General features: G+C 45.7%; 8 protein-coding genes across 14 annotated transcripts in view; 4 read left to right on the forward strand and 4 right to left on the reverse strand.

Moving 5' to 3' along the window:
- The window catches only part of P2RX4 (purinergic receptor P2X 4), a gene marked incomplete at both ends in the record, with an annotated part of 7106 nt that extends 1021 nt beyond the window's left edge, over positions 1 to 6085 (forward strand). Inside the window, 10 exons of one of the 2 annotated variants that reach the window (XM_082293535.1) lie at positions 1299 to 1370; positions 1464 to 1536; positions 2016 to 2112; positions 2294 to 2374; positions 2461 to 2602; positions 2918 to 3054; positions 4420 to 4513; positions 4598 to 4663; positions 4754 to 4849; positions 5552 to 6085. In XM_082293535.1, the coding sequence (XP_082149661.1) occupies positions 1299 to 1370; positions 1464 to 1536; positions 2016 to 2112; positions 2294 to 2374; positions 2461 to 2602; positions 2918 to 3054; positions 4420 to 4513; positions 4598 to 4663; positions 4754 to 4849; positions 5552 to 5584 (891 nt within the window). Of the gene's footprint in view, positions 1 to 1298; positions 1371 to 1463; positions 1537 to 2015; positions 2113 to 2293; positions 2375 to 2460; positions 2603 to 2917; positions 3055 to 4419; positions 4514 to 4597; positions 4664 to 4753; positions 4916 to 5551 lie in introns of those variants that run through there. The other variant, XM_082293534.1, reaches the window with a different exon arrangement.
- Positions 6086 to 9087: 3002 nt separating this feature from the next.
- Positions 9088 to 24135, reverse strand: CAMKK2 (calcium/calmodulin dependent protein kinase kinase 2). 3 transcript variants are annotated; one of them, XM_082293275.1, is made up of 18 exons: positions 24014 to 24135; positions 19662 to 19778; positions 18767 to 19238; positions 17991 to 18038; positions 17525 to 17578; positions 17331 to 17382; positions 17108 to 17241; positions 16448 to 16484; positions 15660 to 15681; positions 15282 to 15370; positions 14837 to 15036; positions 14697 to 14750; positions 14167 to 14240; positions 13715 to 13802; positions 13373 to 13468; positions 12693 to 12821; positions 10721 to 10821; positions 9088 to 10359 (listed from the first exon to the last, which is right to left on the reverse strand). In XM_082293275.1, exons 3-18 carry the CDS (start codon positions 19064 to 19066, stop codon positions 10287 to 10289), a joined length of 1551 nt encoding a protein of 516 aa, XP_082149401.1. In that variant the 5' UTR covers positions 19067 to 19238; positions 19662 to 19778; positions 24014 to 24135; the 3' UTR covers positions 9088 to 10286. The 3 variants fall into 3 exon arrangements, with proteins under 3 accessions (XP_082149401.1, XP_082149399.1, XP_082149400.1); XM_082293273.1 differs by lacking the exons at positions 17525 to 17578; positions 19662 to 19778; positions 24014 to 24135 and having other exon boundaries at positions 18767 to 19190; XM_082293274.1 differs by lacking the exons at positions 13373 to 13468; positions 19662 to 19778; positions 24014 to 24135 and having other exon boundaries at positions 18767 to 19190.
- Positions 24136 to 26441: 2306 nt separating this feature from the next.
- Positions 26442 to 39031, reverse strand: ANAPC5 (anaphase promoting complex subunit 5; the record flags this gene model as incomplete). Its single annotated transcript, XM_082293305.1, has 17 exons — positions 26442 to 26755; positions 27107 to 27269; positions 27860 to 28007; positions 28525 to 28632; positions 29755 to 29876; positions 30627 to 30701; positions 30933 to 31068; positions 31538 to 31719; positions 32618 to 32707; positions 33385 to 33466; positions 34304 to 34494; positions 35588 to 35689; positions 36339 to 36405; positions 37410 to 37605; positions 38016 to 38125; positions 38668 to 38747; positions 38828 to 39031. 17 exons carry the CDS (start codon positions 39029 to 39031, stop codon positions 26541 to 26543), a joined length of 2271 nt encoding a protein of 756 aa, XP_082149431.1. The 3' UTR covers positions 26442 to 26540.
- Positions 39032 to 44051: 5020 nt separating this feature from the next.
- RNF34 (ring finger protein 34) lies at positions 44052 to 52763 on the forward strand. Of its 2 annotated transcripts, XM_082293702.1 has the most exons (7): positions 44052 to 44121; positions 47107 to 47325; positions 48644 to 49033; positions 49359 to 49412; positions 49640 to 49841; positions 50920 to 51070; positions 52055 to 52763. In XM_082293702.1, exons 1-7 carry the CDS (start codon positions 44116 to 44118, stop codon positions 52314 to 52316), a joined length of 1284 nt encoding a protein of 427 aa, XP_082149828.1. In that variant the 5' UTR covers positions 44052 to 44115; the 3' UTR covers positions 52317 to 52763. The 2 variants fall into 2 exon arrangements, with proteins under 2 accessions (XP_082149828.1, XP_082149829.1); XM_082293703.1 differs by having other exon boundaries at positions 50920 to 52196.
- Positions 52764 to 53032: 269 nt separating this feature from the next.
- Positions 53033 to 159687, reverse strand: KDM2B (lysine demethylase 2B). Its single transcript, XM_082293766.1, has 20 exons — positions 159553 to 159687; positions 156303 to 156381; positions 152154 to 152200; positions 136200 to 136378; positions 134299 to 134405; positions 125387 to 125480; positions 124355 to 124508; positions 113399 to 113514; positions 107012 to 107138; positions 99049 to 99503; positions 92184 to 92270; positions 69749 to 69973; positions 66337 to 66480; positions 61662 to 61748; positions 60764 to 61024; positions 57742 to 58418; positions 56164 to 56327; positions 55537 to 55698; positions 54641 to 54859; positions 53033 to 54262 (listed from the first exon to the last, which is right to left on the reverse strand). The coding sequence occupies exons 1-20, from the start codon at positions 159590 to 159592 to the stop codon at positions 54081 to 54083; spliced, it is 3606 nt and encodes a 1201-aa protein (XP_082149892.1). The 5' UTR covers positions 159593 to 159687; the 3' UTR covers positions 53033 to 54080.
- Positions 159688 to 167664: 7977 nt separating this feature from the next.
- LOC309580010 (calcium release-activated calcium channel protein 1) lies at positions 167665 to 178975 on the forward strand. Its single transcript, XM_082293676.1, has 2 exons — positions 167665 to 167922; positions 175721 to 178975. The coding sequence occupies exons 1-2, from the start codon at positions 167809 to 167811 to the stop codon at positions 176285 to 176287; spliced, it is 681 nt and encodes a 226-aa protein (XP_082149802.1). The 5' UTR covers positions 167665 to 167808; the 3' UTR covers positions 176288 to 178975.
- Positions 178976 to 179505: 530 nt separating this feature from the next.
- MORN3 (MORN repeat containing 3) lies at positions 179506 to 186734 on the reverse strand (the record flags this gene model as incomplete). Its single annotated transcript, XM_082293545.1, has 5 exons — positions 179506 to 179574; positions 181388 to 181572; positions 184152 to 184311; positions 185734 to 185891; positions 186590 to 186734. The coding sequence occupies 5 exons, from the start codon at positions 186732 to 186734 to the stop codon at positions 179506 to 179508; spliced, it is 717 nt and encodes a 238-aa protein (XP_082149671.1).
- Positions 186735 to 196276: 9542 nt separating this feature from the next.
- On the forward strand, positions 196277 to 205282 carry TMEM120B (transmembrane protein 120B; the record flags this gene model as incomplete). Of its 3 annotated transcripts, none has more annotated exons than XM_082293673.1 (12): positions 196277 to 196345; positions 198679 to 198797; positions 199704 to 199820; positions 200572 to 200631; positions 201183 to 201278; positions 202324 to 202413; positions 202886 to 202951; positions 203887 to 203948; positions 204194 to 204286; positions 204667 to 204731; positions 204886 to 204954; positions 205169 to 205282. In XM_082293673.1, 12 exons carry the CDS (start codon positions 196277 to 196279, stop codon positions 205280 to 205282), a joined length of 1020 nt encoding a protein of 339 aa, XP_082149799.1. The 3 variants fall into 3 exon arrangements, with proteins under 3 accessions (XP_082149799.1, XP_082149800.1, XP_082149801.1); XM_082293674.1 differs by having other exon boundaries at positions 204670 to 204731; XM_082293675.1 differs by having other exon boundaries at positions 204886 to 204958; positions 205169 to 205245.
- Positions 205283 to 207517: the final 2235 nt, after the last annotated feature.

A 207517-nucleotide genomic window follows, 5' to 3' on the forward strand; every position in this document is an offset into this window, starting at 1 on the left:
TGCTGAGCACCTGTTCTGGGGAAGCTTGTTTCAAGAAAAGTGTGTCTGTGTGTGTGCTTGTGTAGAATCATAGAATGGTTTGGGTTTGGAAGCAACCAAGATAATCTTGTTCCACCCTCCTGCTGTGGGCAGGGACACCTTCCATTATCCCAGGTTACTCCAAGGCCTGTCCAACCTGGACTTGAACCCTTCCAGGGATGAGACAGCCACAGCTTGTCTGGGTAACCTGTGCCAGGGCCTCTCCACACTCAAAGTGAAGAATTCCTAATACCTAATTGTAAATCTCTCCTCTTTTAGTTTAAAACTGGTCCCTCTTATCCTATCACTATCTGCCTGTGTAAAAACTCCCCCTCCCTCCTTTTTATAACCCCCCTTTGGGTACTCGAATGGGCTCTAAGGTCTCCTTGGAGCCTTTGCTTCTCTGAGGGTGCACTGATCCCACTGTCCATGGTGCCCACAAAGACTTGCAACAGCCCCAGCCAGTCCTGGCAGAGGAGGAAGAACTTTGCAGGCATCAGGAAGAAGCTGCAACAATAACCACATGTCATCTTATTGCTTTCTAAAGAAAACAACTCCAAGTTAAATTGTTGGCAGAAGCCACAGGAATAGCCTGCAAGTCACCTGATCCAGAACTGAACAGGAAGGATTGCTGTAGTTACTGATTGACTGTATCTGTGGGAATCTGTGCTGTGTGGTGGCCTTCAGGCTGGGCAGGCACAGCCAAGCTGCTGGTCATGGGTCCCTCTGTCTGCATGACATGCAGTGCAGAAAAAAAGACAGATTTAGCCAGGTTTTGGCTGAGTGGTCACATTTGCTTATCAGTGGAGCAGAAGCAAATGACAGATCTGGAATCATACAGATCTGAAAGTGGTGAAAGTAAAGTAATGAAAATAGTGCTCCCTGAAGAAACAGGACCAGGCAAATTCCTAACTGATATATTGCAAAAAGAAGGAGTGGGAGTTGTGCTCGGACTTGCAGCTGGAGCTCTATTGCTACGCCTGCCTTACGACTCCCCTGAGGAGCTGTGTGATCTGTTTTCATAATGTGAATGAGGAACTTTGGGCTGAGTGGGAGGACAGAAAGAGTTGCCAGTCCCACAGTCCTTCCTCTGGCTAAACACAGCAGCACCAGGCGATACACATAGGAATCTGCTCCTTTATTGCTGCACCAGCACTGTCCAGAGCAAGTCCCCTCTGCTGGGCCACCTGGGCTCTGTCAACAAAGATGTTTGGTGCAGTGCCTTGGATGCTTTTTGCAGACTGTCACTCTTAAGTTTCTTTCTTGTTTTGCATGCTCAGGGTGAGAACACCGTGTTTGTCATGACCAATGTGATACTCACACTGAACCAGAGCCAAGGCCACTGCCCAGAGGTAGGTGCAGGATCTGCTTTAATCCTGCCTTGTGTGGGTGGGAGTGCAGGGGAGATGGCTTGCAGAGTTTTATGTAATATTGTTCCTCTCCAGCTCCCAGATGATCAAACAGAGTGCACGGTGAACAACAACTGTGTTCCAGGATACGTCAGCACCCACAGCAGTGGTAAGAACCTGCTGCAAAGACTCCTTTCAGTCTGGGTTCTGGTACCTCTGTGCTGTGCCTTCCCTGTTGTGAAGGAAGCAACATTTCACTTCAGTCTCCTTGTTCTCATTCTCTCACATGTAAGAGAACTGAAAGGGAAGCTCAGATTTTTCTTCTGGTGGACTTAGACCAGATGGACTTATTCTGTTTTGGGTGGATGCTGGGTAGATGTGGACTTTGGTGAGTTAGAAAACAGCGTGAGGCTTTTTCATGGCCTTTAGTCCCTGAAGCAGTATTTCACATGGATGAGAATTTGACTCAGGAAAAGCACCTGATTCTTCTTTCTCTGAAATTAAACTTGCAATAGAAGATAATGTGGGTTTTGGTAGTGGCACTTCACCTCTGGGAAAATTACTTTCACCATATGGAATGAGGGGATGTCACAGGTCAAATATTGCCTGGTTTTGCTCAGTAGTACCTCCATGCACATGTCTTTCCAGGCATCCAGACTGGGAAGTGTATTCCATACAATGGCAGCATTAACACCTGTGAAGTCTTTGCATGGTGCCCTTTGGAGGATGACAGTCACATACCCAAGTGAGTGCTCTCTCTTCCTACTCTACGGTGCCCCTCTTGAGAGCGGGCTGGTGGTACACAGCTGATGCTTCTCCCAGTGAGATGCTGTTGGGAAGAGCTGAAGAGGTGAGCACCAAGGACTCTGCAGAGTCCTGTTTGTGAAAACATGTTGTATTTACTTACTTTCCCTATTGTTTTATAGGCCAGCGTTCCTGCGAGAAGCTGAGAACTTCACCCTTCTGGTGAAGAACAACATTTGGTACCGCAAGTTCAACTTCAGCAAGTAAATAGTGAGAGGGTTATCGCACTGTCTGGTCTCGTGGGCAGCAAAGGGGATGCAACAACTCTTCTCTTTCTGTTCTCCTGTAGGCGAAACATCCTTCCCACTATCAACTCCACCTACCTCAAGAACTGCATCTACGATGCCCAGACAGATCCCTTCTGCCCTATCTTCCGTTTAGGGAAAATAGTTGAAGCTGCAGGGCAGGACTTCCAGGAAATGGCTGTGGAGGTATTTAGCAGACCCTTCTCTTGGGTTTCAGCTGTTTTTAGAGGAGGAGTGGTAGGTGTTTGCCCCCTCTGCTTCGTGGCATAAGCCACAGAACACAGATCAGCTGCAGGATGGAGAGTGCTCTGGCCAGAGGGACTGGAGTCAATGCTACATAAATCATTGGCCTTGCTTTGTTTGGGTGGGGTTATGTGCAAGGTTCTGTAGCAGCAGAAAAGAGTGTTGGACTGAGCCTGGGATTAGAGCCAGTAAATCAGGGTCCTAGTCAGCAGAGAGCCTAGTGCTGGGCTGGCCCATCACCTCTCCTCCACTTGGCAGGGTGGAGTCATGGCACTGCAGATCAACTGGGACTGCAACCTGGACAGAGCCGCTTCCCACTGTGTGCCAAAATATTCCTTCCGGCGCCTCGACAACAAGGATTCTGCCCACACCGTCTCACCTGGCTACAACTTCAGGTAATGTGGCTGTGGAGGGCACTTGATGTCCCTGCAGCTCCATCTGCCACTGGCAGTTGTGGTAGTTTTGGGCTTTCGATGGTGCTTGGAGAGCACCAAAAGAAAACCTGGAGAGCTTTTCTGATGCTGTAAGACAGAGCAGGTGGGATCCTCACTGTGCGCAAACCACAGCAGGGTGGGGAGGTCAGTGAAGCTCCACTGATTGCATCAGAGTGCCTGAGTCATGTTTCCATCAGCTTTTGGGTGGCTGTTTGGGCAATGGGGTGGCAATGGGACAACTGATTGTTTCAATGGGACAATTGACTGTTTCAAGGTGTGCTGATAGGGCAGAATTTGAGGGGACTGAGGTGGGGTTGGGAGACCAAAGCATCTCCTGCACTCTGCTTGGGGGAAAAACTAACCTGTAAAAGTGGTTCTGTCAGTTTAAGACCATATCTGCACAGGAGTGTCCTGGCATACACCACCACATACACATTCTGGCCAGTATAGCTAAGTCCAGCACTTCCAGTAAAACACCAGCACAGAGCCAGCAGATGGTTGCATCCAGACTCAGACTGTAATAATATGGATTTGCCACCTTGCCAAGGATTCCTGCTCGCGAGGAAACACGGCTCAGGGCTGTTTTGTTTTTAGAATCACAAAATCTTGCTTAGCACAGAGGATCTTTTGGTGGAACTTGGATGAATTTGCTGTGGAGCTGTGCAGAGCACTAATGTGTGTTTGGGAGGTGCCAGGCTTGCAGGTATTGGGGTGTCAGGGTCATCTGGAAGATATCACAGCTGGATCTGAAGTGCTCTTGCTTATTCCAGACCATGGTACAGCCCCTTACCAATCCTTCCTCTTCTCTTCCACCCTCTTCTCTGCTTCCTCCTGGCTTAGTCAGCCACGTGGTGGAGTAAGTCTGATCTCACTTATTTGTTCTTATTCCTTTTCCCTGTTGATTGCCTGCGGGTGACCCAGTGCGGGACACGGAGCAGCCTTTGTGTGCCCGGCCGAGCCGCGCGGGTGCTCACGGCCCTGCCCTCTCGCGGCTGCCTGGTCCCCTGCAGCCGCCTGCCCACCTCTCTCACGTAGCTGAATTTCTTCCTCTTTGTCCTTCTGCTCCCCTGCTAAAGCCGTTTTCTCTCCTTCCTATGCTTTGCAAGTTTCCTGATTTTATGGTGCTCACTGTTGTCTTGAATTCACCTGGTTTGGGCTTTTTTCCTATATGAGCTTGCCTGCATGAAATCTCCATCACCTGGGGCTTGTGTCTGAAGTACCAATGTTCAGCCCATCCTCTTGGGATGGGGAACACACCTGGATGTTGCATGATCACATAAGCAACCTCAGAATTTCCAGCTAAGCTCTGACCTATCTTTTCTGCAGGTTTGCAAAATACTACAAGAATAGTGATGGCACTGAATCACGGACACTTGTCAAAGCTTATGGCATCCGCTTTGATATCATAGTGTTTGGAAAGGTAGGGTGACAGCTGCTGGAGGTCTTGTAGTGAGGGCTTTCAGAGATGCTGAAAAGCATACTCAGCCTTGTAACTGTCTTCTAGGCAGGAAAATTTGATGTAATTCCTACCATGATTAACATCGGCTCTGGCTTAGCACTGTTTGGTGTGGTAAGTGACACTGTCTGCACTTGGACTCGACTCTGGATTAGTGCCTCAGTTCTGAGGATCACTGTCTTAAACTCTTTCAATCTCCACTAGGCAACAGTGCTGTGTGACATTGTTGTTCTGTATTGCATGAAGAAGAGATACTACTATCGGGAGAAGAAATACAAATATGTGGAGGATCATGAACTGGTAAGCATCAACAAAGGCAGGGTAAAGGCAAAATTGCTTCCTCCTCTGACTCCACAGCGATTCTGAAACAGGATGTAGAAAGTCCATATCAAATGGGGATTTTGAACCACAGTTCTAAGGAAACTTTGTCTTCGTCAGAGAAGCTAATTTTTACCTCAAAGCTGTTGCAGGGAAGAGCACTAGAAACAAATATTGTCATGTTTCCTGGGCAACCACTCTTGGAGAGGAAAATATATGTTCAAGAACTTGTTGTGCACCTACTGCACCTCCTTTTTGGGTTGCAGTCGTTGGCATTTGCCTTCTAAGAGCTGTAGGGAACAGCTGTTCCCATCAAATCCTTCCTTCTTGGCTTTTGGGGTTCCTGCAGCTGTGAAAAAACCCATTCAATGGGTTGGTATTTTCTGAGACCAATGTGCTGACAGCCACAGTTACAGCTCCCTCCAGGGTCCAAATGATCTGTTTGGTCAGTAGGATTCAAAATTGGTTGCTTGACTAGTGCTGAGGGCAGAGCTCAGCCCTACAGCCCTGTGCTTGGTGGGAAGTGTGGCTGCAGAGGGCAGATTTCTCAATCAAAACACCTTGTGCCACTGGAAAAGTAAAGTCTGAGTAAGAGGAAGTAGCTTGCCTGTGCAAAGGATTTTATGTGATTGGAAGCGGGAGTAAGAGTTTCTGGCAGAGAACTGTGAGCTCTGATCCTTGCAGGGAGTTGGTGAGACATACGGAACAAACTCCTGAGCTCCTGATGCTGCAGGACCAACTGCTGCTCTAAACCGCTGCTGGGAACTTTTCTTGACCATGCCATGAGACCACCCCCCTCTTTGCTGGAAGGAAGGGGGGAACGAAACTGAGAAAAGGACCATCTTCACTACTCTTTACTACTTGGGGGCCAGCCCCAGGGAGAGGAACTGGGTCTGCTCCTTGTCTGCTGTCTTTCCAGGTTAATTGCACTAAGCACAGAGGGAAAATTGTGCTTTATGCCAGACCTCTGCACTGGCCAAGCCTGGGACAGGGACAGCTCTGGCATCATCATTTTTCCAGTCCTCTATCCCTGAGCTCACTGGTAACAGAGGGCACAGGACAACAGGCACAGATTCTTCCTTAGGGTGAACATGGCCACTGCCAGGAGGTGCCTAACCTTGGGACAGCAGCTCCTTGCTGTTGTCATTTTTCTTTCCCTGAAGGATTGTGAAGCTTAGCTAAGCCTGTACCTACTATTTAATTGGGTCTCCAAATTCCAGTGGCCACAGACCAAGATAAAGCAGTGTCTGGCTCCATTGTGCTGTGATAAATGGCTTACTGGTTACAGAACTTTTTTTCTGTTTTGTCTAGTTTTTATGCTATTACTTTAAAATTTACTTGAATAAAATACAGCCTTCCTTCTTGAAGTTCTGCAACCTGGGTTTTGATTGTTTGTTTCTCCCCACACACCAAGTGTTAGTGGTGGGCTATCAAAGCCAGGGCTCTGTGGGCTTTGCCTCTTGATTCTTTCTGGAGAAGTGCTGCTGCAACTACAGCTGCTCTGCCTTGGTTCTCCTGACACCTTGTCCATGTCTGTTGCCTTAAACCCTCTCCAAGGGAGAAGACTTGTAAGTCAGAGGCCAAGGTCTTACGGTCTTTATCTGAATGCTGGTACCATCTGCTTGGAAGAACAGATCTGTTACTCCCTGGCACACCTCTCGTGCTTTTCACCATCACACCAACCCTGTGTCTGGGCTGCTGCATTTAATGGGTTTACACAATTTGATTGAAGTGGATTTGTTGGCTTTTATATTCACATGGCCTCGAGCACCTCTAGTGATCACAGTGACTCACAAAGTCCAGGTCTTCCCTTTCTCTGAATCTTTTCTGGTGTTACAGAGCCCTGGGATCTATTCCATACCTCCAGCATCCTAGCTGCCTTTCTCCAGCAGCACAGTGGATAAACCACAGCATTATCAATTTGTTTTATTCTCTATGTGCCTGCTGCTGCTGAGCACTAAGTTATGTCCCAACTCAAAGAGTGCCCTTCCAAGAGTAGTGCTCCAGTCTATGCATGTGATTGCTCAGTTTGGATTATACAGTGGCCTGAGCTGCTGTGGTCTCAGCCTAGCCCAAGATCCCCATTAATGGTAGAGCACCAGACTTCACTAACACAGGAGAGTGCTTTCAGATTCCTCTTCCAACAACCAAACTCTTACAACTTGAAAAAGACCACTCAAACAGAATAATGGTTCCACTTGATCAGCTAACTCTGGGTTTGGTTGCATGTCATTTATTTCAACTTGTACAGTGAAGCTTGAATAGCTGTGTGGAAAAACACTTAGTTGTTGCTTTATTCTTTCTTCTTAGGTAATATAATTTAAAAGTGGTAAATACACAGTATTTAAACTTGATACACCTGATAAAGTTAAATGCATAATAAAGGGGTAGGAATGAAACACAAGCCTTGTCATTAAACAAACAGTATAAAAATCAGGAATAGTTCAGGACCTTAGAAAAGAAACAGATCGATTGCCTGATAGGTAAAAGGGAACCACCATGGAAAACTACTCAGACAAGAGGCCTGGTTTCCCCTTAGCACTTTCCTGTGTGCTTTCGGAGCCAAAAAGGCTTAGTACCCAGCAATAAGCCCACAGTCAGCACCGGGCTTGCTTGGAAGGAAGGGAGTTGGGGAAATCAAGCTATTGCCCAGTTCCAAGGCACAAGCAAAATGTTCACTTCACTATAAGGAGAAAGCCAGCGTTACTACTAAGGAACAGCAGCTGGGGAACTGAGCAGGTTTATATACACAGTACAGCTTCTCTAACAGGTCATGCATTTAGAGAGATCTCCCTCACATGGCCACGCTTTATGCTTTCAACAGAGCTGACCAACCAGGAAAATCCACATCGCGTTTCTTTCCGAAATGTGCATTTGGCTGCAGCCCCACCAGAGCCTGCACTGAGGGGTACTCAGTTTGGAGAGCACCTTGGGGAAGTGCTGAGCTTTAGCATCCGTCAGAACCAAGCCCGTGCAGGCAATCAGACACTGATCTGTGGGAGTATCTGAGGCCCAGAGACTGACTGGGCAGCAGGGAGCTGGTACAGCTGTTGAGAAGCTGCGTTACACCTGGCAGACCTGTTTGGTCAATGTAAATTGTCTCACCTGACAATCACAACCAGGGATGGGCAGCACAGAGATCTCTACAACACACCTCTAGCAAACACACCACACACATTACTATGCACTAGCTACAAAGAATCAGATCCCCTAGCTTTTTACTTTTTTTTTTGGCAGATCAAGTCCATTTGCAGGGTTAGAGAACCAGGCTGCCCACTCACACACATTTCCACAATGAAAAGTCCTTTGTAGGAAAGAGGGAGCAGGCAGCTGTAGTAGTGCTGGCCCCCAAGTTACCTGTTTGGTTTTCCCATAGCTGAAGCTGCAGGGCTTTGGCATAGCCTCGGACTAAAATGGGAGGAAAACAGTGCGTGTCTTATGGCTCCAGACTCCATAGTATTGCTCCTAAACCACCAACTGTCCTGTCCTCACTGGCTTTGGAGAGGCCAGCAGCACAATGCTTCCATAATAAATTGCAATTCAGGGGGAACATCATTTCAAGTGATCAAAAGGCGTAAGGGACAGTTTGGGTAGGCATCTGCACCCTTGCTAATGCTGTCCTGGCTTCAACAAAAACCAGTCCTAACCAGGAATTACCAGGCCAGGTCTGACTGCAGCGGGGCCCAAGGACCTCGGCACACTGCTGCTTGTGCTGTCCAGGATAAAGGAAGACAAGGGAACGGTCACTTTCTAAAGGCAGGGCATCCATGGCCAGGGTTAATAGGCAGAGATCTTACCATTAATCCAGATACTTGGCAGTCTCCTAGTGCCTTCTTCCTGAGGGCAAAGAACTACACCTTATCAGTCCCTCACAAGCTTGGGAGACTCAAATCCTCCTTCTCTGTCAGGTACATCAAATGCCTCGTTCAAGGTCACACAACCACATCAGACTGAGAAGGGAAAACAACCAGACCTTTTCCCCCTAGTCCCACACTCCATCCACAAAACAACTGTACTTACCGTGACCCCTTTCCTTAGGCAAACCCTGGCTCCTCATTCTCCAGCTTTGTTCAAGCACAGAGAACTTGGGAAAGTGAGTCTGGACACCAGAGTCTCTCCCACCACATGACAGATTATTATTATTTTGTACAAGCACCACAAATAATCAGAGTAATCTGACTGAAGGTGAAAGAGCTCTTCGTAAGAAACAATCCATGAACTAGATATACACTTAATTTACTAACAAGCCTCTGACCCACAGGCATTCACAAATTACTGGTAACAAACTTGCAAAAAATACATAGCATTGGCCCCAGAATCCAGATTAAGAGTTTGGAAAACAAACATTTCTTTGAAAATTACTAGCTAATCATTAAGATCTTAAATTCTAAGCAAGCCCTAAGTCTATACTTAAAAAACAGCATAAGTTGTATTATTTTTAATTGTAGTAAACCATGTAATGTACATGGAAGTGAAGGATTTTACCCTGAATTTTATATTTTATAATATATCTACCTAGATCAAGTAAAAGATTTAGAAACAAACTGTTAGTGCTTCTTCTGTTGTTTAAAACATTCAGCTAAACACCACCTTTCACTCGTAAGTCTGCAGCAAAAATAGTTCAAGCTGAACTTAAGCCCTTAAATACCTTCTCCTTTCATACACTGAATACCTAACTTACCAAGTCCTGGTCACACCAAGGCCTCTGGAAAGGTATTAATTACCTGAGGAGGTAATTAACCTCACTTTCTGAATGTCCTGAAGATGCCATTTCATACAACTTGGCTCACAAAGATAGGCATTCTTTAAAAAGCTGAAAAGGTGGGTTTTTGCTTTGTTCCCATGCAGTTAAAAAGGTGTCAATTAAAAACAAACCAGAACGACAAGAAATAGATGCAACAACATTCCTGGTAGGTCGTGAACTCTCAAAGTGCACACGTGTGGTTGGTTTTACTGCTGTGTATCCCACTTGGCAAAAGCTTCACCCTTCTGCGCGTGCCCACGGCTACGCGATGGGCATCGCACCCCTGGGACGCCGGCGTCAGTCCCTGCAAATTATTTGGCATTAAAACCAGCTAAAAGCAGTTCCAAACACATTTTCCTTTGGCTGCTGTGGGTTTTGTTCTGCAAAGCCCTGTTGCTGCTCACCACGACCGCTCACCTCTTCGCTGTCCACCAGCGCCTCTCCCACCAGAAGTCAGCAGTCCAAGTGATCAGAGATGTTCCATGTTTATGGCAGATAGTCGGATGTCTGATAACATGTGATAACATGCTGCTATGTGAGCTCTACATCCAGCATTGTACTGAGATAGCGCCATGTCATGCTGTGTTTGCTGTGGGCTCTGGTCACCTCGTCCCCAGCGCACACTTTGTGACGTGCCCTGGATTGAGTTGCTCAACAGAACCATAAAGTCTATGTTCACGAAAGAAGTTCCTCCTCTCCCACGTTGGGCAAGTCGTTGCATTTCAGGTTATCTTCACTGCCTCGTTTCCTGTTTTCAAAGGAAATAAACCAGCTGCTGAGTGACTCAGAAAAAGGCAAAGCAGGCCACAAGACACCAGTTTCTGCCCCTTCCCTGCCATGGGATCTTTGGGACACTGAGCATGTGTCACTTCTCCCCACATAACAGGCTGGAAGTGCCATAAAAAGATGTTTTTCATCCCATCAGAATAGCAGGCTATTCCATGTCACAAAAATCCCATAAAGCAGTTACAGATCAGACAGAGGGTGTGTGAATGTCGCAGTCATGGCCCCCATGAAAGTTTCAAAGCCCAGCTATTTAATTTCTCCTCCAGAACATTGGAAAAAGCTGCAAATGTCTTTTGGGGCTGAGGTGAGGTGATGACACTTACGGCAGCAGGTTCCCAGAGGAAGACAATGACCGCTCCTCCCTCTTGCTCCCCTCGAACGGGTTCCCAAAGGATCGCTTCCGGATCATCGTTTTAACCAAGATCTGCAAAACCAGAATGTAGTTCATCAGAGTTGCTTTTCCTCCGTTCAAGAGCAACAGGAACATCCAACTTTCATGCCCAAGTAATTAAAAAAACTAGTGAAAGTAAGTCAAAGTTCTCTATTAAAAGAACAGAAATCAGAAGGAAGCATCTTTGCAAGTCTCCAGCTGCTTAATACAGGGGCTGTATCCTCATCTGAAACTCTTGCAGGTGAGAGCCACACTAGGTGTAAGAGGCTGGAAAGGAGAGCAAAGCCAAGTCTGGGAGGTTTATTTCCTCCCCAGAATTAGGTTTTACTGATTACTGCATTCAGTATCTGCAAATTCCCAGTTCTCAATGATTACCTGGCAGAATAATTCACTGCAAAGGGAGAGGGTTAAGAACTGGCATGATTTTACCTTAATGTTCATCTGAAACCAAACTGAAAAGCTGGCCATTTGTCCAGCTTTGGCTGCAAAACACAAAGTTACCAATCAGAGACTGGTGGGAACAGAGATGTGCCAGGGTTCTTCCCTGGCATCCCCCAGCTTGTTTTGCTGGTGGGAGCAGACGACAAGGTGAGCAGCACTGGACTCTGTCTCGGCAGGTGCATCCCTGAGAGCCCTTAGCTTCATTTGATGTTGTTCTCATTCCTCTGTGCCTCATGCATCTGCTCACCAGGGCGCACAGAGAACCCTTCCATGTCCAAAGGGGAGGGTGTTTTATGCAAGAGTCAAAGCCACATGAGTGAATTTCATACTGGAGTGTCAACGCCTGCACTTGGCTGCACAACGATCAGGCACCAGAGGGTAATTCTGAAGATCAAATGCGAATGTGAAAATACCACATCTGCCTGGAGGCAGTGTGTTATTTAAGAGTCAAAGAGGTGCAGTAAAATCTCATTTGCCTTGAGCTGTGCTGAACACACCTGGATTTCAACAGGGCTGGGAGCACTGAGCCCACTGATCAAGTCCCCTCCGAACAGGAAAAAGGGGGTAAACCCCTCATCAATGGTGATCTCTTTAGAGCAACATCTGCTTTTTCAGCCTGAGCAGCACAAGGTACATTTGCATATTCAAATGTCTGTGGTCAGTGAGATTTCTGCAGCGCACCCCAAAGGGAGAGAGCTCCAGAAACAAGGCCAGATGTGGACACAGCTATGAGATGGAAAAGGGGCTTCAAAGGGAAACCTGTTCTTCAAAAACATCACAGCCTGGGTGCCTACAGGCAGATAACACCATGCCAGGGAACTGTGAATGGCAAGTGCTGGCGGCACCCAAAGAAATCATTAGGTTCAAAACCACAAAGGATTTTTCACCTTCCACACAGAACAGAGTTACAATGTGGTTCTCACCACCACAGTGGGTTGCAGAGAGTAAAAATATGAGCTTGAAAAGAGATGAGATGAAGTCACCAAGAATAGCTCCAGGCGGGGGCTGATGCATGTCGTGGCCCAGATAAAATCTCCATCCTGAGAAGCTCCCACATGGGTTGGACAGGCAGAACAGGGCAGGAGCTCCTTGTGCCTGGCCAAAACACCTGCTCCCAGCCATGGGCAGGTTCTGGACCAGATGCTCTTTTGCCCTGAGTAAATACAGTGATATTTGGGCAGCCAGCTCAAGTGTGAAGACCAGCAACCCACTGACAGTTACCTTTGAAACTGCTCTAAAATATTCCCTTGCACTGTGGGATACAGCCACACCCAGTGAGCTGCTGAGACCCTGAGACACTGAAGTGTCTTACAGCACTTGTTTCCAAGAGAGGGAAGGTCTTTGCTCTAATCCTGTCCAATGCTTCTGTCCTTCAGCAGCAAACTCCAGCTGCTCAGGGCCACCCCAGCAGGCAGCGTGGACCCTGCTGTACATCCACAGACCATCAACTCCTTTGTACTCACCACGGTGGCCAGGCTGGGAATGTGCTTCACTGAATTCTCCACCTCCTCCTCCGTCACCTCGACGAGGGTGCAGTTCTCATCCTCCGTGGGCAGCAGCTCCGCTCCGTTCTTGGTGACCCAAGGGTGCAACTTCAATTAATAATACAGCCTGTCAGGAACGATTTCCTCTTTTTCATAACTCAAACAACACAAGCCTGGCAAACGCATCTCCTTGTCCAAGCTATGGCCCCTACATGCTCCTTGAAACGCCAGGGAGCAGGGCAGGGATGTGCCATCTCACTGGTGAGCCAGCTCAGCCCGGTGCTGCCAGGAACTGCACAGTCCAGAGCAGAAAATGCCGTGGTGTGGCTCATTCAGAGCCAGCACTAGCCCCACCTACACAACCAAGCCATAACCTTGGTGACCTACAGCACTGGGATCTCTGGGCTTTAGGGAAGGAGACCTATCTTCACTCTCATCTTATGGATGAGGCAGCATCAAGAGGCAGGAGAGATTTATTCCAGTCCATACGTATGAGCAGCAGTAATGGGGAGACCCACCGAGCCCTCATCCTGAACCTGGTTTAATCCATGACTGAAGGCAGAACCCCTGTTTCTCCTTGCCCACACACTGGTAACTTGGTCAGCTGCAGGAGGAGCACAAAATGGTTCCGCAATTCCCCCGCAATCCTTTCCCCCTACCTTGGTCTCCATTCTCTCAGCTTCTCGCCCCTTCCAGGCTCCCGCAGGGGCGAAGGACCAGAAATCTCCTGCGAAATGCTGTTGCACAGTACTTTCCTGGTAGCAGAGGAAATACTGTACTCAGGGGATTTCCTTTTGCCTGTGACTTCTATAGGCACCAAAGGTCCCAAAGCTGAGCAGGTCCCAGAGCAGGGGAAGGAGCTGGGACTTACCTGCCCAGGGGCCCTGGGCACAGGGGGAGGACCTAGCCTGGCGCGATCAAACTGACTCCCAAAAAAAGCCAAGCAAGGAGAACCCAACAGAAGTGAAGCCACAGCCAGCACCAGGAAGCTGGGTCAGTACCTTGATTTCTGGGACCGAAATCCTAGATTCAGGATTTTTATCCAACATCCGTGTGATCAAATCCTTCAAGAAGTCTGTAACTTCTGGCCTGTGGAAGGAAGGGAGAGGTGAGATGGGGAAAGGGATGAATGCTGTCTCTGTTGGTCACCTCAGTGCCAGCCACTGTGAGCCTTCCCAGGCAGAGGGGCTGGACCCCAGCCCCAGCAAGGATGCAACTTCGGGTCCTCATACACACCCTCCTCTCCAAACCCCCCGAAAAAGCAAAATAACCCCTTATGAGGCAATGTGAAGTGTAATCCCACAGGGCAGAGCAGGGAGAGGCCAACTCGAAGCCTGGGTTTTGCAAAACCACAGAAGAGCAGGGCCAGACCTACCCAGGGAGTGCTTGAGAAGCAACTGCAATGAGCTGTAAAATAAGGATTGATGGGTTGTTTTTGTTTTTGAGTACTTACTGGTCTGGGAACTCCAACGTTTGGGTCTTGATTTTATTGTGTAAACTCAAGATCCTTTCATCCATAAAAGGGCACTACCATGAAGAAAAAAAGCAATGAAGAAAGCAACAATCTCCATTAAGAGGCAGCAGTGGGGCAGCCAGATGAACATCAGGATCTCATAGGGTATGAACGAGAGCAAAGATCCAGTTACAGGGAAATTCCAGAAGATTTCCTATTACACCAATGTCTACTTATAGACACAATGAAAAAAACATTTAACCAAAAATTACCAATTACTATAAGAGCTCCCTTCCTAAAAAATCTGCCGAGGCACAGAATTTTTTCCACTGGGGAAGAAGAAAAACACAACCCTTTTGGCTGCACCCATTCAAGGGACAGGCAAAGGTTTCCCATTTCCATCCACACATCCTCATCTCCACTCAGCTCGAACAGGGACACAAGGTGCCAATCCCACTGCTTACCTGTAACATGGGAGGCACAAACCAACCCCCCCAAACACCAACAGCACTGAAAAACCATTTCATTACCTGCCCAAACACGAAGCAGTACAGGGTGATCCCCATGGCCCAGACATCCAAAGCCTGCAGAATGAAGAAAGCACAGTTAAATCTACAACAGACAATGTGTGGAAGGTTAGTCCAAGACCCTTCAAATTGCTATTAAATACCTTTCCAGAGAAGATTTTCCTGGTTTCTGAGAGCGTCTCTGGGGCCATGAAGGCAGGAGTGCCCACTGTGTTGGTTAAGAGGGCATCAGCTCCCTTGAACTCGTTGCTCACTCCGAAGTCGGCGATCTTGATGTGCCCGTCTTCCCCCACGAGGAGGTTGGAAGGTTTAATATCCCGATGGATTATCTTCTGATAGTGCACTGCAGCCAGAGGGACAACGAGTGGTGCAGCAGCACTGGTCTGCTGCTCTGCAGCAAAGGAGCCACAAGGGCTCCATGTGGCCTAAGCCCTTCTGCTAATGCCACAACCAGCCCCAGCTTTAAAAACCCCTGTGCAGCATAAGCCACCAGAAACAGCACTGCACATCAGCAGAAAGGCCAGCTCCAGGTGTTTAGAAAAAATCCCCAAAAATAAGAAATCCCATCATTTTTGCAGAGACACTCACAGTATTCAATGCCCTTGATCAGATCCTGGAAATAGAACCGAGCCTGGTCCTCGCTGAGAGGTTTCAAGGTTGGGATTTCCATCACAGGGCTGCAAAGGCAACAGAGAACAGAGTTCATTCCCTACCTGGATGTGCTGAAACAGGGCCCGAAGGCTTTGTCACTGGCTGGTGACAGCACACAACCCCAAACACAGGCACCTGCAGGGTGTACTCAGCTGTAACCAGGCTGGAGAGATGCTACTCAGACCTCAAGCCCCACCATGAAGCTCCCCATCACCTCTGTACCCCATTCCCACCTTGGGTGGCCAAGCTCTGCCACCCACAAATGCATCTCATGTTCAAGTGTTAGTAGGATTTAATCTGGAATTCAGTACTCACCCCTGCTTCACCAGTTCAAACACTGCAACACAAAAGAGAAGGTGATTACGGATCGCTTACAGGGTATGGCTCCTGCAAGCAGTCTCAGCACAAAAGCAATTATTTTAATGACAAAAATTCTAAAAATAATATGTTATTTTTAAAAAGGAGATGCCGTTTTATGCAAGGCACGTGGCATTTGGGTTGATCCCATTTTCACTTAAGGGGATGCTGCCAACTATCTTCTCAGTGCTGCAGCTTCAGCATCATGAAGTGCCCTCCACGGCACATTAAAACCCTCAGTTTGCCACCAAAAAAGCAGAGCCCACACCCCGAGCAAACCTCCGCACTTGGCCTCACACACTCCTCCACTAGTACAGGCTGAACATAAATGACGGAAAAGAAATGCCTTCTCCAAGAGTTTTGTATTTACATCAAGCAAACAACTGCAGTCTGCCAGGCAGGTTGGAATGTGGCTCATTTGTACCTTGGATCATTAACTCGTGCCTTTTTCCCTGAAGTCAAAGAAATAAAAACTACTTTCTATCAGCCTGGCTTCAAAGCTGAGAACATCAGTGCTGGTGCTCTCATGGCAAAACATGCCCTGGCACCGAATTAATGCCAATAAAGTGCTATAAAGCACTCTTGTCTCTGTTCCCTACCCAAACCTCATCCTATTTGCTACTCCAGCACATCCAGGCTATACCCAAAGTGAAGAAGAGACCCAGCCCCGCACACAGAACTGCTCTAAAACACAGTGGGAACCTTTTGCCCCATCCCTCTGATACCCCAGGGCAGTGGGCAGTTACCCATGTAGAGGTGATCCTCACTGGGGTCATCCAGGACCTGCCAAAGGAAGCAAAAAGGCAATTAAACAGTGCCAAGAAAGCCTTGCAAATTAAAAATTGTGATATTTTATTTAGCAGCCATCTCAGTTCTGCACCATCTGCACCATCAGCACGGTCTGCTCATCTCTGAGCTTCTACCCACAAGAGTAGGGAAAAAAAGAGGACAGAGATGTAGCTGTACTTCAAGGAAGCAAATATTTAAAACACACAGGAAGCATCATCTGACTCATGAGCCAAATAAACTCCAGCCTGCTCATCCTTAATTCTTGATTTTTGGACTGTTTCATACAGGCAGTGGGTGGAGGGCAATGCAGCTGCACAGCTGAACCTGCACAGAAACACCAGTTCATCCCCAAAACCTGTCTCAGCACTTGCTTCCTCCACAGAAGCAATATTTTTCTGCATTTCCACTTCTGGGCAGGAAAGAAAAAATCTTTTGGGAGGTGAGGAGGTGTTTCCTTCTAAACCAAGGAAAACACAATTCTCCCTAAGGCAGGACCTTAGGCCCTTGCTCCCTTCTGGGGTCACTCCCCTTCACCCAAGACAAGGTGTAGCCCATCCCTGCAGTATCCAGGCTCCATCACGCTCAAGGATGAGTTTTGGAAGGAAGCCAGCGCTTACCTCCACCAGCTTCACCACGTTGGGGTGGTCCAGCTTCTTCAGGATGGCAATCTCCTGGTAGACCTGTTCGATGGGCCCTCTGGGCTGCAGGCAGCCCTCAGAAGCAGCTTTGGCCCCGCGGGGTGGCGGGCGGCCTGTGGGAAAGGCAAAGATGTGTCCAGTCAGGAACAATCCCCCAGGATCCCCAAAACATCCCCCAACCAAAAGGTTTTGTGCCACTTACGGGGGAAGCCTGCCTGTCTCATCAGCTTCTTTTTTGAGAGAACCTTCATTGCCTGCAAGAGGGGAACAAATGTGGAATTTGGGGCTAGTCAAGGATAAAATGTGGCTGGTGGGATGGGGCAGGGAGTCAGCAGAGGGGATCCATCCCCCTCCCACCTTGCCCCGCTGCGGGCTCTAGGGCCTTGTGCTACTCACATAGTAGGTGTTATCGTCCTCGTTGTAGGCCAGCTTTACCACCCCATAGGAGCCCTGGAGAGGGGGCACAGCCATGGGGCAGCAGTTAGGGACAATCCAAAAAACCCACATCACCAAACCTGGCTCTGGGCTCCTCCGCAAACCCACCCCACAGGGATCACAGAGCTGGTGGGTGATGCTGGGAGGAACAGGGGGGTGTACAGTCTGACATCACACTGACAGCAAAGAAAAGCTTCAAATGCCCCATTGCGTGGGAGGGAGAGTGAAGGGGGAAAATTAATAATAATCTTTAAAATATACAATTCAGTTGGCACCACTCAGAACCGAACAGGAAGCAACAAAGAACTGCCATGGCAAGTGGATGGACTGCTCCCATTCTGAAGCATTCCCATGACTGGAAAGTGAAAGCGAGCCCGACACTCTCCCACCCCAAAACCCCTCATCCCACCCCAAACCCAATATTCACCTTCCCGATCTCATCTTTCAGCTTGTACTGGTTGAGCTGCACACAGTCCTGTGGGGAGAGAGCGGGGAAGTTTGGCATGAGCCACAAAACCGCTCGCGTTCGCTCTTCTTTTAAATCTCCAGCAAAACTTTCTCTGCAAACTCACGCCCCGTCCTGCTCTACCCAAGCACCCGTGTGGAGCTGGGCAGCTTTGATTCATGAGCCACAAAAGCCACCCACTAAGCCACACGTTGGTGTGTTTATAGATGGCTAATTGCAAACGTTAACGGCCGGGCAGGCGATCCTGTCCTGCCCACTCATGTGGAACAAGAGCAATGGACTGGGAGAGCCCTGAGGGGTTTAATGCTGGCAACCTGGTGCCAAGTAATTTTATTTCTTCTGGGCAAAGCAGCCTCTTGCTGCCTGTTTTCTGTCAGGCTCGGGGCAGGCAGGGCTGTTTTCTCTTTAGGTCTCAGTGAACTTCTCTGTTTCTTATTTTTAAGGAATAAAGAAACTTGTGGTACACTCCTGGTTTCCACCAAACAGCTGTGAGAGTTGGTGGCATCAGCAAAAGGCACAAAAACTGGTGAGTTGGGATCTCGCCTCCCGGAGGGCTGTCCCATGGCCCAGCATGTCCCACTGCCCTCTGCCACACACATGCAAACATGCCGTAGGGGTTTATCTCAAAAAAAACAAGTGAGAAGAAATGCCATGGTGGGGAAATCCAGGCAGATGGGAGCAGGAGAACTGTGGGAGCAGCATTCACCCTTCTCACCTGTAATGTTCATCCCCCTCACCTGCAATCCCGTGATGGACACGCGGTTGGACTCCACCGTCGGGCGCCGTGGCAGCCGTGGGGAGGAGTGTGGGGACGTCACCGGGGAGTAAGGGAGGGAGGGGTAGATGAAGCGTTCGCCGGCGCCGTTGCCATTCCCAGGTGAGCGGGCAGGCTGCGGCCGCTCCTGCAGGGACAGCTTGCGGCCGGAGAGGTGCAGCTTCCGGCCATCCCCAAAGCCCTCACTGCTGGGCACGTCCATCTCCTCCTCGCTTGCGCTCCCCGTGGCGTCGTGCTCGGTCACCACGATGAGCGAGGCCATGCTGGTGTGGCCGGGGCTCAGCGCCGGGGGGTCCCGCAGCGCCGCGGGAGCTTGGCGGCCGCAGCCTCCAGTGCAGCAGAGGGGCCGTGGGGCAGGCAAGCTGCCGGGGACACGTGGCAGTGTGGAGAGACTGATGGCCTCATCCTGGCCATGCTGTGGCGGGGAGATGTGCCTGCAAACACAGGGTGGGTCAGCCAGGCTCTCCGGAAAGCAGGATTTCCTGCTCGTCATTGTGCTACAGATTGATTTATTCATTCCATAGGGAATGGCAAAGCCAAGGGCAGTGGTGCAGGATGGCACCAGGATGCACAATCACCCTGCCATGGGACAGACCCCAGGCCGGAGCCAGCCATAACCCCAGGGCTGTCACTACTGTTCCTCCCATGCTCTTTATCTAAACACCTCCAGGGAATAACAACTCCATCATCTCCACTATGGAAATACTCCAAAGGGGTTAAAGGGCAGGATCCAGAATTGCACTATACCAGCATAAATACCACTGAGTTCCCTACTTTACTGCTCAAAGTGAGCACATCTTTGCCAGCCCCCCCCCCCCCCCAGACAAAGCAGTTCAGGGGCACAGGGACTCACTTACCAAGCGTGGGGTGCAGGACCAGCCCCCTGGCTCACTGCTTCCTCCCACAGCCTATCATTGCCGGCGATTTCTCTTCCTTGCCCTGTGGCCTTCTGTGCAAAACTCAGGTCCCCAAACCTTGAGGTAGAGAAAACTGTTAGCAACAAAGAATTTAAAAAAAAAAATCAAATAATTAAGTGATAATTTAAAAAGAGGAGAAAATTATGTTGATTCACACGTGCCAGGCACCCCACAGCACCTGGGGCTGTTCAGCGGTTGGTTGGCTCTAAACCATCCCTCTTCCCTGCCCCAACACTGGTGCTGTTTTTAATTTCTAGGTTAACAAGTTGCCACAGAAGGAAGCGAAAAAAATATCCTGAAACAACCAGCCCAGAAGCAGGAACAGGGTTTGAGGCGTTTTTCTGCCTGGTTCCCACACCTCGACGAGGCGGCCAGTTAAAATTAGCTCCACTCATCTCCATTGAAGTTTCCGTGCTGCACCCGCAGCACAACCACTCTGAATCAGCCCAGCAGAAATTATGGGTCAAGTACAGAAATCAAATCATCTCCCCCTCCTCGAGGCTTCACAATGGCCTAATTGCTGTTTTCAACACTGATCTATAAACCGGAGCTTTTGTGCCCAAGTGGGACTGGCCTGGAGCTGAAGCCAACGCGGCACCGCTCGCTGCTCTGAGGCACGGAGAAGCGCAGGGATGGGGAGGCTATAAATAAGCCAACGAACAGCAACAAGGACAAACTATTCCAGAAACGCCAGGTTTCGTGGGGCTGAATCCGCTCCTGGAAGGGGCTTTGCTGGATGAGAGAGCTGGGAGCCACCAGCCAAGCCAAATTCTTCCCGCAGTGCTGCTGGCAGCCCACGGCAGCGTGTTTTAATGCACTCCCAAATGGATTAAAACAAACAGGCAGCCCCCCCCATTCATCCTGAATTCACAGGGATGCATCTCAAGGCCATTTGCCTGGCTTGCTTTGGGCACCCCTCCAGTGGGCACATATAAATAGCTGCCCTGAAGCCGGAGCTGATCCAGAATGCTGTGCCCTCTACCCTCACCGTGCTCTGTGGCCGCACCAAAAAAGGCAGCTCATCAGGGCAGCCTTGGGATGAAACCACCCCAGGAACATCACTGGTAGCAACATCGGTCCCCAGCGGTGCCACAGCACGGCTGGGCATCCCATCCTGCCCCCAGAGAATTGCCTGCATCCTGATTTCCAAGCGTTCCTGATAAACTTTGCCAGGCTTGAGCAAAATAGAGTTACGAAGTCTCAGTCACACTTGAGAGCTGAGCGTGTCCTGGCCGGCGGGAGTTAATTGGCTTGACCAGGATAAACATATCAAGTCTGATTAATTCAAGCAGGCTTCCCCAGGCTCTGTGAACTAAAAGTCATCCAAGCCCCATCCTAACATCGGCTGGAGTGGGAAATCAGACAGGTTTTCCCTCTGAGTGTGTGCAAAGGGTTGGAGGATGGGGGTTTTCAGAAATTGCCCTCTGAGATGACACCTCCCCTGAGAGAAACCCAAAAGTGGGGTCACACTGTTGAACACAGCCCTGTTATCCTTAATAAGCACATGAGGAGGCTGAGGAGGAGGAGGTGGAGAACAGCTGTATTCCCATCCAGAGAGAAAAGTAAATAGCTGAAATGAGGGCAATAATCCCAAAGAGAGAAAATACAGCCTGGGGGCTTTGGCTTCACCAACCCATCCAGGCCCTTGCCTGGGGAAAAGCAGCACATTCTGGTATGAACTCCAGCAGATCCTTATGTAAAAGAGAGCAGCACATGCCCACAAAATCCTCAGGAAATATAACAGCCTGGTGTATAGGAATGATTTATCGGCACAGCTTTTGGCTGCAATCCATATATAACCCATAGCGGCTGCAGCAGGATTATCGAAGCAATCAGTCTCGCATCTAATTCAGCAAGGAGAGGGATATTAAAATGAAAAGAGGTCTGCGAAACCCTGGCAGCAGCTCTCCCTCTCGCTCAGAGTCCACGTGGCTCGAGCGGAAGCGAATGGGAGTGAAATCAGCCCCCGCGAGGGTGAGGGATTTTCACAGCCCCCTCGGGCCGCCCCAGCTCTGCGTGCGGGCGTGTGGGCCCTGCCTGGGCCCTGCTGGATGTGGCCACCTCCAGAGGGGAACGTGCCAACTGATTCTGGGCGAGTGCAGAGGGTGACACCTCGCAGGCAGCACTGACTGCTCGGATTTAAATCAGAGCCTATGGATGCCTCAGCCTGCCCTTCCCTCCCCAGAGCTGTTTCTCTCCCCACATGCGGGGGCCGCACACTCTCCTTCCCCACGCGTGCTTCCCTGTGGCAAGGCAGCCACAGTGTCAGGATCAGACCTTCCTAAGGGGGTAAGACGTGGTGGCAGCTCGGCATTGACCCCTGCATCCATCCTTCCGTGGGGGTCAGCTCACAAACGCCAACTTAAGCTGTTTATTGAACTCAAAACACCAAAACCAGGGCTGATTTTACTCGCAGAGATTCTCCCCTGCTATTGCTGAAGGTTGGTTAAAAGCCAAGCAGGGCCAGCCTGGGGCAGTTATTGGTCTCCCTGGGCAGAGTCCAGTGGCTATTTTGCTTTCCCCGGTCAGGGTCAGCGGTGGAAGTGCCCGTGCCAAGAGTGGTGTCATCTGCAGCAACGGGGGCATCGATCACAGTTTCCCTTCCTACGGGTGAGCACAGACCTTGCCAGAAATATATTAGTCACTGTAGTATACAAAGACCATATGCATCCCCCACCTGACTTTAATGGGAAAAAATCTCTCGGCAGTTTCTCTAGAAGTCAAGAGGACACCCAAATTTATGAGATACTGGAAACAGGCACCCATGCCCCATCTAGGACAGGTCGCTGTGCCCAAGCAGCAAAGCTTGTCATAGCCCCAGGGTGAATGGAAGAGCCTCCTGCACTGCCTGGCCCAGCCAGCACAGGGTAAAAAGAACTGGGAAAAAATGCAAAGCCAGGCTGGTAGCATTGTAGTGTCACAACACCCAGCAGCAGGTTTCAACAGGAGTCACAAAAACGTCTTTACCGAGGTTTTTTTATAATTTTGAGGATACTCCCTAATACTGCTGAAGCAATATATAATGAGCATCCCAAAAGAGCATAAGCTCCAGAGATGGTGCTGAGCACGGGCCAGGATGAGCTCAGGGCATCCCCATCACCTTGCTCAGCACTGCCAAGCGACTCCCAGTTTTCCTGGAAACATCAGCTCCAGCCCATGATGCCCACAAGAGAGGAAATGAGAGCACTTCTGCACTTTAAAAGACATTAGGGCTGAGTTGAAAGCAAAGGCTCCTCCAAATTACCTCCCCAAAGTGGTAACAGCCTTCCCCAGAACAGCACTGGTCCATCAGACACCCCTCACAGCACACTCAGGTATGGGCTTTTGGGGTCTGTTGGCTGTTTTTCCCAAGAGAAAGTGCTCATGGAGAGGGGCCAGGAGACGGACGGGGCTCGTTCTCCCAGGAGAGGGGCTGTCTCTCTGGTTGCGGGCCATGAAGGCAACTCCGGTGCCCACAGCCACCACACATCCTCTCCCCAGTGTGGTCCCCCTGGCCCTGAGGACAACAAGGTCCTGTTCCCAGGGGTGGTTTCTGCCCCTGCAGCATTGCAGTCAGCCCACAGCTCCATCACACTAGCTTCCCGTGGTCATCTCACTTCTGCTCTTGGTCTTGAATGTTACCTTCATGCTCCTGATGCTCTGTGCCGTGCACGTGGCTGCAGGGCTGCATCCCACTTCCTAACCACGCTCCGTCACTCGCAGCAACCCAACCTGTGGCTTCTAATGAGACCTGTCCCCTGTACACAGTCGCTCCATCAGCTCCATCCCCTTCACCTTTTCCTGGACTCTCACTTGCCTGTTGACCTTAAAAATCCCCTCTTTTCCCAACCCCATGGCCTATCTTTCCCTGGCACCCCTGATCTCGCCCCTCCATCCCCGGGCAGGAGCCCCGTGGGGTCTGTGGGGCACGCGGTGTGGCCACCCGGTCCCATGGCGCGCCCGGGATGCCGGCACCCGCCGGGTCCCGCAGCACGTGTCGGGGCCGGCGGCAGCGGGATGTCCGCGGGGCCCCGGCGGCCACGGCGCAGCTCCCCGGAGCGGGATGGGGAAATGACAGCACCGAGCCCGCACCGCGGGAGTGTCCGCACAGGCCGGCCACGAGAGCCCCGTCCGGAGGCGATGCCGTTCGCCGTCCGGAGAGCAGCCCCAGCCCCGGCTCCATCCCCGCTCCATCCCTGGCCCGGCCGCCCCCGCCCGCCCGGTCCCTCCGGGCGCGGCTTTGTCTCCGCCACCGCGGGCGCATCCCCCGCCCGGGCCCGTCCGGCCTCCCCGCCAGCTCCCGCAGCACCGACCTGGCGGGGAGCGACCCCGGGACCCCGCAGCGCCCGCAGCCTCCGCCGCGCTGGGCCGGAGCGCGGCTGCCCGGCGCCGCCTTCGCTTTCGGTTCCGCTCCGGCGGCGGCAGCGAGGGAAGGAGGGAGGGAAGGAGGGAGGGAGCGATGGAAGGAGAGAGGGAGGGAGAGAGGGAGGCCCCGCTCCGCCCCGGGGAGGGGCAGGTTTCCCCCCCAAGCAGCCGCATCCTGCCCGCCCGGCCCTTGTAAGCCGCTCTTGGGGTGTGTTTTGTTCATCTGTTTATTTATAAATTTTTTCCCCCAGTGTTTTATTCCCCCCCGGGCCGCGCGGCCCCGCCTCACCTCCCCGCGGGACGCAGCGCGGAGCCCCGGCCGGTCCCGCTGCCGCCGAGCCCCGCTGCGGGCTCCCCGCGTCCGCCTCGGGGGGACACGAGCCCCCGCGTCCCCCGCCTCATCCCCCTGCCCCTGTGCAAACACTGGGCTTCCAGCGTCAGGTCGGCTGGGGGCAAACCAGGTTACCTGCGCCAGTTCCTCCGGACTGAGCGATTGCCCAAATCACCACCTAAAGGGCAGGTTTGGAAACCAGTTGTTTGGAAATGTCAGATTGTTTGCCACCACCAAACAGTTCCCACACAAGTTGCAGCTCTGTAGCGCTGAGACAGAGCTCACGGGCACGGCCTTTAACACCGCGGCTGGCACCAGCCCTCGGTCCATTTTTTGGGGTTTGTTATTTCTATCCAGCACCATTTCTGCACCAAGCTCACCCGCGGTTTTCTTTTCGTGAAGCAACAGCTTCAGCCTTGAGCAGATGCAAATGCCACAGCCGGCCAAACCCTCTTCCTCAATTTGCTTTAAGACTCGTTTGTAGGCACCACTCTGACACTGTAGAGCTCCCCAGAGCAGAGCCAGGCCTCCATACCAGCTCTGTAGATAAATACTATAATTCTGACCAGAATCGTGAAAGCCACTCTAAAAATCAGGTTTATGCACTTACCGTAACGGGGTGGGTGCTCCAAACATTTTAAGGGTTGAACTCCTTAATGTCGGTTAATACACAGCTGAGAGGGAATGAGCCACCACCAGCGTTCCACAAAGCTGGGTTCCCCTTTGCTGTTGGGAACATCGTTTTAAAATCAAGTCTCTGATGATCTGCCAACAGCCCCTATGCAGCACTAATTAATGGAATGTGTAAACTAACACCGGACTATCCTTGTCTCAACCACACCTTCATGCTTCTCTCTTCCTCCTTACCTGGCCAGGCTCCAGCAGAACCAGGTTTAGGTCTGGTCTGGCTTTCTCGTTGCTGACAATGCCACAGTTAAATCTACTGCTTCCAGGCAGGGTAGCTGCCGGTGTTTAATGATGTTCAGCTTTTATGTAGTCACCAGGTGACTGGCACCCACAAAAGGTTTACATTCACAGAAGTGCAATCCTGCCTGCCCTCAAATCCCACACTACAGCCAAAATGAAATTTTCTTCCAAAATGAGGATCTCATTGTTAGCAGCCAGTGCCAGCACATCAGATACTCAGTTAAATAATGGTTTAGGTTAGAAAGGACCTCAAAGACCATCTCATGGGCAGGGACACCTTCCACTATCCCAGGTTGCTCCAAGCGCTGTCCAGCTTGGCCTTGGACACTTCCAGGGATGGGGTAGCCGCAGCTTCTCTGGGGAACCTGTGCCAGGGCCTCACCACCCTCACAGGGCAGAATTTCCCCACAGTATCCCATCTAACCCTGCCCTCTGCCAGTGGGAAGCCATTCCCCCTTGTCCTTGCACTCCAGGCCCTTGTTCAAAGTCCCTCTCCAGATTCCTTGAAGGCCCCTCCAGGTACTTCAGTCAGTTGTGATCTCCATCGATTCACCCATAAAAGCAGAGCAGGTGAGTGACACAGTGTTGAGGGGAGAATACACACAATATAAACATTTCAGCTGAGCTGGGGCTATTGTTTCCCACTTTTGACTCTCCTCATCCCCTCTCTGCACAAGGACACATGAAACAACAGTGCCAGGACTTTGCACAGTTACACCTCTCTGACTGAACCTTGTCTTTTTTCCTTCTGCCAGCACCATCTGTTTCTACAGCATAAACAGCAACTGCAGACAGGTTAAAAGCAAGGACACATTTTAAATGAGACTCCCCCTTCCATACCACTTATAAAGAGCACAAACATTTTCCACTATTTTTTGTACCCGTGTTCATAAAGCCTGCATTGATTCAGGAAATGTCACTACTAAGAACAGAACACTTCTTCGCGACTGCACTACTCCCCTCAGTGTGTTTATAACATGGTCAAGAGGGTCTTTTCTCTTTTTTCCCCACTAATTTCTTAATTTCAAGTACAGAATAGAAGTGAAATGGGTGAAAAACTACATTTGTGTTACAAAACACAAGTTTGTTCAAGAGCAGACCATGATTTATTGGCAGTTATTTTGAAACAACGGGTGACTGGATACAATAAAAAGACGTTCATAAAAAACAAAACAAAACCAAACCAGGAAAACAAACAAATCTCATCTTTAAATGCATCACTTGAAGGCATTGATTAAGGGGACACCGTGTGCTGGCAGCTCCTGGTGCAACTGACGGAACAACATGGCACATTTGTTCCTTTCCTGGGTCTTGCCGAGGGTGTGGAACAGCCGGGCTTGGAAGTAGAGAACGTCTCTGAGCTGCTCTTTGCAGTCCACTTTAGCAAAGTAAGTCTTGGCTTCATTTAGATTCAAGATAGCAGATTCCAAAGCTGTGGGAAAAAGGGGGACAGTAATATTTACAAAAATACCACAGTGACAACTCCAAGCAAGGCAGCTCAAGTCTAAGGAGAGCAATTATAAATTCCTCAGCTTTTCAAAACCATTTGTGTCTTAGCAACATGGTCTCTCAGCTAGTTTCTATTATTCAGCCTTTGCTGCAAAATGTGTATGTGAAAGTATGCAGATAAACAATGTTCCATTATAAACAGCTGTTGAACAACTAATTCCAAACTAATTATAAATAAGAACCAGGTAACACACTCTGGTGTAGCAGGATTTCAGTACAGACTCTGGTTTGCACTTCTGAGCACAGTTTCAGAGAGAATTACCCTTCACACTACCTTCAATCTTCTTTTGTGGAGTGTAGGAAGCTGCAGAAGCCACCTGACATTTGGCCACCAAGAACATGGCACAGCCTTTGTCCAGGACGGCTCCGTGGGCCAAGACAGGTTCTATTGCCATGTGCAGGATATTCAGGGCTTGTTCAGGAATGCCAAGGATCAGCTGAAAAAGAAATACTGGCTGGTCTCACACTGGAATCCACTGGTATGAGCAGCATCTTCAGGGAACATCAACACAAGCCATGTCTGTTTCTAATAACATGATGTAATGCACACAATTTTTTTTTCAACTTTTTCCCCACAATCTTCTTTTAAATCAAAACTTGTCAGTAGAAATGAGCTGCTCTCTGAAATGATTGGGAATGGCTTCTCCAGTCAGTCAGTGCTGACAGCCATGTCTCTCAGAATAAACAATATAACTGAACTCATTAGCAGCATTATTTTTAACACAAAAGCCAACCTGTGCTACTAGGAAGCCAAAACACCAGCATAAAAAAATAACTGAAGACATTAAGAGAGGGGAAATTTATGCTGCTTGATTATATGCAATAATGATACATTTTAGTAATACACATGAAACTCAACTTTTATTAACTTCCTCGAAGGTTTTTACATTCAGAGAATGCTTCTTCAGAATCAACAATTTAATTCCAGCAAGGTTGTATTCTTAAATCTCACAGGAGTAAAAACAGCATCCAGACCCCCAGAATAAATGTTGCCCTGCAGCCCTGTGAAAACACAAATCAGACCTACCTGGGAGAAAGCCAAGTTCAGCACAGTTTCAGAAGCCAAGTACTGCAGGCTGTATTCCCGAGCGAGGGCCAGAGCCTGGAGCAGCACCGGCAGCGCGATGGTGTGACACGAGGATCTCCAGTAGAGCTCTGCTATGGACAGCAGCACGCTAACCAAACAGGGGCAAACAGTTACAAACCTTTACTCTGGATGAAAAATGTCCACTTGTTTCCCAAGGAATTATTCCATCCATGATGGTATTGGTTTTATTATGAATTATGCTGCTGCATATACAATAAATTTAAATTACACCCTTAAGAGGAGATGCCACAGACATATAAAAGATTAAATAACATTGTAGCTCTCTCAAGATTTACACCAAGGTAGAACTACACACACACACATTTCCATTCCCTATTTATTTTAGATGCAGTGTTTCCTTCTTCCACGAACCTTCCTGGAACTTTATCACCTTTCAGTTTATGTACTGAAAATAACTTAAGTTTCAATGCCACAATATTTTGAGGATTCCTCCATACTGTGATTAATAATTGAAATGACTCTGTAATCTCTGAATCACAGCAGGTAATCTGAAGACTAGTGAAGTCTGAACACAGACAAATTGAAATGGCTGATGCTAATCACTGAAAAGTGGCTTTAATACTCTGAAAATGAAACATTCTTACCTAATCACCATCTCAGTGTTCTTGATTTTCTGGCAGTGGATCAACAATTTCTGCAGAAGTTTATGTGCCTCTGACATTTGATTTTGGGCTTTCAGTACAATGGCTTTTCTGTCGCGGTAGAAAGAAAACATCACTGTATTTTTGTATTTTAGATAGAATTCTGCTCTTCAGAACACAGTAAAACAGGTCTCTATTTTGTGACCTGTGTTTCTTTTAGCTGCAGACTGGCACCCGGACAAAGTGTACACATGCTGCACACACAGGAGGAAAAACAGATCTCACTGATGCCAACTGGACAACTCCCAGGCAGAAAGGATCAAACTCATAAAACAGCTTTAGATAGAAACCAGGGATTGCCAAAACCAAAGGCCAAACAGGCAGCAGAAGTGGGAGGCCATGCAAGCTAGAAAGCACAAGTAATTATCTGTGAGAAAAACAGGTATGAGGTAAAGCAGCTAAAATTGGCCTGTGCTAACAAGGATACAGAGCAACAGGAAAATGGAGAATAGGGAAGTCAGGACCAAATGCACAGCAACAGGGATTGGGTACAAACACCCTGAACCAGACACTGAGCAGAATATTTAAAGATCAGGAAATTCATGATCAGTCCAATTCCAGAAGGACAAGCATCAGGTCCCACAGCTTGAATACTGATCTTCCAGCTGACTGGCACTGGCTGCTTTTAGGTGTTTTGCATCATTGAAAATCAACATGAAATTCTTTTAACACTAAGCTGGTTTTCATACTCATCAAATAACAAGTTTTAACTGTAACTATTTTTAATACGTCATTCTCATTTAGAAACAAGAGCCCATTAAGGTGAGTGAAAAAAAATCACATTGTTCCATTTTGGAGATGTAGAAAGCAGGCCACAGAGGAATTCGCTCAAGACCTGAGCTCCCTCCCCAGCTATTTGACATAAAAATCTGCTTTGTGCTCAGATTTGAGTACAGCAGATTTTGAAGAAGTTACCACAATGGATTCACAGCTCTAGAATAACACCAACTTCAGCTATTCCAGTTCTTAAAATACCCAGAGAAACAACTACAAATTATTATTGCAGGACATGCTCCATGGGAATAGCCCTCTAGGTTAGACAACATGACCTTAACTAGTTCTGGAAAGGGAAAAATATGTAAAGACATGTGACTGCCAGTGATCATTTTGCTAAATTTTTCATTATCTTTATGGAACACACCTGCAAGTGCACGAAGACCCATGATTTCTTACCTGTATACACCTTCAATGCTATTAAGTGCTGTAATTCCTGCTACAAGAGAATCTGCTACGTGGTATCTGCCATCGTTCATGGCTCGCTCAAACTGTATTTTCTGATCAAACAGCATCCAAAGCTAAACAAAGAACATCCAGAAACAAGTTTTAGAAATTGTGCCTGCTCATTTTCTAATCCCAAGTTAGAATTTACTTTTTATTTTCCCCTCTGGGTATTTATGTCTAGACACACTAACTCCACTGTCCAATTATTGGATTTACTGAATTACTGTCCCCAACAGAAATGCTCAGGTCAGGATTAATGTTTCAATATCGAAGCTCACCTACTTGACTGCATTTTAAATAAAAAGGCTCTTTTAAATCATTACTAATGATTTGAGACTTGTAGAGAAGTAGACTTGTTCTGTAGTGAAAAGAGGACCACACTACATTTAATGGGATCTTGAACACTTCAATGTAAATACTACCTTATAGACTCCTGTGGTAATGTTTCCCAGAGTCACACAAAAACCAGGTTATTAGCCTATTATCTCAGTTATTTCTGGATTGTAATCTATCAAAATAAGCAGCACTAATTAAACAGAACTTTGAAGCTCCAAATCAATGCAGAGCATTTAATTGCTCTATGTGCTCATGAAGCAGATGTATATTCCTCTGTTAATGAAATTTCTACTTAAACAGTTTCATCTTAGGAGGCTGTGGTGGGAGAAATGTCTCACCAGTCTGAAAATAACACAGACAGCTTTTCCATGCTTTTGTAAAAAAGCTGATGCTACACAGCTTCCCATGAGGATGAGCCAAGGGAAATGAGAAAATGTACAGCCCAAGGCACACAGAAGAAAATTCAGGCTGAATGATAAGTGTTCTACCTGTGCATGCTGACTGTTGGGAGGGAATCTCTCCTTTAGGTGTTTCAGTATTTCAGAAGCAGCTGCAAAGTACCCCTGGAACACAGAACAACACTGATTAATGCACCAGGGCAGGCCCTGCTCCCCTCCCTTTCGGCACAACCCTCAGGGAAGGGATTTGCCAAGCAAACACCGTGCATTGTCTCTGCCCCCAGAGCAGGCTTAAAAGGCAGAAGAAACCACAAGTCAAGTCTTGCACCCTCTGTCAGTAACACCCACACGTCCTCTCACCAAATGCCACTTTGTGCAAGTAGCCCTAAAGCTCACCTGCTCGGCGTGCAGCTCTGCCAGGTGACACAACACCACGGCGAAGGACTCGGTGTTGTTCTGCTGAACGCCCACGTTCACCGCCTCCAGACTGTTCATGCTCAGCAAGGTCTGGGCTTGTTGAAGTGCCATGGTGCTTGTGCAAGAGAAGTAGCTTTTAGTTTTCAAGCGGCAAACAACAACCATTTTTAATCTATGGTCTTGTTATGACAGTAGTCTACATTGCCTGGTTAAGCCAGGGGCCTGGGGAGAAGGAAAACTTGTAAAACAACTGCTATCCAAGGACTCTGGACTGTGCAGGCACAGCAAGTACTACAGACTGAAAGCTGCACACAGCCAAAGAACAGAGATGCTGAAAGTGGGGGCACAGGAACAATTTATGATCTATTTGCCACTACTGAATGGAAACTCTATCTCTTCTTCAGTATGAGTTTTAAAGAAACACAAGAGAATGGAAATAATTGCACTCAGCCTGCACTGAATCACAGTCTGATTGCTTTATTTTAGTGCACTGGAGAGACACAGTCACTTGTTACACCTATATAAATGCATTATGTGCTAACAAGTGCAGTAACTAATCCAGGAGTTCCACACAAAGCAAATACCTGCGGCCATATAATCTCCAAATGGCTGTTTTCTGTGCTATGCTGATGTCAATGAGCTCTGACAGGCTGTGCTTCCAATGCAACAGATCGGAATCTTTTAAGGCATCCATTAGTTTGTTGGCAGCCTTTCCTGCAAAAGCTCTTTGCTGAACCAAGGACTGTATTCCCAAGGAAGCAAGATACTGGGAAGAAGGAAAAAAACATACCTACAGTGTTGGAAGATAACAGAGCACCCCAAGCTTGCAAATTACACTGGAGCAGAGTTCTAAACTACTAAAAAAGAATCCCAAAAAGACAGCACAGACAAAGGAACACTGCTCCAGGCATTTCTTTAAATACTCACTTATGCACACCCACACATATGTGAATGTCATTTTGTTAGATGTGAAAGGTAATTTCCACTCCCCCACACAGAAATCTTATGGAGGAGGACAGGACCAGTACCTGGATTTCTCCAGAACTGCTGTGAAAACACAGCCTTTGCTGTCCTTCCCTTTCCCACAAAGGGGCCATGTCTGCTCCTATCTCCCAACAACAGCAGTTGAGTCCATTTTAGAACAATTCTCTTAACAAAGGAATTGCAGATTTGGGGAAGACAGAAATAAACATTAACAGACAAGAGATCCAGCGCACAAACTACCAAAGGGGAGGGCTGCCCTGCAAGATTTCACAGAGCTGTACAAGTAGATGTGTTCAAAGCCCCGCCAGAGGCATCAGCACTGAGCTTCAGGGAAGGTGGAGGCCTAAGAACGTCCCCTGAGCACCAGATTGTGCCAAAATGGTGCCTGGGCCAGTAGCCACAGAGAGCTTTTCTGCCTGAAAATCAAACAAGTTAGAAGGAAAACCATTGAACCTTGCAATAATGCTCTGGCATTAAAGCAACTGAACTCTGGCTTGTTAATATGAAGAATAAAAGTCATAGAAACAGCTGCATTTTGGAGTGTTAAAACAGGTTTGTTTAAATCCAGTCAGGTATTTTGAACAGAACAGCCACAAAACCCCAAACTCTGATCACACACACTCCCACCACCACATGGGTTTGTCCCAGAATGAAGTTAAGGATTGATGAAATGGACTCACTGGCAACCCAAAATGTAAGGATTTGTTCACAGAGTGCTCCAGCAGAACACAGCTATCAAATATCTTCTGCTCCAGGATGTACAACCAGCTCTAGCAAGGAAAAAGATCAAAATCTCATTGTAAATAACTGATGGCTGCAGCACTTTTAACTCGGCTTCCTGTTACAGAATGCACAGAAACTCACTAGAAATAAAAAACACTTGTGGATTGATTCTAATGAAACTTCTACTAAATGCTGCACAGCAAAACATATCAGAAGTGCAGCTAGGCTGGGATGCTGGTGTGGCATCAGCCAACACTGGAGGTTCAGTGATGCACAAAAACACAGGGAACTGTGGAATGCAGCACCTCAGGAGTTTGATACCATTGATGTAAATTCATTATAGTGTTAATTACAGGGAAAAAAAATAAAGAGAAATCCAAGTCTTTCCCTCCTACTTTGCTTGCTCTAAAGGTGGCTGGTTACACTTTGAGAAGTCAACAGGCAGGAAGAAGGAAGCTTATGAAATACTTCTTTTTACAACATCTAAGACTAAAGTTTGAGCTTAGTACTGAGATCTTTAGGATAACAATTCCTGCTTAGGAAATTAAACCTGAGCTGCAACAAAACATCCCATGATTCTACAGCTTGTTGTCCTGTGTGCCAGAAGCAATGTCACCCCACTGCTGGGCAGTCAAATGCCCTGGCTGAGATGCTGCTGTAAGAGAAGTTCTGCAACAGTTCACTGAGCAGAACGACTCAAGCCCCATTTGAACAGAGCTCTCACCAGGCAGTGCTGCAGGCAGACATGGTCGTTGGACTCCTGGGCAATCCTGATGGCTTCCTGAAGTGCAAGTTCAGCCTGCTGGCTATGAGCAGACAGAGGGAGAACAATTAGTATTCCCACAGTGCTTAAGATACAGCATCCTGATCCAGAGGAATATTGATCTGAATTGTGCATAATGCACTCAGATCTCTGATTTAACAGCCTGTGTTTTCCTCCCAGCACTCAGCAGTGCATTCTGGCTTTGAGGACAATAAGCCTGACAGCATCTGCAAACCAAAATGCAGCTGTAACCCCTACATGGGCTTTCAAACCCTGTATATGCCATGGTGCCAAATTATTGTTTGAACAGGGGCAGTATTTAGAATCTGCTTGTGTAGAAATTGTTGCTCTCAACTTTGCAGCATCCTTCCCCTCTCCAGTCCTTTCACATGATGCCTCCAGGCAGCAATCAATAAATGCAAACCATAAGTGAAGATGGGTAGGCCAGCTTTATCAACAAAATAAATCCCACCCATATGACATTTTAAATTCTAAAAGCTCAGATGGCTTTTTTTGTTTAATTATTCTTTTGCCAGATCATCAGTTCTACCTTGGCTTGCAGAAAACCAACCACACTTTCTTGAGAATATGGACGAAAATAGGCATTCATGCCCACTGACCCATCTGAGGTCAGGGAAATGTAATTGAACACTTAAAATACCCAGGACACAGACAAATGTCAACTCTTAGATGGCTCAGTTATTATGGAAACAAAATAAATGTCAAAACAAAAACAAACCCAAACAAATCAAGATCGAAAGACGGCTCCCAACCCAACCACACCGGCTGTCAAGTTAAAGAAAGCCCCTGAAGGGATTTTCAGCAGGAAGGGAAGGTCTCTTTGTCAGCATTTTGAGATGCCCCCGGGTGAATTCCTTACTAGTGACCGAAGCGGCAGTGCAGGGCCGCCAGGTTGAGCGCGGCGTAGCGCAGGCTCCGCCCGTATCCCTCATCCCCGTTGCTTTTGCTCTCTGCCCCCGTGAGGATCAGCCGGTCGAAGTAATGCAGGAGGCTGTGTGTGGAACTGAAGACATCTTGCACTCTCAGGCTGTTTAAGTAGCTTAAATAATGCTGAAAAGCGAAGCAAAATCAGCTTTAATTGTACAGATATTAAACCAGAGTTTTGTTTATAACGGTATGTATTTTAGCCTGGCCAGGGAAGTGCATGCTGGATCAGAAGTTGCACCAATACTGACACGACCTGTGCAGAATTTCTGGATAAAAATAGGTACTTTCTTGGACAAAATTGGTTGCCTGCCCTAACAGGATCTGCCAAATGGTGAAGATTACAAGATCTGGCTGTCAGAATGATCCCAGCCAGTCTGAGATCCCTACAGAGATGGAATCCCTGTATTTACGTGTGAAGTGAGAGTGGGAATGGAGGCAGGACTCCCACAGTGTCTGCACTCAGGAAGACACTAAGAAACATCAGGACTGCTTCCATATGCTGTGCAGATAGAAACAAGATGCTAAATCACATATTTTCTTTTTGGCATTGAGACCTGGGCAGGATAATCCTTTATGCTGTGAAGTCCAGCCAGGGACTAAGGCAGCCCTTTCAAGGATACCTTTCCAAACAGCAGCAAGGAAAATCCTGTCTACCTTGGCCCACAGCTGCTGGGAGGAACAGGTAGAAAGCAAGGCAGGAAAGAGTTGAATTTATGGAAGTTGCTCAAGAATAAGCTGTTGAGGGACAAAGCAAGAGCTCACACCACAGGTCTGGAAACTCCCCTCAGTGGGAGTTGTCTATGGCTTTCAGTATAAATTGCTATTAAGGACCAGAAGCAAAGTGAACAACAACCAGCAAAATTAACAGACATTACACTTAATACTGATTTTTAAACTACAGGAGTATGAGGCCTGAAACTCCTTAGGAAAATGTGGGTAAAATAAGTAAGTTTCAGATTTAGTTGAACAAGAATGCACTCAGTCCCACCAAAATTAAGAGGCTTATATCTGTGCATGAAGGGGAAGTACTTTGCTTAATTAAGGTTTCTGTACCTTCAGGAGATTTAGTCTGAATTACTAAACATTCACATGCAACTTGCTCACACTTTTATAGTGTACTTATATTTCAATAGAGAATAAATTACTCCCAAATAATCCTATTCTAGAGATAAGAAATCCCTTTACAACCATTCTGGATGAAGAAAAAGATACTTACTGCTTCAGCAAAGTCTGGATTAAATTTTAACAAGTTGTTCAATTCCTTTTGTAAAGATGCTGGAGCAAGAGCCTTTGTCTCATCATTCTTTAGTAAAGAAGCCTGGAAAAAAATTTGAACAGTACAAATAAGATATGTAACTCCATAAGGAGGGCTATAAAAATATATTGTGGTACAGGATTGTCATGTTGTTATCTGCTTGGAAAGGACATTAAAGAAGATTTTGTAGCAGCTCTGTCTACTATGACAGTGGCAGTTTGATTCTGTAGAACTAATGCCACACATTGCTCACTGGAATTACATGTATCTTCTCATACAAAAATAACCCCTTAGGAAAACAAATATCCTAAATCCACAGTTTGCTTTGGCAAGCTGTTCAATTAATAAAAAATTACAAAATGTAGTTACTAAAATTAGCATTACTGACTATTGAATTACTGACATTTGTGTCCATGTGTATTTCCGTTCCCTTTTTTATTTACCAGCTGGAATAACCAACAAAACTGCACATTTCACAGAAATACGAGGCAAGCAGAGCAGAAGGACCTTCTCAGAACCAAATATCAGCATATGGTGACATGTCTGGATAAAACACTCATAGCCCCAAGTGCTCATACTGAGCAACAACATGCAAGATATCAACAAGTCTCCACCACATCAGAGAAAACATCACGGCTGACACGGTGGATGAAATTCAAGGTGAAATTCATGTTATGGAACATTTTCTCCACTTTAATGAGAATTAACATACCTGCTGAGAAAGAAAATACTCTGCTTGTTTCTGGGAAAGAGGCCCACTGCAGGCTATCTCTTCTTCCCTGGTAAGAAACACTCTGGTTAGAAACAGGGGCAAGGAAAGGCAACACGGAAATGCATTTTATCAGACACCCCACACTTTTGCTTTATAAAGTTTTCTGAGACATTATAGCTCAAAGCATGAAAGAACGCTGAGAAAACTTAATAAAGAATAAAATTTACTATATCAAAGTAAGCAATCCAGATGATTTCACAGAGTTCAGCTTCAACCCTGCTCTTGTAGTCGAGAGCAATGTTACCCTAAATACATCCTAAAAAACCCTAAAGAAAAACAGCAGAGAGAACATTTGGGCTGACATATTCAAATGGGTTTGCTCTGTTCTTTCTGTCTTCTGAAGAGAGTCCCAAGGAGATGAACTGGCACTTTGGCCACATCCATCACTGCTGGAAACAGCTGGTATGCAAGACATTTATTCTGTGGAAAAACAGCAAGTCCAGCACACAGCCAGACCCCAAAATGTCTGACTCAGGCTGCAGCCAACTCCTGCAAAAGTTTATACAAATACAGTTTGCAAAGTACATTTTAAATTTATGGATATATAAAATACTTTCAGGATTCTTCTTACAGTGGAGCACCTGTTTAGCAGGTGAAAACTCTCAGTATTTGCTTCTCCTTTTTGAGGTAAATAGACACGAGTTCTTTTATTTGGAGAAGGGTGAAAAGCAAAACAAAACCATTCAACTTAACTTCTCCTTATTGAGCAATCTTTCCCTGTTGGAAGCAGAAGTGGCCTCTCCAACAGTTTTAGCACGTGACAACCAGAGAAGTCATTCAGCAGAGGGAAATTGCTGGCAGCAGCTGCCTTTTAGCCTGTGGCTCCCTAAGCAAGGATGAGGATGGGGCAGTGCCACCTTCACGAGCCACTGAGCCACTGACAAATGTTACCACACGGTGGCACCAAGGAAACGAGCGGCCACAAAGCTCAGCCCGGCTGTAGGAGACTTTAATAAAATAAAAGATTCATTTTCTTAAGGGGTGGGAAAGACTTTCACACAAATGTATCACCTTAAAGGCCCGTCAAGTTCTTCTTTCTCCATTTTCCCATCCAGCTCCTCTGGACTTGTCAGCTCCATCTCATTCTCATCGGCTCCGTTCTTTTTCTCATCCTTTTGAAAATACTGCTGGAGTGCTGTGTAAAGTTTATAGACCTGGCTAAAGGAAAGTTTGTTGTATGCCAGGATCATGTGGCGCAGGAACAGACCTGGAGAGGGAAACACCTGCTGTGAGCATGGTCTGTCAGGTGCTGCTTCAGACAGGAGACTAAAATCATGGCCAGCAGCTTAAATGTCATTTAGTTCCTCATTAAACAGAAATTAATGAGAAATAGAATAGAAATTACTGAGTCTTATCTCAGCCTACCAAATGATACAACTCAGTGTTGCAGGGTGTAAATCTGGTCATAATTTAGCAGCAAATCTCACAGATAAATTGCTAAAATCAGCACCAACCCCACAACACGCAAAACTATCGGTTAATGTGCAACATCCGAGCAAGAGAAAAATGACATTGTGCAATTTTACACCTCCCCAGAAAAACAAAGCAGTATCCTGAGGGAGTCACATCAGTGAGAGATATCACATCAAAAACAGCTTATGGATAATGATGGCTTACCTACTACACTTGTTTTATGAACTTCTGGCTCTGTCCCTGAGAATGAATCTGAAAGATCATCAAAAAATTGTTCCATATCTTTCAGTTCTCCTTCTGCCATAAGTTTTAACCTAAACAGGGGAAGAAAATTACATTTTTAGGGTATTAATATAGACATCAAACAAAATAACTCTTCTGCTTCCTGTATAAATGAGTAAACACAAACAGAACCAAGTGATAACTAATTTCTTGGGCCCAGGTGGTTTTTGTAGTGAGATAAATAAGATCGTATTAAATACTGATAATAAGCCAAATAATAATCAGGCTTGGGCTTTTTTCTTTTTAAACAGGTGTCTATTAAAAGACAATAATTAGACAAAAATGGTTATTCTTAAAACAAATAGGAACCCTTTTTTATTATTTTTAAAACATAATTTTTTTGATTGATTAGATTTTTGGAACTGTTGCTGTTCGTGCCTTTCAGAACTTAGTTATGACAAGTAAGAAATCTGTCGAAGTAGAGTTTTGGCTCAAATATATGCTTTTAAAACCTGACATTTACAAGTTTTAGACCACCTTTCAGCGCTCGAAGCGGACACAAGCAGCGCAGAGGATTCACACAGCGGCCTCGGCGGCCCTTCCCCCGCCCCGCCCGCTCGAGCGCTCCCCGCACCTGATGTGGACGGAGCCGGCCAGGTGCGGGCAGCACTCCTCGATGGCCTTGCGCAGCCGCGACAGCGCCATATCCGGACCCTGCGAAGGACATCGACATGTCGCGACAGGCCACGACACAACGGGCTCACCTTTCCCCCCGCCCCAGCCCGGCCCCCGACCTGCAGCAGAGGCAGCAGCAGCCGGTTGAGCCGCCGCCGCTCCAGCAGGCCGAGCTGAGCGCCGGCGCGGCCCAGCTCGCTGAGCAGCACGAGCAGGGCCATCTTGTGCGGGGTGACCCAGTCGCGGACGCCGAACACGTTGGCGTGCACGACGCCGTTCGTCAGCATCGGGTTGAAGTACAGGCTCTCGTGCACGCTCGCCATGGCGCCGCCGGGCCGCCCGTCACCGGGGAAACCGCGCGCGCCCGCCCCGCCGGCCAATCACCGCCCCCCGCGCCGGCGCGCGGGCGGTGCCGCAGCCAATCAGAGGAGAGACTGTGCGCCGCCACGGAGGAGCTGCCCGGCGTGCCGGGCGCGAGAGAGACGTTCCGGGGAGAGAAGGGTCCGCGCGGGGCGGGGCTGCTTCCCCCGAACCGCCCCGCCCCGCAGCCAGGCCGCGGCTGGGGACAGCGTGGGGATGGGCTGCTCTTGGGCAGCTGCATCCCTGAGGAGTTATCTGCTGGATAAGGGAAAAGACATTTTCCCAGTGTGCTAGCACTGCTGAGGCACCGCAGATCCTGGGGTCAGTTCTGGGCCCCTCAGGCCAAGAGAGACATTGAGGGGCTGGAGCGTGTCCAGGGAAGGGAACGGAGCCGGGGAAGGGTCTGGAGCCCCAGGCGCGGCTGAGGGAGCTGGGAAAGGGGCTCAGCTTGGAGAAGATGAGGCTCAGGGGGGACCTTGTGGCTCTGCACAAGTCCCTGACAGGAGGGGGCAGCCGGGGGGATCGGGCTCTGCTGCCAGGGAACAGGGACAGGAGGAGAGGGAACGGCCTCAGGCTGGGCCAGGGGAGGCTCAGGGTGGACATTTTAGGGAAAATTTCTTCACTGAAAGAGTGGTGAAGCGTTAGAAGGGGCCGCCCAGGGAAGTGGTGGAGTCAATCAGCCCTGGAAGTGTCCAAAAAACAAGTAGACATGGCAATTTGGATTAGGGATTGGTCACAGGTTGGTCTTGATGATCTTGGAAGTCTTTTCCAACTTTAATGATCCTGTGATTAATAGAGGCCAGGTGAGGTACAGATGACCCTGGGCAGTGTCTTGGTGGGGTTGCCTAGCTCTTTAAACACAGAGTCTGGTTTAAAAAGGATACATTGTTTATTCTGCACAGGCTGCAAAGTGGAGGATTCCACAAGTCAAACACCCCAAGGGGTAAAAAGTTACATCTTTTATACAGTAAAATTTAGATGAACCCACCTATCTAATACTTTACATACTCTGACGCGAGCATTTCCTTATTACAGAGAACACCACAGAGTGAATTCGCTCTTCTCTGGATTTCCTGCAAGTTAATTGTGATGCCGTAAAGATGTTTCCACATGTAAGTTTTTATTTTCTCAATAACTTGTTAAAGTACTTCATTAAGGCATCATATTCCCAAAGAAAATACTCCAATTATTATAATAGTTCTCATTTTTGTAAGTGAGAGCAAAACAAAACTCAATATTATTATACATCTGCATGTCCCCGGGGATTTCCATTGCGCTGCTCCTGATTCATGCCTGGGGGTGGTGAGAGGAGGAGGAGGAGGCAAATCAAGCGGGGAGTAATTTTCTAGGATACATTTACATTTAAGAAACTTAACATTGCAGCTTGCTGCTGCTGGCGTAATTAATGATCGTTTCCTCGCCCTCAATGAACTCATTGAGCTGTATCTGAATACAAAACGCAGGAAGTAACAGCAGCTATTATGTTATAAAGGTCAATCTGCTGACATTTCCTGAAAATAAAGCACTGTGGCCTGGGCAGAAACACGGAACTGGTGGCATGGCAGGGCAGGGAGGGGAGGGGGATGAGATAAAGGCTGGGCTGCAGCCGGCCTGTGCAGGACTGGGAGGGAAAAGGAAATGACAAACATCTGGTTCTGATGTTTCTGTGCAAGGCTCTGAAGCCAAAGTGTGAACTCTGCTGCCAATCCTTCAGTGCGTGGTGCAGAGAGAACATTTAAAATACACTTTAAAAATATATTTAAATCAGCTCTCACGCCTAAAAACCAACTCTCCAAAAAAGCAGTGAGAGATGACTTTGATTGTATTAAATTCAAGATTAGGTAACACGGTTGAAAAAGTCATCTTTTATCTTATTTAAAATAGGCTGTGCCCAGCAGGGAGGCCAGAGGGGGCACCAGGATGATCAGAGGGATGGAGGACTTCTCCTGTGAGGAAAGGCTGAGAGAACTGGGATTCTTCAGCCTGGAAAAGAGAAGTTTTGGGGTGACCTAATTGTGGCCTTCCAGTGCCTGGAGGGGCTGACAAAAATATGGAGAGAAACTATTTACAAGGGATGGAGTGACAGGACAGGGGGAATGGCTTCCCACTGGCAGAGGGCAGGGTTAGATGGGATATTGGGAAGAAATTCTGCCCTGTGAGGGTGGTGAGGCCCTGGCACAGGTTCCCCAGAGAAGCTGTGGCTGCCCCATCCTGGAAGTGTCCAAGGCCAGGCTGGACAGGGCTTGGAGCAATCTGGGATAGTGGAAGATGTCCCTGCCCATGGCAGGGGGTTGGAAATAAATGATCTTTAGGGTGCCTTCCAACCCAAACCATTCTGATTCTGTGATTCCCTGATTCTTCCTACAGGCATTAATATCCAACCTGAAATCCCCAGATAAAGCCCAGTGATGAAGTTTGTCTTTTTTAACTTTACTATTAAATTTTGCAGATTGCTAAATTAAAACCAAATTAATATTCCTGGGAAGAATCACTTCTCTACCTCTGTCTCTGGTGCTGTGTGAAACCTTGGGGGATTATGGAGCTGCAGCGAGTCGTTGTCACTTGTTATTTGGTGGCAGAAGGAAATGGGACATCTCACAGTAATAGATTTAAATCTTTTAATGCTGCTTTGGCACAGTCCAGAAGGCTCAGCGAGGGCAAGGCTTTTATTAATAGAACCTCTTGAAATGCTCCTTTTCACCCACGGAGTAGCTGGCAGAGTTAAAGATCCTCATTTAAAACCCTCGGCGTGGTTACTGTCTGGGCACACTAATGCTGTAAAAGTCATCTCAAATCACATGTTAAGGACATGATTCATCCAGATCTGCCCAAATTAAGGCAGGAGTGGCAAGTGCAGCTGCCAGCACTGTCACCAGATCTCAGCTCCGTCAGTCCCACGTTACTCCCTAAAACATCTGTGTTTGGGAGGATTTCTTGTTAGCAAATCCTTAACAGAGAAAAAGGGAAAATGTTGGGTTTTGCTTGGTTTGGGACAGCTTTTACCCCAGTACAGTGACTGCATGGGGAGTTCTCATGTTTTATTTTAATTTTATTAACAAGAATATGTGTATAACTTGGTACTTCAAGGGTGACTCTGAATTGACAGAGTTTAGACGACAGAACTTTTTAAAAACCAAACTGTACTGATATGTTTAAGGTGTCTTAAAGCAATCTCTTGCATGAGAAGCATGAGGAATGTGGCATTGCAAGCTCCAATGTTGTATTCACAAGTCTCTTCAATTTTTTCAGTTGCTTTGACTAAAATGGCAAGCTATCATTGCAAAAAAAGAGGCATTTTTTATTAAGTCGTGTGTAGAAGTTCAGAGCATATCTAAAGCTTGTCAAGGAGCATAAACATTTCTGAAAAAAAGGTGACCTGATTTTGAATTAAAATATGGTGTCAATGCAAATCCAGAAGTTGGGCTGTGTGAAGTATCTGCTCTTACTCCTGAAGCTGCCAGGACTGTGCCATTCACGTGCCAATTACACACCACTTTTTTTTTTACCCAGTTCTTGTATATTATTTGCTCCAAAAATAGATAATTCCTGCAGAAATTAGCAGATTGCATCCAACCCTTTCTAGGGGTAAATTTGATTTGTTTTCCATATTTATTTTCAGCCACTTTCGTCTGTTCCTCTTTTTGGCAAAGGCCTGCCTTATTCTTGGCCCTGTGTGCTCTTATGTAAAGCTTTCCTGAAGCCTTGGTCAGGTTTGTACTGCTGGGGTTTCTTTAATGTAATCTGGTTAAAAGCTTTCAGTTCTTGCAACCTATGATTGTTATTTTATATATATACCCCACTCAAAGCCTAGAGAAGATAATAATGGCATCTAGGAGCTTGCTGGAAGTGGATTTTTAAATAATAAATCTTTTCTCAAATGTAATGATTCTCACCAAAGGGCTTGGTAGAATAAAACTGAAAGAGGGTGGATTTGGGTTAGGGGGAAATTCTTTACTCAGAAGGTGGGGAGGCCCTGGCACAGGTTGTCCAGAGAAGCTGTGGCTGCTCTGCCCCTGGAAGTGTCCAAGGCCAGGGAGTGGGGCTGGATGGGCTCCACAGAGAGAGAATCCATCACCTCCCCGGGCAGTTCCAGTGCTCTGACACCCTTAATGGAAAGTTCTTTCTCATGTCGAGGTGAAACTTCCTGTGTTTTAGTTTATGGCCATTCCTCCTCATCCTGTCATTGGACCCCACCAAAAAGTCTGGCATCATCCTCCTGGCAGCCCTTGGAGATATTTTTATGGATTGATGAGATCCCCTCTCAGTCTTCTGTTCTGCAGACAGCTCCAGCAGTCTCTCCTCGTAAGAGAGATGCTCCAGACCCTTCATTTTCTCCTTGCCTTGTGCTGGACCCTCTCCAGGAGCTCCTTCCCTCTTGTCCTGAGGAGCCCAGGACTGCACTCAGCACTGCCGATGTCCCAGACTCGAGTGGAAGGGCAAGATCACCTCGGAGCCACCATCGGTGCCACTGCCAGTGACACCATCGGTGCCACCATCGGTGCCACTCTCAATGACCCCATCGGTGCCACTCTCAATGACCCCATCGGTGCCCCATCGGTGCCACTCTCAATGACTGCATCGGTGCCACCATCGGTGCCACTCTCAATGACCCCATCGGTGCCACTCTCAATGACTGCATCGGTGCCACCATCGGTGCCACTCTCAATGACCCCATCGGTGCCACTCTCAATGACCCCATCGGTGCGACTCTCAATGACCCCATCGGTGCCACTCTCAGTGACCCCATCGCTGCCCCATCGGTGCCACTCTCAATGACCCCATCGCTGCCCCATCGCTGCCCCCCGGTGCCCCCCGCGTGTCCCGGCCCCGCTCGGGGCATTTCCGCGCCCCCCCGGCCCCGCCGTGTCCTCTGCTCCCATTGGCCGCGCCCGCTCGCCGTCGGGGCGGAGCAGCCAATGGGCGTGCGGCGCGGCGGCGCGGCAGCCAATGGCGTGCGGCGCGGCGGCAGGGCCCGCCCTCCGAGCGGCGCCCCGGCGGGGTCGGTGCGGGGCGGGGGCGACGCGGCGGTGGAGCGGCGGGAGCGGCCATGAAGGTGAGGGGTTCATCCGGCCGGGAGAGCGCTTCTCCCTCTGCGAGGAAGGAAGGAGGGAGGAGGGGGCTAACCGGGGAGGGTGACGGGGCGAGGAACCCGGCGGGATGTCCGGGCCGGGCCGCCCCTCCCGGCTCGCCTCAGGCCGCGGCCGCCGTCCCGCCCCGCTCTGAGGGGCGCCCGGGCCGGCACCGCCGAGCCGAGGGGCCCCCGCGCTGAGTCAGGAGCCGGGCAGGGCCCGGGCCGGGCCCGTGAGGGGCACACCGGCGGCTCCCGGGGGGCCGGAGCCCGGGTCGCTCCGCTGGGGCGCCGCGTCGCGCCCGGGGCTGTTGTGCCGTCCCGGAAAAGCTCTGCTTGGTCTAAGGGTGGGTGTAAAGAGGAAGTTTCAGTTAAAATGATTAAAAGTAAATCCCTCGTGCCGCTCTCCTGTCGTTCTGCGGCTTTGGTAGCACACCCTGCTTGCACAGGCGTGGCAGGAGCAGCAGGTGAAATCCTCATCAGGTAACTAAACACCCTTAAAGCGAAAAGCAACAGCAGAGAAGTTGGAACGCAGCATTTTGCTCCTGTGAGATGCACATAAGGTATGGGGAGGGAAGATGCCGATGGCAGCTTGTCCATGGCAGTGGAGACTGATAGTTTTGGTGCAGAAATTGGAATTGTTTTGATTAACTCTCAAGAGAGGGATTTTTTTGTTTGTTTTAGCGTGTTTAATTTGCGTGTTGTGTTGGTGCTTTTCAGCACGGTGTCGTTTCTTTTGCCGAGCAATATGGAGAGCCTAGACACTGTAATTCAGTTATCAGTTCATGACCTGAGGGCATAGAAGGAATCCACAGGTGATGTAGGTTAAGGAGAAAATTAATGCCCACTTAGCCCTACCTTTCACCTTAAGTGAGTGGTTGGCAGCAAGATAAAAATATCAACAGCATTCTTGTGTCCAAAATGGGTGACAAAAAGTTCCTAAAAATACGTATGTTTGCTGTTGACAGTGATGTCTGAACAGTTGTTACAGGCTCTGGAATAAAATAAGTCTAAGAAGCAGGTGTTAAACTCTCAGGCCGGGGTTGTGGTGTCAAATGTCTTACGTCCTTTTAGTCATTGTGTGTCCTGCTGCTGCTGTGACCCCCTAAACACGCCATAGCTGTGTAATAAAGGAAGTTGAATTTTGAAAGATCCTTTTGGTTAATGATTTTATTTTTCCGTTATGCATGTGAGGCTGTTTTGAAATCTTGTACATACATAATTAGCTCCTCAGTTTTGAAGAATAGGTGATGAATGAGAGGAATGGTTGCACTACAGCTTTCCCTAAAGATGAGAGAAAGTATTTTTCAGAAGTTCTAAGTTTTAAAACTCGGAGCTCTGTTGGATTGACATTGGTTTTCAGGATGTATTTCTGGAAAGTTAATTCCTCTTGCCTAATAAACTAGGATAATTATGTTTTGTCCAGGAGAAATTAATATTGATGAGTTTCCACAGTGTTTATAATGGAGGAGTGTAAAACAAGCCTTAGTTTGAGGCTGGGATGTGAGCTGTGTGAGGGAAGGGCCGCTGGAGTTCATCCTGAGGAGGCTGAGGAAGATGTCCTGTGCGTGGGGTGCCCAGGGCACAGAGGGTTCTTGTTACACCGTGATAATTCTGCTGTTGAAATACCCATAATGACGAGTGGATTTAACAGATGAGAGGATTTAATTAGAATGTATGTTTGATGTTGTAACTAAAGCTCTTGTTCTTACCTTTTGTGCTCTGTGGTTTGAACGGAGAAGTTCTGGCCTATCCCCAGTTATTCTGGCATTAAGTTCCCAAAAATGTAAGAGGATTGTGTTCAGTTCAGGGAAAATGTGCAACTTCATCTAGAAATTAGTGTAGTTACTACAGGAATTAAAGCACCACGTTACAGAGCTGAAGTGTGTGTTCTGGTTGGTTGGGGTTTTACAGCAAGAATTACAAGTCTCAAAAGCAATTATTTTCTGTCTTGGTGCTTTGGGAAAAAAAAAAAAAAAAAGATGCTGTCCTGGAATGAAAAAGAGAACTGCTGTTAAAGAAAAAAGTAGGAAAAAATTTAAAGGAAGTTGTACCTGTCAGCTTCCTTTCAGGGAGAACCTGATGTGATTCTGTTTGCCCCTCCTGTTTTTTTTCTAGGAGGTCTCAGGGAGCCACCTGACAGTGATTAAACTTGTGACTTGCCCAACTTGGAGTCCAAATTCCACCTTCAAGTAGACTGTGCACTTTTGATAGAGAATCCAGTGCTAAGGGCTTCTGAGGATAAAAAGTAGCACTTTGTTTATGTGTTCAGAATTTTTTGCAGTGTTTTAAGACTGTGACTCAAAACTGAAATCCAATCAATAGAAAGTAAGTTCATTTAGATTTATTTTAACTTTTGTTAAACATTTTGCAAGGCAACAAAACAAGGAGGTTCAGGGAGGTCTTGAACAAACATTTCCTTCTCAGTGAAACCAGACTGTAATTATCTTCTAATGAAGATGGGTTTTCAAGTTTGAAAACCAGGAGTGTTATTTCAGAGAGAGTTTTGTTGTGACTCATACCAGAGCTGGATGAGTTCTGGAGCAGATCCTGTAGGGACAGTTCTGCATTAATCATGAGAAGTTGCCGTTTCTGCCTGTCACCATTTCGGGGTTTGCCCCTCACCTACAGTGGGCTGTCAGTCACTCCTTCCTTGCTCTGCTGTTGCATCACTCCTCAAATTCCTGACTCTTTTTTTTGGGGAATTCTCTAGAAAAGGAGTTGTGAGTGTGAGCTCCCTGTGCCCGCGTTGGCCTTTCAGAGGCAAATCTTTCCCACTTTGGATTTCAGCTGGGAGTGGAGCTGGTCTGTCACAGCCGTGAGCGTGCTGGAATCCTGGAGCTCCGGGAATTTGCACCACATGCTCCTGGGATGATGACAGATGGAGTGAAGTAGCTCCTCAGCAGCAAGGCACATCTGATGTGGGCTTTGAGATACTGATTCTCTGCGTTTGCTTTGTGATGTTTTCAGGCGGGAGCTACTTCCATGTGGGCTTCCTGCTGCGGGTTGCTGAATGAAGTCATGGGTACGGGAGCAGTCCGTGGCCAGCAGGCTGGCTTTGGGGGAGGTGCTGGCCCATTCAGGTTTACACCAAGCACAGACTTCTCAGCATATCCAGCTCCTGCTGCAGCCGGCACGAACATCGTCTGCAAAGCCTGTGGACTTTCCTTTTCAGTTTTTAGGAAAAAAGTGAGTATATTTCTTATTGCACAGTATTTTTACCCCTATGAACGCATCTGTGGCATACTGAGAGATGAGTGTGTGTTTCTCAGAAACCTGAGGCAGATACAGGCAGGGAGGGAGGAAGTGCCTTATTCTGAAGTCACAGGAAATTACTGTCAGCCAGGATTAGAAGTTAATAAGTCTGATGTTCATTAGTCAGTGACATGTTGGATCTGGGCTGGCCTGAAAATTAATGGACTCTGATTTGTAAGATACATACTAGCTTCAGAATCTTAAACAGTAAAGCATATCTGGTTTTGAAGATGGCATCAAACAGTGGTCGAGTACTGGAGTGAACAAACTGGGTGATGGAAAAGTTAAAAACTCACAAACTCCAGCTTCTTTCTGGAAGTTCTCATGCAGTTCTGGTTGTTTCCTAACCAGCTTTCGCTCGGCTCAGTGCTGTTGTGCTCCAACAGCCTCTTCCTTCCTTAGGAGGCAGGTTGGTGAGTTAATGCAGATAAAATTGAGATTGTTAATATTATATTATTTCTGTGTATCATAACTGTTCAGGATTGTTCTTTTCTCCTGCCAGTGACCTAATCCTCTGCAGCTCTTTCAGATGATCATGAAACCTCTTCCCTCAGTTTGTGTGTTGTTTTCCCCTTATGTGTCCTATTCACATGGCAAGGCTTTGTTGAATTAAGTGTTGTGTAAGGACATAGCTGAAGCCAATATTAATTTACTGTAATCCTGAAAACCTTGAGGAGTTTGGGTTTGTTCAGCAGCTGGAATGCTGACAGTCTTGTCTATTCCAGCTTTTGTGTATTGTGAGTCTTTTGAACAAAGCTTTCTTCAGAAGTGACATCTGGGCTTTTGGGAGTGTGTCCCTCCCATGTGATTCCTCACATTTGAGCCCTACTTTGAGTTCTTGGAATCAGCTGAGGAAGCAGTAGGTTCTGTAAAGTTTGGGGTTATACTGTTACACATGTGAAAGGAGCAGTGACAGTATGTTCAAAAGTATTTTAACAGACCATGACATTGGTTTTAGTTTTGTTTGTTGTCTAATCTACAACTTGAATACTTTATTCATCTGTTTATTCATAGTATTTTTTACTAAAACCACAAATCAGCTTCAGTAGTGTCAAAAGAGCGAGGGACTCTTGGGACACCTGCAAAACTGTTTGACAGGGCAGTTTGCTGGACTTAAATCTTAAAAATGATGTCTGTCACAACTGACAGTGGAAGAAGTAACAGTAAATTCTGTAGCCTGGAGAAGGAGAGAGCAGGGCCTGGATTTGTTTCCTGTGATGCACAGCTGAATGGTTCCCTCCTCTCCCCTCAGCACGTGTGTTGTGACTGCAAGAAGGATTTTTGCTCCGTTTGCTCTGTCTTACAAGAGAATCTCAGGAGATGTTCCACTTGTCACTTGCTGCAAGAAACGGCCTTCCAGCGCCCTCAGCTAATGAGATTGAAAGTGAAGGATCTGCGTCAGTATCTGATCCTCAGAAACATCCCCACGGACACCTGCAGAGAGAAGGAAGACCTGGTGGACCTGGTGCTGTGCCACCATGGGCTGGGGTCGGAGGAGGACATGGACGCTGGCAGCTTGCGTTCGTCACGGTCACAGACTTCGGGCTTTTTTACCCATCCCTTTTCCACGTCTGTATCCATGTCAAATCCAGGAGAACTTGCCAACAGAAGAGGAAGCACAGGAAGTGGGACACCTTCACAGGTACAGTGATTAACAAGTTTTATGCAATAGTATTACTTTATATCCTTTTTTTTAATAGTTCTGTCTCGATTTAAAATAAAACACCAATTGGTACAGTTTGGAGGGGCAGGAAAAATGCCTTTTGTATCCTGCACCTGAAAGCTGGAGATAATTAGCAAAGATTCCTAGTTCAGGTCAGAGGTGACTTAAACCTGGACTGATGAGTAGCAATTGGAACGTCAAAATGTCATTTCATTGTCACCTGTGATCACCTTGGTAGGAAGGAAAGTGTTTTATAAGGGAATAACATGTTTTTTTATCCTGATGAGTTTCATTTTGTACACAGGGACAAATGGAAACATCTGTAAATAATGAAGAAGAAGAAAGTGCAGAAGAGCAGGTGAGATGAACTATCCAAAGAATAGATTTTTGGCATGTGACACCATAAAGTCTTTTAGATCTCTGCCAACATTTGGCCTCATGCTCTGGGTTCTTCCAGAGTTTGCTGTGTCGAGCAATGAATGTCTGCACACACTAGCTTCAAAAAGAATTAAACTTTAGCCAAGCTGCTGCAGCTTCGTGTGCTCCAGCTCTGGTGCTCAACACCACACAACTGATGTGTTTCAGACCCTGGGGCTGTCCAGGAAGCGAGCGAGGGCATCCCTGTCCGATATTTCCAGTCTGGAAGACATCGAAGGGTTGAGTGTCCGGCAGCTGAAGGAAATACTCGCCTGTAATTTTGTCAACTACTCAGGATGCTGTGAAAAATGGGAACTTGTGGAAAAAGTGAGCAGACTATACAGAGAGAATGAGGAGAACCACAAGACACGTAGGTTTATACTTTATTTCCGCTTTCTTACAACTACTGAGTTCCTGGTTTCCAGTTTCTGGTTTGGTTCTGCCAGTGGAAGAACTCGGTATCTGAGCTTGGTCTGCTCTGCTGGAACACCTGGAAAATGGGTTTTAACAGTGCAAGGTGCCCCTAGAGTAGCTGAACAGTAGTGATTAAACAAAGCTTTCCAGGACTGTGCTGGGTTTTTGAGACTTTCTTCCAAAGCTTGGAGAGCTCAGCTTTCATGGTGAAGGTAAAATTGCACAACTGAGAACTGGTTCCTCAGAGAACTGAAACTTGGCACCTCCATGTGCTTTGCTGGGTTTCACAGGACATTAGCCACAGCTGTGCTGTAGCCATGCAGATCAGGGCACTTCAGGTCTGTTACTGCAGAACTGAAATCTACAGTGACGAAAAGTCCAAGTGTTTTGGTCTCAGTTCACATGTTCATGATAAATTTTGTGGTTCTGTGGCTACAGCTCAGTGGCTGTTGTTCTACCCTCTACTCCATGCAGCAGTTGGAATCTTTCACTTGTGTAATTTGTCCTCAGACCAATTCCTGCTCACACAAAACTTGGGAAGAAAACTTTAAACTTAATGTTTATTTTTTTCACCACGGTCTAATGGCATGTTCAGGTATTGATGGGGATGTTGACTATTTGCAATGAAAATTGACAGGTTTTATTCAGTTCTGCCACCTTTATGGCCTACTTAAGGCTTCCACTTCTTAGTCTGTTTTATTATTATTGTGTTTAATCTTCTGAGGAAAGCGTTCTGCCAAACAGTGAGCTCCAAGATGAAAAACCAACGTGCTCCAAATCTTAATCCAGCACATTATTTCACAGACATTCCATTCTGAATTGAAAATAGTTTCTGGGTTTAAAGAATGAAGCTAAATATTGGATGTTCACTTGAGAGGCTTTCTAGTTCTTATTTCTTTGCTTATTTTTGGAGGTATACCGATTAATTTGTAGCTGGGGGTTAAAAAAGCTCACATGAGGGGATGGGGCTGGGCTGGAACTGCCCTGGTTCTGCAGGCCCCAGAGCTGTGACCTCCCTCTCTGTTGGTTTCCAGAGGGGGAGAAGATGCAGCTGAACGAGGACGATGAGAACCTGTGCCGGATCTGCATGGACGCCGTGATCGACTGCGTGCTGCTGGAGTGCGGCCACATGGTCACCTGCACCAAGTGTGGCAAGAGGATGAGCGAGTGCCCCATCTGCCGCCAGTACGTCGTGCGGGCCGTGCACGTCTTCAAATCCTAACCCAGCCCTGCCCCGAGTCCCCCGGGCAGGATTCCTGTGGCCAGGAGTGCTGGGCCCTGGGGCGCACGGCAGCGTTGTAGTTCTTGGTTAAACTCGGCCTTTTTGACATCAAGATGTAGAAGTTGGTGAAAGGTTTTTCAAGCAGCTCCTGCAGTGCGGGGCTGGGCAGGTCCAGGTGCTGCCTGTGCGTGCAGCAGCAGCGCTGCCACACTGACCTTACAGCCCCACAGATTGTTGGAGTCAAACTGTTTACAGCAGTTCTTGCTCTCTTCTGAAGAATCTCACCTGTCCTTACGCATTCAGCACTCGGCAAGTGGTCAGCAAACACCTCTGCTTGAGCCTATTAGCCTGTGGTGTTCTCTAGTGCATTAGAAGCAATGAATATATCAGTTGATTATTCAGCTTTTCCCTAACGATAGAATGTATCTGTTCCGACAGCGCGGCTGCGGTGCCGGTGTCGGACACGGCTTAGGAAGCACTGCCATGAACTGTTCCCACACAGAAGCCCTTAAGCAATCTTGCTTTATGCTGATTGCTCCCTCTGAATGTCTGTCATGACACGTGTGCTGTCTTGGCTGTTCTCTGTCAGTGTATGCAACACTCCATCACTTTGCAGGGCTCAGGGGCTGCAGCGGGCTCTGCCTGGTGGGCTCCAAAAACCAGTTACTAAGTGGTTTTTAGTTTAGGAATAAACTATTTTTTTAAGAAGGGGTATTACAGTAAACCATATTAGCGTGGTCCTTAATCCACTCATGCCTGTTGTAACTATTAATCTGTGATGATTGTACTCCATGTGCCGACAGCCTGATGTTACTGTGAATCCTGATCAGGGGCACCACCTCCTTGCTGCTAACACGGAATGTATGGTGTTACTAACCTTAACTGGGGAGGGGGAGGCAGGAGCAGGGACAGCAAACAGTTTTTGTTTAAAACTTCCTTGTTCACAGACTTTCACCCACAGCCAAGTCACCCAAACCAGCTTCCCAGGGGCTGCTGAGGGCCCTGTTATTGCTGCCAGCCCTTGGCCCTGAGTCAGGCTGGGCTTTGTGCCGTGAGCTGGGCTACAAGTCCTCTTGGAGCAGGAATTGTAATGGTCCTTTGAGGACGTCTGTGAGCAACGATCTGCGGAAAGGAGCAGCAAGAGTAGCTCGTGTCGGGGGCGAAAACAGGATGCCTGGGGCCAAGCATGGCCATGACTGGGATTGGTGAAGTTCACTGTAAAAAAAAGGTGAGGAAGGACCATCTGTGTCCAGTTATTCTTTAAGCAGAGTTGATTAACAAAGTTACTGTTTCTCCTTTGATTTCCCATGTGGCAGCAAAGTTCCAGAGCCAAGGCTGTGCTTGGCTGAGGGTGCAGGACCTGAGAGCTGGCACCTGTGCTGCACTGGCACCTGCTCTTGTTCTGTGAAGGGTTGGGCTGGTGTGGAAGAGAGAAAGTAGCTCCTCCTCACACAAGACACAGCTCCTAGCTTGCCTGGGTATTTTTCAGAAGGGAGCAAACCTCTCAATGGCTTTATTTTTTAGAAGTAACTTTTTAATGGTACTTAATTCCTGGAGTCTGTCCAGAGGGGAGGCTAATGAAGACAGACATGCCCTCGCTGTTGTTTCCATGCTGCTCATTAGCCACTCAAACTTAATAAAGATGGGTGATGGGCTCTCTCAGCCTCTGTCTCTTTTCTTACCCAGCCCTGGGAGTGCTGGGGATTACTCAGCTCCAACTTTAATGTTCTCAAGCTGTCAGTGCTCCTCAAGCCTGAGCTGGGCAGATAGAGGCCTGCTGGACGAATGGAGATGTGGATGTAACAAGGCACTGGAAAATACTCAGAGCCACGGGCCAGAGCCCAAGCACTCCCTGCAGCCACTCCCCCTCAGCCCTGACAGAAACGCACAGAGGCAGCACCTGTTTTTGTACAATTGTTTATACAAATTCAACAAAGGTAAAACTGCATCAGGAAGGTCTACGAAAACAACACCGTACAACAATGGCACTTATGAATGCAGAATTTTACAATCAGGAAATAACCATGTTATAAACCTTAAATGAGAACTCAACTCACACTTCAAAGAAAGAGAGACTACGTTTGACCATTTATTCTACTGCTGGACTCACTGTATAAATTAATTTTATATTGAGTACAAGAGCTCATGCTACAGAGTGAAACCCTCCTATGTGCAAAAGCTGAAATTGGAATTCTTTTAAAATTTTGAGAAAAAGGTGATTTCTATACAGATAAAAGTGTTTTACTTCAACTATAATTTACACCTTATTTCCACAACATGCTTATGTCACTTCTGAAGTATACAAAGCAGGATATAAACTTCCATTAAAACATGCTTTAAGTTGAAAGTATGAACCTACTTTTCCTGACCTGGGCACGTTTGTAGATAGATACTGTCTACGAAGTATAGGTTAAGTTCTCGCCTACCATAAGTAAAGATAAAAATTGGCAATCAAAACCGAAACACTGGTAATGCATTCAAACATTGCATAAATAATTTTTAAACAATTTTTGTACAAAAATAGTTCTGCATAATGTAAGATGTAACAAAACAAAACGTGTTAAGAAGGCAGAAATGCAGTGCGTGGTCCACTTGAATGACACCAACTTTTTTTTTTTCTTAAGAAATGAAAAGCAGAAATCAAATTTACACTACCAAGCACATGCTGTGGTACTTTAAATAACAGTATTTCTTGGAGCTCAGTCCTCTTCCAGGGTGTGAACAATTATCATCAGTAACAGTCGCCTTATGAATTTGCATAAGAGCCAGTGCAGGACATCCCAGGTGGACTGAATTAGTGGCACAAGTTGAAATTCTTAACATGGGTAGTTTCACGTTGTTCTCTCCTCAACAAGAGTTGTAAAATCCAATCGCGGCATTTTCTGATATTCCAAGTTCCCAATTGAAAATAAAATCCCTACGTGTTCTTAGTCCCTTCCCCCCCTCGCCCCAGTATTTACACAAGTCCTTTAACTAACTCAGTTTTTGCAGAAGTTTTTCTTCCACCTGCCCGAACTGGACGCTTACGGACATCTCCGCTATGAACTGCTCGCAGCCCTCCTTCGTCACTTGCTTGCAGTACCTCAGGTCGATCTGGCAGATGTTCCCACAACGTTTGAAGTAAGACAGGCACTGATCAGTGACCTTATTGCAGTCTGGGGAGAGCAGAGGGGAGGAACTGAACATTGCTTTGTTCTCCAGCACCAGGAGGGTTTATCCCGACCTTGGCCAGTCCCTTCTGCCCCTCCTGCGGTGCCGGCAGAGGAATCCCCCGCCAGCTCCATCACCCATCCCCATTCCTGCTGCTGTTGTGTAACCCATGGGATAAAGCCAGGCAGCCCAGATGTGCAGAGCAGCAGCACTGGAAAATCCCCTGGCAGGATGAGCAGGGATACACCACCACCTCATGGCAGCTGTGGGGCCACTTCCAGCAGCAGCACGTCCAGCTGCTGCCAGGGAGTTACACCAGGAGCAGGACAAACCCCCCTGAGCAGCTCTGATGCCACGGGCAGTGCCCCTCCCCCATCCCTTACCTGATAAATTAATTTCCGTTAACGAATCCCGCGTGGTGGTTCCAACGGCGGTCAGCAGGTTAATAGACTGATCTGTCACGTGGTTACAGTAACTGAGATTGAGTTTGGAGAGCAGGGGCATGTGCCTGATGATCAGCCGCAGCGAAGCATCTGTGATATCCAGGCCGGCCAGGCGCAGCTCCACGATGTTCCGTAGCTTACTCCGGTTGTCGATCTGACCTGCAAGGCAGAGGCAGCAGGTCACTCCCAGGAGCCCCACCCCGTGCTGCCAACATCTGCAGGCCTCTATGAAATGCACCGTGACACACAACACTGCTGCCCTAGGTCAACTTCAGAGCTTTTGCCTGTCTGGAGCTTTGGAGTATCAGCAGGAACACTTGTCTATTTTTGGAACAGGCACGTGGACAAAGCCACCTCCTGATTTCAAAACAAAGGGATGAAAGTAACTGCAGGGGCCCAGCAGAATTACAAGTTGGGAATAAGCAGTAGGCTGTGCAGTGCATGCCAGAAAGCAGATCTGATTTGCTCAAAATTTCACCTGAGCCGAAATCCGGGCGAATGTGGCATGACCCACAGAACTGCTCCTTCCCTGAACTGGAAGAAAGTGTTTCCATACTCTCTAAAGTACACCCGTTGCAGCCTGAAGAGAAGAAAGTCAGACAGAAAACCAGCACAGTGGCTCAGATGACAGTTCAGCAGCCAGAGAACATCACTGTCACCCCGGGGCTCCAGCCAGGAGTGTTGCAAGTCACTGCCTCGAACTCCCCAAGGGACAGCACAGCCCCAGCCCCACCAGGTTCAGCTGTGGGGGCTCCTGCCCGTTTGCTCCGAGGGGAGCTAAGTACAAAACACACCCCGGGGGTGGGACCGGGCTCCCGGGCTCCTCCTGCTCTTACCTGGCCGGTTGTCCGTGGGCGGGGACAGGAGGTCTCTCATTTGTGCGTCTTTCAGTCCTTCTGCCCACTGCACGTCCAGAGTTCGCAGCAAGGGACAACTGGAGCTACAAAGTGCCGACACTGCTATCCATGAGCACCCTGATAACAGCAGGTCCCGCAGACCTGCGGATACAGAACAGGTTGGAGCACTGTGACCTTCCCAGAGACATCCCAGTGACCTCCACTGGCACCCCCAGGCTGCTCTGACCACGGTCCCAGCGCTCCGGAGCCAGCTGGGACCCCACGAAGCCTCCTCCTGCCCAGCTCTCCATCTCTCCCACCACCTGGAACTTCACACCACTCCCTCCCCCAGTCCCCTCAGCCCTTTCCACAGCAGCATTACCTGCTGGCCAAGACCTGCCTCAAATTATTTTAACTGAACACACCAAGTAGTCACAAAAAATAATTTGGCCCATTTTAACCCGCTGATGCTTCAGTTTTACAGATCTCCAGCCCTCCTAGGAGAGTCTATTCCTCTTCTAGGACACCCCAGTCCCTGGAGACTTTCCCCACAGGTTGCAATTTAGATACAGACTGGTTTGTTACACAAACTGGTTTGTGATTTGGTGATCAAAACACATCACTTACCTGGCAGTCTGTTGATAAGCCAACTCAGCTGCTTTTTAGATATATTTGTCCAGCTAAGATCAAGGGTTACAGGCTGTCTCCTAATAATGCCACTAAGCATAAGTGGAGTGATGGATTTACAATGGTTTAAATCTATTTTGGTCCATAATCTTTTGTCACAGCACCTACCCAAAAAGAAAAAAAGCCAACAGCACTTAATTTGGCACTTGTTTGAATTTTGGTAAGGCTTTAAAAGGTGTCATTAAACAGTAGGAAAAACGACATCATTTAACTGAAAATTGCAAAAATAAGGCCAAGTATTGCAAAGATAAACACAACCTCACATGATGTTATGTAAGTTTCTAGTTTCTCCATCAAATATATCCTGCAGTAAAGCATGGAATTATTTCCACAGAATTAGAAGCGTCAACAACTTCGGATCCCATTTTAAGTCATCCCAACACTTACTAAAATCTATTCTATAGCCTGAAGACAAGTCACCACTTCTTCCTTATATTTTGACTATGAAGTCTGATTTAAATAAATACCCCCATTTCTCCTGTGTTTTCCTTACTTAAAACCAGTGGATTTGGGAAAACAGATCCTCCCTCTCCTGTTCTGTTTTTGTTATCCCTATCCATGTGGATTATGTGTCTTTTTGCTCTTTATGGTTCTCTATAGGACACCACCACCAAGTCCTGATGAGTGTGCAGGAGTCTGCATTTTCTTGATTTTTTTTTTTTTTGTTAGCAAATACTGTATTTAAGTAAAAATGCATTTAGCAGGTTTCAGTGACACCAAGCAGCCCATGGAGGAGACACTCCACACACATCACCTCACACTGAATTATCAGCCTCTATACTTTGTGCATGCTTTGTTACCAGCCTGCTGGAAAGGAGCCTGTTCCAGTCTCTCCGTCCTTGTGCACAGCAGGAACACAGGGCAAGAGTCACCAGAGCCACAAGGCTTCACTGAGGGGTCGCTGAAACCTGTAAATCTGCACTAAAGCTTCTGCTGCTGCTGTGCAGCCACAGCTGTGTCAGGGCCACACAGTACCGAGCACAAGGGACACGCTGTGAGCAAATACCATCAACAAAGGATTCCTCTGTAACGTGCTCTGCTGGCACAGAGCACAGGCAACAGGCTGGCTCTCCGTGTACCCTCACAGGGGGACAATCAGCACAGCCCTTGTGAGGAGCACAGGGTGGGATCTCAAGATCTTGCTATCTCAAGAGATATTTAATAGCTGAACTGCACAAATTCCTGACTACCTGCTGGCAGTCAGGAAGTCTTGGGGCAGAATGACACCGAGACTGCCCCAGCCTGGCGTTCCAGCAGCAGGAACACGGCGGTGTCTGACTGCAGCACAGGCTGCTCCAGAGCCCAGCAGGCTGACGCAGAGGCTGAGACACACAGCTCCCATCAGAAATGCTGGAAACTGCTTTTTCTGAGAAAGGAATGTGAGACCTGCCACTTCTGCTGGTCACCCCTTCTGCTTGGGCTCACCAGAGCTCCAGGGACAGCCCACACCCCTCTCCCAGGAAACACCTGCTGCCCTTCCATGCCCATCCCGTATTCCTCATATCCCGCCCTCCTTACCATCTGTTCCAGGTCTTGCAAACTCTCATACAGATGCACAAGTCTCTATGACTGAGGTAGCTAAAGACAGCCATCCAGACTTCCCTCTGCATCACGTGGGCTGCCCCGTCATCCAGGGGGAGCGAGTCCGGAGGGGGGCTGATGGGAGGTGGCCGGATCACGTGCCGCTCCATCTGGATGCATTTGGGGGGCGACAGCGAGGGCGGGGGCCGGGCTATTCCCCGGGGGGTGCTGCGCAGGCTGGGCATGAGCTGGTGGTGTCTCAGCTCCCGGGGAGTCCCGTTCAACCCTTTGCTGAACCTATGGAGTCTCTCGCTGTTGTTCAACGCACGCTTGGGTTCCTCGTTCTCGCTCTCCGGTTCAGATTTGATGGGTTGATGGTTCTCATTGGCAAGGCTGTTCTCGGTTTTTTGGATCTCCTGGTTAAGCTCTTTGCTGAGCTCCTTGCTCAGTTCTTTATTGGGAAGCCGCCTTTTCCTCCTCATCTTGAACTTCTTCTTGTCCCTGGGCTCGGCACCCTCCGTGCTGGGCCCTGCTGTGGGCGAGCTTGACCGAGACTGGTCACTATCCTTGGACCTGGGGGGTGCTTCTGGCAGCTCATCCTCGGGCTCCTGCTTGAGGCGCCTCAGGGGTTTGATCATGGCAGTTCGGTCATCCGGGGCCTTCCACGATCGCCGCTGGAAGGAAGAGACAAGGGCTGACTGTGGGAGCAAGGCCATGCTCAGCAGCACTTCCCAGCAGTGCTTCCCATGTGGATGCTCCACACAGGAGCCCTGCCCTGGCCGGGCCCCCTGCCAGTGCCAGGCCCCACCCATCCCAGCACCATCCCAGCACTGGGGCACAGCCACCGGCCAAAGGTATCGAGTTCAAGTGCCAGCAGGGATGAGGAGTCCAGCTATTGGCTCACAGGACTCCAGGAGTGATAAAGGTACTGATTCACCATGCAGAATCCTACACATTCCAGGGCCTTCCCATCTCCAAGTCAATCATTTACACAGAGAAGATCAGCAGCATGCTATGGACAGCTTTGTCCCCAGCAGGCCACAGGAACCCAGGCTCGGGCCACACCCACTGGGCACCCACATCAAACACTGCCCCAGTGCCCTCACGCCATGGCCAGAAGGGCCATTCCCAAAACCTCTGGAATCGCAGCTGCCATCCCAGCTGCTGGACACCCAACAGCCCCCTTTTAGACACTTTAGATGCTCCTTTACACCCAACCAAACCCTGGCCATCCCCTCCAATGCCTGCAGAACAGGGAATGTGACACCACAGGGCTCAGCCAGCACCTTCCTCCTGCCCTGGTCCCTGCTCCCAACAAACTGCTCTGCACTTGCTCCCACTCATCCTCCGATTCCTCAGGCTGTGTGAGAGACACAAACTGAGGCCCGGGAAGGCTTCAAGCCTAATCTGATCACCACAAGCAAGAAAGAAGCCACCAGCTGTTAAAATGTAATAGCTCTAATAAGGAGATCTGGACTGGCAAGGAGAGGCAACTGCTGTGAGCACACTTGTTGTGTCAGAGGACCCGTGCTTTCTCTTCCCCAATGAACTAATTGCATCAAGGCAGTGGCTGTGTTCCCAAGTTTCAGCCCGGGGCATATGGTAGAGAAAACTGATCACCCTGCCTTAAAATTAACATACTCTAAAGAGAGAGGTCACAGTAAGTTAATGACAGGTTAGAATAAAAACATTACAACACCAGCCCAGTGCAGCTTCCAGCACCCCTCACACAGGGCACTGATGGGTGCTCTGCTTCCAGGCACTGGAATTCCGTGATCATGGCAGGCTGTGAGAGGGGAGCAGTGTGCCAGGACATCCCTGGCTCCCTGGGGGGAGCAGGGACTCCAGGATGTGCTGTGTGGCAGGGGCAATATTCAACCACACAGGAAGGGCCAAACATCAGTACTGAAACAGACTTTTATTCCCTGGGTCATCAAAACTCAACTGGTTGCTGTATTTTAATATGGGACACCCGAACAGAAAATATGAAACGAGACAGTGCAGCTAAACTATTCTGGAGTTAAAGGCTTCCATGAGAGATTCTGTAATTTCAAGATGTAAATGGGATAGCTTGTTTTCTTCTCCAAGTTTTAGCTGTTGGAAGAAAGTAAAAAACCCAAACACATTTGTTGTGTTGTGTGGTAATGTGGTGACCCACAGTGCCTTCCTCACTGGGGGGAGTCCAAAGGGATGGGGAAAGGAAAGCATGGCCAGCAGCAGGTATGCATGAACTGGTACTGTGAATTCTGCTCTCTCTCCACCAAAGCAGCCCAAAATCCTTCCATCTGCCATCCTGCAGCATTCCCACTGTCTGGCCTTGCAGGACTGACTGACTCCCACCCCTGGTGAGCTGCACATGCAACACCACTCCAGCCACAGATTCTGATTTTACAGCCATCAGCCACTTACTTGTGAGACACAGTAAATCTGAGCCCTCATTTCTGCCTCTGCAAACCAGCATTTCTGCATATCCCAAGTACCACATTTTGAAATCCACCAATTCAGAGTGTCCCTGCCTGGCCTGAGAGCCCCACCTGTCACGTTCAGGGCCAGATTACCTACACAACTGCTGGGAGCAGCTCCTGCTCTCTGCAGCCACCCCAAGGTGTCCTTTCCAAAGGCTGCCATGGATTCCCAGGCTGGCACAGCCCCAAACCAGCTGCCAGGCGCCACCACGTGGAGAGACATGAAAAGGTTTCCATGAAAAATTGATTTTCACCTTGTTCCTACTGTGAGCACCTTGTAAAGACTTTTCAGTTAAAGTGGGTATTTATTCCAGTACCTTGAATAAAACAACAGCCATAGCCCAGTGTTTCTGGCCTCTGAACATCAACTCGGGTATCACTGTTCAAGCCACTGTCCCGTCAGACCAGCAGCTTTTACCAGAAAGGTAAAACACTGCAGGTTCCTCTGGGAACAATCTGGGATTTGGGATGAGCTCTAAGCCAGGAGAGCAGAGACACCAGCCCCAGCCAGCCCAGGCTCTGCACAGACCTGTGAGAAGGGGGTTGTGCCTTACCCGCTTTCTCATCGTGGGTTCCTGGGATTTCTCGAATTTCCGTTTCCTCCACAGATGCACTTCGTCAGACTTTCTCCTCAGGATTGACTCAACTGGAGCCTTTTTGGAATGTTCCTCTGATTTCCGCCTGGGAGTCTCCTCACAGTCCCCTTTCCGTTTGGCAGCATCTGGCACTTCCTTGTTGTCTCTGTTAATTTTCTGCTCCTTCAGCAACGAGCCCGGGAGATTTGACGCGTATTTAAATCCTGGTCCGCGCTTTTGCTTGTACGCCAGAGAGACACAAAACACAAACCAACTTTATACCTTATGCATCTCCCAGCTCTTTACATTGCCACCAGCACTCCAATGCTGGTGGGTTGATCACTTTTCAACACACAAAATTATTAGTAAGGAGTTAAAAGTTTTAATTTTCCTGAATTTATTTTTCTAACTACACACTTGCAAGTGCCTGTCTCAGTCTGCAAAGACATAATGTTTCACTAATTCCAACAGACACTCCAGGTTTTGCATAATTGCTTGTGAATTTTTAATTTAAGGAATTTTCATTGTGAAAATTAACGTGCAGCAGTGCACAGAACTAACCTAAATATTCCCCAGGTGCTGGGTGAAGTGCTGGTACAGGAATACAAAAATTACTGAAGAACAGAAAGCTGTGAGTTTGTCTCCTTCAATACACAGAATCATCATGGAATGAACCATATAACCCAGGAATGGTTTGGGTTGGTAGGGACCCTGAAGATCACCTTATTCCAATCCCCCACCATGAGTAATTAAGAACAAAACCTGAATTAAGCACAAAACCAAAAGCTGGTATTGGGCTGAAGTCTATCCACAAGCCAAAGGGAATGCTTAAGATTTTGTATCTCATTCCAGCACCACTTATTCCCATTAAACTCACTTTTCCAGTTTTCCCTGCATGGTTGCACTTTGGACACTCCCAGCAGTTCGGCAGCTCATCGTTAACCACACCATCTGATTCCTTCACCTGTGGAAGAGACACAGCAATTCACAACTGTGCTGCACAAGCCTGCAGGAAGGTGATGGTCATTCCAAGGCATTCTGTACAGCTCCTTGTTTTCTGGAATGGACTGCAGCCCTCCCAGGGGAGCAGAGGCACCGTCCTGCTGGTGCTGAGCAAGCCCTGGGTGCTGCACAGCCACCCCTCAACGCTGCAGGCAGGGGGAAGGAACGGTGGCCAAACGCATCTGACAAAGGGCTCAGCTCTGGGCTTTCCATGAAGGTCAGTGACAATCCCAATTCACACTCTGCTCTTAGAACAACAACAAAAACCACCCCGTCAGCCCAAAGCAACCTCCCAAACCCAGGGCTGCGACTGCACCATCTCCAAACACCCCCCTACACCTTGGCTTTGCAAAGCCCAGTCCCGTGTCCCCCAGAGAGGCACGGCCTGATCCTTCAAGCAGGCAGGGTTCTCCCATCCATGTTCTCACATACATTAATCCCATGGGCATTTCTAGCAGCACAGCACCCTGCACTGTAATCAAGTGTTCCTTAAAATACTTTTCTTTCAGGATCAGAACTAGCAGTCCCAGCCTGCAGCCCTTCAGCCCAAGTGCCAGTGGGGATGGTGGCTGCCAAGGCAGCTCGGAACAGGCACTTTTGTTCACAGGACCGGACACACGAAGGCATTTCCAGGGTTTCTCACACCCCCAGATCCCCAGTGAGTGTAAGGGAGAGAAGGGCTGACGACTTCACTATCTCCAACACTGACATTTTGCTTTCTGAAAGAAACTCAAGCTCAGTGTTTATTACACTCCAGCAAAAGCACAATCCTGCCCTACACAGCTGGAATGCTCCTCCTTGTTTCTGGATTTGCACACAGGAGTCTGGAGTACTTTCCAAACAGGAGACAGGCATTTCAGACAAGACATTTCTGCAAATGAAAAGGAGAGCTAAGATACACCCTCCACACAAACACACACTCACTGATGGCACGCTCCCACTTAACGGTTTTGTTACATATTCAGAAAAAACAAAACTTGGGGTGGAGGGGAAAAAAAGAAAAATATTTATTTATTACTACTGCAGACAACAAAAACATGCTGCTGTCCAGACCAACAGCTGGGCACTGGCAGCAGCAGTGTGGCTGCAGGAGACAGGAACAAGCACGGGCAGGGATCTACAGATTTTTCATGTTTCTGAAAACATTTCCTCCTCTCCTCCCAGTGCAGGGAAAAGGCACTGGCTGTGCAGGAGCAAGCCCTTGGATTTAGGAACTGCTTCCTCAAGTCCCTGAGCCAGACAGCAGCCATTCTAGTTTCACCATCCAGTGAGAGTGATGACATGTCAGTCTCTCAGCAAGTCTCCTGGAGTTAATAAATGAGTAAATGAAGTGGGCAGAATTTAAATACTGGTTTTATCACAACTGTGTGCCTTTGAACCTTCTTTCCCATGGTAGGTGTAAGATACTCCAGGAGCTGTTGTATACATCTCTGCCTCAGGGGAACAATTCCTGGCCGAAGCCCAAGTTGGGAACAAGTTATTTCCCGCACTGAATATAGAACAAGTGCTGCTGAAGGGAAAGCATTGCAGCTCTGTCCCTTCTGTGAAGTTTAAGGAACTGAACAGATGTGAGGAACTGTAAGCAAACTAATTAGACACACACAAACCTGCCACTGAATCTGTCCCAAGCCTTTCAGGCTGGGTGGGAGCCAGTTCCGAGTGTTTGCTGCAAACAGCAGGTGGGTGTCTGAGGCACAGCGTGAGGCGTCACAGAAACCCTACCTGCAGCACGAGGTCAGCAATTCAGTCTGAGCACGAGACCTCGCTGCTGAGGACTCGGCTTGGTAGGGATATGGAAACCCTGGGATGCTGATCTGGCATCCCTGAGGGAGAGCCATGAATTCTGGCAGTGCCCAGACTGAAACAAGCAGTGAGACACACCTGGGCTGAAGCTGCACTGGGAAAGGCCTTTGTATCCCTGCTGCTCTGACAAGGCAGCTAAATATTCACAGCATTATCACTACATTCAGCTGAAATGGAAAAGAACAGGCTCCTAGTGGAGAAAGGAACCCCTTCTCCCAAAAGAAACAGCATCAGATGCTACACTCAGACATGCTAGCCAGCAGTACCAGCAATTTGAGATGAAGCAAGAAAAATTCACCACTCTTGGTTGAACTCAAACACTCTGTAACAATGAAAGTCAGTGTTCATCCCAAGATCTCATGAGCTCCCTCTGGAAGCAGTGCTGCGCTTGCAAAACTCTCACCAAGATCATTTTCATAAGAAACCCGTTCAGCAAAACAAGCATTTGTGTTGGTGTGGTATTTTCAAGGAAAGAAGGGTGTCAGGAAGCTCCTGTGACACTTCTGAGCACGTGGAACATCCTGGCTGTCCCCAGCACAGCTCCAACACCAGCACTGTGGGTGCTCTGGTACCCAGGGCTCCCCAGCAAGGGGCCCCCACAGAAGACCCTCAAGGCTCGGTAAGCCAGGGCACAGATACACCTGAGACACCCTTAATTTAATTCCTCAGAGAGGTCCTCTGACACTGCTGTTTCAAGGAGAAAACCCCCTAGAACATGTACAGCCTAATCAGGGAGCTGGAAGAAGATGGTGTCCAAACCACCACCAACCTCCCCTGGAGAACAAACCACCCTCTGCATGTGCCAAACTACTCCACAATCTCTGGGAGATGCATTTGGAGGGAATTCACTCCACATGGGAATAAGCCAGGAAAGGACATCTGCCCTTCACTGATCCAGTTTATTCCAGTCTCCCCCAACAGTACATTTGCCAGACATTTAGCTGGAGATGACCAGCAGTTCACATGGTGCTATTTCCCAAGTGGGACAGGAAGGGACTTTCCCTCGTGGGCAGCGGAAGCAGCTGCCCTGGGGCTGGGGCTGCATCAAAGGCTATTTATGGGCTCCATCCTCAGGGCTCAAGTGCTACAGCAACATGCAAATATGGCAAGAGATTTGTGCCTTGCAGGAAATCATGGAACCTGGGAATAAAGAGCAAGGAAGGATCCAAGGAAGAGGCTCCATTTTCCTTCTGCTGTTCCCCTGAGAAGTCTCATCTCACCTTCCAAGATGATTCTGAAATCCTACCAGTGCTTTTTTGCCTCAGGAAATAAACAGCACCAGTTACCCACCATTTCAGTTCAGCAGAAGCACGGAGAAATCAAAATACAAGGCACACAGTAAATATTCCAGTGCTTAATTGTCAGGAACACCCAAAGCAATGCTGCTCCTAGTTACCAAAAGAGCACTCAGAACACCACGCACGTGTAAGAGAGCAAACAGCACTTGCCTGACTTCACAGATCTGACCCACATCCTGTACAACTAGTCCCAAATGTAGTATGGGGAGAGGAAACCATACCTGAGCTGCCACTAGACAGTAACTGTCCTCTGAACTCAGCCCTGAGGTGCCATGGATACTGCAAAGGCAGAGATGGGGGAGAACAGGGCACTTCCAGCAAGGGTTGGAATAGCAAAGCAGCCAGAATTAAGGTACCTCTTAAAACGAGCAGCTCCTTCCTCTGCTTCATCAGCCCCCAAAGTTTTGTTTTAAGCAGAGCCAAACAAGCAAAGCTCCCTTTCAGAGCCCATCTGTGGCAGGAACTGAGCACCAGCTCCATGAATCAGGGAAAGGCACAGCTCTGGTTTGCCAGCTCCCTGCGTTCTGCTCTAATAAATGACAGCACAGAGCTTGGTGCAGCACCACGTACAGCTCAGGAGAAATGGAAGGCCAGGAGAGCTGCACCCCGGGCCTGCATTAGGAACACACATACCTCTCCTCCCAGGCATCCCAGAAGGGCCCAAATGCTGCTTTCTGGGGCATGGTGTGTCAGAATGCATTTGCTTTGGCAAATCACTTTAACCATAAACAAATCAGCAACAGGAAATGGCTGATCAGCTGAAAGAAACCAGCTCTGGAGAAAGGCAGCTTCTAAATGCTAATGTGCAAAGATATGCCCAAAATGACACTTTTGTTACCAGCAAAGAATACAGCTGCTCACAGGACTCAAGTCAGCCAAGGGTGAGCACTCCTGCAGCCTGACACTCGCTCAGGCTGTTCTCCAGAGCTGCACTCCTCCTGCTCCAGCATTTGCTCCTGACATCTTTAGAGCCAGCTGCCACCCTAAGGCACATCTGTGCCTGGACCTACATGAGCAGCCAATCGCTCACCTGTACTTCGTGGCACTCAGCAAGAAGCTGCTGACATGGATTTGGGAATATCTCATGCTGAAGTACAGGCAGATTGCTCTGTCTTCCCCATCCCAACTGAAACACCTCACTTCCTTAAACAAGGGGCAAAAAGAAAGAAACAAACCCATAAGGTCTTTGCATGCACACACACTCAGGGGATGTCCAAAGCCAGGTCTCTACTCCCAGGGAATGCTTTTTACACCAAGGACCCTGCCTGCTGGTCAGGGCTGTGCGTGCCACAGATCTCACCCTGCTCCTCACACCAGCTCTCTGCTCGCTTACTGATCTGTCCAAAAATGAAAACCTGAAAGCCTCCCAATTTCTGTGCACGACTTTTACATTAAGGTGATAACTAATTCAGCTTTTGTTTCCAACGTGTATCACATCCTTGTACTCACCTTAAGGCATCCTGGGTGTATGATTTCATTACAAATGGAGCATTCCATTAGCATGAGATTAAACTTGCTCTCCTCCTCTTCCACAGTGTCCTCTTTCCCAGCTTCTCCGCACACCAGACACACAGCAGTATGAGGCAGCACCGGCTGTTTACGCATCAGAAAGAACTGATCAAGACATGGCAGACATAGAAACACAAGAGCTCAATGTGCATTTACAGTATCCTCATTCCAAAGAGGAGATAAACAGGGATTAATTGTGCAAACTGACATGAAGGCAAAAAAAAACCTGTTAACAAATTTGGGCTGGGTACCAAACCAAGCTCCACAGGACACACTTTACCAAAGTGTCCTCCCTGTAGCAAAACAGATTCAGGGAGCATTCCTGGGATGGATGAAAATGCAATTTTGGTGGGCTCCTTGAATCTGTGAGCTGACAGAGACATTGGCATGCAAGTCACCTCACCAGTGTACAATGGGAGAGGATAGAAGCAACCTAGAACATCACTATTCACATCCATTAGGCTTCACAATCCGAGTCGCAATTTGGCAGCTCCCCTATTTTACAGGCAGGGCAGACAGATGTTATGGGACCTGATCCAGGTCTCACAGCAAGCCCACAACAGAACCAAGAACAGACCTTCTCCTGACTGGCAGTCCATTATCCAGGGCCCTGCTCCCAACCTGAGCACTGCAAAAAGCTCTGCTCACTTAGAAAGAGGATTCTCTCCTGCATGTGTCACAAGTGAGATCACACAGATTTTTTTCTGTCTTTCGCTGAGACAGAAAGGGAACTGCAGCATCTCACATACCCGTCACCCATGTCAAAGCACTGAATGCCACTCTAATTAAAAAGCCACCTTTTTGCTAATGATTAACAAAATTCCAGTTTGCAGCAGTAAGGTATAAACCTCACTGCAAAAAAGAAAAGGAAGATCCTAAGCTGGCCACAAAGGGAAGTGCAATCGATTAGGCTGCAAGCCCTTAACTATTACACAGCCAGAGGCAGAGATGTGGCTTTTCACAGCAAGGATCTCTTGAGGATGGGGTGAATAATCCCTAAGTGGATACCTGCACTGCAACCCAAACTTCAGCAGCAACGGTGCATCCTTCAGCAAGATTCAGGCAGGAGGAAGCCCAGCTGCAGTGAGCCATTAGAGCACAGAGCATTTTGCAAACAGCAGTACAATTTTTCTTGCTGGGAGCAAGGGTGCCCAGGCAACCTCCTCTGTGCCACAACTGGCTCTGTCCCACTGAGGGGCTGGAACAGCAGCTGTGCTGTCACAACGTGTCCTCCAAGCCCCACACTCCCCTCAGACCTGTTCCATGCAACAGTGTCCCAGGCACTCCTGCTTTCCTCCCTGATGGAAGTGCAGAGGAGGTTCCTGCTCTCTGAACAGCAGTACCATCGGCTCTCTGAAGGTTTCTGAGCTTAATGAAAGTCTGTGTCTAGTTAATACTGTCCATGTTATTAACCAGGGCAAGCACAATCCCAGAACTGTAGGAATCATTACTTCCAGACAGCTTCAGCATTTTGCAGGGTTTTTTTGGCTGGAAGCTGCTGGATAGGTAGCACAATATTATTACTACTGAATTGTTACAGAACAAGAGCAAAGCCAACAGGATTGCTTACAGAAATGTAAAGCACCTTGAAAGTTACAACACTTCAACTCCTTAATTTTCTGTGCCTTTGGTGCTCTAAGAGTTTGTAATAATTCTCCTGATACTTGCACCAACACAAAAAGTGCAGAAAAGTCACTGTCAGTGCATATGAAGGTGGGACAAGTAATCAGAGTCCCCTGGCTACCTCTGTCCTAACTGGAAGTAAAACTCTAGGCAACAAGAAGAAAAATAAATCTTCATTGGAAGAACGAGGATGACTACACTCAGCTAGAAGAGAATCCAGATCATCTCCAAAAGGCTCAGTCTTTTGGTAACTCGTGTTATCAAGAGTGAAACAGCTTAGTATGAAAGTTTCCTTCATCAGTAAGGATGAGAAAGCACACTGCAGCCCTAATTTAGTTCTTCCACTAAAAAGGCAGCATGATTTCACTATTTCTTGCCCCTGGAGAATAATAAATTCTTCATCCATGCTGTTCAATTCGTGCCACACTCCAGGAAATCAAGTGTTCAAAGAAAAGACACTTGAGCTGCAAAAGCACTCTGCAGAAAGGTGGATATTCCATGTACTTTACTGAAAGATCCAGCAGCGTTGAACCCAATCCTCTATGTCAGGAACAGTGCAGAGCTTGGAACAGGACATGGAGTGAGCTACCAGGAGCAACTACAGAAAATCTTAAGTGCTTATCAGTTTTTTTATCAGTGTCAGGTGAAGTCATTTAATGCCTCCACTTCAGCCATCTCCTAAGAATTAAAAGAAAACCCCCCCAAAATACTAAGTGAAGGGTACTGTAATGAGAGAAATCAGTATAGATAGGGTGATATTTCAGTTATGAATAAACAACATTCCTTTCCTTAAAAAAACAACAACAAAAGCAAACCAAACCCATAACAACAGCATAAACAAGACCTTCCAAAGAATTAAGATAAAAGCTAAAGCTGATTTTTAGCCTTGAACAGAGTCACTGCAGACACAAGACCTGGGAAGAAGCTCCACAAGTCAGCACGGCAGCAACAGATTCAAAAGCTGCTTGAACAACTTAATAGAAGATTAATCTGTCAATATTTGTTAAACAGAAAGCTATCGCTTGTGACTTGAGAAGCTCCTAAGTAATGTATCACAGGAGCCCAGGAAACCAACTGCCTGCTTGCCCTGTTCCAATGCTCTTTCCCTGACAGCCATTTCCAGTCCCTGAGGAAGACAAGACTCTGGATTGATGGCGCTCTGTCTCATTCAGATCAGACCCTCTGTTCTATGCCTAAGTAACAGCAAACAAATTGAAATTCAGATCTCAAGGAGCCTGGGGCTGGGGTCACCAACACCAAAATCTTGGAGGCTGCCAGTCAAGGACTTCGCACATCTTAATTTATGTGGGTAAGATGGCAAAGATGATTGCAGGGCAGCTTTTCTCATGAAATTCCAACATTCAAACCAAACACACCTCTTTGCCCTTTAAATCAGAGCTTCCCACTCTTTCCCCTTTTCCCCCAAATCCCAGAGTTTGAGGGTGACTTGAGTGCTGATTTTTGATGTACTGACAATCTCCACTTCCATACTGCTGAGAAGGGAAGCTGGGCTGTTAAGTTTTTAGTGGCATTCTGGTTTAAGATTTGGGGAGGATGAGAAGTACTGAGAAAGAAGGGATCTGAGCTGAGAAGGCAGAGATTACACACTTTTGTCCAATGCACTTTAGAGACTACTCAGAGCAGGGCTCCCAATCCCACACCTGCTCACCCAGGAGACACCGGAGAGGAAAGGGCTCTGCAGACGAGCTGCAGGCCCAGGCACACTTACAGCGATGCACTGCCTCATGATGCAGGACTGCTTCATCCTGCCGGGCCCCCCGAACTTCTTCATGTCCTTGCAGAAGTGGCACTCGCCGCACTCTGTCCGCAGACACGCCTCGCACTTGCGGCATCGCGTCCTCCGCCGCCGGGCGCCCGCCGTGCTCCGGTTGGCCGCGAGCTTCACCGCAGAGGCAGCACCCAGCTTCCCCTTGGGCCGCCCGACTGCCCTGTTCTGGAAGAGACACACACACACAGGGTCAGCTGCATACCCCACCTCCCTGCTGAGCTGTGTGGAAAACTGAGCGGTGTTATTGGAATTATGCACACACGAGTAACACTCAGCAGATACGTATGATCACTCGTAGACATAAAGGAGTTCCATCACCTTTCCAAGAAAGGATGTGCTGTAAAAAGGCACAGAAGCCAGGACATAAATGAGAGATCCCAAAATCAGAGAAAGCCCATTTCAACAGGAAGGCAGAGAGAAGCACAGCTCAATACAGGACCAAGTCCCAAGTGAGGCTTGGGTCAAGAGATGATCTGTGCCAGTGCTGAGCTCTGGGCTAGAGACCTCTTCGTTCTGTGCTCAGATTAAGCGAGAAGGACTTCCTCTGCTGATTCCAAGGAGCAGCAAAAGTAATTTGGTGGTTAGGTACAGCAGAGAAGCACTCAGCAACAGCTCAAGCCCCCAGTAATCTCCCTAAGAAATCAGGAGAGTATGAGCTACTGCCAAGTGGTAAAGTAGGAAATAAAACACAAATGCTATAAAACCCTTCCAATGTAGCTCCCCTTCTATCCAATACTATCAAGTGCTCAAAAATAGAACACCAACTGATGATGTGCAAAGGCTAAAAAGGGCATCCCAGGTCTAGATTTCAATGACCTTTAAGACAGAAACTAAAGGAGCATGAAAAGATTTGAAATTATTAGGTTAACTGCAACATATTCACTCTGGACATCCAAATTTCATGTTCTCATCAGAAATTCCCTGTTATACACAAGAACTTACAGCTCAAGCCAAACATCACTAAATACCATGTAATTGTATGGGGCTAATTATGCAAGAATTGCTTGGCTCATACTGACCCCTGACAGCTTTCTCCATAAAGATGATAATAACAGGACCGCAAAGCTCATCTGGTTTAGCATTTATACAACTCTTCCATTTTCTGCACATCTCAGCATATGACCAACAGACCACCCAGTTTCACTTTCTGTTCCTGTTGGATTCTGGGCAATCATCAAGACGGGGGCAGTTTGGCTGTAGGGAGCCATGCAGAAATTCCACCAGTTTTTAAAAGAAAAGATGTGGAAACATTCCACTTGGTCGTACAAAAGCTTCCCTGAGTGTCCTGCTGTACAACCCTGAAGAGAAGCCACACTGCAGTGTATTTGATCTTCCTCCCAGCTGACTTAGCAAAGCTCCAGTGACTTTCTCTAAGCTGCAGAGAAGTGCTGATATTTTAACAGCCTCCATCCCAGGAATCTCAGTGCTGGGAGAGCAAAGAAGTAAGGAGCTAGACCCCTTAAACTTTCTCTCCTGTAGACTATCATTACTAAGGTGGGAGAAAACACTACTTAGTCCATGTGGTTGTGCAGATTTCTGCTGGTCTTTAATTCCACTCCTCCAGAACAGATTTTGTTCCGTGTGCAGGTTGAATCTCACCGTGGTGCGTGAACAGGGATGAGCACAGCTTCCTTCCCATCAGCAACCGCAGCAGCCGCCTGGATTTCAGATCAATGTCAGACACTCTAAAGAATAAATATTTACCTTCTAGACCAACTTTCCAGCCTCTCAAGGATAAAGTCAGCTCTGGCAGGACTGGCTTAGAGGCAACCTAGATAAGAGATAATTTTCTTCCTCAGCATGAATCACTCCTCCATTCTATTAGAGTCTCCTTCAGCTAGGAAGGGAGGCGAGACACGAATGAAGGGCTGGATATCAGCGGGAACAAGTTAAACCAAAACATGCACAACAACCTTGGCAGCTCCCCTTGGACAACAGCACATGGAAGATTCTGTGTGAGCACCTGACTCTTTCCTACTGGGATGCAACATGATAAAGTTTGAGGCAAACAACAGCTATGACACCATCAGAATGCTGGTTTTAAATGCTTTCAAGGAAAAATCGAACTCTGTACTTTTCCAGCTGAAAGACAACTCCTGCTCCTGCCACAGTAATACGAGCCAAGTCCTAATTCTGAGGACAACAGTTTAAATGCCAGGACACTGCAAAGACACAAGTGATAAAAAGGCATCACTTGAACACAAAATTTGAGAATCCTAAAAAACCCCACAAAAGCAGGAAGGTGAAAAGTACAAGAACAAGCCTGAAGTCAGACCACACCACACAACTCAGATTTCCTTCCAGACACCACCAGCACACAGCAGAGGTGCAGACCTCCATCTCACTGTATGGAACATTTCTTGCCTACCCAAAGCTCTTCACTGCTCGTTAGCAAATTGTACGAGCTGGGTTTGTACTAATTTACCAACCAACCAATCCTCAATCCAAGCCACGTTTTCACTCCAGGATGTCGCAGCCAGCAAGGCTGGAGAGGCCTTGCAGGAATTCCCACTCGTATCTAATTTCAAGGGGCTCCAAAAGTGGTCGCTTAAAAACCTCCACAGAAGAAAATCTGGCCTATGGGTTCCTCCCAGAAAGGGGCTGGGATTCAAGGGGGTAGAAGGAGCCTCCAACATGGCTTGGGGTTTATTTAGCATGTGGCAGACAGCCAGATAAATTCCAGGTCGATGTTAGTGAGGAGATGCTGCAGGATTTCCAGCTCAAACTGCAGTTTTACAACGTACCAGCCCTGGTAATGAGACTGGGTAAAATCTCCTCCACAGCTCCTGTCCCCATCTCTGTACTGCAACTTGCCACCCTCCCAGCACAACTCCATGGATTTGTCTTGCAAATAATGAGCACATGATAGGGAATGGCAGCACTCCTTATCCTGGGCTTACCATGGTGGCCAGCAAACAGCAGCTCCACAGCCTGAGGCTCAGGGCTGGGTGTCATACCAAGCCCTACACCAGGTTCTAGGCCAACACAATCTCACTCCTGTGTAGGGGACCCCACCATCTGCTTTCCCAAGCAGATGCAACCCTCAAGCACAGTCTGGGCCTGCTGACTCTGTAGCCCCCCCCCCACATCTCTGAGAACTGCCAAGGAAACAAAGATTGTACCAAACTTGAAGACTTTTTTTTCCCCTTAAACCTTACAACAGAAGCCAGGGAGATGAGACAGATTCTGCCTGAAATACCATCACCAGCCACCCGCTACATCCTCCAACATTTCCACAAAAACTGTGCTCGTAACTTCTATGGCCACAGCAAGTCTTCAAAAGAGAGGCAGGGGGATGCTGAAGTGGCGACAGCCCCTCTGCCAAGCTCTCAACAAAGGCAGTGCAAGCAGCTGCTGAAACATATTAGGATTAATATCTTAAACCCCTGTCTCTATTACACTGAAACCTAGAAAGCTGGTGGACTTGCACTGCCTTCTAGACATGTGAATAGGACATCCTGCTGGTTTTTTTTTTTTTCTTTTGTGGGATTTTTTTTTTTTGGTGCTCTCCAAATCACTGCTATGACACACAAAGGTAACTTGCTCCTATTTCTGAAGCAGACACAGCACCTGGGCACTGGGGGTACATTTGGGCCATCACATGTAATATCCTATGCACTACAAAACCATTTACTAGTCATGAAGCTGGGCTCACCCTCCCACACCACAGTGCTTAAACATGCCCACTCCTCCAACAGGAAGGGGGACAAACTTGCAAAGTGATTTTCTGAAGTGCTGGCCTCCTACAGACCCCACCAAATTCAACATGCTCCCTTAGGACAGCAATTAGGGCACCAGGTGGGGTGGTCACCAGCAATTAAGTCTCCCAACAAGGCTGTGCCGATCTGGGAATAAGCCCAGGTACAACACTCACAATTCTAAACCAACCCTAGGAAATGAGCTACCTGGAAGCCTCTGCTCAGAACATGAGTTTATCCTGGTTATGGACAAACATTTGGCTGCTGGGAAGTTTCCACTGCCACCTTACAGGTACCTCAGCACACTTTCACACGTCCCAGCCCTGCTCAGCTGTCACTGAAAAACCACCAACCAGGGTCAGAAGGACCAGAGGCACTAAGGAAGGGCCTCTGCCCTGAGCACAATTCTTACTGCAACAGCAACAAAACCCTGATGTTTATAGCAACGAATTTCTAGCCTTTGAAATTACAAAGAATAACTCACAAGACCTCAGGCAAACAAAAAATACTATGAACATCAAGCTTTGGAGAAAACACTTCAAGAGCTATCAGCTATTGAATGCATCATTAAATAGGTGTTGATGTTCCCCAGCTGCTGTCCCAACAACAACTGGGATCTGCTGGAGATGTCACCAGGCAACTTCACAAACTCCTCCACCCTGCAGAGGAAGATCAGCTGACCCTGTGACCGAGTCCAGAAGGAAGGAGGTCCCAGTTCTCAAAGTAAGGCTGACTAAGTCTGCAGCCTAGAAACAAGCTCTTCTGCAAGTGGTCTTTTACCTGGGCATGGCTCTTATTCCACCACTCAGCTTCAGTGACCTGCTTAAATTGCTGCCAGCAGCACCAAACTATTATTTCAGACTCAACATCTCCAAAAAAAACCCGGAGACAAGTGGGGCTGTTCTGAAGGGCTTCTCAGGTGGGCAGCTCAGCGAGATCCTGAAGCACTTCACTTCAGCCACGTACAGTCTGAACAGCTCATGTAGTATCCACTGTGTAAATCTGCCCTAGACAAGATCTTTTATGTGTGGAGTGTTCATTGCTTCAAGGTGCTGTGCCAGACAAAATATCCCCTGCATTTGAAGACATGGGTGACTTCCTTCTGTAACACATGGACAAATTCTGATTATTCTCATTTACTGTAGTTTGACCAGCCGCCAAAGATGAGGACCCAGGACTTGCTGGGTGCCAGTCCTGAGCTTAGAGCTTTATGTGGCCCTGCATCCCAATGAAATTGTTTTAACAGAATTAGGATAGCCAAATCTAATTACCACGTGTTTCTTTATAAGAGCTGATAAATAAACACTAAGGGAAAATAATTTTTTACAAAAGCCACATGCATTAACCCACAACTCAACTGCTGTCACCTAAAACACCACCCTAAATGGGCTGGGTCACAGGCAACACTGGGCTCTGCAGACACCCACGGGATGGCACAGCAAAGGCTTCTGGTCGGTTGTCTTTGCCCTTTCCCATCGCATCAGAGGTGCATTTTTCCATCCAAACAGGGTCCAAGCTCTGGAGGACAAGGCTCCTACTTGTTGCCTAGGGCAATGAGCAGCACTGTCCTCTCCAGCTCCAGTGCCCCATCCCTCTCCCAGTCTCCTTAGGCAGGGAGCTCTGGCATTCCTGCTAGAAACGCAGTCAAACTGACAATTCCCAGCAGTGGTGCAAACCAAGTAACTCTACATTAACCCCAGAATACGCGGACTGGCCTTGGCTGCCTGGCAAGGTTGGCCTGTTACACTCACACTGCCAGGCACTACACAATCACAGAAATTTTAAAGTTGGAAAGACCTCAAAGATCATCGAGTCCAACCATTAACACAGCACTGCCATGTTCACCGCTAAGCCATGTCCCCAAGCACCACATCCACATGTATTTTTAACACTTCCACAGACAGTGATTCCACCACTTCCCTGAGGAGCCTGGTGTCTTGGGGTGACACCTGGGAATAATCACTACCAAGTCAACAGTTCTTCCGTATTAAACCCTTATGTCTGTTTAGCAATTAACAGAAACCCTTGTCAAAGGAAGAACTTAGAGGAAGAAGGAAGGACAGGATGATGTAACTGCAGGAATGCAGTGGGGCCAAGGAAGAAGCTAGAGTAAGAGCAAAAAAAAACACACCGATGACAATAACATCCTTAAAAGTTGTATTAACTGAAGAGCACATGCCAACACCACGGATCATGTCTGACTAAAGCATATCTGCCCAAAAATCTGCAATGTAAACTCCAGGAGGGCTGTTTTCCTCACAGTGAGTGTTTACATTTATATCACCCTCCTTCAGAATATGCTCCTGCTGGGGTGGAGGTGTCCTCCAAGTCCAAGGTCCCTCATTAAACAAGCAGCACTGGAGGGAAAGAGAAGGCACTGGAACTTTCAATCCCAGCCATCCCCAATCAGCATTAATCCTCTCCAGATGTTCACTGCCACCATCTCCTCCAGCTCATACCTACAAAATCCTCTTCTACCAAAACCAGAGTAGCTCCTAGTGACCCTTCCAGGTGACCACACAGAGCTCTGCTACTGAATCAGACTAATTTCCCACAAGAAAACAGAAAGAAAATAAAAAAGTTTATACTTGCAGGTTCATCTGGGTGTTAATGATACTCCAGCAGCTTTTCTGCCAACATAGCAATGTTGTTTAGGGTGTGATTAACTGGCCAATGCCAGTGCCCCTGTTTATTTTCCTCTGGTGGTGAGGAGGCAGAAGTTAGGCCTGGAGGATGGAATAAGATATATTGGCAAAAATATGCTTTGGGAGATAAGCTGCATTAAAAGTAGGAGCTCTTAAAGACACCAGTGAGTTACACAGACTTGGGGCACAATGCAGCTTTTTTTACTGCTGCTTCAGGACAAATCCCCCTGCCCCAGCCAGGGGCAGTTTCCTCTCTTTACACGCAGTGAAATGCCACAGTCAGAAATCAAATTTCTTCACAGCAGGAGCAACACAGCGACCTGGTGGGCTGGGGCAGGTGCTGCCCACCCCACAGCCCAGGACACAGCCCCGGCACCCGCACACTTCCAAGCCCCCAGCACTGCTGGTAACTACCACAAGTGCAGTAAATCCTGTGTGCTCTGTGCTGCAAGACCCCGCAGTCTTTTTGCCTTCTTAGTTTAGACACAGACCAGGGAAAGAGGAAAGAAAGCCAGCATAAAAAGTGACAAAATCTGCAGCTTCTACTCAAGCATTGAAATTGTGCTGTTCAACTACACCTTTAGAAGTGAAGCCTTTCACCTGTTACATACAAGGGCTGTTGCAGTAGAAAAAGCAACATAATATTGATTTGACACGTCCTGTGTAGAAAAACAGGGTAAGTAGACATTAAAGCAAGCCTGTATGAAAATACAGCTGGAGCTACATGAGGTGTTTTACCACTGGAACAGTTCTGAACAGAAAGGAAAACATTCCACAGGTCTTTGGTACATAGGTCGCTGCGTTATAGTTTAGGATCAGACCAAAACTCTTAAGAAACTCCAAAAGAAAGATTTCCCCTTGCTTGCAGTAATTTTCGTTTTAAACTTCTAAGATACAAAAATGCTATGAAAGCCTCAGGTTTTAGAAGAGTTGAAGAATCCCAGAACATAACCAACTTTCCAGATTCATCCAGCAAGAACCAGCACCTCCAAGTAGCAATTTCACAGCTGGTACAATACAGCTGAGACCAATCTGCTCTCCCAACCATTAGCTCTTTTTAAAAAGTGGGCAGTGATTGCACCAAGACACAGACACAAATGGAAAAGGCCTGGCATGAGAATAAATTTAAGAAAAGAAGAGGACTGGGACATTTTAACTACTTTGTCTGGGAGCATAGCAGTGAACTGAGCAGCAGCACAGGCCTGCACATTCACACAATCCTCAGAAGTAGGTAAAGGCTTAATAAAGTTACTCATCTAAACCTCATCTTAGGTTCTTGGACTGACACTACACCAGGCCAGTGCAGCACACTGTCTCCCCCAAGGTTTCTGCATCAGATGTGCCATCCCTGGGGAGCATCCAAGGCACACCACCACCCCCAACTCTTTTTCGGCCCTGTTTTCTATGTGCAATTCTGAAGCAAAACAAGGTAAAGTTGTTCAAAACAAGATGGGTTTTGGAGGATAGACTCAACACCTGGCCTACATAGAAACTTGTCTCTAAAAGCAAAATATTAGGCTATTTTAAAGAGTGAAACACCTCGAGTTATGAAAAAAACTATCAAGTTTATGTTTAAATTGCATACACATGTTTAATACTATTCCTGGTGCATTTTTAATTGCTTAGGCAGTTCTTAGAGAGTAAAATACGCAATCTAGAACATATGTTCTGGATTATTTTTCACAGATTACTTCATAAATTCAAAAAGTTTATTCTCCTTCCCCCACAGGGGAAAAAAAAAAAAAAAAAGCCTTCAGAGAATAAACCCTGCAAGTATTAATAAAAGTTCTCTTTTCATTTCGGCGCACATCCTTCTCTTTCTTCTACATCCCTCGTCCCTGGGAATGGAAAGGAGGCTTTAGCTATAAATCAAACCAAGACAAGGTAGCCAGGCTCAGCATCAGACTCTCCCCCAAGTCCCGCAGCCCTCTCAGCTATTTGAGGAATCTTAATAGAAAAAAAAATAACAATTCTGCCGCGGACAGGGCAGCCCCCGAGAGGCAACAACCACCCGCTCGCGGCGCGTTCGGGGCCCTGGGAGGTGCCGAACTCGCGGTGCCCGGGGCGCCCGCGGCGGGCGAGGCCGAGCGCCCCGGGCCGGCCCCGCGGAGGCTCCGCGGCCCCGCCCGGCGCGGCCCCTCGGCGGGCGGCGCTGCCCCGGGGCCGCTCCCGACCCCACATTGTTCCCGTCCCCGCGGCCGGCGCGGCGCTGCCCGGCCCGGCCTCCTCCCCTCCCTTCCCGCTGCAAACTTCGCCGCCCGCCCCGGACCTGCTCCGGCCCCAGCTCGGGCCCCGGCCCCGGCTCGGGCTCCGGCTCCGACTCGTAGTCCTCCTCGTCGGCGCTCGCAGACATGGCCATGGCTCATGGTGGGCCCAGGCGGAGCCGAGCTGACATGGCTGGAGCGGCGCTGCTGGCGGAGCCCCGCTCCCCGCACACACACACACACATGCAGGAGGAGGAGGAGGAGGAAGGGGGGCCGTGCATATTCATGCCAGGCAGCCAGGAAGGGGCTGGCCCTGCCGGCACGGCCAATCGCGGGCCGCTTCCACACCGCCGGCCTGCGGGGACAGCGGGCACCGCGCGGCCGGGGCACCGCGGCCGCCCCCCGCACACGGCGCGGCTGGGGACGGGGGACTCGGCCGCCCGGCCGGCAATTAGCCCCCCGCCGGTAATGAGCCCCGCGATGTGCCGAGGGCCGGCGGGGGCGGGCCGAGGCTCGGGTGTGCCGAGCGGCGCTGGGCGGGGAGGATGCGCGGCCGCCCGCGGGGCGCTCGGCGCTGCTCGGGCTGCTCAGACAAAGGAGACGCGCACAGACACACACACACCCTGCACCGCGCTACCTGCCCGCTCCACTCCCGCTGCGCGGGGCGGGCCGGCAGCGGGGAACCTCCATCCCTCGGGAGGAGGAAGGCACCGAGCAAACTTCGAGATTGCAAGCGGCAGAACCAGCGCTGGGCTAAGACGAGGCGACCCGGCTTGTGGAGCTGCTCGCAGCTGGTCTCACGCTGCTTGCTCCCTGTGCAGGCACCCGCTCTTTTACTTGCTCCCAAGGAACCATTTCTAGCCCTACTCTGACCATCCTGACCCGCTGCTGGGGTTTCACAATGAAATACTCTCCCCGCAGTGTGACATGTTACACACTGGTCAGCTGGGGGACCTGTTCTGGATCCAAAGGTCCCAGGGCCAGCACCTCAACACGGACATTGCCTTCGCCCTCCAGAGCCTGCAGCTGAGGGTCACAGGCCTGTATTTGAGTGCCGGAGATTTAAATTTCCCATTGGATTTATGGGCCTGCTTTCAGGGGAAATCCCGATTCCACTCAAGTTGTTAGGATTTTGCCTCCGGCTCCTACGCCTACAACACAGAATTAAACATGAGATTAAATATTTGCATGTGCTGAGCAACCAAGAAGCCATAAAGAAGCACATCTAATGGTCCTTCCATCAGGATTTTTGCCAAACTAGTTTCAGCTCAGTTCCCTGGTCTGAATTACCACATGGCACAACCACTTTGGGTAGTTCAGAAGAGGCAGCAACAGGCAGGAGCTGGCACGGGAGCAAGGAGCAACACAGCCCTTGTGACACCAGGATCCACACTTGGTCCCTCAAGTTTAAGTAACAAAACACAATCAAACTTTAAACACATATTTACAGGCAACTGCTGATAAAGCCACGTGAATTGTGTAATTATGCCCCTTCCTTATTTTCAATACATTAAATATCCATTGTTTGTTGTACTCCTGTCCTCTTGCCAACTCAAACTTAAATGATAGGTAGGTGATGGTGTTCTCCCCATCCTGCTCATCCACCATGCCTGGAGCAAAAAGCATTTACTCACAACACATGATGGGGCTCCCCAGAAGGCAATGGGATGTGTTCAGCCTGTCTCCTCAGGTTTCTCTCTTCCCCCATTGTGTTCCTACACAACCGGAGCAGGAGCAGACGAAAGCTGAGGCACGAAAGGCATGTGCCTAAGGCCTTGGCTTTCCGAATCACAAGGTAATATCAGAATCCAGTGTTTTCTGGAGGAGAGAGGAAGGGGGGGGATGCATCTCATGACAGCCCTACAGTGGAGAGTTTCAAACTACGAGCAAGAACGTGGCTACAGCCGTGTTTGTGGTGCCATAACACACTTGGCCTGCAGCAGCAGCAGCAGCAGCAGCAGGACAGGTGACATCCGGAAGGAAGAAGCCTGGTCCCACACCTGCCCACAGGCAGACCAAGTCTCCACTAGCCCAATTCCCTGCGAGGCTCCGTGTAACCTGGCTCACACTTGTTTGTCCCTCCAGCCTTTTGGCTCCGTAATCCAGACGAGAGAAAAAAATAACTTGTGACATCCCCAAGGACAATCCACCAGTCACACCACGGCAAAATGTCATTCACAGCAAATTAAATCATGATAGAGATCATCCTACTCCTCTCAATCTGCAACGCATTCCAGCACTCCTGATGTTGGCACTGGCCTCTCTGGGCTGCAGCAGGTTCCTTCCCAATGTAACCCACACCACCCTCACCCCACAGCCAGCCCTGCCACCTGAGAGTGTGGCCACGCTGCCCTTGCAACAGCACCACAAGTGACAAATGAGCTCTAATTACAGAGCCTGAGTTAGGAGGGAAATCTCACACATGCCAAGATCTTGGAATGGTTTCCCAACACTAGGTAAACTTTGCCGAGGTGGTGTTTAAAAAACCGGGATAGGGTATGATATAAAATAGCAAATTGGGAATCAGCAAGGGGGAAACAACACAATAAAATAATTTTTTGTGATTATAATTGCTCTCAAAAAACCTCATCCTGTACAAGAGCAGCTAACCATTCGAAGGAATATTTAATACACAGAAGGAACTATTAAGAGAGCATTTTCCAGCTCAATTCTTTCAGCTTGTCTACACTAGAGAACACTAAATTACAACAAATAGTGAGCAACCCTTGTGTGAACACCGTCTAGTTGCCCAGCCTGGTGGAGTTTACAACAGTTTAGAACACAAAATAAGCAGCAGTGACCCCAGTCCTGCCTGCAGTGGCAGAACTGTGTCCATACTTCAACTTAGTGTGATACAGTTCAGTAATAAATAACATCCTTAATTACGCTGCTGAATGAGCCGTAGTGAAAACTGCATGAAAACAGACAGCACCTTCTATTTTGAACTGTTGCTTTGATTGCACCTCACCTGAAGTCATATATAAGTCTCATCAATATCATAATCTTCTCCACAGAAACCAATTATGTTGTCACAAACTGAGACAATAACCTCAAGCGAAGAATAAACAGCAGGAGCAGATGAGTGCCAAAGAACCAGATTTTATTCTCATGCAAATATCCTTAAGTAGTAAAACCAAGATGGGGGAGGACGACTACAACCCCTGTGCTGTACTCACTCACTCCTGAGCATCTCCTGTACCAACAGATTGCAGCTGCTGCTGCCAGCGCTGAACAGGATCCGTGTTTTCCTATGACACACTAGAGTTTATGATGCTCAATACGAAGTGAAATAAAGTTTTTTATGTGGCACAAACACACCTTTGATTTAACCTTCCCTTGAAACTTTTTATGCACCTTTACAGAGTATTATATTTAGCTGGTATTAGGAAAAAATATTTACACAGAAACAACCGGACACACAACCTCAAGCTGGTTGATATGCAAGTCCTTGAAAAAAGATGTTGTGATGTGAGCTGCTGCTGCTTTCTGCAGGCCAGCACATATGTTTTTGAAAAGGAAACCCACTGAGATGTTTATGAATCACAATTATTGACCTGTATCAGAATAAGAGAGTTACCTAGTAGCTTTCTAAGGTTCATTGTTTTGGTGTAAGTGTCCATTCACATGAAATATGATCTTAACTGTTGGGCCTGGGCAAATTTCATGACACTTTTCTCAAGAGTTTGAGAAATATTTCAGTTGTATTCTCAGCACCAGCAGTGACAGTCTGACAGCCTAAATACCCACAATCTTACTACTTCATTTCTACTTTATCTGAACTATGACATAAGAGTTGTCATCAGATACACTGAGTATCTGTCACAATCTTTTCAATAAACAGTCTGATTGATCAACCTTAGATCAAATAAAGTAACACAAGATGAAATAATATTGACTGCTCCCTCCATGCAATGCTACTGATCATACTTCCCTAACCAGTGTCCAGCACTGTTCCAGGAGAACCAAAGGCAGCAAGGGCTGTACAAACACCTCCTGAAGGAGGACAACCTTGGGCTACTGCGGCAGAAGAGCAGCACCCAAACAAGCAAGAGCCCAGACAGAACATGCTGACAGTAACTCACTCACTCGTAAACCTTAAAATCCAAACAACCCTCCCCAAACCCCAACACCCTGTCATGTTAAAAAAGTAATAAATAAGACTGCAGAGTGGTGAAACATGGACTTCATCTATCACACAAGACAGACTCTTCTCTGCAGGAAGAGCCATGACATGACTGGGACTATGCACTGGGAAATTAGGGAAATCCTGCCATGCTTCCTTCTACCACAGAACTTATGACACAAAGTGTTTCCACAGCACAGTCTGTGTCTCCAAGAGCCATGTTCTGTCAGTAAATGCAAAAACTAGTGAAGGAGGTTCCTAAGAAGATAAGCAGTGACTGCCATGCTGTGGAGGAACATGCAAATAGATGTGGCTGATAGAGTGGATTAACCGGAATAGGAAACCTGCTTTCCTGCAAGAGGCTCAGTGTGCTCTGACACACAGCACAGAATGCTGGGAGACAGTCAGCTGTGTCCAACGTGTGGGCAGCAGCCTGAAAATCCAGAGACCAAACCCAAACACATGGTAAGCAAAGGAAATGCTGAAGTGCAGTTTGCCTATGAGGGCTCATTGCTCATTGTTGTCAACTAGAAACTTGACTTGGATTTGTGGGGAAACATCCAGGACTAACAACTAAACTACACTAGGCTAAGACTCACAGCTGCTTTGCTTTTATTGGAATTTACCCATATATTTTGTTATATTTGTTATTTTCAGAAAGGAGAGCACTGCTGTCCCTCTTCTATCTGGTCCACTAATGCCTGCAGGAAAGTCGTGAAGTTGAAACAAGCCCTCATTTATATTCTCAGCAGACTTTAATTTCAGTGTGCTGTGGAACTAAGAGGAAGCCATCTTCTTGGGGACAGAACATACAATTCAATTTTGTTCTGAAAAGTGCACGCAGGATTAATGTCCATAATTGCACGGCCTGTACTGTGGAATGACAAACGCCTTTCCCGCCGCTCTGCCAATGTGCTTCGATCCAGAAACAAAACTATTAACTTTCAGATACCTAACTCAAAGCATGGATTGTTTTGATGTCAGGGTGCTGGAGAGCACAAGGATGCTGGAATTCTTAAACCAGGTTCAAACTTAGCATTTGGTCTGGTTTTGTTGGCCAGCTCAGCAGTGAATGTAGGCCAAGCTCCTGATGATAAAATCTAAGATCTGTCAACTCATTTCACATACATTATCTAAGGAAAAGGTCTTAAGACTACAGCAGTTTTCATCAGCACTTTTACTGTTATGAAATAAAGAGAAAGCTTCTGTCTTGAAAAATGGCAGTCAAGGCGTAGTTGGGAAAAATTCGTATTACTGAATATTCGTGTCTATGGTAGAAGAATGACAATGGGGAGGAATACATAAATCTTCTCGTGTGATACCTGGACTCAACAGTTGGAAAACAGAGATGTCTCTTCATTTTTTCCCAATCCATTTAGATTTCTAGTCAGAGTCAAAATGGCTCTAATTTACCTGTTTGATGTATTAATCACATAAAGGCATTGGTCAGATTTCAAAGCAAGTGGCTGAGTGTTGATAAGAAGTAAAAATATTAAGTCAAAGATGGAAGATTAAGAAGGTGCTCATTCAAGTCCTTGCTATTTATAATTACTCCCTGAAGGGACACAATATTTCAAGTACAGCCTCTTGAGGTGAGAAATAATCTGTCAAGTCACCAGGCAAAGGTTTTAGAAAAATACTGAAGCAAAAAGCAGTGAAGCTCTTTCGTAGAGTCACAGAGTGGGTTGGGTTGGAAGGGACCTTCAAGACCATGTAGCTCCAGCCTCCCATGGCACGTTACATATGATACACGTACACCAAACCCTGGGACTCCTCGGGTCTCCACCGAGCTTCTGCACAAATGAATTTGTCTGGAGGACTAATGTGTGTAAGAGACTGAAACAGTGCTCAGAAAAATAAACAGGTCAGGCAAGGAGCTGCCTTCCTGGGCAGCACTGCCCCGGGAAAGCAGAGGCTTGACAGGAACTCCCAGTAGCTTCAACAGCTTTTACTCCTTTGCACAGTACCCCAAGAAGCCTTTGGTTCTGGTGCATCAGGTTTTTTTCCTGCCTCCAAGTGTACTTAGAAGGGGAAGGCCTTAGTTTCGTATGTGTACAGCTACTGTGGGAAGTCCCCTAAAAAACAATATCCCCCAAACCTCAACTATGTGGTTTTGTGTCTTAATAAATTTGTCAGGAGCCAGAACTGGGGTATTTTTCTTGAATACATTTCAGCTCTCTCCTACCACATGGCATCTACTATCATACAGTGTAAAAGAACACAAATTATTCAAAATTATTTAAATCACTGATTCCAATCACAATTTAAATCAGTAAAGAGAAAAACAAATTTAAATTGATTTAAATCCTCATTTTCTTTTGTACTTGTGTTATTTTCTGGGAGAAAAGTAATTATTAGCATCTGATAACTATGAAGAAATGTCTGATTTGCAGTAGATTATGAACTTTATAATCAGGACTTTTTATCAACAAAAAGGATTCACAATACACACATATTTGTATATGCAAATCTCCTTGCAGACTACTGGCATTTAAAATTGTTGTTGACACCAAACAGAGTTCAGGCTCTGCTGTGTGGGATCACTTCAAACACCTTTAAGCTGGTGCCTGGCAAGAATGAAATGTGACAGTTTAAATCTCCTTTTTGCTCCTGCGCCACTTGGAATGACTGATGGAAAACTTATTTGAATCTCAAGCAGAAAAATACACCATACAACAACTCACCCAGAATCTCAACCAGAAAATAGATCATACAACAATTTACACAGGATTATTTTGCTGTATTATCTACCTTTTTTTATCCTTCCCAGATTTTTTCTAACACTAGATAGACTCAATTTTCACTTTAATTCTTAAGTGCTTGTTTTTAATTGTCAATATGTGCTTTCTAATACATTTGTATTCCCACAGGAAGCACCCTGAGTAGATCTCCAAGGACTGGCCTGTCTTAGGGAATCTGGCAGAGTTTTCCCACTGCTGCTACATGGAATGTTGCTTTCCTGGTGGTAGCCCCCGGGCAGGCTCCTGAAGCTGATGCTGGTTTGATGTTGTGCCATTTCTACGTGCTCAGATCTGTTTCAGACACACCACTCTGGTTAAAACACTGATTGCTGTAACGAGTCCCTCACTGCTCCTGCTTCTCTGGGTGGAGCTGGCCCAGCGATAGCTATGGCAGGAATTCTTCGTAAGCAAGCAAGTAAAAACTGGAAGCACTTATTCAAAGGTTTTCAGGAATGTTCTTTGTCCACCTCACACCTCTCCCCCTGAACTGAAAAATAATCTGATGTAAAACAATGCTCAACACTTCTGAAAAATCACATTGGTTTCAAGTTAATCAAAACACTCCATTTAATGCTTTACCCCCTAATTTTTGCTTACAATTAAATTTATTGTGTCCACTGATTCTTAGTCCATTTACTTACTATTTCTTAGGTTTGATCCAATGCATAATGTCACATAAAACTGGATCCATAAATAAAGGAGCTATGTTACTAAAAACTAGTGGATTTTCTTCTCTTCCCAGCACTTTTAAGGTGAAACACCAAAAAGAGGGGAAAAGGTACTGTGCAGGAAATGGCAGCAGACACGTGAAAGTACATAGGGACATCGATAGGGTCCAGATCTGGAGATGGTGGCTAATCCCACTGCCTTTTATTATTTAAAATACAGGTTCATTCTAAAAATCTACCACCCATTTCACAACAGCTGTCTGCTGTTCTTCTTGTGTGCTCTTTGGTTCAGACTGTGAACAATGATCAGAAATCTTATTTCCAGCCTAAATCTATTTATAGTATGTTTATAGTCACTTCATCCCATGCCAACATTGTCCATTAGCTTAAATAACTCTTTTCTGCCCCGATGATTATACTCCCTGAAGTCCTTACACAACAATCATCTCCCCCTTCAACTCTGCTGGGCCATGCTGAACCATCTGTCCTGCCAGTCCCTTCTCTCAAACATCACATCTTGAATATATGTGATACATTCACCCTCACCTCAAAACTACCTATAATGAAACTAGAATTAAAAAAAAAGCTCAAATATATGTTTTTTGTACCAGAAAAGGCTGAACTGACTTGTGATTTTCAACTTCAAAATAGGGAAAAAAATACTGAAAGTAATGGGGACAGAAGAAAATCCTTGACAGCAGAGGTGAACAGAGACCTCATTCAAATTTCCCAGAATGCACCATACAGAGGGCATGAAGTGTATTTATGATATTAAAGGACAGATCTGAAACAACATAAGGAAGTACTTATCTACACAGAGCTTTATTAAACCGCAGGGGACACTGGCACAGGATGCTGAGGAGATCAAAAAGATCAACAGGTTCCACAAATTATTAGGTAAATTCACAGAGGGAAAAAACTTCTACCAGGGGACACTAAGCAGAAAAGATGAAGATACAATCTTCCATCTTAACAGGGAAGATAAGCAGAGGGAACCTCTGTATTTCTGCTTTGTTCCTATGACTCCTTTAATAGCGGTGACGGCACCACCAGGAACAGGACAGTGCTACAAGGACTGTGTGCTGGTGGAACATGACTTTCCTCAGCCACAGGAATCAGCCTTTTGCTCTGCCTCTCACAGATTAGTTCATATGAGTTAATCCTTCTTTTTCAGATCCATGGATGTATCTGTAGAATTCTGCAAAAGTAAAAATAATGGGGTACAAACTGAACTGCTGTAGGACAGAACTCACTAATGACAGAAATCAGATGCTGCCATCCCAGAAGGTTTCTTTCAATGCGATGCCCACCCATGACCATCCCAACCCAAAACAGCAACAGCAAAAAAACCAGCCTGAGGGAGGCCTTTCTTATTTTTTTTCAATGATCACTTTTTCTTCCTGGTTCTCATGCCCTGGTACAGAGCTATGAACATTATTTGCATTGCCAATTGCAGGGAAACTTGTGTTTAAAAAACCCAGTAATCCAATCAAAGTTTCAGTTTGTGGCCTTTAGTAATTAATAGTATTCCTTATTATACTTCTCAGCTATCTTCTTTTAAAATCAACAGGTAAAAATTACATGGAGAAAGAACATGAACAGGCATCAGAGAAACAGCCATGTATTGCAGCACTGTTAACCAGCTACTGAAAATTACAGCTCCATCTCCTGCTCACAGCCAGACCTAAATATATTTGGACACTCGCTCTCATTGCAAATGCAGTGGCTTTAGTTTTGTGCCAGGTAAGAGAGATGAAAATCCAGCTCCCAGTCTGCATTTCTAACTCTTCACAGAACAGGAGAGTCCAAACATATTTTAGTTCTTTATAGCTGCTCTTCATAGACAACTAAAGATCTTTATCACGATAAAAACAGAAGGCACTGCCACAGAGTGTAATTGCATGCTGCTGGAGTTGACTGTTTTCTTCCAGAAATAGGAAATGGTTCAAAAAATGTGGTTTCTGCTTGAGCCATATTCTGAGTTCCTTAAATAAAATACTATCCCTAATTCCTGTGCAGATAAATGGGAACTCTGGTACTGTAGGGGTGAGCAGCTCATGGGAATGGGTTTCAAGACTGGGCTTGGCAGTCACCAGCTTCCTGCACCAGTGACCAGCCATGAGTTGCTGCAGTGGAAAATCAGGTATAGGCCCTGCTCTCTGTTCACACCACCCAAAAGTTCATGTCCCAGGGATGGGGTAGAAGTTAGTTGGGATGATTTCTTGCTTCTCTTTAGTTGCTGAAGAACCCAGCATTTGAAGGCACGCCTATGGAGCTCTCCCCTTCGGACAGCATCGCATAGCAGGATTCAGTCAAAGGGTGCACTTGATGATCCTGGAGGCCTTTGCCAACCTTAATGATCCATGATTGCGACCCCCCAGACAACACTGAGCCCTGCACCAAGTGAGGAGAGGCCACTGCTGCACAGCCCCCGGCACAGGAAGGGGATGGGGGCTGCACATTCACAGCTGCATCCGCACCAGCAGCCAGTGGGAAACGTCCTGCCTGAAGGTACATGAACTGTCAGTCAGCCATCAGGACAAGCAGGTTTCAAATATCCACTCAGTCCCACATTCCTGATTCCTTCCACAGGCCTAAATTAGGATTGTTGTAAATATCCTAAGACCCCTGGCACTGGACTGTTTTCTCTTACTTTACAGCTAGAAGAAAAAGACAGATTCTTGCTTCTTCTGAAATAGAGTTACCAAAGGGGAAAAAATAAAAAGGTGCCTAAAGGAGAGTAATTATTGTGCTAAATAATTACCAGTAAATTATAAGAAGTACAAGCGACTCAAAATAGCTCCATAAAGATGAGTAAATATGATCTGAAGAGGTGCCTATGAATCACACTTCATCTCTCTTATTACCACAAAATAATAATGGTTCGTACATTTTACTACAAAACTTTCTGCTGAACATGCCAGATATCTTTATAAACATTAATTTCACCTCCCAGCCTCCCAGATGGGAAGCCCCATCTCCCCCCGGAAAAGCTCAGGGAGCAGGAATGTGCCATTCACCTCACACGACACAAGGTGCTGCAGCAGAGCTGGGAACAGGCACAGACCCCGGCCTCCCATTTTGTGCACTAACCACAAGATCATCAAATGTCACCCAGCTATTCCATCTCCTCACTAAACTATTGCTGATTATTACTTCTTTCTTTTCCCAGCAAGTCATTTTCTTCGTCAGGGAACTGCAGTGTGCCTGGCAGCCCCAAATGCCTTTGGAAAAGGTGGACAGAGCGATGCGGAACTGCGGGGCCACAACACAGGGACGGGTCTTCCCTGTACTTGGTTAAATGTCCTCCCCATTGCACCTCATCCTCTGTCAAGTGGGATTTGAGGTGAATGAACACATTTCTTCCCTAAACCCCAGCACAGGCTTCAAGCAGCCATTCTGCAGCTCTGTGCACACTGCTCACGTCACACTCAAAACACGTAAAAGAAACTGACTCCGTCTTAAAGGGAAATATTATTTGCTGCTTCAAAAATCATTCAGGTTATCAAAGGCATGTTCTTTCAAAGGCAAGTCAATGTAACCAAGCTCGCCCTTCCCCAGCTTGGGTTACTTACACAGACACTCCCTGTCCCTCTTCCAAGGATCTCTGACTTCAGTCAGAGTTCTCTCCCTCTGCTCTTTGCTTTTCCCACTCCATCCCTTTTCAGTACTTGCTTCTCTCCTAATCCTGCTCTCTCGCCATTTCTAGTCTCCTCCCCTCCTTTCTTTACAGTCATTTCCATTTTCTTTGAAATGTTTTGGCATTTAATGCTGGCTTTATTCTTCCTTCTCCATCTGCTGCTCTTGTCTTTCTAAATCTCTTCTGGAGCCTTCTCTTGGGAGAAAGCAAGAGATGTACTCTGTTCCATGTACTACTACTTCTTTCTGGATTTCAGTTCCCTTCTTTTCATTTATGCCTTGGAATCAGACAACCCCCCTGTCCCAGGAAGCTGATACCAGCTACAACATCTCCTTACAGCCCCACAGTAGCTAGTACTGTGCTGTACTGGATCTCCTGCTCCCTTTGAACACAAGGATCTCAGGGAAAGCACTGGGAAATATCTGCCATTACTCCTATAAATACTCAAGAGCAGGACTGCAGAAAGTAAAATTACTGGTAGATTTTACTCCTCTGCCTTGTGCTCAGCATTTGTGGAATCTTCTGGCCATGAACACTTGCTCCACCAGCTACAATCCATTTTCCAAGGGAGTTCCCCCCTCCCTAAGGGTTTTTCTTCTCTGTAAAATGTTCTATTTCATTATCAGGGCTTACAGGGAACAAAGGCGAAATAACCAAGCTTAACTGCTAAAACTGCTTTTAGACAAATCTCCCCTATATTGTCTTTCCTACAGATTTTAATTTGGGACTCAAACGGCTCAGCTCTAAGATGTCTCTTCCCAGCCTGTTCACTTGGCCTCTGTTCCCAGGAAGGGGAGTAGCTGGAACGTGGAAGATGACAAGGACATTTGCCAATTAGAAGCACAACAACAAATTCCTCTTGGGAAATGTGCAGCCCTATCTGCATGTGTACCTTCGAACTAAAACATAAGACATAACAAAAACTGATCACAGATTAAGCAAAGCAGATATGAAGAGAATGGTGAAAGGATTTTTTCTGCTATCAATTTTTATTTCCAAACTTCAACCTAAAGTCTGACTTTCTGTAAAAGTTTTCCGTATATTTGTTATTAACTGACATGTTTGTTATTGTCATGCCAGTGGGAATGATGCCTTCTAAAAGTTTTTGCTTTCAGAAGGGCTGAAGGAAAATAAACACCTGAAAAAAAACCCTGCAAGCCAGCAAGATGGATTTTGCAAAAAAGGGTAAGATTTAAGTCACAAAAATTACAAATCCTTTACAGTTGCAGTTATGTTGCCAATACACAGAAATAAAATAGAAGAAATGAAGCATTTATCAAGGTTCCAAAATAAAGTCAACAAGAACATTAACAAATGCCAAAGCTTATAAAAGCCTCAAAGCACTCAGACCCTCCCTTCTCTCACAAGCTCAAAGGAGAATCAGTTGTTCCTTAGTTTTATTTTATATGTTTCACACACCACCTTTTCTCTGGTCACAGAGATTTTGCTTTATTCAAAGCCTAGAATATACCTGACCATGGAATGAGCAGCAGCCATCGAACCAGTGGAGTGGAGAATCCCACACCTATTTCTCAAGGTTTTCCACTGTTGTTTCTAAACAAATGCTTTAAACACAGCATATTCTCATGGATTTATTACAAGCTAAAAGGAAAACGTATTTAACAAGATACAATTCCTCTGAAATGTGCTGAGCCAAAACCCAAAAAGAAGCACAAGAGGGAACGTGATGTGCTCATCCTGCCCCACTCTCCTCTGGCAGTTCCATGTCTATGGTCTCCTCCTTCCCATCTGAAAGCAGCCAATTCTCATGGCTACATGTGCCATAACAAGTTCACCAGCACAAAAAGTGAGAACTGAGTGAATTATTTTCCCTGACAATTATTTGAAAGGAATCTACAATGGTAACAACGACAGATTTTCAGATCGAAGTCTGATTTAAGCTGACCGACCCCTTCAGCGTTTCTAAAGAAATAATGGATTATAAAACTAATTCAGTGAAAAATGAAAGTAAAAATAGAAGCGATGAGACATCTTCTAAATAAGCAAAGCTGCTTTTACAGCATGCTGAATAACTGGAGTGTGGTAAACATGCCACTGTTATAAATAACAACCAGCCTTTTGACATTGTTCTTTCGTTAATTATTTCAAATTCCTTATAAGCCTTAACAAAGCAAACCTCACGGTTCTCCTGCAAAGTGAAAAGAATTACTGCCATGTACAAGAGGAAAAATTAGGATATAAGGACAGAAATCAATGCTTCAAAGTTACAGGGGCACATTGTACAGAGCATTAAGGGAGTCTCATAGTGTAAGAGAAAAACCATCATCTAGTTCAGACGAGAGTGCTCCCTAAGTGACTGATTTGTAGCATTTACACATCATTTAATTTTACACAAAAGGCATCAAAATTTTTAGATTTAACCATAATTAGTAAACGATCAAGACATACCAAAGTTTTATACTGCTAAGTAAGGCCCAAACAAATTCTTTTTAAATGGAAACTCTAATGATTTCTCCCTGGCGAGGCACTTTCTTGTTCTGCTTCAAGACTTAATCACAAAACCATTGAAAGTAACATTTTGTGTTAAAAATGCTAGCAGCTGCCAACAGATTATACACAGCACTTTGTCAGATTATAGATAAATAAACACCAGACCAGGCACAACAATGGTTAGTAAGTAAATGTGTCTCATTACCTTTGTGGTCTTCTTGGGCCAGCTGACCACAGGGACACCCGAAATGGCAAGATTTTGGTCATCATCAGCGTGTTCCTTCAGTATGTTCTGTTGCAAATGAAAAGGCCTTTATTAACCAGAGAAACGTTTCTCCAATTGAAGAGTGCAGAGACCTACAGAAGACAACACTCTGCTCTGATGACAGAGTGACAAGACCTCTGCAAGTTACTTTTGCTTCCAGTTCCCACTGAAACTCTCGCACCTGTTAACATCCAAGATGTGAAACTTCTTGCAAAACAGGCAGCAAAATCAGCCATCAATCATCTCAAATGTTACAGAATTCTTTAATATTGGTGTGTCCAAGACTGGTGTCTTACCAGTATCACCTCTCTGCCTCAAACTCCAGGTCATTAAATCCCAACTGACCCCACAAGTGACCCCTTCTCTCCTAATCAAGGCTACGGAAGACCTGAGAAGCACCGAAGCTCTGCCCCTGTTATTTCAGCCATCACAGGGCATCAGGTGTGTAGTCTGGAGCAATGCTCAGAAGTCTGGTCATTCAGGTAAGCTAAGAATAAAAATGTACTCTGGAATCTTTCATCTTTTTGCACATGGCAATCCAAGAGCACCATCATTCCCACTGCCCTTCCTTCCCCTGTAGTTGGCAGAGCTGCTGGAATCTAGTTCCCTTTATGTGACCAGCTGAAGCATTCAGGCTCCTGAGTGTTCACTAGGAAAGGATCTGACTACGGACAGCATTAAAGGAAAAAGATTGATCTCCCCTCCCTTCCACCCCCACCAAACCCTTTCCTTTGATGCACTGTTCTAGAAATTTCGTGAGTGGGTTGCACAGGCTGACACAGCTTCCACCACTGTGAATCACTCCCATGACCAGTAACTCAACACAGAGGTGGTAAAACACTCAGTGATGGAGCTGGGAATAGTCCACACTCGCCTCCCATGACTCCCTACATGCTCACTAATTTAGCTACAAAGCTCTTCATTTGGAGTTCAGGTGGCTAAAAAGGAAGAAATGAAAACAAAAAAACAAGTCAAAAGGAGGATTCTGCTGTGCTGCTGAAAACTGAAGGCCAAATCACCATTAACAGGTTAAAGACCAAAAAAAAAAAAAAAGCTCCAATAGAACAAATGAGAACTGCAGGTTGGGAATTACCTCAACAGAATAGTAGGAGATGACCCCAGACAATGAAGTTCAGTGCTGCTGCTCCAAGTATATGAAAAAAGCTTAATTAGCCAACAACAGGCAGCAGGCTCTGTCAGTCCCCAGTGCAGCACTCTAGTAATTAGTAATTTCACACACTATACAAAAAGAGCTTAAAATACAGTAATTGTTTTAATAGGGAGTGCACTTGGAATTCATCTGTAATCATCCAACTAAAGCCCGGAGTGTGATGGCATGTTCCAGTCCCCAGGAGCCCGAGTTTGGATGAGTGTCCCTGGGGCTGACTTTCTCCCTGGAGCTCAGACAACCTGTCACACTCAGCCCAATTCCCCAGCCTGCGCTTGAGTGAGAGCTGTGTTAGTAACAGACAGCACAGCCCCAGCACAGCACTGCTCCTTCAGACACCACCACACCAGCAAGGCTGGTGGTGATACTGGTTAGGCCGAAAGCAGTGCCAGTGACCAAAATGAGCGATACCAGTACAAGCCCAGTTTCATCAGCCGGGTGCTGTGGCTGCACTCAGGAGTTTGCAAAGGTGAGGAGTAAAACCCAGCTTGCCCCAACCTGGCTGTGATGCAGAGTCTATATTGTACCTGCTCGTCCAGTGCAACACCCAACAACTTTTACACAGGGACTAATCACTGGCAAATTAACTCTTGGCTGAGCTGAGGTGAAGTGAGCACCTCTTTTCTCATGTCCTTTTTATTTGGAGAGAGATCACTGCATTAACCGAGCTGTGACCACATTCTCAAAGTTCAGTCCTAAAAACTGAGAGCTCTTTTGTACTCTCATTGCAAAGCCAAAATTCTCCAGATCAAGGAGGCAGCTTGAGAGCCATAAACAAAGGACAAATTAATCCCTTTTTACTTTGCTACTCTTAGGTTTGAAAGCCTGTAAGGCAGAAAACCTTAACATTTCCACTAACGACTGTCAGAGACTCGGAGTTCAATGGAAAGCACAGTATATTCCAAGAACTTGGCAAGGTAATGAAGGTTTCTTGTTATCATATGTATCACGTGAAAATATTATCCAAGGAGAAATGTAAAACTATGGCAGCTTATCATCTGAGGCAGCTGAAAACAACGGCTGTCTGCGCAGCAGAGCCGCAGCACAGCCACAGTTGCGCTGACTGGAGCGTCAAGTGTCAGCTCACAACAGGCTGGGGGAGGCAGGGTTTTGTTCACCTGCTTAAAAACAAGAAAAATAGATAAAGAAAAGCCATGGGGCTCCAGTTAGAGGAACAACGTGATGCTCTTCCAGCACAAGGCGGCCCGATTCATTACACTTGAGGGCTGTGGTGACAACAGCAGGTATGAAGGGAAGAAGCTGATTAACTATGTAAGAATTCAGCTTAGCCATTAATTTCAAAGGCACAGCAAGGAACGACTCCCCTGAAATGCATTCAGTAGAGGGAGGTTTTTTCTGTCATCAGAATGAAAAGGGGGTAAGATTTCTTGGCAAGAAAAAGTAAGAACATATTTCAGTAGATATCATCTGTCTTGCACAAGAATCTTCTCCCGCTGCCAAGGAGTTGCAGATATTTGACAACCTCTGTTCTTCAAACCGAGTTTCTTCTGCTCTAATGGACTTCCACAGGCCCTTCTGAAGAAGGGCAGTGCTTTTGCTTTGAAGTGGGGAAGATCTGTGGCATTACTAAGAGGCAGATCTCACAATCCTGTTCCCCAACAGCAGCAGAGGAACTACCATCCTGCTGGTAACACACAGAAGTGCTATGTGCAGAAATCAGAAGCTGCACACAGGTGAGTATCCCTGGCAGTGTGTTTAAGGTGTGTGGGGCTGCACAATCAAAGGTCTGCTCAGCTTTACCTGCCCTGTGATATGGGGTGCAAACTGCACCAAGGAGTACGATGGTGACCTCTCTATTCTTTTCTTCATGCATAAACCCACCACGGCACTGCTGCAGCCAGCAGGGATTTAATTCCCTGTTTGGGCTGAGGGAAGAACTGACCTGCTCTCCAAGAAAGGCCTGTTCCACTCTGCAAATAAGCCTCCCTTGTGCTGCTGCACTCCATCGATCACAGTGATAAATGGGTGCTCAATCTGCAGAGGCAGCAGTTGGCACTTCTGGATTGCTGTGTCCCCACCAGACAGGCACAGTTAGTTTGGAGCTTAGATGATGTGTAAGGAATTTACACTGGCTTAGTTTACTTTTCAGTCTCCCTTCTCATAAGGAAAATAAATTACTTTAGTTCAGACAGTCTCACCTACTTGACATTAAATAGCTGTATATAGCTGTGGTTGTATTTACCACTAAGAGCAGTAATCCAGTCACCCATCCTATACTGTGCTCTTGCTCAGCTGGGAAAGCATGGATTCTTTGTGAGCTACCTCGATTAGTTCTGTGAAACTTCACATCACTGAATAAAATGGTTTCCTTTCTCCAGTTTAACTATCCATATCCTGTTTTCTGAAAACATTAATTATCTTCCTGAAGCACAAAGACAGACCTGAATGTCATACAAAAAAAGTTCCTGAGTGTATTTCATTAAGAAATAAAAGTGCTACAATAAATGCTGATTTATTTGCTTCAGGAAGAAACTTGTTTAAGACTTTGCAAGCAGAGCAAGAGCTTTCAGACTTTGTCAGAGCATGTTCTTGCTATGCATTTGTTAAAAATAACTCTCAAATGGGTGCACTAAAAGGATACTTCTAATAGGATGCATTATTAATAGATCACATGCCCGAAAGTTGGGTTGCCCATGAAATAAACCTTGTTAATACAGCCAAATACAGTCACAGCATGGGTCATTTGCATGGCTTGTGAAGGATTCCTGCCTCCATTCAGTCACACAGCTGACTGGTGCTCTGAGTATTCATCAGGGTGAGGTAAAGGGGCCAGGCCTCTGCTCACTCCACTGCTGATGCTATCAGCAACACCCCCACGTTATTATCTGTACAGGTTGGAAAACTAGCAGCAAAGTAAAAGGGAACATGATTCAGTGGTCAAGGAGATAAATACCATTCCGGAAAATGGACTGTATTTCTTCCTCTGCCCTTATGTCTCTATGTGGTACAGGGCAAATCTTTTAAGTGGAGTTTCCACAGGCTGTCATGAATTGTGTGCTCCTGCTCTTCCTCATGCCTGGCTTGGGATCTGGGTGCTAGAGATCAGAACTCCTGCTCTGCAGAAATGTTAAGCCACTACAGTTTCAATAGAATTAAATTCATCTTTTGCACTTATCATTGTTAAATACACTAACTGTTCTGTGGCACATAAAACCAGCATCCAAAATTACTTTTATCTTAATCTCTCTGCACCCCAGTTCCCTGTGGTAACGACAGCTCATCCATTACCATGTGTGCAGCACAGGGTGAGGATCCCTGGGAACATTCATTCACCCTGTTCAGCTGAGAGGCTGAACATCAGTACCTGATGGAATAGCAAGGATGGAACAGCTGCATCCTTACACCACAGAACACAGGGATCCTGCAAGGACCATTATGCTGGACGCATGCTCAGAGGACTAAAATCTGTCACTTGGCAACTCCTCCCTCAGCACGCTCCATCCTTTGAAGGTAAAAGCTCTAAACACACACACTTGGGTTTGATTATTTTTTTTTTTGAAGCTGAATAAACTGAATAAAACAAACCTCATGCTCTGAGGAGATCAGATGCTTTGGCTCCACTGCACTGCTCTCTACCACATCAACGAACACAGTGGCAGAAAGGAGTGATGGGCTGTTGCATCCAGGGTCCCAGAAGCAGATGGGAATGGGACACACTTTGTCAGGGGCTGCCTGTGACAATTTGCTGATGAGACAAGAAAGGGCCTGTGCTGGGAATCCTGGACTCCCCTCCTGACCTGGGAGGAAATGTACTCAACTGCCCCAAACTGCCCCCATTCCTTCAGAGCACCTGGGAAGTGGATTGTGCAACCACAGGGAGTTATGGACGAAGATGGCTGTATGGGCTTTAATTAATTTACTCTGCCATACTGACTCCCACTCTCTGGAAACTGGGGGCTGGCTTATACGTGGGCCAATATTGTAAAAAAGATGGGTGAGAAAGTTCTTTAGTAGTTCTTTAGACACTGTTCAAGAAGATGTTTGAGTTAACATGGTTTTGAAAAGGTCTCACTCTGGCTAATCAGTCACAGACTGGCCAAACATCCAGAGGTGATTCCAGAAAAGAACAATCCTGCAGCGTGTCTGATGTTTAGATGTGGTCATGGGCTCTTTAACCAGCAGGGAACCATCAGTATCCAGATGTTGGGCTACATCCTGATGGTTACAGTGTGTGCTGGCAAGGACAGAAAGTTTAGAAGCAGGCAGTTTTCAGAGGCGATGGAACATCAAGCTGCACACAATAAACTGGCAGGTGCTCACTTAATACCAGTTACAGCACAGTATCACCAAAAAGGTGCTATTGGCCTTTTTTAAAAATGTCCATTTGTAGTTCTCCATCTCTGTAGTCAATGCATCCACTGCTCTGGAGAGGAATAAGAAAACAGATACTCCCACACTGAGCTTTAAGCCAGATTCACATATGGTACCGTGTTCTGGGGAGATGTCTCACAGCACTCTGGAGTATGTCATCAAAAGAGGGAGCAGAATCCCACTCGGAACATCTGCACCAGCCATTATATGTTGCACCCCTTTCTGGATTTTTAAGTGAAAATTACTCTGTGCATCAAGCTTGGAAAAGTAACATGACCATTCTTTCTGCTTCACCACAAATTCAACTCCTGGTCTTGAGGCTTCATTTTGATTTCTGATTAGAAGATGACTGATCCCAGAGCAAGCTCGTGAATCTACATCCACAACTTTGAGCAGGTGTGTCCACTTCCATGTACAAAGTGGCTGATTTTGCAAGAAGAGGATTTTTGAGCTCTTGTGGTTTACCAGAACGAGTGCAGTGTATCACACTTCTGAGCTCCAAGATCAGGGAATATGGTTCCACTGCACATTGCACATGTTCAGCCTTCTTTAGCTGGCTTTGAAGCCTTTCTAAGCAGCTGTTGCACCACTTGCACTAAGAAAGTACAGGCTCTCTCCCCATTTACCATATAAACATGTGTTTTTCCCCTCAGATTGTGCCTTACAGAGCTCTTGTGTATAGAAAATACATAACTGAAGACCCATACTGTTCACAGACTGAAAATCCACACAGAAGTTGTGTCACTAGTGAGCACTCACTCCTCACACCATCTCCAAAACCAATATATTGTACCAGTGGAGAATAATTATCAACCTATAGAGGGCAATGGAGGAAAGGGAAATGAAAAAGGTGAAAGAAAAAAAAAGCAACTGGAAGTGTTAGACAATCTATCTTCTGAGCTGCAATCACGTATTTACATTTTGTATGTGTCAGCTAATGAGGTGTACACCAGGGAGATACGAGACCAAAAAGGGCTGATTAAGACTATAAATATAAACAGACTTTTTGAGGTACAATATTTACATGTGGAACATAGTAAGTGCTGAATTATGAGAGGATATAAACTTTTGGCCACTACTGTGACAGTCAGAAAGGACTGTGTCACTTAAATCTGGCTGCAAACAGGAACCAGAGACAGCTTTGGTTCAAGGAATCATTTCCCTGTCTGTGGCAGAGCAGCCTGACATGAGCTGGTCACCACACACAAGCTGCCACCCCTCTGCAGAACTTTGCTTTCTGCTTTCCTGCTGACTTCTGTGCCCACAGAGCAGAGTTTGTGTGGATCAGCAAGTTATCACACCCACCTTCATGTCCTCCAGGAGAGCCTGTGGGTCTTCAATGCCTTCTGGAACACACTTCTTGTTCTCTGGGAGAGATTCAAGCTTTTCCACCAGGGCTTTTAAACCTTTCAGTTCAAATTCTGTGAGGTGAGTCCATTTGGTTGAAACTTCTGTAGCTGGAGACCCCGTGGGTGTTTTGGGATAGTCCGTCGGGGTTGTTGATTTTACGCTGTCATCTGACTCATTAGACAAAGTTCTTTTTAGGTACCTCATTACTGTGGCTTTTTGTTTCCTCCCTGCAGCCTCCTTCCCTTCCGAGTGCGTGCTGTTGGGTGAGGAGGAGCCATCCACCAAGGATCTGGAGTTCTTATCTACGCTGTCATCCTTCTCCTCCTGGAGATGGGCATCACAAGATTCTTCATCCATGTCTAACCACGAATCTGATGAGTAGCTGTCTGTGCTGCGTTTTCTTTTTGCATCTGAAAGTTAGAAAAAGAATGCTGAATTTTTACCCACTGTAACCTCACAGCTGAAGCACTTCTGTACCACTGGGGCCAGGTGCTGCCTATTTCAAAGCGCACTGGAGAATGGTTTAGTGAGTATGTGACAGGAATGGGCTTTATTCAGCTGATTTTTAATTTTTTTTCTTTGAGGGGGGCGCTTGTTTGTCTGTTTTAATGCTGGTTTTCATTAACATCTACTCAGTTCAAATGACTGGGAAACATTTAGGGAAAAATTATGCTTTCTTCAAAGCTTCAGTCCTCTATGCCTTCAATTAGGAGTAGGCAGAGCTCTTAAGTCACACACAATTAATTTTCCCACAAATCCGAAAAAGACCAGATTCGGCAGCTTTACAGCTTTAAGAGGAGAGTTAGCACAGAAGGAGGAGGGGGAAATGATGAGAGAAAGCACGTTAAAATGCTGTACATCATCATTCTTCCAGGAACCCTGCACAGCACAAAATCAACTCCTCAATACTTTTCCTCTCTGCAAGCAACTAACTGTTGATAAAACAAGAATCCCCAGTTGTTAGTGCATGAATACTCATTGCTCTTCTGAGACAGAGGATTTCAATTGTGCTTATTTTACGACAACAAGACAAAACACACTGAGAAACACAGGGATAGTCACAGCTACATGCTACTGGTTTTCTTAATGCCATTCCCAATACATTCTAGGTACTTCTCAGGAAAATTTAAAGGCAAGTTTCTGAGTCTAAAGAACTATTAATCTTAGTTTCCCCCTAAGAGCCCCAGTTGTTACCCAACTCCGTGCAATCAAGCAGTGAAAGCAATGTAGGAAACCAGTGGCCATGGTTCCCTCAAGCACACATCTTTCCTTATTTATTAGACACAATTTCCCTTACTAAGTGAACAACATTGAATGCAGGCTAGCAACAGCAGGAATTTCTGTGGAAAATAAAGTTAACACTGGCAACACCCAGTTAAGTCAATGTGAATTTTATTACTGGCTGAAATGGGTATGAGATCAAGCTGCAAACAAAAACACACTGCGAAGGAAACAGAAGTCACACAGAAAAAGTGAGAGAACAATTAATGAAAAGTTCCTTTCACAGCTTCCATGCTTTGCAGTGCAGTAGATTTGGATTAGGACACTATGAACCATGCTTAAGGAAGGATTAAATGGACATTAATGAGAAAGCTCAGCATCCGGTTGTTAAACAGGGAGGTTGAAAACAAATGCTGGAGCCCAGTTCCAAGCTGTAGAATTCCTCCTGATCACAGAGAAGCTCCTTGTCTCGTGCACAGTCTGTACCATCTTGTCACAAACACACTGGTCAGCTGGGTACCAGACATGCCACAGGCAGTGGCAGTGTCTGAGGGCAAGCTTGCTCAGCCCGCCTGGCTGCTCAGCTCCGCAGTTCCCAACAAAAACCCTGCAAGGCCAGGTCTGCTCTGTGTGTTACTGCCCCAGAGATACAAGTTGGTCACCTCACACTTCTCAGGGTAAGTGTGCTGCTGCTACAGGGTCTGCAAACATCCGGCATCTCTGTCCTGTCTACTCCTTCAGACAGGCTTGCATTTTTCCTCAAAACCAAAATGGCCATAAAATGACTCCTGAAAGGCAAGTTCAAGCTGAAATGCCTGTGAAAAGATGGCAGCCACAGAAAATACCAGCTATCAGCAAGGCAGGGTGCAGCCCAATCCAGCTCCATCCACAGGGCAGGGTAACTTCCTCCCTGCAACCCTCCAAAAATGCTTCATAGATTATTTTGTGTGCTGAGGTGGTGGCATCAGCACTCCAAAGCAGCTCCTCCTCTCTGCTCTGTGCTAATACACCCCCATACTTCTCTTAGAAAAATAAACAGGATTAGAAAATATCTTAACCAGAACATTTAAAACCCACTCAGTTATCCAACTTTTATTTCACACTGTTTTTTCCTTTGTCCACAGTAGCAAGCACACGTACCCACCTCAAAGGCTACATAATCAGCTTATGTCATTCTCCCATTTTACAACTGAGGAAACAGATGCTTGGGAGAAAGCACGATTTGCTCATTGTCACACATCAAATCTAGGGAAAAACCAGGAATCAGAATCCAGGCTCTCGGATCCAGGGCTGGAGCCCCTTCTCTGAGCCACACAGCCTTGGTGAGCTGTTTTACAACTGACTGAAGCACAAAGCCCAGCCTAGATGGGAGAAAATGCCAGGGATCTGGCATCAAACAGGAGAGGGTAAAAGCAGATACACATCCCTACGCTGCCAGGACAGCGTCATTAACAGAAAGTGGTATAAATCTGCACAAAGAAAATCGTGTTTCTGTCCTCCTATGCTGCAGCTCTGCAGAACAGGAACTAATGGCTGTAACTGGGGCAAATCACAAGCGTAAATAAGGCCTAAAGAAAACTAGGGAGATCATGTTATAGAGGTGTGAATAATTTACTCCAAGTAATGCTCTGGTGCGAGGAGGAAAAGCTTCCAAGAGAGATCTCCACTTTTTGTCTCTTGCTCTAATCTATGGAAACAAAAGGCAGGAGAGGAGTGGAGCACCAGAGCATACTGGGGGCCTATTCCCACGAGAAGCCAGCACACGGAGGGGGGCCAGCGATTCCGTTCTGCCAGCTGCCACCGCGTCCCTGCCACCGGCTGTCGGCACCAGGCCGCCCTGCTGTGCCAGCCACACCTGGGTATGGACAGGCAAACACAACTCACATCTAACCCCAAACAAACCACCACCAAAGCAGTGCCCTGCTCTCTGCATGCCGGGCAGTCACCTCATGCCTTGCCTGACTTTCCCCTTGGGCACAGAGCTTGCTGCTAACCTGGAGTGTACCAGGCTATTCTGGAGCACCAGGGGATTACAGTGCTGGTGCACCACCGGATTAAGAGCAGGCTGCTCTCAAAACACAACAACTGTCTGCTACTGCTGCTAATCTGGAAAAAAAAAAAAAAAAAAAAGCAGCCAAGGGAATCAATAATGGAAGGATAACTTCAAGGTGAGGGAGATTCAATTTTGTGTTTTCAAGTGTTTTGTTGTAATGCAACATGCCATGATTTTTATTTATTCATTTCAATGAAAACACTGTCTGACAGAGTTACTGTGCTGTGAGCTGAGGCCCTACATAAGCATAATCTGCATTTACTTTGTTGAGGAGTGCATTTTAAGCACTGTACTACCAGGGCTCCGCTGACTTGGAGGTTTCTGATTTATAAAGTCTCTCTGTGGGAAGCAGCTCCTGCTCAGCTCAGCTGTGTTTCTGAGTCAATGCACCAGTGAGTCCCAGGTCTGAACCCCAGTTTCAGAGGGGTTATCCAGTCTGGGCTCCCACACAACTTAGTGCAAAAAGACCTTCGTCCCCTTCATCTCAAAGCAAATAAAACCAGCTCATACAAACCATTCTGTGATCTAGCTCAGTGAAGAGGTGGAGCAGCACAGACTTGACCACAGGACAGAGCATTAGAAGTCTTTTCTTCTATAGCAGTTCACTTCCCTCTGGTTCTGGGCAGATCACTTAACTTTCCCCACAGTTACCCACTTGTACAAGAATAATTATACACAGTTTCTTTCCTTGCTGAAAAGCAGCTTGCTGTATTACAAAACTTAAAAGAAAGGGTTGGGGGTCAGGCATAATTATGAAACCCTTCTTAACTCTTTAGAACAGTCCAGTGTGTAGTGTCTACCTTGCCAACCCCAGCTCCCAACCCTGACACTGTGACTTGGGAGCAGCAGTTGCTATCAATCTGCTAAAGACAGCAATGACATTTTCATTAGCAGAAAAACCCTGAGCATACTGGAAATGTATCACTGCATGGAGCACCCCACACAGGAACCACTCAATATACTCAGGTACCTGTCTATCATAAGCAAATCTTTTCCATCCCCTGAGAAGGGGGGAAAAAAAGACATGGTTCCTTCACTGTGCCAGAGGGCATATTTTCAATATCCATCAGGCTTAACATACAGCTAGAGCCATCCTGTTAAAATTTTAGCAATGGGAATCTTCAAAGCTGCAGGCTACAGAGAAAGCACGTCTCTGATAGCCCAGGATCTTCTCCCAATTACTCTTTGTCAGCTCACTCTCAACATCCATATCTCACTGAAGGTCAACTGTAGTTGAAGACATCCAGTACAGACTCATTCATGATAAGAGTAAAAATAATGAAGACATATCCACCCTGAAAAACGGCGCATGTTCAAATCTAGTAGGAAACCCAAACAGGCTCCCTTCTGATTTCAGCTGGCAGGACAAATGTCCCAGTTGAGAGAGACAAACAGAAGAAAAAAGAAGAAGAGATTGTGTGCTTTTACAGCAGCCTGTGACTGCTGTCATGTCATCATTCCCCTGAGTGTTTGCCCTCCTGGGAGAGATCTGAGAAAGAACAGCCTCACACACTGCCTGGGAGGACACGGCCTGGAAATTCATTCTGGGCCTGCAGCATGGGGGAGGAAGACACAGCCATCATCTTCCACCTCATTTAGAGCTGGACTCACATTTTTATTTAGGGAGTGGGAAGACTCCAGGTTTCAGCCATGCCTCCACAGAGGTGGGGTTTTTTCCTGTCTGAAGTTTTGTGAGTGGAGACATTTAGAAAACAGAAATACAAAGAACAATATAAATTGCTACACCAGCACACAAGTATTGGGACAGAGGTATCTCAACACAATCACACAAATACACTTTCATGAATAGACAGTGTCTTGAAAGTCACTCTGAATTTAACAACCTTCATGTCAAAGCAAATAAATACTATAACACAGTATGAAAAGTCGAATGACATTCTTAAAATCCATATGCTGATGAACTCAGTTTTCTGTCTTCTCCAAAGATGCTCTTTATCAACACAGTAATTTTTTTTTTTTTTTTATGCAGGAGAACAGAATCTCCACCAATTCTATGAAAACTACTCCCTTGTAGATCCCAGAGACTGTGAGCAGTGTCCTGCACTCTCTGGTTGATGTCTCCTCAAGTAATAATCACTTTCTTAACTTCAGAGATCCACTGTAACCACTGTACCAGAAGCTACATAGGGAAAGGAAGCAGCACAACTCGAGGGTGAAAAATAGCCAGTTCTAGCACCCAAAAGGAAAGGCAGAAAACAGACATTTAGAACAAAATGTGTCAAGGAAATTATTTTTTAAAAGTAGGAGAAACATTTCGCTTATTCAAGAGAAATTTCTGAAAATGAATACAAGTATGTGAAGAATGTTTTCTTAAACCAAGAAGGACAGAAGACAATTAAATCTATTGAGGGGTTTGAGGAGAAGTTAAGTACTTTGCTTCATTACTCTTTAAGCAGAATAATGGGAAATTCTTTGTCAAGGGATATTCCCTCATGGGAAATCAAGAAATTGCTTGCAGATAGAGAAGTCCCTAAAGAACAGAAAATTTAAGGACCTTTGCAGCTCTGAAGAAAAGCTTAAAAACAAAGAGGTAGGGTTTGGAACACTGGTGTCTTTAGGATATCCCATCCCTCAGCAAGTGAACAAAGTCAAGGTAGAGACTCCACAGGACAAACCAGTTTAACTCAAGGGTTACAGTTCGTAGAGATTCAAGTCAAGAGGGTGGGCACAGACCGGTTAAAAGAAAAGCAAAGGAAGCACTGGAAACAGTATTACTCACACAGAACAAAGCAATGCAGTTTTGTAAAGGTAAATAATGTACCTTTACTCCTTTGAATTTGGCAAATGCCAAAGTGAAAGATCCAGCAGTATAGCAGACCTGATCTTTTGAACTACAACCCCCACTAAGATAATTAGGTTAAGTTTAGGCCAAGAAATAAAAACAAAACCCCAAGTTTCTGACGAAACAAAAGTATGTATCTGTCTCTGCCTCCAACTGAAGCCACCGTAGGTCACAAGACCCTGACAAAGTCACCACCAAGCCCTTTTCCAACTAGCCAGGCTCCTTTCCCTGAAACCTTTGCAGCTGGCACTCTTTGGTCATGCAAAACAGTCCAGTTCCCTCTAGACAGCAGATATCTATAGTTCCCAGTGAGCTTTTATATGACTGGAATATCTCCCAGCTAACTGGACTGAGGCATATTTCGTGGGGATCACCAAACCATTATCAGTAATTATGGAACTGGGCTGGAATTCACACTGGTGATTTAGCTGGAAAAGGTCCCATCTCAATATCCTGAACCATGCACTCTCCACATCTAATTTGTTCTGAAATTACACGTCGCTGATCTGGCACCCCCGCCCTGCCTGCAGGACCAGCTTCTTTCCATGCCAGTGGTTTAGACAACAGGAGATTGTTCCTTATTTTCCAAAGAATGCAGTTATCATTTTCATCACTGCTTTCTGAAGAGCTGATCCAAAGGGCTAATTCATCCTTTCCTCCTTTAGGATGATCTTATGAGAAAAATTCCTCTGCACACAGAATTTCTGCTTAACTAGCCTTTCTGGCCAGGGTCTCAGAGCTAAAATGTGAAGCACCCAAATTCCCAGTGACCCCAGGAATTCCCCCTGGCCCATCTACACAGACTATTAGCTCCGTCAAATTATTCTTGGTCAGTAAAACTCACTGGAGAGTGACACCTGCCCATAACTTCTTCAATCCCTTCTACTAGGAATTGTGCTCTTAGGTGAGCATTTCCCTCCTCCATCCAGAGCCTGGGGCAGGGCCAGCCATGCCAGGTTCACTGCAAGTGGCACCTCAGGGAGCAGGAGGCACAGAAATACTTTAGTCCTCCTCCACACTTAACACGTATCAGTTAAGATTTAGCTGGTGCTTGTGCTATTTTCAGCTATTCTGTGCTTAAAAGCAGAGGGAACATGGCCCACCACCTTGTTCCATGAAAAGGAGGAAAAAGGGGGCAGTTCAGCACAGCAGCAACAGGATTGTCACACATTGATGCAAAGCTCACACCAGTGCCAAGGTAATGCCTCAGGCACATCCCTCTGTCCCTCCTCGGGTCCATTTTCAGCTCTTGTTGCAAAGGTTTATTTGACCTCCCTGCACCTGGGTTACAGATCATGGAGATTTGGGTAGGTGTTTTCTTGGGTTTGTTTTTCTGCAGAACTAGAACTCAGTCACCAGAGAATTACAGGAGAATTTATGGAAAAGAGAAGAGAAAGAATGAAGGTTTAGTGACCGCAACATGTTCTGTAGAGGAGCTCCTCTACAAAAGGACTAAATATCCAACCCACCAGAGCACATTTGCAATACACACATTCTGGCTACTGAGGTACTGTGCTGAACATGGCAGTAAATCCTCAACTGTTTGGCAGCTCATCCCAACACTAACATTACTGAAACCAAGGAACAAACACATCCAAAAATTATTTTTCTGGGATCCACTTGCTACGGGAATGTTCAATAAATATAATTTGAAGTAGGTTGGTACTTCATGGAAATGCTTAAGAGTCAAAAATCTTCCCCACCCCAAAATAAAGAAACAGTTCATTAGAATTTCTCCAGTTCTCCAGTTCAATTTATAATCTGCTTTGCAGAAACCAAAGCAGCAGCTAGCCTGAGGTGCCAGCATCAGTTCTGAATCTGCACTCAAAGGATTCACTCACCAATTAACATTGATTCTTTCTGGTACTCTTTGCTGAGGTGGCAGCGCTGGGTCACACAGGACACGTATCTCTCCAGAACATACCAGCACATTTCATAGTAGAAAGGATACCGGAATTTGGCATGCACCTGAAAGCAAGATCAACACTGTCAGTCCATGGGGAAGGGAGAGAAGTTTGCAGCACAAGGGCCAGTCATCATTCCCATCGTGTTATCAAGAGCACAAACAGTGTGAGGAGGGGGAGGGGAGAGGGTGGGAGCAGGGAGCTGAATGCCTCCAGCATACGGAATGAGGAGCCAGCCTGCCTGCCACGACAGCATCATTTCTTGGTTCACTAATTTGTATCCTCTCGGGGTGGTGGGAGAGGAGAGGGTTTGTGTTCTTGTGAAATCATGAAACTGATGGATGGCCCCTACGGAATTATTTACCTGCTGTATAAACATAGGGTGGTCACATACAGATGTTAGTCACTAAAACTTAAAATAAAGGTGTGGGTTTTCATCTCCTAAACACTATCACTGGATTTTTATAAAAATGGCAACATTACCTAAAATGAGTCAAGCAGGAAATTCATCTTTTTAATTTGTGGTTGTCTCAACAATTTGATTAAACAAATGAACACCCAAATTCTTGATAACTGCACATTAAAGTAGAAATCCCTTATGTGGTTTACCTTTTGGTAGCAAGTTAGCTTTTGCCACAAACAGAGTAAGAATAGAAAAGCAGGATTTTGACAAAAGATCCTGTCCAACTGTGTACCTTTTCTTACATCTTAGACCTGTTGTTCTCACACAAAAAGCTGAATTCTCCAACACTAGTTATTTGTGAAAGTATTTCAGATTCAAAAGAAAACAAAGAGGGTTTCCTTCCTTTCCAACACAGTTTTCTATCTGTAGAAGGTCACTGTACCAAAGAATTCTAAAATGCAGGAAGATATGTGTATTTGTTGTGATTTATTAAAAATGGATGCCATGCATCTTGCATGCACTTGTACTTACACTGTACACCTCTTTCTCCTGGTGGCACAGAAATCTACATTTTGCAGGCTCAGGTGCATGCAATGCACTGGGATTACAGGAGCTGCTTTAAAATATTCTCTGCATATTCACTGCTCCCTAAGCCCAGAGGTGGGCACCCACTTAGTGAAAAGCTGGACTGCACCAGAAAGGAGCATTATCTCAGAAAAAAACCAAAACACCACCCACCTCAGATCAGCCAAAAGCCCAAAGTCTAAACAGAACCACTAACCCAGCACCTGCAAAACTCTGATTCAGCTCTGCAAAGCAGGCACTGTCCAAACACCTGCATGGTGATCAAAGCATCCACTTGAGCAGATCAGTGACTTACTGGAATGCCCATATTTGAAAACTGTCCCCAAGGTGGTCAGCCAAAGAACTTGCCCTTTTTCCCAGGGCACAGGAAATGCAAACACTCTTAGCAGTAAAACAAAATGTAATGAAGGGAAAATATTCTGTATTGTCACACTAGATGTATTACACTGTAGGATTAAAATACTCCATGGCAATTCCCAGAAGTTAAAATCTCTTAAATTCAACACAAATACAGCTGGCAAATCTGAACTGCTTGTTGCTACAGGTCATGCATCCAGCACTGCTGCACCTTTCCAAATGTTTCCCTGTGTGGTTTGTTACAAAGCACACATACCAAAAAAGAAGGGGAAAAAGAAAAGGAAAAAGAAACCAGCCAAACAACCCCCTAAATGTGAGAACATTTAACCCCAGGGCCTTTTTGCATTGAAGAAAATTTTTCCTTTAGTTTAGTTATTTGTCACAGAGAAGAGATCAAGTCACTTATGACTATTAGGGAACACAGGGGAAATTATCCATGCTAAAATATATGCTAATAAAGGAACTCAAATTTTTCCAAGAGAGCACTGCAGGAAACAAAATTTGCAAAGAATTGACTTACAAACAGGAAGCCGCCTTCCACCCCTCAGCCTTCAAAAGGTTTTCAGCCACATGCCTGGGAATATTAAAGACATCATTGCTCAACATTTGTTGACAGATTCTGAGCTTCACCAAATTTAGTTGTTACCAATGTTAATTCAATGTGAAAGACAAGGCAGTAATGCATGCAGTGCTCCCATTATGTATATCAATCTTTAATATTCAATTTGAGTTCCTAATTGCCTCACTATCAATGTTCCAACCCACAGCAAATCCCTCCATGCCTCTGTAATCCACTGTTTGCCCAAGAAGGCTTTGCTTTTACAAACCTTCAGAAGGAAGAGCTCTCCCTACCATCTGTAGACAGAGATACTGTGCAGAGATCTGTAGGGCCTTCTGCCAGTAGAGAGACTCTAACAGTGCTTCAAAAACTTTCCAAGTTTGCTTTATGGAAAAGTATAGAGGAATATGCTCTTTATGATATCCCTGAACATTTATTAATGATAATGGACATGAACTGCATTATGTGCATGTCCATACTCTTTCCATTGTACACTCATAGTCAAATGAACTCTTATGGGCAGGGGGGGAGGAATAAGAGAAAGAAGGAAAAAATTAAAAATGTTCTGTGATGAGTTTGAAGTGTAATATCTGATACAGACACTGCCAGAGGACTAAATTCCCCACCAGCAGGGAAATACACTGGATCATCTAATAGGCATTTCCAGCTCTAACTTCTGTGATTAATAATTTACAATCCACTGAAATAAAATTAATTATTCCTGTACAGCAAGAAAAAAATCCTCTCTGGAATACGATCCATTTCTTCAGTTCAAAGTGAAATTATTTTAGAGATTTATATACCCCTCCAAAAATCAAACAAAACAAAACAAAACAAACCCCTAAGCAAGTAAGACACAGGTTTTCCTGAAAAAAGTATTAATCTCTTCCACAATGCCCATTAAAATCATTACAAACTCCACTTGTGTTTAATCAACCTAATCACAATATTGAAAAGCAATTTATGATTATTTACAAAATAATTAATCTAGCCACTTAAAATGTTATCTTACATTCAGAAAACCAAGTGAATAGCAAACACCATCATCTGTGAGTGACCACCTTACGTATATATTTGGAGTACCCTTGTTCCCACCACATTCCAATATTTTAAGGCAGTTAAATTTAGATGAATTGTGAGTAAGTTTGACACATTCTTCCTCTTCAGTACTACAGAGCTGTATCACCCCTATGCCAAATGATGAATCCCTGCATGGCATCCTGCTCTGCAGTTCCTCAAGCTGGGCTTGCAGAGAGCTAAACAGCTTGGCCTGTTTGACTGGCTGTTAATTGGCCTCCAGGAAAGGCAGGCTGCAAAATGAGAGCCTCTACGAACTGTAAAGCTGGAGAATATTTGTTTACCTCAATTGCACATTAGGAGCTGTTTCCAACAATAGACATGTTTTTTATTACTCCTTAAAACTATTTTTAAATGGCTACAACCCTCTTAAAAAGTCTCCCAGGGGTATGAGGAATTAAGCTAGAATAAGCATGACAAGTATATAAACTAGGCAATTTTATCAGGCTGTAAATCAGCATTACCATTTCAACCCTGTATTTATTCTTGTCTGAGCTAAGACAATAACAACTACACCTAGCATAAAAATGACTTTGAGTATCAGCAATCAAAGATGATTAAACACTACATAGCAGGTTTAAACACAGTGAAACCTCCATAAAATTGCTCTGTGCAAAATGAAGAGGGGAAGCACACCTGTATTACACTTTGATTTGAGTGTGGCAAATTACTTTGTCAATCACATCATGTAATTTACTTCTGTGCCATACACAATGGAAAGATCAATACTGATGAGAAACTCATTTGCAGTATGCTCACACTGGCAAATTTGGGTGAACTGCATTGTACTGAGTCTGCCAGACCAGCCAGTGTATGAATGGAATTATTTCAACAAAGAAATGACAAAATTTGATTGACAAAGCAAATAATGTAGTACACACCAGAATCCTGTTTTGAAACTATTTCCCCTTCAAGATTCCTGCATGATATTTTTAGTTTGGGGGGGGTTGTTATTATTTCTAAATCACGGTATTGATTTTCCTGCCTTTTATCAAACTTCTGTATGCCTCAGCTGCACGGCTTCTGTTTTGTTTCTGTCCAGAAATTCTTGCTATTCTTCAACTGTTCACAGAGTTCTGATTTTCTACATCTGCCCACGAACACAAGTTTGTGAGCACAGGTACAGATTGTGCGTAACACATTGCCAGCACACAGCAACATCCAAGCGATGAAATTGCTTCTGTGAAGTCGTGGATATTCTGGGCTGTTGGCTTTCAATGGTCTTTTTTAAAGCACTCCAGTATTTTTGAAAGGAAAATGATAAAGAACTACACAGACTTCAAAGAAAATTCAAACAAAAAATGACAAGAACAAAGGTCTGATTTGGGCTTTCCAAACGTTGCAGTGTCCCTTTCCCAATCAATGGTGACACGACATTTTTCAAGATGCAGATACCCAACTCCCAGAACCTCCTCACAGGATCAGGGTGCCAGTAAATTTGAAAAGGCATTTCAGTGTAACTGGCTGGTAAGTTCCTAGAAGTTACCAAAATATTTGACTGTTACAAGGAGTTTTGCCTGCTGGCATAAAAAGCTTAGAAAATCAAAGCTGCACCCAGCTTCTGAAGGAGAAGGGCCTGACATGAAGCACGACTGAGCAGTTACAACCAAAGGTGTGTGATCTTGGGTTGCTCAAGTCCTGTGTGAACAGAACATCAGTTTTTATTTAACTTAAGGAAAAGAGAATGTTTCCTTCCCATCCTCCCCAAAGAATTCAATGGAAATAATTCATTTCTGGCATTGATCCTCCCTTCCAGTCTCCCCTTCTCCATTCTTCATGTGAGCTGCCTGTGCAAACATCCTTCCCAGCAACAACACACCCTCCCCTGCACACCCGCAGTGTACTCCCAGCATATATTGGTGGTTCTTATTCACGGTCACTCTGGAAACCTTCCTGTGCCCAGCACCTCTGCCAGGCCACAGTGAGCCCCTTCCTGCTTCTGTCACCGTAACTTTCCTGTCCAAGTCCTCCTGCACTTTCTCAAGACACTTGACACTCTCACCTGTTCCAAGCCAGGCTGAATCCACTCTGGTCTCGACCTCTACTTCTGCTCTCTGCCACATTCCCTCTGTTCTAATTCCCCCTAAATTTCAGCTTTTGTCATCTCTCTTCCGCTAAGAATTAATTTTTCTGCTTCTCTTCATTAAAGTCACTCCAGGAAACCAACTGCTCCCACCACTGCTCTGCAATGTGAAGATTACCAGGCCTTGGACCTGCTGGGAAGCCAGGGAGGCTGGGGGCAGGACACCCTTCCTCCCACTGAGTCAGAGATGTACTTCAAAACAATTTGTATTTGCTTCAGGCCTATGCACTCCTGCTGCAAAGAAAGCAATTTGGGGTAAAATCCAACTTGGAGCAGGAACTGTGCTGCTTGTAGAGGTGAACAACAGTGAACTGCACTGATGTCCACAAGATACCATTTTAAGACTTCTTAGTGAAGAAGAATTGCAATTTCCTGCCATTTTGCCAGCCCAAATTTCCATTAACACCAGAGCTGTCACCTGTGTCAGTGGTTTGCCAGCACTGTCTCAGAGTGAGGCTTCCAAAATAGTCCCCATCTGGATTTCACATCCCTCTGGTCCATTTTTACGTCAAAATGCCACGATGGCCTTGCACAGCTTATTTAACAGCCTACTGAAACCGTGTCACTTCCTTCAGATCCTGCTGCTTTACGAAACTCAAAGGATATGGTGAGTAGGTGCCCTGTTTATTAACCAAGGATAAAACTGTCACTCCCAACAAAGAGGTGGCACAGTGACCTCCCCCAGCCTTGCCATCAGGTAGGTGCTACAGCCAGATGAACATCGCAACGTTCAGAATAATGTCCCACCCCAGACTCTCTGTTCCAAGAAATTCTTGCATGGTATCAAGTCACTGTAGTGACTGCGAATTACAGAAGAAGTCATTTCATACACAACTTCTGCACAGCTTTGTCAATTCAGCTGTGGGCAGCAGAACCAGCCCAGTGCCATCAGTTCTCCAGGCTTAGGTATCCATCCCAGGTGTGCACGGAGAGGTGATAAGCAGAGGGTTACCAGAAATACTGGTACACAGGTCTGTAAAGTGCAAAATGTTTTTGTGCAAAAGGGAAGGTGTTTTATGAAAGTTTAACAGGCAGACAAAAGACACAGAAGGGACACATCTGTGGGAAGAAGATGAGTAAATCCCACTAAAAATAACCAACATTTGAAAGTCTCATTACTTCGTGTTTACCTCGTTTCAACGACTCTGACACGGAGATCCCGTCAGTTGTTGTTTGTCAGAAGGGAATACGAGGGAGAGACTATGACAGATCGTAGTCACAAAGAACTGCTCAGTTAAAAAGAGAATCAAGTATCCTTACCCTTGTTCTGTCCTCAATTTCATAGATGCGAAGCTGCATGGGAACATTAAAGCTATGCAGGATATTTCCACCAAACACCAGAGAATCTACTGGAGTATAAACCGCATGTATCCACCCTAGAGAGGGAAAGCAGAGAACTGAGAATGGCTCGTGCTATGTAGCATTACAGAGCAATTTATAATCAAATTTTAACAACCCCCTGAATCCCACTGTGCAGGGGATGAGAAGTTAAAGCAGTGCAAGGTTAAATGGGATGCTCACAGCCACACTTCAGGACTAGTCATAGCAGAAGGGCACCTTGTGACGTGCTGTCTTGCAACCTTCTGTAAATCAGTTCTTCTATTTATTCACCGAACAGTTACAGTGTTTACTGAGCACACGCAAGTTTATGACTCAACCACGTCCATGACTAAGAAGTAAATTCAGTCTGTTCCATACACTTGGCTCTCAGACTGGCACCTCCAGCACGGCTGCAAACCATGTCAGCACTGGTGGTGGGCCAAGGGTTGTGGAACTGGACTGAGGCACACCAAACTTCCTTCACATCAGTACCAGAACACACACCTTCAGATGTAAAAGATTTCAAATTATTACCAGCCCTCCTTCAGAGGTGAAAGTTTCATCTCCTACAATCAACTTCCTGAAGTAACTGAGACATCATTTTCACTGCAAGCCTCAAGTTAAGGGATTTAACATTTCTAGTACTGGAGCTGATGAGACTGTTCTGACCCAATCCTGCAAGGGCCTGAATTCATTTCACAGGCTCCAAAGAATCTTCTATCACAACGAAAATCCAGGTACAGCGATTCAGGCAGCCACACACCACTCTTCTGCCTCTGCATTGTTTGCTTGGTCTGTCAGGAGCTGAAGCTCTGGCTATGCAAGACTGTAGCCTCTGATCTCTGCAGTGAAAAAGGAATTGATCCTGCTAATGATCTGGGACCCACAGAGACCTGACACTTTTTTCCCCCTTCTTTTTAAATGAAAAGCATTGCAATTTATAAACCAGCAGACAGCAAAGCAACATGGGGGGCAGTCAATTTTCTCCTGACTGTGCAGTACTTTCCATTAAAGCTGTGGCAGCTTTCCTTCACTTCCAGATCAGTGAGGGAGCAGGAAAATGCCATTCAGCCTAGAGGGTTTTCCAGCCAGCAGCCACAAAAGTGCTTCTCCACAACAATCTTTCAACCATAAAGGCCTGCAAAGCTCTATCTGGGAAGTCCTTGAGCCACAGCAGATGGCAGGACTGGGGCTTTCATTTAAGGGCATGTTGGTAGGAGAATGATACGAAGGAAAAGAAATCAGCACTAGATTTTTCTCCCTGGAAACACAAGCTCATCACTCTGGGTACATTTTTCTGAATTTCAGAATCACGGAATGGTAGAGGTTGGGAGGGACTTCTGGAGGTCCAAACTCCTGCTTAAGCAGGACTACCCAGAGCCAGCTGCACAGAACTGTGTCCAGATGGCTCTTCAGTATCTCCTGGGATGGAGACTCCACAGCCCCTCTGGGCAACCTGTTCCAGGTTTTAGTCAGTTTACAGGTCTGACTCCAAACACTAGATGTGATGCATATAAAACCAGTGGGTGGCTCATGGCTCTGGCAGCTCTCAAAATTACTCCCTCTTTCCTCTCTGGTCAGTATAATTTCAGTTACAGTGATCCAGCCTGTTTTATTACTTCCAAATCAAGAACAACCAACTAGAGAGGAATTTTTTTCATGTAAGGGTAGGATGGCAACTACACACATCAACACTAAAAATACTTCACAGCTGAAGTAGTTCAGCACCTCACATGAAATCCATCAGTCTGTACTAGGAGCAAACTACTAGGAAAATAAATGGTCTTCATCCTAGTCTTTGGGAAGGAAAACAGATCCAAGGTCAAGGAAGTTGGGGCCACTGCTTCCACTGGGTAAACAAAGATTTCTGTGGTTGGGGGAAAGAATGGAAACCATGTGCTGAGGCAAATCTGGGTCCCCAAAGCCAACTTAATTGGCTGGGTGCTGAAACACAGGGCTGGTTTGCGTGACAATCCACCTTAATTGTCAGGTTTAGAGATGAACAAACTGAAACTTGAAAAAGTGAAATTACTTTAATGACCCCACAACTGAGTGGTGGCAGAAGACAGCTCAGATCCAGGCAGTTACCAGCACAACACTGAGGAGTCCTCAGTACCACTTCCCACAGCAGTTCTCTGCAAAGGTGTCAATGTCCAACCTTACTGTAGCTGTTATTTTAGTGAAATGATCAACATAATTCAAAATACAATTTGTTATCAAATATTTACAACTTAATTAAAAGGAGTAACTGAGCTGATTCTTGTCCTGTTTGAAAGGTTAAAAGGAGATATCCCTTCATTTAATAATCAATAAAATTAAATCCCATCAATGCAGTTGTTCTTTGAGTGGCTGCTTCCACTGAAACCACACAGTAGCCTTCTCCTACAAATTGTATTTCCTTAGTGAACATTTCACACTGGAGTACAGCTGGTTTCATTGTTTCCTGGTCTTCGGGTCTCTCATCACACCTTCCCTGACTTCTCAACTCTGTCCCCACAAGATGCCAAGGGTCTTTGTGTTAATAACTGCTAGACCTTCTTGGTAGCAGTCCAAATATTTTGGGGAGAAATGTGGAAGGATCTATCACTGGCTTGAGCCAGTGCTCCAACAAAGGGTGTCCCAGACATGACAAACCCTCAACAGAAAGAATAATGAACACAAATATAGTTTCAAACATCTATTCTTGCAGAGCTGGTACAGTGCAAACTGAAAGTCTTCTGTAAAGTATCTGAAACAACCTCTGGTTCTGTGGAGAAGGTCTTTAATTCCCTACTTGCATTTATAATCGAGGACTAAACATCTTACAAGCACTTAGCACCTTCAGCTCCCAGCTGCTGAATTAACTGAACACTGGGTCCTTCAAGATGCAAGTATTTCTGAAAACAAGACTGAAAATACTGCTGTTAATGACACAGTTGTCAATAGCAAAGCCCTTTTATATCACAGTACTGAAATCCATTGGGGTTGGGTAAACAAAAATAAACGAGAAACCAAGCAACAAAGTCATCAACTATTAAGTCCTGGGAAGTCAAGTTCCTAGCCCTGCCAATGCAGGGATGATTGCCAGGCATAGCTCAGAGATAAGTATGGCTATGGGTACCATCCCCTCAGTGCTGAAGTGCTGAGCTGGGCACACAGCTCAGTCCTGGGGAATCCCAGATCTCCTGCAGTTCATGTGCTCCCACAGGCAGCATCCAGCTCAGCCCCTCTGCAGGACACAGCCCTGCCAGGGGAGTTACCTGTGCGTAAAATAGATTTTGGCCACTCAGCTGTGCAGCATTTCAGTCACACTGCATCCCAAAATAGCTTCCACTTGCCTGAGGAGTGTACGTGCATAATTGAAACTGCAGAGACATGAGCACCAAGAGGTGGATTCCAGGGACACAGGACAGAACGGGCAAGGTTAGACAAAAAAGATGGGAGAACTGACAAGGTACAAAATCCCAGCACAATTGGCACAGATGTGACAGAGGAAAAAAACCCAACATAAAAATCTCTTGTTCTAATATTAACCAGGCTGTGTATGGAGAAAGACTGGAGGTCAGCACCAGACAAGTAGAAGTAGGAGGAAAGAGAGATGAGCAGAAAACAGGAAACAGTTTCCATCAGGGTAATGCATTGTGGAAATGAGCTCTGAGAACAGAGAAGCTTGGATGGCACATTCAATCCATTCCCACAGCTTAGCTACAGCACGACTCAGAAATAAACTGTGGAGGATGAATGTTCATTGTGACCATTTGCAAACAAAACCACCCATCTTCTCAGCTCCCCAATTACCACAGTTTTTAAAGGGGAAGACAAGCCTCCAGAACAGGAGTTGCTGCACATAGGGTTAACACAAAAGGACAGCCAAGGGATTTTCTTTAATATCATCCACCACACCCCTGCCTCACCTTCACCTGTGACGTTACTTTTTGCTGGATGAATTGAAGGTCTGTTGACATTTTAGATCATGTCACCTGTGTTGAACAGCCTGTCATGTCTGTTCCTGTGTGCCTGACTCCCAGCTCTCACAGCACAAACTTGCCACACAGCCTCCAATACCAACACCTCTGGAGCGAGTTCATCAGTTCTCTCCTCAGTGCTGCTTACACAAACCCTGCTACTGCTGCATAACCCTGTGTGTTTCATGGCTTCGTGCAAGACAGGAGATAACAACCCACCTCTTGGTAATTGTCTCAAAAACAGAGAAAAAAGCCACAAATTTAATTTTATCCTTAATGCTAAAAAAAGCACTGGTATAATATCAGAAGAACTGGAATAAGAACTGAAAAAGTCAAAGGTCAGTGGAACAAGAAATTGCTAATTTCTGTCTGAAAGCCACAAACAAAAGCACCTGCTAAATATTACCTAAAGCTACAATCAAATCCTACGGATGAGAGGAGGACATTGACTGTGTAGCTTCGAGGACCAGTCATGAACTAGAAGATTCTTCCCCACGGGCGACCACTTCTCAACCAGTCCGTGGCAACAGCAGCGATGCCGGAGTGGAGGTGGAACCAGCCCGGCCTCCCTGGGCAGCTGGAGCAGCTCCGGCACAGCCACTGCCCCATCCTGCCCAGGACAGGCTCCACCACGTGGGATGAATGGATTTGGGAGTACAGACACTGCACAGTCACTGCTCACAGCCCTCATGTCAAGCCTCAACAAGAAGACCATCCACTTATGGTTTTTCTGAAGCTGATGGTTTTTATTTCAGTTCCTGGCCATCGATAAGTGCTTTTTCCTTCCCAAAACAATCCTAGTGTATGAAGCCAAGCCAACACTGAGCAGGAATTCTGTTCAGGAGACTCAGAAATGCTCTCAGCTGATTTACAGTTATGAATTATTCCACCACTCCTAAGATACACTTGAATATTTAGATTTTATCATCTCTAGTAAATCAAGAAGGTAAAATTAACAGTAACAAACGTTTTTCTGAACAGTTAAAAGAAAGATATGATCTCATTATCTTTTGAATTTTATAAAACAAGTATTATTAAGCATTGCAAACTTGTTAGAAGATTTCAGTGGGCTGCAAATTCCTACTCAAGGATGCAATCATCCATCTGAGAATAATGAAAAAGAATATTAACTTATAAAGCTATGGGGCAAACAGCCTACAAGCTCCAAGCCAAAACCATGGTGCATCTGTTTCCATTAGTAACTGAACTGATATTTTGCCTTGTGATATAGAAGTCGCCACACATTTTCATGCAATTCTACAGCAACTTGGGATGGAAAAGATGAAACATATATGCCTCAAAAATGAAAGTGACTAAAGAGATAACCTGAGAGTGGGCACTGCCAGCAAATCTCAAAAGAATAATGACTGCGTCATAACGGTGCCCACAACCAAATCTACCAAGGAAAGATGATGTTTACATTTTTAAAGTTTAAAGTTTATTAGTTTTGCCCCAGTAGTACAAGCAGTACAGCAACTCTCAATCTTAAATTGTTTTTAAGAATTAGGCAGAGCTCTGCATTAGGTGTAGAACCAAAAATCCAACATTATGCTGTCACCTTCGATCTGAAAGCAGACACTCAAGACAAAAAGCCTCTCTTTGATCCTCTCCACCAATCTTCTTCATGTGGTCCCTGAGGTTCCAGGCATAGAGATTCCATTAATGTCAGTGGAAGCTCACAGAATGGGAAAAAGCTAAACAGCAACCAAAAATAGCCAGGCAGCTCTGCAGCCCTAGCACAACACCCTGCAAAAAATGTACCAGCCAGATTTTAATAGCCTGTCATTCTCCCTGCTGTAAGGGCTATGTGCCACCTTCTGGCCCCATCACACAATAATCCATCAAACTCTCACTGGCACAGCAGAGGTGACCTAAGACCACACACTCCTAATAGACAAAATCCCACTGATAACCAGTGAGACAGCATTTGAAACACTTTGAATCCTTCCAAATAGCTGCCTACAGTCCACACAGAACATCTCTTTCTGTCCACTCTCCTTCCCAAAAACACTCATCTGAGAAAGGTCATTATTTCTGCATTTGACTGGAGACAAGAACTCTGGAGCTCTCTCAGGTTACCACAATAATTAAGAGAGACTCTAACAGCATGTTTCCATGCCAAAGGCCCTGAAGTGCAGTATAGAGAACATAAGAAAAATAAAGTAAAAACAAACAGCTTACTCCTCAGTGGAACACTGCCAGCTCCCAGGTGAAACACAACTGTTACAAAATTGCATGCAGCAACACGAGAAGTTTGAAGAAGCAGCAGAAAGGAACATCATCCAGTTGACAGCAGGTTACCCTGGCTGGATTTTGATCGTAGGAATGTTGAATAAATCAGCACTGCAGAAGTCTTCTGCAATATCTAATGGCAGCCCAACATCTCATCTCTTCCATGGACTCACATTAAAGCTACAGATTTGAAAAGCCTACAGTAAGACCAGAAGACCCAACCCAAGCCCACAGCTGCTCATGAGCCCACTGCCTCTGACCTGTGACAGAGGCTCAGAAAAAGGCTGTAAGAAAGAGAAGATGATAGAGCAACCCTTGGTAGCATCAGCCATCTCCTCCCAAAGGAACCCAAACCAGGACGTTTGCAAATTTTCTGAGACCAATCACACCACAAACCCCAGAATCAACCCTGTATCCACAACTTGTATCCACAACAAGTGTGGCAACTACCTTGGAGTTCAGGAAAACTGGTCTTCACAAAAAAAGAAGAAAATCCAAGTTTATCCTATTCTGGCAGACAACATCAGTGGCAATCCAGAACTGGCTCAAGTTCACCTTCTCAAGACATGCACTGATTACACTCTGACTTCACAACATTAACAGGAAAAAACATTGCAAGACAAATTTTCCATGAGATACTACAAGCTGGCTGCTTTTGTATGCACAAATTTTACATGTGCATACTCCCCTGAATTTAAAGTAAAAGTGTCTACATATATACACATGCATGAAAGAAAAGGTCATTTTTTGAAAGAGAGGCCCACCAAGAAATTGAGAGAAAAGCAAACAAATTTAATGTATTTCAAATTATGGCAAAATCTTGCTTGTAGAGGGCAACAGGGAAGAGGAGAAAGACAATATCCATGTCACAGGTCCATCACTCATAATCAAAATTACTTATTCAGCAAGACTAAGACTTAAAAGAGCAAGTGGATTGAAAAAAGGATGGATTTTTGTGTATGCTTAGTTTTGAGCTTGGATTTAGGTAACAACAGTGATGTTTAGGAGGACATGAGAGAAACTAATGTGGTGTCCAGAGACCAAGAGAGAGGGAAATCGATGCATAATGAATGTACCACTTGAGAGAACAAGTGCAAGGAGAGAAGTGAAAGACAATTTACAGAGAATAAAGACTGGAGTGGAGGGTGAAGGGCAAGAGAAGGAGAGAGAAAGGTTCCAGTGAAGTTATGCAGTGATGTAAAAGGAGAAGATACTTATAAAGGGAGAAGCACTGAAGATACGAAAAACCTGGTTAACTGGCATTAACTTAGTGAGCAGTATTTCAAAAAGGCTGTAGAGGAACAGTCAGGATGTAACAGAACAAGTGCCATGTAGCAGCCAAAACCATGTGTCTACAGAAATCGTGGCTGTAGAAATCTGAGGGATGCTGCCCAAACACTGATTCTGTGTGTCCCTGCACAGTGATGGGAGATACCTTAATTACTTCTCCATAACACCACCAAAACAGACTCCAAACACTTCACACATCCCCCCTGGAAAGTCATCACATGATGCAGAAGAGAACTACAGCAAAAACAGTACTGGACAAGCACCAGATTTGACTGTGACTGGTAAAATTTTGTTGTTTTCCTACTGAGACAATAACTGAGCACTGAAATAATGCTTTTTCTCTTCTGGATCGTCACAGTTTCCACCTGAAGAGAAGCACACTCTATAAAGAATTTCCCCCATTTGGCATGTGAGTCAGATAGGCAGCATCCCCTGTCCAATATCCCAGAGTGAGACATGTTACCTCGACCAAATTTTATCTGTGGTGAATGTTTACCATATGAAAACTTTACATATTAAACTTTGCCCATGGTAACATACAAGTGCAAACATCCTGGGACACTTTCCCTGCATAAGCACAATTTTGCTCCCATCCTGGGAAAACAACAGTTAGATTTACACAGAAAAAAAATTTTTTTAAATCATTCCCTGACACTGGTAGCAGTTATAGCTTCCTCCCCCTTGAACCTTCAGCTGGTCTAACATCTTGAATCTAATCTGGCCATAAACCTCAGAACGGCACAATGTGTGTATTTCCCAATCAACAGCTCCGCTGACACCAGTTACAAGAATGGAAAAGGCCAGGTTCCTAGCTGATTTTATCACTTTACCACAGACTTTGTAGCAGAGTTATCATCCTTGACTCACCAGTGGGAACCAGTAAAGTGGGAGATGAGAACCTGTAACGGTGCATCGTTCATGTGGAACAGCCCTGTGGGGCCACCAGGGCACAGCTGGGCTCCTACATGAGTACCCCTCAGAATCCCAGCTTACTTTCCCCCTCCCCATATTTAGGAGGAACTCCTAAATGCTGCAAAAGGCACCTTGGCCCATAACAACTCACTGTGCTGACAATATTGGGCTCACTTCCTCCTTGATACCACAGCTGGGATCGTGCTCTCAGTGCTCTGCAGAGTTACAAACACCAATAGAAATCTACTGGTTTAAACTTAATCCTGAAAGAATTATGGCAGTGATGGAGAGGAAAATACCCTGAGGCCCTGGTGAGCACTATAATGATGCCTTCCGTAAGAATGATCCCCATTCTTGTCCAAGGGGCTTGTACTTTCGGGGATTTACTGGATCTGCTGCTGATCCCAGATTCTCAGACAAACCTTCCATTTCCCAGCAGCCTGTGATTTCACTCCCTCACTTGTCTTCTTACAGTCTTCTCTACCTACTTCACCCTCACACTGCTAGGGTATAACAGCATTTCTAGGACTACTCCAAAAAATTACTTGAAAAGAGGAGCAGAGCAAGATATTTTATGGGAAAGGTCCTTTGTTGAAATGTTCCCCATTCACAGCCCAGCTGAGCACTAATTCCTTACACTTTCTGTGACCAAACCTGTAATTAGAGGTATTTCCTCATGGATGAGTTGAGACTGGTCAAGGGTTTATCAGGCTCAATTGAAAATACAGGACACGCTGGTTTTACAGACACCCATAAACAGAATCTAAACACTAAGAACACTTCTAAAGCACATAAAAACCACTTTCAAACATTACTAACATGATATGTGCACAAACCAGAGCAAAGAGGTCACAGGAATTGACCTGTTTTACACAGCTATGCTCAATTCACTGACCTGGAACAGCCTTTAATTAGGCATTTCCATACTCTTAAAACAAAGGCAGAAATAATGCCCTTTCACATAAATAAGAGATTTGCAAATAAGTTTTCCAAACAAAATACAAGAGAGCAAAACCCCTTGAATCTATGAGGTGCTTACAGAGACATTATTCATAAACGCCTTTCAAATCTGGCATGGAGCCTAAAATGTCTCAGTGTTGGCATTTCTGTACTCGGGGCTTTCCTAAGAAAACAGAAACTACAGTCAAAAACCCATTTGGAATCACTTTGTGTCAGCCACCATGTTACAGCTGTGTCCTGTCCAAGCTCCCACAACCTGCAGTGTTCCAGCTGCTGAACATGACTAAACTGACATACAGAAAGTCTTACTTGTAGGAGGCTTCTCACAGGAGGATGGAGATAAATAGAAGATGCAGTAATGGGATCTAAGCAAACAGCACAGCCACACTCAAACACCCAGTTCAAACAGTAACGGCACATTCTGACCTGTTTCAAGGGAAGATCTAATTCCTTTAACGGATTAACTCCTCCACCCTCAAAGTCATTTTCCCTGTCATCTCCCAGGCTGATTCTTACCAAATACTTACAAAGGTGCACATTTGTGGCCTTCAACTGATCCTAACAACACTCCCCAGATGAGAAGAACGTTGTCCCTGTCTCTGCATGACTTGCATTCTCTCTGTCTCTAGGGTTAAAAAATAATCATCTTATCTCCACAGACTAATTAATTCCAGAGCTGAAAAACTATCAGCCTGCCTTTCTGTCATGTAGAAAGTACGTATATTTATTTCCCTGGTAAGATCCAATAGACAGAGGCAATGTGTTAAATTAATATAAACAAACTTACAATCCCATAATAGTAATGGAAAGCAAAGTCTGATATCATCTTAAATGAGGACTGTTACACATTCCACCATCCTTAATCCAATTTAGGCAGGAGCAGAAAGAGCTGAAGCATCAGCCTTCAAAGCAGCAACTATTTGGTGTCTTTGCAAGATGAGCCTGGATCATGCAACACAGCTACTGAGGTGGGCAGCAGTGTAAAATTGAGTGTGGCCGGGCTGCTGGAAGATGTCCAGATTCAGCACCATCTCCACCAGCAGAAATTCTGAAGAGTTACAACAATGAAGCTGCTTCCCCAAGAAGCAATCCTGAGGGAGCACAGCACCTGCTCTTCCATGGACTGGAATCTCTCTTGAGTTCCACCAGGGAATCAAGACCCACCTCTGGCTACAGACAGAGGCAAAGAAGCAAGCTACTGAACTGCAGGTGAAACCTGCCAGAAGAGATCACAAAAAGAGAAAATTGTCTTTCCCAGAAAGCTCACAGCAGCAGCCAGTACAGCCCTGATGAGAAGTGGTGAACTGACAGCTCCAGAGGCCCAACTCCTCTCTCCTTTCTCCCAGTACACACAAGTGATCACTACACACACTTCCTCACAGTACATTTTGCATCAGTCTTAATTTCTGGAAAACAAAGCACATTTAGTCTCTGGCCATTCTTCTGCCACAGCAAATAAAGATGTCAGTATGGGGTTTTGGTGTGAAGAATACTTTTACAGAGAACTGTTAGTAAAACACAATCTCAGTCATTCCAAAAGGTTAGTTAACAGGGATACCTGAAGGAATGAAGAACGTGTAGCCTTGTTTCAGCTCAATTCTTTGGCACCGTTCCACCCTGTCTCCCAGAAAGATATCACTTTGCTTTCCTGAGAGAACCCATTCTTCATAAAGTTCTAGATTCTGCAGAGTAGGTGGAATCAGCCAGAAGATCTAAAAACAAAATTAAGATTTAACTATTACCAACAGTCAACAAAAAGGAACAGCTGAGAGACTCCACCAAGGCTACCGTGTGTTAGGCAAATGAGCTGCTTTCTGCATGAAACACCTGTTTTCCAGGTGTTGTACACAGAGGCATACACAGACAGCAGCAGCAATTAGCCCACGTGCTGGAAGTGGCTGGGTAACTGTCAGTTGTCATCTCTCTTCCAGAAACATCTTACTCAGAAGCTGCCTGTGGTTCACCTGCAGTTCAGAACAGTGTGTTGGTACAGTACAACTGCGCTGGGCTACAGAGAGGAACAGGATCTGCACCACTGATTGATTTCAGTTCCCACCCTACACTGTCCATACTGCAACTGGGAAAAACATCATAAACCAGAAAAGATGTGAATGTAGCCATACATACTGCGTATTTTAAGGCTTCTGTACCCTTGAATGTTTCAGTTGTGGCTTACTGTGCCTGTACACACCAAAGGAACATGGAATCTCTAAAAGGAACAGAAGCTTTAGCTACAGGAGACTTGTGAGGGCACTCTGACACAGCAAGGGTACGCACAGCCACATCTCGCTGCAAGACACTTCTGGACCACACAGCAACAGCAAGCCTAAAAGCACCACCACTAGCAAATAACACATTTGGTATTTCAAATAAATCACTTGTTTGTTTCATAATGGTGAGTGGCATCCTTCTAGTTCAGCAAACTCTCTGTATATCAACAAAGCTGCTGAAACAGTCTGATCACTGGCTGATCCCCTCAAGGAAAAAAAAAAAGAGAAAGATAGGAAAAAAAAAAAGAAAAGAAAAGAACCCCTCCCCTCTATGAGAAGCACAGAGAAATAAAACCAAATATCAAAAAAGGTTCACCTACCTTCCCCCCACGGAAAACGTGATACCACACTGAAGTGCCACCAAAATCAATATGAAAATCAGTGAAGCATCCTTTCACACTCATCAAACAGTACCTGCAAGCAGAGTGAAGGACAAAAATGAATCAGTCTGAAACAGTATTTTTCACATCTTAATTTGCAGAGGTTAACTGCCTGTGCAATGCTGCTTCCACCAATTAAGTTTCTGCATTTACAGTACAGGGATTTGTCTCATGAAGATAATGAGGTTTCTGCTGAAAAATGCGTATCTCCATGTCTGAGTTTGCTGTTCATATGAGAGGAATTAAAGCTTTCGGAGTTAGGGAATAGAAAAACATTAAAAGTTAGGCTGTTCAGAAATATTTCTTATGCCACTGCCAGTCCCTGGGGTGATCTGTTTAACGCTCTCCTTCATCGCTCCAGAGACACAACCTTCACCAAAGTTGTACACAAATTGCTTCAAAGTTTTGAAAAATCTAATTTGCTTATAAATCCTCCTGAATTTTCTTTACCTACTTGCCACTCATGCCATTTTTGCAAGGATTAGGGGACAGAAACCTCATTTGGCAAACTAACTCCTTTTTGTTCACAATTCTAGGCATTCTGCATCAAAATACATAAAGGACTCAGCTGGCAGCCACACTAAGTATCAAATCCACTATTTTTTATGCCATCTTGATACAGGTTTTGAGCAGTTTAAAGTCTGCATTGCTGGAAAAGACACAAGAGCTGTGGTCTGGCTGCAGGAATCTCCAGCCTGCAGCCACCATCTGTAACTAATGGCCGAATCACAGCCGCCCTCCTCACTGTAGGCACCTTTGCAAACGCAGGAAACACACACCACTTAACCCACTAACCTCTTTTCCTTGTTCCGGTCTCCGTTTCATGGCTTTTTTTTTTTTTTTTTTTTTTTTTTTTTTTTTTTTTGGTTTGGTTTGGTTTGGTTTTGTTTTTAAGGGGAATTATGGAAACCCTACCGGAAGGGGATTTGTTAAAAAAATAAATAAATAAATAAAAGGAAAAAAGGTTTGATTTAAGTGTGTCTTTTTCTGCTCACATTCAGGTAGGAGAAGCTCAGCAGTATGCAGCCGGCGTGCAGAAGTCCCTGTAGATGATAGGCTAGGAAGGACCTTACCATGTGTCTGCAGAAGGCTGGCAAATCAGAGCCACTCTGGGTCCATAAGAGCCGCTGCCTAGCAACCACATCCCGAGCCGGAGTTGACAGAATGATACGCAATGCTGTCATGAAGACAGTCAATTTGTGGGCTTCAAAAAAGGTCCTGCGCCTTCATCTCACAATTAAAACCTCTCCTTGTGCAATTACACGTCTCTCCTCTTGCCCACTCTGGAATTTTTTTAATTTTTTTTTTTAATCCTTCAGAAGCAGGAAGAAGCTTTTGCTGCCCCTGGGGTATTTCAGATGCTTCAAAAATCACAGCTAGCCAAGAAGCTGTCTACACTCTCAATATGCTCCATTTCAAAATATGAGTCCTTCCCTCCCAAACACTTTTTTTTAATTTCTCCTTTTATGTTTTCTCTACCAAGATGTTGTTGATTACAAGTCAGATAGAATTTAAAAACAATAAAAGAAGCCCAGAAAGGAAGTTGCCTTTCTTCCAGCCAAACTGCAAAAAGTCACAGATTGAATAATTATTGCTCATTAGGAAAAAAAAAAAAAATCAGCATGGAAATTCTCAGCTTGTAGGCAGTGCTGAGTATTAGAGGTTCATGTTGTTTTAAAGTAAAAAATTCAAATCCTTATGGAGTCAATTATTTTCAGTTTCCAAAAGGTCAGATGTAAAATACATCACACGAACAAAAATTTTCTAGACAGTGCTACCTACCAACAATCACCCATTGAATTAAGATATTCTGGAAGAGCAAACATGGCCTGGGCATTAGCTGGTTTTAGGTATTCCTCAGTAGTCAATAATCTAAACCTGAAGCAGTCAAACTGTTTATGTTCAGAGAGGAAATAACAGGATTGAATCCTGTTCTTATTGAATTTGTCAAATCAAAGCGCTTAAAATTTAGTTTGGTGAGAAAGCACTGAAGCAGGTATTACTGTGAACACGCAACTCTTTCTTTTCCTTGTTTTTCCCCATTTTCCCCTCTGTTTTCTTGAAACTCCTCTAAACACAATTTCCACTCCAATAAAGGTGGTTTTAGTGAAAGAGTCACATATGGCGATTAATAAAAACCTGCAAAGCATTTGGAAAATAAACTGTTTTTCTTTCCATCCACAAACAAGCCATGCCTTAATTTCTGCTGGTAATCTCCCAGGCCTGCTTTTGTCCAAACCCAACAGCTCCCGGCCGGCTCAGGAGCCTGCGGGAGGATCTTCCGCCATCCAGCTCTCTCCCTGGTTGCCAGAGTCTGGCACAATGCCTTTGCATTGACCTCTACAGCTTCCTCTTCCAATGTACACCGCAGTCACATGGTCCCAGCACACTCCATGCCACAGCTAATCTCAGGCACCGCTCGGCTCCAGCCTCAGCCAGCGGCTTCTCATCACCAACAGCTGCTAATTTGGGGAACCACTCAACTTTTCAGGGTTTTCCATAACAACAGTGAAAAAGAAAAAAAAAAAAAACGGAGGGAAAAAAAAAAGCCACAACACAGCATCCATGTTGAAAGAAATCGAGGAACTACATCCCACTGTGTGCTGTGGCCACCGTGCTCTGGGCCAGGGCAGGTACAGTGGTTACAGGAACACAATCCCACATCAGGCATGGGGAGACAACCTGACCAGAGTTACACCCTGAAAACACAGGCGACGCAAAAGATGCCCCAAGTTGAATATTTTCACAACTGCTACCACATCCAACCCCTGAACACTCCACTTTATCTCCCTGCACAGCCTCAGTCAGGGTTTTAAAACATGCAGCTGCTTGTAATCTGTTGTGGGGGAGCTTCCCTTCCCGATTGAAGAGTTTGGTTTGTGTTCTCCACAAGGCTGATATCTGTCGAGTTAATGTATTGTTATTTTGGAGGAAGGATTTGTGATGTGGAGAAAAGGGGAACTTCCCCCTCCCACTCCCTCCCCCCCCCCAAAAAAAAAACCCCAAACATCTGGGGAAATTTGTTAGAGAAATGATGCGAAGAAATATGGAGTAACCTGCAAACTCACGAGGAAGAACAAACACAGAGATCCAAAAAAAGAGAGGGAGATGATACAAATGAAGCTAAACCACTAAGCAAACACAGCGAGCTGGGAACACAGGAACAACACAGATACCACTCCATAAGCCAGCGCAGAGCCCACACTCCCAGGCAAACCCACAATGCACTCGCCACGCATCGCTACAAACCCGCAAGCAAACAGAGAAACAAAGACAGCGAGAGCCGCGCCGGGATGCGAAGGCAGCGCCGGGCAGGGCAGGCAGCGGCAGCGTTCATGCACATGGGCCCGGAGAGACGCGAGCGGACGCACAGGCAGCAGCATTACCCTGAGCTCAGCTCCTTCTCTCCCGCAATAGGCACCGCGCACCATACGGCTCTATTCCCTCTGGCATTGCGAGGGCTCCCCTGCCACTGAGCTCAGCCCATAAACCACTCCCAAACCCCAGCAGAGGCTTCTGTTTTTTGTTCGGGCCAATGAGAAAAGTATAGCTCACTCTTCCTTCCTCCCAGGAGCAGCGCCGGCTGGTTGAAATCCCTGAGCCTGAAACCGAATACCACAGACCCATGAGCCAACTGCAAGTGCCAGCGCGGGGAAAGGCGCGGGCCTCGCTCCCCATCCCCGGGCGGGAGCGACGCTCCCGGTGTCGGGGGAGAGCGGCCCCCGGCAGCATCCCGGCACCGCGGGGGCCCTTCTGCCGGGCCTGGGAGCGGGGCTGGCAGGAGGCAGCAGGAACAATAGCTACCTCGGGGCGCCTCGGCCCGCACCGACAGCGCTCCCACACTGGGGCCCTGCAACTGGAAGCCACGAATTGCGCCGCAAGACAAAAGAAACCATTGTCACCCGGGAGGCACCGGCCCGGCTGCCGCCCCCATCCCCGCCTCACCGGCAGCGACCGGCCCCGCCGCGGCGGGGAGGGCCCGGCTGCTCCGAGGGGATGAGCCGCAGCATCTCCTCACGGAGGGCTCCGGCTTCCCTAGGGGTGAGCCCTGGCTGCTCCTGCGGGGATGAACCCGGCTTTTCTCAAGGATGAGCCCCGGCTCCCCCGTCAGGGGTGACGAACCCCGGCTCCTCGCTCTCGCAGGGCCCCCCAGCACCCAGCCGTGGCCGCCGGGCCAGCCCTGCCCGTGGAAGGCCGCTCAGAGCCGGCCGCAGCGGGCCCTGTGCCCGTGCCCTGCCGGGACCCACCTTCGCCCCGTCCCCCTCTTGGGGAGCGGTACCGAGCGCTCCCAGCCCGAGGGAAACAAACCAAATCGTCACACACCGTGGTCACCGCACCCTGTGCGCGCACCGGGCACTTCAAACGCACATAAAAGGCCCGGCTCATGCCCCGAGGGGGTTACGGTCCGAGTCAGTCACACACAGAGACAACACCCGAGATAACAGAAGCCAATTTTCTGCCAGGCACCGGAGTGTTTGTGAAGTGCCTGCAAATGACACTCTCAGACCACACTGGGACCAAAGTAAGCGATAACACTTCCCTCGTCGCACCCTTGCCCGGTCCCAGCCCCGGTGGAACAGGAAGAGCGCGCGGGGTGGGCGCACATCCGAGTGTGCCGCTTCCACGAGTGGGGACCGCACAGGGACCCCTGGTTGACCTTCCAGATTTTGGCTTCCAACAGCGCACAAGCGCTGGAACCTCAGAACTTCAAGAATGAAGAGGTTTGTTTGTTTGGAGGTTTTTTTGTTTGTTTTTGGTTTGGTTTGGTTTTTTTTGATTGGAAGCTTAAATTTCTGAAGAGGTACCCACCACCACAATGAACTGAACCAAGCTGCCAACTCACTGCGAGCCAGGCCTGTCTGCCCCTGGAACAGCAGTTTGGTGTCTGTGAGAGCACGACTCATTTCTCCACCCTGTGACAAGGCTGTTCACTTCCAGGGTCACCACAAACTGTTGTAAACACTGGTGGTTATCTGAGTTACATGTGTGATGCTGCAAGTCCTCCAAGTTCTACCCAAAGGAGGATTTGTCACTCATGCACTGATCTGAAGACATCACATTTTATTTATTTTGCTAGCTTGGAAAGTCTTAAGGAGAACTCGCACTTATTGGTCTAATTTTTTTTACTGAATTGTACTTATAGAGGTTTTGTATCAAAAGCAATCCACAAATGGCATACAAAGTGCAGACAAGTCTCTCACATGCGTAAACCAGTGCCAGGTTGCCTTGTGGGACCTGCGAGCTCCCTCGATTCCCTGTCTCCAGAGGCACCCTGGGCGTCTAATTAGACCACAGCTCAGCAGAGCATTTTAGCATCTGTTTAAATCCATCCCTACTTAGTAAAGGAGTGAATAGAAAGGAATGGATGGCTGAACAACAGCCTGGGAGAGGAAGAATAGAGCTGAGGACATGCTAACAGAGCAGCATTATTTTGTGAACAGGTAGATGTTCCACACAAGATACCCCATCCTTAACTGAAGGACAGCAGCAATATAGAAACCTATTACAGCAGTGCTTAGGTATTTCAAGTAATAGGAAGAATTTTGAAGGTAAAAAGGATGCTGCAGCGACTAAATCTTTCATTTTCATTTGTTCCACAGCACAAACATTACCAAGTTCTTAAAAGTGCCTGTTACTGTTTCATGTCCTGAACAGTAGCTATTCACTTGCCACTGCATTGCAAATAATCTTGCAAGGCTACAAACACAAAACCTAATAAAGAGGATAATAATTTCAGCAGAGCCATCTCTTTCGATAAATGAAAAATCAAATTAGTACTTTTTTTTTTTTTTTTTTTTTTTTTTTTTTTTTTTTTTTTGTTGGCTCAGCTGTATCCAGATTGCTTCAATTCTGGATGAATTTAAACAGAAAAACAAATCTGAGCTTGTTTTGAGCGAACTGAAAACGGTTATGGTGATATAACAAGCTTCTGCCCCTAAAAGCTGATGTTACAACAGCACTGCCTTTTTCTGCTGGCTCTTGGTTACACAGTATCTTCCCACTCTGATCCAGGATCCCATGTCTGAGAGGCTTTTCTCCGGAACTTGCATCCTGGGATGTGAAAGAGGGGACATAAACTATTTCCTTGCTTAATTCAGTCCTCTAAGTGTCCTATTTGGTAAGCAGCCATTTACCTACAGACAGAAAAATAACTTCATTACCCAGAATTTTTTTAAAAAGTTAATGGTGCAAGTCCAAGTGCGAGGCAGGGTGGTCTCCAGCGCGCGCGGTGCTCCTGGTAACTGAAGCAGCAGATGGAGCGTTCTCTAACTTCACTCCCAGCACGGAACTCGACGTGCAGGAGCCAAGACAGACATTTGTGTCTGGTAATGCCATCTGTGTCTGCGAAACTGCAGCGCTCTCGCTGGAGTGCTTTTTGTTTGTAGGGAACACGTTAATGGTGGGGATGGCATACTGCAAACTCTCAGAATTATGGGAATGCTAAGAACAAGAATGGAATGAATCGATCCCATTTCTGAGCAACAACAGTCATTAATAAAGCATATGAGTATTGATGATTCACATAAAAGAATGGGCAGCGTGAAACAAGTGACAGCACTGACTTGTGGCTCCACAACTGAACATGATCTCCTTAATAAGGGCTCAAACCCTCTGGACACTCACAGCAATAGCTGGGACCAGTATCTCTACAGGAAAGTGTCAAGTTGAATTCCCAAACATGGAGAAAGCCAATCTCTTGAGGAGTTCATCTTTATACCAGACGAGTTCATGGAAGAGCAATCTCTTGAGAGTCACTGAGCACACAGCAACAACTTCTACCTCAGGACAGCCCTTGCCTGGACTGCAGTCGAAGTTCAGAAGATAATTTTTAGGAGTGGCATCATTTTACGCTCACACCGTTCTTACGCTCCTGCCAGGGCATCAATGCCAGCCAGCAGCCAACAGCAGACAGGTTACTGAGAGCCACAGATCTTTGTCCTGATCTGGTACAGCTTCTCTTGTGCTCACAGACTGTCACTGTTTGTTACTGGTTTTAGCTTTGTGGCTTCTTCAGACTGATGAGGGGTTTGTGCCAACAGTGCTGTAAATCATCCTTCTCTAGTCTTTCTGTGAGATGACACTCAGTAGCAACATCTTCATCACTCCAGCTGTATCACCCTCGCCTTTAACACTCATGCCTGGTAACTCCTTTTCCCAGCATCAAACTCTATTGTCACATTTCAAGCATTCACAATCTTTCAGTGTTTAGCTTCCCTGCACCTATCACATCTACTAGTTTATCAAGCTGTCAACCTCCACCTTCCCTTTGCCAGTGACAGCAACCTCCACAGCTCCATGTCTGCTTCTTCATCAGGCATCTCCTGCCTTTCTACCAGGCCACCCTCCACAAATGGGAAAAACTCCATGTCAAAATCTGTTGAATTGGTACGTCTCTAAAATCCCTTTGAAACCTACCATCTGGCATTTCATGATGCAAGCAGTGAACTGCAAGCATATACTCTGCTTTTTCTGCTAAATTCTGTTAGTCATGTTGCTACCTTATCCTTCAAACCATCTCTGCCTTGTTCTGTTTACTTGCTACATCTTTTTCAGCATCTGGAGTGTGCCTGCTCTAGGAAAGGAATAATTTTCTTTACTTCTTACCTTGTACCATCCATGAATCCTTAGGCCCTGAATCATGATTCAGTTTCTTAGCTCTGGCAAATTACAAAGAATGTTATTTGCTGACTAACCACTTGGGAAGCAAGTGTTGCTCTGCCACTGGTTTATTGTGTGACCTCAGGCAAGTCACTTAGGACATTTCCAAATGCATGGGGCACTCCAATCCACAGTCAGTTACCCTAATGAGCAGTTTGATCCTTTCAAAATGTAGGAGTATCTTTAGCTTCCACTGAAGTCAATGGTGCTGAGCATGTCCCCCCAATGCCTGTCACAGAATCTCTTCCTTTATGAAGACCTTTACTTTACCTTCCAAAATGTTTATTTTTACAGAACAAGAGCAAATGCTACATATTACTTCCAGACTGCACACTCCTTTGTATCTGTTAGTACCAATCTATTTTACAGTTTGGAAGGAGTTCTGAGTGATTTGCAGAACACCAGAGGTCGGTTCAAGAGCAGAGCCTGGGATGTTGCCAGCATTTGGTCTGGCCAATAAAACACAAACAGCAGTGAAGGGCTTCCAAGATTACCTGTTCATCAGCCATACAGGTCATTGCATCATTATAGGAACCCCTATCTCAGCTCTACTCATTCCCAGGAAACTTGCAGTGCACATTTTGAGGCCCCCAAATAGTTCCTTTTTCCAATCATCACATAAAAGGTTTCAAGGAAGACATTAAAGCAGAAGAAACAGTGATGTGAGCCTATGCTTACCCAAAAACTATAGCTGAAGTAGGCAGAACCAGGACAAACTGCTCTTGTGTTCAGTCTCAAACCTGCCCTGAGTGGGTCCTGAGCCTGGATAGTCAGTCCAATATTTGCCCTTGCTCTTGAAAAAGTGAATAGAAAAGTAAACTGGCAGAAAGGGCAGTGAGAGAGTTTCTGGGAAGTCACACACCTATTCAAAATGGACTTGAAGCTCATTTCACAAAACATTTCTCAGCTAATAACATCTGTCATTAGCAGTTTAGAACCTGGGAAGGATTGGAGCCCAGCCTACAGCAGGACTCCGACTACACTGTGTGACATATCTGTGTGATGTGAGGTGATTTCTTTGGGCAGCAATTTCAGAGAATTTACTACTTAAGGTCAGTCTGCCACTTTCAAAACAGAGTTGCTTAAAACTGAAAAATAAAAATGCACTTTTCAAAGAGATTTGATTAAAGACTGTATTCAGCAAAGTTAAAATGACTTAAGGCAGTCAAGAGCAGAGCTTTTTAAATACTTACTTTTTCACTTTGGGGTATTTCATCTCTGAAATAGCATTGGTAGCATCCGTCTGTCTCTCCTTCAAATGCTGTGGCCACATATTATCCACCCAGTCAACTAAATCCACCTGAAACACCACCAAAATCAACTGTTAGCTCCTGAACACATGGTAGGACATATTCTCGTTGGCTAAAACTCCTCCAGTGACAGCAGCAGATGCTCACAGACAGGGAGAGCCTTGCTGTTCAGCAAAAGTCCCGAGCACCCAACTTGTTAAGGTGCAGCATTTCATCACCACAACTCAGCCCTTTAAAACCCAGGGGAAGGAGAGTTTTACAGGCAATTTACCTGGGTGCAAATTTTGTCTCATGGGGACCTGTGAGCACCTTCTCTTGTATTCTGTCTGTGGCATTTTTGTAGCCAACAGCCTAGAAAGTGCATTTATGAACATTAAAATGCAAACATAGAAGGGATGATACTATTTTAATATCTTCCATTTCAAGGAGGAAATAGGACTGATTCCATGAATATCACAACTGTATGTGAAAACAAAACTTGGCTACTGCCCTGATTCTGAGATAATTCCCACATTCTGATATTGCAACCCAGAGTTTACACAGCAGGGAACCTAAATCAGGTATTTCAGTCTTACATGGGCTCAAAACTCTGCAGAATTCAAGGGGACATCTTATACAAAATATATGGGAGCTGACTTTAGGTACTGGACTTCCACAACACCCTCTCTTATACTCCCATGGGAATGCAAATGTCTCTTTCGGTGAAATCTAAATATTCCTGCTTTTACAAACAGCTGTGCACTCAGGCCATTTTCAACAGCTATGAAATAACCATTTACACGAGATAACAGGTACCTAACTGCATTTTTAATTTCTAAGCACCCAGGAAATTTGCACAGATGTTTTAAAAGCTCGCTGAGCACAATGTGTTTGGGCAAACCGGGATCAGTTGAACACCAGAAACTCCCCAGAGCACCTTCAAATTACCCGCTAAGTGTCTGAATGACAGCAAAAATCTGAATGAACTTCTAAATATGTGTTTAATATTCAATTTTCGATCCACGTTTAAAAGAACAAAGAAGTCTAGTAAAGAATTACTTCTACAGATCAGCAATTAGAGCTGCCATCTATTTGTGACCTGTTCAGGCAGAAGTGTGGTGTTCCTACTGTCTTCTTGGGTAAGAGATATCCCCAGCTAAAAAACTACTGTTGTAACTAGAAAAGGACTTAGAAACCAGGCAAAAAGTGTCTGAAAACAAAACATCATAGAGCTGTAGTTTCACACCCAGCTACATGCTAGCACAGCACACATAGCTACATTACAGAGATAAATGAAATCATCTTTACTAATAAGGTCACAGTTTCACGCCAGTGACTCCATTGCGAATAAAATCACAAAAGCCCTCTACCTTTAAAAAGTATGTACAAATCTACCCCGTTCCTCTACTGCCAATTCTGACAAAGCAGTGATTATGCTGATTTAATTATGTATACATTTCTACATTTAACAATTGCGTTTCCAACTTTTTTGCTTTGGAAGCCCCAGAACATGTTTTGGATAAAAGGAGGGTTCATATATAATGAATCCAAGCTTCTTGATAGTTTAAGCTTGCATAGAGGAGGAAAAATACTAGATAGGTATTTAATTTTGGATGAAGTTTCCCCTAAATACCTTGAGAGGAACTGTGTATCTGTGCAAATTGAATGATTAACAGCTCATCAGGTACCTAATTCCTGTAAATTAAATTCCACTGTCAAGCAGACCAGCTTTCTACTTGGCTAAAAATGGTATCCCAACACCAAATGAGCAGGAGTTCTGGGCACTTCCCATCACCTTGTTTAAACTCCATGGTTTATTTCTGGGAAGAAGCTGAAATAAAGCCCATCACCACGGGCTCCCTTACCACGTTGGGGCGCTTGACAATGTTCTCCAGCTTGGTGTGACTGAACTCCAGGCTGATGACGTTGTAGAGCTTCTCCCGCTGGGCCTCTGGGGTCTCGTAGTACCTCACAAACTGAGACATGCTCATCTCCACTCCTCTCTGTGTGTTCACATCCATCACATCCACGATCCGGCGGCTTCCTGCAAACACAGCAGCAGTCTCAAAACATCTGCCTTGGCTTTATTTATGTATATATACATGTATGTATGTATATTATTTTATATATCTATATCTCTATATATATCAGTTCTCAGTGACTGCAGAGAAACTGCAGGAAAAGAGGATAAGAGACCAGTACCAGCCTCTCCATGACTCCTAAATCTCAAACAGTGAGCAAGGAACTAACTTGGAGCTGGACTTTTTCCCAATATGACACTGAACAGGTCACGTGGTTCACAGAGATGGAGAGAGCAGTTTCCTCCTTTATGTGAATTGATGTGAGCAGAAGTACATTAAAAACTATGAAGAAGTGATACAATATGGTAGTAGGGGGCAGGCAAGACAAATAGCTCTCCAAATCACACTACAATTTTCTAAACATCCATATGTCTCTCAAGATGCTTTTACTCATGGACAAAAACTATCCACAAAGAGCAAAAACTGCCTTGCATCACTGGATACTGTAAACTGCTGAACATTCCCAATTCCAGTCAGCACCAGTGGGGATGAAAGCACTAAATGCCATAGAGGAGTGAGCCCCCACTTTGGATCTCTCAACAAAAACTACAGGACATACTTTCAGCTCCTCGAGTGGCAGACATACAAGTCTCATTAGCACCAGAATGTTGAGCAGCAGTTTTAGTCGAGCCTTCAGCTTTACACAGATTAATCCACAATCTTCTCTTTGGCCAACTGGAAGGTTTCACCTCTCCCAGCAATTTTATCATCCTAATTAGCAGTTCATTTGTGTGTGAGTGAACAGGAGCCCATGAGAGACATGCCTCATTTCCAGGAGAGGTTTCCAGCAAACAAACTCGCAATGCTTCCAAAAAATCTCTCCAAAACCATTTTCACCGCCGAAGAAATAACTCAAAATAAATTGCATTAAAACAAAATGTAGGGCTCATATGCACCATCAGAGGGAATTATTAATAATTACAGCACCTGGCCTATCGTGTGCTTGGGAGCAGTATTTCAGCAAGAGTGATAGCTTGGATTGCAGCTCTCCATTACAAACATCCTTAGCCCCTGATAGCAGTGACAGTGACAGATGTGATAATGATTCTGCAAAAGAACTCAAGACCATAAAGCTTTGAAATCAAGAAGAAAAATTTATATAATGTAAATCTGGAATAGTCCCACCAGCCTGTCAGTCAACCTCCTCGTTCCAAGGCCAGGGAACAGGATCCCATCCTTGGGCTGGGCTTGGGACTGTCTGGAGTGTTGCCACCTTGAGGCAGGATGAGGAGAGTTTAGTTATGTGTGGAAAAGCACAAGAGTCCTTAAATTTTGTATCTGCATGTTTGAAACAACATATATAAAATCTAGTTATGGGTTAGGAGGGGGGAGTGTTGTTGTTTTTTTAACGGTAAACTTTACTATCTAGGGGAGTGGTCTTTTTTCAATCCCACAGGTCAGCAGCTGGGGTGGAGTCCTGTTAAACAGGCCCCTAATGAAAGCCATCCTGATCTCTGCTTCCAGAGCCTGGGATCAAAGCAATGGCTACAGCCTGGAGGGGTTAAGGACACAGATACTGAAAAATTCTATTTGAAGGGCTACGTGGCTGAGCCTGGGACCTGCCATATTTTAGTCTAGGTTTGATCTCAGCTTTGCTGGAAGCAACCTTGTAGAGCCTCTCAATTATCCTTTCCAAAAGAAAAATCAGCAGTTACCTGATGAATTAAGAGTATGAGGAGCAGTTCAATAGCAGGTTTGTTAAATGAACACGATTATCAATTACAGGCAGAAGAGCTTAAGATTTGAATTGATAATCTCTTGACTTCCAAATTAAAGAGTAATTTGAGGGGATGTTTTTCTCTTAAGCCACAGTACTGTCAAACAAGCCCATACATAATGATTCTTGGAGTACTGCTCACAGAATTTGAGATGTATAATTACAGGTTCACATCCTGGTGTTCACTGCCCACTGCACAGCAGCCCTGGCTCACTGCCAGCTTTATCTCTTCTGTCCTGAAAAGATTCAGCTCTTTCTTCTATCTCCTGTTCCTAATAGAAGGTGAAAAAATATCATCTAGGAGAGTAAAGAACAAGGGAAAGAAGCACACAAAGGCTCCAAAAAGTGGTGGCAGGCTGAGAGATCTCAGGACAGGCTGGATTTTTGGGCAGTTCCACACACATTTTACCATGATCCATTTCTGTTAACCAATTCCTAGGCATCCCCTTGCCACACTCTCACCAAGTTCTCAAAGAATGGACCTCACTCAACCAAGCCTGGGGCAGCCCAGCAGGTCCCAGCAGGATCTCAGTGACCCTGGCAGCCTCTTGTCCTTGTTCCCACCTATCCCTCACTTCAGCTCATCACCCACTGGACATGGATTTACAGACACCTGGAGCCCTGGCAAAGTCTCTTCCTGCTGACATGGGAAGCTTCAGTGCGCCATGCACCACTTCACCCTTGACTTCCCTGGATGTTTTTCCAGTGGAACTCTGGACTGGGCAATGTGGGATTAAGAAGCACTGCTTCATCTCTGGCAGCAGATGTGACTCAGAGGTGGAGTGGTGATGCTGGGGGATTTTACAGCCTAAAGAAACATCTTCCTCTCCTGCTGCTTGCTCATGGAGCACAAGTGAATCCCCAAAGAATCACAAAGACAGTAACTAAGAAACAAGCTAGTGCCATCTCTGACAAGGGGAACAGACAACAGCAAGAAGGAGACAGAAGAATCAATTGCAGGGATGTAAGCTGGAAAATAAAATCCATCAGGATGAGCTACAGAAGAACTATGCTTTACTTAAAACCTTAAAAACATATCATTACTCCAGCCCATGTATTAGTAAAATCCACATTAAAATTAAGGGGACAATAGCATATGTAATATCTGTTCCAATTATTTGGATACCTAATGACCAAGACACTGTAAAGATCCTAATAGATTGAATTGTACAACTGTATGCTGTAATATCCTTATTTTTTTAATACAGAAATGAACATCTGGAGGAAAAATGACTTGTCTCCCACTGCCCACCCTGGTCAAGTTGGTTTGGTGTGGAGAGCTGGTCCTTTCTGTTCTGGGCTTCTTGGTAAAACAAGAGCAACAGGGAAGCAAACCTTGTCCACTTGTCAGAGAGAAAACTGCACTCCAGGAATGCAGGTTACACAGACACCTTCGCTGCATCAGCAAATGATTTCCCAAATCACAGCTCACCAAGCCCACCCCAGACACTTCAGGAATGATGGGCTCCAGCTCTGAAGTCATTCAGTAGAACTCCTGTTGATCTTCCCTGCAGAGTTTGCACCCATGCTTTCCTTCATGTATAGAATATTGTAATGATTTTCCAGAGAGGGAACAGGGAATGGGAAATACTGGGACTATAAAAATCTCCTCTGTGGTCCAACAGCTGCCATTTCCTATTTCTAACCAGGTGAAGCACTGCCTTCCCCTGCCCTGAGCTTCAGGTTATCCAAGCTGCCAGACTCCCATCTTCAGAATAGCCCATCATTTCCCATGACGTGGATTTAGCATGGATATTTGGAGCAGTGGAAGCAACGCAAACGTGAACCACACAGTAGAGTATGAGAAATGCACAGGAGGTGTGAATCAGAGCTGCAAACGACACCAGAGTTTTCTAGGCTGTGGTCTCTTCTCCAGCACAGCACCAGCAGGAAAAGGTGCAACTCCCCCACAGCAGAGGAAAGAGGAAATGTCCTTTCTGTAAGAATGATTACCAAGCCTGTCCATTAAGAGGATCAAGCTACCTTGGAGAATTATTTTAACCCTCTGTGTCTGAATTGAGATCTGTGCTGAAGGTACAATATAGTGTTGACAACCAGAAACCAACCTGCAATGCCGAGGGACCGGCCCGCTGGTCCTGCCTAATCTTTATGCTTCTTACGAGGAAAGAATCCTTGGTTTGTAAAGCAGGATTTTTGGCAGAGCCTCAGAAAATCTGCCAGCCTCACTAGCGGGTTAATTGTACCTAAAGACTGAGGCTTTGACTTGCATCCCAGTTAATCCCCCCGAAGCTCCCGGAGCTGGAAGCATGTATTCTTCTGCTGCCCACGGGAGACTATTATGATATCCCCTGCTAACTGGGAGGGATGTGAATCCGAGCAGAAAGTCCTTGCTCAAGTGGAGCTATTCCCGACATTCCCTGCATTTCACAGCGAGGGTACGAACAAATTAAAGAGACGCGTCCCGATCCCATCACTCCCAGTGCCACCAGAGGGCACAGAAGAACAAAGGGAAACGAGCCCGGACATCGCACACAGCTCTCCCCCACACCTCCTCACCCAGCACCTTCCCCAGCACAGCCGGGCCCCCAGGAAACGCATACGCCAAGGATCCCGCTTTGCAGAGCTCTCTGCCTTCCCTCCTCCCCCTCGGCCAGGTCTCTGTCCCCAGCGCCACTCTGGCTGTGCAGCAGGAGCCCTTTCAGTGGGGTCACAGCATCTCCTCCTTATGGAGGTGTAAAACTGCCGTGCCTGACGCGAACCTTCCCCTCCGGCCCCTCTGTAGCTTTATCACTGCATATAAAAGTGCCAAACTGCAATAACTCGCGTTAGGAGCTGTTTGCACACAACAAACGCTGTGCAGAGCGTGGCCACAGGAACTGCCTGTGGAACTGTTCAGCCTTAATGCTACAGGACTGGGCCGGAGAAAGGGGCTCAGGGCAAATCATGTGTTTTAGTGGCATTATATAGAATTAATCCGTATCCCTACACCTACCCAAGCCATCATTTCTAATGATTCTTAGAAGCTTCAGACAGTGAAAAGCACAGAGAAAAAAAATTCCTTATACAAAGAAGCATTTTACTTCCAATTTTTTGTACAGTATACCAATGCATTAACCTGTAGTCTAAGCATACTCCAGGTGGCTGAAAACACAGAGCACACAAATAACAGTTATAGAAAGAAAAATAATACAAGGTCTAAGAAAAGTGGGACAGGATATAACTTTGGTGAAAATCTTATGTTTTATTTATCTATCAAATTTATTTTAAGATCATTAATCATTTCCTAAAATGTCTCAATATAAAATACATCTAACAGTAACAATAAAGAAAAATGTTATAAAAATTATAAGCTTTCCACCCTCTGAAACCTCATCCTCAGCCCATAATGAGGAAAACTTTGGCCTTGATTTCCCTCCTACTTGGCAGTTAGGAAATGGAAGAAGACCTTCAACTACACTCACATCACCAATCAACATGTGTACTATACCTGCAGGAGCAATCCTGCAGCTCCCCTCTGGTCTAGAAGGGTATTTGAAGGTGTCAAAGGGTTGGTAGCACCCCCCCACACATCTTGTACCCACATCTGAAGAAATATACAGCTATGATTACATCAAACCTCCAAAACATGCTGGTATTAATGTATATTTTTAGGTGAAGGCAGTACACTTGAAGGTAATTTTGAACTAAGGTATATTATGACACTAAAGCATAACAACTACCATAAAATATTTAGGATTTTGGGTGGTATAATTCCAAAATAAGACAGCTCATTTCTAGTTTGGATGAATTAAAGCAGAGGATGCTTATTGCAGAAACACACTGTGGCTATGGGGAGTTTTTCTAAAATAGCTTTCTATTTTCTTTGTTCTGCTTGATTGTCCCACAAGGACAATTCAGCTTTAAATCCACCTGTAGACAGAGGCTTTGAGATGCCCGTGACCACACCAACACGTCTCTTCAATTTCACTTTCACGTCCTGACATCATGGAAATACATTCTCTTGAGAGGTTGTATTTTTGTTGTAATGTTCATTCAAAGCAGATTTATTGCTGTTTATATCTGGACATGAACATGACTGTTTTTAGCAAAACTGTCCCAGTTTAACTAAGATTTTTTTTAAGAGTTTGCCTGTGTTAGGCAAAGGACAAACTTAAAGAGAGCTCAAACAGGAAGTTCAGCTCTAAAAATAGAACTGGTTCTACTTCCAAAATGGCAAGTCAGCGGACGTGCTAAACATAGGCAAGTGAGTGTTATAATATTTCATTTTTACTTCTAGGAGAAAAAAAAAAAAGGCATAATGAGAGAGCATCAAATGCCCTATTTTTATTTATTTTATTACACAAAACCCCTAATTGTGGTTCAAAGCTCACTCACCTGACACTTCTGATGCACAGAGCCCCAGTGGAAACTTATGACAGAGGTGGAAGGCTACATCCATCACAGCTTAGCCCAGCACTGGTTAGTGCTGAGAGCTAAACAAGCACCAAAAAAATATAAAAATAATAAATGTATATATATATTCCTCCACCTTTCTGCAAGGGAGAAAGACAGCATGAGTTTTCTGCCAGTTCAACTTCCTGAAGCACCTCACTACAAGAAAGAGGAAAGCCTGTGCCAGCACACAGGAGGGGATGGGAGAGCAATGCCAGAAGTGAGGAGAGAAGGAAGAGAATGAGCAGGACATCAGTTTAAACTTGCTTAATTGGCATGGCAAAAAAAGCAAATTGTTGGATGCAATAGGGAGCACAAGGAACAGAGACGCTTCCCCTGGTCACATAACAGGCAGCAGCAGCAAAACCAGAGGCCACTTTAGATGAAAAAGAGATGGTCTGGCACCAGAGCCTGGTACTGGAATTAAGGAAGAAGTTTCTATTTCCAGTCTATCAGGAACACTGGGTAAGTTTTAACCTCTGTCTGCCCTAGGTCCTGGTTTCATGATACAAACTGTTCACCAATACTCAAGAAATTGATGAGGCTTAAATAATTTTTTTAAGCGGGGTCAGCTCCCTGCCTGTTTCCCAGCACAGTTCTACAAACATCAGGGCAAGGATGTGCAGCCAGCACCAGCACTGTGGGAAATCCCATGGTGACATCAACCACAGCCCCAGCTCCCTCCTGCTATTACAGACTGCAGCTTTTCTTCTTAAACAATAAGCTGTTTAAGAGGCACAAAACCAGTGAGTGTTATATGAAGCAACATCCTCTGAAAGTCTGCAATACAACACTTTAATAGACAGAGATTTCCACTTTATTCATGCACTGCTCCACCTTAACACTGGTGGATGCCAAAGTCCCAAAGGGTTCCTTCAGAGCTGCTACAAACCACTTCAATTTCCAACAAATTAGAGCCCTCAGACTGTAGGAAAATCACTAATGGAACCTTCACTTGGAAAAAATCCATTCAGAAACTCTGATGTCCAGTTACTAGTTTTAATTTTGCTCAGGAGAGAACACAGTGCAGCTCCACAACTTTGTAATTCTTCCTAGCACTGAGCAAACATGGAGCAGGTCAGAAATCCCATTAGGCTGTCTGGTTGACATATGGGACTGCTGATGTCCCAGAAAGAAGGGATAGATTCCATGGGAAACCAAAAAAAACCCCACCTGTCAAGTCCTACTGGTCCTGTTTACAGCAAAGTGTGTTGATCTCTTTATCACTATTGGTTCATGGTTGGCAAGAGTACGCTAAGAGCACTTGCTCAAGTCTGGAAGGATTTATTTGTACTTCCTCACAAGTTTCTCTGGAATTGGGGAGTAATACAGGTTCTGTACAGTACAGTACAGCCTCACCAAGGAAAGAGGGATACAGAGAAAACAGGAGAGGTCGCTCAAGGGAAAAGAAAGAAAAAAGTACAAAGACAAAAGGATGAGCCAATAAACCTCCGGTGCTGTACTTTGGAAAGAGAAACCTGCTAGACAGAATTGGAATCAATAATTTCAATGAAATAGCACGTTTTATTTTCTTTTATTTTTTATTGTCCAGATGTTTCCTCTTTGCAGTACTCAAATTTAAAAATAAATGCAGCAGCTAGAAGTCTGTCTAGCTCATACCAACAGCACCTATAAACCCTTTTGTTGACAGACCATTGGTTTGACTCCATCTGAGCTTACAGGCACTGGGAAATTATCATTTTCAGTGGTAATATTTATTTACTGATTTTAGGCCTGACTTAGCACGTTTTCCAATTTAGAGCATGAAGCATGTTGACAGTCCTGACAGAATGACTGTGAGGAATTTGGAACTTGACTTTAAAAACAATGCATTTTTAAAAGATAGTGTGAGTTTTTAAAACAAGCTTTGGTCACAAAACAACATGATGGAGGAAACAATTTATTTTTATGGCCTGGATCTCAAACACATGTTTCTGAATAACATCTGAGACAAATCAGTGGGACCCTGATGTAAGCTGCTTTCTGATTCTCCATTTTTCCTCTTGGAAAAGTCTGTAGGCAGGTACATTACTCAGCTCCCTGAAAACACAGGCTTTGAGTTTGTAATCTCAGATCAATGTTAATAGCACTGACTTGCAGTTATTTTACAGTCACTTGTGAGGAACATCCAAATTCAGCCTCCTCCTGCAAGGAGTCATCCTTGTCTCCTGCTTTGAGGTGCTGCTCCTCTCAGCTATCAGAGATACGTAGGTCTCTTGTGGATCTGAGTCCCTTGATGAACTCAGGGTGTGACCTGCAGGGTCCAGAGGCTGAGGTACCCTCAGTCTGAATTCTCACAGCCTGAGGAACACGTTCACAAGCTGCCATAAAACTACACAGACACTGGCCTTCCCAACTACGAGAACAAGGAGGATGTTTCATTAACTCAGTTCTCTTAATATTCCAACAGTCCCACTTACATGAAAAAAAAAAAGCAGAACCCAGAGAGCAGGCCAGGCACAGATCACACAGTGGGGCACAAAATCCCCGTGAGTAGTAAGGGGAGAAATCTTACAGTGAATGGAAATATTTCCTCCAAGTACCTCCCCTCCCATGAGATCAGTGATGACTCCTCTCCCCTAGAAGAGCCTGGTCCAATGTGTTTTGAAAAATGCATTATTTGGGCACCAGGAGCAGAGCACAGACCTTGCTGCTTTCTCCTTGTCCCTCCCCACAAGACTCCTGGAGACACAGCCATTAATGACTCCTGACTCAGCTCTTCTGCTCTTCCCAACGTGGCATTCCCATTCACAGGACAAATCCCCACACCAGGGGAGAACCATACATCTTAATCAAGACTTGGATGCAAGTCTGGGGGCAGACTTTTGCACTTCCTTTGAGCAGCCAGTTTAATTTTGGGAAGTGCTCCTTACAACAGAGCCTCTCTAATGAGCCTCCCTCCTAACTCCTCTCGGTCTCCAATTTCACAACTTCCTTGAAACAAATGGAGCGTTGCTCTATAGAAAAAGCCACACTGGGTCCCTATTCAGCAGAAATGATGGAAAGTTTTCTGAGCTGCAGTGTGTGGCTGCTTTGTCCTTCTTTTGTATCTACATGGCTAATTTTCTTTCACAGGATGGAGAACTGTACATTGATTAAGACAAAATTTCCCCTACTTGCCCGCAGACCACACTACAAGCCTCTCAACTTGCTTTGTAGTTGGATGTGAATTCAACCATGATACAATTTTCAGAACAGATCAATTTGAGAGGAGCAGCAAACACGCAGGAGGAATGAACCAAAAAAATCACTAGGAATCAGCTACTCAGGGACACTTCTCTGATTTGCTTTCAGCTTTTTTTGAGTAGCTGCTAACAAAAAGCTGAACATTTGCACAGCCAGCTCAGAGACCATTGTGCTGGCACACCACAAGAAATGTATGCTAATGTAAAAGGAGTGTTTTACATGGTCTCTGCCCTCCCTCCTGCCTTTACCCACCTGACCTGCACCACAATTTTCTCTTCCATGGAAACACCACTTATGATTCTTGATTCAGTACTGAATGAAATTTATACATGTGTATGTGAATACATCTATAAACATATGTACAGTTTTTAATAGATATATAAAACACATTTTATAAGCCAGAATAATTATTACCTACAATGTTTACATCTCTTTCTATTCCTTTTTCAATATCACCTACTTCCAGAAGCATGGATATGGGGGGTTCTTGTCTCTCTGTGGAGTACCTGGCATACATACTCTCATTTTAGCTGGAATTTGTGGGGACTACAGCAGTGTGTGTATTTAAGAGAAAAGAAATGGCTGGATGAAAGATGCAGAGCCTCACATAGCTTATGGCTGTTAGGTACATTTGATGGACAGTAATCCTTTCTGTCCCAACTGAATTTAAATTATTTACATCAGCCTGCTTACATTAACTAGTCAGGGAACTTGTTCCTCCCCACCACAGTCCCTGCACAAAGAGGCCATGGCTTGCCACATTCACTATATAATTTACAGTTCACAGGAAAACTAGAAACGGAGACTCCCCAAATTCTGATTTCAGCAGATCATTTCATCTTTCAGTCTGGTTCCCACCTGAGAAAACAAGGCCACACTTTCTGCTGTGCACCACTACACTGCAGAATTGCAGCTCCTCCTAGAATGAGGAAAACGTTGCAATACCAAACTTCACAAACCTTGCCTGGGGCTCTCCCCTGTGAAAAAAAAATCTAAACAGCCAGGGAAATACTCCTCTGCAGGTCTGATTTCATCCACTGATGTTAAAGAAAGCTCAGATCCTCACTTCAGGGCACTATGATGCACTTAGTGAATAAACCATGAGCAGATGTGTAACAGCACACAGCATCTCCTCCAGAACTTGTCAGCAGCACGAGGGAAGGCTGACCTGCACTTGCAGTGCCAACACGCCCCCCCGCCCCCCCATTAGTAGGACTCTTCCCTTGAAAACATCAGGGATTTAATGATGCAATTTATTCTATTATCTTGCTCCACTAACACCATGATTATAAACTCATATTGAGGCAGAGACCTTCACACATATTTCTTTAAACAGTCAATTTGCAACTGAAATTTTTGGCTCAGCTCCTGTTCTTTTGGTGTTTCTAATGAGAAGGCAAATCCCAGCAATAATCAAGTATTTCTTCAGTTACTCCCACCAAAGAAAGCGACAGGATATGTAGAGCCTTGGTTTTCCTTTCACCCTTTGTCTTGAGATCAAAGCCTGCTGCCAGGTCTTTAGGGATTTGACAGAATCACAGGAATCAAATATTGAAATGATCTATTAGGTCCCATCTTGTGCATCATCTCCTTGGGCCAGATAAAGATTGGTCTCTGCAACAGTTACTGGAGCTTGCTCATGTTTGCTCTTTACTGCCATACCTCAATGCACAAATTGTATCACAATTAAAAGCTTTGCTGCTTTCAACTTTACTTGGATTCTTTATACAAGATGAAAACACCAAAGCCTTTCACTGCAGTTTGTGAACACAGCAACCAAACGTTTCCTACACTTGTGAGCATCATGGCCCAGTCCAGTCTACAGCATCAGATTTTAATAGCAAATTACATGACTGATGACACATCCTTCGCTGCTCCTACACTTTTTCTTTTTGAATTCTATAAATAAACCCTTAGTGAGTTAGTTAAATAAAATCAATCAGTGAGTTGATGTCAGTTGTTAGACCACCCCATGAATAGTCTAAGTCCTGTACTTGCACTGTTCCCACTGATACAATGCCTGGCTGGGCACGGTGAATTCCATAGGACAATGCTGCTGATCCTACAGAAGTGACCGCTGTGGTCACAACTTTAACCTCTTCAGCCCAGAGACCACAATAACCCAAAGTCTCTTTTCTTTCTTACAATGTTTGAAATCTCCCCTTTTGCCACTTGCTGGGATTGCAAGCTCCACTTTAGGGGTGCACAACAAATACCTACCCTGGTGCACAAAGCTACACCAGCCCAGAGAGGGAGGAGGTGATGCACATCACAAACCCAGCACCACTTTCATTCATTTACTTTTTTATTTACTTTATTTAGGTACGAGTATAAAATCTGGGATTCAATAGCCTTAGACTGTGAGCCTGTGGCAAGCAAACTGAAAATAGGTCAGCTAAAAATTAGAAATAAAAGCAAATACATCCAGACTGGCCATTACTGTTTAGAGAGACACTGTGCCTCGTGCAGGGTCTGCACACCTACCCAGGGAGCTCCTGGGCAGACTGGGACAGCCCAGGGAAACAAAGGCAGTGCAGAGTCAGAAGGGAGGCACTGCAGATGCCACAGAAAAGCAGATACTCTTCTCAATTCAACCAGTGATGACCCAAGAAAACCACTAAAAAAAAAAACAATAAAAAGAAGTAATCAAAGGAAGAGCAAGGAGCTCAGAGTGATAGACTGAGGCACACATCCATGAGCACTTCCTCTTTCTCTCTCCCTTACATGGTTCACAGCTTCCAAAAGTATTCAGGGCTGCCAGCTTCAAATTGTGTGATGTCCATGAAGGATAATATAAAGACAAAATTCAAACAAATGACAAAATGGAATGCTTTGGTTTTCCGACATCAAAGACTAAAACAAATGACTGCATTCAGTCCTTGAATTCAGGAGTGGCAAAGGCTGGAGAGGGTCCACAGCGACCAGGGAAGCCCTGGCTTTCAGCAGCTTGCTGAGTAAGGCAGTCACCTTTCTCCCTGCTCAGCCCCAGCAAGCGATCCCCCTTGTTCTGCAAAGTGACTTGCACAGAGCATTCACACAGGTACTTATGTACAGAGAGTCAAGCTGACAGTCTGGGAGAACACACTTTTGCTTTTCTGCCCATCTATGACAGGCACCCCTGCAGAAATAACACTTACCAAAGTTTTCGTGCATATGTGGCAGATGTTTAAGGACACTCTCAGAGGGCCAATGACCCTCAATCAAATTTTAAAACAGCTTATGAAGAGATGACAGTGACATTCTGCCCTTCAGAATTAGCAATCAAATCTACTTTATGCAATGAAATTACAAAGCTTAAGAGTTATTAAATTACAACAGAGCTTTACATCTTTCAAGAGTTGTCTCAAGTTCCTATGCAGGCCAGGAATTCCTTTCCACCTCTCCATTTGTATTCTTGGCTCACAGCCATTTCAGAGATGAGACATTTCCAACTGCTGAAATTAATCCATCATCTCAGGTTTTACAGAGCATCCAGGGTATGGTTCCTATGGAGGTGGGAGTCTGGCTATAGACATGGATGGGTCTGTAAAGTAAAGCTACTGTAGGGCAGTGTTTCATGCACACCCATTACACATGGGTGCACAATCAGGCACTGGTGTCAGAAACAGGAGGTCAAGAACATCACTGAACTAAATTACAGCTGGTTGCTGCATTTTTTAAGCCAGGAAAACAGAAAAAACCATCAAGCAATGGCAATGTTTCTTTGGAAGTCTGGCAAAAGACTAAAAAATAGACACCTAAGCTCAACTAAACACAACAAGCAAAAAACCCATCCTTTTTCAATTCTCCTTATTATTGCCACAGACCAGAGTTTTCAAAGGGAGGTTTAAAAGCTTGTTGTTATTTCCCTGTGACTTTTAGGTACTCCCCTGCAAAGATGGTACAACAGTCACATTAGAAACAGAAAGTAAGATTTCAGAAGAGTTTGGGACCAAAGTCTCATTAACTTCCCATGGAATTTATGTGCTTTGGAAAAACCTAGGACCATATCCTTAAAGGGTTCTGTAGCAAATGTGCTTCCTGTGATTCAAAGAAGAAAAGAGAACAAATGAGAGGCTTAAATAGCACCAGCAAACTATAATAATGAGTACTTAAAAACCCAACAAGTTTACACAGAACACAACATTTTTCAGGCTGTGTTCTCTCTCTGTTGACTCCCACGCACAATCAGATGCACAGAGTTGTGATCATCCCATTTCACATTCACCAAACATCCTTCCCTCCCCAGGTTCAGCAAGGCATTGAATAAGTTTTGAATATACCACAGGTTGGAAATGCAAACCTGGAGGTTCAGGCAGATCTGAGGGATATGCTAAAAAATGCAGGGACAATGACATATCAACATCTCCAGTGACAGGAGAAGTTAATAAAACAAGACTTTTCATCTGCTTTATTTGAACATGAGATAGTGAGTGTAGCACACGTTCTAACCTAAAACTAGAAAAAATATCAGCAATGATATGCAATAGGAAGATGCTCACTAGTATTTCCAGAAGTAATTAATAGATAATTTCAAAATTTGGCACGGAGACAGGAATTCCCCCATGTGCTCATAGTGTCAACATGGCTGTTCCATCCAGCACAAATTCCACACCAAGAAAAAACTATTTGCCATAAGAACTGTGACTTTTTCAGGTACAACTTACAGTCCATTTCCCAAATATTTTAGATCTTTTGAATCAGAGTTTCCACCTGTGATGCCAAAAGTTATCAACTGTATTATAAAAAGGACAGGTGACAATGCTCTGGACCACTTAAGGGGTCAGCACAATGACTCCAAAGGGAGTTTGACCAAACATGATATGAAAGGACCCATGATGTGATATCTAGCCAAGGGCAGGTACAGGGATTGCTGATCCTGCTGTGATCAGGCACGCTTTTACAGTAAACTTAATCTCAAAGTTAATTGAAAATGTTATTTCTGCTCCATTGTTTCATAAATGCAATTTTATTTATAAATATCCTCCCACTTTGCTGGCCATGTACACAGGAATCTCCACCCCCTAATACTTCAAAGGACATCAGTCTTGAGGAAATGCAACTCCCACACTTTGACTGTTATACAGGAAAAACACTGTTGTTATGCAACACTACGCTGTTCCAAAACATCTCAACATCAGACCCTCAGCTCCAGCAGCCTCAGAGACAGGAATGGCAGTTTATCAGCCATGGAACAAGTTCACAAAAAACTGCAACAGGGTCCAGGTAATTACAAGGTTTATGCACGAGGCTTAGCCACAGGAAAAAGGTTTTTTTTCTGTACCTGCAAATGTGCACATGCAGGTATTTAGGAAATCCATAAAATTTAGGTCTTTATTTTCTAATTTAATGCAGATTGACCAACAAATAGCACTTCCCACACTACTTCTCAAACATTTTCTGCCAGATATCTGGGGATTTTTCCTGAGCTTATAAATGGTCATAAATTAAGCAAGATTGCTGAGTTGTTTGTGAAAGAAGGTTATCAGAGATAACCCCTCTCTCACTGATAACCCCAAGTGAGCAGAAATGAGGCACAAGTTCCTCTCCTTTGTTTTTCTTAGCTACATCTTTTCCAGACTTGATATTCCTATTGACTATAAAAGAGTAATTTTTTAAAAACTTGGTCTTTCAGAATGCAGCATTTGAGCTAATTTTAAAGATTAACTCCTGCCACAACACAGGTAAATAAACCCTGTAAATTCTAACTAGCAGGAATGCAGTTAAAAGTCTCCAAGAACGACTGCAGCCAACACATCCAACACCCAGCTTGCTCCACAGCAACGACTTCTTGGAGTGCAGGATCACTATTGAGTAACAATTTCAGATTACAATAAATAACACACCCATCTGCAATAAAAACAGATTTCAAAGGAACATACAGTATGATCTCCTACTCAAAATGTAGCTTTTCTTAGAGTTAAAAAACATTTATTTTGCAAAGATTGCTAGGAAACATTTGATGACAGTCACGAGTTCTCTGGTTTGTGTCTCATCAAAAGCCAGGCAGTTTGCAAGGCTTTGTGCTCAGCCTCTCTTCACAACCATCCCTCAAAGCACTGACCTGGCCTTACACTGATAAATACTGTGGGGAGAACGCAGGCAAAAGGTGATAGAGCTCCAGTCACACCTTTTACAAACAGATGCTCTACAACAGAATTTTAAAAAAAAATAGGAACTCAATCAAGAGAACTGCTGCTTTCCAAAAGTGTTTGTAGGACACCTGTTAAGAGCAAAAGCATTCCCTCCCTTCCAAATGGCCAATTATCCAGCATGAGATTGGAGTCTGGTCAGCACAACTACTAATTAGGGTTCTCCCAGCCTTTTTAATTTACAAATTGCTTCTCCATGCCTTCTCCCAGATTCTGAGAGTTATCACAAATGTCTACAAACACAACTGGACAAGTATTTAAAAGCAATTCTGTTCTGTATAGAGTTAATCCAGTGCATTCAAAATAACTCACCCACTAATAGCTTCACATCTCTGACGGTGAAATCCGGGTCAGGCATTCTGTAATTAGCAAAGAAAGCAATGTTAAATACTGTCAAGATAAGTATGGGTACACTCTCGTTACCATAATAAAAGAGAAATAAATGTATAGTGCTCTTTGTCCCTAGTGCAGGAGGTGGAATCAAGCAAGGCCTCTCTGAAGTGTGGACAGTGCACGTTTTAATGACACACATGACATCTTTGCATTGGCAAGTGTACAACAGTTTCTCTACTCACAATGAAAGAGAAGAGGTGTCTTTTCAAGTACTTTTTATCAGCACCAGAGTGGGGGAGAAGGGAAGGGATTGGTACTGATTTCAATAAAATCCTAAACCTTTATAGCTTGTTAAGCAACTCATGGTGATTTGCAACTCATGGTGCCTCATGTGTTTCCCAAGGTGAGCATTACCACACTTGCCAAACTGAGGCACAGAGCAGTAAAACAACCTGCTCAAAGTCACATCATCACAGGTTGAAATCATGGCTTGGAAATAAAATATATTTTAAAAAAAGAATTAAAGCCCCTTTGTTTTAATGACTGTTCCAACCTCCTCGTCTGGCAGAAGACAACCCGGCTGTATTTGGTGCGTTGGGAAATGGTTCAATTCAATTTGGGCTAATTCAGAGCTAAATTAAATGGTAGCATAATTGGTTCGGGGATGTTGATGCATTTACAGGATCACTTCTAACACAGGCAATGTTTTAGGGATTAATGTAATTAGAGAGTAGCCTGGTACATCAAGTGAGCGACTTCTACCTGTCAGGGAGAGAGTAAAATTCTGCAGCATATAAACTGGACAGAAGAAGAAAACAAAAACAGTAGTGGGGTTTTAAGGGTGATTGACTTCATTTTACTGACAATATTTCACACTTCACATTGCACAAAAGCTGACTAAGGAATTGTAATGAAAAACAGCCCAGTGGGACCTGCCAGCTCAGTGCTCTGCTCCTCTTGTACTGCCCCAGGTTGAAGATAAACAATTTTCCTCTGGACTTGTGCCATCATTTAGTTGAAAATTAGAACAATCCAGCCCATGGGAAAACATGCAGAACAATAATTTTTACTATTAGGAAAACACTAAGAGGTAAAGTTAAAAAATGCATTTACTGGCATGCACATATCTTGAGAACTATTTGCCAAATTCTGCTTGTCCACTTTCTTTTACCCTTATCACCTTCCTCTGGTGGGATGCAGAGGCTGGAAAGTATCTTTTGTTAGTTCTCTGCCAACCCTCACATCTTTGCATTTGGCTGTGAGGGCCTCACAGCTTTGGAATTCACTCCCTTGCCGGAATGAAACAGCCTGAATCTACTGACCTTCAGGGTTCATTCAGAGCTCATCTTTTCTTTCCAAGCACTAGAAAGTCAGAAGTAGGGGAAGGAAGAACTATTTGTGGGTGACAAGAACATGCAAGGCTTGTCTGCAAATGACACAGCTTGCTTGTATTTGGTGTCGGAAACGTCCAACAATTAGATGGGCAATCTATTTCATACTCGTATAAATCAAAATAAAAACCAACCACAAAGACGGAGAACAGCCTTAGCCCACATGGATATGAGCAATTCCATTCTTTCTGAGAGCTTCAGCAGCAGTCAAAAATAAACATTACTGAAACTTGAAGAATACAATCCTTGTAAACAATAAACATGTTTAGCTCTTTGGAGAGTACACCTGGCAGATTCTTGGGTTTTTTTCTCTGCAGTCTACGGATGTGTGATACATTAAAAAAAGGAGTACACTAAGTGAAAAAATTCAGGCCTGATAACAGCAAGTTTCAAAAATTCATTTTGTAGTTGGGTAGCCTTGGAAGGTCCAGCTTTAATTCCAGCCCACTCTGTTGCCACAGATGACTGGACTTCTTCAGCTCCAGCCACACCAGCATAACTGCCACACTCCCTCTTATACAATTAGGGCTGGTTTGGTACAAAACTATGATAGCAAAAAAAAAAAAAATTTCTTTAATCTCACCAGTCATTTGGTTTTTTTCTGTTTATAAATCCAGAATAGCAGCAATGAAAGAACTGCACAGAAATGTTTTTTCCTTGATGTTATGCAATTTTCAGACAAATGTATCTTGTGTAAAGCCACCATGAATGCTTCTGAAGATTTCAAACATAAAAAATAGCAAACAATAGTACAGCAGGGTGACTTAATTCCAAAATATGACTAACTACATTTGAGATTTTCAGCAGTCTGTAATACACAAATAGTGTTGCTTGTTTCCTCAGCCAGAAGAGAAATGCAAACACTTCAGTCTGGACTGGGTGCATTTTAGCAAATGTTTAAAGATTTGCTAGAGAATCTATTCAAATCCTAATGAGGATGAGCTCTGGTCAGCACAGGTATCTGATTAACCACAATACAATGCAAGATGACTGCTGTTCAAATGAGATAACATCTCTCCAAAGAGCATTCTCTCCCTGAGTTACAATCCTGGAAAAAGCCCTCCAAGAAAAACAGCATCTCTTCCGCTAAGAGATCACAGGTGGGCTTTCCTGCTTTCAGACTTACAAGTAGCAGCTCATGATGGTCAGAAGTACAGAGGAAAGCAATTTTCAGGGTTTCATTGTAAGGATTTTTCCTCATTCCTCTCATTCCTTGCCATTTCAGAGTACCTCCAAGCACAGTAACCAAACTGTTCAGCTCTGTACATCTGCCAGGCACAGACATGCAGGCTGACTGCTCAGCACAAGCAGAACTGGAAGCAGGTATCAGTAGTTATTCAAAACATCAGAAGTAACAAAATCATCTTGTATCATGTATTTTGTAGAGCACCGTATCTCAAAAGTCACTCTACATATATGTGGATCACCCAAACTACCACATTATGATGTTCACAGCCTCCTGTGATCTGAAGCCCAGGAATGTTTGTGTCTGCAGGATGAGCTCTCATTTTCACACTTCTCTGCTGCTGGAGCAGGAGCTGAACTGGTACCATTGGCACAGTGGGAGCTGAAACATCTCTCCCATTTTCTTCTTGAACTGAGGGCAATTTCATGTGAACTTCCTCAAACACAAGAGGAGGATCTGGCTGCTGGGAAGGTGCTGCAGTATCTCTCACTCCTAAACACTCCCCAGCCTCACTGAACAGCTCATGGCTTCTTCAGGAAGAAATTCTTGAAGCTTTTACCATTTGCCCCTTAGGAGCAGCAGTTTAAAATCAATGAATACAGAGAGGGTCTATTGAGCACTTCTTGTTGAGAGTTCGACATACAAAACTATTTTACTACATCACCAGAAGCATCATAGCAGCTCCTGTTTGCTGTTATAGTAAAGGGACACATGGTTGTCAAATACCCCAAACTCTGCTTCTTCTCTTTCTCTCTTTAAATTATACTGGGGTGGCTTGATTCTTTTTAATTAATAATTGGGATGCCCTGGTCACCTCAACTGTGAGGTGTTCCACAGTTGGAAACTGAGGTGAAACTGAGTAAAGTAATGATGCTTTCAAAAAATTATTTTTCTTTCTTTCAGCTGTAGTCAGTTACACAATCCTAATTTCCAAAAGTATCAAGGAACATTCATTTAAACTATGGATTATATGGTTGATAAAGTTAATGCTTTTAATACGTCTTTCTTAGATGCTGTCACTTTCACAAAGTTGCAGGATTCTCTTATTAAAATACCAAATCCACTATGACTGGATATTAACAAAATGCTACCTCAAAAAGGCTCCAGTAATCCCATATTTAAGTAGACATTATTAAATATTTACAAAGCTGTAACCTTCTGAAGAGACATAATTATAATGGAAAACAACAGGCATCATTAGAATTCCACCTGCAATGAAGGAAAGAATTGAAAACTCAAAAATTGAAGGGAGTTTGTTCTGTCATTACAGCATGGGTTGGGTTTAAAAACCTTTGGATTTCATTCCTAACTTTCACTACTGACTTATTTTTCACTGTGTAGTACCATGCTGTATGCACATAACTTTTATAGACCTCATTATCTGCTTGTTTATAAGAGGAAAATAATCATACCTCCTCTCAAGGGTGCCGACAGTCTTACTAATTGCAATCCATTTTGAGATCATCAAAAGAAATATCAGATACAAGTGGAAAGCATAATGGTTATTTTATAAAAGCATTTATTAATCACCAAAATTTGGTTGTAACTTACTTAATTCCCAGTCCATCCTTATTTCTGAAGATGAGGGGAACTCTGAGAGCTTCTCTTTGCACATACTCAAAAGTAAAATCTGTGAAAATGAATAAGAACAACATCCAAAGGCAATTACAATGGTGTTGGCACCTCACGTTACATTTTCTCAGACTCTCCCCATTTCTCTTTTCTCACCAAAGAATTCCCTATCACCTCAAGAGAAATAGAAAGAGAATGCATATTTTAGATCCAAACCGGAAACCCAATGACAGACAATGCTCTCCCAGCTGCTCCCTATTTTTCCTGTTCACTGATGCACATAAAATAGAAGCCAGTCAGTTTGTCAATTAAGGTCTGTGTTGAAACACCCAGGCTGTAATGAAATACCAAATTAACAGTTAAAAGATAATCCTGACTAAATTACTGCAAATCAGTCTGGTATTTTTTGGGCAAATGTGTAGTTTAAAGTGTATGTGTAAATTTAGATATTCTAAGTTACACATTTCTGCTTAGACAAATACATGTTTTCTTATGGAGCATTATCTGGTTCTAGCAGAAAGCCCTGATTCTGTGAACACATCATTCTTTTTATGTGGGGGTTACTGTTGATTTCAACTGAACAACTTTTAATTAATCAGAAATGTAACTTTAGGAGCTCATAGTTACATTTTATACAACTCCTGGCACTTAGGAGGTCTGTGAAAAATGAATTGTGGGGAGTCACAGTACAATACACAATCAAAGTGAAAATTAAACATAAATTTGTCATGTTAACACTGGCCAGCATTACCTTGTTGCTCCTCTCTGAGGATTACACAGGACTGGGCTTTCCTGGGGATTTCTCTATGCACTGTCTGACACAATAGCAGTGATTTGGGGATTAGAGAGGAAGTTACAAGGCAGCGATTTGGGTGAGCCATGGCTACAAAACCTCTGCTCCATTTGGAGCCTTCTGCCACAGAGAGCAGAGGAATTCCTGCAGCAGCCATGGACTGTTTCTATGGCTCTGCTATTCGCCCTTTTCTACAGGAAAAAATTACTTTTATAAAGAGTCCATACACTGCCTTAAAATGGAAAGCATTGCTTGACTGTTTAGCACTACAAAATGCCCTGCACTGCCAAACCCAGCGTACACTCCCTGCAGGATATTCAGGTACACACGAGCAGTTTAACTCCAAGATTCATCCAGCTGTCTGTGCTTCCTGGGAGAGCACAAGCATCTCAGCCTGAGCTTGTACTCCTGATGTTTCTCTGCTCTAAAACCCACACTGAAAGTAAGAGGGGGCCCAGAGGCCAAGCTCCCATGCCTGCACATGTACTTCCCTCTACTTTTACAACTTTTTCTTTGCTGTATTCAGTTAGTAATTATGACAAGTAGGGATATAATGTTCCTACTTAAGAGGTACCAAATCAGAGCACTGTAATTATCCATTTACAGAAACATTAAAACTACAGAAACTTTATTGCCAATAGTCTCAAAGTAAGTGCAGTGAATACTCCATTTAACTAAAGTTACCAAATAAATATTTCTGTGCTAGAGAAGTCGTCCTTTCCCATACGCATCCCCATTAAAGCTATTGCCTTTAGGTAAGCAAATAAATAAACCGCAGAGACTTTTTACAGACACTGATCCAAGTCAGAAAGTCAACAAACATCAGGAGTAATATTGGTGGAAGAAGCACTGGAAGCTAAATAGCCTTGCAGACTAGAGAACAAGTAGCTATGACAAACTGCATTCAAGCCAAAAATCACACCACTGCAAGTAGAGTTATCATTAAAAATAAAAACAAGGACATGGGAAAGAAAAAAAACCACTGCTCAACTAATTCCATGTGTTCATATAAACTGTTTTATTCTTACATACTACTGTCATTGTTTTGCCCAGATTCAATTCAACTCTTGGATTTATAGAGGAAAAAAAGTAAACCAATAGTAAAAATAAAACCAGAGCAAATAGCAAGGCAGATCCTTTCTTCCTAATGCCCCAACAAAGCATTTAAATCCCTTGTGGGGTTGAACAAAGCCGACACAGACCACAACAAAATAACAAAAGACACTCATTTATTTTCAAGTTCCCTAGAAAGGAGAGAGCTGCCCAAAGATTTTGGAGCTGCCAAGCCAGGGAAGATGTGGATTGTACTATCCTTAGCATGGAGCAGTGGCAGCCACTGGAGTGTTTGGAAGCTGTAGGGTAGAATGCAATCATTTTCTGGAAAATTAATTAACATTTTCCAGCTAAAAAATAGTTGCTTGTGTTTTGTTTGGAGGAAGACGGGTCAGGGTTGAGCTTATCTCCTAAACAAATACCTTCCTAAGTAAGACAGGTATTTAATTTCTCTACCATATCAGCTTTTCTAAAAGGAGCTTAAAATGCTCATGCAAAACTAAGCCTAGGGGAGAAAAGGAAATTTTCTAAACTCGATTAGTGGCTTCGCACAGTTTAGAGCAATTTCAGGAGGATTACAGCCGAAACTTCTCTTTCCTGAGAAAGCCATCCTAAACAGGCATCCTCAGTCAGGCCGAGTTTTGGTGATAGCCATCTGGGATTAGGGATCCGTGTCAACAGTACAGCGGTAAATAAAGGTGACCTGCAGCCCCCCCCGGCCCGTTTGATTCCCGGGCAAACCTCTCCCGTTTCCCTTCCTGCCCGGCAGCCGTGCGGCAGAGCTGGGCTGTCTGGCTCTGTTTACCGCTCCGGAATTCGAGTCACCTAAGCAAAGCAAGTAACTTTGGGGAGGGGAGCGCTGTAATTTAATATATGATAGACACACAAAGAAGTTATTGACTTTAAAGTCTCCGAGCCTGGCGAACAGGCTCATCAATCGCACCCTTTCGCAAAAAGGGTCCTGGATTCAAGAGGGGGCGGAGGGGGAGCAGGAATCACCTCTGGCTAAGTGGGGGCTGGGGTTTCGGCCTCTCCCGTGCCAGGACCTAATTCCTGAACAGTCCGGTGCTGCGCTGGGGTCACGGTGGCGGGGCACGGCGGGGGGAGCGCTGGGCGCTGCTGCCATGGATCACCGCGCTCATCCCAGCACCGCGGCGGGGCAAAAACCGCCCTCCGGGTGCGGGGGGGACGGGCCGGGGCAGCCCCCCCGGGGCAGGACAGGCTGCAGGACCCCATCAGCAGCCGCCCCCCGGCTCCCCTCGGGCCGGCGGCGTCACCGGATCCCCGGGCAGGGGCGCGGGCGCGAAATCCGAAGCCGGAGCGGAGCCGCACGTGGAGGCGGCGGCGAGCGCGGCCGGACAGCCCCCGGCCCGGCAGTGTTACCTTTGCCGTCCATGGCATGCACGAAATCCCCGTGGTACATTTTACTCTTTAATTTCTCTTCCAAATTGAAACTCCTGATGCTGACAATTTCCTCCACGTCCGAGAGGTCTTCGTTCTCATCGTACCGCCTTCGGCCGATGCAGCGCTAGAAAAGACACAAAAAACAAAATAAAACACATTGTCCGGAAAAGAAAAAACCGAGGAAAGCACATGAATCGTGCACAACTGTTTGATGAACACATTCTGGGGGAAATAATTAAGATGGCAAGGCACAAACTGAACAAAACCTGAACCCAAACAAGCTCCAATCCATCTGCATGCACCTTTTCCATCCCGTGACACGGAACTCAGTAGGAATAACAGGTGCTTGGCTTCAGAAAAACTCAAACTTGGGCTGCTGAGCAGGGGCTGGCGCTGGAAGGCGAGCGGGGGACACGTAACTCTCCGACAATTCACAAGCTACAGCACCGATGCGTTTTGCAATCCCATAAAAAACCATGAACGGCGGCCAACGCTCCTTAGCGACCGGATCATCATTATTATTATCATTATTATTACTATTATTATTATTACTATTATTAATATTATTACACGTGAACACGAGCTAATTCCCCGGGGAAGGGAAGGGGGGCGAATCTTCGCATCTGATGCCCAGCATCCAGGTTTCGGTATTTACATAATCCGAGTGTTTCCATAGTCACACCGGAAGCGGCGATTTAAAAAACCAGATCGCTTTATGTAACGCCGCGATGGATGCGCAGCCCCCGCGCGCTCCCCCCGCCGCCCCGCACGCTCGACAGCGCCGAAAGCGCGGGGGTCCGCGGCTGAGGGGCAGCGACGAGTTCAATGCGGGGGGATGGAGGGTAGGCCCGGCGGAGGCCAGTGCCGCTGCCCCGGGGAAGCTGCGGCGGGCGCGGAGACGGGGCTGGAGGCGGCCGGGGACCGGCACAAGGTAGGTCCCCGGAGGAGCGGGGGGAGCCCGGTGCACCGGTTGCCGCCGGCGGCTCTGCCCGTCTCCCGGTAGCTCTCGCCCTGCGAACCCGCCCCGCGGCCCCGCGGACACGCGCGGTGGATTAGCGCAAACCCGCACGCACCGGAAAAAAAATGATCCATGATCGTCCCACCCTGCCCGTCCCTCGGTTCCATTCCGCCCCTTCCCCGCTGCCTCAGCCGCGCTCTTGCAAACTAAGTCGCTCCGCTGCTTACGTCCCACATGCATTTCTCCCTTTGCAAACAATTAAGCAAAATCAATTAAAAGGCACGAATAGGAAAGAGACCGAAGCCAGCTACACACCAATCTTCTTCCAGAGTCTTTCTTTGCCTCCATTTTTTTGGAGAGTTTCATCACTTATTTGTCAACAGTTCCTGTCCTGCATATTTGGCCCAAATGGGGAGGAGGCAAAACAAAAGCCATCCAGGGCTCGCTAAAGTTTTGCAATTTTGCACCAGGACTTTTTTTTTTTTTGGGGGGGGGGGGGGAGAAAGGGGGAGGGAAGGGGAGGGGGGCGGCGGCGATGCCTTTTGCAAAGTCCTAAGGAACCATGTTCAGGCGCTGCGTGCGGAGCGGGGCGCAGGCGTCGCAGTGCCCGGAACGTAAACAGCGGCGGGGCCGGGGGGGTGGCGGGGGGGCGGACCGGGGACACGGCGCGGTACCGGCGCTGGGCTGGCCGGGGCGGGCGGGGTTGATGTCCGGGGGCACGGCACAGGACCGGCGCTGGGCTGGCCGGGATGGGGAGAATGTCCGGGGTACCGGGGCGGTACCGGCGCTGGGGTGGCCGGGATGGGGGGCTGGGTGGGATACCGGGGCGGTACCGGCGCTGTGCTGGTCGGGATGGGGGGCTCGCCGGGGTACCGGGGCGGTACCGGCGCTGGGCTGGCCGGGATGGGGGGCTGGGTGGGATACCGGAGTGGTACCGGCGCTCTGCTGGCCGGGGTACCGGGGCGGTACCGGCGCTGTGCTGGCCGCCGGCCCCGCCGTGCGGTGCTCGGTCACGAGTGCGCGGCACGCAGGCGCTGAGCGGCAGCGGGGGGACGGGGACGGGGCCCCACAAAGGCGAGGACGGTCCCTGGGTTGGTACCGCAGCCCCCGCGACGTGCTCGAAGAGTTGAGCGGTTCTGCTCAACCGGGGGGTAATTTGAGCTCCGCGAGTGTGCCCGACCCCAACGGCGTAAAGCCGGGGTAAAGAGTGGGGAATTAATGTAGCAACACTTGAAAATCATCTTATAATACACGGACTTGGGGTTAATTGTGGTGTTGGCTTCGCTCCGTGCCTCTGCCACATGTGCGGAGCAGCTCGGCGCGAAAAGCGCACCCCGGCTGGTGCCGGCACCGCTCCCGGCACTGCACCCACGTGTCTTGTGAGAACGGGTCATAAAATCTAGAATGTATGGTAAACGGTGTTAAACAGGTGTTAAATAAACCAAAATTGCCTTTGCAATATGCATGTACAACAGGCAGTTAGAAATCGCATGAAAAAGTAGGTAAAAATGCTATAAAGTAGCTGCTGATACAAAAAACCTGCAGGATGGAAATCCTGCAGTTCCTAAAACTATCGGCGGGTCTCATTTCTACAACACCCACTAACATCTACTCTGAATTGATGCTGAGCAAGTATTGGGACCATCTGATTGCAATAGCAGGGTCAGAGTGCAGGTTTTGAACAGCCCCCAGGTTCCACAGCGTGGCTCCTCTCTGAAGTGACATCCTTTACTCCCCATCCACACCCCCAGAAAGGGAACATCAAAGGGTACCCAAACCCAGGGTCGGGGCTGATGGCTTTGGCAGTGCTCCTCTGGTTTGCTTTTTGCGATCAGTTAAGCGTCCTAGGTACTATATGAAATATATTAAGTGTTAACGCAAAATTTAAAACACATTAAAATTCAACTTTGCAGGCCTTGCCGTTGATCTCTTTGGAACGATCCCTATTTTAATGATCCATGATGCATGGATAAAAGCAGGAGAGGACAGAGTTCTAACAGGATTTAAGGCAGCGAGCTTCTCCTTCTGAATCTGCCAAGAACTGTTTGCAGAATCTTGAAAAATTATGTAGTCTTTCTCTAACATCTCCCTATTTGCAGATGATTGAACTTTATTATGGTATGGAAGTGTTTTATAGCCTATATATTGAAGTGTGGATTCCAGATGTCTGTTGGAGCAAGTGCATTATTAATCCATAATCCTGAGGAGATATATACATATCTCGACCTTTCAGCCAAGATTACTCAATCTTAAAATTAAATACATGTGTACATCTGTAGGATTGAGGTCAGAATACAAGATAAATGGATGTTACTAGAGAATCATCAGACAAAAAACACATCATCCATCCATGCTGCAAAAGTCCACCAAAAGAGACAGAACAGAGACATAAAAGAAAATCAACTCATTTTTCTAAATATTTTTTTTCGGACATGGACAATCTGAGACTCTTGGTGTATCAAGCAAACCCACCAAGGACTGTATCCATCACATACACCTGGAAACACCAGAGCACATTTTGGAAGTGTGGAAGTAAATGTTTCAGAAACAACACAATATCTATCTATAGATCTCCAAAAATAGAAAACACTTTTTAAACCTTGTTTTAAGACAGAAATTATACCTATTCAACTACAGTTCATTATACCATGGAAATAATCTGTGTGTCAATAACAAAAAACCTATCCCAAACTTAAAAGAACTGGCGAAAAAAAAAAAAAAAAGGATGGGAATGGGAATGTGTAGGCTGTGGATGCTAAGAATATCCATATCCACAGCTGCATTAGACAGGATAAAAACATTTAGAAGCAATATTAAATTCCCATGCTTATTGCTGGCTGATGAGGGTTGGGGCTGATTTCCCCTCTGAGCAGATTATGGCACAGTTTTCCAACAATGCCCAGAGCTGAGCCCCATCAGGCAGTGCTTGGAACAGGACAGCCCAGGGCTGACACAAGGCTGGCCTTAATCACAGTCAAAAATATGGGAAAAACACACCAACATTGTGATGCAGTGTCAAAACCACAGCATCAACTGTGGAAAGGGAGCGGTGGTTATTGGAAAGGGGCTAAGCTGAACTCTTTGAAAAAAACTCTAAAACTTTTTTTTTGCTAGACATTAATGTAGCTTAAATTATTTAAGATCTAATCATTCCAAGGCGCTGGATCCTGACCTCGTTAGCTTGGAACTGGGAGCTGTCATTTAATTAATGTTGTGCGGCAGGGCTCATGCTGAAACCAGAGCTGAAGTGCTGTGCTTGGGAAAGCTGTATGAAGACATGGAATCGTTTCACCCCACTGAGCTTTAAAACAGTTACTTCCCATTGCATAGAATGGACCGGACTAATCTTAGAACATTTTTGAAAATACTGTTTATCCTGTACGATCTACCATTCTATACTTTACCTTGGGTCAAGATTGAAGATGAGATATTTAACTATTTCACTGTTTTATGAAGGAAGCTGAAATACCATTTTTCTAGACATGGCAGATCAAAATCTTTCCTCTGCAGAAATTCCATCAACTAAACATTAAGCTCTACTTCAGATGAGATTTGCAAAGATGTTTCCTTTAGCCTCCCTAGGACTGCTGGCAAACCTTTATTTGCCTTTTGCAAGTTCAAATGTGTTGTTTTTAATGCAGATCTACCATGACTTCCACTTTGTGGTGGCTCGATTCGGGTTGGGTGCAGTAACAGGAACAAATGGAAGTGCTGATTTGCATATGAAGCTGGAGATACGTTTTAGCAAAGCTGCTCTGCCGAGGGCAGCAGCTCGGTGTGCTCAGCACCGGATCACATTAATCACAGGGTACTCAGCGAACCTATTCAGCCTCCTACAGAAAATAGAGAAGTACATTTTTAGCAGAAAAAAAGAACTGTGAGTATCCTTGTGACAGTGTACAGATTTCTCAGGGCTTTCTGGAAAGAAACTTGGACTTCTGCCACCTGCTCCGATTGTGTTCATGCATAAATGATCCAGAGAACGGGTTGACATTACCTCTAATTAGGGGTAATAACAGCCTGCTGCTGAAAGGGCCCGTTCCCTTTCTCTTGCATCCCTCACTTTCCTGCAGCAGGTCTGATGTTGGTGCAGCCACGGGGCGAGTCAGTTCAGTGACCTGATCCGGCAGAAAACTCAGCCATTAAGAAAAAAATATGTATTTATTTCATTAGGTCAATCCACTGAAGCTCTGTAGCCATTTGATCGGTGCAATCCGCAGGCTGGAGAGGGCTGAGATGAAGGGAGAGGGCAGGATACACCCTTTTGGTGGCCTTCCGCAATTGCACGGGTCACAGGTGACAGCGAACTCCGGCTCTGAGCCCCAGCGTGACTTCAGAAGAACTCCCTGAAGCATTTCTAAGAGTTAATTAAGCATGGCTGACTCTTTTAGTTTCAGCTAACTCTAGAGTGGCAGTGTAGAGGTGTGTCATAATGAGTAATAGAGTTGGAAATAATTTATCCTGTTTAGTTTGTACCTCAGATGGAGCTGTAAAATGGAACAGAAAGGGAAAAGGGTGCATGCTGTGGTCTTCATGTTTTAGTTGCAGAAAGAAGGCTTGATTCTTAATATATGTTTTTCTGCTTAACAAACCGTTTTTTCTTTTCTTTCTTATAGGAAAGGAATGTTTATTTCATAGCTACAACGCCGAGGCTTGGAAGCTCAAAATGACACATGGGTCTGGTCTGGAAAAGGGCATGAGATGAAATGCTTCTCTGATTCTGTAGGTCCTTTTTCATACTGTTTCTCTGAATGAAATACAAACTCAGCAGTACATCAGTGTTTAACGTTGTTGTATCTTTCAAAGCCTTTTCCAATAAACAGAAGTAAGAGTGATGGACAGAAAAACAGACCAACAGTGAGTTCAAAGAGTCTATTTTAATACAATTATTTAGAAAGATACTTGAAGTCCTTGTCAGATGTATGTCTCTTGCAGGTGGTTTTTTTTAGGGAAATCTGATTTTAGGGAACAGGTCAAGACCTAGGTGTTATTAGTGCAGTAGTAATCCCTCATGATGTTACAGTTCAACCATAATTTTGCACAGAAACAAGACGAAATAGTGAACAATCAATGTTGGTTATGTACATGTACATAAACATTTGTCATGAGCAGCAATGCAAAATATTTTTAAATATATGATTCCATAGGAACTAAATGACAGAGACTTAAATGTTTGTTTGAGATATGGAGGAAGTTCTGGTTACTGTTTTTTGATGGTTGTCATATCTCCCAAGAAAAAAGTGACAAAGAAATCACAATGGGTTTGTTCCTCATTGCTTTGCAATGTGGTGCTCAGACTTAGCCTCAGGCACCAGTGGGAGACACAGAGAATGTTGATTGTGGGGTGAGGACCTCTGTTCTGTTTTTTTGGGTTTTTTAAAATAATTAAAGCACACCAAAGAAAGAGTAATGTTTTATAATCACAGAATCTTTTATGTTGGAAAAAACCTTTAAGATCATCAAGTCTAACCACAAACCTAACAGTGCCAAATCTGCCTCTAAATTTTAACTTATGCTGGACTTCCACTCAAATGGATCCTACACAGCAGTATGGTCACCCAAAAAAAGAGAAAGAAGGTGGTCAACATTTCGTGGAGTCAGTGAGAGAACAGCAAAGGCTTTTATGGAAAGACTAAGTCAAACTCTTTCTTCCACTGAGGTGTTTTAATGCCCCTGTAGATAAAAATCTCACCCGAAGTTGTTTATAACAAGAGGACTGTGTTTATTTCCTGAGAAGGGAATGAGATCAGATCTACATGGTACAGGGAATGCCTCTGAAGACTTCAAATCGTTAAGACTATTTTTCTTGGATGTTTTCACTACATCTTTTTAAAAATAATGCCTTGTACATGAAAAGCATCAAGTGACCTTGTTGGTTTAGATTGTCAGTCCCTTTGCTGCGCTTAAGTAAGCGAAGGACCTTGCAAATCAGAAAGGTGTGAAGAGAAGAAAAAAGCAAAGACAATGTGCTGTGATTTTCCCACTTGTAAGTAAGGTGGAAAATGTCAAAACAATACAAACTAGCAGTTCTTTTGATTGCTAATGGAACTAGCATGGATTCATCTCCTAGGCGACCATCCATGTTCCTGTTAATAGTAAAAGTATCCTTGTCCAGCAATATTTGTACTTTTAAAATCCTATTTTTCTTAACTACAAATTGAGAGCAACAGGTTTGTTTCTTACACATCCCTTAAGCCTCCTGATGCACAAATTTGATGTGGCACAAGCAGCATTTTGCCTCACCTTTTCAGAAATCATCTTCAGAACTGTGCCAAGTGTTCGCTAGGGAGTTCTGCTCTACGCCTCACTTTTCCCTCTGTAACACACGGAAAAAATAAATTATGGTTTAAAGGGTTTATGTGAACCTGGTAATAAAAGATGTTTCAACACTGGCATGTGTAGATGTTGAAAACTTCTGCTTAATCAACCTTATCAACTGCTTGCTAATAAAGGCAGGTTTATCAAAGAGCTCTTGGCCTACAAAATGTTGCAAAACACCTGAACTACGTGACAAAAGGTTAGGTGCATCAATTTTAACTGGAAGCAAGGGTGGATGCTTTGGCCAGTCTGGATCCACAGGACAGGTGTCGGTTAAATGTTTAAGCATTTCAGGACAGGAGGCTACATAAGGAGGATGTTGAGGCACGGCTTTGTGTTTTGTTCTGAGGGAAGTGTTGCAGGGGGACACCCCATCCTGTCCGCTGGGGAGCGCAAGGGCTCCCGCACCGGGCTGAGGGGCACAAACCCACCGGAAACGACAGATTCCCGTCAGCTGCACTCCAGCTGAGCTGCTCACCCGGGGAACGCGCGGGGGGCTCCAGCGGGGGCTCCAATCGGGGCTCGGGGAGGGGCTCCAGCAGCGGCTCGACCCCACAGCTCCGCCAGGGCCTCAACGCCCTCAGGGCCCGGGGCCGCAGCTCTCCCGCCGCGGCGCCCCCTGGTGGCGGGCGGCGCCCCGGGGCACAGCGCCCGCCTGGGCTGAGCCTCGAGGCTGCCGGGAAGCGCGGGGGCGTGGCCGGGCGGCGGGGACCAATGGGGCGCGGCGGGGCGGGGCCGGGGCGGGGCGCGCAGGCTCGCGGGGCGCGCGGCGGGCGCGGTCCCGGCCCGCCAGAGCCGCGCTGCCGCCATGGGGTGTTAGCGCGGCCGGGCCCGCTGTGCTGGAGAGAGCCGCCACCTCCCGCCGGCCCCGCTCCGCCTCGCCTCGCCTCGCCTCGCCTCGCCTCATCTCACCTCACTTCGCCTCGCCTCGCCTCGCCCCGCTCCTCCGCCCCGAGCCCATGAGCCTGAACGAGCACTCGATGCAGGCGCTGTCCTGGCGGAAGCTCTACCTGAGCCGCGCCAAGCTGAAAGCCTCCAGCCGCACCTCCGCGCTGCTCTCCGGCTTCGCCATGGTGAGCGCCCGGCCTGGCCCGGCGGGCAGGGGGGTGGCACGGGGCCGGCAGCGCTGCCGCCGCTTCTGTTTCTCCGGCCGGAGTCCACTGCGGGGAGGACGGGGGAGCCGGGCCCGGCCCGGGCGCTGCCCCCGACGCGGCGTGTGGCACCTGGGGCCCCGGGGAGCGGGGCGGGCGCTGCTGCCGCCGCCCCGGAGAGCCCGGCCGGCCCCGGGCAAAGGGAGCAGCGCTCCCGGCAGTTCGTTTCGGTAGCTCGTTTGTTTTGGAGCGCTTCATGGCACGAGTTCAGAGCTGCCTCTCGGCTTTTATCTCCGCCAGATAGTGCAAGATTTGTTTGATTGTTACATATTTCCCCCGCGGAGGATGCTCGGGACCGCAGAAGCCGCGGTGCCTGCCGCGTGTACCGTGGGCAGCTCCCCGGGGCGCTGAGTGCGGCGTCACCGTGCCGTGTGTCGGGGTGTCGGGAGCGAAGGGGCCGCGCACGGAGCCCCGCAGCGCTGCCCGGGTTGCGGGGCTTCCATGCCGCTCTTCTCCCAGACCGCGCGCCTTGCGCTGCGAGGGCAGGGGCAGCTCTTGCACTGGACCTGCTTTCAGATAACCAAGAAATACAACTGATTAAAGTTGGTGGTGCCACTCAGACTCATCCATCATCAGTCCTTTGCAGTTGAGAGGTTTCTGGTTTTTATTTAAGGAAAACTAGGGTGTTGCTTAGTTTGGAGTGTTTTGCGTGGTTTAGAAACAGTTTTTTGTTCGCGTGTGTTTTCTTTCGAGTTTGATGTGAAGCACAGTGTAGTAGCCCGAATTGTGTCATATGGAAGCTCCATTTAGTTTGAAATACAGTAACTCACAGACTTCCTCATCTGCCCAGACCTCTGACATGCAAAGCTGCAAACTCTGTCCTCAGCCCCTTTATGCAGCTGTTACGAATCCTTCACGGTTTATAAATTCGGAATTTCACTCCTCTGACTCGCTTTAGTTTGATTTTTTGCCCCGCTTGTAACAAACTGAACATTTTCAGCCGTTGAATCTACTCCTTTCCAGAGCCATTGTTCCAATGATGCTGTTGGAAAACACAGCAGCCTCCTGACGGTCAAATAAATGTCACTGTCCTCCTTCAATGGCTAAAAACAGACCACAACTCTTCGGGAGGTGGTGGAGTGCTGCTCGTTTGACTGACAGGCAGCTGTGTTCATGCGTTTGAGTCGGTTCTCCTGGGGTAACACGCATCCGGCAGGGAGCTCACAAGCCGCTTCTGGTAATGAGTTTTCCTTGTTGAACACCCGTTCTGCCGTCTCAGAGCAGTTTGAGGCTGCTTGAGTCAGGCCTCTACATAGAGAGAGAACATGGGAAAAAAGTAGTTTGTTGGGTTTTACAGATTTTCTTTTAAGGGAGGGTGCATCTCAGTTAATGTAAATCCTATTATTTTAAGGTCATACTAAATGTCTTGAATTCCTTTGGGTTTTCTCTAAATATATGGTATGTGGACTCTCAAAATCCGTGGATGCATGAGGTGAGGCTTCTGCTTGTTTCTCAATTCTTTAGAATTCTGAGGGTTCAGTCTCCTGCTGTTGAAAACTGCTGCTTTTGAATTTGTTGCTTACAGTATTTCAGGAAAAAGCCACTTTGTTTCAATTAACAAAATCTCTAATTGCCAGGAATGCTACATGTGAACATTCATATTTTAGTTTTTCCAAGCTCCCCCTCAAAAAAATCCACTTCTTTTCTTCCTTTAACGAGTTCAGTGTGGAAATCCGTGGAAGTCTCTTTGGTTTTGCACTGACAGACCTAGTCCTAGTCCTACTCCTCTAGCCAAGACTTCCTAATCGAATTTCAGAAGAGATGAGTTAAATTTCGAATATTTTTAGATTTCTTTTAAACACTTTGTTTATCTTTCAGAGTTGTCCCTCTGCCTTGAAAAGCTGAGCTGTTTTGCTGTCACGCCTGTGCATTGTTTACTGACTGCAGTTCTTTGGCACCTGATACTTGAACAAAATGCTGCTGAAGTACAATCTAGTCTTGGACCAAAGCTGACAACAGCAATGAAGGGTCATTGTTCCTCTCTTTTCCTTATCAGGCAAGGAAGAAAGAGGTTAAGTGACACATCCAGGACCACCCAGTGAATTGATGGGAATTGTCAGGAGTGGAGTGTGCTGGTTTCCATGCCAGCCCCACTGATCCTTGCTCTTTGATTAGACAGTACTTGCGTCCTCTAGTAAAAACTAAGTTTATCTCCGCCGAACTGTTCCCTTTTTTTGGACTACTTTTGTGTCAAACTGCAGCCCTGTGCAAACTGTACTTCAGATGTACAGTTTATTCCCTCAGGATTGGTGATGTATACCCTGGTGGAATGAGGCATGCCAAAGGCAAGGGATCGCTCAGACAGTGAGGTGGAGTATGAAATGCTCAGCCAGGTTTCAAAGCCTGAAGTGTATGTTTCCTCAGAAAATATTAAAAACCTGTTTTACAATTAGTTTTGTTTCAGACATCAGGATTTGCCACCGTAAGTGAGCTTCAGAAACAGTTGTAGGGGCTGGTGATGGCAACTGATGTGAGAGCTGAGCTCCCCCCAGTAAACCTGAGCATTTTTTTCACTCAGGTTTCCATGGATGCTGTCATCCAGTGCCACATGTCCAAAGGAAAAATCCATGAAGTTTATAATCTTCATTTTAGTATACTTTTCCAATTTATGGAGCCAGCAAGTAATATCACCCCCCTAAATTGTTAGAGGTAAAGAAAGAAATTGTACATTGTAGGGTGTGTGTAGTCCATGAAAGAATGGAGGATTCCTTCCATACATCACATATTTCTCTCTTCTGTATTAGAGCCCAGATATTGTTGTGTGATCTTCCCTCTCATGCCTGGCTTTATCTGTTTTTATTTCTCAATCCAGTTTATTTGAAACTGGGAAACAGTTTGCAGATTGTATCCAACACTGCAAGCACCAGCTCATCTGCACCTACAGCAGCAGAGTCAAGAGCTTCATAGTGAACAGGCTGCTGGCAGGTTATTTTTGTTTGAACAATTATTCTGACTTGGCATCATTTTGTCACCAGGGATACATCACACAGTAGCATGACAATGTCACGATATGGGAGTCAGAAATCGTAGGAAAGCTGTTAATTGCCAATAGTCATAAAACCAGAAGACTCAACATCTCCTGCCACCAGTTAAAAGCTTTGTGAAAATAACTGAGTCAGAGTTAGGGGTCTGAATTATACACTGTGATTGGCTTCCTTATATGTAGGATTCAGATGATGATATTTACTAGGCAGCAGTTTTCTTTTAAATCTCTCTAGTGGTCCAGGCTGGCTGGGCTTTGACTAGATGAGGATATATATGCTTCAGATATTGAATATCATCAAAGAATTGTCAACTCTTGCCTTTGAAATATGGCCCGTATGGTCTCCTGAAGACAGCTTCAGTTGTGTTCTGCAGAAGACTGACTGTGGTGATAAATATTTCTGAAACTGATTTCCATAACAGTTGGTGCTGAGGTAAGGTTAGGTGGGACCTGGGGCCGCTGGTGTCAGAGCTGTACAGGTGCTCAACACAGCATTGTCCTTGTCCAGTAAAGGTCACTTTGCTTTTCTAAATACTGAAACAGTCTCTGTAGAAGTTTTTTAGCGGTATGTAGCTGGGTTGCTGGTAGAATAACATGAAACAATGGCATTTTGTAACCTGCAGGAAAGAGGCCCAGTTTTGTGGTTTCTGCTTCCAGGTAGCCTTCTGTAATGCTACTGCACTTACAGGTTAGAGCTGTGCTGGAGAATCTCCCCCCACACAAGAAGTTTCTTTTATTCCAGTCACGAAAGGAAAGTTTTGTGCCTCCTTTGAACATCCCTGTCTCGAGGTTATAGACAAGCAAAGTAGGCAGTGTGGAGTATTTGGGGCTCTTGCTGTTCTGTCTTGGAGCAGCTGTAAGTGGCTGCTGTAGTTTGAAGGATGTAAAGGGGATACTGAGCCCCTGGATAACCTGAACTTGTACTTACTGAATAGATTTGCTGTAAGTTACACTGCACGGAGGGGTGCTACCTCCTCAAGATGCATTTGCTCCAATCACATGGGTATTGCCTTTTCTTGTTTGCTACCAGAATAAAATGAAATCCTATATTTGTATTCCAGTGTCAGCATTAGCAAATATTAATGTGTTTTGCCATTCTGCAGCATACAGTAATCTGCAGTCAAGATCCTGGACTAATGGATAAATGATGCTTAGTTTCCCTTCTGTATGAAACCAGTAAATAAGATCATTATTTTGACTTATCTGTTTTTAATTTCCGGTAAGTTATTCTGGCTCATACAGAGTCTCTGTATGAGTTGTTTATAACTCTTTATGAATGGTGCAGACAGTCTGTGAGAGCCTGGCTCTGCGCCTCTGCCTCTGGAGTGAATAGTACTGTCAGGAAAACAGGGAGCCAGCCAGAGGAGCTGATTCCCAGTGATGCTGTGACACTCGGCTCATTATTGAGTTTCCTCTGTGGTCCCACCCATAGACAAGCAATGATGGATGGACCCTCAAAAATGCAGTTGTGATGTTTGATCAACACAGCTTTCTTTTCAGCCATTCCAGTGCTAGACTGTATAAAATGCAGTCCCAGATCAGGGTTATGTTCCCACCAACCTGAGCTCAGAGGCATCTTTGTGGGGAAGGGGAAGAAAGGAAGTCATCTATAAATTATAGCTCATAGATAATACAGATTTACTTGAGATAAAGCTTTTATTTCCTTTTCTCTACAGCACTATCTACTGATTCTGAAAAAGATGTAAGCCTGTGATTTTAATTTAAAAGCAGGGGCTTTATTTAAGCCCCTCTGGTCGAATAAGACATGAGAGCATTATGAATAAGTAAGTGAAATGAACTTGGTCAAGGTATTGTACTTTAAAAGAAGTTGAAGTGCAGATTCTTCTAGAGGGCAAGTTGTTAAATTTTTTGCACTGAGGTGGTAATTAGGCTGCTGTGACTGAAATCCAGGACTGTTGAAGGCTTAACAAGGTTATGTGCCAGAATTCAGTTATCTTCTGAAAACATCTCTGAATACCCACTGTTTTTAGGCTTATGAGAGCTTCAGTCTTGTGTCTTGATGTCATGAGTCCTTTAGTTTTGTCAAGAAGCTGTACTTCAGATGTACAGCTTTGGCAAGAGCCATAGTAAATCTGTCAGTCATATCTGTAGGATGATCTGAAGTTAAAGTTAGCTCTTCTTTGAACCAGGGATTAGCCCAGATGACCTCCTGAGGTGTCTTCCAGCCCATGTTACACTGTGACTACACAGCAAGGCCGGGCACTTGCAGCATGGCAGCTGCACGGTCAAATCATGCAGCAAATGCTCAGAGAAGCTTTGAAAGTGGTGAAGGAGAAGGTGCTAAAAGTGTTGTATTGGAAAGTGTGCAGCCATTGACGACAGTTCCTGCCCTGAGCAGCTCTTCTGAACAAGTAGAGCAGGAACATATCCTGCCTAGAACATCAGCATGTACCTGTGAGTTGAGGCTTTATATAAATTTGGATCATATCAGATGACCTCACAAGGGCCCTGTTCTTGCAGGTATTACTTTACAAGAGCAGTTGTGATCTGTTTATTTTGAAATTGCAGCATGAGCAAAGGAGGGAAGAACTTCTGACACTGCATCATTGTTAGAAAACAGGCACAGGCCCTCATGGTGAAAAATGAAGCTTTTTGTTTTAGGTGCCTGGCTCAAGCTTGGCCCAGGAAGTAAACTCAGAGTTGAAAAGAGCTGGCAGCTTTTCTGCTAGTTTACACTGAAAGAGTTCCCAAATTAGCTTCACTGAGAATTTGAGGAGACGGAAAACATGAACTGATTTTTCACTTATGGGTCAGGCTGTCTGCCAGACATGAACACAAGGTGTTCAAAATCAGATGCTTGATATCATTAGTATGGAGGCATTGATTAATGGAAATACAAAATGTCTTCAATATTTGGTAAACTAAATACATCAGTTCTTAAAAGAAAATAAAGTCTTCCTCTCATGAAGCTCTTTAGTGCCATGTTTATGTTATCATACTAAGTACTAGGATAAAGGATTAAAGTGTCTTGCCATGCTTTGAATCTAGGAACAGCAGAAGACTTACAAGAAAAATCTTTACATACGAAAATGAATCCTCAGTGGTGAAGGATTGCAATTGTTCTGTGAAAAACACAGGAAGCCCAACATCCCACGAGTATGTTGGGACTTAACAAGCAATCTTGCAGAAGAGAGACCTGACAAGCAAATGCTTATCCTCTCAAATGTGAAGTTTCCCACAGCTGAAAAATGGTATTTTTAAATCCTTGAGCAAGGACTGTATGTGCATTAATATAACTTCTTGTTGAGTTTCTTGTAACACGTGGAAACTGCTTACTAGTTGGCTGGGTGGTTAGGCTTATGACAATAAAAGCTTTCAATAAAGGAATTAAAAAATTGGCAAATGGCCTCAAATGCCTGTTGAAACATGTCTGAGCAAAACCCCAGGTTGCCTTAATATATTGGGTGCATTAGTGATTCAGAGTTCTGGTGTCCTGGAACATACGTAAGAAGATGGGATCCAGGACTAGGTTAGCCTGGCTCAGCTCTTGCAAAATAGTGAGGTTTGAATGTTCCTGCTGCTTTTGCAGCTGTCTTTGGGCCCTAGTTTCCATGCCTCCCTGCATCCATATCACTCATGAATTTTTCTTCCTATCAGCTTGATGTGCTTATATTTCAGATTGGTGTCAGGTTTTTTCCTCTGCATTTTTTTAACCTGTATTTTGTCTGTTTAATGAGTTCCTTTGAGAAAGAGCACTAAATGTGGAGACCGTGGTGCATTATTTCCTCTTTGGAACTGTCCTTTGTCTGAAAGGCAAATTTACCAGGAAAGATCATTTCAGGAGAGCTGTTGGGATTGATGTCACTTATCAATTGCACATATGCATAAAACCACCTGGCAGTTTTTAAACCAGTTAAAAGGCATTCTAGTTCATTTGCTTTATCAGAAATATCCCAGCTGGTTTTATGAGTTTCCTAGTGCTGTTATTGAATGCTGATTTTTTTACTCCTTAGGCAAAGACATGCTTGGAGATCTAAGATTATAAAAGGGCATGGCCGCATATGGTAGTGGAAGGCTGGAGCATCTTCATGAGTAGCCTCATCTTTGGGGGAGCAATGATGCCTGGGAGCACTGTGTTATCTTTTCTGGAGACATTGTCTTTCCTCCAGCTTCTTAACAGGCTTGCTTGGCTGCCATGGGCATTTTGGAGACTTTCATGTTGTGAATCTGTGTTCCAGAGTCTGCTTAAATACTTTAGTGAAAGAATCTAGCTGAGAGCTCCATGGAAAGGTGATCTTTCTCATGAAAGGTTTCTGCACTTTAGTACTTAAACCCAAATATCCAAGGAGAAAGGACCACTGAGGCTGTTTCAGCAGTTCCCTGCCTTTGCAGCCTTTTGTGTTACACTTCAAAAGACTTTGTAAGTGAAAGATCAAAAGCTTCATCTTCAATTTAACATAAAAGAAGAAATATTTCACTTGAGTGCAAGTATGCTGTTCATAAGGGTCAGCTGTTTTGCTGGCATGAGCTGGAGGTGGCAAGGTGGTTGTGGGTTTGCTCTACAACAGAACAGTAAGTGTGAAAACAGTGGGCTTTGCTTGATAGCTCAGACCTAAACGTGGACCTCATGAAAAGGGTGCAGATTGACATGAAGAGGAATGTAAATTACTCTGTTTGGATCAGATGATCTTCCAGAAACATAGTGTAAACTTTGAATGACCTATAGTCAAATAATATATGATGTAGGTAACTGCATCTGTCTCCCTTCCTTTTCAGGTGGCTATGGTGGAAGTTCAGCTCGATGCAGAACACGACTACCCTCAGGGGCTCTTGATAGCCTTCAGTGCCTGCACGACTGTGCTTGTTGCAGTTCACCTTTTTGCACTCATGATAAGTACCTGCATTCTTCCAAACATAGAGGCTGTTAGCAATGTGCATAACCTCAACTCTGTCAAGGAATCTCCTCACGAGCGTATGCACCGGCACATTGAGCTCGCGTGGGCATTTTCCACTGTCATTGGGACTTTGCTCTTTCTTGCAGAGGTGGTGTTACTGTGCTGGGTGAAGTTCCTTCCTTTAAAGAAGAAAACTGACAGCACCCCACAGAGCAACAGTTCTACCATCACATCAGGACAGGCAGCAGCCATTGCATCGACGTCCATTATGGTGCCCTTTGGATTGATTTTCATTGTGTTTGCAGTCCACTTCTACCGGTCACTGGTGAGCCATAAAACAGACAGGCAATTTCAGGAACTCAATGAACTTGCTGAATTTGCACGGCTTCAGGATCAGCTGGATCACAGAGGTGATGCTGTCACCTCAGCCGTCACCAATTTTGCATAAACCTGCGCTTAAGAAGATAAACCCGCTATCCTGCTTCTGCCTTATGGTGACTCCCTGTGGATGAACTGGTCGAACTGCTGATTACCATTTAAAGAATAATTATAAATATTGTTCTAACCCTTTAGAGAGGGAAAAAATGTTCCTTTCATACAAGTTTTGCTATCTGAAGGAACGGAAGTTGGGGTGTGATTGCACTGTGTGTGCAGCCCTCCTCCTGTGATCACTGTCTCGCATCTTTCTCGTTAATGCTGAATGGTGGCTGTATAAATACATGGAAAATAACATTGTACATTTGGGTATTTGTTAGGAATGGATAGAGAAGTTGTGGGGTTTTTTTCTCTGTTTATCTGATATTGGCATTTACTAGAAGATACTGCTTGTCCTACCCATATTGCATGGCATGATACAAATTACTTGGGACATGCAGCAATTAGCGCTTGGTTTCAGCGCTAGCGCTGCTCTCCCTGGAAAGCTTGACAGATGGTAGGAGTGAAAGCTTTCCCACCACTTTCCCCAGTATGTTTTGCTGCCAAGTAATTATTACTTTGCTGATTTCTCCAGTGCCTTTTTCCCGTGGCACTTACACATTTTGTAACTTGCTAAACACCCAGGACTAGACTTACTGCGATGTGGTGTGGCCACATGAGTAGGAATGAGACTCAACTCTTCCATGGAAGAAAATAAAAGCAATAACTGTTTTAAAGTTCTCATGAGCTGGCACATACTATCTGGAGAGATAGATTTGCCTGTTTCTCATTTAAGAATCTTTTTTAAAAAAGAAGGAACTAGATGGAAATTATCACTGGATAATTTTTTTTTTGCTTGAAAATCAGAACCACTGCTGTTTTTTTTCCAAGCCAAAGTAGTAATTATTTTATACTTTTATATTGAAAATATATTTTTAATAAACCCTCAGAAACAAGCAGCAAAAGGTGCTTTCTCTGTGTTGGATTCCCAAGTAATTAGCTATGCCTTGGTCTTCCTTGTTTAGAAAAGTGTTCTCCTTGCTGAAGTATTTAATAACTCATTATACATTTTTTCTTTCCAAAGGATCTGGAAGACAACTTTTCTTGATGTATATTTATTTATGGAAGTAGGTTATTTGTGATTAATATTGCTGCTTGCTCTCAGACACCTCTGTGACACCAAGGCTACTGTGTTCATTTCCTCTCTAGGCAAAAACTTCCATTTGGTCTCCTAGGTAAGAGGCTTGTCCAAGAAAGATTCCAGCAGTTGTCCTGGGCTGCTTCAGTAATTGTGGCTATGTCTAGGAGTTGAATTTTTTGGAACACAGTTCTTCTATGGAGTAGCTTTGGGCTTGAATGGGTAAAAGCTGTTTTTTGAACACAAACTTGAGACAAGTTTCAAGCCAAAGGGAAGAAAACTTGACATCCCTGTCGTAGCTATCACTGTGGAATAGAAACCTGGGATTTTGCTGTGAGTCAGGAGGGACTGTGACAGTACAGTGAGCTGTGCCTAACAGCCTGGGCTGAACATGGTTTCTCACACCAACCTCCATCTCAGGTTATCCCAACGTACTTGCAAACTGTGGGAAGTGCCTGTGGAGTTCAGGTGCAGAGTGTGGTTACTACTGGAGGAGATGGGGACTGATCTCACCTGTCAGCAGCACTGCAGTGCAAAGTGCTGACAAGGTCACCTGTGGTGCCTTTGTATTCTAAAAACATAACTATAAAAAAAACACAACAAAAACCTGCTGGGTTGTTTGGTTTTTCAGCAGCAGTCATGGTTCACAAGCAGCAAACAGCTTTACACTTGGTGTTTTCACAGGTCCTGTCATACAGAGGCTAAACTGGATTTTCTCAGCTCTGCCATTGCATGCTTCAAATATACTCTATTCCTAAAGTAAATCTGATGATGAGGATTGTAACTACAGGCTCACAGGTGCTCGTTCATGGAGCCCTGGAGGCATCGCTTTAGTAAAGGCAATAAGGAAGCAGCATTCCAAACCACAAAATCTTGGTAGTAGGCACAAAATGTATTTTCCCATCCTTTACTGGAATACTAGATCTGTCTTGGGGAAACAGGCCCCTAAAAGCCCCCACTAAAGGAAGAAAACCTGACTTGGTATTCACACTAGAGCAACTGACTGAAAGGGTGTGGACAGGTGTAAAAATTTTACTTGTCTGTAAATTTTGTATTTAGAAGTTACATGGTTCTGAATGGATGTCCAGAAAATCAGTTTTCAAAGTTTATTTTGTAAAATTCCTTGCTGTCCTGGATAAGTAACTGAATTTCTCTTTGATTTGTGGATCTTTTACAACAGGACTGAGAAGTGTGGGGTTTTCTTGTTGTTTAAAAGATACAGAATTAGAAACTAGTGGGACATGGTTATTTTTCATTTTCTCAAGCTGGTAGGCTCTGAGCTAATGGCACTGTTATTACAGCTAATTTTCTGACTATTTTCTGCACTTTATGCCATGATATCAAGTATGTTTTTTCTCATTTTCCACCTGTGGAAATGGTCATGAAAGTTACACCTTGGGTACCTTCGTGACTGTGTACCCAGGCAGTAACCAGACACAAACACGTGGATCTAAACATTGAGTGCACTTAAAATTTTTTTATCCCTTATTTATACTAACGGTGTTAGACATTTACCTCAATAATTTTAAACATTGGTTATTGTATATCACTTATTTGGGTATAAAATACTTTCATGAAATAAAATATACTCAATTGTTGCGGATTATTTGGTATCTAGAGGCCTAAAATATACTTGTTAATTGAAACATGAGCTGTTGTAACTTCAAAAGACATCTTGGGTCACAGGTATGTATTGGGCTATGTTTGGGGGCAGTGGAGGACACAAATACTTGATTGTATTTTTCTGTGTGCTTTTAGAACACATACTAGAAACCCTCCTTCTCTAAAGCAAAGACCTTGAAACCAACAGGAGGGTGATTTCTTTGCAGGAGGAATAAGTCAGAGGAGCTGCGCGAAGAGTCACTCTGCCTTTCTTGCAGCGTTTTGGTGCTTGTCTTTTGGGTTTTTTTCCACTTAATTTTTTTCTTTTCCAAAATAATGGGGGTGGGAAGAGGCTACTGAGCAGAATGAAGTGTACCTGAGCAGCCTTGAGGGAAGGGTGAGGCAGACCACGACACGATAACCACGGTGTGGATTTGAAACTCGGAGGAATAAACAACCAAGGATCGTGTTCTTAATTTTTTTTTTTTTTTTTTTCCTTCAGCATCTGGTTATTAATTATGGCTGTCATCAAACATTGCCTGGGCCTCTGCTAAAACACCAGCTGGATCATGTAGTTCAATCTAAATAAAAAGAATACAAATCAGTTATGCAGTGTAATTGAAGAAGCTTAAGGTTTTATAGATCTTGATTACTTGAGCATTATTGGAGAGTCTCCCACATATCAGGACTTCAGCTCATATTGCAGCCTTTCAATTATTGTTTTAGAAACAACTGTACTTGCTTTATTTTATTAGTGTGTTGTACATCACTTCATCTCCTTGAAATAGCTCTGTGTGAGTGACTTTAACAAAACACACTCTTGGACAAAAGTGGCTTTGATTTGTAGCCTCTTGGGCCTCACCTCTAGTTTTAGTAAAGGGGGTGCTGGTGACAAAAGGCGTATGAAAACCTCAATTCAATTTTTCTCCTTTTATCTGTTACTTCATATTCTGAGATCAACACATCTCTACCCTTTGAAAGCACCGTAACAGCAGTGAAAGTTGGTGCTTTGTTTTTGCTTATAGAGCCGAAGAGAATTGGATCATCACTTGGTCTTCGGGGAGTTAAATAAACAGCCAGACTTGCACATCCTGCCTTAATGTACCAGCAGTTCATCCCAGGCTGTTGGGTTGTTGAGGCTCTTCTCAGTGACCTTTGACAAACCACATAAAGTAAATATTTTTAGCTACAGAAGTGCTGCTCCTTTCACTCTTTTTGCAAAATAGAGATTGTTTTTCCCTGGTGGGTATTTGGGGTTTATTATTCTGCACTGCTGTGGGTGTGCCTGGTTCTTACAGGATTAACCGGCTTGTCAAAACTGTGCTCAAAGGGCCCTTGGTTATTGAAACCGGATTTGTAAAAACAGGGGCAACAAAGATATAACAGCTGTGAGCCTCGGAAGTGGTGCGTGGTGTCATTTGGAACAGCCCTGTCCCTGGGCCAGAGGAAGGTGGGTGGCTTTACCTGCCCAGGGGCCGTGCTATTCCCTGTGTTACTGGAGCAGAGTAGTGTGCTGTGGTTATCCAAGGTGGCTCTGCTTGGCTCTAAGTGAAGGGGAGCTTCCCCACCCCATCGTGCACTGACCATCCCTTGGAAACTGATGCCTTCGTGTCTCACATCTGCAGTTTGCAGACCACGGAGGTTCAAGCTGAGACTCTTACAGACAGCTGTCACTTGGAGCCACAACTGTTCACTGCTGATTCCCATTTCCTGTCTTCATCCAAGGGCATGGAGTTGGGGACAGGCTCTCCTGTCCTCCAGGTCGTGCACCAAAGTGACACGCAAGGACCCAGTGGCTGCCAGGCTGGTGGCCCAGTGTGTCTTTGTCTCACCAAGTCTGTGGGATGGGGATAGGGCCTGGCTCTTCCTCTGCAGCGTGTGTCAGTCAAGGGAAAAGAGGAGCAGGGGATGTGAGCTCTAGGACACACCATCTACCCACCTTGGGCCCAAGTGGGAAGCTGCACATGCCCCTCTGCCCTCGGGGCTGCTGGACACGGTGAGCCCTGACAGGGAGGAAAGAGCTGCTGTTCACCCTGCAGCTGCTCGGGTTGCTGCAGGGTCTGCTCAGCCTCAGCACCTGGGCTTGGTGAAATCATTTGGTCTTGACGCAAATCCCACTATTGTCTCTGCCTGTATTGTCCCCGTTTCCTTTGTGCTGCATCAGGTCTCTGAGCGGTTCTGGTGCATGAGAACTGCATTTTTTCAGATGTAGGCAATTGGGAGGCTCCAGCAGAGGCTGCATGAGCTGTTAGTCCCTAGGGGCCATTTAGGACACTGCTGGCCAAAAGACTGAGCACACACCCCGTGGGGGAAATCTCTTGGGGAGTGAAATGCTACCTGGAGAGCTGACCCGAGCACTGATGAATGCAAACACCAAAATTTCCAAGCAATTACCTCTGGGAGTGGATACTGAGTAGGGGCTGGAGCGTTGTCTCTGCCAAAGTCAACCAGAACTCCACACTTCGGTATATCTGCTACCCAGATGCCTTCTAACTGCTGTCCCTTATCCAGGTAAAAGTATTTCCCTGGGCCATGCTTCTTGCCATCTTTCCAACCTCCTTCGTACCGATTTCCATTTGCTGCAATTAAATACATGAACAGACCTTGAAATTTGCACCATTTGGTTAAGGGGTTACAAATGAAATCAATCAACAGAGCAAACCAGCAGAGATCATGTGTTTGGCTCCTCTTAGTAATTTCAAGGTGGCTGTGGCACTGTGTGTCATTTTGATTTTGCAGTGCTCCATTTGCTGTGCCACAGAGGGAGAAAATGCTGTAGAAGGAGCCCACACTTGCCCACTTGGAACCAGGACAGTGCTCACCTGCTTTGTTCTTCTCACAGTGATACTCATTCTTTGCTGACACAAGGAGCAAGTGTGCTCAGGGTAAGGGACTGGTCCCTGAGTCACTCTTCACAACAAGAAAAATTACAGGACACAAGTTTCAGATTTGTTACTGCAACAAATCACACAGGATCTCTGGCTTGAAGAGATTTGCTTGTCTGGGCAAGGAACAGAGCACTGATTGCTGTCCAGTCAAAATAATCTTGATTTCAAAGAATACTTTTAGTTAAGTTTTTCCTCAATGAATTACGGGGTGAGAATTGCTGTGAGAGTCTGAACGGTTCAGGCAGTCAGTTACAGACTGTTTTTCCAGCTGTACTGCTTGTCTTGGGATTTTTCTGCAAGTTGATAGAGGCTTTTTTTGGGCTCTGTGCTGCTCTCCAGGAATCCACCCATCCATCACTAACAGGGAAAGTAGAGCTGCAAGGGGAAGAGAGCAGCCTCATCCATGGATGCTGGTTGAGAAGGGGCATCATACCCATGGTGACGCTGGAGCTGGGATACATCCAGACCACCCTGCTGTCACTAAGAGAGTCCTCTGCTCACCCCTTTTCCTACATACAGTGTTTCTAAGCCCAAACCCATGGGGATTTCTGACCATGTTAGTGGAAATACCTTTGAGTCTCAGCTGAGCACTGCCATTCTTCATCACAAGAAGTGGCTGAAATATCAGGGCACACCACATGGTGCTGCAGAGATAGCCAGGATGCTGTAAGGGAAGAGGGAAAAACCAAAAATGCTTCTGGAGAATGTAGCTACTGGGCTGCTCAGGCAGGGTCTGGTTTACAGGCTGGAGCTATGGTGATGGTTATCTGCAACTTTGATTTGGTTTTGTGCTTATCTGCAGCACCAACCTGCCCGCCCACAGGGGTGGGAGCAGCTTGGCTTTTGCACTCCAGCCACCAACAAGTGAGAAACCACCAAAATCACAGCCCTGGCTGAAAGGAGGGGGCAGCGAACGCCCTGACTGCACTGTGGTGCCCAGCTGCTCCCATCTGCTCTCCTCCCAGAGCACCCGAGGCTGTGTTGCTCACAACCATGATCCTGTGGATGCGAAGTGCTCTGGTACAAAGCTGTTGGGGAATGGATGTAGCAGAGGTGGCAGATCAGCACGGTGCTCTCAGCCAAGCTCACCCTCACCGGGCACGCTGCCACTACAAGCAATTTAATCTTGAGCTGCAGCTCATCGTGACCTCCACTGAAGAACTCCTTTTCTTTCACATGGCAAAGCTGCTGGCACGTGGGCGCACTTCCAGCAGCTGAGCTGAATGCATTACGTTCGTGGGTATGAAATAATTGCTCCGGCTAATTTTAACCAAAAGGAATCCAGCTAACAATCAGTCAGAGGCTATGCTGGAGGCAACTGGGCTCTGAAATGGTTCGTCAGCCACAGCTCAGCCTGCAGGGGCTGTTAGTTTTATAACTAACAGGGCCTTTGATGGGAGCACAGCAGATCAGTGGAAGATTCCCTCTGGAAGCAGGTGCTGATTTCATCCGGATGAGCCATTGGTCCAAAGCGACTTTACAGTCAGCAGAGAGAGCACAGTCATGCATGTGGTGTGCAGTGAAGGTCATGCTCATTCCTCCCAGCTGCTTTGCTTAGCTAATTACTCGCCTTGAGATCACTTCCAAGCAAAAAAATAGAATAGATGAATAATAATATGGAGATAATATTTCTTCAGATGTTCTTGGAATGCCGTGCCTGGTATTACAGAGATTTTTGGGATTCTTGGCTTTGGGAGAAAATGTGTTAAACTCCAAGGGGAAAAAATTTAAATTTCTGTATTTATGCTGAGATTGGCCCTAACATTTCCAATCCATGATGTGCTTGGTGTTATTTATGGAAAAGGATTGTGTACTAATGAAACCCCTGTGTTCACTCAACATGAGCCACTGTCGGAAGCAGACAGAGGGGATGGAGTGAACACAAAAAGAAAACTGTTGTTGTTTTTTTTTTTTTCCTGTGCTGGAAACTGGACTCTTCTTTGGTATGCAGAGCTAGAAAGCCTGTCTGGCAAAGTGCCTGGCTTGAAAAGAGAGATTTGCTCTTCTCTGACCCAACAGTATATTATCTCTAACCCGAACCATCCCAGTCATTTAAATGTAAATCACAGCAAAAGTAGGCTTTCGTGCGTGTGGGCTTATGGGCCCTTGCTCAGCCTGTGCTGCCTCCAGCTCCAGACCAGGAGGGGAGGGATGACACGGACCGGCTGCAGCCCTGCTGCAAGGCTGCAGTGTAGCACTCAGAAATCTGGATGGCAGAGACACCCGGAGGGCAGCTTGGAAGGGGCAGGGTGAGGATGGTCAGTACTTACGGAGCCGCAGCACGCCCTGCCCATTGGGCTGATCCACCAGCCACTGTCCCTCGTAGACGGAACCGTCCTTGTACTGCATCTTTCCCCAGCCACTCCGCAAACCGTTGCTCCACTCGCCCTCGTAGCACTCCCCGTTGGGGTAAAAGAACACCCCCCGGCCCTGGGCAGCAGCACAGAGATGGCTGGTTAGGAGCTGCTCTATTGAAAGGGGTCAGTGTTCAACTTTGGGACATCACTTTGATAGAAGACTCCTTTGTTTATTACTCTTACACATGGCTGCTGGCAGCCCAGCTCTGCGGCTGTTCTCGTGCTGAAGGAAATGAGATGTGGTAGTATAGGATTTTTTTTTTGGCAAACAGTTTTATTCCCTTGACAAAACCGTGGGTTTATATCTCAGTGTGTTATTATTGGCATGATTGCTGCTAATATTTAGCTAAAAGCGGGTTTTAGAAGTATATAAACCTGCCTGGGGATAGGCAGCATTAAACGATGTATCTCTCAACATGGGGATTTCATGTCTTTCAACCCTGATGACGTTTCCAGCTCAGTGTGTCCCAGGCTGGGCAGCTCCAGCCCTTGTTTGTCTTAGGTGTATGTTTGCCATCAGGTGAAGTCCAGAAGTACCCCCTATGCCAGAGAGTGATACCAGTAAGAAATATTTCCATATTACTAACACATTTTCCCATTGGAATAAAGTGTTCTTTTTTCTCTGAACAAATAATAAAACCAGTTCTGGAAACAACTGATTTTTCTGAGTGTTGATTTTATTAAACTGCATGGATGTAAGGGAGAAACTTTTTTAGAGGAAAACCTAACCATAGTGATATTTGGATGTCATTATACATCTTTCACCAAAGTTCAATTATCCAAAATATGACCTTAAAGAACAGGAAGGGAAGCTCCCTCCAAGAGACAGGAGCCATGGAGCCACACGCCCATTAGAAGCGTTGGTGGAGATGAGTTTAATTTAAAAGCAGACACAAAGACAAACACAAGGTTTCCACTGGCAGATCCAAAAACATTCCTACAGGGATTTTGCACATTACATTGCAGTCACTTCTACCAGATTACTTTCTCATTATGTTCCTTTTAGAAAAAAAACAGTGATTTATGTGACAGGCTTAATTTCCAAAATAACTCAAGTTAGTTGCCTATTATGCTGTAAAACTCCCAGAAGAAAGTACATTTTCTGGCAGTGCCTATAATACAGGTTCCTCTGACTTGTTCAAGGATAAGAGGAATGAAAGGGATGGGTGAGGAGGATTAAGAGATGGGATGGGAAACCTCCCATCCTGCCTAGCCAAGCTGCGAGTCTGAACAGTAACCACTGCTCTGCAGCAGCTGGTGGCGAACTTGGGGCTATAGCCTGGTAACCAGCAGATGGGTGGGGATGACTCCCTCTCCAGGAAGGAGATGGCACTCCCATAAAAATCTTGGATTTTTAGTCTTGACCATTCAATTCAGCCTCAGTACTGGGAAAATTTGTATTTTAAATAATCTTTTTGCACATGTGCACCCAGCTCTTCCCTGTGTTTTGGGTCCCGCTGCCTCACTGTTGGCACATGCAGAAAATCTCACTTACACCTCTTCGGTCATTTTCCCACCAGCCTGTGTACACCCTCTTGTATTCCTTGGTTACTGGGTCAGGAATGCTGTATGAGCCATAACCATCCCGCTTCCCAAACTTCCAGTCACCGCTGTAAATAGCTCCTGTGTTTTTCCATAGCTGGGTGCCTTTACCTGGTTAACAAACGAGAGGAGTGACAGGGAGACCATCATGGTTAGGAGAAGGGGGTTCAGGGCTGCCCTTCCTGCTTCATTGCAGGCAGGGTAGCACTCCCTGCACCAAGACAGGCTTATGTCTGGGATTCAGTTTAGCTTCCCAAGTTGGAACTATTGTTAATCTTGATCAGGGGCTTCCTGTGTGGCCTCTGCTGAATGCACTGAAATCTTTCCAAGCCTCAGTTTACTGCTTGTAAACAAGCCTGTCCTGCTCCGGCTGCTCCAGGCTTGGACAGGGTCTCCTTCCCCTGCTCTTTCTCCTGCAGCCCCTGCCACATCTTGGGAATAAATTAAGATTCCTGGAGCCAAGTCAGGAGCTGAGAGAGCTCCAGGGACTGTGCAGCCAGGGCACATCCCAGTGCATGGAGCTGACTGCAGTTTGCTGTATTTGGAAAGGATTTTTAAACATCTGTAATAGAGATACTTTGGGTAATTGCCCCTGAGTGCATGCAAAAGCTCTTCAAGTTACATATTAGAAATGTTTCTGCATTTTTGCATTACATTTATCAAATATATATAAATGTGTGTGTTTGTGTAATATAGTCATACATGAATGAATGCTCTTCCAGGAGCAAATAGAACCACTGACTGCTCCCTGCCCCTAGGAACCTTTGTAAGGACATCTAAGGTGCTACTTTTTCTCAAAATTATCTTACCATGTTTCAAGTTGTCCAACCATTCTCCAGTATACTGATCCCCATTTACAGCATAGATTGTGTGTCTTAATCCACATTTCTGGGCTTTCCTGTCCCATTCATAAAAGAGAGGGTCTCTAATCCTGGGGTACTTTATAACGGGCATATTGTTAGTATCTGGAGAAGAAAACAAATTATTATCAGCAATAAATTAGAAATTACTCAGGCAGGTACAGGCAGAACAGTATTTGTGAGCCATGCTTTAAGATGCACCCGAGTCAGTAACTGATGCCTGGCTTTGGAGGGGTGAAACAAGAGATACAACAAACAGGAGGCAACTAAAGATACTGAAGTACAAACCAGCACTATGTGAAAATGGGCTCATAGCATAGCCTGGCCTGTTAGGAAATGTTAAATAAATCTCAGCAGGTCAGGTTTGTGGTGGGCATTGATCTCTGCACCTGCTCGAGATCTTGGGGAGTGCAGGGAAAGGCATCTATTCCATACAACTGATGGAACGGGTCAGGGAGTTGTCCAGTGTCCCTGAGACCCACCCAGAGCTGGGACACTTCATACCCTCAGCAGTAATGCAGCTCAGGCTCCTTTACTGCTAAAAATATCAGTCCTCCAGGTGCCTTATTAAAAGGGGTTGAAACCACAACGTTTCCATCTCCCAGGAAGCTGTGGACTCGCCCACGGCAGGCCAAGTGCTCACCAGCCCATCAAGCTGCCAAGGAGGTGACTTCTGAGGTGACGTGGGTTTAAAGCAGGAACAGCAGGCAGGGGATGACAGGCACAGTGGGGGTGTTTCAGGTGTTGGAGGCCTGGAGGGAAAGGGTCAGTGCGGGGGAAGAGGAGGGAAAAGGAGATGTTTTGCCTCATAAATACAGAGAACAATGGTGGAGTGCAGCATGGAGGTGATTTCTGAGCACTGCCAATGGAACCACTGTTCAGCACAGTGGGAATTGGGCACAGACTCGGAGGTGAGAGCGGTCTCCTATAAACCATAAACAAAAGCCAAAAGGTGGCTGTAGAAACAAAAGCAAGTTTCTATGAATGCCGTTAACATCCAGAGCTCGGCTGGAGCCCGGCGGGGTGGGATGCTCTCCGATTTTGTCTCCTGGGCTCCCCCTTCTGTCCTGATCCGCTGGACTGAGCCGTATCGAGTGGTTTTGCTGCGTCTTTCCCTTCTCGGCAGAGCGAAGCTCTGGTTCCTGCTGTGCTGCGGGTGCCGGGAAGCCCGGCAGGGGAGAAAACATGGACCGTGGGAGGAGAGGGGAAAAGAAAGGTGCTTTAGGTCCTTTCTAGGAAATAAAAGCTAGAAATACTAACTAAGAAAATACTGTTAAGGGTTCATCCTCAGTTCTCCATTTTACAACTGTGGGCAATGGTCATTCAACAGCTATTTGGGAGGACAACATTGCTAAATAAAAGTAGTTATGTGTCCAGAATGAGTCTTGAACACCGAGGACAGGATCCATCCCTCGGTATGATGGAGTCACAGCCCATCATAGAGGATGTTTTTCCAGCAATGCAAATACAGGATACACTAAAACTGCTGAGTTCCTCCCTCACTTTTGGGTGCTGCAGCTCCTGGAGAATGGGGGGCCTTGCCAATATTTGCCAAGGGCTGGGGTTTTTCAGGACACCGTGCCACACATTGCTGGCTTGTGTCTGCCCTGCCTTTGCTGGGGAAGCTGAAGAGCCGAGCTACAGCAACCTGTACCCACCCTGACACTGGCCATGACCTCTGAGAAGCTCATGCCTGTGACAAGAAGTCTCTTCACTACCCCTGCCAGATGGGAGCATCGCTTTCCCACCATCACATCCCACCACTTCTTTAACTCAAAGCTTAGGATTTACAAACCCCAGGGAGGATTCCCAGCTGCGGGGGCAGCCCCATCTGCTCGCCGTGTCCTGCGAGGCACAGCCCGCGCAGAGTACCCGGGGTAAGGCGGGCCAGCGAGAGCCGCCTTTACTTGCTGAATTCCCTTCTAAATTTACGTCAGCGATGACAGGTTTGCGTAAGTGATAACGCAGTCGGTATTCGCCTCCCTGGATGTTTTTAGCCGCCTACTACCAGGGCGCGGGGAGGCTGGCAGCGAGAGGCAGGCGGTGCAGAGTCGCTCCGGCTGCAGCTCTCGGTGCCGAGGGCGAGAGGCTGCAGCTCCCGTGCGTCTCTGCCGCGGCGCTGGGGGATGAGGCTCGTACAGACCTCCGCGTCCTCCTCCAGACGCTGCTCTGCGACTTTTGTCAGGTCTCTGGTAAAATGCTTAGTTTGCACGGCCCTACAGGAAGCCCATTTTTTCCTCTGGCTCTTTGCGGAACTTCAGAGCAATGCAATGTAGCTACTTTTTTTCATCTTATATCTTAACTGAATGAAGAGCAAGGAGGGAAACACACCTGGGTGCAGAGAAGCGGCTGCTGATTGTCCCTGGAAGCATCGTGCCTGGCACCACACCCCTGTGCACCCTGCCTGACTGTCCCCCGGCCCCGAGGTGCCCCAGCTGAGCTCAACCCTTGCAGTGACGCAGCACCACGGCACTGCTCTGCACCGGGGTCCCTTTGCCAGCATCCACCGGCGCAGCAGAGTCACCCCCATCCCCTCCTCGCCCCCAGGGTACTGTCTGCGAGGGGAATGCTCAGGGCGCCTGTTGCTGCTCCTCCCCGGCGTGAGCCGGGAAGGAGGGCAGCGGTGCGAGCGGCCGACAGGGAAAGACCACGAGCTCGGTTTGCAAAGCACCCTGGAGTGTGGCCGCCGCTCTCCTGCCTCCCCTGATGCCGAGGATCAAACCGCGGACACCGACCTGTCATGGTGGCGGCTGGGGGCTGCCTGCGGCGGCGGCGGGGTCGCCATAGCGACGTGCCAAACTCCAGCGCTAAGGGCCACGGGAGCGGCCCAGGGCGGAGAGGGATGTGCTGGGACACGGCATCACACTCTGGTCCCCACGCTGAGCACGGGGGATGGAGCCGGAGCCACCGGGCACACACAGCGCTGTGCAGCTACGTGCCCTGAGCTCGGGATTTTCCAGCAGAATATAAAGTGCTAATAAGCAACGAGTGTTTCCCCTCTGGTTGGTTTTTCATACGCCCAGCAGCAGAACGCTGGAAATGAAAGCACTGATTACAGCACCTATGAGTAACAAATAAATCAGCCTTGCAAATGTCAGGAGAAACAGGAGAAAGCCGCTGAAAATGCACATCAGTGATCTTAAAGGAGAAATCTGAATAAACCTGACACTAATTCCCTCATCCATTACATTTCTTCCACAGCCATGGTGAGCAGGGATTGCCACTCTGGCCTTGTGGGTGTCTGTAATCATCTTCCCTAATGGGTAATTGACTGTGCACATTTCTAGTATCAAACCAAAGCTCTTGTATGACTCCCATGAGCCAAATGCATTTGATTCTAATCCTTTTACCGTAATTTTTGTGCACAGCTCTGCAAGCTGTATGGTAAAAATGCTGAGGTAGGTGGGAAATCTTGCGATGAAAACAAGCAGCTGCTTCTGTAAAGATGAGATACAGCTCAATCTTCCCTGACAGGTGCTCCTTTGCCATCTTCGATATCTGTGGCATTGAATGTGGCTTCAATGTTGTGTCCATGCTCAGATAGGACAGAGAATGGATTTATTCCAAGTGTGAGTGTGACTAAAGGCAAATATTCCATTTCCCATGACATGTGTGAGGGCCATGGAGCCAAAGGAGACAATGCCACTGCCTGAGAAATCCGGTGAAGGAAAATGAAGTGGAGGGAAGAAAGAGGTGCTCCACAGACAACATGTGAGCTGGTGTGGAAATGGTGGAGGGAAATCTGTACCAAGGGAAAATACACACAAGGAATTTCTTGTGAACTACGAAGACGGCAGCTGCTAGCAAGCATTTCCAGGGATGTAGGAGAGGTAGAACTTAAAGACTTCTTTAAGCAGGAAAAAAAACGGAGAGAAAACCTTGGAAGCTGGCCAAGTTAAGAAATACTTATACAAGAGAAAATGTCTCCTGTTATTAAAAACGAGATGAAGATATTCAGAAAGGATTTATTCACAGTCAGTCACATTAATGTGCTCTGGTTTGGGGCAGAGCCTAAGAATTACTGAAGACAATCATTCCTGTGTTTTACCATGACCAGTTGTAAGGGCTGGAGTGAGGACAGAGCTTTGGGGAAGAAATAAAGAAACCCATGAGGGAGAAGAAAAAATGCCTATTGCAGCCCAAAATCTACAGCCTGAAATTACAACCAGAAATAGCCATCTCTGGAAAAGTATTAACTATTTTTTAATTTCAGCCCCTATATTGCACTGCACTTAACTGAGAGATTGGCAATTAAAATAATTAGCTAATTCAGACCATTTCACTTGTTTATTTTTAAAGAGCACAGGCTGCCTGAAGTTTTTGAACTGCTAGTCCAAACTATGCCATACCTAACCACAGCTTCTGCTGACCAGTAGTTACAGACATATTTGAAAATCAATATACATTTGAAAACAATAAAAACTTTAAAAGACTTAAAATATTTTAGCAACAAATTAAAATTCACAAATTGAGATCAAAAACTCCCTCTGCAAAAACCTCTGTATCTGGATATGATGGAGGGTGCTGCCTCCAGTTCTGAGTCACTTATTTTAAATTCTTCTGCTCCTGGTCTCTGTGTGGTTTTTATTTTATTTACATGGTCCCAGAATGGGTTATCAGCACCCTCACAGACCCTCCTGCCCCCTCCATGGGGGCTTCACAGAGACATTTATCTAGGAAGGGGGAGTGTGTGGTTCCCATCTACAGTTTTCTTAGTCCAGGTATAAACACTTGAATCATACTTAATTATTTTGTCACTTGATAATATCATTCTGTACCTTTTTGTATTACAAGGGTTCAGAGTGGGAAAATGTAAGCATGTTCTTCTTACAAAAAAAGACAAAATTATACCAGCTTGAAGAGAAGGTGGTGATATTTGAAGTTTAATCAAAAAGTTCTTTTGACTCACTCAACTGAAATTTTACTTTGAAAATGTTACTCCATTTTGAGAGAAGGAACCCCCTTAGTAAGTAGGAAGTGGGGATAATTTTTGCAAAGGGTTTCAGATATATCTAGAATATATAATTCAGTCAAAGAGTGAGATATAAACCCAAAGTGACCCTGAAATGTCCTAACCAAACTCTCTTCCTCTCCCAAGAGCAGTTGTTTCCAGGCACAACATTGAGGCCACTATGAAAAGTAGGGTCAAAAAGTCAAGTTATGATGTGCTAGCAGGAGAATTTGGGTTTTCCTTGACACAATTCCCCTCGTTCCAGCCTTGCCAGCCAAGATTTGGCCCCAAATACCTTTCCTGGCAGTTTGGTTTCTTTTTCTTGTTTCACTGTGACAGGCATTGGCCACTGACATCAAGGAACAGCAAAGCCTCCTTCACCAGGCAGTGACAGGGCTTCAGTTCTGCTGCTGTTTGTACTGTTGCTGCTTTAGTTGTCTGGAAGTTGATTAAACCTTACATTTATTAAGACTGAAAGGAAGCTTTTAAATCTGTCCATGTAAATTATGCTGTAACTCAGCCCCTTATTCTGCCAACACAGTTCATTGAACTCCACTTACTTCCAGGCTGGACACACTGAAGAACAAATCAAGCACTGGGAGTTTGTGCATGGAAACATGCCCAGAAAAACACCTTTCTGCAGCAAGGTCCTGTGACATATGATGCACTTTCATTTTTTTCACTTTTAAGAGCAGGATTTTTTTAAAAAATTAAATATAACCCAAGGCCCTCAGTATTCTACATCTGAAACCAATCATTTTCTCACTGAAAGGAGACAGCTGCTCCAAGCTGAGTTTGCTCTCACTAAGCTTGGGGAATCACCCATGTTAAGTGTCCAAACCAACTGAAAACTGACAGAATCAATAAATTACATTTATTCTGGGAAGTTCGTAGAATAAATAGAGAAAAAGCATTTAGGGAAACATATGTTGGAATTCTTTAAAGGTGAAGAGTGTGACAACAACATACTGTGGAAGTGGGATGCTCAGACGTGTGTTTTATTGCTGCTATATTCAAAAGAAAAGCCAGGGAAGAGGTGGGAGGGTCTTGGACTCCAACCAAGCCTGTGTCAGTGAGCTGAAGGAGCTTCCCCACCACTCTGCTCCAAAGAATTGTCATCAGCAGGATTTAGGAGGGATTGAAGTGAAAGGTTTGAGGTGTAAACTTCACCTGGTTGACTCTGGCTTAAGAGGCAGCCTTGTGGGAAAGCATTTAAAATTCTTCCCTCCTTTTTGCTGGGAGCAGCTCTCTCAAGATAAAAACCATGTTTGTTTTACATCAAAACAACCTAAAGCTAAACCCCATTCGTTATCTGGAATGTTCAGGCACTTAGATAGTGATGCAAACTGAAAGGCTGAAGTCCTGGAAGCTGACACCAGATACCCTCTCCCCATGAGTTCCTGCTGCTGCAGATTTACAGCTCATGGTCTCTGCTTAACTACCTGCAACAAGGTAGAGGTTTAAAGGTAAAGTTATGAAGTTAATTACTGAAGTCACCCAAAGCTGAGAATTATTTACTGCAACCGTGGAGTGCTTTGCAAGACTCTTAATATTGTTGGAAGCAGATAAATTTGGCCATACTTGAGCTAACGGCTCACTTGAAGTCCTTAATTTATTCCTTAACTAAGGGATAAATCCAGATGAATACAAGATGAATCAGCAGCATCAATCTCCAGCTGAAACACGTGCCAAGTATTTTATTTACCACATTTTCTTGTCACCTGATGTTAGAATAGGGACTCATCTACATTTATATTTTGTCCTTTCCCGTTTGCTATGCTGGAAAGAATCTGTATTTCTAGAAAAGGGAAAAGCATCAAAGGAAACAGCCTCAATTATCTTAAGAGGAAAGAATGAATGGAATTTGCATTCAGGAATAGTCTGGAGGTTGAAGGAAAGGAGCTAACATATGCCTGTACATATATATAACTATGTGTACGCAAACAAAATCTAACATCCAGAGAACAAACAGTCACAATTTTGCTGTGATCCTTAACTTGATTTATTAACTCAATTTCTTAGATATGTTTTCTGGCAGTGAAAGGTTGGTGAATTGGGGATTAATTAAGGTAAAGACAAACCAGAGATTTCGTGTTTGTAGATTTGCTGTGCAGTGGCCTTAGATGATCTCTGGCAGCAGAAAACAGCCCTTAAAAAGCTGCAAAATACCTAGAAAAAGGATCACAAAATACTGAAATTCAGAGGAAAGGCACCATTTCTCATGTGTTGCCACAAGTGAAAGACAGGCGAGGTGTGGGAACCCCAAACATCAGCTGCACAGAGCTCTGCTCCCCACCCAGGGCTGAGGGGATCACTGTTGTCTCAGCTTGCTTTGGTTTTATTCACAAAGATGTGATTGAAATACTGAGACTATACAAACAGCTACAGCCTCCCAGGAGGTGGAGAGAGTTTACAGGTAATTCTGAAGTATTTCATAATGGTGCAATGTCAAACAATGCAGAAGCAGCTGTAAGGCCAGCAGTGCTACACTCACATTGTTTGTGCTTAATTAAATGTTTCTGTAGTTTCTGTTTGAAAGAAAATGCAGATCTCTTGGATGAATATTAATTAGCATGGCTTAGTTAAAAAGTTGAAAGAAATCTTTTGAGGTAAACATTATGCACAGCCACAACATGCATCAGAATTGTTGCCTGTCAAGAGGTGTAGGGGAGAGGTAGGAGAGTTTGGGATAAATGTCTGGTGATTCCTTGGTGTTCTGGGAGAGCTCTGGGGCCGGCGAAGCAGGGCTCTGAGTGGGAAATGCGCAATATTTCCTGCCTTTGTATGAGAAACACCAACCACGGCCCTAATGAAATGTCCTCAGCCTGCAGAATTACAGCCCAGGGCAAATATTCATGACTGATAAGAGTTTCCTTCTGCTCTTTTGAGTCTTACAGATCAGCAGGGAAAGGAATACTTTTAAGGGTTATTGACAATTTATGATGTCTTCTAGAAATACCTTTTCCTGAATGTTAGGACTGACACAAGCAACCCTACAAATACGGAAGTGTTTTTACTTTCTGGATTCTCCCAGGTCTGCAGGGTCAGCACCTCAGCCTCCCCTCAACAGCAAGGGGTAAGATGCAGCAACATCTTAGGGGTGGCTCTGTGATAAACTGATCTGACAGAGAACAGCAAAGGTGGAGGGAATGTTTTCATGTGGGAAGGAAAAATAACTTTGCTAGCAGGGAGTATTCCAACCTTGTGGAGAACTGGAAAGTTTCGGCACGTATCCAGCGCAGAATTAACGCTCCGATCTGGGATCCTTTTTCTTCCAAAGTCTGTAATCCAAAATCCAGGCCTCCTGTAACATAAAGTCCTGTTACATAGGATTGTGGACAAATGCTAGAATCCAGGAAAAATTTAATACAGACATAACAAATTCCTGTGACATTTCTATTATATTGATTAGTTTATTATTCTACTTCAGGATTATCAAGACCTGCCGTAACACATATGATCTCTGGACAATCATGGCCTCACTGGAGAAGCAGCAGGGACAATGCAACATCCCTGGGGTTGGTGATTCTTAAACCAGCAGAAATCCCAAACCACTGCAAGCTCTGAGCAGGTTTCTCTGGAAACTGAATGCAGAAGGTCATTGACTGCATTTCAGGTGTCCACCCACAAATGTAGGAAAAAAACATGCAAAAAGGGCAAACAGTGTGAATATAGACCTAGAGAAGTGACAGCAAGAACACTGAGGAGCGTCTCTACACATTTTTGGTTGTTTATATCAATTCAAGGAAATGGGATCCTACATACGCTCCTCATGAAAAGGCAGCACTGTATTTGTGGCTTCACTTTGGCTTCACTTCTTCCCTCTCCTCCCCCTTGTACCTTTTTTTTCAATTGCTTCCTTCCCCTTCCCTTTGTCTTCCTCTTTGCCTATTTCTACCCGTTCACAAGAAACCCACAGGACACGGTGCCAACATTTACAACTCTTCACACCCTGCCTGCGAACACCGGGCCCTGCTCACAACTGGCCAGTCCAGCTGCTGAGTAGGTAATTATCGTAAAAATAAAGAGATCAGGAATCCTCTTTGTCATCTTCTCTGATATTAAGGACCTGTGTTCAAGCTCCAGGCAGCTGCAGGGCTGGGCTGCCTCAGCCCAGGTGCGTGGTCATTCAGCCACCGGGTCCCTTTGCAGTGGAGGTTTTATCTCCACTCTCAGCCCCATGTGTGATGAACCACCTTTACAGGGCAGGAAGGAGCTTCCAGGTCACACCACGGAGCACTTCAGGTGCTGGCACAACACGAGGGGGCTCAGGAGAGGTGCAGGGCCTCCAGGAGGTGACCGGGGCAGGGCGCGTGACAGCAGCTGAGGGGAGCCCCCATCTGAGGGGAGCCCTGGCCTGAGGGGGACCATCACAGGAGGGCATCCCGGGCCTGAGAGGGACCCTCACTTGAGGGGAGCCCACACCTGAGGGGATCCCGCAGCTGAAGGGAGCCTTGAGCTGAGAGGAATCTCCGACCGGAGGGAATGCGTGGCCCGAGGGGAGCACAGACCCGAGCGCTCCCTCACCTGACGAGTCCCTCCCCTGAGGGGGGCGGGGCGGCGGGTGGCGGGCGCCGCCGCGGGGCCGCGCCCATGGCCGCGCGCGATGACGTCAGCGGCGCGGGGGTGCGCGCGGGCGCGGGGGCGCGCGCGGGCGGCCCGGGGAGCACGCGCCGCCGCGCGCCATGCGGGAGCAGCTGGAGCGGTGCCGCGGCGGGTGGCGGGAGCTGGAGGAGGAGTTCCAGCAGCTCCAGGTGAGCGGGGCCGGCGGGGCCCTGGGCGGCATCGCGGCGCCTCCCCCGCCTGCGCGGCCGCGGATTCCCCCGCACTGCCCCGCGTTGCCCTTGCCGGCTCCGCTTCACATCGTGACGCGGGGCCGGCCCCGGCTCGCCCAGCCTGGGAGGGGACCCGGCAGGAGCGGGACCGAGGGTCCCCACCGCCGGCTGCATCCCCGGGGCGGGTCGGCGGGAGCAGCCGGAGGTGCGGGCGGGCTCTCCCTCGCTCCGCCCGGGGCGGCCAAGCGTGCTCGGTGCCTTCGCTGCGGCCGCGGGGTGCCCGCACGGAGCGCGGCGGTGCGAGGATGGGCATCCCTGCCCGGCATCCACAAACAGCCTGCGCCCCGCTATCCCGGGCACGTGCTGCGAGCGCATGGGACAGCCCAGACCGAACCATGACCGTGCCCCAGGTCCCTCTGAGGATGCACCGAGATGTGGTGCCGCGGTTCCCACTGCTGGAACAAGGATGGAGAAAGGGGACGCGGCGTGGCTGTGCACCCATGGTGTGGTGCAAAGAGCAGTGCAGGCAGTGCCTGTCCCGCCAGCATCTCCTGGCGGAGTTTGATTTCCCGTGGTGGGATAGGAGGGGTCCAAGTGCTGTTTTTCCATCTTGCAAAAGTGCATTGAGGGACAGAAAGGCCTCGGAGAGGGGGCCAAGAGCTGTTCTACAAGATGCTTTTACCTCCAGAAACCTTCCCTCCCTGTCGTCAGTGCTGCACCTATACACGTGCTGTAAATCTTAAAGCCGGTTTTAAAGTACGACCGGCTGTTTTGACTCCGGAGGCTGTTTTAGCCTCTTTTAAGCTGTTGAACAGACCGTGCATGCAAAAAAAAAAAAAAAGTGTGACTTCTAGATGTAGCTTGTTTCTTAATTAAAGCTCAGTTCAGGTTGTACTCTTGTTAGCAGAAGCAAGAATTGGGTGCTGCGGGAGACCAGCTGGTGTGGCTTTGTTTGTCACTTGTTTGCTGTGTGCTGTGTTCTCGAGGAGCACACAGCCTGAGTCTGACCTAAACCACAGCAAATGTCAGTGACTTGTCCCTGCCTCAGTGTCCTCGAGGAAAGTAGAAACACTTTTTGGTGGGGTGGCAGCTGCTGGTGGTCGATGTGTCATTGACCAGGGGTTAGTGCTGTAGAGGTGTGCTCAGCACAACCAAAGTGATCCTGAAACGGTAGGAGCTGCAGTGCCTGTACATGGTTAGTTTGGTTATTAAGGTCTTTAAATCAGATACTGGAGCTTGTTTTGGATGGTTCCTGTAAATAAAGAACAGCTACCAGGTGGGTCCTAACAAGGAGAGCAAAGATTTGGTTTGTGTGGTTTCACCACCAAGTTTATGCTCTGGGAAAAACAGTGGGAATTTCCTGTGGTTGTTGGTGTGCTTGTGGGTGAAGCAGCCACGTAACCCACACTGTCTCTTGGCACTAACTCTGCAAACTCTGTTTTCCATCTTATAGATCTTAGAATTGACCCAGACGTCATTGCTTGGTGCTTGGGGAGCCCTTCCTGAGACCTCGCTCATGGGGAAGGGGGTGAAATCCTTGCAAAGGGTGGAAAAGCAGAGCCCAGGTATCCCTGAGTGGAGGGAGGGGTGAGAGCAGAGGCTCCTCTCGATGGGTTTGCAGTTGGTGAGCGGGTGCTTGTTATGGCTGGGCACTAACTGGGGACTTCAGGGACCCGTGAGCTGTGATAAAGCAGTTCCTCCCAAGGAGCATCTGAGGCCACAGGCGGGGACATCAGTTCAGGTCTTTAAACAGGAATATGGGGCAGTAAGTTGGTTGAATATCCATGGGGTTGGGATGGCAGTGGTGGCCAGGAGGTGCTTAAACCCCCAGCTGTGGATTTGTGTCTGGTTTTGTGTCTTTCCCCTTCCCCCCCCCCCCCACTCTGTTAGGTCCTCATCTTTTTTCTTCCAGATTTAATCTGGCTGTGAAATTGGAGTGCCTGTTCTGTGATGTAGCCACCATTTGATGGGCATGGATCAGAATCAAATGGAGGATTAGAGGATTCAAGGATTAGGGTCTTCATTGCAGGGTAGGATGGGAGTGAGGAGCTCCTGAGTGGGAAAGCTCATTAGAAAGAGGAAATTAGATGACTGTAGAGGATGCTTTTCCTCTTGCAGGAATTTCATCAGTGGCCATTTAAGCCCTGTTGTATCTGTACTGGTTTGGTATCTCCCCCTCCTTGCTTGTTAAAGGGGTGCCTATTGTATCCCAAAGAAACAGGATTTTCCTTGTTTCCCTCGGAGGTGAGGACCAAATGCCATTAATAACCTAGAAGGGCTCTTCCTACCAATTGTCTCCTCTTCTCCTGCAGGAAACACACAAAATTTACAGGCAGAAACTGGAAGAAGTCACCAGCTTGCAGACAGCCTGCAGCAGCTCCATACATCGGCAGAAGAAGACACTGAGGGATCTGAAGCACAGCCTGCAACGGTAACAGGAGACCTGGAGGGTGGAGGAGGCAGGGATGGAATATTTCTCCTTCCCAAAGGGCTGAAATGCTTGGACTTTTAGCACTTTTAATAGACAATCTGTGTTGCAGTGCTAAAGTTGTTCTATATTGTAGCCAGGTAGAATGTTCGTAACTGCGTGAGAGATGGAGTCCTGTAAATAAAGAAGTTTAAAGGAGCTGGTGTGGATTTCATCCTTGCAGTTCATGCTGTACATTGCAGGACTGTGCAGCTTTTGGCTGTGCCAGGTGAGCAATGCTTTGCTCTATAAACTGCACTGGAAGAACAACATCAGTCCTTGAACCTGAAGGTGTAACTTGCTCCTGGGTGGATTTACAGGAGGGAACTGTCTCTGGCTGCTTGGCTGATCCCCAGGAGCCACGGGCTGAGTTCCTTGTATGCAGGCCAGAGTACAGCACCTCTGACACCACGGGCTGCTGGCTTTGCTGCTCACTGCTCTCTGGTTAATGTTAATTACTAAAACCACAGTTTGTCAGTAAATCATCAGCTCTGTGTCCTGTTATGTCCTGAAATGTTTCGTACCTGACGAGCTGCAGTCTCTGCAAGGGCAGTGCCTGAAACCACGCACAAAGTTCCCAAGGTGGAAGGAGTTCCTTCAGAAAAGCACAATATTCCCACACGATCTTGTCACTGAGCTCATGAAAAGAGAAGCTGATTTATAAACCAGCTGGTTGAAGTAACCTACAGCAGCATAAACCTGGCAGCAAAATAAAGTCGTGATAAGCCAAATGGTGCTGCAGAAATACAGGAGCAAAGCACATCACCTCAGCCACTTTTTTAACAGCGTGGATTTTATGACATTATTTTCCTTCAAATGAAAAGGAGGTGAAAACATGAACAGGAATATCTTGTTTCTGTGTTCTTGCAGGTGCAAGCCCAGAGCGAGTCCTGAGGAGTTTGCTCTCATTCAGGAGATCAGCAACCAGATCAAGGAGAGGCAGAATGCCTTCTTTGACATGGAAGCCTACCTGCCCAAGAGGAATGGGTACGTGCTCTGCTGGGGAGGCTCACTCACTCCAGAAATTTTGGATTTTTAAATGGTGACAGCGCTTTGTTCCCAAAGGAAATGGTGCATGTTGAAGAAAGACCTGTAAAATTGGATTAGTCATAAATCTCTTGCTGAGCTGCTATGTCAGTTGTACACAGAATTCATTAGCTGTGAGTGGATGTAAATGTGTGTGGGCAGTGCAGGTTTTCTGTTAAAATGACAGTAACCCACACTAGCAAGGGATTGTGCAGTTCACTGTTCCACACTGATGTTTTCCTGGGCTAATTTTTTTGAGGGCTGAATCAGCAGAAGACTTTTCTCTTTTTAAAAAATGGTATTTTTAACCATCTTTAAATTTACACTTTTCTTCAAGCGGGGCTGCTAGGGCAGAATTCTGTCGGTTGCCAAGGGCTGTGTGATGCTGCAACCCCTTGGAAGTTTCTATCAGAAAGTTTACTTCCAAATCCTGCCTGTGATGTTTGGACAATGCACACTACATATATTGCCCTTAGACTGTAATGCAAAAAAGGCACCAGGAAAATAAACTTTTTCAATAACTTGAAATGCTGACCAATATTTCCATGTTTAAAGCCTCTTCTGTGGTCTTTCCCTCCAATTTGTCTTAATTAAAAACCTCCAGCGAGCATGGCTTTGGCAGAGCCACTTTCTCATCACCTCAATCTGCATCATCCTGTGGTGTTCAAATGAAACAACTTACTTGGGTCTGCTCTTGGCTTTTGTCTTCCAGCTTGTACTTAAATCTGGTGCTGGGAAACGTGAATGTCACTCTCCTGAGCAACCAAGCAAAGTGAGTGTGTGTACCCACACGTGTGAATTTGGGTTTCTCTGGGGCCAGTTGTGGGTGTGGACTGAAGCCTAGAGAGGGGAACAGGTTTCTCTTAGACCTGATAAGTGAAATGTTGAGGGGTGGAAATAGGACATGGGGATAAGCTAACATCTTATCTAGCTCCAGTTGATTCCATCCATCACTTGCTTTTAAGCCCAGCTCAGCCTGTGGCCTTAATTGTAAAAGTGTCTGGAGTTTTTTTGTGATGAAAAAGGGCACTGTGACTTCTAGGCATATGGTGCTCCAGAAAATGGAGATGTAGATATACATGTATTTTTAAAATCTTTTCATGCCAACCCAGAAACCAGCTCTGATGGACAAGCCATTGTGTTGCAGCTGAGACAGACCCTCCCTGCAGGCAGAACACTGCCTTTCACCACTGTCCACTGCTTTTCTAAGTGTTTCAGCAAGACCTCTGTCTCTGGGCTTGGCATTTGTATCTGGTTTGGAAGAGGTGAAGCCACATTCCAATCAAATATCTGTGTCCATAAACAGAACCTGTTTCCTTCCAGGTTTGCCTACAAGGACGAGTATGAGAAGTTCAAACTTTATCTGACAATAATCTTGTTACTCGGGGCTGTCGCCTGCAGGTTTTTCCTCCACTACAGGTAAGCTGCATTTTTATTTCTTATCAAGTATTTTGCATAAAATTGTGCTGGGTTTGAATTATCTTATGTCTTGTTAAGGACAGTGAGACAGCTCAGGTGCTATTTAGGCTTTGAGCAATTGGGCAGCAGGACACCTGCACCTCTTCAACTCTGGCAGGAGCTGTATTTTAGCTAATTGTTTTTCCTTTATAAAAGAGTCTTTTGTAACTGAGAAAGTCCAACATCATGTTTCCTGATGATGCTAAAAATTGATGATGTTGTTATTCTGGCATCATGCTGTCCTTGGGAATGAACAGTTGGTTTTGCTTATGGGTTGTCCCAGGCAGAGACCAACGCTGTGCTGCGGCTCTGGGGTTGCAAAAACAACAGAAGAGAATTTGCGTGAAATAATCAGACCTGAAACATTATCTCTAGGTTGTGATAAAGTGTCTGAGCACCAACAGGCTTCCACTATTCAGTTTTGCTTAAAAACCAGGAAGGTGTTGGAGCCAAGTACTTCCACTACAGTCTCTGTGTGTCTGGGTGCATGCAAGATTGTACCAGGAACAATGCTGCCCTGTACAGAGGCTGCCCCAAGTCCCCTTGGCTTCTGGAGTTTGCAAATGGCAAAATAAAGTTTTGGTGTTTTGTTTTTTTTGCCCCAGAGCATAATGCTCTTCCATTCTTCTAGTTGATAGGATTTATATAGATCTCATGGAATCTCCTCATTGAATTAGCCTGGAAAGGCCTCACTAAATTGGATCATCTGCTGCTTCCATGGTGTTTTCTCTCCTTGAGCAGCACTTAAAGCCATCCCTGCATACCTGCTTATCAGCTCAGGATCTGCAGTGTTGGGTCATGGGAAGGGGTGGGGGGGAGGAAGGGCCCTGGAGCCTGGCAGTGCTGCATGTGGGTTAGAGATGTTCAGGATGGGGCTTTGTGTCCATAGCCTCACTGGGGCAGCTTTTCATTTACCCTGGAGGAGGAAGGAAAAATAGGGATTTTAAAAATGCATGTTTATAATTAACAAGATGGTTTTTTATTCTGTGTTTTTTCTGTTTAACAGGGTGACAGATGAAGTGTTTAACTTTCTGTTGGTGTGGTATTACTGCACGCTGACAATACGGGAAAGCATTCTCATTAGCAATGGCTCAAGGTACAGTGCCACCTGCAAAAACCATGGAAAACATGAAATGTCCTTAAAAGAAAACCAGGCAACAAAAAGGGATTCAGCTTGGCACTGAAACACAGCAAATCTGAGATGCTGATGCTTCTCTGCAGAGCCTCTTGTCTCTCTCCTCCTCCCATGTCACTTCCAAAGGCAAATGTGGCCACCTGAGGTTTGGAGAGAGAGAAGCTGCAGTTCTTAGGAGGCCCTAAGGTCTTGGTCCAAGGTGTTGGCTGTTTTTGGTAGCTGTGGGTTAGTTGTAGATGTGGTCTGGGGTGTAAGCGTGCTGCCTTCTGTTAGAGGTCACACATTTTTGGTTGGAAATGCCACAGCATCCCTTGTGCTTGAGTTGGGACATCTGTTTTGTTCCCAGTTTCTGGATCATTTTTTGTCTGTGAGGCTGGACATCAATGCTGAAATCCATGTTTCTTGTCTAACTGTCATGTTTTCTTCTGCTCAGGATCAAAGGCTGGTGGGTGTCTCATCACTACGTTTCCACGTTCCTGTCTGGAGTGATGTTAACGTGGTGAGTCTGCTCTTGCCTGCTCGAGGTGCTTCAAGCCTATTTCATGGTGTTTATATCATCTGAGCATTTAAATCCAGTGTGACCACGGAGCTGTGGCCACAGGACACATGGCAGAGTGTCAGCCTTAATATTTGTTTGATGTTACAGATGTTTTCAATGATAAATACAACGCTGCAAGTTTATATTTACACTGCTGGTTTAAAATGAAAAAGAAAGAAAGAAATGCAAACCCTTTGGCTGTAGCTGGGCTGGTGATAGCAAAATCTCTGCAAGTCTCCCAGTTTCTGTCTCTGTAACTAAGGAAACAAGCAGCACTTTGCTATAGAGGAGGGACACCACAAAATGAATGTTTGGTGCCTTTATTGAGCCTTGATTACAGAATTTAAAGCAAAAAATGCAAGCTGCCCCCTTGCAGTGGGTGGTGGTGTTGGTCAGACAACCCACGATGCACCCCACGTACAGCCCCCGTGCAACGTGTCTCAACTTGGGCATGAACTGATAATTATTAAAAATTGTTTTAAAACAACAAAAGCTTCTGCTTCTGAGTCTGTAAGGGGCTGACATAGCAGCTGGGGCAGAAGGTCCTTGCCCTCCATCTATCCTGAACTGCCCTCGGGATAGGCAGCACAACCACCCCCTGCTCCAGGGCTTGGATTCTCCATGCAGGTGATGCTGCATGGCTTTGCTGCCTGGAGAAAACTGTGATAATGGAGAAGAGGGGACAGCATTCATCCATGTTAGAGAGGGGAAACCTAATCAGTGAGAGCATTTCCCGTGTGGCTGTAGCACCTTTCTGGGCTCCCAGTGGGTGGAATGGGCTGGGCACCAGCTGCTAGTTTGTTTGCTAATGGGATCAGGCCTGGTGGTGAAGGGGAAGGGCACTGCATTGGATGCTTTTAGCAAACTAATAGGCCTCCCCTGTGTTTTGCTTCCAGGCCAGATGGACTCATGTATCAGATGTTTCGCAGTCAATTTTTAGCATTTTCAATATTTCAGAGTGAGTATATCTTACTTTGCTAATTCAGGGGATAAATTCATTTTGTGTCATACATGCTTAGAAGAAAACACGTTTTGGTAAATACTGGAATATTAAACTGTAGGAATATAAAGATAGTGTACAAATATGCAACCCACAAATATAAGCAATAATTAAATGCTGTTGGATTAAACGTTATTAAAGTAGTTTGATACATACCATACTTCTGAATAACCAATGTAGTGATGTTTTCTCTCTTTCTCCAGGCTGTGTTCAGTTCTTACAGTATTATTACCAAAGGGGCTGCCTCTATAGACTCCGGGCTTTGGGGGAGAGAAACCACTTGGACCTTACAGTAGGTGAGGTTTCCTGCTATACTTTCTTTGCACTGCTTTTGTAGAGGTTTTAGATGCAGTGATAGGGAGGGAGAGGGCTGTGTGCCTCCCCATAGCAGAGCTGCCTGTGTCCCAAGGCACAAGGGGCAGTGAGGCTTTTATCCCCCTCCTCAGGTCCTGTGGGTCAGGAGCAGAGGAATCTGATCTTTGTCAGCATTTGAGGAGACTAAGATGAAGGTTTTGGTCATCCCCATCTTCATCCTACTCCAGCTACTGCAATTTCAAGTATATATTTTCACTTGACAGGAATAGCCCTAATGGGGTGGTTTGGGTGAGGAAGAGCTGCAGGTCCAGTCCTGCTCATCCATGCTCACACTCTTGTCTCTTCTGTCAACCTTTTCCAGAAGGATTTCAGTCCTGGATGTGGCGGGGGCTGACATTTCTCCTTCCCTTCTTGTTCTTTGGACATGTAAGTTGGGTGATCCCATCCTCACTCTGCAGTGCAGTGTCTGCTGCTGCACCGCACAAAGGTGCTTTGGATCACATGCACCCATGGCAAATGTTTCCAAGGTTTCATTCCTTTTGCTCATAATTAAATTGCCTTTTTCTTTTCCCCTTTGCAGTTCTGGCAGCTATATAATGCGATCACGCTTTTCAGATTGTCAAGGCACAAGGAATGCAAAGAATGGCAGGTGGGTGTTGGCTCTGCTCAGAGGAAGCACAGAGCAGGGGAGAGGGGGTGCTTGACCACATCCTGAAAGATATTTGGGCATCTAATTCCATTTAAATATCTCAGGATAATGCGGCACAGAGCCTGTTCTATGTCTGGTAGAGTCCAGCAGTGCTGAATATAATCCATGTTGCAATATTATAAGGTAATAAATGCTGCTTCCTTTCCCCTCTCAGGTTTTTGTGTTGGCTTTCACATTCCTGCTGCTCTTCCTCGGGAACTTCCTCACTACTCTCAAGGTGGTACACACTAAACTCCAGAAGAACAAAGACAAGGTGAAGAAGCTGTGACTCCCCCTGCTCCCAGTGTGCATCCATCCCTCTGCCCCCCAGCAGGGCTGGGTTTGGGACAGATCCTGCTCAAGCCCAGCCACAGGTGATGGACAGGCTCAGAAGGACTTGCCTGTCCCCGCGTTTGGTGAAGGACTCTGGCAGCACAGACTCAGTATTAATGCAAGCATGGCTCTCCAGTCACACTCCTGCTATTTATGTATATTTAATATAAAATGTATTTGCTTCTGGGGTTTTTTTTCTGTATATACAACAGCATGCACCTGCCTGGCAAAGCACCAGCGTTGGGGAAAATGTGGGATCTACTGTAATTCCAATTCTGGAATGGTACCTGACACTTTCCAGTTTTATTATTTAAATTCTGGGTATTGAATTTGCAGAGGTTTATGAACACTCTGGGTGGATCAATAATACAGAGCAAATGCTGTTTTTCAAGGCATTTGTTTAAGGCATATTTTCAGTGGCAATACTAACCTGTGTGTACTGTGAAAATGCTCATCTTTGTACCATACTGCTGCTATATACACTGCAAAAAGCTATTTAAAGAAGAGAAATTCCTCCTTTGAAAACAAAATCATGCAAGCAAAAGCAGTTTTTAAATGGCAGGGAAGTCTGCTAGCCCTTTTCCAGGGAGACCAGGTCATCTGTCCAGGCCTGAAAGGACCTAAAATAAACCATTCAATATGCAGCTGCCTCAGCCCCTTTTTAGTAATAAACACACAGCCCTTGGGTTGGTTTTTGAGGCATGGTTCTGGAAAGGGAAGGATAGGCTCAGCTCAAATATTAAATACTCGCACCACTAATGAAGAGAATGTAAACACTGGGTTGGGGGGATGGCAGGGGACAAACACTGACTGTCACCCTGCTAAAGTCCTTGTGCTGCTCGAATTTACACTTACTCATTGGAACACCCTTTTTTGAGTGCTATAACTTCTGTACCTTCTCAGGCAGCTGCAGCACTGAGCTGCCTGAGGCTGTGTCTTTCCCAACACTGAGGGCTCCCTTTGAGCCAGCACAGAGCCCAGATTGGGCACGTCCTCTGGCCGTGTGAGTTGAAAACAGTGCCCTCCTCCCCAGAGTGTGCTCATGAGGGGACAGATAGTGCACCACAGGCTTGAGATGGATTCATCAGTTCTGTTGCCGCAAACTAGCAAAATTCAAAATTACCTTTGCCACGTCACTGTCCTGTGGACATGAACAATAAACTGCAATTTACCTATTTTCAACAGTTTTCAAACCAATTGGGCTGTATTTTGCTATCTTTTGCACACACTGTGAGGTTTTTCTGGTTTTTTTTACTCCTTGAACTCTATGAGATGTAAATTCTTTTCTGTTGAGAGCAATGCAGGAACCTGGTTCTGCAGGGGTGAGTTACATGAGTTCTGCAGCCTGAGAAACTCAGATTAAAAAAGCCAGAGAGATTTCCACTGTGGAGCTGATGATAAATGAGTCACTTCCTGAATGTTGGTGTTTCAGTTTCGTACTGGGTGAGGTGAGGGGTGATTGTATTTCTTTTACTGACAAGTGAAGAAAGGGCTGCACAATTCTTCAAGTTTTTTCCATAGTCAAGGATGTGCACAAACTTCCAATTAATTTAATTTTCCATTTTAGGCTCATAGGTATTCACAAACCTTAATTAAATCAAAACAAGTTAGGAGAAAAATGAAAAGGAAAAAAAGATTTTTCAAGGATCAAGATCTGTTTACCCTGCATGTAAAACAATAATGATGGCTTGCTCCAAAACAGCTTTTCACCAGCTGGTCATGTATAATTTGCCTTGCACAGAAAGCTTTCAGCAACATCTGTACTGCAGGAACCTCATTTCCCCTCACAGGTTTGGTTTATAATGATTACAGAGTAGGAATTGCTCCTGCAATCCAAGATCTCAGTGAGGGGATGTGCAAAAGAACCAGGAGATACGAGGCACGTGTACCAGGTTGTACAGTGGGAGCATCCCTGATCTTAGATAGACAACTGACACCTTCATCACAAAAGGGAACATTTTAATTTATAGCAGTAGAGATGATTTCATGAGTGAATGAATATTTCCTCCAGTGTGCACCACGATTTGCATTTGTCTGGTATTAAATAAGCTGTAAATGTTTATCCTAAGACTGGCTTTTAACATTATATGTAGTAGCTGCTTGGAGTACTTCTAAATTTGAGTGGTGTAAATTAACTATTTTCCACGATGCTCTATTTTTTAACTGGAGCAACTCACGTATTTCCATTGAT

This window comes from Coloeus monedula, assembly GCF_965178545.1.
Source record: "Coloeus monedula genome assembly, chromosome: 18".
In the NCBI taxonomy this organism is placed as follows: domain Eukaryota; kingdom Metazoa; phylum Chordata; class Aves; order Passeriformes; family Corvidae; genus Coloeus; species Coloeus monedula.

Coding starts and splice junctions, on each gene's coding strand:
- RNF34 (XM_082293702.1), top strand. Junction 47,326..48,643: donor TTTCAGTTTTTAGGAAAAAA/GTGAGTATATTT, acceptor CTCTCCCCTCAG/CACGTGTGTTGTGACTGCAA. Junction 51,071..52,054: donor GAGTGCCCCATCTGCCGCCA/GTACGTCGTGCG, acceptor CCTTGTTCACAG/ACTTTCACCCACAGCCAAGT.
- KDM2B (XM_082293766.1), bottom strand. CDS start 159,592: ATGTACCACGGGGATTTCGTGCATGCCATGGACGGCAAAG. Junction 152,201..156,302: donor AAGGATGGACTGGGAATTAA/GTAAGTTACAAC, acceptor TGCTAATTACAG/AATGCCTGACCCGGATTTCA. Junction 61,025..61,661: donor ATGCAGGGAAAACTGGAAAA/GTGAGTTTAATG, acceptor CTGGCGTACAAG/CAAAAGCGCGGACCAGGATT.
- CAMKK2 (XM_082293275.1), bottom strand. CDS start 19,066: ATGGCCTCGCTCATCGTGGTGACCGAGCACGACGCCACGGGGAGCGCA. Junction 12,822..13,372: donor CTGAGAGAATGGAGACCAAG/GTAGGGGGAAAG, acceptor TATTAATTGAAG/TTGCACCCTTGGGTCACCAA. Junction 10,822..12,692: donor TTCCCAGCCTGGCCACCGTG/GTGAGTACAAAG, acceptor CTGGTTTTGCAG/ATCTTGGTTAAAACGATGAT.
- LOC309580010 (XM_082293676.1), top strand. CDS start 167,809: ATGAGCCTGAACGAGCACTCGATGCAGGCGCTGTCCTGGCGGAAGCTC. Junction 167,923..175,720: donor TGCTCTCCGGCTTCGCCATG/GTGAGCGCCCGG, acceptor CTTCCTTTTCAG/GTGGCTATGGTGGAAGTTCA.